The sequence below is a fragment of the Dreissena polymorpha genome, chromosome 5 (assembly GCF_020536995.1).
Source record: "Dreissena polymorpha isolate Duluth1 chromosome 5, UMN_Dpol_1.0, whole genome shotgun sequence".
NCBI classification, from domain to species: Eukaryota; Metazoa; Mollusca; class Bivalvia; order Myida; family Dreissenidae; genus Dreissena; species Dreissena polymorpha.
In genome coordinates, this window is record NC_068359.1 from 41,464,970 (window position 1) to 41,753,327 (window position 288,358).

The window sequence follows — 288,358 nt, forward strand, 5'->3', positions numbered from 1 at the left end:
CAAACAATAAAAAACATAAACTATGTAATAACATTCTAATTATAGAATTATACATTGTCCCTTACATGCGCTAATAGCAGACGTACACGCCTGTCTGAATAAAACTAAGACGATATATCAAATGAAAAAAGTTAACAAACGTGATGCTCCTTTTGTAAATAAACCCTTACGCAGGTAAGATCGTCTTAAACAAACAAGGTCCCAAGGGAAAGAAACACGCAAGGTATTTGAAAGCAATAATGTGCAACAAACGTTAAAAAGAACACACATGTCTACTTATTCATTGATAAACTTTAGGTACAAATAAATGGTGAATTAACTTAACAATAAATGTATTTTAACGGGATGAGTGAAGAATGGGTCCGCAATGACTGTCTTGGCAGCGTACAAACAACATTTCAGTTTGGCAATCATTTTAAAAGTTTCATTCACAAGAGTCATCACAACAAAGTCACTCGAGAAATGTTGTTTGTGCAAGATACAGCGACTTTACTCGCTTTTTATCAGACAATTAGCTGTTAACAATAGGGCAGGGAAAAACGGAGGTTCAACTTCCGGTTGTACAACAAACACACGCCCGAAAGCGGGATAACAAACATTTGATGCATATCGTATTCGTTGCGCCCAGACTTAAACGTCGGTTTACAGCAAAATGCGTTTCTGTCAAGATTATATATAGTAGCATTTACCTATTTTCTCTGACAATAAATTGTCTGTCGAAAAAAACGCGTCTACTAAGCCACTTTGCATTTGTACATATGAAGAAATAAAATGAATTAGCATTATATTTCAGCAAAAGCCGTTTTTTCAAAAGCTTTTCCCCACTCTCGTATTAGTTTCAAATGTTGGGATTTTCGGTGGAAATTGTTGATATGAAACGCATACCACTTAACAGATAGATCAACTTTTTAAGAGAGGTTAATCACGTTACGTTCAAGATGGCGACCTCCATGCCGAGGCAGGTATATGTCAGCGTTTTGTACCCTTTATTACTTATATGATTTTTTTTAATGCCTCGCACTTTCCAGCCACATCAGCAAGAAAATGATGAGCGTTTATTTCGTATTAACACCTCCCTCTTTATTTCGACTTTACTGGCTACGAAATTGCCCAGCGGGATCACAAATTAACAGCTCCCGCTAAGATAATTTGTAGCGACCAGAGTCAATATATACATCAAATATTAATACGAAATCACGCTTATCACTCTTACTGATATGGCTTGAAAGCGAGCGACATCCTATGACTAAAAAAGAGTAATAAATAGTATAAAACTGCGAACAATACCCGTTTCGGCACGGACGTCGCCATCTTGATCGTCACACGATTATCCCGAGAATTCAGAGCTCAATCAGTCAATCAGTCGGCGACTGTTAAACATGGTCGATATCTTATGATCGCAAAAAAATTCTTAATTTTGGTAAATGTTCGGTTGGATAAAATAGATGACAATGGGATCGAAATACAATAATACAAGTTAAACCATACGGGTACGGGCCAATATTGCCATGTCATCAAACCATTCAGCGCACGTACTTAGTAAATACACTTATAATCTTTAGAACTATGTTTTACTACATACATCAGTATGTCAGGTTCAAATGGCAATCGACTCCAAAAGACTTTTGTTCTCCCAATTATATTTCGCGCAAACTCTTTTCAGGTCGGACTTCAGAGCAACTTTGAGACAGATTACAATTGCGTCACATACATGAAACGCATCCCGTAGCACTGTGCTAGCTGTATAAATGCAGGGGAAATAGACTCTGAATGATGATGACATATTTTACTTCATGTTTTTCGCTTGAGAAATGTGCAAATAGTTCGCTTCAAACACTCTTCACCAAAAGACTGGTGGGCGCATACGTCCTGTGGATAACCAACCAAATGAGAGCTAACGCAACAGATGATGCAAACAGACGCAGGTCAAATGCTGATAACTGTTTGTTTTGGAAAGGGAAACATATCGGTTCTCGTGACGAAAGGTGCGGAAGTTTTCAGTCGATACTGACAAACTGTGTTTGGTGTCTTGAAAGCGAGCCGGACACGAAATACTTCGCCAATAGCTTTGAAGCTCACTACTCTTCAAGAGATATGATAAGCATTGCGATATTATCATATAATTTAACATGTTTCGCGAGAAGTCGATTCATGCTGTGTCCAGGTCGATGTCAAATCATGCACTCGATGGCCATTTAAGACAACCTTTGAACATAATCAACTTATCATGCAACAAATTCCTCATCAAAAATTTACAGATTTAAGTTCAGTTTGTTTAACGAAAAATCCGAAATGTATACAGTTTTTCTTCATAACACATATTCTATGACTTCCAAAAAATAACGCTAGTGACACTTTTGCTTCAAGAACCATATTTCATAATGACCGAAGGCCCCGGTCGTCATTGCAGGGGATTTACCGCAAGCTACTATATTAACGTTTTTAGAATAATAACAATATTTATGTAACATGCAGTCTTTGTTATTGTGAACTATGCCATGTAAACGTAAATTGTTCACGTCACGGATGAGCAGGGATGGCCAGAAATTATTTCGTGAAATTAAATGATTGTATTCATCAAACATAAACGCTGAGTAAGAAGAAAATACAGAACGGCGGTCTTGACTAATTATGTATTTAACTTAACCTCCTTAAGAAAGAGACTCTAGGCGTTCAAAGGCGGTTTTTACAGTTTTAAACGCGCGTATGTCTATAAAGTCGGTTATTTTTTTGGTATTATCCAGCACTGTAAAGTCAATGGGTCTCTTGTCTTAAATTAAGACTAAACGGATGTTTAAAATGGTTCCCTTTGTGACAGGCGTTTGGGCTTGCGAAGTCTTATATTGTTTTTGAAACGAGTTACACGATCAAGATCAAGATTAACTGAAATTCGAAATAAAGGAAGGATAACATTCCGCTTTAAATGTATGTGCCCTTTATTTGATTTGATTTTAATCAATGCGTTAAGAAGTTAAAGTTTTCGATACATCTCCTTTGAACAAACATTAAAGGCATTGCACCTGACAACCTGTTTATTAATACACATAAAAGCTTAAATAAAAGGTCTTAAAAAGTTACAGGACGGACACAAACACCGGACGGACGGAAAAAACACCCTCCCAACCACGAAATGACGGTGTTACAACTTTTTAAAAGCTGCGCATTTGCACATTTATAAAATGCCCCCACATAACCATGAGAACTGGTCGTTAAACGTCCATTATTAGCTGTAAATGTGATTGGATACACTTGTTGTTTTAAGAAAGAACCTTTAAAGGGGCCTTTTCACGTTTCGGTAAACTGACAAATTAAAAAAAAAGTCAGATTCGCAAATTTTCGTTTTAGTTATGATATTTGTGAGGAAATAGAAATACTGAACATTTACCATGCTCTAAAATATCCATTATATGCATATTTTGACGATTTGAAAACCTGAAAACTATAAAGCGTTGCAACGCGAAACGATTGAATAATTTGGAAAGTTCTGTTGTTGTCGTTGTATTTTGTGAAACGACGAGGAATGCTTATATAAAGTAAAAAAAAAATACAGCTCATGATAGCATGAGCACGGATTGCCGAGTGGTTTAAGTGGACAACTTTTTACTCCAGGACTTCATGGGTTAGAGGTTCGTGAACTTTTTTTCTTTTTTTTAATTGTATTCTTGTTTTTTACTGGAGATTTTTAGGTCCAATGCTTAAATTTATCAATATAAAGCATTTAATGACAAACTTCGATACATGCCAAAATCTGTGAAAAGGCCCCTTTAATATTGGCAATGCCCGATAATAGTGTTTGGTTAGTCAATTCAAGCTCAAATATCATCGTCTTGTTTGAATCTCGGGGGCGTTTAATAAATATCTGGCCTGTGTTCAATAACGGATGTCAAACATTTTTCTTACGGATTTGAAGCTTAAAAGCTAAAGCCGCTAAGACATTTGTCGTTATTTATGGGTGCATATTGCATATAAGTGGTTATCAGAAGAAACTATGTGGTAATTTATGACCACAGGTGAAAGTAATATGTCCATTGGAAATGAAAGTTAAGATGTTTATTAAAGCATGACTGTTTGTCTTGTAAAGACCCTACTCCTCGGAAAAACACCGCTAAGTAAAACTCAAACATAAAATAATTAAGTGCGTAATGTGGGCGTCGCATAGAGATGAAATGTAAAATTCTAAAAGTACACTCATCAGCATTTTTTTAATTTTGGGATTGTCTTTGCTCAGTTAAAGAAAGAAACTGTGACGAAGTATTATAAGCGGCACATGTGCTGAGCGTGTGGTTACGATAATAATTAGTAAACACATCCTTTTGAATGAAAAATTATCAAATTATAACGAAGATCAACTTCTCTGAAAAAAATCACTATCACATATATTATAATTTGATCATTGTAGTATTTGAAACTTTTCATTGTATTGCGCGAAATGTTTATGCTCAAAACAATTTCCACACTCTTTATCAGTAATGTAAGTCAAGCTATTATTTTGCTTTGGTCATGATTTTATTGCAGTGTATGTTTTAGACATATCTTCTTGGATTTATCAATATGAGAAGGCCTTGCACAAAGCTGATTTATTTAAAACTTCAATGACGGCAAAATGGGGATACCTCTCAAACGTTTCGTTAATGCAAGTCCTTCAAAAAACTCAAGTGTTAACCTTACAGATAAAAAAATCAAAACGAATAGTGTGCTATGAAGTAAATATTAAATGTAAATAACTTAATAAGTTATATGCAATTGTGTGGTAAATGATATACGTATATAAGCGGTTAATTGCAATGTGGATTGTTGAACTGTTATTATGCAGCTCACTTATTATTACTTCTGCATTTTGATTTTATTGTATGGTCACCAACAAACATTAGCTTTTATTTATATATACAAATATATATGTATTATTTTAACTTTGTTTAACGATGTACATTGATTGCATATTAAAACTGGTATTTGCAGCTGCACTTGTGTAAAAATACAACTGGCTACACCACTCTAACGCGGCAGAAAAACATGCATCACTTGCGCGTATCAGCTGTCTAGGTTACATCTTACAACAACCTACATATTTAACCCAACATATTTAGTGTCACTTACTGCATCCTGCCAATTAATTTTAATGTCATTGCAAATGGGGAAAAAACTACCTTGTTTTTATACAATGTATATTACACCAAAGTATTTCCACATGAACATTTGAACTATTCAGATTCCTATTGCATAACATAATTAATCCTGACTGACAGATATGCTAGCCAATTTTATGTTCCAACAGGAACGATTTATGATTACAAAACAAGTGCATTAATTGACATTAACTATGCAATATTTTACATATTGTCATGATTTGATTCACAACAAGAGCTGTCACCATAGGATGACATATGCCCCCTATAAACACTTTGATAGAAGTTATGAGCATTTTTCGAAACCTAAACGCAGATTTCGAAACCTAAACGCGGACCCTAAATTTCAAGGTCAAGGTCACAGGGGTCAAAATTATTGTGCGTATGGAAAGGCCTTGTCCATATACACATGCATACCAAAAATGAAGGTTATATCTCAAGGGACATAGAAGTTATGAGAATTTTTCGAAACCTAAACGCAGATTTTGAAACCTTAACGCAGACCCTTAGTTCAAGGTCAAGGTCACAGAGGTCAACATTTTTGTGCACATGGAAAGGTCTTTTCCATATACACATGCCTACCAAATATGAAGGTTATATCTCAAGGGACATAGAAGTTATGAGCATTTTTCGAAACCTAAACGCAGATTTCGAAACCTAAACGCGAACTCTAAGTTCAACGTCAAGGTCACAGGGGTCAAAATTTTTGTGCGTATGGAAAGGCCTTGTCCATATACACATGCATACCATATATGAAGGTTATATCTCAAGGGACATAGAAGTTATGAGCATTTTTCGAAATCTAAACACAGATTTCGAAACCTTAACGCGGACCCTAAGTTCAACGTCGATGTCACATGGGTCAAAATGTTTGTGCGTATCGAAAGGCCTTGTCCATAAACACATGCATACCAAATATGAAGGTTACATCTCAAGGGACATAGAAGTTATGAGCATTTTTCAAAACCTAAACGCAAAGTGTGACGGAAAGACGGACAGACGGACGAACAGTCCGATCACTATATGCCCTCCTTCGGGGGCATAAAAACCCACATTATAAGAGTGGTGCCAGCGTGATAATTGAATTTCTGTAAAATGCGCAAACGAAATCCTGGTAGGTTCATAGATCAATATTTCATTTACATATCCTCAGATGCATTTCAAATTAAGTATGTAAATCTAGCAAATGCATGACAGTAAATCTTACATGTTTGTAAAATGAAGATCCTGGAAAATGTTGGAACTTTCCAAGGCTGTTAAGTCCATAATTTATTGATAAGACAATACAGATTAATACTAAACTAGTAAACAACAGAAAATATATTGTTGAAATCATGCTTGGAATTATACATTGCATGACCTTGCATATACAGTGATTTTGATCCCTTTATATTTAACAGCCTGCGCCTTTTTGATTGGGTAAAAAAGCGTGATAGACCATGAATTTGGGAAAAAATAAACATTATTTATATGATTATAAATAACAGTCTACCAATTGTTTATCAGTGAATGTTTAACTGCTTTCTAAAATTTATATTATACTGTGATTGGGAATTATATTGCTGTATAATAAACTCAATAAACCAATTATTGAGTTTATTGGAAAGGTTTGGCTTATTTTGGGGGGAAATTTGGGTCAGATTTTAGGGCAAAATGTTACTTTTTGCCGTTGGGAAGCAGACTTTTTTTATCTTTTGCAATTGAAAAACAGCCTGTCAGAGGTTGTAATTTGGGGCAAAACATTTCACTGATATAGAACATCACACTGTGCGAGGTCAAAGATTTTCCTAGGTTTAAGGCTTCTATAGAGATTTATGGAATTTGCTTCATAATACAAACCCTTTGACTTTGACCTTTCTCTAATTGAACCAATATTGACAGTATTGACAGGCATCTTCTTTTCTTCCAAAGAGAACAGCAAACCAATATGTATAGTCCTAAGCAACGCAACAGATGATGCAAACAGACGCAGGTCAAATGCGGTTTGTTTTGGACGGAGAAACATTTCGGTTCTCGTGACAAAAGGTGCGGAAGTTTTAAGTCGATTTTGGCAAACTGTGTTTGGTGTCTTGAAAGCGAGCCGGACACAAAATACTTTGCAAATAGCTTTGAAGTCCCCTACTCTTAAATAGCAATGATAAACTTTGTGTTATGAGTCGCGTTCTGAGAAAAATGGGCATAATGCATGTGCGTAAAGTGTCGTCCCAGATTAGCATGTGCAGTCCGAACGGGTTAACCAGGGACGACACTTTCCGCTTTTATGACATTTTCGTTTTAATTAATTCTTTTCTAATCAAAAATCCAATTTAGACGGAAAGTGTCGTCCCTGACTAGGCTGTGCGGACTGCACAGGCTAATCTGGGACGACCCTTTACGCACATGCATTATGCTCAGTTTTCTCAGAACACGACACATATTATCATATAATTAAACATGTTTCTAGAGAAGTCGATTTATGCTGCGCCCAGGCCGAGGTCAAATCATTCACTCGATGGCCATTAAAGACAAACCAGTGAACATAAATCAACTAATCATGTAAAAAATTCTATATCAAAAACTTACAGATTTAAGTTCAATTTGCTTGCGAAAAATCCGAAATGTATGCGTTTTTTCTTTATGTCACATATTCTATGACTGAAAAAATAACGTTAGTTAAACTTTTGCTTCAAGAACCATATTTCATGATGATGGAAGGTCCCGGTCTTCAATGCAGGGGATTTACCGCAAGAATTACGTTTTTAGAATAATAACAATATTTATGTAACAATGCAGTCTTTATCAGTACTTAGTGTGAACTAAGCCACGTAAACGTAAATTGTTCACGTCACGGATGAGCTAGGATGGCTAGACATTATTTCGTGAAATTAAATGATTGTATCCATCAAACATAATCCCTGAGTAAGAAGGAAATACAGAAACAACAGAATGTCAAAGAACGGCGCTCTTGAGTAATTAAGAACTTAACTTAACCTCCTTATTTAACCTCACAAAGAGACTCTTTGAGCGTTCGAATGTGGTTTTAACAGTTTTAAACGCGCGTATGTTTGTGGTTTTTTGTTTGGTATTATCCAGCATTGTAAAGTCAATGGGCCTCTTGTCTTAAATTAAGACGAAACGGATGTTTAAAATAGTTCCCTTTTTGGAAATGCGTTTGGGTTTCCAGTCTTATATTGTTTTTAAAACGATTTATATAATAAAAGATCAGGATAAACGGAAATTCGAAATAAAGGATTATATTCTGCTTTAAATTTAGATGTCCGTTATTTGATTTGATTTTAATCAATGCGTTACCCCCCGTTCTCACAGAACTGCGACTTTACGACGATCATCCCGATCAAGCCACGATCTGAAAAGGGTTTGTACGGGGCGGATCGAGGCCGATCGGAGTCTAAATCGAGCAATTTGGCAAATTGTGGTCTTCATTTCGACTTTTTTTCTTTTTCTTCATTATTCTTGTTGGCCACGATCTCGCTACGCTTGTTTTGAGCATGTTCAAAATAAGCGTGGCGAAAGCGTAGAGCTCTCCGATCATGAAGACTCTACCGCGATCATCATGCGCTTAGGAAAACTCCTGCGATTTGTCGCGATCGGCCACGTTTTCGGCCACGCTTTGATCGTAGTAGAAGAGGCGTCTTTGTGTGAACGGGGGGTAAGGAGGAAACGTTGTCGCTACCTCATCTTTGAACAAACATTAAATGCATTGCACCTGACTACCCGTTCAATCATACACATAAAAAGCTAAATTAAAAGGCCTTTAAAAGTTACAGGCCGGACACAAACACCGGACTGACGGAAAAAACACCCTCCCAACCACGGAATGACGATGTCACAATTTTCTGCAAGCTGCGCATATACACATTTATAAAATGCTCAACATAACCATGAGAAACGGCCGTTAAACGTCCATTATTAGCTGAAAATGTGATTGGATACACTAGTTGTTGTTTTTGTAAAGAACCTTTAATGTTTGTCATGCTCGATGCTAGTGTTAAGTTAGTCAATTCAAGCTCAAATATGTGTCTTGTTCTGATCAAACTGGGCATAATGCATGTGCGTAAAGTGTCGTTCCAGATTAGCCTGTGCAAGTCCGCACAGGCCAATCAGGGACGACACTTTCCGCTTTAACTAGATTCTCGATAAAAAGCGACTTCCTTTAAACGAAAAATACCATGAAAGCGGAAAGTGTCGTCCCTGATTAGCCTTTGCGGACTGCACAGGCTAATCTGGGACGACACTTTACGCACATGCATTTTGCACAATTTTCACAGAACAAGACACATATCATCGTCTTGTTTGAATCTCGGGTGCGTTTAATAAATATCTGGCCTGTGTTCAATATAAACGGATGTCAAACATTTTTCTTACGGATTTGAAGCTTAAAAGCTCAAGCCGCTATGACAATTTTCGTTATTTATGGGTGCATATTGCACACACGTGGGTATAAGAAGAAACTATGTGGTAATTTATGACCAATTGTGAAAGTATTATGTCCATTGGAAATGAAAGTAAAGATGTTTATTAAAATCATGACTGTTTGTCTTGTAAAGACCCTACTCCTCGGGAAAACACCGCTAAGTAAAACTAAAAAATAAAATAATCTAATCTTGTGCAAAATTGATTTTAAGTGCGAAATGTAGGCGTCGCATAGAGCTGAAATGTAAAAAAATATAAAAGTACAATAATCAGCGTTCTTTACATCGTGGGATTGTCTTTGCTCAGTTAAAGAAAGAAACTGTGACGAAGTATTATAAGTGGCACATGTGCTTAGCGTGTGGCTATGATAATGATTAGTAAACACATCCTTTTGAATGAACAATGATCAAATTATAACGAAATATCAACTTCTCTGGAAAAAATCACTATCATATATATATATATATATATATATATATATATATATATATATATATATATATATATATATATATATATATATATATATATATGTATATAACAATTTTCACGCTCTTTATCAGTAATGTAAGTCAAGCTATTATTTTGGTTTGGTCAGAATTTTATTGCAGAGTGTATGTTTTAGACATATCTTCAACGTGGATTTATCAATATGAGAAGGCCTTGCACAAAGCTGATTTATTTAAAACTTCAATGACGGCAACAATTGGGATACCTCTCAAACGTTTCGTTAATGCAAGTCCTTAAAAAAGTCAAGTGTTTACCTTACAGATAAAAAAAATCAAAACGAATAGTGTGCTATGAAATAAATATTAAATGTAAATAACTTAATTAATAAGTTATATGCAATTGTGTGTTAAATGATATACGAATATAAGCGGTTAATTGCAACGTGGATTGTTGAACTGTTATTATGCAGCTCACTAATTATTACTTCTGCATTTTAATTTTATTGTATGGTCACCAACAAACATAAGCTTTTATTTATATATACATATATATAATATATATATATTTATTTATTATATATATATATATATATATATATATATATATATATATATATATATATATATATATATATATATATATATATATATATATATATATAAATATATATTTTAACTTTGTTTAACGATGCACATTGATTGCATATTAATACTGATATTTGCAGCTGCACTTGTGTACCAATACAACTGGCTACACCACTCTAACTGCAGTAAAACAGGAATCGCTTGCGTATCAGCTCTCTAGGTTTAGTTACAACTTACAACAACCTACATATTTAACCCAACATCTTTAGTTAACTTACTGCATCTTGCCAATTAATGTTAATGTCGTTGCTGATGGGGAAAAAACTACATTGTTTTTATAAAATGTATATGACAACCAAGTATTGCCTCATGAACATTTGAATTATTCAGATTCCTATTGCATTACATAATTAATATTGACTGACAGATATGCTAGCCAATTTTATGGTCCAACAGTAATGATTTATGATTACAACACAAGTAAATGAATTGACATAAACTATGCAATATTTTACATATTGTCATGATTTAATTCACAAAAACCCACATCATAAGAGTGGTGCAAGCGTGATTGTTGAATTTCTCTAGAATGGGCTCAAGAAATCCTTGTAGGTTCATAAATCAATATTTTATTTACATATCCCCACATGCATTTCCAATCAAGTATGTAAATCTAGCAAATGCGTGACAGTAAATCATACATGTTTGTGAAATGAAGATCCTGGAAAATATTGGAATGTTCCAAGGCTGTTAAATCCATATTTTATTGATAAGACAATAAAGATTAATACTAAATTACTAAACAACAGAAAATATATTGTTGAAATCATGCTTGGAATTATTATTAACATTGCATGACCTTGCATATACAGTGATAATTGTTCCCTTTATATTTAAAAACCTGTGCATTTTTGATTGGATAAAAAAGAGTGATAGACCATGAATTTGGGAAAAATTAAACATTATTTATATGACTATAAATAACAGGCTACCAATTGTTTATCAGTGCATGTTGAACAGTTTCCTAAAATTTGTATTATACTTTGCTTGGGAGTTATGTTGCTGTATAACAAACTCAATAACCCAATGATTGAGTTTATTGGAAATTTAAAGTTTGGCAGATTTTGGGGGGAAATTTTGGTCAGACTGTTTTGGGAAAATGTTACTTTTTGCCGTTGGGAAGCAGATTTTTTTATGTTTTGCAATTTGAAAACAGCCTGTAAGAGGCTGTGATTTGGGGCAAAAAACCCCACTGATATTGGATATCAAACTCGACAGGGTCTAAGATTTTCCTAGGTTTAAGGCTTCTATAGAGATTTATGGATTTTGTTTCATATTGCAAACCATATGACTTTAACCTTTCACTCATTGACCTCAAATTTGATAGGCATCTTCCTTTCCTCCAAACAGAACAGCAAACCAAACCAGATATTGTGTGGAAACAAAATGGTCTACATATGCACCATTCGACCAAATAACAGGAGATTAAATCAACTGGCACATCAAATACATTCATGTTATTCTTATAATTGAAAATCACACTGTTGCTACTTTTTTTGCCCGGTGTTCCATACATACCGGCTCATTTCCTTCAAATACCGGCTCTGAATTTCAAATTGGTCATTAAACTGTCTGCGAAAATTTCCAGATTGCAAGCTTGTAGCAACTTTATGGTAACTGACAGGATATTGTGAGTAAAATTCACCAAATGGGATGTTGTAGTACGGGTAAGGTTGCGGATACGTGAAGCTATCATAGAGTCCACTAGCAGCACTTTGTCAATAAAACGGAGGGTAATGTGCCATACAAGTGCTCTGAAACCTTTTACACCAGCTCTGGTACTCATTATGCCAGTAGTGCATTCGTCTTTCATAATCATCCTCCACACCATTAACACACGCTTTCTGACCAGAAGCTCGGGAATCATCATCACTGAAATATTTTGCTGTATTACCTTTGTAGGAATGCAGAGGAACAGTTACTGATTCTTTTTGTTGATCTTGTTGGTGACTGCTTGTATGGAATGATTGTCTTGATGCTTTTGGAAATGGTGGGTGCCTCAAACTAAAGTTTTTATTTTCAATAATTTTCGAGCCTTCTGACTTTGCTATACTCAATGCTTAAGCATTTGGAACCAGGTTTTCAGAAGAACTGTCTTCATTATCATTGACTGAACCACTTTCAGTCGAGTCTGTGAGCGAGTCCTCACTGGAATCTTCAGCTTCATTCAAAGCATGCTTTTGGATACCAAGGTTTGGTTTCCACTCTTTGTGAAGCCCTTCCTGCAACTCTTGGAAACATCTGCCTAATTTTCTCTCTTTGAGCACCTTAACCTTCAACTCTGAATGTTTTGACTTATTCATCTTCACAAAAGTCTCAATGCGAGTAACTAGATTGTCTGACAATACTGGAGGCTGAGCCTCACGGTATGTTTTCAATGGTTCTTTGTTTTCTTCATTTAATTGAGAAACTTTGTTTGTTCGTTGACATTCTCGTGGTATGTTTCCAATGGTTCTTTGTTTTCTTCATTTAATTGAGAAACTTTGATGTCTCTGTTTGCATAAAGCATATTTTGAGCACCCTGTTCCTCTTCCTTTTGAAGCATACCATCTTGCATTAAGTAGGCAACTGCGAATTTGTTCCGATAACCTGCAACCGTAGGTCTAGATTGACTTTTGCACAGGTTTTAAACTGTATATTCAGTGGCGTCATATTTCATTCTGACAATTAATATGAATAATAATATATAACAATTAATTTGCGCTCCATTGTTTCGAAATTAATTATTACAACATTCAAAGTGGCTGTTCGGTAAGCGCAGTGGTTTGGAACATGCGCTTCTCACTTCTGCGACCCGGGTTTAATCCCCGATCCCGGGACTTCGAAAAAACCTGGCACAAAATGTTCATCACATCAAGACGACATGTCGCGTGCAAAGACCATGTCGTTCTCTTTAAGGTCGATGTCAGGTGGACATTTGGAGTTCTTATTTATTTCCTATATGTTTATATTGAAAGTATATGCCTGTGTCCGGCTCATACCGTTGCCGTACATTGTGGAATTTCAAAATAAATTGGCACACATTATCACATATCAAGACGATGTGTGGCGTGCAACAACCATATTGCTGCAAGGTCATGGCCAGAGTGGCCACTTGGCGTTTTCGCATATTCTTTATATTTTTAAAGTTAAGGTACATTCGTTTAAGAACAATAACTTTGTTATACGCAATGATATATCGAAATACATTTACTCCAATATTAATAATATCAAGCCAACGTGTTTGATGCAACAACCATGTCACTCGCTTAAAGGTCAATGTCACAGTGGACACCTAAAGTTTATGCATATTCCTTATATTCCAACGTATTCCATATTTCAACAACATTGTCCCTCGTTTCAACATCAAGGTCAAATTGGAAACTAGAAATTGTTTTGCAATTCCTTATATGTATATTGTGAAAGTGTTTGTGTCCGACCATAACTTTCTTGTGCAAGATGGTAGTTCAAATCGTATTGACACATAAGTTTACTACATTAATACAACATATGGCGTGAAAGAACCATTTTGGTCGTTTCAAGGTCAAGGTCACAGTTTGTGGAAGACAAGATGCTAGATGGAAAGCATAGCTTCAATAAAGCACTGCTGGCGTGAGAAAACTGAAGTATATCGGAACAAAAAACTTGTTGCCATGACTTTAAGGTTGGGACTCGTGTCCCAACACGACGGCGATACGCCGTAAATATGGACATTTGCGTTAAGTTATTTAAATGAGCAAAATGAATAATGAAGTTACAGCCCAGGCAAGTTGTTTTGATAGAAGTTGAACCTTGATCTCTCCGTGTGACATTGGCCTTTAAGGTCAAGGGATGGTGTTACACTCCTACGCTTTCTCCTTATTGTGGAAATGTCTTGTATGGCAAGTTTCATGGTGAATAATAAAATAGTCCGGACACGCTATGCATACCAAATATGTACATTTGGCCTCGAAGTGTGAATGTATCCGTCGAGGTAGAGATACGGGTGTTAAACGGGAGACGTCAACTTCTTATTTAGAACGTGTGTTGCAACTTACGTTTAAAGTGCCGAATGAATGAGGAAGTAAACGATCGGAAAAGCTTGGACGGTGTGACGTATCACCGGTCGAATTGTGACTGCTATATCAAACTTTTCGCAAGCGGGCTCGACAAACAACGTGTTTTACAAATCATTTCGCGGCGTTTTACTATTTGATAATATTCCAACTTTCTAGTGTTTTTACATGGGCAACTAGTGTTATATGCCCAATCCATAAATCTGGCCCGATTACCCATCCCGGAAATTACCGTGGTATCTCAATTACAAATACAATGTACAAGATATCTTCTAGTATAATTAACAAACGCATTTACGATTGGGCAGAAGCGTATAATAAAATCGATGAATCTCAGGCAGGTTTTCGCCATGGATATTCAGCAGTTGACACTATTTTTTGTCTTCAAGCAATGATTCAAAAATATCTTACCAAAACAAAGGGTCGGTTTTATTGTTTAAACGTCGATTTTAAAAAGGCTTTTGATAAAATTAATAACATTGAATTATTTAAATGTCTCGAAAAAAGGGGGCTACATGGCAAGTTCCTCTACATTGTAAAGTCAATGTATAATAACTTACAGTCATGTGTAAAGATTACTTCCTCAGGAAGGGGGGGGGGGATATACAACAGAGTTCTTTCCTTGCAGTATTGGTACCAGACAGGGAGACAAAACAAGTTCAACTATTTTCGATTTATTTTTTGAAGAATTATCTGCCCTTTTAAACGAAAATGTGGATCTGGTATTTTTATTAATAACCAAATACCCGATATATTATGTTAAAAGTTTGCAGATGATATGGCAAACTGTGCAGAAACTGTTCAAAAGTTTCAACAGCAATTAAATGTAATATATGTATTGTGAAAGTACTGGAATGGAAGTCAATTTAAATACAACCGAAATCATCGTGTTACGTAAAGGTGGTGTCCTAAAAAAAATTGCGAACGTTGGTATTTTAGTGGACAACAAGTTAAAACAACATCCAATTACAAGTACATGGGACTCATGTTTATCCCTTCCTTATCATGGTCAGTAGCTCTTAATAAATTAGCCATGCAAGCGCAGAAAGCCATTTTTTCAATATATGCGTATCAAACATCATATGGTTACTTTACGCCAACGCATATGTTTGAAATATTCGACTCGATGATAACACCAATAGTGTGTTATGGCTCCTAGGTCTGGGGTTATGAATTTCAGCAAAAAATAGAATCTGTTCATAATCTTTTTTGTAAAAAAGTATGTGAAATTTAATAAAAATACTAACACCTGTATTGCATTGAGAGAATGTGGAAGACTACCTATGTGTATTTCGAACAATACTAACTGTATAAGGTATTGGTGCAAATTACTGCAAATGCCCAATAATCGTTATCCTAGAAACTGTTATTTAATGCTTGTATCATTAGACGATATCGGAAGGGAGTGTTGGGCCACTAAAATAAAAAAAATTCTGCTGTTTACATACGGATTTGGTTATGTATGGATAAATCAAGAAATAGGCGATAACATCTTATTTATTGATATATTCAAACAACGTATTATTGACTGTCGTACACAAAATTGGCATGACACGATACAAAATTCAAGTCGGTGTTATCATTATAAATACTTTAAAACACATCTAGATCCCGAGAGATACCGTATTCAACCCAAACAAAATTTAAAACTGACTTTGCAAAATTCCGAAGTAGTTATAATAAACTCAAGATAGAACTTGGTAGACATTTAAACTTACCATTTGAATCACGTTTATGTACACATTGTTCAAATGGCGATATCGAAATAATTGATTGCGAATACCACGCTTTTTTCATTGTGATAAGTATTGTAATATAAGGAATTTATATTTATATTCGTGGTACAAAACTGGAGAGACATTAACCGATTTTTGCAATATCGTGTCTTCGAATAATGATAATACTATTAGGATATCAACGTGTTACCTTTTCCATCTTTTACAGGCGATACACATTTATGTAGGATATTATATTTATAGAAACACAAGACACAACTTTGAAATTGTATTATATAATGTTGTTGTGTTATGTATTATGGGCCGGAGGCCTTGATTTACTAAATAAACTGTTATGTTCTGTTCTGTTCAAATAAAATGGCAAATAATTGAATAACCATGTTTGAGCAAGTATTAACCGATTTATCAGATTTATGTATGTTTAATATTTAAAAAAAAAGAAAACCATAAACTATGTAATAACATTCTAACTATAGTATTAAACATTGTCCGTAACGCGCGCTAAAAGCAGACGTACACGCCTGTCTGAATTAAAATAAGACGATCTATCAAATGAAAAAAGCAAACAAACGTGATACTCCTTTTGCAAATATACCCTTACAGGTAAACAAACATAGTCCAAAGGGAAAGAAACACGCACGCTATTTAAAAGCAATATCGTGCAACAAACGTTAAAAAAGAACACATATTTCTACTTATTCATTGATAAACTGAGGTTCAAATAAATGGTGAATTAACTATACACTAAATGTATTTTAAGGGGATGAGTGCAGAATGGGTCAGCAATTACCGTCTTGGCAGCGTTCAAACAAAATTCCATTTTCAATTTCATTCACAAGGGTCATCACAACGAAGTCACTCAAGGAATGTTGTTTGTGCAAGATACAACGACTACGTCGCTTTTTATAATAGAATTTGCTGTTAACAATAGGGCAGGGCAAAACGGAGTTTCAACTTCCGGTTATTCAAAAAACACACGCCCGACAGCGGGAGAACAAACATCGAATGCAAATCGTTAACGTTGCTTCCAGACTTAAACTTCGGTTTACAGCAAAATGCGTTTCTGTCAAGATTATGTATAGAAGCATTTACCTATTTGCAATGACAATTAAGTGCCTGTCGAAAACAAAACGCGTCTACTGAGCCACATAGCATTTGTACATTTTAAGAAAAAAATTGAATTACCATTATAATAATTCAGCACAAGCTATTTTCTTTCAAAAGCTTTTTCCCGCTCTAATTTTTACTTTCAAACAATATCGTGTTTTGATTTTCGTTGGAAAAATCTTGATATGAAACGTATACCACTAAACAAGTAGATCTACATTTTTTTTTAGGGGTAATCACGTGACGATCATGATGGCGACGTCCATGCCTAGACAGGTATTTGTCAGCGTTTTATACCCTTTATTACTTTTATGATTGTTTAATGCCTCTCATTTTCCAGCCACATCTGCAAGAAAGTGATGAGCGTTTATTTCGTTTTAACATTCCCCCTTTATTTCGACTTTACTTGCTACAAAATTTCTTATCGGGATCACAAATGTACAGCTCCCTCTAAGATAATTCGTAGCGACTTAAGTCAATATATACAGTGAAATACGAAATAAACGCTTATCACTTTCTTCCTGATATGGCTTGAAAGTGAGCGACACCTTATGATTAAAAAGAGTAATAAAGGGTATAAAACTGCGAAAAAAACGTTTTGGCACGGACTCTGAATTTTTCAAAAATCAATGCTTATAACTCCTATGACGATTTGAACGACTGTTAAACATAGTCGATATCTTATAGCCGCAAACCTTTTCTTTAATTTTGGTAAATGTTCGATTGAATAAAATGCATGCCAATGAGAACGAAATACAATGCTAAAACTAAAGCCATACAGGTACGAGCCAATATTGCCATGTCATCAAACCATTCAGCGCATGTACTTAATACTTACACTTATAATCTTACGAACAACCGATGATGCAAACAGACGCAGGTCAAATGCTGATAACTGTTTGTTTTGGACGGAGAAACATTTCGGTTCTCGTGACAAAAGGTGCGGAAGTTTTCAGTCTATACTGGCAAACTGTGTTTGGTGTCTTGAAAGCGAGCCGGACACGAAATACTTCGCCAATAGCTTTGAAGTCCCATACTCTTAAAGAGCAGTGATAAACTGTGTGAACTTATCATATAATTAAACATGTTTCGCGAAGTCGATTTGTGCTGCACCCAGGCCGAGGCCATTAAACACAAACCATTGAACATAAATCAACTTATCATGCAACAAATTCTATATCAAAAACTTACAGATTTAAGTTCAGTTTGTTTTCGAAAAATCCAAAATGTATGCGGTTTTTCTTCGTGTCACATATTCTATCACATTTCTGTGTCAAGAACAATATTTCATAATGAGGGAAAGCCCCGGTCTTCATTGCATGGGATTTACCGCAAGCTACCAGAATTACGTTTTAATATAATAACGATATTTATGTAACAATGCAGTCTATATCCGTACTTAGTATGAACGTAAATGTAAATTGTTCACGTAACAGAAGAGCTTGGTTGGCCAGACATTATTTCATGATATTAAATGATACTATTCATCAAACATAAACGGTGAGTAAGAAGGAAATACAAAAACAAGAGAATGTCAAAGAACGGCGCTCTTTACTAATTAGAGCTAGAGGACGGGAACCTCCTACAAAATGACTCTTTTGAGCGATTTGAACGCGGGTATGTTTATGAAGTTGTTTTTTTATTATCCAGAATTGTTAAGTCAAGGGGTAACTTTTCTTAAATTAAGATTAAACGGATGTTTAAAATAGTTCCTTTTTGGACATGCGTTTGGGCTTTCAAAATATTATATTGCTTTTAAAACGAGTTACGTTATCAAAGATCAACGACTAGATTAACGGGAATTCGAAATAAAGGATTACGTTCTGTTTTAAATTTATGTCTTTATTTGATTTAATTTTAATCAATGCGTTAAGGAGAAAACGTTGTCGACGCATCATCTTTGAATAAACATAAGAGGCATTGCATCTGACTACCCGTTCAGTGATACACATACAAAGCTAAAATAGAAGGCCTTTAAAAGTTACAGGCCGGACACGAACACCGGACTGATGGAACAAACACCCTCCCAACCACGGAATGACGGTGTGACAACTTTTTGAAAGCTGCGCATTTACACATTTATAAAAATGCTCCACATAACCATTAGAAACGGCCGTTAAGCGTCACTTATTGGCTGTAAATGTGATTGGACCTACTTGTTGTTTTTAGAAAGAACCTTTTATATTGGTCATGCCCCATAGTAGTGTTTGGTTAGTCAAATCAAGCTCAAATATCATCGGCTTGTTTGAATCTCGGGGGCGTTTAATAAATATCTGGCCCGTGTTCAATAACGGATGTCAAACATTTTTCTTACGGATTTGAAGCTTAAAAGCTAAAGCCGTACAATTTTTGTTATTTATTGGTGCATATTGCACACACGTGGGTATCATAAGAAACTATGTGGTAATTTATGATCACATGTGAAAGTAATGTGTCCATTGGAAATGAAAGTTAAGATGTTAATTAAAAGCATGACTGTTTGTCTTGAAGATCCTACTCCTCAGGAAAACACCGCTAAGTAAAACTCAAGCATAAAATAATCTAATCTTTTGCAAAATTGATTTTAAGTGCGTAATGTGGGCGTCGCATTGAGATAAAATGTAAAATTCTTAAAGAACAATCATGCGCTTTTTTTACATCGTGATTTTGTCTTTGCTCAGTTAAAGACAGAAACTGTGACGAAGCAATATCAGCGGCACAGGTGCTTAGCGTGTGGCTATGATTATAATTAGTAAAAACATCATTTTGAATATAAAATGATCAAATTATAGCGAAAATCAACTTCTCTGGAAAAAATTACTATATACCCGGTTTATTTGATAGTGATTTTTTTTCCAGAGTTGATTTTTCGCTATAATTTGATCATTTTTCATTCAAAATGATGTTTTTACTAATTATAATCATAGCCACACGCTCAGTACCTGTGCGGCTTATATTACTTGTTTTTCAGAGAAGTTGATTGTTTGTTAAAATTTGATTATTTTTCATTCAAAATGGTTTTTTTACTAATTATTATCATTGCCACACGATAACCACCTGTAATAAGCGGTGGATAGACGAGTGTAAGTAAATCAATACGCCACTAGCTTGCACGCCACTAGCTTGCCTTAACGTTGTGAAATTGACAGAATTTGATCGAAGTTGTGGCTTTAATGCAGGCCCGTACCCAGGCACTGGGCCCGGGCCCCCCCCCCCCCCAGCTAGCTGTCGAGATATGATTTTTTTATAATGGGCCTTATGCAAATTTTTCTCACATGAAAGGACCCACAGTACACTTCCCCGCAATACAAATGCGCAGATGTGTTTTTATTGCCCCTGATACACAAGGGGGTTAGCGCTAATTTACTCGCCAGTGGAGATAAGCCCCTAGGCTATGTTTTCTTATCACCTTGTACACACATCCCCAATCTGTCAATTACCCGTTGCGATCAATGCTTCATCCATAGATGGTTGGTGTAACAAGTAATTGGCGAAGGAAAGAGAAACAGCAAATGGACGGAACTGATACAGAAGGTCGTAGGTCTGAACGATTTTAGTATTTTCTCTTTGAATTCAAATCTCCTCTAGAGTCATACTTAATGATACATTTCTGTGAAAACTGTGTTTTAGATGATAAACATTTTAGTATTAATTTACTTTGAAACTTCAGAGGTAGTTTGGTTTCAAAGAGGAAATACTGGTAGGTTATATGTTAGTTACTGACATATAACCATAATAGTATTTTCTCTTTGAAATCAAACCTCCTCTAGAGTCATACTTCATGTTACATTTCTTAATAAAGGTTTTTTTTTAGTTTCAAAGGTTGCTTTTCCTTCTTCATAAAACATCATACATTTCTGTAATCTAAAGCTTTAAAAATGTGTGTGAATTTCGGGGTACGGACATAAGCCCTCTCGGACATTAACCCCCATTTTATATAGGAAAGATATATACGTTTTGAGATTAGGAATGGGGCCCAATTAACTATGAAGTATTTTTTACTTTGAAAGGTGTTCATATTTTTGTTTCTTCTTTAACTACAAGATACAATGAAAGATGCATATTTTAAGTAAAACATGGTTTTATATACCTATACTAAGAGCTCTGTTTGTTACTAAACATCTTATAATGTCATCTTGATATGTATATCATTTTCTACCTTTTAATTGCATTTCATTTTAAAAAAGATAAAATTAAATGCCTAAAAATGAATTTAAAAATAGGTAGGGGCTTTTGTTCTTAGGGGCAAATGTTCTAGGGGGCTAATGTCATAAGTGGCTTTTGTCCTTGGGGCTATTGTCCTAGGTGCTAGGGGCTAATGTCCGAGAGGGCTAATGTCCTACACTCGTGAATTTCACACCAATGGTTAAAGCTTTAGACTTAAGAAAGGTGCTGATTTACTTGTTATATACCATAAATTAATAGCACAAAATAAGGTTTTTATTCGCATTTAAAATCACTTTGAACAGTGCCTAATAAAAAAATCGATTCAGGAGGGGCAACCCCTCCCACACCCTCCCCCGTTGGGCCCCCCCAGTCGATATTTTCTGGGTACGGCCCTGTAATGTATCAATGTTTGAAAACTTGATGTCTACATTTTTTTTCTGGCCCAAGATTTTTTAAGTTTAGTTCTTGGTATTTGAAAGTTTTCAATGTATTGCGCGAAATATTTGTGCACAAAACAATTTTCACACTATTGTATCAGTAATGTAAGTCAAGCTATTATTTTGCTTTAGTCATGATTTTATTGCAGAGTGTATGTTTAAGACATCTCTTTAACTTGAATTTATAAAAATGAGCAGGTCTTGCATAAAGTTGATTTATGTATATGTCACTTCAAATTTTCTATATTGGATTCTTAAGCGTTTTTTAAGTCTTAAAACTTCAATGGCAAAAAATGGGGGTACCTCTCAAACGTTTCGTTAATGCAAGTTTTACTAAAAAGTCAAGTGTTAACCATACAGATAACAAAATCAAAACGAAAAGTGAGCTATGAAGCAAATATTAAATGTACATAATTTAAGTTTTATGTAATGGTGTGGTAAATGATATAAGTATATAAGCGGCTAATTGCAATGTGCATGGTTGAACCATACTTGAATGAAGAACAAGAGATGTGTTTGTCAGAAACACAATGCCCCCTAATGCGCCGCTTTTTTTAACATTTGACCTTGAATGATTACCTTGACCTTGACCTTTCACAACTCAAAATGTGCAGCTCCATAAGATACGCATGCATGCCAAATATCAAGTTGCTATGTTCAATATTTCAAAAGTTATTGCAAAACGTAAAAATTTACTGTAAGGTTAAAGTTTTGGGACAGAATGACAGACAGAAAGACAGGCAGGCCAAAAACAATATACCCCCGATCATTCAATCCGGGGGCATAAAAACAATAATACACAATTAACAGCAGCTAACAATCAAACTTTTTATGACCAACTTAAGTCTCTGAAAGCATACTGATAATGTCTAAAGGACAAATCACATCATGTGACGGGCACCACAAAAAACATGAAATAAAAAAATAACAAAATAATTGTAACCTAGCATATAAACAAGCAAATTCGTTGAATTGATATCCCCCGCCATTATACTTCTTGACACAAAAGTTTTCTGGACGGATGGACAAAGCCAACGTGCATCATCCTCTTATCCATATATATACTCATACAAAGTTTCAATGAAAACCGTCAAAGCACTTCCAAGATATGGCTCCGGACACACACAAAAAGCAATTTTTCAAAGTACAAAGGGCCATAACTCTGTAATTATCCGATGGTGTACAATGCCATTTGGCGTGCATCATCCTCTTATCCATATATATACTCATACCAAGTTTCAATGAAATCCGCAAAAGCACTTCCAAGATATGGCTACGGACACACACAAAAAGCATTTTTTCAAAGTACAAAGGGCCATAACTCTGTTATTATCCGATGGTGTACAATGCCATTTGGCGTGCATCATCCTCTTATCCATGTATATACGCATACCACGTTTCAATGAAATCCGCCACAGCACTTCCAAGATATTACTCCGGACACAAAAGTGCCGGACGGACGGACGGAAGGATGGAAGGACGGACAACGCCAAAACAATATCCCTCCGCCTATGGCGGGGGATAATAAAAGCTAATGTTGGTGACCATACAATAAAATCAAAATGGAGAAGTAATGATAATTGAATTAATACAGATATCTGCGGCTACACTTGTGTATGAATACAACTGCTACACCACTCTAACAGTGCAGTAAAACATGCAACATTCACATTTCAGGCGTCTAGGTTACAACTTACAACAACCTATATATTTAAGCCAACATCGTTAGTGTCACTTACTGCATCATGCTAATTAATTTTAACGTCATTGCTAATGGGGGAAAAAACTACATTGTTTTTATAAAATGTATATGACATCCAAGTATTTCCTCATGAACATTTGAATTATTCAGATTCCTATTGCATTACATAATTAATACTGACTGATATGCTAGCAAATTTTATGGTTCAACAGGAACGATTTATGATAACAAAACAAGTACATTTATTGATGTAGACTAAACTAAATTCACATAAACCCACATTGTAAGAGTGGTGCACGCATGATTATTGAATTTCTGTAAAATGTACTCAAGAAATCCTTGTAGGTTCATAGATCAATATTTCATTTACATATCCCCACATGCATTTCCAATTAAGTATGTAAATCTAGCAAATGCATGGCAGTAAATCATACATGTTTGTAAATTAAAAATACTGGAAAATATTGGAATGTTACAATGCTGTTAAGTCCATATTTTATTGATAAGACAATAAAGATTAATACTAAATTACTAAACAACAGAAAATATATTATTGAAAACATGCTTGGAATTATTCATTGCATGACCTTGCATATACAGTGATGTTGTTCCCTTTATATTTTACAGCCTGTGCCTTTTTGATTGGGTAAAAAAGCGTGATAGACCATGAATTTGGGAAAAAGTAAACATTATTTATATGATTATAAATAACAGTCTACCAATTGTTTATCAGTGCATGTTTAACTGCTTTCTAAAATTTATAATATACTCTGCTTGGGAATTACATTGCTGTATAATAAACTCAATAAACCAATTATTGAGTTTATAAGAAACGTTTGGCTTATTTTGGAGGGAAATTTGGTCAGATTTTTTGGGGAAAAAATGTTACTTTTTGCCGTCGGGAAGCAGACTTTTTATCCTTTGCAATTGGAAAACAGCCTGTAAGAGACTGTAATTTTGGGCAAAAAACCCCACTGATATTGGACATCAAACTGTGTGAGGTCAAAGATTTTCGTAGGTTTAAGGCTTCTATGGAGATCTGATTTATGGAATTTGTTTCATATTACAAACCCTATGACCTATGACTTTGACCTTTCTCTAATTGACCTTAAAATAACCAGGCGTCTTCATTTCCTCCAAAGAGAACAGCAAACCAAACCAGATATTGTATGGAAACAAAAAGGTCTACATATGTACCATTCGACCACATAACCAACCGACAGACAGTTTCAATTGCATATATTTTACATTCCTTATATTGAACAACAATCTGACAGACAAATGACAGGTCATTATTTATGATTGAGACAAAGATATTTAGCTATCAAAATATGTCCGTTTCCTCAATGCATCACCATTCAGACAGCCCTACCTCAGACTTGCCATCATAATTTCAAGAAGTGTTGCAGTAAAGCTGTCAATAAAACAATAGACAGGCATAAACTGATTCACAGTAAATTATACATCAAAGAGTTATCAAATGATCAAATGAAAGGAGTTTAAATCAACTGGCACATCAAACACATTGATGTTATTCTGATTATTGAAAACCACACGGTTGCTATTTCTTTTGCCTGGTATTCCATACATACCGGCTCATTTCCTTCAAATACCGGCTCTGAATTTCAAATTGGTCATTAAACTGTCTACGAAAATTTCCAGAATGCAAGCTTGTAACACCTCCATGGTAGCTGACAGGATTTTGTGAGTAAAAACCAAATGGGTTGTTGTAGTATGGGTAAGGGTGTGAATACGTGAAACTTTCATAAAGTCCACTAGCACCACTTTGTCCATAAAACGGAGGATAATGTGCCATACTAGGGCTCTGAAACCTTGCACACCAGCTCTGATACTCATTATGCCAGCTGTGCATTCGCCTTTCATAATCATCCTCCACACCATTAATACACGCTTTCTGCCCAGAAGCTCTGGAATCATTATCACTGGAATATTTTGCTGTATTACCTTTGTAGGAATGCAGAGGAACAGTTACTGATTCTTTCTGTTGATCTTGTTGGTGACTGCTTGTATGGAATGATTGTCTTGATGCTTTTGGAAATGGTGGGTGCCTCAAACTAAAGTTCTTATTTTCAATAATTGTTGAGCATCCTGACTTCGCTTTACTCAATGTTTGAGCATTTGGAACAAAGTCATCAGAAGAACTGTCTTCATTATCGGTGACTGAACCACTTTCAGTAGAGTCTGTGAAGGAGTCCTCACTGGAATCATCAGTTTCATTCACAGCATGCTTTTGGATGCCAAAGCTTGGCTGCCACTGTTTGAGCAGCCTTTCCTGCAACTCTTGTAAACCTCGGCTAAATTTCCCCTCTTTCAGCAGCTCTTCCTTCAATTCTGAATGTCTTGACTTCATCAACTTCTTATTAGTCTCAATTGGTATATCTAGATTGTACAATACCGGGCACTGAGACTCACAGTTTGTTTCCCATGGTTCTTTGTTTTCTTCATTTAATTGAGAAACTTTGTTTCCTTTGTTGACATTCTCGTAGTATGTTTCCAATGGTTCTTTGTTTTCTTCATTTACTTGAGAAACTTTTTCGTCTTTGTTTTCATAAGACATGTTTTGAGCAACCTGTTCCTCTTCCTTTTCAATCATACCATCTTGCATTAAGTAGGCAACTGCGAATTTGTTGCGATAACCAGCAGCCTTAGGTCTAGATTTTGATTGATTTGATTTATATTTTCTTTCTGAGGGTATAGGTGGACTGACTTCCAGTTTGGAACAAAACTTGCTTGGAACTGTGTTCTGATTACCAGATTTATATGGAATTTCGGCTTTGATGTGTGAATCCATGCAATCTGTCAAGTTGTTGGATGTACCTGTAGAGATTTCTAAAATTGATTTTGCTTGTTCATCTTCATGTATTGAAAGCTGTTGTTGACCATGGTCTCTTGACAGTTTAGGCATATCAGCTTGTCTAAATCTACCACATTCATTTAGGGCCTCTTGAATGCTAGCAACGTTTTCCCTCAAGTATAATGCTTCAGTGTTTTGTTCATTAGTGTTTGGGATGACACAGGCTATTTCTGGTTCAGTACTATAACAAGTGCTATCCTCATTATCTTTGAAGCGTGTAAATGACTCCATGTTGGAGGCATAACTGCAGGTTTTGCCTGAATGCTGAAAGCCTATCATTGACTGAAACAACTGAACTAAATCAAGCTTTTTAATATTTTTACACTGGGAAGTCTTATCTTTACAAAATACAGTATAATACCTACCTTTCAATTCACCTTTTCCTCCTAAATAATCACCATTGGATTGACCTTCATTTGTATCAGACTTATACACACAAATGTTGTCTTTGTTTAATTTTGCTTCTTCTACTTGCTCACAGCGAGAATCATTGATATTGCAGAGACCGGAAGCAGAATATTGAGCACTTCCATTCTCCCATTTCTGACCAGAGGCATTAAATGGTGCAGAACTATGTGCATTTCTTACTACCAACAATCCAGAAGATGACATGTCTCTGTTGTTTGCTTTTGAATGTACACTAGCACTACTATCAGCTTCTGGTTTTTCACAAATAACTCCTTTGGAAGTTATCATTTTATTTCCCATGTTTGTTCTCCATTCAGTACATTTTGCATCAGGTTTTAATGTCTCAAAATCATCAAGATCTTCTTGATTCTTGGCTTCTATGTGATTTGTAATATCCCTAAATTTATCTTCATTTGAACAGTTGTCTTTAGACAGATCAGCATCATCTTTATCAGTATCACCAGTATCAGCTGAGACTGAATCAGCGTAGGTTTGTAGAGCTGAAGAAAAAGTTCCAGCAACTTCTGTATAACCCGATTCCAACACCGTTTTACCAGCAGAGAAAGTTCCCATAACTTCAGTCTTCCCCGTTTCCAGGACCTTTTTACCAGCAGACAAAGTTCCAGAAACTTCAATTTTCTCAGTTTCAATGACCGTTTTAACAGCAGACAAAGTTCCCACAACTTCAGTTTTCCCCGTTTCCACGACCGTTTTACCAGCGTTTTTTATTGGCTGAAAGGTACCTCCCTTCTTCACCAGATGCCTTGTAGCTGTATTGATGACCTCACTGGAGACGAGGTCATCAAGATACACGGGGGTGCCAGGGTTGGTTAGGTCGGTTGGAATGGGATCTGAAACAAGGGCTGTTTGTAAAACATGCCTGCCCCCCATATGGGCTCTCAGTTGTAGTGACAGCTATTTTGTAAATATGTTTTTTGTCACTGTGACCTTGACCTTTGACCTAGTGACCTGAAAATCAATAGGGGTCATCTGTGAGTTATGATCAATGTACCTATGAAGTTTCATGATTTTTTTTTTTTAATCAGTTTATTTACAGGTCCTACCGGCCTCTTCACGAGGTCTTTGAGGTCCGACCTGTTGAAGTTTCATGATCCTAGCCATAACTTTCTTGAGTTATCATCAGGAAACCATTTTACTATTTTGGGTCACTGTGACCTTGACCTTTGACCTAGTGACCTGAAAATCAATAGGGGTCATCTGCCAGTCATGATCAATGTACCTATCAAGTTTCATGATCCTAGGCATAAGCGTTCTTGAGTTATCATCCTGAAACCATTTTACTATTTCGGGTCACCGTGACCTTGACCTTTGACAGAGTGACCTCAAAATCAATAGGGGTCATCTGCGAGTCATGATCAATGTACCTATCAAATTTCATGATCCTAGGCATAAGCATTTTTGAGTTATCATCCAGAAAACATTTTACTATTTCGGGTCAGTGTGACCTTTAACTTTGACCTGAAAATCAATAGGGGTCACCTGCCAGTCATGATCAATGTACCTATCAAGTTTCATGATCCTAGGCATAAGCGTTCTTGAGTTATCATACGGAAACCATTTTACTATTTCGGGTCACCGTGACCTTGACCTTCGATCTAGTGACCTCAAAATCAATAGGGGTCATCTGCGAGTCATGATCAATGTACCTATCAAGTTTCATGATCCTAGGCATTAGCGTTCTTGAGTTATCATCCAGAAACCATTTTGCTATTTCGGATCACCGTGACCTTGACCTTGGACCTAGTGACCTGAAAATCAATAGGGGTCATCTGCTAGTCATGATCAATCTACCTATCAAGCTTCATGATCCTAGGCATAAACGTTCTTGAATTATCATCCGGAAACCATTTTACTATTTCGGGTCAGTGACCTTGACCTTTGACCTAGTGACCTCAAAATCAATAGGGGTCATCTGCGAGTCATGATCAATGTACCTTTGAAGTTTCATGATGCTAGGCCTAAGCGTTCTTGAGTTATCATCCGGAAACCACCTGGTGGACGGACTGACAGACCGACCGACCGACATGTGCAAAGCAATATACCCCCTCTTCTTCGAAGGGGGGCATAATAAGAATTGCCTTAAAAATTTACGACTCAGAAACGCACTTTGACTCATATCTTTTCCTTTAGAAAATCCAATTAAATTTAAGGCCTCTCTAAATATCTCTTTATTGAAACTTCTTTGGGCTATAAATTTTGACTGCAGCAGAAGACAGGAAAAATCCAATATAACACAGGGAACTTGGCACTGATGTTGTTTAGATAAACATTTTGACCAAGTTTCATCTGGATTAGATGAAAAAAGTGGCCTCTTGTGTGGTAACCAGATAAATGTTGATAACACATGACGCAAGGCGCCATACATAGACAGACTACAATACTTCACAAAGAGCACTTTGTGCTCAGGTGACCTTAATATTGAGTGTGAAATTACAAATATGGGATTATGATAATTTAATATAAAATGACCAGATCAATATTTGACTTTTTGATAATCAATACAAGGGCAGCAACTTAAAAACTCTTTGGGATTCCATAAATGATTGTAAAATTTTTGTTTTAATCTCACTTAGTTAATCATATCCTCACAATATAATTTCCCTCCTTCGACAAATTTTGTTTTCATGCTCTTAGGCTTTTACCACTGACATTAAAAGTGTGAAACAACAGTGTCACTAACAAAACAATCCTCTATGGGGAAATATTTATCATTAAATGAAGGGCTAAAATTCTTAATTCTTAAATCAGTGTCAAGATCTCTAGACATTGCTGGTTTTGTGTACAGCCTGAGCATGTTATATTTTTCAGGATTATCCTTATAGTTGTTGACATGCCTGCTTTGAATCTGAGGACTGTACCTATTGAAACTGCTGTGAGTTTATTATCATTTACATGTGTATCATATCAGGACAGGAACTGCCTTGTAAAAAGTTGATAGGACAGAGATTTTAAATCTCATAAAATTGGGCTTGCATGCATGTTCCTTATCCACCTATTTTCATAAAAAGAGGAATTGTCTCTATGAGAAGCATTTTTTATTTATATTGGCATAGTTTGCCAACCATAGTTTTCATTAAAAAGTTTATTTCATGACTTTCCAAGTACTGGACTGAAATTTAATGAAGAATTCTTTTTTCTCAATCCAAAGTGACTACAAAATCTTAGATGCAGATGTGTATACAATTTTGTTTAGAAACACCAAGATCAAACAAGATGGTGTGCTTTGACGTAATGTTTTGAGACAGCAGAAGACCTGTTAATCTTAAATGAAGTCAAATTCAGGGTTTTTATGATTGCAAGTTTGTTAAAGCAATTGCAAAAATAACAGTTGATAAAAATTGTTGAGGGAGAAACAAGAAATAAAAAAAGTTAAAGCAGACGATTTATAACTACCAAGAGACTGCTTGTGAACTATACATATCATGTTTCAACCTATTTTCAGAAAATGGTTTGTCCCTGTATTATCAGTGAAGTGTTAAGCGAATTATACACCTGGTATTTTCTGTAACTTGACTATTGATTTGTACTTCAGTGCATATTTAAACTGGGTTGTGTGCTAAAACACTCAACATAATTTATCTATTTTCAAAAGTTTAAGTTAAGAATATGGGTTAATGTTCTAATTAAAAACTGTGTGTGCCATCATATATACTGATAATGGTAATAGCGAAGGGATCATAATCACAGTGGAGACATAGCATTTCAAAACCAAGGACAGTTCACAATATCTATTGCAAAATGGCGACATCTGTACATGTAGATTCAGGTAATAGTGGTTCAGATTTGGTGAAAGATTATGTTTGTGGAGGTTGTGAAAGCAGAACAATTTATGAAAGTGCAGATTATTTTTGTGCAACGTGTACAAAGTTTTTTTGCAGAAAATGCATTGATCCTCATGATCAAATATATGCAAACCATTCCAAATATGGTAGAGGAGAAAAAAATAAATGGCCTCTTACAAAGACAATGGAGGATTTGCTACTGAAATGTGATGTCCACAAAGACGAGAAACTGAAAATGTTTTGTCAGGACCACAGTCAATTGTGTTGTACAGATTGTGTTTTACTAAATCACAGGTAAGTTACACACAGCCATGGAATAGATTGAGAAACCCCCACCAATATCAGACGGTTTAAACAAAGCTGATCCATATAAAAATATTTCCAAACAACATACCTATTCAACTTTAATTATTTGAATGAATCAACCAATGATAAACAAAATTAGTCAGCATTGTTTGAACATTGGTATCAGTGGTTATACACAGTTTAGCACAATCCGTGATGAGTCTAATGATTGCAAGGTATTGAAGTTATAGAAAGTTGGCTGCTTACACTGGAATAAATCAAACATCAACAGCATGGTTGTTATTGAAGTAATAGAAAGTTGGCTGCTTACACTGGAATAAATCAAACATCAACAACATGGTTGTTGTATGCATTTTAACAGTTATTCTACACAATGTTAAATTGTCAATGTTTGAGGACATTATTACTAGATTATTAGTAGACATCTAAATTAAAAAATGGGGCATAAATTGTTTGTTTACACATTCTTAATTTGACGAAGTTTTGAATGGAAGGGAACCACATTGTTTATCAATACTGCAAAATTCTTGTTCATATAACATTTTACTGTGTCGTACAGTTACGTTTTTTCTTATTTTCAGGATGAGTCTACAGTTAAGACTCAAAGGTTTTAGCTAAGAAATGTCCTGCTTTGATTATAAGACATGATACTTGCTAATGTTTAATTTCAGTTACACATTGCAAATGTATAAATGACGCTTCTGGTAATTTTGATTTTTTTTGCTATTTCAGACAGTGCACAAAGATGACTCTAATTTCTGAGTCAGTCAAAACCAAGTCATTTGATATGCAACAGGTATCAAGCAATCTTCAAACTATTGTAGATAAACTACATAAAGTAAAGAGTAAACAAGAAGGCAGAATTCAGTCAATAGAGGTATCATGTAGGGAAAAACTGCACGAAATTAGAGACCTGAAAAAGAAATTAAATGCTACTTTGGATGAACTAGAAAATATAACCTTAAAAGAACTGGATGAAATTCGGACCTCATTGCAAATCTGTCTCAAGAAAGATATTGACAACTGCAGCAGACTAAAGGATGACTTGCAAACACTCAGTGAAGCTGTAAATAGCCTTTGTGATAAGAGTAGGAAAGATCTCGAGTTCATAGTTAGCAGAAAATGCCTGGATAAAATACAAGAGTCTGAGTCATATCTGAAGGAAAACCCTGCTAAGGTCCCGAGTTCAATAATATTCAGAGCAAACACTGACATTGAGCAGTACCTGTCAAAACAGTTTGGTCTAGGAAGGATTTTAGAAAGTATGCAGTCTCTCACTGTAACAAGAAAATCAGAGTATATTGTGAAAATACAGAGTGACCGTGTTGATCTTCAAATCACTGGCATTTGCAGTCTACCTAGTGGCCAGGTCATTGTTGCAGATTTCAATAATAATAAACTGAAGCTGTTGGACCAGCATTACAAGGTGTCCAGTCACTGTGATGTGTCTTATTCTCCAAGAAGCATTTGCCAAATCACATCCAGTGAGGTGGCTGTGACTATGGATAAAGATGTGCAGTTTATCTCTGTGAGCAATGGGAAGCTGGTGAATGGGAGGAAATTTTCATTACAGCATAATGTCAATGGTATTGCCCACCATCGGGGAGCATTGTATATCACCTCTGGCACAGCCCTGTACCACTACACTCTCACTGGATCACTCGTGAAAAAGTTGTATGAGGATGCAGGTGACTCTTTTAGAGATAACTTTTTAATTTCCCAAAAATACAATACAAAAGATTATCTTTGTTGTTGATTTTAAAATATTTTATAATACTTATGAACAGTTTTAAAATAATTGTTCACAAAAAAGAAAAGATACAAAGGGGCAATAGTGTTAATGCATATATTATAAATCTTATGTACTAATAAATCACTTGTTCTGTGTTTTGCAAGGGGGGGATGTGCAGTGAGTCCTGCTGGGGACAGGATCTATGTCACCAACTATACCATGCACAAGCTCATCACTCTGGCTACAGATGGGACCCTGATATCCACCTTTGAGCATTCTGAACTACAAAAACCATGTGGTCTAGATGTTACACCTGCAGGACAAGTACTTGTCTGCGGATACAGCTCCCATACTGTTATACAGATTGATGGTGAGGGAAGACACAAACTGGCAACTCTTGCTTCACAGAAAGATGGACTCGACAACCCAGCGTCTGTCTGCTACAACACAAACACTCGCCAGATGATTGTGGGATTAACTAATAACAATAAAATCATTGTTATGGACTTGAAATAGCCATTCAAGTGTAATATTTTTTTTATATCAAGACGTTAATACATGTTTTTCCTTCTAATTTATTTCAATAGCTTTTCATGTTATCAAGGTTTTTATCTAAAAGTTGGTCAGGAAAAAACATTTCTTGTTATTAACAAGTAATTGAACTTTATTTTGAAAATGAGTTTCAATGTCTTAAGATTACATCATTTAAAACAAGAATGTTTGACAACTATCTATACTGTTGATTATTTCTTTAGTCTGGCTTCATGTCATGTTTTCATACATATTTTTTCATAAGTTATTATGAAGTTGTTTTGAAATTTATTTATCTATTAATTCTTATGTTTTTCATGATCTATTAGCAATTATTGAGTGATAAATATGTTGTTGTCATTTATGCTTTTTTTAACTAATAGTATTTTGTATGTGTGCTATTTGTGTATGTGTGGTTTTGTAGCCTATAAGTTCTTATAATAAACAACTCATGTTTTTTGAAGAAAAATACAAGACATGAGCTGTCTCCATAGGATGACATATGACCCGAAAAAGGGTTTGATAGTTATGTAAGACAGCTAAATAACAGAACAAATTTTCGAAACCTAAATGCACACCCTTTGTGCAAGGTCAAGGTCAAAGGGGTAAAAATGTGTGTGTGACCGGAAAGGCCTTGCCCATATACACATGCATATCAAATATAAAGGTTACATCTGAAGCGACATAAAAGTTATGAGCATTTTTCAAAACCTAAACGAAGATTTCAAAACCTTGTCAAAGGGGTCAAAATGTGTGTGTGTATGGAAAAGCCTTGTTCATATACACATGCATACCAAATATGAAGGTTACATCTGAAGCAACATAGAAGGTATGAGCATTTTTCAAAAAAGTGTGACAGACAGACAGGCAGACAGACAGGCAGACAGTGCGATCACTATATGCCCACCTTCAGGGGCATAAAAAAGTCATGTGCACTGACAGTCAAATAAATGTTGGCTTTTAAATATGTTAAATATAAATGAGGAATGATATAAATGTATGCTAATTAAGTTTCAAATTAACAACTATCACCTAATGATGAAAATTGTGTCTCTAAAATTAAATGAGTTATTTATGATCGAAACCACAATATGCTGCAATAAGAGATATGTCTTATTCAATTGACACATTCCTTTTTAACAAAATATTTTTAACAAATACATTCTACATCATCATTATTATTCAACAATACAGCAAATAATTACCTCTGGTGTATAGGAAATTAACAACTATGGCTAACATCAGGGTGGTTAATGGGTCAGGCATAAGTGATGTATATGCATACTAAAAGAAAATAATAGGTAACTGCTCTTTCGTTGTGTAATATGTCAGGTGAAGCTCAGAATTCTTTTATTCTTGCCGAGCCTGATACATAACAAGAGCTGTCAGAGGACAGCGCGCTCGACTATTCGAGTGCTTGACAGTATAAGGTAACCCATCATGGATAAGGGGGGGGGGGGAGGGGGGTATTATGTGGGTGTGTGATCATTAAATAGATGATCTTTCAAAAATAAGAAAAAAATATATATATATATTTATTTATTTTTTCGGGGAGTGGGGGGGAAGGGGGTGGATGGGGACGTCTGTGGTGGGGCGTAGGGGATGGTTTGGGTGGAGTGCATTGTGGTATGTCAGGTAAATTTTGTTTTGTCAAAGTATGAATCAAATGTGATCATAAATAAAGGAGTTGAGAATCAAGGTCATTCAAAGGTCAAGGTCAAATTCAACTTGCCAGGCACAGTACCATCATGTTAGTAAGGAAGTATTTGAAGTTTAAAAGCAAAGGCCTTGATACTTTAGAAGTAAAGTGGATCCAAACAAAATTTAACGAAACATTCAAAGTTACTAAGACAAACAAGAATTTCAAAAGGCCATAACTCTGTGAAAAATCATCCGACCAGAACTCGCTGATAATAAGCACATCTCCCCTTGGTAATGAAGCTTCCAATAAATTTTCATTGAATTCCGATCATTATTTGCTTAGAAATAGCCCAGACAAAAATTGTGCATGGACGGACACAAGGACGACAGACGAAGCGGCGACTATATGCTCCCCCCAAAATAAATTTTGGGGAAGCATAAAAAGGGCCATAATTCCGTTAAAAAGCCAACCAGAGTTATGCAACTTGCCCTGTACAGTCCCCTTACGATAGTTATAGAGTTTTCCAATTCTGAAAGCAAAAGCTATGATACATCAGGAGTTAAATGGACCAAAACACAAAACTTAACCTAATGTTCAATTATCTAAGTATAAAAGGGGCCATAATTCTGTCAAAATGCTTGATACAGTTGTCTGCTATTGTTTATAGATTGGGATCATGTTGGTAAAGAAGTATGCAAAATATGAAAGCAATATGTCAAAGGACATAGGAAATATTGGAGGTGGTACGCAAACTTAAACATAGATTTATCAATAATATGCATATTTTAAGTATAAAAGGGGCCATAATTCTGTCATAATGCTTGATAAAATTGTCTGCTCTTGTTTATAGATTGGGGTCATGTTGGTAAAGAAATATGCAAAATATAAAAGCAATATGTCAAAGGACATAGGAAATATTTGAGATGGTACGCAAACTTTAACATAGATTTATCAATAATATGCATATTCTAAGTGGAAAAAGGGCCATAATTCTTACAAAATGCTTGATACAGTTGTCTGCTTTTGTTTATAGGTTGGGGTCATGTTGGTAAAGAAGTATGCAAAATATAAAAGCAATATGTCAAAGGACATAGAATATATTTGGGGTAGTATGCAAACATAAACATTTGCACGCTAACGCTAATACTAAAGCTCACGCTAACGCCGGGTATGAGTAGGATAGCTCCACTTTATATATTTCATATATAATAGTCCAGCTAAAAACAAGGCAATAACCTGTTTTTCTGTGTATCAAACCTTAGTACCCATTTTAAGAGGAAAAAATGAAAACTATTCGCAACAACACTGCATTTTTGTGGGAATGAATATGATGTTTGACTTGTTAATAATGAGCACTTTCATGATATATTTGTAAAAAAAAAATGGCAGGTTTGGTTTTGCTTTTTGGGTCTTACAATTTATTACATCTTGCTATAATATTGTTTGTTTGTTTGATTCTGATTTCTGATTTACCAAAAATGGTGATAATAGTTGATTCATAGTATTAAACCCTATTTCCAAACATGGACTTGTGCAACAATTACCTTTTGACATGATATAAAAAATATATTAGTTAGAGTTTTATCATACCACTTCATTGATAACTGACTGAAATAAGGCTGCATGATATCATTTTTACAACAGGTTTGCAGGAAGTTGTTGTATCACGGCTCCCCAATTGTTGACCAAACCTAGGACCAAGGCTTACATGTAACCATTAAGAACTTGCGTTGGTTTCCTACAATTCTATTGATGTTTTTTATTATTATTATTTTATTATGTTGTTGTTTTGTCAGCATTTCAATGATATCGATTGATCATTTGATCATTTATCTTCACATTTTCTTGTGGGTTAGCTGGTCCACTAATTGCACATACTTGTGTAAGTAACTGACAATAGTCCTCGGACAATTCCAAAGCCACCATTTATTCCATGCCTTTTTTTATCGCCTTTGTGAAGGGTCATTTGGCCTCTCAGTTTGTACAAAAAATGAGTCACAAACTTTTCTATGAGTCAAGAACTTTTTAAAATAGTGAACATTTAAGGCGCCAACAACTCTAAATTGTGAAAATTTGAGTCTCAAACTTCTAAAAATTGTGAATAACTGCCATTCTCAATTAAGGAAACAAAGCCCTGTTTTCGCCCCAGTTATCCGTTTTCATAGTATACCTGGCAGGGGGTGGACCTGGGTGTTGCAACGTTTCTGTATGGAGTCCAGACTGAGCTGCTCCTGTCCATCACTCACCAGCGTCACCGCTATACCGAATGAACCTGGATAAATTGGAAGAAATAAATTAGCCTTGATCTGGGAATACAGGGTTTAATTTGTAAGCGTAAAGTGTCGTCCCAGATTAGCCTGTGCAGTAAACAAAGGCTAATCAGGGACGACACTTTCGGGCTTCGATGGTATTTTTAGGTGAAAAAAAGTATTTTCTAAGTGAAAATTTTGTTAAGATAAAAAAGCAACTTGTTTTGTACTTCTTTTACCAGTGTGACTAGAAAATCTACTACTGTATGTTAACATATAAGCACCTGATGGTGATGATTTATTAAATAAAACTGATCAAGTCAATCTGGTAACATAAAACTCTTAACACTCAGGTATGCATTATAACGCTTTTGTAGTCCCTTCGGAAACTAAATAAAATTTAAGACCTTTTTTTACTAAATTCACGAGTCAAAGGCTTCATTTCCTACCCAAAGATACTGATATGACCAGCAAACTGCATAAAAACTGAAAAGACTGCTGGCTGACCTGGTTTTATGCTGTTTGCATATAGCGCTATTTATTTTCCTTCTGAGCGAAAAACGGTTATAAAAAGAGTGACCTGGGTGGCCTTACCAAATCTGCCAGCACGCCCAATCCTGTGCAGGTATGTCTCGTGGTCCTTAGGCACATCCAGGTTGACTACCAGGTTGACCTTGTCAGCATCAATACCTCTCGATGTCTACAGAATAAATAATTCTTGAAATGGTAATAAACTTGAAACTTGAGCATTTGATTGAACGCCTATTTCTACGTATAAACATATTCAATGGCGTTGTACAATAGAAATAAAAACAAAAATTAAGCACAAATAAAAAACATACAATAATATGAAGTGACACAGAAACCGATCCTCAACAAGCGAGCGAGGCAATCCTCTTCACAAGTTAAAGAACGAACAACAGTGCCAAGTATCAAACAAGTCTATACAAAACATATATCAAAGGTACATCACGTATTACCTTTAAAATAATGCAAAAAAGTCGTCGAAAAAGTACGTCTTAAGTTTTTTTTTTAAGTGTCTATTGAAGTACATTGTCTTAAACTCAAAGGTATGTTGTTCCATAGTTTTGGACCCAATACATACCTCTCGATGTTTAAAGAATTAGTCTTTGATGTAGCAATTTGCTCTAAAAACCTCAAAAAATATCCCTCATTCATAATCTTGGAAGTTAGAACAGACCTTACAATCAACCATTACTTTCAGTATTGAACAAGCTATCACCCATATTCGAACTTCATCACATTCCTTTTCATTCCATATCAAAACTTTACAATAACATTTAACTTATTTATGCCCTTTTCAAGTTGTTTAACTCTTAGACTATTTTTCTGTTAAAACATTCATTTTCAAACATATACCCATAGACTTCCAGTCATTTTGGCAAGATAGAGAAAATTGTATGGAACATAATACATTCCAGAAATATTCAGGTCTGAATTGGGACAATCCATAAAAATTCTCGGGATATTTGACCAAAAGCGGGACTATCACGCCGGGACACGTAAAAAGATCAATCATTATACCTTTACTTGAGTCAGTAGTCAGTATATTATTTATAAAAATTATTATGCCCTAGTAGATATTGATTATAAATGTGTTTAAGAATTTCATGAACAAAAACGTTCTACAATTTCCTGAAGTTAACACACATGAGTCCATAAAGTGAAATGTGGGTTATCCCCTTTGCCTCGATTTCATATCCAATCGGGACCGAGTTATTCCATTAAACATGTGTAAATTGTGTAACACCATCTGCACGCGTCGACCACTGTTCTTATTTCACCAATCGTTGGTTAACTCTAACTTTAGATGGATTCAATATGTACAAACTTTTTTCAGAAAATCTGTCAAAACTGAAACTAAAGTAAACAAGAGCACCGCATAACAGGTGCCAAGCTCGGCTGCGAAAGCTTGTCAGAATTTTTTTTTTTTTTTTAGAGGTCACAGTGACCTTGACCTTTGGCTTAGTGACCCAAAATGGGTGTGGCGTGTAGAACTCATCAAGGTGCATCTACATATGAAGTTTCAAAGTTGTAGGTGGAAGCACTTTGATTTTAGAGGCAATGTTAAGGTTTTTGTTTAAGTTTTAAATTAGAGATCACAGTGACCTTGACTTTTGACATAGTGACCCAAAAATGGGTGTGGCATGTAGAATTCATCATGGTGCATCTACATATGAAGTTTCAAAGTTGTAGGTTGAAGCACTTTGATTTTAGAGCCTATGTTAAAGTTTGATATTAGAGGTCACAGTGACCTTGACCTTTGACTTAGTGGCCCAAAAATGGGTGTGGCGTGTAGAACTCATCAAGGTGCGTCTACATATGAAGTTTCAAAGTTGTAGGTGGAAGCACTTTGATTTTAGAGCCAATGTTAAGGTTTTAGCACGACGCCTACAGCGGACGTTGGACGGCGGACATCGGACGACGAGCAGGCTATGACAATAGCTGGGGTTTTCTCCGAAAACAGCCTCGCTAATAATATATGTGAAACATCAAAGTGTATCTGTCACAAAACAATTTGTTTGATATAGAAAATTGTTGTTTTGACAGCTTTTTAACTTAAAGTGTTACAACACAAACAGTAATAGTATCTTTTTACTAGACCAGGCCATGAAAATGAAATACAACCGAAAATGGCTTTTTTTTCAGAACGATACATCTATCAATAGCAATTAGTGACGCAAATAAAAACATGCAAGATAAGGATCTCTGGCATGTTTGGGAACATGGAATATCATAGGCTGTGCAACCAAGCAACAAAGAGGTGCATTTAATGATGTGAGTAGTGATGCTTACAAATGTGCTAAAACATTTAAAAAACAAGGGCTGTTTGTAAAACATGCATGCCCCCCATATGGGCTGTCTGTTGTAGTGGCAGCCATTGTGTGAATACGATTTTTGTCACTGTGACCTTGACCTTTGACCTAGTGACCTGAAAATCAATAGGGGTCATCTGCGGGTCACGATCAATGTACCTATGAAGTGTCATGATCCTAGGCAAAAGCGTTCTTGAGTAATCATCCGAAAATCATTTGACTATTTCGGGTCACCGTGACCTTGACCTTGTGACCTCAAAATCAATAGGGGTCATCTGCAAGTCATGATCAATCTTCCTATGAAGTTTCATGATCCTAGGCGTATGCGTTCTTGAGTTATCATCCGAAAACCATTGTACTATTTCGGGTCACCGTGACCTTGACCTTTGACCTAGTGACCTCAAAATCAATAGGGGTCATCTGCTAGTCATGATCAATCTACCCATGAAGTTTCATGATCCTAGGCGTATGCGTTCTTGAATTATCATCCGGAAACCATTTTACTATTTCGGGTCACCGTGACCTTGACCTTTGACCTAGTGACCTCAAAATCAATAGGGGTCATCTGCAAGTCATGATCAATCTACCCATGAAGTTTCATGATCCTAGGCGTATGCGTTCTTGAGTTATCATTCAAAAACCATTTTACTAATTCTGGTCACCGTGACCTTGACCTTTGACCTAGTGACCTCAAAAACAATAGGGGTCATCTGCGAGTCATGATCAATGTACCTATGAAGTTTCATGATCCTAGGCCCAAGCGTTCTTGAGTTTTCGTCTGACAACCACCTGGTGGACGGACCGACAGACCGACCGACAGACCGACATGAGCAAAGCAATATATCCCCTCTTCTTCGAAGGGGGGCATAAATATATATATTGGCTGTGCATTGACTATTTAATTCCAGAAACTGATAGTGATCACCCTTAAAATTTTTCCATTGATCTCAAAAGCAACCCATGCAAAAGACATCGGACCTCAGACATTTCCAATAAAATTTGCTGAGCCTTGTATTATTACCAAAATTGTTGGACCTAGTGTCAGACAAAAAAACAACAATTTTTAACAATTTGGTTAAAAAATGAAAACAAAACTAGGAATATGAAAACATATGGACCTGTTTTTGTTCATTTTACTTCAAAAGATTATTGAACTTCTAAATAGAACGGATTTTACCAACTACTTTGACTGATGATATCACAAAATCTAAGTGCGATTCTTAGAACCTGTCAAATATTGCACATTGTTTTGTGACGTAGGCAACACAACTAGTTTTTGATGTATTGTGTAAACAATCTCATAGCATTCTTCACTTGAAATTGAAAGTTTTAAAATACATTTAATAGGTTTGATTTGAGGAGTAAATTTTGTTGTTATTTTATTGTATTTAGATTTGTTAAGCATTGAGAACATCATAATGATAATAATAAACTGTATACAAGTTATTTTCTATTGTTCATTTAAAGAAGAACAAGGTCCAGTAAAATTCATTTATTTCCTGTAAAATTTAAAGTTTATCAGACCTAATGTCCAGTAAGATTTTTTTTATTAATCTTTCAAATGGGTTGCTTAAAAGTGACCCCTTGGATGTTAAATCGCTATATTTCAGCCAAACCACAAAAGCCCTGAGATTTCAATGTCACCTAGCTACCAAAGTGTACCATAACGCCTCTAGACACAGATAATGTAATACAGTATAGGAAAAAAATGAGCGGATCTCTATTAAACCAGTTATTTACTTATGTGTGTTATGTGTTGTGCCAGCCTGCTCAGTCCACAAAGGCTAATTAATCATGGACGACATTTTGCACTTATACCAGATTTTTTAAAGAGGTTTTCTTTAAACAAAAAATCCCCAAAAAATGGAAAGTGTTGTCCCTGATTAGCCTGTGTAGTCTGGGAATACACTAACGCACATGCATTTAGCCCGGTTTTCCCAGAACAGAGTGAGGCCCAAAGTAAGAATATACAGCCAAGCCAGTGCATACCAGATCAGTTGATATGAGGATGCGACACTTGTAGGTCTTCAGTTTGGCCATGGCATGGTTGCGGTCCCTCTGATCCAGGCATCCCGCGATACAGGCAGTGGGCCAACCCTTGCTGTTCAACACATCAGCTAGCGTCTGGGCCCTGGTGAATAGAGAGAATTATACGTTGTCGTAAACTGAGTATCAGTGTAGTAAGAGTGTAGTAAGAGTGGTTTACAAAGTACAAGCCATCCACTTGGCAGTGGGCCAACCCTTGCTGTTCAACACATCAGCTAGCGTCTGAGCCCTGATGAATAGAGAGAATAACATGTTGGCCTTAAATGAATATCAGTGCAGTAAGAGTGGCTTTAAAAGTACAAGCCATCCACTTGGCAGTGGGCCAACCCTTGCAGTTCAACACATCAGCAAGGGTCTGGGCCCTGGTGAATAGAGAGAATAACATGTTGGCCTTAAATGAATATCAGTGCAGTAAGAGTAGCTAACAAAGTACTAGCCACCAACTTGGCAGTGGGCCAACCCTTGCTGTTCAACACATCAGCAAGGGTCTGGGCCCTGGTGAATAGAGAGAATAACATGTTGGCCTTAAATGAATATCAGTGCAGTAAGAGTGGCTTTAAAAGAACAAGCCATCCACTTGGCAGTGGGCCAACCCTTGCAGTTCAACACATCAGCAAGGGTCTGGGCCCTGGTGAATAGAGAGAATAACATGTTGGCCTTAAATGAATATCAGTGCAGTAAGAGTGGCTTTAAAAGTACAAGCCATCCATTTGGCAGTGGGCCAACCCTTGCTGTTCAACACATATCCGCTAGAGTCTGGGCCCTGGTGAATAGAGAGAATAACATGATAGCCTTTAATGAATATCACAGCAGTATGAGTAGCTAACAAAGTACTAGCCACCAATTTGGCAGTGGGCCAACCCTTGCTGTTCAACACATCAGCAAGGGTCTGGGTCCTGGTGAATAGAGAGAATTACATGATGGCCTTAAATGAATATCACAGCAGTAAGAGCAGCTAACAAAGTACTAGCGACTATTCGAGTGCTTGACAGTATAACGTAAGCCATCATGGGGAAAATGTTCTAATTATTCAATAAGGTAAAGGTAACAGTTCAGGTATATTTTCAACAATCTATTAAACATTTGTAAAGACATAAAACAAACTAATAAGATTTTATTTCAAGTTTGATAGCAATAGCTTGAGTGGGCAGTTTGGACGGTCCTTCAAAAATAAAGTAAATAAATATTTGTTGTTTTTTTAACCATGTTTCAAAGAAAAAAATATAATTTTGGGGTTGGGTAGGGGGGGGGTTGAGAGATGGGTATAATGTGGGGTGTGGTCATTTATTAGACGATCTTTCAAAAATAAAAAAAGGAAAGAAAAAAAAATGGGTGGGGGGGCAGGGATTCTGGGTTGGGGCGTGGGGTATTGTTTGGGTGGAATCCATTGTGGTATTCAGGTAAGTGTTGTTTTGTCAAAGTCTTAATAAAATCTGATTATAAATAAAAAAGTTATGGCAATTTAACTAAAATTTATTTTTTTGACCTTGAGAGTCAAGGTCATTCAAAGGTCAAGGTCAAATTGAACTTGCCAGGTACAGTTCCCTCATGATAGTAAGAAAATATTTGAAAATGTTTGAAAGCAAAAGCTTTGATACTTTAGAAGTCAAGTGGATCTAAACACAAAATTTAACAAAATATTCAGTTACTAAGACAAAAAAGGGCCATAATTCTTACAAAATGCTTGATACAGTTGTCTGCTCTTGTTTATAGATTGGGGTCATGTTGGTAAAGAAGTTTGCAAAATATGAAAGCAATATGTCAAGGGACATTGGAAATATTTGGGGTGGTACGCAAACTTTAACATTTGCACGCTCACGCCGACGCCGGGGTGAGTAGGATAGCTCCACTATATATATTTCATATATAATTGTTGAGCTAATAATGTAATTGTAAATTTAAGTAAGTTATAAAGTTAAATGCAAAATTAAAACTCAAAATATATACTTAAATAGAACATATTTTTACAAAATCTTCTCTAAACACAGAAAATATATACTGACTTAGTAAATATTTTTGCTAAATCTTTTTTCTCAAGAGAGTTTACTTTTTAAAAGGTTGCTTTCAATTGGCATAAAAACTACAAGACAGCATACCTTGTTTGGAGGTTTGAAAAGATCAGGCACTGCTGGAAGCTGACACTGGACAGGAGGTGGACCAGGGCCTTGGTCTTCTCTTCAAACACAGCATGAGCAATTGGGTGGTAGGGCACCAATGCATAGAACTGACGTATACCTGACATAGAACACAGAGTGAGCTATTGGGAGGTAGGGCAATGATGCATAGAACTGACATATACCTGACATAGAACACAGAGTGAGCTATTGGGTGGTAGGGCACCAATGCATAGAACTAACGTATACCTGACATAGAACACGGAGTGAGCTATTGGGTGGTAGGGCAATGATGCATAGAACTGACATATACCTGACATAGAACACAGAGTGAGCTATTGGGTGGTAGGGCACCAATGCATAGAACTGACGTATACCTGACATAGAACACAGAGTGAGCTATTGGGTGGTAGGGTAGACGCTCAGAACTGACATATACCTGATATAGAACACAGCGTGAGCTATTGGGTGGTAGGGCAATGATGCATAGAACTGACATATACCCGACATAGAACACAGCGTGAGCTATTGGGTGGTAGGGCAATGATGCATAAACTGACGTGAACCTGGCAGGGAACACAGTGTGAGCTATTGGGTGGTAGGGCAATGATGCATAGAACTGATGTATACCTGACATAGAACACAACGTGAGCTATTGGGTGGTAGGGCACTGATGCATAAACTGACGTGAACCTGGCAGGGAACACAGTGTGAGCTATTGGGTGGTAGGGCAATGATGCATAGAACTGACATATACCTGGCATAGAACACAACGTGAGCTATTGGGTGGTAGGGCAATGATGCATAGAACTGACGTATATCTGACATAGAACACAATGTGAGCTATTGGGTGGTAGGGCAATGATGCATAAACTGACGTATACCTGGCATAGAACACAATGTGAGCTATTGGGTGGTAGGGCAATGATGCATAGAACTGACGTATACCTGGCATAGAACACAGCATGAGCTATTGGGTGGTAGGGCAATGATGCATAGAACTGACGTATACCTGACATAGAACACAGTGTGAGCTATTGGGTGGTAGGGCAATGATGCATAGAACTGACGTATACCTGACATAGAACACAAAGTGAGCTATTGGGTGGTAGGGCAATGAAGCATAGAACTGACATATACCTGACATAGAACACAATGTGAGCTATTGGGTGGTAGGGCAATGATGCATAGAACTGACATATACCTGACATAGAACACGTGAGCTATTGGGTGGTAGGGCAATGATGCATAGAACTGACATATACCTGACATAGAACACGTGAGCTATTGGGTGGTAGAGCAATGATGCATAGAACTGACGTATATCTGACATAGAACACAATGTGAGCTATTGGGTGGTAGGGCAATGATGCACAGTACTGACATATACCTGACATAGAACACAGCGTTAGCTATTTGGTGTTAGGGCAATGATGCATAGAACTGACATATACCTGACATAGAACACAGCGTTAGCTATTTGGTGGTAGGGCAATGATGCATAGAACTGACATATACCTGACATAGAACACAATGTGAGCTATTGGGTGGTAGGGCAATGATGCATAGAACTGACGTATACCTGACATAGAACACAGTGTGAGCTATTGGGTGGTAGGGCAATGATGCATAGAACTGACATATACCTGACATAGAACACAGTGTGAGCTATTGGGTGGTAGGGCAATGATGCATAGAACTGACATATACCTGACATAGAACACAGTGTGAGCTATTGGGTGGTAGGGCAATGATGCATAGAACTGACGTATATCTGACATAGAACACAACGTGAGCTATTGGGTGGTAGGGCAATGATGCATAGAACTGACATATACCTGGCATAGAACACAGTGTGAGCTATTGGGTGGTAGGGCAATGATGCATAGAACTGACATATACCTGACATAGAACACAACATGAGCTATTTGGTGGTAGGGCAATGATGCATAGAACTGACATATACCTGACATTGAACACAAAGTGAGCTATTGGGTGGTAGGGCAATGATGCATAGAACTGATGTTTACCTGACATAGAACACGTGAGCTATTGGGTGGTAGGGCAATGATGCATAGAACTGACATATACCTGGCATAGAACACAGTGTGAGCTATTGGGTGGTAGGGCAATGATGCATAGAACTGACGTATACCTGATATAGAACACAGTGTGAGCTATTGGGTGGTAGGGCAATGATGCATAGAACTGACGTATATCTGACATAGAACACAGTGTGAGCTATTGGGTGGTAGGGCAATGATGCATAGAACTGACGTATACCTGACATAGAACACAAAGTGAGCTATTGGGTGGTAGGGCAATGATGCACAGTACTGACATATACCTGACATAGAACACAGCGTTAGCTATTTGGTGGTAGGGCAATGATGCATAGAACTGACATATACCTGACATAGAACACAGTGTGAGCTATTGGGTGGTAGGGCAATGATGCATAGAACTGACGTATACCTGACATAGAACACAACATGAGCTATTTGGTGGTAGGGCAATGATGCATAGAACTGACATATACCTGACATTGAACACAAAGTGAGCTATTGGGTGGTAGGGCAATGATGCATAGAACTGATGTTTACCTGACATAGAACACGTGAGCTATTGGGTGGTAGGGCAATGATGCATAGAACTGACATATACCTGCTGACATAGAACACAGTGTGAGCTATTGGGTGGTAGGGCAATGATGCATAGAACTGACATATACCTGACATTGAACACAAAGTGAGCTATTGGGTGGTAGGGCAATGATGCATAGAACTGACATATACCTGACATAGAACACAGTGTGAGCTATTGGGTGGTAGGGCAATGATGCATAGAACTGACATATACCTGACATAGAACACAGTGTGAGCTATTGGGTGGTAGGGCAATGATGCATAGAACTGACATATACCTGACATAGAACACAGTGTGAGCTATTGGGTGGTAGGGCAATGATGCATAGAACTGACGTATATCTGACATAGAACACAACGTGAGCTATTGGGTGGTAGGGCAATGATGCATAGAACTGACAAATACCTGGCATAGAACACAGTGTGAGCTATTGGGTGGTAGGGCAATGATGCATAGAACTGACATATACCTGACATAGAACACAACATGAGCTATTTGGTGGTAGGGCAATGATGCATAGAACTGACATATACCTGACATTGAACACAAAGTGAGCTATTGGGTGGTAGGGCAATAATGCATAGAACTGATGTTTACCTGACATAGAACACGTGAGCTATTGGGTGGTAGGGCAATGATGCATAGAACTGACATATACCTGGCATAGAACACAGTGTGAGCTATTGGGTGGTAGGGCAATGATGCATAGAACTGACGTATACCTGATATAGAACACAGTGTGAGCTATTGGGTGGTAGGGCAATGATGCATAGAACTGACGTATATCTGACATAGAACACAGTGTGAGCTATTGGGTGGTAGGGCAATGATGCATAGAACTGACGTATACCTGACATAGAACACAAAGTGAGCTATTGGGTGGTAGGGCAATGATGCACAGTACTGACATATACCTGACATAGAACACAGCGTTAGCTATTTGGTGGTAGGGCAATGATGCATAGAACTGACATATACCTGACATAGAACACAGTGTGAGCTATTGGGTGGTAGGGCAATGATGCATAGAACTGACGTATACCTGACATAGAACACAACATGAGCTATTTGGTGGTAGGGCAATGATGCATAGAACTGACATATACCTGACATTGAACACAAAGTGAGCTATTGGGTGGTAGGGCAATGATGCATAGAACTGATGTTTACCTGACATAGAACACGTGAGCTATTGGGTGGTAGGGCAATGATGCATAGAACTGACATATACCTGGCATAGAACACAGTGTGAGCTATTGGATGGTAGGGCAATGATGCATAGAACTGACGTATACCTGACATAGAACACAGTGTGAGCTATTGGGTGGTAGGGCAATGATGCATAGAACTGACATATACCTGACATAGAACACAGTGTGAGCTATTGGGTGGTAGGGCAATGATGCATAGAACTGACATATACCTGACATAGAACACAGTGTGAGCTATTGGGTGGTAGGGCAATGATGCATAGAACTGACATATACCTGACATAGAACACAGTGTGAGCTATTGGGTGGTAGGGCAATGATGCATAGAACTGACATATACCTGACATAGAACACAGTGTGAGCTATTGGGTGGTAGGGCAATGATGCATAGAACTGACATATACCTGACATAGAACAAAGTGTGAGCTATTGGGTGGTAGGGCAATGATGCATAGAACTGACGTATACCTGACATAGAACACAACATGAGCTATTTGGTGGTAGGGCAATGATGCATAGAACTGACATATACCTGACATTGAACACAAAGTGAGCTATTGGGTGGTAGGGCAATGATGCATAGAACTGATGTTTACCTGACATAGAACACGTGAGCTATTGGGTGGTAGGGCAATGATGCATAGAACTGACATATACCTGGCATAGAACACAGTGTGAGCTATTGGATGGTAGGGCAATGATGCATAGAACTGACATATACCTGGCATAGAACACAGTGTGAGCTATTGGGTGGTAGGGCAATGATGCACAGAACTGACATATACCTGACATAGAACACAGCGTTAGCTATTGGGTGGTAGGGCAATGATGCATAAAAATGATGTATATCTGGCATAGAACAGCATTAGCTATTGGGTGGTAGGGCAATGATGCATAAAACTGATGTATACCCGACATAGAACACAGCGTTAGCTATTGGGTGGTAGGGCAATGATGCATAAAACTGATGTATACCGGACATAGAACACAGCGTTAGCTATTGGGTGGTAGTGCAATGATGCATAAAACTGATGTATACCTGACATAGAACACAGCGTTAGCTATTGGGAGGTAGGGCAATGATGCATTAAACTGATGCATACCGGACATAGAACACAGCGTTAGCTATTGGGTTGTAGGACAATGATGCATAAAACTGATGTATACCGGACATAGAACACAGCGTTAGCTATTTGGTGGTAGTGCAATGATGCATAAAACTGATGTATACCTGACATAGAACACAGCGTTAGCTATTGGGTGGTAGGGCAATGATGCATTAAACTGATGCATACCGGACATAGAACACAACGTGAGCTATTGGGTGGTAGGGCAATGATGCATAAAACTGATGTATACCTGACATAGAACACAGCGTTAGCTATTGGGTGGTAGGGCAATGATGCATAAAACTGATGCATACCTGACATAGAACACAATGTGGGCTATTGGGTGGTAGGGCACCAATGAATAAAACTGATGTATACCTGACATAGAACACAGTGTGAGCTTTTGTGTGGTAGGGTAGACCCATAAAACTGACAAATACTTGACATTGAGCACACAATAAATAATGTACCACCAAGGACATATTGTTGCCCAAGGCAAAGCAAAGTAAACAAGTGTCTAGAGTTTTCAAGTGTGTGTTCATAGGATTGAAAAAATGACTATTGACCTTACTGATTGCAATATTTATTTTATTATCTACCAAATATTTAAAAAAAATCATTAACTAAATAGTAACATTTTATATGGCAGCCATGATGATGACTTAGTTCAAGGGTACATCACCCAGATATAACTTGATCACTGCATGTAAAAATTGTATCGTAAACATCTATCCTTAATTGCAAAGTAGCAATTCATTAGCATGAGAAATATAGAAATAGATTGTTTCACAAACACACATTTTATTACCCCCATACCTATTGTTAGGACACAAAAATCAGGATAAGTAGATGAATGCATTTTATATTTTAGTGCATATCAACAATTCAAGGCGGTTACAAATATTTTCAGTTTCAATTGAATTGCCTTAAAGAAATAAGTAGCCTAACTTAAACCGGCTGATCTAGTTTTGCAAAATCATTGTCATTCTTGGGGCATTAATTGGCATTGACTTGTGGGTTGAACTATTCCACAAATTAAACCTTGCCCACTCAGACGCAAAGTGAAAATGGCTACCATAAAAAGTTGTGTATAAGGCGCACTTTTTTACCCCAAAATTTCATTTTAAAAACTTGATGCGCGTTATGCACAACTACAGCCATGCCAAGACATTTTTTCCCTGTCAGTTACCCAGTTGCATTAATTCGTATCATTCTGTATCTCGGTGTTTAAACTGTAATTATGTTAATAAAAGTGTTATATTTATGATTTAAATAAGATGGACAAACATTATAAAGTAAACATAAATATTTTCTATCTTTTTCAGGTACGTACAGAGCATTGAAATCAAATAAATTTGAAGAAGAGAATGAACAAGATGTGTTTGTGAAACACAATGTCCCCCTATATGATGTTTGACCTTGTAGGATGACTTTGACCTTGTGAAGGATGACCTTGACCTTGACCTTTCACCACTCAAAATGTGCAGCTCCATGAGATACGCATGCATGCCAAATATCAAGTTGCTATCTTCAATATTGCAAAAGTATTCACAAAATAAGCGATTTGGACCACATATATTTGACCTCTGACCTTGAAGGATGACCTTGACCTTGACCTTTCACCACTCAAAATGTGCAGCTCCATGAGATGCACATGCATGCCAAATATCAAGTTGCTATCTTCAATATTGCAAAAGTATTTATTCAATAAGCGATTTGGGCCACATATATTTGACCTCTGACCTTGAAGGATGACCTTGACCATGACCTTTCACCACTCAAAATGTGCAGCTCCATGAGATACACATGCATGCCAAATATCAAGTTGCTATCTTCAATATTGCAAAAGTCTTCATAAAATGAGCGATTTTGGCCACATATATTTGACCTCTGACCTTGAAGGATGACCTTGACCTTGACCTTTCACCACTCAAAATGTGCAGCTTCATGAGATACACATGCATGCCAAATATGAAGTTGCTATCTTCAATATAGCAAAAGTTATTGCAAAATGTTAAAGTTGGCGCAAACAGACCAACAGACAGACCAACAGACAGGGCAAAAACAATATGTCCCCCACTACTATAGTGGGGGACATAAAAACAAGGAAGCCATTTTCATTTAAATGTTATTGTTTTCCCACAATATTATACCCTACTGTACAAGGGTTACACAATTTATTTGGAGGCACTTGTCGATTTACAATAGTATGTCGACAAGGTCTTTACCGATATATTTATGATTATTTTTCTTGCTTTTCAAATGTGTCAATAAAATTGATGTGTTTATTTACACGTTTTCATACGTCTTGTCAAGATTGAGGACGTGGTTATCGAGCAATTTGCGTCACCTGTCAAGTTTTGTGTAGCTGGGCTATTATCAAAACATGCGAACCGGCAAACACCTTCACACCTCCATTGTTTGTTAATCGCCGGTAATGTCGAAATGGTGTTGAGAAGTTTAAGTCGTTAATGTCTCCTGTCAATTATAGACACTCGAAAAGAACACATGATATCAGAAATGTAAATAAACGCGCGGTTTTGATTAAGTCATGCATGAATAACCACGTGACAATACCAATCGATAATGTCAGTTTTCTTAGTTATAACTAATCCATCCATTATGTGTACTCCTCCACGATAAAGTTGTGGACATTTACTTCGGAGACATATGATGAAAACCTTGATGGTATCCTCGTGGAAAGTGTGCATTTTATGCATTATTCACTTAAATCCAAACATTTATTTTTACGCATAATATGATTAAAAAAACACACAAACTAGTTGTATTGTTATAGTCTTTAAAATAATTAATAATTGAAGCAATAAAAAAACACGGAAGATCTGCAATGTAAATAACGATTTTTAGTTAGCCTGTGGTACGGAATTTTTCCCCCAATTTTTTTGCTTAAAAACTTTTTTTCCCCGATTTTTTAGCTTAAAAAAGTAGATTCGCGTTGTGCATAAATGCGCGTTATACACAGCGTTTTACGGTATGTGCAAACAGCATGAAACCAGAACAGCCTGCGAGTAACTTGCAGTCTGTTCGGGTTTTATGCTGTTTGCTGCTCATCAGTATCTTAGGGTCGAAAATAAAGCCTTCAAAATTTGAATCTAGTAAGAAAGGTCTTAAATTAAATTTAACTTTTTAAGGGACTACAAATGCGTAAAAATATGTATCTTAGTGGTAAAGGGTTAAACAAAACACATCGGAAATAGACAGAACCGAAATTCCTCCTTTTTTCAAAATCTAATCCATACATTTTCCTTTTTTTAAGAATGACAAAATTTCATGCCAAAGAATATAAATGGGCCGTACTGTGTGAAAAGGGGGTTGAATGCATGTGCGAAAAGTATCGTCCCAGAGTAGCCTGTGCAGTCCGCTAAGGCTAATCAGGGACGACACTTTCCACTTTTATGATATTTTTTGTTTAAAGAAAGTCAAGTCGCAGCAAAAATCAAGTTAAGGCGGAAAGTGTCTTCCCTGTTTAGCCTGTGTAGACTGCACAGGCTAATCTGGGACTACACTTTACGCACATGCATTAAACCCGCTTTTCACAGAGCTCGGCTCAAATGCTTTTACGGTAATACCTAGCAGAGCTGGATCTGAGATGTTGAGTCTCAGGAAGGTGGGGTTCCTCATGTAGGCCGTCAGGTGGTCTGCCAGGTACTCTGGGTAGGTGGCCGACAGGGCCAGCATCTGCTTGTTGTCAGGCAACATGGAGTAGATCCAGCTATGGAGTGGGAAGGTAACACACAGTGAACTTTACACTCAGTCCATAGAGTATTGCCAATGCATTTTTGAAATGCTTTAGTTTTCAATAATGTAAATGCTGCGATTATTTTTACGATAGGTGACGTTGTGTTAAATATAATCCGCATAACTTGCTGATCATAGTATTATTAAGTTTGAACTTAGTAAGCAAAACAATAAACATCAATGATCTGACTAAGCACAGGTTCACCTTTAAACCACCCAACTCTTACACATAGTTCAGTGTTTTTTTCTTATACCTAATCTAAGACCAAAATTCTACACATTTCTATTCTCAAAAAAGTACATATTTTTCCTAAATAACTTCCTAAAATCCCAATTAAAGGTCCCCCCCCCACAATATATATTGCAACATTTAATTTATTTTAGCTGTTTAAGATGAATCTTAGTTAATAGAATATTGAAAACACATTTATTCTGAATTTTTAAGTATTTGTTAGCAAAAAAATGATACCAAAGTCTCCCAAAATAAGTCCAAAGGACATCATTTATCTTAATTGGACATACCCATGATCCGTTCCCAAAATGGAGAAAAAAACACTGTACTTTATCTGCTCCTGAAAGCTTTCCTCCAGCAGCTTGTCAGCCTCATCCAGTATGAACAACCTGATGCTGTCAGTCAACAAAACACCGCCCTCTATCAGCTGCTTTATACGCCCTAGAAACACATTCCAATGTCATTTATTCAGTGTCCATAGTAGGTTTGAGTGCAAAACTGGTGCATCTCCTTAGAATTTCTTTATGAGATTATTCACACAAACATTATCCCAAAATTTCATGATGATCCGAACTTTCTGGAAAATTAAATCAAGCAGATATATTTTTCTGGTTGCTGGAGTTTTCCTGAATGCTGTTTTCCAGAATGTCGCTGCCTGCCTGCCTGCCTGCAGGAGGTGTTACCTTAATACATTATGTTTTCTCAACGGGAAATAAAAATCAATTAAAAGTGGTATATTGCAAAGCAAAATCAAGTTCTTAAAAGAAAATAAATCTGCAAAAAAATCCATTAACCTAATAAGTAACAAGGGACAAAATTGTCACAAAACCAGGTTTTCAATTCTAAAAAAAGGCTGATAAAGGGAGACAATTCAAAATGAGCATTGTTACCCCCCTAGTTTCAAATTCAAACTATTTTTACTCGTGGCAACCTTGATTTCAATTTGGAAAAAGTCTGATAAAGGGAGACAACTCAAAATGTGCATTGTTACATGTTCATAGTTACCCCCCTTGTTTCAAAATCAATATATTTTTAGTTGTGGCGACCTTGATGATCTCACAATGAACGACATACTTATGGCCGGGACAAGCTCATTTACAGCCATTTTTGACCTTTGAACTCAAAGTGTGACCTTGACCTTGGAGATATCAACGTAATTCTTTCGCGCAACACACTACGTCCAATGATGGTGAACAAATGTGCCAAATGATTTTAAAATCTCACAATGAACGACAAAGTTATGGCCCGGACAAGCTTGTTCCGCCCGCCAGCCCGCCAGACCATCCACCCGCCCGCCAACATTCGCCAATCTAATAACCAGTTTTTTCCTTCGGTAAAACTGGTTAAAAAGCATACAAGCAACTTGAATTATAACTAAATTGTTATTCTGATTTTTAAACATTTCAGAAAAGGAATCATTCAACAGAGCTCTTGGTTTAAACATTCTAAAATCCCAGCCTTCCTACTAAAACATTATACCTGGAGTGCCCACTGCTATGTGACACTTCTTTAGCTTCATTCTGTCCTCATGCAGTGGCATCCCACCGATGAATGTGTGACACTCGAGTCCCTTCATAGCGCTCCCTAGGCCTGTCATCACCTCCCAGATCTGCACCGCTATCTCACGTGTCGGCGCCAGGACCAGGATCTGTGTAAACAGTGGTAATGCTTTACCATATAACGCCCCCTTGGTGCAAAAAGGTACCATGTGATATTAAAATTAGAAGGCACATGGTACATTTTGCACCAATATGGCGAATTAAGGAATAAGGTCTGGGCTCTTTGAATAAGAAAAAATTCATATTTTAACTAAAACTGGGAAATCTCTGTGTGTTTTTGTTGTTGCTTACAAACACTTAAAAATCAAGAATAAAAGTGTTTTCACTAAAACATTTACAGAGGCTAAACTTCAAGAGCTGTATAATGAGATTTACTTAATTTTGCGATCTGTTAAAATTTCTTTTGAAACTTTCTGTTGGGAATTTTAGGCTGTCATTTGTGGAAAATATATCCTTTTTGAGGAATATCCCATTAACTATCAATTCAATAGCTGTAATCTAGTTCTCTACAGCTTTGGAAAGACCCATCTAATCCAAAGCTTCAAACAACTTGGTCTATTTTATGCACAGATGGTAGTTGCATTAAAAAATCACACGGTATCTGATTTTAAAAGGGTTTTACAAGTTTCAGCTTCATTTGTTCTCCCAAATTAGCATAAGTTTCCAACATTTAGCTCAGTCTGGATTAATTTAATTTAATTGATGTCCCCAGCCAATTTAAAAATTTTGTGACGGATGGACGGACGGACAGACAGACAGACGGATTGAATGATGGGCGTACTGAATGACGGACGGACAACGCCAATTCTATGTCCCTCCGCCTTAGTCAGGGGATAATAACAACTAGAAATGGCGCGGCCGCAGCCGACGCATTTCCCCACGCCGCAACTTTTGACCCAGGAGTCAATCAAAATTCCAAATAGTGCACTGTCGCACATATACTCATAGCTACCATGTGTTTAAATTTTAAGGTTCTAGTGCTCATAGTGTAGGAGGAGATAGTGGCCAGGACGGACGGACGGACATTTAATATTTGATATTTAGTTATTTACAGAATGATAAAACACCTGTTTAAATTCAGAAGGTAAATTCTTGTCTGCTTAGTCTTAGTCTTTTATTTAAGGAAAATTACCAATTTCCTACACAAAACAATACATAAAAAAACAACATGAAACATAAAATGATTTAAGCTGAGCTGATGTTGCCGCCATTGAATGGTCATGGCAAAGCTAACTCAAAAAATAACGCTAGAAACCTAAGAATGAAAAACTTACTTAAGACAAAGAACTCAAAGAACTGAGTGGGAGACTGTGAACCAAGTGTTTGTTTCTAATCCTTCTCACCTGTGTTGAGGCTGTGTCTGTGAGCACAGTCTCTAAGGCAACTACGGAAAACACACATGTCTTCCCAGTGCCTGACTTCGCCTGCACAATCAGATCTGTAAAACAGGTTTGACCTAAACAAACTTAAGCTTCTGAAAAATATAGTTAAAGTAAAACACCAAGTGCTATCAATCTACACAGGGCTTTTTTTCCTGACTTTGTGAAGCGGCCCTGGCCCCTCACTTTTTGAAAAAATGAGTCACGAACATGTCAAAATTGTGAAAAATTGAGTCGCAAACTTCTTAAAATTGTGAAAAAATGAGTCGCGAACTTCTTAAAATTGTGAAATTCAAAGTTCAATGCATAAGTATAGTTAAAGCGTGTTAAACACTTGAATATTATCAAAATTTCATTTCCTTAAGTAATGCAATAAAGGCATATTTTCCTTCTATGAATACTGTATTTTATACAATAACAACACATTTACATATATCTGATTTGTAAAACATTCATGTACCAAATGCAACTAAAATACCTGGTCCCAACACTTCTTTACCACGGGAACATTTATAAACATAGAGCATTTCAAGGGCATATAACTCAGACAGGTTCTGGACTTTACAGCTTTAAAACTCGGTTCATTTTACTCTTGAAAATGTCAATAATTCTCTCAATATTTTTAGAGGAAAATTCCTTCTTCATGATATTTTTCATGTTCTGTGAGCCTGACACTCGCCAGTGCATGATGATCTCCTTGGGAGGTTGTCATTTGATCTGAAACATTAGGTATACATTTAACAACAGTACTTTTGTTAGAAATGTAAACGAGTTATTTTATTTTTCACCTTTTTTTCACAAAGCATAAATAGACTACATACAAAGTTTAAATCATGAATATGCGTCATGAATATACATTTAAATTTAAACAAGATGTGTTTGTGAAACACAATGTCCCCCTATATGATGTTTGACATTGTAGGATGACCTTGACCTTGTGAAGGATGACCTTGACCTTTCACCACTCAAAATGTGCAGCTCCATGAGATACACATGCATGCCAAATATCAAGTTGCTATCTTCAATATTGCAAAAGTATTCATAAAATAAGCGATTTGGGCCACATATATTTGACCTCTGACCTTGAAGGATGACCTTGACCTTGACCTTTCACCACTCAAAATGAGCAGCTCCATGAGATGCACATGTATGCCACATATCAAGTTGCTATCTTCAATATTGCAAAAGTATTCATAAAATGAGCGATTTTGGCCACATATAATTGACCTCTGACCTTGAAGGATGACCTTGACCTTTCACCACTCAAAATGTGCAGCTCCATGAGATACACATGCATGCCAAATATCAAGTTGCTATCTTCAATATTGCAAAAGTATTCATAAAATGAGCGATTTTGGCCACATATATTTGACCTCTGACCTTGAAGGATGACCTTGACCTTGACCTTTCACCACTCAAAATGTGCAGCTTCATGAGATACACATGCATGCCAAATATGAAGTTGCTATCTTCAATATAGCAAAAGTTATTGCAAAATGTTAAAGTTGGCGCAAACAGACATACAAACAGACCAACAGACAGACCAACAGACAGGGCAAAAACAATATGTCCCCCACTACTAAAGTGGGGGACATAAAATATATATGAAGGGACCACATTATTACTTTAACCAAGATTTACAATTGTAAACACATACGAATAACAAGTCACGGTCATCAATACTAGAGGAAGTTTTGACTAGCTTCCATCAATACATAGCCGCGGCAGATGCTTTCACTTTTATCAAATGACTTCTTATAATGTTATCAATGTGCATGTTTCAAAACTTACCCTTCTATAGAAAGCTTTTGTTTCTTCACTGTAATCCCAAATTTCAATAAATCTGGATTATTTTACGTTTTTTAAATTTTCGTGTAGTAACGAGCGTTCCGCGTCGCCATTTTTTTTATAGTGACGTTGCTAAGCAGAGCTTTTACTATTTACGCCGGTTTCACCAGTTTCACAACAGTTTAAAATCGATTAAAACAAGCAAACATCGGTAACGCGAGTCGACAATTTTTCGCGAATTCGGAATTAAAAACGAGGTTTTGAAACTTATATTTCTGTTCCCAAATGGCCGTTTTTGACAGTTTTGAGCACGAAAAGTCTGTTTTTCACGATTTAAAACGGCCGTTTTTGTAAATATTCACGGACATGTCAGGTTTGTGAATTGGCCGTGTCAAAATTGTGAAATGTCCGTCCACAGCCAATCGCAAAGAAAGAAAAAAAGCCCTGCTACAGGTTAACAAAAAGCATTGAAGGTGTCTATAAATTTATTAAACTGGTACTTGGATATTGTTACCTAAACCACATCTCCCAAGAGGTATCGCTTTAAGTTGAATCGGAGATGGTCTATCAAAGCCTGAATTTTTTAATCCATTGAGAACAGTTTTTGAGAGCAATAAACTGTCAAATGAGATTGCCTCTGAAATGACAACATCCCCAGTTCGTGCTTTATCTTGAAAAGTGTGAGCAATCTTAGACATTTTTATTCGACAGTCCTTGATAAATAAATGTACAGAAAAAACGTGATTCAGACGTATTTCGCTGAATTCACTTCTCCTCCATTTTGTTTGTACCGCCGAACCTAATTTCTAACAAGCATTTCTATTGGTCTTTACCAAATCGATCTTAACAGCGAATATGAATTGATACATTCTGATTAACCTAGCAAAAACGGTCAATTAAACTATCTTTGCGTATGTTATTTAATAGATGCGGAGGTGGCGATTTAAACAAAGTTAGATTTCGGTCAGTAGAAGTTAATATATCAAGACACTCAAAGCCATTCCGTCTTCACCTCAAAAGAAAGAACCGTGTCGGAAAGATGGAATGTTCTTTGTTGTCGACAATTCAGAAAACATTAAAAAAAGAGCCAACGGAAATTAGTCGGATTTCTGGGATGATTGTGGGTCATGGATAAAAGGTGCAACTCCATGTTCAACCTTTATCGAACAATCTGGGAAACTCACTACTGTTAACCGACACAAAGGCCAATACTGCTTCGTAAAATTAATTGATAAAAAGAAAGTATATGTTCCATTTGACCCTCAGCCAGCTGAAACAGAAATAATTTTCATCCACATATATTACTTACAACTCAAAGCGTCTTACAGCGACACCTCCCAGTTTAAGAAATGGGTGACATTGGTAGAAAAGACAGAGAATATAATGCCTGAAATATCAAACATCATTGCGATAGTAGAGTACATAGGATCATTTGTGGAAAGGCAATGCTATGGCTCTGTAAAAGACATAGACAAAAATGTGAAATATATAAGAACAAAACCACGAGTTGCGAGGCATTTAGAACGTAAGGTGAAGCACCGCTCACTTAAAGACGTCGAAAGGGAGAAAAAATAATTTGCAAACCAGCGAATTCGGAATATGAAATACAAATTAAATAAGACAGACACCCATTGACCCTCTAACGCAGCTGACCAGATTATAACCTTAGAAGAACTTACAAAAACATCATCATTCGTCCAAACTGTTAAGCACTTGAATGGATTTAACCACCATGTAATTGCACTCTTCAATTCACAGCAAATCCGAGACATAAAGCGATTCTGCTGTGAAAACAACGGCAAAGTACTGGACATGGATAAAACCTTCAATCTCGGGGAATTCCACGTAACACCGACGGTGTATAAAGATATCTCTGTTGCGAACAGATCGACTGGTGAGTCCCCCATCTGCTTTGGACCAAAGTTCATACATACATATTCCACTACGAAAGCGTATAGCTCCCTCTTCACGATGTAGCAGCTGAATTAACAGACACCGAAATATCGAAATTGACTGTAGGGACAGACGAAGAAACAGCCCTAAGAAATGCTATAAGTAGGTGTCTCACTGGATCTACACATGTGCTGTGCACCCGTCACCTCAAAGCACCAACAGGTACATGGAAGACAAGGTAGGGTACTCAATCTCAGACCGGAAAGAAATTAATGAACTTGTTTGGGGCGAAAATGGATTGATAATGGCAGTTGATGTGGATACTTACAATGTACGACGTGAAAGAATTAAGAGATTAATAACATTAAAAGATGAAAATGTCCGAGGGAAATAGTTTCTACCTTACTTTGTCAACAACTTGGTACCGAAACTAAATGATTTTGTTATCAAACCGTCTTTAATAGGAAAGGTTAGCACGTACAGGGTGGACTAACAACAATTGTGAATCCGCCAATCACATATTAAAAACGGCTACACAGTGGAAGTTAATGGACCTCGGCAAATTCATATCAAAGGTAGAGCAGATCGTTGATGGAGAAAGAATGGAGAGATGTTGGGCCGTGCGAGGTACGGGTAACTTTAGATTGACGGAACAATTCAAACACCACCAAGTGTCCATCGACCTTTGGGAGATGATATCCGAAGAACAACGAGAACGGAAAATAAAAAAATTCTTATGTGACTACTGGAAGTCTCATCCAAATGTAGTGGTGTCCACTGATGGATTAAGAGCACTGATTAAAACACCTTCTGTCGGCAAAAAACCTTGCCAACGAAAGAGAAAACGAGCCGAGCGATCAAGAACGCCATCCGCTAAAAGAAAACTGTAAAAATTGACGTCAAGCTGTTGCCTTAATTGTCGTTTTCGATCAGCACATGTTTAACATGATCTTATCCTGAACGACACATTATGCATCTAAATGAAATATTTCTTTATGCTGTGAGTATCATTCCCTTATGCTGGGATTATTAATAGGCTTGTGACTTTAAAGCTGTTGTTTTAATTCTCGTTTGCGATCAGCACATGTTTAAACTTTAAAACACGGTCCGATACCGAACGTAATATTATGCATCTTATGATAACATGTTATTTATTTCCAGATTGTCTTTATGTAAAACATTTATGTTTGTTTACTTTAATTTTGTCTACCAGAAATACCATATTTAAAATGTGTTAAATAATAAAATATATTTTTTTGATGATGTATTCTTTTATATTACCATTGACTTACTTTCAGGTACTGTCTTAAACATATTTGAATCTTCACTTAAATGCTTACTGAAGTTATCATATAATCAAATCATGATTTAACGGGTATATCACGATGTAAAGGTGGGAAATTTAACTGTTTTCGGTAAATTTACTGATTTCGGTATCATGTCCTCGTATTATATAATGCTTCAAAAACAGTAATAAAATGCTTTTCGTAAAAAATTAATAATTAACATAAATTATAATTTAAATGCGTACTGGAGTAAACATTCATTAAAATCGTAGTTTAACGCCACTATCACGATGTAAAGGTGGGAAATCTGTTTTCGGTACATGCTACTGTTTTCGCGAAAACAGTACTGTTTTCGGTATCTAGTCATACCCTGTGTGTACTGCATATATATGTAGTTATTTAAACCACGTGATCAAAACAACAATGGCGTAAAATTTGACAGAGATAAATCAGGAAGTGAAAATGCTTGAGTGTAGTTCATTTTAAAAACAGTGGAATTTATGTAGAATCGTGCCGATGAGTTCTTGGACCCCAGCCTCGGACAAGTTTGGAGTTGGTATGTAATGACATTGACCATTTCGTCTGTTATTCGGTATAAAATTTATACTTTGCACCATTCATGAGAATTATTGAATTGAATTATCATTTCAATATCCGTTTCAAAAGTTTAGCATATCCATCTGCACGGCTTATAGTCTCATTTATAAGACGCGCAAAGAATTTAGAGATACTTTTTATATGGGCTAAATTCTTTGGAACGTCTCATCGTTGAAGGACCTTTTTTGTGGTGGAAACCAGAAAGTTTAAATTTTCATCAATTTGCGTAAAATTGCAAAATAACATTACCAACTCATTCAGTTTTAATTCAGAAGTTCATTTTTACATCAAATATCGTCGATTCGAAGTTAGAAAGGCATAAATTCTTCAGTTAAATTTCTGCTTAAATCGCAAAACAATCACTGACCTGTAGCCATGTCATGAAACTGATTTAAATATGAACCAATCAGAAGAAGGCACTACGGTGTAACGTGTACGCGTAATTTTATTTAACATGAGCTTTTAACACCGACTTTTACGTAACTAGATCTAGTATGCTAAACTTTGTCGATTTAATAAGCATATGTTCAAAACAGATATGGTGCAGTTTCTATTCACTGTTCTAAGTTTCAGGAAGTGTTTATGCATGTCTTTTTCGCACCTCTGTCTGTGTTGTTTTATGTACTTACATTCTACGTTACAAAGGACGGTATACTGTACGATCTGTATCAATATTATTTATGTACAGTATAAAAATAAAAGATGTAATTTATTTCAGAACTTTTTAATTGTCAATTTAGAAAAAAAAACAATGCTAAATTAATCCAGAAAAGTATAACATCGGTTTACTATGTAACGCGCTGCACCACAACAGACGAACGCAAACTGTATTTTACGCTGTTTATTCTTCCACTTTAAACCAGATGCTTTACATCGAGGTCGTGTTATCGATTTATATCTTCACAGCGAGCGAATCGAGAGATATTGAAAAATTGAATAGTGGTTGGATTTAAATTGCTCAGGCGTGCAAAATTCAAAGTGTCATTACATAATTTTTACGGAACATTATCGAGAAATGAACTATCTACACAGGTATGTAAATATTATTGCAATCGGTTGTTATTAAGTGTCTTATATCGGGGCTTGAATACCTACCTACCTAGTCCTTGTTGTGCCCGGAGGCACATAGGGCAAGGACTAGCGCTTTCCACTCTTCTCTATCTTTTGCTTTCTTTTCTAGTTTTCCCCAGGTCAAATTATGTTCTTTCATTTCTGATTTGATAGTTCTTCTCCATGTCATTTTTGGTCGTCCTCGTCTCCTTTTGCCTTCGGGTATCCATCTGAGAGCAGTTCTTGTAATGTTCTCTTGGGGTTTACGTAGAACGTGTCCGATCCAGACCCATCGTTTTCTTTTCAGTATCGTCCTCATATCGGTTGAGTTTGTTTGTTTGTGCAGTTCTATATTGGATATTTTTGCCGGCCAGAAGATTCTTGAAATTTTTCGGAGACAGCCGTTGTGAAAACTGGAGAGTCTGTTGATGTCTTTCTCAGTCATCCTCCAGCATTCTGCTCCGTACAGTAGAACTGACATTACACAGCTGTTATATATTTTCAGTTTAGTGTTTTTGCTGATGTTTCTAGTCTTCCAAATATTGTTTAGTTTGAAGAATGCATTTCTTGCTATTCCTAGTCTGATTTTAATATCTTTCTCGGCACCCCCATCTGATGTTAAAGTGCTACCAAGGTAAGTGAAAGTTGATGTACAGTTAATGTTATATCCGTTTAGGTGGATTTTTGGTGGTTCGTTTGTGTTAAGATGCATGATTTCTGTTTTCTTGATGTTTATCTTGAGGCCTATCTTGCTTGCATTCTCTTGCAGTTTGGTAGTTTTGTCTTGCATGTGTGTTTCTAAATGTGAGAGTAAGGCTAGGTCGTCTGCATAATCAAGGTCTTCAAGATTGGTGAGGAGGGTCCATCTAATTCCAGTATTGTTTCCATTAAGGGTAGATCTCATAACCCAATCTATTGCGATGATAAATAAAAGGGACGACATCACACAGCCTTGTCTAACCCCAGATTTTACTATGAAGCTGGTGGCTGATGATCTGCCAACAGAGCATTTGAAGTTGGAATAGAAGGCTTTAATAAGGCTCACTAGTTTTGATGGTATTCCATAATGTTTCAAAATTTTCCATAAGCTTTCTCTATGTATGCTGTCGAATGCCTTTTCAAAATCAATGAAGTTGATGATTAGTTTCCGTTGCCATTCAGTAGATTGTTCTATGATGTTTCTTAATACAAATATTTGATCGCTGCAGCTTTTTCCTTTCCTGAATCCTGCCTGCTGTTCCCTTAGTTTGTTGTCAACTGCTGTTTTAATCCTATCGATTATTATTTTGCAGAAAATCTTGCTGGGTATGGATAACAATGTAATACCCCTCCAATTGTCACATTTTGTGAGATCTCCTTTCTTAGGCAACTTGATGATGTTGCCTTCATTCCATGTGGCTGGTATAGTGTTGTTCTGCCATATCTTACAGAATATTGGATGGAGTATGTCTGTAGCCAGAGTAGGGTCTGTTTTAAATAATTCAGCTGGTAACTGGTCTTTTCCAGGGGATTTATTATTTTTGAGCGCATTGATAGCTTTATATATTTCCTCTTTTCGTGGTGTTTCTATGTTGATGTCTAAAACTTCTACATCTTCCGCAATATCTGCAGTGACAGCGGGGTCAGGGCGATTCAGAACCTCTTCAAAATGCTCATTCCATCTTTTATCTTGCTCATTTTCAGATGTTATTAGTGTTCCTTGCTTGTCTCTTATTGGCATGTTTTTGTTTTGCATTTTCCACATAATTTCTTTGTGATTTGGTAAATTTCACCTACTCTTTGTTCTGAAGCAGCTTTCTCAGCTTCCTTTGCCATCTCTTCTACAAAGGTTTGTCTATTTTCCAATGACTCTCTCAATTCCGCTGTTATCCTGTCCTACTTTTGCATTGAAGTCACCCATGATGATTGTAAGGTCGTGTTTCGGTATCTTTTCTATTTCTGCTTGCAGCATGTCATAAAATTCTTGTTTGGTTTCATCTTCGGCTTCATTTGTGGGAGCATATACCTGTATAATTGAAGTCTTAACTGGTTCTGTATTCAGTCTTGCTCTTATAATTCTTTCATTGATAGGATGGTATTCAGTTAGAGATTTTGAAGCTGTTTTACTTAGAATTAGTGCTACCCCTTCATGATGTTTTCCGTCTTTTCTACCAGAATATATAATTGTTTCACCTGTGCTGGTTAGGTTTTTTCCAAAATCTGTCCATCTACATTCACTTATCCCTAATATACTCAATTTGTTCTCATTCATTTCTCTCAAAACCTGGGCTTGCTTTCCTGTCTCATACATAGTACGGACATTCCAGAATCCTAGTTTTAGTTTGGTTCTCGTGTTGAGTATACTTTTCATGTGGCCAGCTTCCTGTTGGCTTTCACTGGTCCCATTCATAAATGCAAGGTTTTGCTTGTATACTGGTGTTACGAGAAAAGTTGAAATGTTTCTAGTCCCTGTTTCCGTAATCGATTGTTTTTTACAAGAAGAGGAGATTAACCTCTCGCTCAACCTCCAACCTGTTGGACCGGGGATTTTTGATCAAGGTTGCCTTCCTCTAGATATGTTGCCAGCCAAGGCTTTCGAGTCAGTATCTACCCGGTTTTGGAATTGAAGTTTTGCTCTTCTAGACAAATTGCCTGACAAGGCTATCGACCTTCATCTGGCCGGGTGTTATACTCGGAGTTTTCCTTCTCCTAGATGGGTTGCCAACCAAGGCTAGAGAGCCCCATCTACCCACACCCTTGTAGTTCAGCCTGGGGCCTCACTGTACCCAGTTTCCGTGTGTTGTCGCGCGGAGACACTACATAGGATTTGTTATGGAGAGGCTATATACTAGCAGGAGAGACTTACGCACTCGGCTCTCTTTTCGCTGCGCTAGCAGCTAGCTAGCGGTGATGGCTGAGAGCGAAAGGTAACAAGTACACAGACGCAACACCAACACACAAGACGCATCACACAACATTTAACACACAAATGGGGCTTGAATGTTGCGCACAAAATCCTTGCGCAACAATATAGACAAAGAACAAAAAATTCCCACCACATAATTGGTCTTTCACCCTTTGTACGCTCCAAATATTACCCATATAAAAAGTAGCTTAATATTTAAGAGCGTCAAAAATTTGGACTACACGGCTTAGTTCTTCTTGTTCATCGCCAATTGGGTAACTTAATTTTTCAACATTTCAAAGCCGGAGACATCTTTTGTTTGGCCATAAAGATGTATAATTATTTTATATTTATAATATCATGAAAGGACCACAACCGTCTAGTCCATATAAATTTACTCCTAAAGCCTTTGATAACTTTTGCTATGGCGGCTCTGGGAGTACATATGCACTTCTTCATAAACACAATCGCAGTTCTGCGCACAGATTTTGTGCGCATCACTAAACAGACGTCGTTCGTTACCAATTAAGGAAAGCGATTAATAAACTTCAAAAACACATTAAATTTACCTGAATTGCAGCCTACAGACATTATCCTTTGCATGCAACCTTAAAAAGCATGATGATGTTTTAACACACTATTCTTGCTGACATTTTCATTTTGGAACAGCATAAATATTCGACATCAGTTCGACATTGTTATCGACTTAGGTTACTACAAATATCACGATGTGCAAAATATTGGTGTACTGTGACCAAACCCATAGCGACACAACTTAAAGTTGGCAACATAACGACAGTTTCCCAATATGGTGGATAGAGCGTACGAAAGAATAACATAGTAGATAAAAAGCAATTATTTCTTGTTTTAATGATACCGTTTGCATGAGTTTCAGCTTTAGACAGGTAAATGTTGATAAGTTTTTGCAGTGGTCCTTAGCATTTTCAGTGGTGATCAAATTTTGCACCTTTGGACAAAAGACGGCACATTGCAACTCTTAGCAAGCGTTTGGGTTATAAAGCTGAGAGTTGAATTAATGCAACTACACAACCGTCCTGCTATATGTATTACAATTACGAGTTTTATTATATAAAGAGAGTAATAGTGTTCATTCTTGAATTCCAATATCGATATATTTGCTTATTTACAAGAGGAGCATACTCTGAGAATTCTAATCTGTATATTTTATCTTAATTTTATTGTTTTCAACATTTGGTTGTTAAGTTTGGACAAAATTCCAATAGCAAAATCTAAGACATTTTATCTTTTTGGTGTGTAGAAATGAAGTTAAGTTTTAAAAAAACTATTACAAGATTTGAAAAAATCACAAATCAGACTTAACACTTTCACTAAGAACTAAGGGAGATCAATACCTAAAATAACTAATTGAAGTAATTTCAAGCAATTCGACTTTAAAAAATTACCTTTGCGATGTGTAAATTGATTACCTATATTTTGTGTATCTTTTTTAACAGTCTTTTTGGATTTTTTCATCACAAATGAGGGGATTGATAAACAATTGTTTTGTTGCCTGAGCTGGATTGATTCTGCAGACTTGAATGACTGAATAATTGAATGAACACCTACCTTCCTGGAAATGTAAACTGGCACACATTTATGGTTACAAAGTCATTGTGTACATCTCCAGGGCATATATTAACAAAACTGAACAAGAATGATCATTGGTTGCCCTCTATCAAATTGTTCAAGTCCACTGCATATTATATAGGTCATCAGAACACAAATATATTTCTCTCTGAAACCATAAGGCTCTCACGGTGTGTGACACACCTCTGATATTTGGTATGTGACAGTGGAGTTCCCTAACACAACGAGAGCGCCGATGGCGTTAAAAGCATAGGTGCAAGATACAGGGAAGAATGGCGTCACGTGGTATAATGTAGTTCGATATCGCCATCCGCGAATTTCTCAAATCAATAATTTCAAACAATTACCGACTATTTAAATAGATAATCTTTCCATTTACATCAGTGTTTGAAACGCTTATGAAAAATAATTACCCAAGCCTTTCAAAATTTAAGCACGGACAGATCTGTATCGAACTATTCTTTTCACAAATGAAAATAGACGCTACCCTATTCGTCTGCGTCAAGAATTTGTCGTAAAACTTGTGGTAAGCGTTAGATGCAGACGTGCACAACAGATTGAGTTATGAATTCAGATTTCTGAATGCATATTTTTATAGAAACTCCTCACAGCAGTTACTTCCCTTGCTTCGCCCGGTCAGTAACTTCTAGTATAAGGGAGGCCACTGCGTAGGAGATTGAGATTTATAGTGCAGATAGAATTGTTTTACGAACGAAATTTGTTATAGGTTATAATAAGGTTTTTTTAACATAAAACGGTCTTAGAAAAATTCCCTAAAAACGGTGTCAGCAATATTCTTGGAAGAAAACGTTAGAAAAACGTTTTCAAAAAAAAATTATAAGAATGACCATATACTAAATTAAATAGATATTTCGTCTGATTTTTGATCAGGTAAGGCTTCATAAAGGGCAACCAAACGATGTGGATTTTCGAAATGTGGTATATACCATAAGCATAGGTGCGTAAACGCACCTATGCTAAAAAGGGCTCAGAGGTATAACATTTGTATAAAACAATAACATAAATACTTGAGATACTAGGTTTGTTGACATTTAGACTTAACAAGAGACCCTAACAGAATAGTCTGAACAAACATGCATGTACAATCTTATCAATCAATGATTATTTTATCATTACAATTATCACAGGCCTAGTGAGATAAACTATTACCAAAGACTCACTACATCAAGGATAACTTAAATGCAGATACCATTTCAAGGAAAACTATTTTGTTTATCATCACATTGATTAGAAATGAAACATGGTTCATACAACCATAAAGCTTGAAATGACAGAAAATATAATGTTTGTAATCTAAATGTTGCAGACAGTGAATACCCTAATTACTCTTAAGTTTTCTGACACTTAAAAATAATAATAACAAGCAAATTCATTGAATTGATATCCCCCGCCAATATGCTTCTGAACACAAAAGTTTTATATTTGACACTCAGCTCAAAAAGCATTTTTTAAAGATACCAAGGGCCATAACCCTGTTATTAACAGATGGTGTACAATGCCATTTGGCCTGCATCATCCTCTTATCCATATATATACTCATACCAAGTTTCAATGAAATCCGCCAAAGCACTTCCAAGATATGGCTCCAGACAGAAAAACGGACAGACAGACAACGCCAAAACAATATCCCTCCGCCTATGGCGGGGGATAAAAATTTGTGTCCAAAAATTTAGATACGGAAAATATTAAAAAATTACAGGTGTCGTAAAATTTAGACACAAAAATTAAATGTCCAAAAATTACATTATATTGAAATAAAAGCAATAAAGCAATGCACAATAGCGTTTCTACTTTAAAATAAAAACAACTTCACAGCTTTGCTTACTCTTGCCTAAAATGATACAGAACAAAAAATTAAAAACATTAAACATACTGCTTCCTTTATAGGAAGATATCATTTAAAATGCTGTAGGGTGAAGGGTTTGTTTTCTACCGGTACACATGGTTATTTACCCAATTACGCAAATGTTATGGTCCATTGCCATCAGGCATGCATCTCCCAGGTTTTATGACCTTAATCCGTCTGTAAAACCCCATGATCAACGTGTCACAAGATTAGTGCCAAAATCTGGTAAAATTGTGCTGTAAAGTATGGTGTCTGAAAATTTTGAGTCATTAATGATAGAGGAAAACGCGATTGTCCAAAAATAAAGATCACGAAAAATAATTATTTTGGCCAAAATAGGGGGTGTCCGAAAACATAGTGTCCGAAATCTTAGAGTAACTACGATATTCTTTTTTTTTATGTCCCATATAAATAGATATTAGAAATACAGTAGTAAAACCCCATTTTTAAATATGGCTGTTAAATTTCATTTGTTAATGCAAACTTAAAATAAAAAAGAAATCTTTAAGATTTAAAACATTAAATGCAGACTGTATACAGAAGAATTAAGAAACAAATTAAATTTATTAATGTATAAATATTTTTGTCAGAATCAAGATCAATTTTAAAACTGGTACTACTTGTGTTATTAATCGCTAATTTTTTATTTTACTTCTATCTTCACTGAATTTCGTATTTAATTGTAATCCATGTATTATATATGTGTTATTTGAATATGTCTAAAAAGCAACTGTATGCTTTAGAGCTCATTAATGTTGTTGTTGTTTTTGTATAGTTGTCGTCTATACAAAAAATGTTCCAATCATGCCCATGGGGTCAAAATTTGCCATGCTTGGCTACTGAACTCTTTTTTTTCGCTTTTATACGATAATAAATTCATAAAAGGCTTCATAAAACAAAGCTCAGAGATTTCATTTTTGGGTATTTTTAAAACATAATATTCATATCAAATTTAAATTAGTTAACATTGTTTTCGTATGGTATACATCCAAGAGTTGTGTTTATTGTAAAAAAAAAAGACATCATAATATTTATACCTAAACTACATGTGGATGTATTAGAGTATCTGTTTTTGTGAGTAAATTTTCATACAACAAACTGTTTGCATATGCCAAAGTGAAGCCACAGTAGCTTTTAATTTGTTTGAAGTTTAAACACTTAATTCTTAAGATTGCAGATGTCACATGATAACAATAGTGACAAAGCTCTTGCATAAGTTAAACTGCATCAAGGAAGTGTGGATGGGACATGTAGAACAAATGTGTTATCAACAAGTCTCTGTTAAATATCTTTATTATTCTTGTAAACAGATTGCTCATACTATATTTAAAAGGGGGTTTTGAGACTTATGTGTGTGTGTCTATAAATAACTTTTTGCAAATTTATAGAGGAATTTTTCCACCTTAAACATAACTGGTAGCCCCAATGCAGTTTGAATTATGAATAACTAATCTTTGCATGCGTTTGTACATTAAATATAAAATATTTGCATACATCAGCTGGGGGAAGAAGAGATATATTACAAAATGTTGGTTTTAAAAGTCTGAACATGTAGATGTCTTATACTGGTAACTTATTTTGTCATTAGTTTAGATCCTTCTTTCACTAAATAGTGCATGCAAAGCAGACAGCATTAACTTAAATAATGGAATGATATCTTCATGAACTTTTCTCTATTGATTGTGTGAACGTTGACGTAAACTGGCTCATATTAATGAAATAACTATAGGAAGTAAATTAAGCAGAATTTTTAGTAAGCAGGTTAGAACCTCAACATTATATGTTGGAGTTTGATAAAGTAACAGCATTTAAGATTTTCAAATTATTTGGCAATATGTTTTTTTTTTTTTCCTGTATTGTTAACTCTTCCAGTGCTGGAACCGAATTTTGAAAGCCTTTTCAAACAGTTTGGATCCAGATGAGACGCCACAGAACGTGGCGTCTCATCAGGATCCAAACTGTTTGCTATTCTGATAGTATTCTTTGAAAAAAATATAAGAAAATGCTAATTTTAGAAATTCAGCAGACGACATTTTTGCAGACGACAATTTTCCCAGCATGCAAAGGGTTAACAACTGAATGAAACTATACAGTCTGGTAAATGTGAAGAATGATTTGGCTTTTTGTCTATGAAAGTATTCTATTCCTACAAATGTTCACATATAAGCTTTTAAGGTGTATTAACTCCCAAATGTTATTAAGTTTTAATCATGATTTCAATTTCTTGCTGGCTAGAAAATATACCCTGTACAGATGTAAACACGGAAGCTAAGAGATTTCAAATGATTGGAATGAAGAGATAAATACTTTGTTTGGTTTTGAATGGATATTGAAAATATACATTGCAGTGATTAAATCAGGAAGTTAAACTTTCTGTACAAATATATACACATCTTGTATGCATACTTAAATCACTACGTCAAGCTCTGATTATTGTTTACCATACTGGATTGTGTCCTTGAAAATGTTTTTTTGATAAACCTGTCATAAAAAAACTCATATTAAACAAATGTCAAGCATGGGTCTTATGCAATACATTGCCATCGTAGCTACAGACCAGAATGCACATCTGCGCAGTATGGTCAGGAGTAACTCTGTTCGCTGTAAAGTCCTTTTAGGCCAGGAGCTACCTTGTCCACTGTTAAGTACTGCAAGATCAGGAGCTACCCTGTCCACTGTAAAGTCCTGCAAGATTAGGCGCTACCGTGTCCACTGTAAAGTCCTGCAAGGTCAGGAACAACCCTGTCCACTGTAAAGTCCTGCAAGATCAGGAGCTACCCTGTCCACTGTGAAGTCCTGCAAGATCAGGAGCTACCCTGTCCACTGTAAAGTCCTGCAAGATCAGGAACAGCCCTGTCCACTGTAAAGTCCTGCAAGATCAGGAGCTGCCCTGTCCACTGTAAAGTCCTGCAAGATCAGGAGCTACCCTGTCCACTGTAAAGTCCTGCAAGATCAGGAGCTACCCTGTCCACTGTAAAGTCCTGCAAGATCAGGAGCTACCCTGTCCACTGTAAAGTCCTGCAAGATCAGGAGCTACCCTGTCCACTGTAAAGTCCTGCAAGATCAGGAACAACCCTGTCCACTGTAAAGTCCTGCAAGATCAGGAGCTAGCCTGTCTACTGTAAAGTCCTGCAAGATCAGGAGCTACCCTGTCCACTGTAAATTCCTGCAAGATCAGGAGCTACCATGTACATTGTAAAGTCCTGCAAGATCAGGAACAACCCTGTCCACTGTAAAGTCCTGCAAGATCAGGAGCTACCCTGTCCACTGTAAAGTCCTGCAAGATCAGGAGCTACCCTGTCCACTGTAAAGTCCTGCAAGATCAGGACCAACCCTGTCCACTGTTAAGGCCTGCAAGATCAGGAGCTTACCTGTCCACTGTAAAGTTCTGCAGGATCAGGTGTTACCTGTCCACTGTAAAGTCCTGCAAGATCAGGAGCTACCCTGTCCACTGTAAAGTCCTGCAAGATCAGGAGCTAACCTGTCCACTGTAAAGTCCTTCACGGTCAGGAGCTACCTGTCCACTGTAAAGTCCTCCAAGATCAGGAGCTACCATGTACACTGTAAAGTCCTGCAAGGTCAGGAGCTACCCTGTACACTGTAAGGTCCTTCAAGGTCAGGAGTTACCCTGTCCACTGTAAAGTCCTGTAAGGTCAGGAGCTACCCTGTCCACTATAAAGTCCTTCAAGGTAATGATCTACCCTGGACACTGTAAAGTCCTACAAGGTCAGGAGCAACTCTGTCCACTGTAAAGTTCTGCAGGATCAGGAGCTTCCCTGTCCACTGTAAAGTCCTGCAAGATCAGGAGCTACCTTGTCCACTGTAAAGTCCTGCAAGATCAGGAACAACCCTGTCCACTGTAAAGTCCTGCAATATCAGGAGCTACCTGTCTGCTGTAAAGTCCTGCAAGATCAGGAGCTACCCTGTCCACTGTAAAGTCCTGCAAGATCAGGAGCTACCCTGTCCACTGTAAAGTCCTGCAAGATCAGGAGCTACCCTGTCCACTGTAAAGTCCTGCAAGATCAGGAACAACCCTGTCCACTGTAAAGTCCTGCAAGATCAGGAGCTAGCCTGTCTACTGTAAAGTCCTGCAAGATCAGGAGCTACCCTGTCCACTGATAATTCCTGCAAGATCAGGAGCTACCATGTACATTGTAAAGTCCTGCAAGATCAGGAACAACCCTGTCCACTGTTAAGTCCTGCAAGATCAGGAGCTACCCTGTCCACTGTAAAGTCCTGCAAGATCAGGAGCTACCCTGTCCACTGTAAAGTCCTGCAAGATCAGGACCAACCCTGTCCACTGTTAAGGCCTGCAAGATCAGGAGCTTACCTGTCCACTGTAAAGTTCTGCATGATCAGGTGTTACCTGTCCACTGTAAAGTCCTGCAAGATCAGGAGCTACCCTGTCCACTGTAAAGTCCTGCAAGATCAGGAGCTACCCTGTCCACTGTAAAGTCCTTCAAGGTCAGGAGCTACCTGTCCACTGTAAAGTCCTGCAAGATCAGAAGCTACCATGTACACTGTAAAGTCCTGCAAGGTCAGGAGCTACCCTGTACACTGTAAGGTCCTTCAAGGTCAGGAGTTACCCTGTCCACTGTAAAGTCCTGTAAGGTCAGGAGCTACCCTGTCCACTATAAAGTCCTTCAAGGTAAGGATCTACCCTGGACACTGTAAAGTCCTACAAGGTCAGGAGCAACTCTGTCCACTGTAAAGTTCTGCAGGATCAGTAGCTACCTGTCCACTGTTAAGTCCTGCAAGATCAGGAGCTACCCTGTCCACTGTAGAGTCCTGCAAGATCAGGAGCTACCCTGTCCACTGTAAAGTCCTTCAAGGTCAGAGGCTACCTGTCCACTGTAAAAACCTGCAAGATCAGGAGCTACCTGTACACTGTAAAGTCCTGCAAGGTCAGGAGCTATCCTGTCTGCTGTAAAGTCCTGCAAGATCAGGAGCTACCCTGTCCACTGTAAAGTCCTGCAAGATCAGGAGCTACCCTGTCCACTGTAAAGTCCTTCAAGGTCAGGAGCTACCTGTCCACTGTAAAGTCCTGCAAGGTAAAGAGCTATCCTGTCCACTGTTAAATCCTGCAAGATCAGGAGCTACCTGTCTGCTGTAAAGTCCTGCAAAGTCAGGAGCTACCTGTCCACTCTAAAGTCCTTCAAGGTCAGGAGCTACCATGTCCGCTGAAATGTCCTTCAAGGTCAGGAGCTACCCTGTCCACTGTGAAGTCCTTCAAGGTCAGGGGCTACCCTGTCCACTGTAAAGTCCTGCAAGGTCCTGCAAGGTCAGGAGCTACCTGTCCACTGTAAAGTCCTGCAAAGTCAGGGGCTACCTGTCCACTGTAAAGTCCTGCAAGGTCAGGAGCTACCCTGTCGACTGTAAATTCCTGCAAGATCAGGAGCTACCATGTACATTGTAAAGTCCTGCAAGATCAGAAACTACCCTGTACACTGAAAAGTCCTTCAAGGTCAGGAGTTACCCTGTCCACTGTAAAGTCCTGTAAGATCAGGAGCTACCCTGTACACTGTAAAGTCCTGCAAGATCAGGAGCTACCCTGTCCACTGTAAGGTCCTGCAAGATCAGGAGCTACCCTGTCCACTGTAAAGTCCTTCAAGGTCAGGAGCTACCTGTCCACTAAAGTCCTGCAAGGTCAGGAGCTACCATGTCCACTGTTAAGTCCTGCAAGGTCAGGAGCTACTTTGCCCACTGTAAAGTCCTGCAAGATCACATGCTACCTGTCCGCTGTAAAGTCCTGCAAGATCAGGAGCTACCCTGTCCACTGTAAAGTCCTTCAAGGTCAGGAGCTATCCTGTACACTGTAAAGTCCTGCAAGGTCCGGAGCTACCCTGTTCACTGTAAAGTCCTGCAAGGTCAGGAGCTACCCTGTCCACTGTAAAGTCCTGCAAGATCAGGAGCTTCCCTGTCCACTGTAAAGTCCTGCAAGATCAGGAGCGACCCTGTCCACTGTAAAGTCCTGCAAGGTCAGGAGCTACTCTGTCCACTGTAAAGTCCTGCAAGGTCAGGAACTACCCGTCCACTGTAAAGTCCTGCAAGATCACAAGCTACCTTTCTGCTGTAAAGTCCTTCAAGGTCAGGAGCTACCCTGTGCACTGTTAAGGCCTGCAAGGTCAGGAGCTACCCTGTCCACTGTAAAGTCCTTCAAGATCAGGAGCTACCCTGTCCACTGTGAAGTCCTGCAAGGTCAGGAGCTACCCTGTCCACTGTAAAGTCCTGCAAGATCACAAGCTACCTGTCCCCTGTAAAGTCCTACAAGATCACAAGCTACCTGTCCGCTGTAAAGTCCTGCAAGGTCAGGAGCTACCTGTCCGCTGTAAAGTCCTATAATAACAGGAGCTACCTGTCGGCTGTAAAGTCCTGCAAGATAAGGAGCTACCCTGTCCACTGTAAAGTCCTGCAAGATCACGAGCTACCTGTCCGCTGTAAAGTCCTGCAAGATCACGAGCTACCTGTCCACTGTTAAGTCCTGCAAATCAGGAGCTACCTGTACACTGTAAAGTCCTGACAGATCACGAACTACCTGTCCGCTGTAAAGTCCTTCAAGGTCAGGAGCTACCCTGTACACTGTAAAGTCCTTCAATGTCAGAAGCTACCTGTCCACTGTAAAGTCCTGCAAGATCAGGAGCTACCCTGTCCAATTTAAAGTCCTTCATGGTCAGGAGGTACCTGTCCACTGTAAAGTCCTGCAAGATCAGGAACAACCCTGTCCACTGTAAAGTCCTTCAAGGTCAGGAGCGACCATGTACACTGTAAAGTCCTTCAAGGTCAGGAGCTACCCTGTCCACTGTAAAGTCCTTCAAGGTCAGGAGCTACAATGTCCACTATAAAGGCCTGCAAGATCAGGAGCTACCTTTCCACTGTAAAGTTCTTCATGGTCAGGAGCTACCTGTCCACTGTAAAGTCCTTCAAGGTCAGGAGCTACCCTGTCCACTGTAAAGTCCTGCAAGGTCAGGAGCTACCTGTCCACTGTAAAGTCCTGCAAGGTCAGGAGCTACCTGTCCACTATAAAGTCCTGCAAGATCAGGTGCTACCTTTCCGCTGTAAAGTCTTTCAAGGTCAGGAGCTACCCTCTACACTGTAAAGTCCTTCAAGGTCAGGAGCTACCTGTCCACTGTAAAGTCCTGCAAGGTCAGGAGCTACCCTGTCTGCTGTAAAGTCCTGCAAGGTCAGGAGCTACCCTGTCCGCTGTAAAGTCCTGCAAGATCAGGAGCTACCCTGTCCACTGTAAAGTCCTTCAAGGTCAGGAGCTACCTCTCCACTGTAAAGTTCTGCAAGATCAGGAGCTACCCTGTCCACTGTTAAGTCCTGCAAGATCAGGAGCTACCCTGTCCACTGTAAAGTCCTGCAAAATCAGGAGCTACCCTTTCCACTGTAAAGTCCTGCAAGATCAGGAACAGCCCTGTCCACTGTTAAGTCCTGCAAGATCAGGAGCTACCCTGTCCACTGTAAAGTCCTGCAAGATCAGAAGCTACTCTGTCCGCTGTAAAGTCCTGCAAGATCAGGAGATACCGGCCACTGTAAAGTCCTGCAAGATCAGGAGCTTCCCTGTCCACTGTAAAGTCCTGCAAGATCAGGAGCTACCCTGTCCGCTGTAAGTCCTGCAAGGTCAGGAGCTACCCTGTCCACTGTAAAGTCCTGCAAGATCAGGAGCTACCCTGTCCACTGTAAAGTCCTGCAAGGTCAGGAGCTACCCTGTCCACTGTAAAGTCTGCAAGACTTGGTTTTCTCATAAGTGGCCTTGCTCACTTTAAATCATGTGCAGTCTGAGGCTATCCCCTGGCTGAACCTGAAAACTACACATAAGAGGTACTTCTAAGATGATCATTTTTAGATCATTAGAGCATTTTAAACATAGATCCAAAAATATATTATTCTTTTTAATATAGTTATTATTAATTAATAAATTATTATATCAATCAAGAAGTAATACTTCAGATAACTTTAGATTGGCACTGTTCAAACATACTTCTTGGGTTTTTTAACATCTGGTTCTTATGGAGCACTAACATAGTACTATATTTGAGATTGTGGTAAACACCTTAATTGACGTATGGAGGTTGTGTTGAGAATGCAGCCTTCAGTCAACACAATGTCTGTACAGTGTTGTTTTTTTCAAAATTGGGTACAGTAATTGGCCATATTCCCAATGGAAAAAAGTATATTTTTTTCCCAAATGGGAGCTAAAAATTCACAATTCAAGGTTTAAAAAACCTTTGTTTTTAGATCAACATTTAGTTAATTTCCCATCCAGCTCTACAAGTAACACTTTATTAAATTATTTAATATTTGAAACACTTTTATTCTCCTTTTTGAAGCATTTGTTAGCACTAAAATAACACCACTAATTGTCCAACTTTGGTCAAAACGCCGCGATTTTTCCCAATCCAAAGGGAGTGGGCTCCATTCCCAAAATGGTGGGAAAAAAACACTGCTGTAAAAGCCTGTATAAATTTGGTTTACAAAGTTTAATTATTATAATGGAAACCTGCCTCTGACATTCATTTTTGCATATTTTTGTGAATGTTTCACAATGTTGCTGTTGAACAAATAATCATCTTTTCTTTCTGATTTGCAGCTGAACGTCTTTTCTTTAAGGTCATTTGCTTTGACAATTTGATGATACATTAACCTCTTTAAAAATACGGCTTTTGTCCATTTTGGTGAAAGAAAGATGGAACCATTAAAGGATAAATCTAAATAGTAATGATCGAAGAGTGTTTTTTTTATATAAAAGCTTACTTCAAATTCATTCAAATTTTTTAATTGGACATGAAATGACTTTAAAGCTTCACTTTTGTATACAGGAAAAAAAGAAAATGTGCAATAAGTAAGGTAACCTGTTACACTTAAACTTTAAGGCATTTTTTTGTAAATATTTGGTTTATTGGATCCAACTTCCCTATTTTTTGCAATTTCCCTCAAAAAAGAGCACCAATTTTGTTGGCTTGAAATTTATCTGTTCTTTTATGTGATTTTCCTTTTTGTTATTTATGATCGTTTTACAACTCAAAAATGGTGTACCCATACATTATATTCATAAAGGTTAGATGTCACTGTGTCAGTCTGACATCTTAATAGATTTAATAATGTTTGCCACATTTGGCTTAATGTGCATGCACTACAATAAAAACTGAAGAGGAATGAAAGATTGTATGCACAATAATTTACCACATTCTTAACAAAATGTTTTTAAATCGATAAATTTAACTATATATAAACTTAAAAACTCAGCAAAATATTTTTAATGGTATATCAGCTTAATGAAATGCAAGCACTGGGATTGCAATGTCATTTCTACATTCACTTCTGAATAATTATAGAAACATACGCATTTAAGATCATCATCAGTGTTTATTAATCAAATCATATGCATAAGAATTCAGGATTTTAAAACTTACATATATGATGTACATGATGACAAGAGCTTAGCATGCGTTTATAAAATGTATTTGCACCCTTGAAACAGTTTACGAAATGGCGGTAAAATTAACAGTTTGCATACTGTAAATTGGGGGGAAACCAGCAGGCAGTTTTACGGTGATTCTATGGATTCTACATTCTTATATCAAATACATTTTAATAAAAATATTATTATGCAATATGTATGGGTCTATTTTATTTTTTTGAAATATATCTTTAATTGTGATAAATTCCACTCTCCCCCCTCTATTGTTTTTCTTAATTTTGTATTTTTTGATCTCAGAAAAAATGTATTGGCACATAACTATTGTGACATAAGGAAGCTACGGGTGTATGCAAGACATATTGAAACTTTTGGCCTCAGCTGGAAATAGCCAAAAACAGCTGATTACAAATAAGTAAATAAAAATAAGAACAAATATGACAAAATCTGATAAAATGTTGTAGCATTTGGGCTTGTTTTAACAGCAATAATGGAGACATGAAACTCACATATTTTTTTGGTTTTATTGCCTATTTCCTGACCCAGCCTTTTTATCATGCAGAGCGTCTGCTGGTGACAGTGTTGTTTGTTTTAGGGATGTTAATGATGATTATCTTGAACAATTTCATAGATAATAGCTACTGAGACGTCTTATGTTTAATGAAAAAACAAATAATCTATAATAAGGGATTTAAACATACTTTAAAGGGATTTGTTCTTTCTTTTTGTATGTCATTAAGCATGTGTATCCGTAGTATCGGCCCTCTTAATGAAAACATCTAAATATGTAAAGTTAAAAGATTGAAAAACATACATGTTTAATACATCAATCTATAGTTTTATGTGTTCCTAGACATAACAACAAAACTGCATTAAAATTGGTAATATTTTGCTGAAATTCTTGCGAGACTAAGCCCCATGAAGTAATCAGTATCATGAACATCGTTTCTCATAATATTGGCCCTTCTGATTGGTTGCTAAGGTTTGTAACTTTGATGCGCATGATCTTTGTCTATATATTTTTTTTTATTGGAAAAACAAAACCATTGTTCATCTTTCTTGTTTTTCTTAAATTATTATATTTTTTCACAATTAAACAGCTTATTCAACATTTGATAAACCTACTAATAAACCAAAAACAAACTAACACAATTATGTATAATCATAATCCACCTGGAATAAACATGACCTACTTTCAAATGTCAAAACCAGAAATCATGAGAAAGATTATCATGACAGTCATTAATAAACAGCAAATAAATAAAAACTTCTAAAAAACGAAAAACATTAACTGTTCAGCACTTTTTATCCCCCGCCATAGGCGGAGGGATATTGTTTTGGCGTTGTCCGTCCGTCCCTCTTTCTGTCCGTCCGTCCAGAGCCATATCTTGGAAGTGCTTTGGCGGATTTCATTGAAACTTGGTATGAGTATATTATATGGATAAGGTGATGATGCAAGCTAAATGGCATTGTACACCATCTATTAATAACGGAGTAATGGCCATTTGTATCTTGAAAAAAATGCTTTTTTGAGTGTCAAATATAATACTTTTGTGTCCAGAAGCAGATTGGCGGGAGATATCAATTCAACGGATTTGCTTGTTGATTTTTTTTTTCAAAGACACTATACAATGAGCAGGGTCGATACTTTGAGAATAAGGGATAATGTGTTTACAAGAAATTTATATTTTTGTTGAAAATGTGATAAATAGTTTAAATAGCACAGAAGCTCATTTTAATGCAGGTCCACTGTACCAATCAGTATATTTGATCAGGTATTATAAACCCTAGCTGTGCATTAGTACCTTGTATTTCTTGAGTCTATAATATAAGTAAATTCCTTATAATCAAGTCAAAGAATAGACTGAACTGGATTGTGTACACAGGTGAAGGGATGAACTACTTAACCCTTTGCATGCTGGGAAATTTGTCGTCTGCAAAAATGTCGTCTGCAGAATTTCTAATATTAGCATTTTCTTCGATTTTTTTCAAAGAATACTATCAGAATAGCAAACAGTTTGGATCCTGATGAGACGCCACATTCTGTGGCGTCTCATCTGGATCCAAACTGTTTGCAAAGGCCTTTAAAACTCGGTTCCCGCACTGAAAGGGTTAACAGATCAGAGTTTTTTTTCCATTCAAATATGTGTCCGGTAGTGGGGCCCATTCCAAATGGAAAAAGTATATATTTTTTCCCAAATTGGACTTACTGTCAATAAGCTCTTTTGTTTTAAATAATGTACTGGTAACTGACAAGAATATGCTGTGGTTAGATAATTTGCACATTTCTTTGATCATAAATGAAATTTGTGGATTCGTCTATTACTAAATCCAACAACACAGAAGAAAGCTGTTTGCTAAAGCAAGCTCCTTAAATTTGATTGTAAAGAGGAAAAGCTTGCAATTACTGATTTTGTTTACAAAATATTATTAATTTTAAATGGATTGCTTCTTTCAGAAACTAGAAAAATTGTGCTAAAAGAGAATAAATTACTTTTTAATTTGTTTAAAGTGATATTATGGGCATCTTATAGTTTAAAGGTGTCTACTGCAACCGTTGTTTATTTTTGGTGTTTTCACTTCATATACATGTATATTTGTTAATGCAGCATCAACATACTAAAACAATATCCCGGAAAGAGAAAAATAATGCATTTGAATATCAACTGTACTTTCGTTTTGACAACTGACAACAGAAATGATTCGATTTACGATGTGCATCTTAATTTAGTTTAAGTGCAGATTTGTGCATATGACACAAAGGCACTATTTTATTTTACGGATAATTTCGGCTTAGAGGACTCACCAGTAATGTAAAATAATGAATACAATTTATATTTTATATAAACAACTCGTAGCAAGATGAGTTGCAGATAATTGGTCAGTAACCACATTTTAACTAACTCTTTTGACCTGTTAATTCTTTTCAGCTCAATTCAACAGTGAAAATTGCCCATAATATCACTTTAAAGGGTCTTTTTCACAGATTTTTCACATGTTTTGAAGTTTTTCATTTAATGCTTTATATTGATAAATGTAAACATTGGACCTAAATAGCTCCAGTAAAACATCAAGAATAAAATTTAAAAAAGGTAAAAAAAAGTAGCCCACAGCAGGGCTCGAACCAGTGACCCCTGGAGTCCTGAAGTAAAAACCAATTAGATCGCTCGGCCATGATCTGCCAAGTATGTAGACGAGACGTATTTTATAGTTTATATAAGTGATCTTTGTAGTTTCACAAAATTAAATGACAACAACAGAACTCTCCAAATTATTCAATCGTTTTGCGTTGCAACGCTTTATAATTTTCAGGTTTTTAAATCATCAAAAGATGCATATAATGGCTATATTAGACCATGGTAAATGTTCAGTTTAAGTGTTTCCTCACAAATATCATAACTAAAACGAAAGATTGCGAATCTAAAACAACTTTTATTAATTTTGTCAATTTACCAAAACGTGAAAAGGCCCCTTTAACTCTGTATGAAGGAAATGTTTCACAAAGTGTCAAGTTTTAGTCAAAATGTATCTTAAAAAGCTGTTCTAGTTATTCAATATTGAAACTTTATGTCTTGTCTTGTGCTGTGAGGTAAATGAGGCCACTTATAGTATGCATTTCATAGTACATGGTGATCATATTACAATTACAGTTCATATTAACACGCCCAGATGGATGGCAACTGTTTCTGCTGTGCCTGGTTAACATTATTAGTACCAGTACTGGTATATTTACCATTAATTATTCTAGTTAGGTATTGTTGAAAAAACAATCATATAAGGAAGATTTTTTTCAAGTGATTAGTTACATGTTCGTACTCAAACCTTCTTTTAGTATGTTTTCTATAGACTGCACAAAAAGGCCCTCAGATAATGCAGATTTAGGATTTATAAAAAATTAGACAAAAAATCTTAGAAGTTTCATGAATCAATCCCATTTTAATATATAGAGCACAAATGATCACCATGAGGAACTTAATTCCAAAAACAGTTGCCCATAAAGTACATGAATCTGAATTTCCTGCCATTTAAATGTCTCAAGTGATTATTTAATTGTCTTGTTTCAGTATTTGTCAATGGGTAATATAATGTTCATCGTTTGAGTTTATGAATAAGAACGCTTGGGCATACTGAAAGTGTGCACGATGAAAAAAAAAGAGAGTGTGTTTGGCAGTTTTCCGTCATTCAGCTTTGGACACAATCGAACTATAAAGATTGTTCAAAGTTTGTCTTTGATTTCTTTTTTGTACTTTATTAATAACTAAGGTATTGGTTAACTTGGAGATGAAAAACAAAATAGGCGTGATATTGTATATGTGTATGAATGACATGTTTTTATGCCCCCAAAGGTGGGCATATAGTGATTGCACTATCCCTCTGTTTGTCCGCCCGTCTCTCTGTCACACTTTTGCGTTTAGGTTTTCGAAAAATGCTCATAACTTCTATATCACTTCATATGTAATCTTCATATTTGGTATGCATGTGTATATTATGGACAAGGCCTTTCAATGTGCACAAAAATGACCGCTTTTACCTTGACCTTGAACTTTAAGGGTCAGCGTTTAGGTTTCGAAATCTGTGTTTAGGTTTCGAAAAAGCATTTTTTGGGGGCATATGTCTTCCGATGGAGAAAGCTCTTGTTTTAATATGCATTTGTTGAATTATTTTATCATTTTGATGTTTATGATGTTTGATGCAGACACTAGCCTGTCCTCATGCTTTGCCAAATACAGAAAATGTATTGAAAATTATATAAGTCTTCTTTCATTTGTTTGCAATAAGTAAGAAAATACATGGTATTTAATTTGAGATTTGTATAGATAAGAAGTAAATGAAGGGGTATTTGAGGAATAAAGATTACCATTTATAGGCATGAACTTAAGGATTGTCTGATGCAACCATATACTATTGTTGTTGTTTTTCAAAATTACGTGTTTAATATAATATTTTGTCACAAACTTGAAAAGATTTAAAAAAATAAGTCTTGGTTTGTATACTTAAAACAAGTCCCATTAATTCCTGTCATAATGTCAAGGTCATGATTTTGTTTCACAATTTTTGAGCCTGATTCCAGTGAAGTGAGACCCTTTTTTGTTTACTTTTTTAAAATTAATTTAGGAACAAGGCAAAATAAAAATGGGCCTCCCTTTGAGAACCTATATGAATGATATCATGGCATGAAATCACTTGACATGAAAAAACAGGTTAAATGTTAGAACATCAATAGGACATTTTGGGTTATCAACATCATTTATTGTTGAAACATCTTAGGCCAGATTGTTGACTTTGAACATTTACTTCAAACTAAGATACCGGTAGCTACAATATGGGATTGACTTTATCAGCTTGGTTAGGTACATATGAAACGTCTGTGATTTTGCATACTCTGATTTCAATGTGGTGGGTATGTCACCAGTAATATTACATGGCCAATAAAGTGTCAGTACATGTTATGATAAAATGTTTCATGATATTTTAACAATACTAACTAACGATTTTCAGCTCTATTTGAGCACTTGATAACTTATCTAGAAAAAAAAAGTTTGATAACACTTTCAATGACCTAAAACTGATTTAAGATGTGAATAGAAAACCTTTAATTGTTCACAATTGTTCAGATCACAGGCAATAGAGTATATAATGCAGACTGATGCTTGCTGACAAGGAGTTCACCGCTTGTACCGCTTGTACCGACAGGCTCTTATGTGCCCAAAGACTGAGAATTATCCGACATAGACATTCAAGGGGTAAAGCAATTTCCATACACATGTATAAACAAGCAATTTTCTGGGTTCTAATGACCTCTGAAATGCTACTTTTATACTGAGACAAAATATGACAAAAAGTATTTCTTCCAGAATTCTAAACACCCTGTGTAAGGATACGTGTAACGCCACAGAGTATAGTTTTCACTTTTGGTATTATGTTTTGCAAATACTTGCCTTTTGAAAAGCAAAATCTCTGCTTAAATCTGATTACCTGAGTTGTTCAAAGAAGTACCCTTGAAAATGTTTTTGGGCTAAATTCTTGTAGCGAAATGCAATTGTATATGATGTTTTAATCTTATTTTCCCCCCATAAATCTATGTACCAGGGTCATAGTACTTAATGTTCTTCCTTGAAACAGATTTTTTGTACAGGAATAAATTGTTATTATTCAGGTTCAAAAGGTAAGTGTTCTCTTAAAGCATACAGATTCTCAAGCAAGAAGTTCTGACATAAAGGTTACATGCTGTCAATTTGATAATAAGAACCCATGGAACGTTTAAACCACAGTTTAAATAATGTGCTTTTCTATACATTTATACCATTTACAAATGTATATATATAAGTATTAAGGTACGGTAATAACTACTTTATTTGCACTTCATTTTTACACTTGTGTCTAGCCTAACGTCTGTTGGGTTGATTTGTTCTTCTTAAAATGACAGCGTCCATTCCACTGAATACCATTCTGTAATTTCTAAGATAAATATGTTGAGTTAGTATTTCAATGTTTGGTAGACACGGAATGGAACACAAAGTTGATAATGTACACTCAGTGAGGTCCAACCAATACAACCGTCTGGCATTACAGAGACAAACAAACAGTCTATATTTGCGGAATGAAAACGTAATTGAGCACACGGAATAAGAAATTCTAAAAATGCGACCGAATGTTTCAGAATGTTTTGTAAATCTATCCCAGATATCTCAAGCTGATTTTCCATAGACAAGTGCCTCCATAAAATTGAAATAGTATGTACTATTTCATGAAATCTGCTGTTTGTAAATACTATACTTTGATGTAGTTCATGCGGATCGAGAGAGCGAAATATTTGAACTAAAATGAATTCGGGTAGGTTACCTGAGTTCAGCCATCTGAAACAGCCATGTACCTGAAAAAATAAAAGATTATGAAATACGAGAGCCTACTTTATGGCGACACATTAAGTCCTGAAGTAAGATTTAAGTTTCTGTTTCAACAATGTGTTCAGACTTCAGTAATGTACCATGTAATAGTTATGTGATATATTAAGCAAATATCAAAAGATGTCCGAGACCTTACAAACAGACTGATGCATACATATGTAGAATTAACAATTTAAATGTATACACATGTTAGAAAACAAAAAGACAAACAAATCTGTTAGCGATTAAGTCACACAAAGTCATTGTGCGAAAAGGTCGTATCTCGTTTATTTTGTTGATAGTAGGAGATTTTCACTTCATTATTATATTCACTTTAACACCCAAAACTACAGATCTTCAATTATAGACATTCTCTCTGTTGAATCAAATAAATTCATTATTTTACGAGTAAAAAAGAAGATACAGCATGCAAAATGTATTCGATATTTTTGTTTATACAGGGCACACATGTTACAATGTACATGTTCATGTTTTAAACAAATTTTCCATCAAATACAATAACATTTGGTGAATAAGTGATATTAAATACATACAACACATATTAAGAATACTAACATTAGCTGTTCTTCCAAAATGAATTGAGATTACACAAACTCGATCATCCGCACTGTGTACAGATCGAGATACGAGGTTTTGACGGACAAGTACGGCATCCAATGAAAAATTCCCAAATAATCACATGGTTATTGCTTAAGCGCCTGGTTGGCTAGGAGGTTAGACATTTTCGCACGGAAAGCGGGTTTTCATCATCACCGTGATATTTTCAAAACCTGTTTTAGCGCCAAAACCTAGTTACGACATTTTCGCACGGAGCCGACGATAGAGGATAAATTGCTTGTCAGGCATGTTTACATTATGATTATAAGCATCAAGAGCGTGCTTAGCTGTCTACTTATTACAATTTCATGTCATGATTATACTCTGAAGTTGCATGATAAGGACATTAATTAAACTTACACTTTAATTTTAACATGCTTAATGCATGTTGATTGCAGATTTGTCACATGTTTACGTCATAATGAAGTCTTTACGTCCATGTATGTTTTGTTATGCTTTTATCTATAACTTTTGAAAACAAATATTCTGAAAATATTAGATTGATGGGATATCATATTATAATGGTACTAAATAGTTGATTATCAGAAAGTAAAAAATTTCTGTAGTGAAGATCAAATTATCAAACATTTGTCGGCAATAATATTGCTACAACAGTATATCTTATTTTAATAGTTACCATTTCATACAAATGTGAATTTAACCACTCAATTTACACAGTAAATGTCAGTCTACAAAGCAAATAATAAGTGTTAGCAAATGAACATGCACATTCTTAGAAGAATGTCATTAAATATTTTAAATTTATATGAATGTATATATTCATTGAGGTTGGTGAATAACACTGCTTATTTATGTTAATTTAATAGTAATATTGGTGTTGACATTATTTGAATACTAGAGAAGCACTCTGTTTTCTTTCACTGGATACATGAAGTTATTGTTGTTGACCTCTTGTCAAAAAGGTTTCAGGCTATATGGGACTTGCTTAATGGTCAATTTGGTAGAAATCACAATGAAACACACACATGTATTAAAATCTGGTCATCTTATTTTTGTCAGCTTCAACGCAATGCCTTAAGCAGTATTTGTATCTGAGAACAACATGTCCATTTTGCCCTTTTTACAAAAAAAAAATTGTCCGTAGTCTGTCATGCATACAAACTGTGTGTACACGCTAGAGGCATCATTTATTGCCCATTTTTCATAACAATTGGTCATTACATTTGTTCCAGTGATTATATACCTTGGTCCAGTTTAAAACTGAAGTAAAAAACTAGGTTTCTATGTAAAATTACATTAAAAAAACTTGTGAACTCTACAAGTCACACCATGAAACTTGCTGAGAACATTTTGCCAAATGATATCTAGACTGTGACAGAAATGGTTCAGTTGGTTGAGAAACATGCTGCAAGGGGGCTGGGAAGTTTTCCAGAAAACCTAGTCGACATTCTAGAGGTTTTCATGAAACTTGCTCAGAACATGAGCAAAGACAATCCTCAAAGACCTATGTTTCTATTTTCAGTGCTGAACTACTATGCTCATTGCAGTATGTTTCTATTTGCATCCATGGGCAACTATGCTCAAATCAGTATGTTTCTAGTTGTAGCCATGGACATCTATGCTCAAATCAGAATGTTTCTATTTGCAGCCATGGACATCTATGCTCAAATCAGTATGTTTCTATTTGCAGCCATGGACATCTATGCTCAAATCAGTATGTTTCTATTTGCAGCCATGGACATCTATGCTCAAATCAGTATGTTTCTATTTGCAGCCATGGACATCTATGCTCAAATCAGTATGTTTCTATTTGCAGCCATGGACATCTATGCTCAAATCAGTATGTTTCTATTTGCAGCCATGGACATCTATGCTCAAATCAGTATGTTTCTATTTGCAGCCATGGACATCTATGCTCAAATCAGTATGTTTCTATTTGCAGCCATGGACAACTATGCTCAAATCAGTATGTTTCTATTTGCAGCCATGGACATCAATGCTCAAACCAGAATGTTTCTATTTAGTATGTTTCTACTTACAGCGGTGGGCAACTATGCAGGAGACCAGTCCAAATCTTTGGCTATTCAGGTGGGCGACACCGTACATATTCTGGAGAAGTATGGATCCGGACCCACAGGTAGGAATATAACGACGTTTTGTTAAAAATTGGCTTAATGCATGTGCATACATTTTCATTCCAGATTAGCCTGTGCAGACTGCAAAGGCTAATAAGGAATGACACTTTCCGAATTTTGTCTATACAGGAAGTCTCTTCTAAAAGAAAATCCAGTTTAGATGGAAAGTGTCATTCTTGATTAGCCTGTGCAGATCACATAGGCTTATATGGGGCAAAACTTAATGCCCTTGCATTAAGCCCAGTTTTCTGGAGCAACCAGTAAGAATCAAAGCCAAAATTAACATGAACAATATTTTTTGTGTGGATTTTTTCCAAGGCCCATTTTCAACAGTATTTCATTTCATTTTTATAGGTCAGTTAAATTTCTTTTAACAAACATCTGTTTTACACAAAAACATCCATTTTGTCCTATAAGAATCTCAAAACGTTATTGCAGGTTTTCAAGTAATTCCTAAATTCATATTAGTCTATTATATTTTGGATTGAAATCCCTTAGGTAATTTGGAAAGCCTTCACTATTTTTTTATTGTCCTATATAACGGAAAACGTTACTGTATTTCTGCCTAATACATGTATAGTCATTTAATTGTCTTAAATTTATCCATGAACAGCATTTCAAAAACGTGTTTATAAAAAACGTGCTGTCTTCCCTTCCATCAAACTCAGAAGTGTTTGGCTCACATATCAGATATGACAATTTAGTGAAACGTTTTTTGTTAAAATTAAACTGATATGATGTTATGTGATACAATATCATTCTTAAATAGTATTTGTACTATAACATTTCTATAAATATGCCTTATACCAACTGACAAAATTTTATTGGTCTATAACGTTGGTTAAAGTTTTTAATTGTGTGCGCATCGAGCACTGTTTTTAGATTGATGCAATATGTACAAACTATTACTGAAAATCAGTTGAAAACAAAAGTAAATTTATGTGATGTCAGGCATATATGGGTATGTTGGCCCATTTAAAGATTACACAATAACTGAAGGACGCACTTTATATAAAGTTTTTCAAAAATAAATAAAGGACAAGTATTTTTATGTTGAGACATCAGTCATAAATCATGACATTTATGAAGATTTCTTTTTAACATGATAGATGTATTCCAATATGATACAAACCATGGCAATACAAATAAAAAAAATTAAGCTGTGCATTTTTGTTTGGTTAAGCCATGACTGTCATTCTTTTTATAGAACCTACTCAAATAGGCATGCAAAACATGAAAGTTCAAATCTAGAAAGTAAATAGTCTTCCTTGTACTTCCAAATAACATTTATGGAAGTATAGAACAAACTTCCCCAAAATTTCTTCAGACTTCGAATATCCAACTTTTGAAAAATAGGCCTTTCAAACTTAATACCTAGATTCAAGCCCTGATGATCAACTAATTAAAGGGGCCTTTTCACAGATTTTGGCATGTTTTGAAGTTTGTCATTAAATGCTTAATATTGATAAATGTAAACATTAAATTTTAAAAGCTCCAGTAAAAAATCCAAACTAAAATTTAAAAAAGGAAAAAAAAGTAGCCCGCAGCAGGGCTCTAACCAGTGACCCCGGAATCCTGAAGTAAAAATGCATTAGCCAACTGAGCTATCCTGCCAATCATACATAAGATGCGTATTCTATATGTTATATAAGCAATCTTCGTAGTTTCACAAATTTAAATGACAACAACAGAACTCTCCAAATTATTCAATCGTTTCGCGTTGCAACGCTTTATAACTTTTAGGTTTTTAAATCGTCAAAACACGCATATAATGGCTATATTAGACCATGACAAATGTTCAGTAATACTGTTTCCTCACAAATATCATAACTTAACCGAAAATTTGCGAATCTGAAACAACTTTTTTCAATTTTGTCAATTTACCAAACCGTGAAAAGATCCCTTTAAAATATTGCACAAGATTGAACAACTTTGGCACATTTTGAGGAAATTGAAGGAACGAAATTCACAACTTTAAGAGTAGAGACATAGCTTATCTATTGGATATTATTGCTTACTCTCCACTAATAATGGTCAGTTGTAAGTTATCTGTGGATAATAAAACTGTAGCCATCTTTAAACATTTAGCCATTGGTTACTTTTTCATGTGATGGCAAACATATTGACCCAATACCACTCACATATTAACTAAACTTACTGTAAACTAAAAAAAACAAACTTAAAATAAACATTTGTTATTCTGTTGTTTTCTTGTTTTCCAGCATGGTATCGAGGTACAACCATGAAGAACAAAGAAAAAGTGGTATTTACAACTTTAGTAATATACATTGATGTCCAACAACTTTTCATTGAATATGGAGATATAACTTGTGATAGTAAAACTATGGGCCCCAAAAGGGCAGAGCATTATGTCACTGCTTCGTCTCTCTGTCTGATTTCTAATTTTTAAAGCATTTTTGGTCTGGGTCTATCGTGATATTCATTTTGATCATTCTAGATGTCGGCCTTTCCGCTCTTTTTAGTTCCTGAGATGTCAGACACTTATGTTCTCTGGTTGATGAAACTTGCATTGCAACATCCAATGGTCCAATGATTGCTCAGTTAGTTATTGCCCTTGGATTATAAATATGTTCTTTTTTCAATTCCCATTGAGATCTCAGGCATTTAAGATCCGAATTTGATGAAACTCAATATGCACCATCCCTATATGGTTGACATGCGTATCATTGCAGGTCGTTTCAGTCCAGTGATTTTTCATGGATTTTTTGCCCCTTGATTATGAATGTCATTTTCTGATTGAGTCTTCAACCCTCCCAGTGAGATCTCAGACTCAAATGATGCAAATGTGATCTAAACTTGCTATGCAGCATCCTTATATGGTGGACAAGGGCATCCTGTTGGATCGTTCCAGTAAAATGATTTTTAGCGAGGCTGTTTTCGGAGAAAACCCGAGCTATTGTCATAGCCAGCTCGTCGTCCGACGTCCGCCGTAGGCGTCGTGCTAAAACCTTAACATTGGCCATAACTTTTTAAATATTGAAGATAGCACCTTGATATTTGGCATGCATGTGTATCTCATGGAGCTGCACATTTTGAGTGCTAAAATTTCAAGGTGAACATCATCCTTCAAGGTCTAGGGTCGAAAAAAACAAAGTCAAGGGAAGTAATAAGCTTTAAATGGACATAGTTATCTGACCTGCCCACGTATATATTTTTGTTAAAGAAATCAAGCGGCACAGTAGGCGGCATTGTGTTTCTGGCAAACACATTGTGGTAAAAGGTCAAAGTCATCCTTTACGGTCTATGGTAAAAAATACAAATTTAAGGGAAGTAATAAGCTTTAAAAAGGGAGAAAATTATTCAATATTGAACATAGCCATTTTATATATTTGGCATGCATGTGTATCTCATGGAGCTGCACATTTTAGTGGTCAATCACAGTCTCGGTAGTGGCTTTTAATTATTTGCTACTAAAAATAGAGATTTGTTAGAGACAATTATTTTCAAGGGAAGTAATTTATATGATTATAAATCTCATATTATATATTTTCTTACCAAGAATTGAAGTTCTTTTCACAGTTACTGTACAGATTTATTATTTTGATTATTTATAACTCAAATGATTGATTTGTCAAAGTTTTTTTTAAATGACATAATTATAATTTCTTTGATGTTCATTACATACCTGTGGACATATGTCCATAGATACATGATCAATTCTGGCTATGATTTTATGAAAAAGAAAAAAAAAAAAAAAAATTCTGGCTATGATCTCTTTGATAAACCACAGGCCTTGGTTGTCAGTGATGTCTGACTTGGTCATTTTTGACTGTATACAGACCCCCCCCCCCCCAACCCTGTTGGATTGGACAAAATCCAAGGGAAGTAATAAAGCTTTAAAGGGAGATGGTGTCTATACTTGCCAAATGATAAATAGAAATTTTATTTTAAAGTGGCACAGTAAGGGGCATTGTGTTTCTGACAAACACATCTCTTGTTGGGTCACTAGGTCAAAGGTCAAGGTCAATGTGACCTCTAAAAAAAAAACCTGACAAGCTTTCGCAGCCGAGCGTGGCACCTGTTATGCGGTGCTCTTGTTGAGACAGTTATTACCCTTTGATTATTAATGACATTTTAAAATGGATGTTTGTTTCAGTGCGATTTCTCAGGAATTTATATCAGACTTTGGTCAGGCTTTGATGAACATTTATAGGCTTCCATAGGAAGTTGTTACACTTTCAGTAAAAATTGCTTTCTGTGACAGATACCAGACACTAATTATCTGAATGTAATGGCACTTCACATGCAACATCCCAATAGTTTTTCATGGACTATTTGCCCTTTGATAAATGAAATGACATTTTCTATTAATTTTACAGTTCTGTGTATGATCTCAGGGACTCTAACGACCCAAATTGATGAAACTTAATGTGCACTAGCCCTACTGGGTGGACATGCAGTTTATTTTAAACCTATTTATTTTAGCTCCATTGCATTGAAAGCCTCAGGCTTATTGAAACGCGATCGAGTCCATTTCCTGGGCCTAGAACCAGTACTTTGTGTCTTTGTGGGAGATCTTAAGAGTGCTCCCATTGTAGGGATCAAACCCGTGACCTTCTGGTTGCTAGGCGGACACCATATCCATTACACCACTGCGACCATGCAGTTTGTCATGTTGTTCAACTCCGTGGGGTTTTCGGGAAATAATTGCCAATTTATGAACAATTTATCCATAATTATTAAATGGAAAAGGACATCATGGGGTCCCCTTTTTCACTGATAATCTTGTGTCCTTTTATAGTGTTTGGTGCATTGGTGTATTTAATTGTGTAAGACAAAAGGTCTTTTATTCTTTATCCATGTTTAAAGGGATTATGATTGATATTTATATGATACACTCACAATTGCTTTAATTTTAATAAAAATGTGTCAAGTATACATATAGCTACAAACTTAAGCACAATCTGAATTCATGTTGAATTCAATGAGCTAAAATTGGTCTTGTGCTATATGCAGGCAGCGTAGCTCAATACTGGACTGCGCATTCCCACATACCCTGTCTGCTATAAAGTCATGCATGGCTTAGTGGTATCATTGGCGGACAAGGTTACTCTTGACCAGCCAGAGCTCGACCTACCCTGGCCTCATACGGCACGAGACCCATTTTTTCCATGATGCTCAGCATGTACAGTGTTTGATATTATTACTCAAACTAGAATGTTTGATATTTAAAAAATGAAATACTTAAAATAAGGTATTAAGAAAGACTAATTATACATGAAGTTTCAAAATTGCTTTTTATGAAAATAATTCATCCTTCAATATGTGTTTGCTCAAATACATTTAGAAGTCTTCACTTCTCTTTTATATAAAAAGACATCCTAGATGCATATTATAAATATGGTCTGCATGGCAAAGTCAGACACTCTAAAATGACCTTGGCATTGCTTTTGTTTTATTGTTCGACTTGAACTTATGTTTTCTTTTGAAGGGTATATTTCCAGCATCAATAATACACATCAAGAAATGTACAGTGGAAAACAATGGGTAAGAGAAACAGAATTTTTAGATAAGAAACGCCTCTTTAATTATATAAATAATTATATTAGGTATTAAAATTTGCAAGACCTAAGCCTGTTAGGGGAACCTCATTTCATGTATCACTTTTCTCCTGATACAAAAGTACTGATTTGCACCAAAGAGTTTGAGAGAAGTTTGAAATTGTGCAGATAGACAAATTCGCAGGCTTTGGTTCTGGTGAGGCTCGTTTTCTTTATGGTACGAGCCTCACTCTTGGTAATAAGTCTTATAATGCATGTGGGTAAAGTGTCATTCAAGATTAGCCTGTGCAGTCCACACAGGTTACTGACACTTTCCACTTTAATGGCTTTTTAAAAAAACAATTAATGTCTCTTCTAAATGAAATTTAAGTCAAGGCGGAACGTGTTGTCCCAGATTAGCCTTACTGCACATGCTAGTCTGGGACGACAGTTTACGCACATGCATTTAGTCCCGTTCTGCCAGAGAGCTGTTCATTTTTTATTTGTTCATTGTTTATTTAACAGTGTTTAATGCATGTGTTCTTGATAAACTTATTCAATTTAAATGGAATTTTTTGTTTTAAGGAAAACATTTGTTTCAACAAAAATCTAGTCTAGCCAGAAATTATAGTCCCTTATTAGCCTTAACAGACTGCCAGTTTTCTCATCAAAATTTTACACATTTGCTTGCAATATAATAGGCAATGCTAAACAATATCTGTTTTTGATTAGATATTTATGCCCCCCTTCGAAGAAGAGGGGGTATATTGCTTTGCTCATGTCGGTCGGTCGGTCGGTATGTCGGTCCGTCCACCAGGTGGTTTCCGGATGATAACTCAAGAACGCTTGGGGCTAGGATCATGAAACTTCATAGGTACATTGATCATGACGCGCAGATGACCCCTATTGATTTTGAGGTCACTAGGTCAAAGGTCAAGGTCACATGTGAAGGTCAGAGTTATTGAAAATAGGCATTATAAGGATTTAGCATGGTTCAAACAAGGGAAACAACTATGGTTTATGCATGTCCTTTTTATTACAGATTTTCCTCCCTTTAATTCATTCAAAATCTCATTTTACAGCAGAGATTCCAAATCTGACCTGTAAATGAGCCCCATATTTACTGCCAGTGCTAGGTTACCTTTTCCCATTTGATCATTCTTAAGTATTGGTATTGTAATGCTGCTTCTGCTGCTGCTACTGCTGCTGCTACTGCTACTACTCCTACTACTACTACTACTACTACTACTACTACTACTACTACTACTACTACTACTACTACTACTACTACTACTGCTACTACTACTACTACTACTACTTCTACTTCTACTACTATTACTACAACTACTACTACTACTACTACTACTTCTACTACTACTACTACTACTACTACTACTACTACTACTACTACTACTACTACTACTACTACTACTACTACTACTACTACTACTACTACTACTACTACTACTACTACTACTACTACTACTTCTACTACTACTACTACTACTACTACTACTACTACTCTACTTCTACTACTACTACTACTACTACTACTACTACTACTACTACTACTACTACTACACCACCACCACCACCACCAAAACCACCACCACCACCACCACCAACACCACCACCACCACCACCGTTCACAGTGACAAAAAACATATTCACACAAAGGCTGCTACTACAACTTATAGCCCATATAGGGGGGCATGCATGTTTTACAAACAGCCCTTGTTAATTTAGTCTTGATTCCCGTGTTAGGTTGTACGAAACAGTGAAGCCTGTAGAAGATCACATGGCAAGGGAAGTGTCATACGTATTGTGGGAGTGGAGTCACATGTGGAAACAGCTAGCTACGGTAGGTATTATGCTTCGAGAGTAGATCGAGTTATTAGAAGAAACAAGTAGTTAACCTCATAGGGTCTTTTAGATAAGGCCTTTTCCTCCTGGAATATTTTTATACCCCCACAAACGAAGTTCTATTCTATCTTCACCAAACTTGGTCAGAAGTTGTATCTACATGATGTCTAGGCCAAGTTTGAACATGGGCCTTGCCGGGTCAAAAACTAGGTCACGGGGTCTCTTAGTGCGTTTTAAACATTCAGCATATTGTCCGCTCTCTAATTCAAGTAGTTTTCATCCGATCTTTACCAAACTTGGTCAGAAGTTGTATCTACATGATGTCTAGGCCAAGTTTGAACATGGGCCTTGCCGGGTCAAAAACTAAGTCACCGGGTCACTTCGTGCGTTTTAAACATTTAGCATGTTGTCCACTCTCTAATTCAAGTAGTTTTCATTCCATCTTCACCAAACTTGGTCAGAAATTGTATCTAGATAATCTTAAGGCCAAGTTTGAACATGGGCCTTGCCGGGTCAAAAACAAGGTCACGGGGTCACTTAGTGCATTTTTTAACATTCAGCATGGTGTCCTCTCTCTTATTCAAGTAGTTTTCATCCGATCTTCACCAAACTTGGTTGGAAGTGTTATCTAGATGATTTGAAGGCCAAGTTCGAACATGGGCCATGCCAGATCCAAAACTAGGGTCACTTAGTACGTTTTACACATTGAGCATGGTGTCCGCTCTCTATTTCAAGTAGTTTAAATCCGATCTTCACCACACTTGGTCAGAAGTTGTAACTAGATGATGTGTTCGAACTTGGGCCATGCCGGGTCAAAAACTAGGCCACGCGGTCACTAAGTGTGTTTTAAACCTCACCATATTGTCCGCTCTCTAATTCAAGTAGTTTTTATCCAATCTTCATCAAAATTGGTCAGAAGTTGTATCTTGATAATGTCTAGGACAAGTTTGAATATGGGTCATGATGGGTCAAAAACAAGGTCACGGGGTCACTTAGAGCGTTTTAAACATCACAATGTTGTCCGCTTTTTTATTTTAAGTAGTTTTCATCCAATCTTCACCAAACTTGGTCAGAAGTTGTATCTATATGATGTCTAGGTCACGGGGTCACTTAATGCGTTTTTTAACATTCAGCATGGTGTCCGCTCTCTAATTCAAGTTGTTTACATCCAATCTTCACCAAACTTATTCAGAAGTTTTATGGAGATGATCTTAAGGCAAAGTTAGAACATGGGCCTTTCTGGGTCAAAAACTAGGTCAAGGGGTCACTTAGTACGTTTTAAAAATTGAGCATGGTGTCCGCTGTTTTTTGTGAAGACGACATGCAAAATATTATGTGTCAATGCGGTATGTGGTGGTATTTGTCACGTCTGTGACAAAGCTCTAGTTTACATATGTTTTGACCACTGATAATCACTAGGTCACAGAAACAAAATTACGCCATCCAAGTTAAAAGGCATTGAAAGGCAGCAATGAAATTGTGACTCTGACAGGTGCAAATGATTTATTTACATTTTGCCTGGCCTTCACCCGACAAATTTGGGGCTTCCTGTCGCCTGTATTGAAATTGTATTTAAAATGATAACTGCCCATGGTAACATGCTTTCTCTTGTAATGCCACTCAGAGGGGGTAATCACGTGACAAACAAGATGGCGACGTCCATGCTGAGACAGCAATTGTTTCCCCGCTTATACCCTTTATTACTTTTATTAATTGTTAAAATGCCGCTCACTTTCCAGCCATATTGACAAGCAAGTGATTATATTGTATATAATATTTATTCTATATCTTGACTTGACTCGCCGCAAAATTTCTTAGCGGGTCAAAAAATTACAGCTCCTGCTTGAAAATGTGTAGTGAGTCAAGATATAGAGTATCACTTTCTTGCTGATATGGCTGGAAAGTGAGCTGCATTTAAACAATTAAAACAAGTAATAAAGGATATAAAACTGAGAAAGATACCTGTTTTGGCTTGGGCATTGCCATCATGTTTGTCACATGATTACCACCTCTGGCGTTTCTGTCAAAATTTCAGCCACTGAATATTTGCAAGAAAATGCCATCCGGCACTTTGACAGAATCCTGGTAACATGTTTCTAATCTTTCTGATCCCACGAAAAGATGGCCCAGTTTTTATTCCCCGGAAGGAGAGTATATAGTCTGTCTGTCACACTTTGCGTTTAGGTTTTAAAAAATGCTCATAACTTCTATGTCACTTCAGATGTAACATTCATATTTGGTATGCATGTATATATGGACAAGGCCTTTTCATACGCACACAAGTTTTGACCCCTTTGACCTTGAACTTAGGGTCTGCGTTTAGGTTTCGAAAAATGTGTTAAGGTTTCGAAAAATGCTCATAACTTCTATCAAAGTGTTTATCGGGGGCATATGTCATCCTATGGAGACAGCTCTTGTTATTCACTTAATTAATTAATTAATGTATTCATTTAAGTTGTTTCAGCATGAAAAGCAAACTGCTAACTGGAAGGTGGCAGTTACTTATTTGTGAATGGGGTATAAGCCATACGGTCTAGTATTACTGCAAAATCACTTATTAAATTCTGTGGTTAAACAATGACTTTTCAAGGACACATACATTTTTGGATTCTGATTTTTGAAAAAAAGAGGAATTTGTGTCTGTCATTTATTTCCAATGTTTTTGTGTTAAATTTGTGGATTAGCCAACCCACAAAACCAACGAAAATTAATTTCCCAGAATACTTGTAATAATGATTTTACAGTATTTAGGATAATCATTTTAAAAGAGAATTATTTTTCAAATAGTCTGGTTCTTTCCAATCTTTTTTCTACAGGAATAAGTCCCATTCAGCACAGAATCATTAAATTCTGTCATTTCACATAAACCATAGAGAAATAAAATAGAGCCTGGCTCTGTGAAACTGTTGTTTTTTTTTTCAGACATGTAAAAGGTCGTCCCACCCTATCTAGGTCAACCCTTTACACACATGCAATACGCATCATATTCACAGAGCAAGTTTCACCTGTCCCATATAGATATTAAGTTGATTCCATTTACTTATATTTGTCTCTCTTTTGTTACAAAAAATTTAATCAAACAATAAATTTTAGGGTGAGAAAAGTGTTCTACTGGCGAAGGTGAGACAGAACGTTGAAGAACTGATCAACTTACGGAGCCAGCTCATGAATGATACCCTGTCTTCCACAGACGCTCGAGATATACGTAGAGATATAGTCAGCATAATTGACTGGGGAAATGCGTATGTGAATGATTCAGAAGTTCCAATTGTTTGCCATAGTGTACTGATCTTTTTCATTTATATATTAAAGGAAAGATATTTTCAAAGCGGTTTTCCGGTTATAGAGTGAGGCTTAGTATATATTTATGCACGATTATATATAATTTTATTATATTTAATCTCATTGTTATCAGGATTTATTAGGGAAAATTATGTATTGAACATGCTAAGTATAAATTTGATGCTTTGGAGACATTAACAATAGCCTTGCTTTTTTATTTGAATGTGCATAAAATACAAATAAAAAATTAAAGTATTTGATAATTTATTTGATAATAAATGATAATTGGTGTGTCTGCGGACATCATGCATGTGTGTATTATTTTAATTTTAGTAAATTGGGTATCGATCTGGTTCCACGCATTGATGGTGAACAAGTGGATGTTGACTGCTGCAGCGTGTGTAACCTGTACAGAATTCATATGAACAGTGCCGAGATAGCCCAGGATGACAAGGTGCACTTCCAGCTCCATTTAATGCATTTGAGCCTCGCCCTGGGAAAACGGGGTTTAATGCATGTGCGTAAAGTGTCGTCCCAGACTAGCTTGTGTATTATAACTTCCTTTGAACAAGATAAGCTTGTGCAGTCCGCACAGGCTAATCAGGGTAGACACTTTCCGCTAGTCTGGATTTTTCATTTTGAAGAGATTTCCTTCAAACAAAACATTCCATAAAAGTGGAAAGTGTAGTCCCAGATAAGCCTGTGGGTTGGCACTTTTTGCATATGCATAAAGCTCTGTTTTCCCAGATAGAGGCTCGTTTGTTTAAATCATATACCCTAAATGACATCAGAATCAGGAATCACATCATTTACCGATGATTAATGTTTCTCAAGAACTGTGCTTATTTGCTTATTTATTTATTTATTTAAAAAAAGAAAAAAATTCTAAACAAAAGACACTTTTTTGCTGTGTAAGATTTGCCCTGTTACTAGGTTTCTCAAAATTTATATGGCAACCACATATTGATCTAAAATTATTTTTTTTTGGGGGGAGGGGGGGGGTTCTTGCAATTATATATCTTGTATATCAATAAAATATTTTAGTTTGAGTACAAATGGAAATAATGTAAACTTCTTGTCTGTGATTAATTTAATTTGTACTATCTCTTTACTTCACAACTATAAATACAATGAATACAAATCTGTCAATGAACTGTTTTGAAGTTTACACATTCATGTATTGTAAAAGTAAAATTTAAAAAGCAGTTTTTCCAGGTAATACCAAATTTTTGTTATGCTACCTGAAGCCAAAAAATATGATACATACTTGCTTGAATTTGAACCAGCCGCATTTTTAATTAATCTTCAGATGGCTTTTAGGAACCTGGTTATCATTTGGAGAAAACAAATTTTAAAATTAAAATGTCTTTTATTTAAGTTCATTTTTTTTATGCCATTTAGACCAAATGTCATGCCGTAATTTTTTGTTTTCATGTCATTTAGCCGAAACGGCAGGCCACCAAGCGGCAGAAGTCCTCCAAAGGGGAAGTAATAGCGGAATTGGGGATAATCACCCATCACCTGCTGATCTCTTTCAACAACTTTGGTTGTAATGTGGGCGATCCCTCGGAGACCATGCTATCCCTGTATCAGGTCAAGGACGGGCATCTGTCCTGCATCACGTATGTTGTAAATCTGTCCTGCATCACGTATGTTGTAAATCTGTCCTGCATCAGGTATGTTGTAAATCTGTCCTGCATCACGTATGTTGTAAATCTGTCCTGCATCACGTATGTTGTAAATCTGTCCTGCATCACGTATGTTGTAAATCTGTCCTGCATCACGTATGTATCGTATCACGTATCACGAATAAAATAACGGCTCGGCAAACCTCGCCGTTACATTATTCTAAGCCTTGCCTGATATATTACAAAAAGATCACACATGCTAATCAGGGACAAAACTTTCCGCCTTTATTTTATCTTCTCTAAGAAGAGAAGAAATATCACAAAAGCGGAGAGCGTTGTCCCTGATAAGTCTGTTACATTGTAAGGAGCAGTTCATGGTATGTTACATTGTAGGGAGCAGTTCATGGTATATTACATTGAAGGGAGCAGTTCATGGTATGTTACATTGTAGGGAGCAGTTCATGGTATGTTACACCAAGGAAGGAGGTCCGGAAGACCAGTCCAAGCTGGGCGATTACTATGGCCTCTTTACAGTATGTACAGTGTTGGGTCTTCTCAAACTTTTTTGGATTTCTAGAGATAAAAGGCTGATTGGTGATGAATTAGAAGTTGAACAAGGAAATTCCTCTATAAAAACTGAGAATCTAGTTGGAATTTAACTTGAACCCTCTCCCACTTAGAAGCAAAGTGTTAATGGCTATGTGCAAACAGCATAAAACCAGAACAGTCTGCGAGCAACTCATAGTCTGTTCAGGTTTTATGCTGTTTGCTGCTCATTAGTACCTAAGGGTTGGAGATGAAACCTTAAACACTTGAATCTAGAAAGAAAGGTCTTTAATAAAATAGAACTTTCTTAGGGACTACAAATGCGTGAAAATACCTATCTAAGTGGTAAAGGGTTACCAAAATAAATGTTGATCACTTGACACCTTGGCACATGGGGATTTCACCCAGTTTTTCACAAGTATATCTGTATTTCTCGTGCAGGATCTGACGAGTGATGAGCTAGAGAAGGAGCTGTACCTGGTGGCGCAGATCTACCGCAAAGGCAGCATGAAGCCTGAGAACCAGAAGAAGAACAATAGAGCCACGTTCAAGAGGCCCTGGGGGGTTGGAGGTATGTATGTTAGTGTTGCGTAACCTAGGTTGTTGGATGTTTTTATTTTAGTGTTGAGCAACCTGGTTGTCGTATGTATGTATGTTAAGTGTTGAGTAACCTGGGGTGTCGGATGTATTTATGTAAGTGTTGAGTAACCTTAGGTGTCATATGTATGTATTTTAGTGTTGAGTAACCTAGGGTGTCGGATGTATGTATGTAAGTGTAGAGTAACCAGAGGTGTCAGATGTATGTATGTTAGTGTTGAGTAACCTGGGATGTCGGATGTATGTATGTTAGTGTTAAGTAACCTGGGGTGTGGGATGTATGTATTTTAGTGTTGAGTAACATAAGGTGTCAGATGTATGTATGTTAATGTTGAGTAACCTTGGGTGTCAGATGCATGTACGTTAGTGTTGAGTAACCTGGGTTGTCAGATGTATGTACGTTGGTGTTGAGTAACCTGGGTTGTCAGACGTATGTACGTTAGTGTTGATTTACCTTGGTTGTCAGATGTATGTACGTTAGTGTTGAGTAACCTGGGTTTTGGATGTATGTTTGTTAGTGTTGAGTAACCTTGGGCGTCAAATGCATGTACGTTAGTGTTGAGTAACCTGGGTTGTCAGATGTATGTACGTTAGTGTTGAGTAACCTGGGGCGTCAGAGCTATGAACGTCAGCAAGGTCTTAAATAACTATAATGTGCAACATTGCTCACCATATTGTTGTTTTTAACAGGATAGTAGGGAGGCTGATGTGGTATGTCTAGGCATATTTCTTGGGAAAATAATACTATTGTCTGTCTGAAATATTCAGGGATGGGGAGTTGACATTCTCACATTCAAGAGGCCCTGGTAAATTTTGAAAGTGTCACACGATTTTTGATGTTGCTTTCTTTTTGTAATTAATTTTTTCTTGACTCTGTGTCAGAATCCTCTATCTACGTGATGTCTTCATTTTAAGCAATACAATGTTGTTGTTGCTGTGTGTGATAGTTACTTAATAAAACCATTCTTTGTAATATGAATAAATACAAAGAAAACATTCTGAAATTTTTGGTAACGTAGTACTTACAACCAAACAATTTGAGAGATGTTCTTTGACTTGAAAGTGAGCAACTTCATGTTGTCTTAGTGAAATTTTCCTCCTGAAGTAAATGTCCCCTTTTGTTCTGTTCATGACATTAACAAGTGAATGTGTCCTTCTTTCAGTGGTGAACTTTACAGTAGCTAAGATGTCATCTGCAGTCAAAATGTGGAATTTTACTATAAAAATCCAAAAGTGCGTATTATTATTTATATAAATGAGTCATCTAAAATTGGAAAGTAATTCTCCGTACCATAAACTTTTGTTGTAAAAGAATACAGCCCCTTTGTTTGATGTTAAAACTACATAATCCTATTCCCTTTTGCCAATAACCAGTAAGAAACCTGAGTATGCTTAACCCTTTCCCACTCAGAAGCAAAGTAAAATGGTTATGTGCAAACAGCATTAAACCTGAACAGACTGCGAGTTACTGTTTGCTGCTCATCAGTATCTAAGGGTTGAAAATGAAGCCTTTAAAACTTGAATCTAGTAAGACAGGTTTTTAATTAAAAGTAACTTTCTAAGGGACTACAATTGCGTCAAAATACATGTCTAAGTTGTAAAAGTTTAAGAAACTTGAGTATGCTTCATATTTATGAGCCTTCTTCTGAGGAAACTTGGCTTAATGCATGTGCGTAGTTTCCATCTAAACTGGATTTTCCTTAAAAAGAGACTTCCTTTTAACGAAAAATACCATAAAAACAGAAAATATCATATCTGATAAGCCTGTGCAGACTAATAATCAGGAACAACATTTTTCATGCATGTATTTGCCCAGTTTTCTCCGAATGCAGTTCATATACATGGAGCAAAATCAGGTTTTGTAAAAGTTATTGGCAATAGGGAATAGGATAATGTATTCAAACACCACAGCAGTTTCCAATGTTCAAATATTTATTGCAAGCATTATTTATACTTGTATTTCTAAGTTACATTTTCAAGTTACAACTTTTTGTGCAACGCATACATCACATAACTTTTATAACTTTTTATTATTCGTTGTTGTTTTTTCACACATTTCAAACCTTATTCAAGTTTCTTGATTATGCACGCCACTAAACAAATGAAATTTGCACATAAAAAAATTGACAGCTATATGAATCAAAAGAAAATACACCTTCACAATTACATGTATCTAATGCTTGCAGCGTTACGGACAAAACAGAACCACATTTTGCTGGTCTCCATGAAGAACACATTAACAGACTTAAGCAGGAGAACAAGGACAAAAGTCTGGAATCACTTCCGGCGCAGCAAATCGGAAAACTTGGTCTAGGTACGTTTTTACTTGCGATAAGCTATAAGATATATGAAATAGTAGCAACTCTATATATCTCTGTAGCTATACTTCAAGTGTTCAATTAAAACTTTCAATTTGTTTTTGTTGTTGTTGTTTAAGGCCCATAACTAGTTAATGGGCTCAATAAGCACCTTTTCACATTTAGGAAATTCAGGTTTAGGTTTTGCACTTAAAAAAATTCAGGTTAAGTTTTTTTTTTACAAAATTCAGTTCAATGTATTGCACTTACAAAATTCAGGCTAAGGTTTTGCACTTATAAATTCAGTCTAAGGTTTTCTTTAAAAAATTCAGTTTAAGTTGTCCATATCTACTACAAATATAAATGTGAAACTTCAGCACCCGGTTATAATATGTGGTCACAGGCCAATGCTTATAACTGGAACCATATTTAGCTCGGCTTTTTTCGGAGAAAACCCGAAGTATTGTCACAGCCAGCTCGGCCTCCGCGTCTGCCGTCCGTGTCATGCTAAAACCTCAACATAGGCTCTAAAATCAAAGTGCTTCCACATACAACTTTGAAACTTTATATGTAGATGCACTTTGATTAGTTCTACACGTCACACCCATTTTTGGGTCACTAGGTCAAAGGTCAAGGTCACCTCTGTCAATCTTTCATTTATTCAAAACTGCACCCACAGTCGAGCGTAGGCACCCGCTATGCAGTGCTCTTGTTTAAGTTTAATGTAGCAACTTTTTTTTTAATTCATAAGATTTCATGTTGAATTTTGCAAAGACCTTTATAACTGCAGCATAACTATATCTCTCGTGTGTACTGTTATTTCTGTAGACTGCATGTAACTACATGCGTATGAATAATGTTTGTTTATTGATACTGTTAAATCATTTAAAATAAAGAACAGTAAGTGAAATTGGTTATTCAAATGCTAATGAAATGCCTGGTAATTATTGTTTCAGTGTTGACTGTGTCTGTCCAAGTATTCCATGGTGATCTAACGACAGTGAAAAAAGAGAATCCAGTCATGTTTTCAAAAGGAGTGGCACTGATACAAAAGATTGGCTTTGCAGATATCATTTCACCAGGTATTTTTGTACGCATAAATTTGATGAAAATGTCAGTGATTGTTGTTTTCCTTCAATTTGTCCATAATTTCTCTTACCAGAGTGTTTTGAATCTAGTGTGTCACCTTGAATAGTCATAAATAAGTTACAAAGTCGAAGTACTATAACAGGCTACCTAACGGTCATATAACGTGTGTGAGGATTTGCCATTGAGTCATATCTATGGCCATGAAATAATTGAATCGCGTTCTGAGAAAACTGGGCATAATGCATGTGCGTAAAGTGTCATCCCAGATTAGCCAGTGCAGTCCGCACAGGCTAATCAGGGACAACACTTTCCGCCTAAATTGGAGTTTTGCTAAGAAGAGACTTCATTTTAACGAAAAATGTCATAAAAAGCGGGAAGCGTCGTCCCTGATTAGCCTGTGCGGATTGCACATGCTAATCTGAGACGACACTTTACACAAATGCATTATGCCCAGTTTTCATTGAACGGGACTCAATTTATGTGGCCAATTTCACAGTACCGTTGATTCAAGTAGGGCATTTGTCATTTACTGGCATAAGTATGTGCACCTAGAACTGGTAAACAAGCTCACCCAAGAAAAGTGTGAGTAGTTTAAATGCAACCATGAAATGACTTTAATACTGTTAAAATGCAAAAAAATCTTAACAAACCAAAAAACGAACAGATCATGTCCCCTTTTTATGTATATTGTTTTTGGCCTGTCTGTTTGTCATTCTGTCCCAAAACTTTAACCTTGATTAAAGTTTGATAACTTTTGCAATATTGAAGATAGCAACTTCATATTTGGCATGCATGTGTATCTCATGGAGCTGCAAATTTTGAGTGGTGAAAAGTCAAGGTCATCCTTCAAGGTCAAAGGTCAAATATCATAGTATTTTTCTTTCCTTAAACTTTACCCTTCATTAAAGTTTGGTCATAACTTTTTGAATATTGAAGATAGCAACTTAATATTTCGCATGCATGTGTATCTCATGAAGCTGCACATTTTGAGTGGTGAAAGGTCAAGGTCATCCTTCAAGGTCAAAAGTCAAAAAATACAATCCAAGGGAAGTAATAAGCTTTAAAAGGGAGATTATTTCTAAACCTGCCAAACGATATATATTGAAATTTTATTTCAAAGCGGCGCAATAGGGGGCATTGTGTTTCTGACAAAAACATCTCTTGTTTAAACAATGATTACAAAATTTAACTTAGCAGTTCTGTTTAAGTTTGTGTAAATGTCTTTTTTTACGGAAGTATAGTATACTTATTCAAGTATATTTTCTGTAAATGACATTCGCACAGTTATCTAGTTACTCTAATTTAGACTCAATCTGTATTGGAAATTCTGCAGTGACTTTTGCAAGCCCAGGACACATAGGTGAGAAGCTAGCAGCTAACTTGTTCCAATATTCAAAACACATTTGAAAGGACATTGCTTCAAATTATCTGATTAAAATAAAAACATCTGAGTATATTAATTAGCACACAGTTTTAAGTATTGCACCTGTGTATCATGCTGATCTTGTTAGCTTATGTACTTGCTGTAATATTCTGGAGATTTGTCTCTTGCATCATTGGGTTGTTCATGCTATTGATCCATCTGTTTTCATGTAATGTTTTTACATGTGTGATTGCAGTGTACATAGAAATATGCTCTTGTTTTGAATGCAAGACAGATTTTTGCTTGATTTGTTCTCTAACTGTATGTATGTGTTACGAAAGGGACTATTATAAAAATGCCTTGTCCATCCATGTGCTCATGCTGTCCAAATGTGGATTCTGTAATAACTCATAGAGTATGCAAGCTAGGTTAATTAAACTTGAGATATGAACAGAGGGCCATATGGGGAATATGAATGCTATGTTATTTTTATGTCCCCCACTATAGTAGTGGGGGACATATTGTTTTTGCCCTGTCTGTTGGTCTGTTGGTCTGTCTGTCTGTTTGCGCCAACTTTAACATTTTGCAATAACTTTTGCTATATTGAAGATAGCAACTTCATATTTGGCATGCATGTGTATCTCATGAAGCTGCACATTTTGAGTGGTGAAAGGTCAAGGTCAAGGTCATCCTTCAAGGTCAGAGGTCAAATATATGTGGCCAAAATCGCTCATTTTATGAATACTTTTGCAATATTGAAGATAGCAACTTGATATTTGGCATGCATGTGTATCTCATGGAGCTGCACATTTTGAGTGGTGAAAGGTCAAGGTCAAGGTCATCCTTCAAGGTCAGAGGTCAATTATATGTGGCCAAAATCGCTCATTTTATGAATACTTTTGCAATATTGAAGATAGCAACTTGATATTTGGCATGCATGTGCATCTCATGGAGCTGCTCATTTTGAGTGGTGAAAGGTCAAGGTCAAGGTCATCCTTCAAGGTCAGAGGTCAAATATATGTGGCCCAAATCGCTTATTTTATGAATACTTTTGCAATATTGAAGATAGCAACTTGATATTTGGCATGCATGTGTATCTCATGGAGCTGCACATTTTGAGTGGTGAAAGGTCAAGGTCATCCTTCACAAGGTCAAGGTCATCCTACAATGTCAAACATCATATAGGGAGACATTGTGTTTCACAAACACATCTTGTTTTATTTTGTTTAGAAAAAAAAATTGTGGTTGCTTTGTGGTTGCTATATGGTGTCATATTTTTTTTTAATCTGGAACTTGCAATATTCAAAAAGTTCTTGAGGTATGAGGACAGAGGGCAAAATGACAAATATGCATGTTATTTCATTAATTTTGCCACACCAAAATTGTTGCTGCTATTGTTACAGAAATAATAATAAACTTTTTACTTAAGCTAGGTTATTAAAACTGATTGACATCCTGCTTGGAAAAAAATAACCATGTACAAGACTGCTGTTCTGTCTATAAAAGCTCTTATGATACAAGTTGTAAAAAAGATTAATTTAGTTTGTAGAAGGAAATTTTTTAGACAGTTTTCACAAGGCTAAATATTGTTGTTGTCAGGTGAAAACAATTGTTAAATGTATTCAGTGTAAACAGTGTTAGTTGCTTTAATAAATATAAATAATACTTATACATAATAATAATTTCGAAATGTCAGCATATTTCATAACAATGCCAATATAATTCTGTTTGCACGCTATTTCAAACTACAATGTATATGTAATCCAATTATTCATGGCACTTATGCATATTTTGGTTAGTATTTTCTCCATTTCATCAAGTTCTTTGTTTGAAACTGAAAGTGCTGTGTTGTAAAACATATTTTTAGCATGGCATGGTACTTTCAAATTTATATTTTACATTTCAATACGGTTTGTGATATTTTTCTAAAAAGATCTGGGAGTCATGATCAGTCAGTGATTTTTGTTGGGTTTCTTGCTTGTGTGTTTTTTTTACACATTTATTTGTTGGATTAACGCAAATACCCAACTTGGTAGTTTGTTGCTTTAAATAAGCAGAAATATAATATGGATGTCTAATAGTTTTATATCATCAATTTATGTTGCCCGTCTTCTAGGAGAAATACGCAACGACTTCTATGTTACCTTAAAAAAAGCGGCCCTTGAGCGAGGGAACAAGACCTCCGGCAAAAATGTAGAGGTCAAGGTCACAGTGTACAACGAATCAGGTCAGGAGGTCAAGGTAGGTGTTACATCATGAAACACTAGAGCCTCTCACTGGAAAAATGGTACTTAATGCATGTTGGTGAAGAGCTGTTCCAGTTTTAGCCTGTGCATTCCGCACAGGCTTATTAGGGAGGACACCTTTCGTCTAGACGAGATTTTTGTTTAAAAGAGACTTCCTTTAAATGAACAATTCCATTCAAATGGAAATAGTCCTTACTGATTAGCCTGTGCGTACTGCGCTTTATGCACATGCATTAAGCTCCATTTTTCCATGGCTTAATTGGCTCATTTGTTGGGGACACAGTGCTGGAAATAAGCACCAGCCTGTACACGCTGCAGCAGCCTTGGTAAATAAAAGGCTCATATTTTCAGTTTAATGTTGGCTGGCCTTCTTATTTTAATCACCACAGACATGCCGACACTTGCATTTGAACTAGGGACCTGATTTTGCTTTTTTTTTATGCGTTTGCAGTCCCCACAGGCTACTCAGGGATGGGACTTTTCCGCCTAAACTGGATTTTCACTTAGAAGAGACATCCTTTAAACAAAAAATACAAAACTGGAAAGGCTAATCTGTACGGCACTTTATGCACATGTATTAAGCCCCATGTTCCCATAGCATGGCTGATGCATTGTAAGATTTATGTTAGTAATTTAAGGGAATATTGAGATGTAAGCATTAGCCTTCAGTGAATTGTATGAAAGACCAATAATTGAACTGTTTTGATCCCCAGCATAGATATATATTTTGGAACAATTGTCACCTTGACACTACCCGTTAGTTTTGTTTCCGAAAAACTCAACAGCTATACCTATGTCAAGATTTTAATTAAATTCGAAAAGAAAATTGTATTAAACTATTTAACTTATATGGAACATAGTCTTATATACAACGTGTAAAAAAAATCAACCTGTACAGAGAACAAATTTAATTCTTTCTGTTTCTGCAAAAAATAAGGATGGTTTCCGTTAAAAAACGTTGAAGTTTAAATCATTTTCAATTTAGACAATTTTTAACCAGACATAAATGCACAAAAACTACAAAAACATCTCCAGGACTCAAATACAATGAATAAAGAGTACATGATGTTCATATTATAAATGTACATCTTGTGGTAATATGTTTTTATGCTCCCCCAAAATTTTTGGGAGGAGCATATAGTCGCCGCTTCGTCTGTCTCCGTGTGTCCGTCCGTCCGTGCACAATTTTTGTCCGGGCTATTTCTCAGCAGTTAATGACCGGAATTCAATGAAACTTTATGGGAAGCTTCACTACCAACAGTAGATGTGCATATTATCAGCCGGTTATGGTCGGATGATTTTTCACAGAGTAATGGCCCTTTGAAATTTTCTATAAACTGTACATATAGTGCAATTCTTGTCCCCCCAACTACTGACTGGAATTCAATGAAGCTTTATGGGAAGCTTAACTACCTTGAGAAGATGCGCATGTTATTTGTGGGTTCTGGTTAGATGATTTATTTAGAGAGTTATGGCCCTTTGAAATGTTTAAGTTGCTAAACCATCCATCGTATTATTTTGTCCAAAGTTATGCCCCTCAAGACGTTTCCTTTTATCTGAATATATAGTGCAATATTGTGACAAAAAAAACCTTTGGGGAGAATCACCCGTCTCTGACGGTTTCTTGTAAATATCTTGCTTGTATGCTAATAAATGTTTTTGATGTGGTCTTTATCCCTATATAGCTATGTATCTTTGTAGCTATGAGAGAAATTTTTGCTTATATAGTTTGAGTTCAAACTTTGCATTGTTTATTTCTAAGTTTATCCTAATACTTTATATATCTACCATCATTGTACGACGGTGTGCACCATTGTACATACAATATTCCTTGTCTGTACTGTATCTCTTATCATCATTACTCTATGTTGTGTACTATCGTACATGCATTGTACCATGTCTGCTTCCAGGGTTGCATTGTGTATGGCTGTGGGGAGAAAGCCCTGAATAGCTACCAGTCGTCTGTGTATTACCATAGCAACCATGCTGAGTGGGATGAAACCATAAGAGTAAGACATTTTTGTAAGGATGCTTGTGCTTGATGCAGTAATTAGACAGTAATTCAACTTCTAATAAGCCTTTAGAAAAACAAGAATTAAAATAATATTTGGACTGTATGCCTTGAATACAAAAGGAACAAGATGTGGGTAAACATATTATAAGTGACTTATGTTACAAGCTCTTGTTCAGTTCTGCTTGGACACTTTGTTGTCATTTCTTTTCAGTTGTCAGTTCCCATAGATACGTTCCCAGGCTGCCATGTTTGCTTTGAGCTCTTCCACTGTTCAGGTAGCTATATTGTTTCTGCATTTTAAAAATTACTTATCATATAAATTAGGTTTTGAGGGATGTGTGCAATGTGTTACATTCATTGAACAAAGTTTTTTCCATATAATGCATGTATTAAGAAGTTTTTATCCTTTATTGGTCAATAAATATTGGCGGTATAAAACAAAAACAAATCTTTACCCCAGTTTGATGCTTCATTTGTCAAAATTAAGAGCAATAGAAATTATTTACAACTTAACATTTGCGTTACAGTTTCTCAAAAGAAGGATTCAGGTCGAAAGATGTTTGGCTTTGCGTTCTTTCGCGTCACAAACAAGTCTAACATCGTTATACGGGACGGGTTGCATGAACTGTGTGTCTACAAGGTAATGATTCTACTTTATTATAAACCAATCTGGTAGTTTGAAAACCAGTCTACTCATTGGTAAACCAGTCAATTGAATTATGCAAATAAGAATCTTTTTTTAAACAATTTTTTCGTGACCTGGGTATAACATTCAAACATGATATCGAAGGATATTGACTAGACAATTTTTAATATCCAAAGTTTTGCTGTTAAGTGTCTACTGGTTTCTTTTGTGTGTTTTTTTTTTGTGCATGTTAAATTCTAATATCTACTTTGTGTAGGCACACATATCTGGTGTATGATTACTGATGATAGCAGATGCAAAGTTATGTCATAGCCACTGTCTGTGCTTCAGCTCGGGATTTTATTTCGCATTTGCGCATTTATTCTTTGTTATAGATTAAAATTTAGTCATTAAATACCTAGATTAGCTACCCTCAACTAAAATGACTTTTTTTTCAAATGGCAGCTGCATGTTTTAAGCTTAGTCGTTGTACCATTTCATGAGGATAGATATTACTGTACAACTGGCAGTCACCAATTCCAAGAGATCTGAACATCAGGAAAATACCATTGAGTCTTGTAGTGGGAACACGGGGGTTAATGCATGTGCGGCAAGTGTCATCCCAGATTAGACTGTGCAGTCTGAACAGAGTAATCAAAAACAACACCTTCCACCTACACTGGATTTTCATGTAGAAGAGCATTCTTTTGTATGAAAAAAATACCATAAAAGCATACAGCGTCATCCCTGCTTAGCTTCTCTGACTGCACAGTCTTATCGGGGATGACTCTACGCTCATGCATTAACCCTTTCAGTGCGGGAACCGAATTTTAAAGGCCTTTGCAAACAGTTTGGATCCAGATGAGACGCCACAGAACGTGGCGTCTCATCTGGATCCAAACTGTTTGCTATTCTGATAGTATTCTTTGAAAAAAATCGAAGAAAATGCTAATTTTAGAAATTCTGCAGACGACATTTTAGCAGACGACAAATTTCCCAGCATGCAAAGGGTTAAGCCCACTTTTCCCAGAAAGCTCAATATTTCCCGTCAGACTCGTACTCACCAACCTGCACTACTGTAACTAGGTCTCAGACAACCATCATCCCAAGCAGTTTTTCCGTCTGCCGTTCCTCCTGGATGATTTCAACGATCCCCAGCAGATCAACAACATTCCAAAACACATGTTCTCCAAGGCCAACGAACGGGAATCCCTCACCATAGCTACGCTTTTGTGTTCTGGAAAATTCACACAGAATGGTAAGAAATAATTGGGAAAGAATTGTTTATGCTTTTTCATAGGAACAAAAAAAATAGTTTTATGAATAAGTATTGGAATTTTTTTAGTATCACAAGAAGTATCATTCTAAACATATTAAAGAACTTAACGTCTTCTATAGAGCTGCAACGATTCACCAAAAGCTCGATTTGATTTCGATTTCAGACAGTCGGATACCGATTGTTTTGATTCGATTTATCTTTCAACGTAGTTTTATCATGTATTCACTCTTCTGCCTCAAAATAAACATTTCTGTTCAAATGTGTTGCATACCTAGATATCTTAGAACACTGTATTATGTGAATTGGGAATAAGACATCAAACTGGGAATGGACATCATTTTGGTGATTTTCTCAAACAAAACTATTCATTTCATGATCTACATATATTTTTGTAATATATTATCTATAATTTAAGCTTAATAAGAAATTTTCGATGACTTTTTCATTAACAGTGATTGAATTTGTATCATTTAAAGTGTATTTTTAAACGGTGTCCATGCACGGCATGGACACAGTTTCATTTCATGAGGATTTGTTTTTTAAATTAATAAAAAATCCAGTTTTGAAGTAAAATCAATTTAAATGATGCTATTATATATGCAAGTATATGTTTTAATTATAATTTGTAAAACTAGATAAATGCAACATATAAAACTGCATATTATGCACTTTAAAAAAAACACAATTTATTCCCAAATTGATGTCTTTTTCCCAATTCACATAATACAGTGTTTTTGGCATTTGTGTGTTTGTGTGATATAATTTGGTTGGTTCAACAGTGTTTTAAAAACTGTTGAAAGTGGGTTATATTAACATTTGTAAGAAATAGTTAGCAAGAACTGCCAATTATCTGACAAACTATGTCAATATTTCAATAAAACACATTAAAAAGACTAGCAAATTTAGAATTGGCACTGGTGCTACCTCCTGCTAAATCAACGTTATGTTTGCGTTTGACATGTTGCATTAGATTAGTGGTTGAGCCGGACTTATGGTACGCCACATCAGTGAAGCACAGTTTACACATAGCTTTATCGGAAGGGCTACCATCCCAAAACCCAAAATACTGCCACACTTTTGATTTTAGCTTTTTATGCGCATCTGATAATTTCAATTGTCGGCCACAACTTTTTCAGACATTTTGACGCTTTTTCCGCCAGTAGACCGGAACAGGCTTATTGATTGGATGATTAAAGTAATAAGTAACCAATCGCGCACGTCGTAATTACAGGTAAAGATAAAACCTATAACTTCCCATATCAAATAATAAGAGTACAGCGCGCTTTATGTATCTATGTCTATATATGTTAAAGAATCGAATCGAATTTGGTAGGGTTGGTATCGTAATCGAATCGACGCATTTAAAACCGGTTTTCGATGCATCAGATCAAATCGTTGCAGCTCTAGTCTTCTACACTATTATAAAACACAAATGAGAAATGTGTGCTGTTATTAGTCTTTGATTGAGATTGTCTTTATATTGCCTAACTACTGAATATTCAAAGTTCTACCAAATTAGCTACCGGTAATTTACATAGTTGTGCAAATTGTTCTCAATATGAAATCATAAATAAACTGATCTATTATTAGTAGTGACACATGGATTGAAATTGGGAGTAAGGAAATAGCCCAAAAAGCATTTTTTCATAAACTTCTATACATTTATAATACAAGATATAGGTAGTGCATGAAATTAATTCATATGTGTTGTCTAAGATAAGGGACACGTGTATTAATTGCCATCATGTCAAGGTCCTTAAGACTTAACCTGAGACTAAATATAAAGATGGAAAAAGTTTTGATTTCGAAAATGGTCTCAGTGGGGATGAAGCATTGCGCTTCATTATTTAATAACACCTGTTGCCCCTTTGCAGGTGATTTCATTACTTTATCACGCCTGTTATCCCTTTGCAGGTGTTTTGACATGCACTAAATAACACCTGTTGCCCCTTTGCAGGTGATTTGCCATGCATTCAATCTTGCCTGTTGCCCATTTGCAGGTGATTTGCCATGCATTCAATCTTGCCTGTTGCCCCTTTGCAGGTGATTTGCCATGCATTCAATCTTGCCTGTTGCCCCTTTCCAGGTGATTTGCCATGCATTCTAAACTGGGCTGGGATGTTGCATTACTATATCATGCCTGTTGTCCCTTTGTAGGTGATTTGCTATGCATTCTAAACTGGGCTAGGATGTTTCATTACTTTATCACGCCTGTTGTCCCTTTGCAGGTGTTTTGCCATGTACTCAATCACGCATTTTGCCAACTGTAGGTGATTGCCATGTACTAAATCACACCTGTTCCGCCTTTGCAGGTGATTTGCAATGCATTATGCCCCTTTACAGGTGATTTGCCATCTGTTCTGTTGTCGCTTTGAAGGTGATTTGCCAGGTACTCTGTTTTCACTTTGCAGGTGATTTGCCACTTATTTTTTTGTCTCTTTGCAGGTGATTTGCCATGCATTCTGTAGTCCCTTTGCAGGTTATTGCAATCCATTCTTTTGTCCCTTTGCAGGTGATTTGCCATGTATTCTGTTGTCTCTTTGCAGGTGATTTGCCATGTATTCTGTTGTCCCTTTGCAGATGATTTGCCATGTATTCTGTTGTTCGTTTGCAGGTGATTTGCCATGCATTCTTAACTGGCGAGGGGAGGAGTTCAAGGGTAAACTGGACCAGAGTCTGGATACCCTGTGCAAGATGAAGGAGGATGAGATTGTCAAGGTAACCTCGTTTGATGACCTAATTAAATCACATTGTAAAGTGAGCCAGATTGACGACCTATTTAAATGTCATAGTTTGATGAGATTTTCAAGATAACCATTGACCTCATTGGATGACCTAGTTAAATCACCTTGTCAAATTACCCAGATTGATGACCTAGTTAAATGACCTAGTTAAATGGCCTAGTTTGATTACCTAGTTAAACACTTTCTAAATGACCCAGATTGAAGACCTAGTTAAATAAATTAGTGTGATGAAACTGTCAAGGTAACCCATGATCTCATGACCCATTAAAGTCACCTTCTTAAATGACCCAGATTGATAACTAACTTAAATTGCCTTGTTCAATGACCCAGATTAATGACCTAGTTAAATGACCTTGTTTGATGACTGTGCTGTAAAACAGGTTGTTGATTTAGAAGGTTACCTATTTATATTGCATATTTTGATGACCTAGTACAGTGATGTTATTTTATGACCTAATCGGTAACATGTTTGTCAAAATATCCTATAAGACAGTTATTAAAAAAAGAAAAGTCCCTTTGTTCCTTGATTTTAACTACTATTTTAAAGTTATTGATGGTATACACAAAAGTAATTATGTTTGTAAGTTTATGTATCATTTTCCATAAAATCTTGTACTATTACTTGTAGTATTTTTGAAATTATATTTTTGGAACACTTAATTGCAAACAAAAAAAAGGGGAAACTTAACTAATCCTTTATAAACTGACGAAAGAAAATTTGAGAAAAATGCGGGGTTCACAACTGCACACAAATGGTGACCAATATCCAATAATGATCATAGTCATGTACCAGTTTATGTTTGTAGTATGCCATTGACTTCAATTTGGTATTGCCTTAACATGAGAAAAGTAATATTCCAGTACAATAATGATACATCTCATTTTTGTGCCACCAAAACGTTGCATGTCTTCCAGGGTCTGTATTCACCAAACAATTCTTAAGACTGAGCAAAAAATGCTTTTCTTTAAATTGATTCAAGAATTTATATAACATTGAGCCAAACCTGACATTAAGCACATTTAATTATGTAATTCTTTATTTACGACAGCTTATTGTCGCCAATAATTTGTAGTCTGTACATATTCAAAGTCAGAGTGTTTTTTTTTTCTTGGCTCTTAGTCTATTCATTTTTAGCTCACCTGTCACGAAGTGACATGGTGAGCTTATGTGACCGTGTGATGTCCGGCGTCCGTTGTGCGTGCATGCGTGTGTGCGTGTGTCCGTCAACAATTTGTTTGTGTAGACAGTAGAGGTCAAAGTTTTCATCCAATCTTTATGAAATTTGGTAAGAATGTTTATCTTGATGAAATCTGGGTTGGGATTGTATTTGGGTCATCTGGGGTCAAAAACTAGGTCACTAGGTCAAATAATAGAAAAACCTTGTGTAGACAATAGAGGTCACAGTTTTCATCCACTCGTTATGAAATTTGGTCAGAATGTTTATCTTGATAAAATCTGGGTTGGGATTGTATTTTGGTCATCTGGGGTCAAAAACTAGGTCACTAGGTCAAATAATAGAAAAACCTTGTAAAAGCCTTGTGTAGACAATAGAGGTCACAGTTTTCATCCAATCTTAATGAAATTTGGTCAGAATGTTTATCTTGATGAAATCTGAGTTGGGATTGTATTTGGGTCATCTGGGGTCAAAAACTTGGTCATTAGGTCAAATAATAGAAAAACCTTGTGTAGACAATAGAGGTCATAGCTTTCATCTGATCTTAATGAAATATGGTCAGAATGTTTATCCTGATAATAACTGATTTTGAATCGTTACAGGGCTCACGCTGCCGTTTGCTAGATTGGCCAATGGCAAACATTTAGCAAATTCAGCGAATAAAATAAACGTTCGGCGAACAATTTTTTTTCCTAACAAATGCCGTTCCAGATAATAAACTCTTTCAGCTGTAGACTGTGCTTCAATACACCGCCGTGTTATTGACCCGAAAAATTGATACGCAGTCGGCATAAACACCGGTCAGAACCGGTCATCGAGACAAAGGAAAATGACTGGTGTGAAAACAAAACAATGGTGTACATCTTATCGGCTTAAATAAACAATAACTGATTAAAGATTAAAGATTGCTGCCAATTGCAATCAATTTGAGTAAAAGCCGTTAGTGAATTATCAACTTAGTCACACAATGAACGTAAGTAAAGAAGTTGATAATTGATTTTAATTTCAAGAAGTTCGTAATGTTTGTAATGATTTAAGGCTAAATGTGTTACAATTGTGAAAGACGATAGATGAACGGGTATAAAACCCTTGACATTTTTGGCGAAGTGTGTCGGAAATTGCGACTGCCATTATGGCGACCATAGGCAATAAGCGTCCTTTGGACTCTGACAAATCTAATGACACGGTTTAAAAAACAATCAAATCTGATAATAGATCATTCAAAGATGTTTGGCTTTCGGAATTCAAGTGGTTAGACTATAATGCAAAATAAAAAACGATGTATTGCAAAATATGCATACAGTTTCAAAAATCAAATTCATTCACTTTGGGTAAAGTATGTTGAAAAAAGACAACATTTCAAAACACGAAAAATCAAAAGGTAATCAAAAGGTAATAAAAAGAATGACAATCAATATAAAAATGAATATACATGAACAATTTTTATATTATTAATAATATATTAAAAATAACAATAATATTTTGATATGTTCATAATAAATATATATTGACACGTTTCCAAATGAGCTTTTTGTTTTGAAATTTTGTATTTAATTTTGTTTATTTCAGATCACAAAGAGGCCTCACAAGCTTGAAATCTGAAAACATCAATGACAAATGCGCAGGCTGCAGCAATATCCAAAAGTGAAGCGGCTGTAGTGTCGGCTATGACTAATGTGTACTTTGCTGCACAACATACTCTCGCATCATCGCTGGTTCCAGACCTGAACAGATTGTGTGTCTTGCAGATAAAAAAATAAATAAAACTTCTTTAAAACAAATTTGATCTGTTTTAAATTGATTGATAAAATTTTATTTTGTTTAAGTTTGCTACAAATATTGAGCAAAATATACTTGAAATCATAAATTATATTTTCAGGATGCAAATTTGTATTAATATAATTTCAGGGTGCAACCCAGCTCAATGACCTTCGAGTTGACAGCCACACGTCATATGAACACAGCTCCAGTGTGTCGGAATTTCAAAACTGTATGGCAGACGTTCTGAGGAGTGATCTTCTCCATAAGATACAGACATCATGCAAGTACAGTATCATGAGCGATGAGAGTACAGACATTTTAGTGAAGCAAAATTTAGTGACCTATGTTAGACTTTTGGAAACTGATGAGTTTGAAATGGCTGAACTTCAAAGAGCAAATGCAGAGAGCATATATGAGAATGTAGTTAATTTGCTTGGTAGAACAGGAATTGACATTCAACATCTCTCAGAAATTCTATTAAAATTGAAAACTTGGAGAACTTGTTGATTTTGTCCATAGAAGCCCACCAATGGAAAAGTTTGATTTCAAACGTGCTTTCAATATTTTGGCTGGATTGAAGTTGAGGCGGGTTATAGCCTTCTGCTAAAATGTATGTTCAGGATATCATGTGCTCATGTAATGTAAATTGATCATGTGCTTATTTTATGAACATGTGCTTGAGTTATGATGTGTGTATATCTATAAATGTTTTGTTGTACTGTTGTTGTTTTTTGTTATGCACACATGATGTGGATTATGGCCTTCTGCTAAAATGTATGTTCAGGATATCATGTGCTCATGTAATGTAAATTTATCATATGCTTATTTTATGAACATGTGCTTGAGTTATGATGTGTGTATATCTATAAATGTTTTGTTGTACTGTTGTTGTTTTTTGTTATGCACACATGATGTGGATTATGGCCTTCTGCTAAAATGTATGTTCAGGATATCATGTGCTCATGTAATGTAAATTTATCATATGCTTATTTTATGAACATGTGCTTGAGTTATGATGTATGTACTTCTATAAATGGTTTGTTGTAAACTGTTTATTTTTGTTATGCACACATGATGATGATAGTAATAAACATATTAAAGCTTTGTTTTGTAGTTTCTTCTTTTACACCCCTTAGCCTAGACTTACAACAGGTGGTTCCTAATGCTTTGCTAAAACCTTGGCTACAGTTTCTAAAATTTTACTACAAAAAATTACATTTGGCTAAAATGTTGGCTATAGAAATTTTTGTGCCAGGGGATCGTATATGGGTCATCTGGGGTCAAAAATTAGGTCACCGGGCCAATGCTAGTAAAACCTTGTGTAAGTGAAAGAGGTCACAGTTTTCATCACGTCTTAATGAAATTTTGTCAGAATGTATTAATTAATGACATCTGGCTTGGGATTGTATATGGGCTGATTTAAGTTGATGTGGTAAGGTTAGTCAGGTGAACGATTCAGGGCCATCATGGCCTTCTTGTTTAATTTAAGAATGGTTTTGTGAATACGAGCCCAGAAACCTATAAGCTGTGTCCTTGTATATTTTCAGTTCCTTCATGACATTCTCAACTCCCTGTTTGACATGATGACAGATAGGGTTGCCATAGAAACGTGTGCTCCAAAAATATTCAAAACCCTGGTAATTGATATTCTCCAAATCAAGCATACATTATTTAAAAGAAACAATTCAGATATAAATGATTCTTACAAATTGATGACATAAAAACATAATTAATTTTAAATATTAAAGGAAACACTAAATGTTGAAAAAGAGTATATAAAACTATTTTGTCTTAACCTTTAATTGACCAATTATAACAATAATTGTTGGATATTAGCTTTCAATTTCCTTTTACTCACCGTTTCATGAGCCACATAATTTGCTCTTACTATTGCTCTAAAAAAATGCAATTTTCTTATGCAGAAGGAAAGGCCTTTGTAACACAGATTTTGTTCTCACAGTTTCATAAGCCTCTGTTAAGTTTGATCAATAATTATATTGATAGATATGATTTCAAAGCCAATGACATTGCCATGGACAGATACAAATGTTACCTGCTGACATTGACATGCTTTGTAAAACAAAATGAAGAAATTAAGTATTGTTTTAATCATGTGAGCCTTTATCTGGGAAAACCGGGCTTAATGCATGTGTGTAAAGCATCATCCCAGATTTGTATGTGCAGGCCGCTCAGGCTAATCAGGGACAACACTTACCGCTTGTATGGCATTTTTGTTTAAAGGAAGTCTCTTCTATACTAAAATCGAATTTAGGCAGAATGTGTCGTCCTTGATTAGCCTGTTCAGACTGCACAGGGTAATCTGGGTAGACACTTAACACACATGCATTAAACCCATGTTTTCCCATGTATCAATATTTTCTCTTGATTTCAAGGTGCACATTTTCACTCTGATTCACCATGTGCGGTATGAAATGTTCAAGCCAGTGTTGGAGTCCTACATCACAGACACATTCTCCGCCACTCTGGTGCATAAGTAAGTGACATATAAACCAAACCATGCATTTGCAGTTATTTACTTAATTATGAGAATCATTGGATCATTGCTTTATTTGAAGATACTTATTTATGTCTAAAAAAGGTTTAAACTGCAATCTAATTCTTAAATGCATAATTCCTATTACTTTCATATGTTTAAAAGCAACAAGTTTTTGTTTACAAATTAATAAAATGGCATGTTGAAAGTGGTAAACTGGGCTATCATAAAGAAATCTTAAATGAAAAAAAAAATGATCATTTTGCCACCAGTTGCGATCAGTGTATATTTAATTAAAATATTTGTAAACTTTTTCTCACATGAAAGAGGTAGTCACTGTAGGGGCCTTCATGAGAATTATATTATTTTGCTTTCATATTGCAATGTTTTGAAATGGTGTAGCCACATGTAATGGTATGGATTGCATATCAAGCATAGTTTGAGCTCATTTATTCCTCAGTTAAGACTTTTCTGTTTTTCAGACCCCTTTGCTCGTGTTTCCAGCGAATGGTGGACGATGCCTATGTTCATCATGAGAAACAGAATCTTCAACTTATACAGAGCTTTCAGGTGTCGTAAAATATGAGCTCTGCTCTGGGAAAACAGGGCTTAATGCACATGTGTAAAGTGTCGCCCAACATTATCCTCTGCATTCCGCACAGGCTTATGAGAGACAGCACTTTCCGCCTTAACTGGATTTTTGTTTGGAAGTGACTTACTTTAGTGAAAAATACCACAAAAGCGGAAAGTTTCGTTCCCGATTAATCTGTGTGGACTGCAAAGGCTAATCTCGGAAAAAACTTTGTGCACGTGCATTAAGCCCCATTATCAGATAGACTGTCTTCTGTATGCGATACAAAGCATGAAGAATGTAGAAATAAAGGGTCTGACAAGGTGTTTTCATTTAAAACACTATTTTAAGTGCTGATTTGTATTTTAAATGTGCTTTGACTAACAAATTTTTTGGAAAAATAGTATAAGGTATGAATCATGTTAAAATTGTTTAATGGTGTCATTAGATTTGATGATTATGTCAGTTTAATGTAATCTTACAAAAAACGTCATTCAATAGGTCAGTCAATGAAAGGAAGTCAATGATAATGCTTAACAGGTTTTTTTAAACATCATTTATATAAGAATATTCATGATGGCTGTATTGCAAAAGAAACAAGAAAAAAAGCCATATACAAAATAGGAGACACAAAATACAAGGTTGCCATGGCATAGTGGATATGGTGTCCTCCTACGGCACCTAGTCACCGGAGGTCACGGGTTTTATCCCCACTCTGGTAGCGTTCTTTAGATCTCCCCCAGGACGAAACTGGTTCAAATGCTATTGTTTTCTACCGGTGTACGTGGTTATTTACCCACTAAAGCGAATGTAATGGTCAATTGCCCTCAGGCAAGCATCTGCCAGGTTTTATGACTTTAATCGGGTTTTAAAAATCCATGCTCGAAGTGTCACAAGAAAAGCGAAAACAGGGCCAAAGTATGTAGAATAGTGCTGTAAAATATACTATCTGAAAATTAAGAGACATTAATTATGGTTGAATACCCGTATGTCTGAAAATAAAGAGTCACGAAAAATAATTACTTTTGCTAAAAAAAAGAGGGTGTCCAAAAACTTACAGTGTCTGAAAACTGAGAGTTATTACGAAAATCTCTTGAATTTTAATGTGGGTAACTTTTATTTTACTTACAGTTTTTCATATGTAGATACACAATCTTTTTTAATAAATCTTATTGCTCTGTCATTATTTTTTCCCCATTTTTTGTATTAAATTCAAAATAAAAGTGCCAAGTAAAAGAACAATTGTACAAATTTATAAATAAATAAATTTATATATATTTATAAATACCCTATATTAGAGTGATAAATAATGAGTTTTCCTATTCTTTTTATGCCCCCCTTCGAAGAAGAGGGGGTATATTGCTTTGCTCATGTCGGTCGGTCGGTCGGTAGGTCGGTCGGTCGGTCCGTCCACCAGGTGGTTTCCGGATGATAACTCAAGAACGCATACGCCTAGGATCATGAAACTTCATAGGTAGATTGATCATGACTCGCAGATGACCCCTATTGATTTTGAGGTCACTAGGTCAAAGGTCAAGGTCACGGTGACCCGAAATAGTAAAATGGTTTCCGGATGATAACTCAAGAATGCATACGCCTAGGATCATGAAACTTCATGGGTAGATTGATCAAGACTCGCTGATGACCCCTATTGATTTTGAGGTCACTAGGTCAAAGGTCAAGGTCACGGTGACCCGAAATAGTAAAATGGTTTTCGGATGATAACTCAAGAACGCATATGCCTAGGATCATGAAACTTCATAGGTAGATTGATCATGACTCGCAGATGACCCCTATTGATTTTGAGGTCACAAGGTCAAAGGTCAAGGTCACGGTGACCCGAAATAGTAAAATGATTTTCGGATGATAACTCAAGAACGCTTTTGCCTAGGATCATGACACTTCATAGGTACATTGATCGTGACTCGCAGATGACCCCTATTGATTTTCAGGTCACTATATCAAAGGTCAAGGTCACAGTGACAAAAAACGTATTCACACAATGGCTGCCACTACAACGGACAGCCCATATGGGGGGCATGCATGTTTTACAAACAGCCCTTGTTAAATATTTAGTTTCCATTAGGCTCTCTTGCAGATGTTTGATGAACAGAAACTAAAAGAATGGCATGGTGTGTGTTGTAAGAAACAACTATTATACAAACTTAAAGTACCTATTTTGTTTGCTTATTTTCTATGTATGCAGATTTTCGTTTATAAACCTATTTTGTAGAAAAACATAAATTGATTTTATATTTGGTTTGCTCATTTCATAAGAAGATATATTTTTGTTTAGGGATTTCTTGTAGTCCACTTTAATTAATTACATAATTGGTTTGTTAATTTCATATGTAGATAGATTTTCGTTTATGTTAAGCTTTCTTGTACACAAACATAAATTTATTAACCAGGTTTTTTTGGAAGGAAAAAACTGGTTATTAGATTGGTGAATGTCGGCGGGCAGAACAAGCTTCCGGGTCATAACTCGTTCATCGTGAGATTTTAAAATCATTTGGAACATTTGTTCACCATCATTGGACGGTGTGTCATGCGAAAGAATTACGTCGATATCTGCAACGTCAAGGTCACACTTTGAGTTCAAAGGTCAAAAATGGCCTTAAATGATCTTGTCCGGGCCATTACTATGTCATTCATTGTGAGATTTTAAAATTACTCTGTACATTTGTTCACAATCATTGGACAGTGTGTCATGCGAAATAATTACGTCGATATCTCCAAGGTCAAGGTCACACTTTGAAGAAATAGATTGAATTTGACACAAAGGGAGTAACTAGGAACTATCAGTAATAATGCACATTTTGAATTGTCTCCCTTTATCAGACTTTTAAATCAAGGTCGCCACGACTAAAAATATATTGAATTGTACACAAGGGGGTTAACTAGGAACAATCAGTAACAATCACATTTTGAATTGTCTCCCTTTATCAGACTTTTTTTTTTCAAATTGAAAACCTGGTTTTGTGACAATTGTCCCTTGTTGTATAGTTGGTTTGTTAATTTCATATGTAGATAGATTTGTTTTAAGAAACTTTCTTGTAGCCAAACTTAAATTTATTACATATTGCCATGGGTTTGCTTATTTAATGTGAAGATTTGTGTTTATGAAGCTCTCTTGTAGACAAACTTAAATTTATTACATAATTGGTTTGTTAATTTAATATGTAGGTAGCTGTTTGTTTATGACGATTTCTTGTAGTCAAATTCATATGTAGATAGATTTGTTTTAAGAAACTTTCTTGTAGTCAAACTTAAATTTATTACATATTGCCATGGGTTTGCTTATTTAATGTGAAGATTTGTGTTTATGAAGCTCTCTTGTAGACAAACTTAAATTTATTACATAATTGGTTTGTTAATTATATATGTAGGTAGCTGTTTGTTTATGAAGATTTCTTGTAGTCAAATTAAAATGTATTTCATATTTGTTAAATTATTTCATATGTAGATAGATTTTCGTTTATGAAGCTTTCTTGTAGACAAACTTAAATTTATTACATAATTGGTTTGTTAATTTTATATTTAGGTAGCTCTTTGTTTATGAAGATTTTTTGTAGTCAAATTAAAATGTATTTCATATCTGGTTTGCTTATTTCATATGTTGATAACTTTTGTTTATGAAGATTTTTTATCTTTTATTAACAACTTTCTCACCATTTAACAATACATACTTTTTCCAGACCTTGTATGTTGTTCTAACAACAAAACTAAATAAGACGAAATATTGATTTTTTGTTGCAGGTGATAGATTTCATCTTTCGGTTCATAGTGCAATCAAGGCTTCTGCAACAAAAAGAGTAAGAACTTTCTCACTAGCACTGTAACTTTTCAACTCTTCACTAAGTGCTCATGGTGATCTTTTGTGAATGCCTTCTGTATCATATTTGTCGTTCATTTTGTGTTATCCATCTTCAACACTAACCACATGAATACTCTACGGGCCACTTATGGCTGTTTGGTTAGCGCAGTGGTTGGTAAACGCACTACTCACCAAGGCAACACGGCTTCAATCCCTATATAGCTGTTCCTGGAAGCATGTGAGTTTGGTTAACCCATTTATGCCTAGCGTCTAGAAAAAAGGCCTTGGCAAACAGAGAAGACCCAGATAAGACGCTGCATGATGCGGCGTCTCATCAGGATCTGTGCTGTTTGCTTAAAGGAATTTCTGTATGAAATATTCTAAATATAGAAATAAATATACTAGACATCCCTAATTTTGGAATCAAATTGATCCAATTTAGAAGGATGGGAGAGTCCACTAGGCATAAATGGGTTAATGGTCACCATTCTGGAAAGGTGGGGTTAACTCCGGGTACATCAGATTCTCCCCACGAAACAACACCAAACCAAAAAATCTAAGTCTTTAAGTAATAACTAAATAGCTGGAAATTGCAGCTAAAATTCAAAATTCATCCCAACTTTCATGAGTAAATTATTTAAGAGTGCCTGAGGGTTGGAAATGACTTCATAGACTTGGAAATACAAACAAACATACACTAGAGGCCGCTTGTATTGCCCAGTCTTCATGAAATTACTGGGTCAAAATATTGGTCATAATGATATCTATGCGACAATCAAAACTGGGTCATGTGGGTTTAAAAATTAGGTCAAGTTGAGTAAAAAACTTGTGAACACTAAAAGTCACATTTTAAGCAGAATCATTAAACTTACTCTGATTTTCTTGTTGTTATTGTATGTCAGCCAAGTTCAAGCAAAGCGCTGAAGGCACTGAAGATGTTCGCTATTGCATAATTTAACACTCAATTCATTTTTCAAAATCAATCGCAAGTTTGAAATGAACACACGCCATTCAACTTTATAAAGTGTGTGTTATAGCGCACGGGTCGAGTTTTGTGTGCACTTTTTATCATCCTTATGATTTCATAGAAATAACTAAGACAAAATAAAAACAACATACTTTTTGGAAGTTCTGAAAGCATAGAAAGTAAGATGAAAATGTTAATGTGAACTTAATATAAAGAAAATTTGAAGTCACCATCATATTAAAGGAATATTTTTTCTAATATCAAATGACTATCTCACCAAGAATATAAATTCATAATGAAAGTTCCGTGTACAAAACTTTAGATTTTTGACACCATATACAAATTCAAAATATACAATAATCTTCGTATCTTGTATATGGAGGAATAAAATTATATAAACATTGCTGTTTATGCTTTACTTGTTACCCGAGCAGTTCACACGGTGTCAACAACGCTAACATAAACATAGGTATAGAGCACTAATGCGCTTTTAGGCGTAGCTGTTTCAGTTTTCATCTTAGTGACTTTTACATAGCGCCAACAGACACGCATGCATATTTTCGAATATTTAATAAGCTGATTCGAGATACAACCTCTGAATTTTTGCTACATCAGTGCGTATGTGCTCAATTCAAAGGATGTAGCACTGTTTAGTGTAAGGAATTCCGGACTACTCTCTGTATGCTCAAACGACACAAATTGTGGCCCTGTTACAATTACGCGTTACAATCCATCTTGCAGAATTTCACTTTCGCCTCCAAGATGAGAAAACAATCATTAGCGAAATAGTATAGTGTCACGATAAGAGAAAATCGTTTAATTATCATACCACAATGTTTGCCGTACTTGGTCAGCACGTCTGGAAATCATTCCTTAATGTGTGGATAGGCTGCCATTATTAACAAGTTTGCTATTTTGAATTCAATTTTGTATCAAAAAGCATTGTTCTTAAATGTGGCATTTTCAATTGGCAATGAGATTTGTAATGACCCTCGTCATGCGTAAATGGGTCTTATTCCATATGCGCCCATCATATAAATAGCCCACTCAGCTATATATCCCTCCTTCTGGTAAGGAGAAACATAACATATTGAGTGATTTTAAAGCGAACAGCATCGCCTATGGCCTGACTGTGCAAAAGCACATGTTGGGTTTAACAAACGCTTTCCGAAACGCATAAGACCCATTTTCGCATGACGACGCTATTGACGTGTGATTTAAATGTGTCGAAAGAAAACTGCTTTTAAATCAAATATAAACATACGATATATTTCGATAGTGAAGAAAGATACTCATAACAAGGCACATGAGGACACATGAAGTGCTCTCCCGTAGTATATTTTTTATTTACTCACACTTATGTGTGGTTTGACAATACTAACACACATTTAATGCGGTGAATATGCAGCTTACAAGTGAAAAACACAACACAATAGTTTAACTTTTGTTTAATTGTATTTAATTATTTAGAAAAGTAAATTGCTAACTTTGTTTCAAAGTCAGCGTATACGCCGACTACATTTTTAAAAGACATTTATTGTTATAAATATATTTAATATAATATATTTAGTTGTTTTTGGTTTAAGCGATTATAAAGCATTTTCGAGGTTGCCTATAGTATGCCTGTAGTAATTGATGAACTCATATCCAACTGTCTATGTATTGAGAACTGTGAATATAAACAAGCTAAACCTTCTACTAACCTTCTACTATTGCGTTGCTAGCACCCGTAAATACAAAAGATCGCCGCTATCTGTTGAGAACCAAAGAACGTTTTTCAGAAATACCCGCTGTAGTAGCATGAACGAGGTTATGAAACAGGTCATTTGTATTATTATTATAAATTGTTTGTTATATTCGGGTTTAGCAATTATGAAACATTTTTTTGTTTTTGTCTATCGTATCGCTGAAGTTATTGTTGAACTTATGTTCAATGTTTTATAAATTGAGAATATAAATAAGCGTCAACTTTTTCCCGAATCTCTCAATTTACGACCTGTACTACGTCATTGAGTTGTATGTGAGAGCGTAACCTATTGCGTTGTTATCGCCTGAAACTTTCCTTTGTTTATCGACAGGCGCATCTATTAATAGCCTCATATCATGAATGCCAAAACACCCGCGAAAAAGAACCACGTGACCAAATAGGACACTAAAAGCAAATACCATGCGACTACGACTTTTATTATGTAAGAACGCTCCGCAATTCCTTTGAAGCCGGGGCCTTGTGATTGCTATTACGTAAAGAATTGACCTCTAACTGAAAGAAGCAAAGGAAACGCAGCACCTAATTGACCCATTCCTTCTATGTGCGAAGGCAGATTGAATTTTACTAATGTATGGTTTGCCTATTATAACACACATTATAATGCGGTAAATATGCGACTAACAAGTAAAAAACACTATAATTAAACTTTTGTTTTGAATTAAGTTATTTAGAAACCAAAATTCCAAACCTTATTTCAAAACAGCAAGACTACATTTTTTAGAGAATATTCTTGTTATATTTAAATGTTTTTTAACAGTTTCAGCGATAATGAAACATTTTTTATGTTATCTATCGTATCCAGGGATCATATTTTTTTCGGTTTTGTCGGTCCTAGACCGATTGGGGTCATGAAAGACCGATTGAAAATCCCAAACAGTCGGTCCGATTCTGTTTGCTATTAAAATTCCCATGTCATGAAATTGCTTACACAGTGTACATACTAACACACCCTAATGACATTCTTATCTCGATTAGGTGTGATAAACCATTCGCTGCAGTCTCTAAACCGGTCAGGACCGGTTTATTGCACGTCTGACCAAGAATCAAAAACTTGTGAACAGCGTATTAAAGACGCATCCGAAAAGACGCGTCTTAATGCACGCGCTGTAACTAAACAAAACATGCCAATACATTTTCCACCAGAGTAATAATCCGGTAATATAATTATGAATGAAAGTCGCAGATCTGATCGACAGAACAGCCGAAAGTTATTTTTATGGGAGGAACTTCACATAAAATAGTACACAAGAAAAATGATAAACATTGAATAAATCTTTCGTAAAACCGTGTTAGAATCGAAATAATTCGTGTACTTTATACTTTGTTGTTGAATATCTCACGACCGGAAAATTAGATGCGTGGTTTCAAATGCTTCGCTCTCGTGATTTAATCCCTACGCATCTAAACTATCGGACGTGGTCGTGGGTATTTGACAACAAATTAATTCTTAATTATTTGGTTTGTTGTTGTCAGTAGCCTACCTACGCACAGACATTTGTTTGGATCAGTGCATGTTTGTAAGATATTATCGAGTCGACAACAATTTAAAACATCGGTATAGACTTACACAGATTAATAATATTGACAACGATGAAACAATTCTGATAAAACAGCACATGAAACAACAATGAAATACCAAATGATAAAACCAGTTGAGAACTTGTACATGTTTTATACCACCTTCATGAATAGCAAAATCAATGGTATATTTTTTAACGTAATTTGTCATGATTTCGGATGCACATTTTCGGATACTTTTCCCCATTTATATCCGGACCGATTGATGTTGCGGGAAAATATGATCCCTGATCGTATCCCTGTAATAATTGTTGAACTCGTGGTCAACGTATTATTAATTGAGACCTGTGAATATAAACAAGCGTAACCTTATACTAGTGCGTTATTCTCACCCGGACTCCCCTTTGTTTATTGCCAGCCTCAGATTTATGAATGAGATGAGCGAAAATACTACGTAACGCAGACGCAGCAGAAAGTGGACTATTTTAATCATTCATAAACAATCTCCTCCGCGACACGTACAATACGATCATTGTTTTTTTATTCTTTTCTATAAAACACCATTCGAAACTATTGCATTTAACACGATACTAATATAATGTTTCCATTTGTGAATAAACATAATTTGAGAACTCAAACCTCTTGCATAAATTATACAACTCTTTCGGATACGCGTAGTAAGCGGGAATTGGGCTAATCATACCTAGGCCGTACCGACCTGAATTTTACACTAAGCACTTTAGACGGTCGCTAAAGCGACCATCTAAAAATGATTCCAGTTAAATGTTAAACATGGCTGTCATGATGGGGCAGTTCTCCACTTATTTCTATCACAACTTTTCAACATTCTATTCTAACATATTTTGTCCAATCTTCATGAAACTTACTCAGAACATTTTGTTCTAATGATATTTTTGACAATTTTGAAACAGTCCCGTTTTTTTTTAACAACATGGCTACCTGTGGGATGGGGCAGTTTTCCTTTTATGGCAATAGTGAAACCTTGTTAACCCTTTCCCACTCAGAAGCAACGTGAAAATGGCTATGTGCAAACAGTATCAAACCAGAACACCCTGCAAGGTTTAATGCTGTTTACTGAACATCAGTATCTAAGGGTTTGAAGTGAAGCCTTTCAAACTTGAATCTAGTAAGAAAGGCCTTTAATTAAATTTGACTTACACATGCATGAAAAATATATATCTAAGTGGTAATGGGTTAATAATCAGGAAGTGACATTTCTGCCCAATCATCATTAACATTTCTCTGATATTTTTTTCAAATGATATCTGTAAAAGTAAAACCTTTTTTCCAACTTTTATTAACCTTTATGAAACACAAACATTTATTTGAATGAAAAAGACTTGCCAGTGTAGTGTAGTTTCAATTTAAGGCTTTAATCAAACATTTTAATAACTGAGGAGTCGCACATTTTATCAAATCTTTACAAACATACTTCCAAGATTTGTTCAAATGATTTCTTGCCCTGAAGCCATTGCGTTTGTCTTGTTTGTCAAAAGGTACTCATATTTTTTATGACATATGAACTTATTTAGTACATTTGAAATTGAACAAGCATACAAATTGATTAGACATAAGTTATTTGCCAATATTGCGTAACTTTTTCCAGTGTGTCATGATTGATTAGACATAAGTTATTGGCCAATATTGCGTAACTTTTTCCAGTGTGTCATGATTGATTAGACATAAGTTATTGGCCAATATTGCGTAACTTTTTCCAGTGTGTCATGATTGATTAGACATAAGTTATTGGCCAATATTGCGTAACTTTTTCCAGTGTGTCATGATTGATTAGACATAAGTTATTGGCCAATATTGCGTAACTTTTTCCAGTGTGTCATGATTGATTAGTCATAAGTTATTGGCCAATATTGCATAACTTTTTCCAGTGTGTCATGATTGATTAGACATAAGTTATTTGCCAATATTGCATAACTTTTTCCAGTGTGTCATGATTGATTAGACATAAGTTATTGGCCAATATTGCGTAACTTTTTCCAGTGTGTCATGATTGATTAGTCATAAGTTATTGGCCAATATTGCATAACTTTTTCCAGTGTGTCATGATTGATTAGACATAAGTTATTGGCCAATATTGCCTAACTTTTTCCAGTGTGTCATGATTGATTAGACATAAGTTATTGGCCAATATTGCCTAACTTTTTCCAGTGTGTCATGATTGATTATTCATAAATCATACATACCATACGTCCCGGATCATCCGGGACAGTCCCGGAAATGCATACCCTGTCCCGCAGTCCCGGAAATTTGTCAAATGTCCCGGATTTCAGTAAAACCTGTATGTTCCTTATCTTAGCATGCAAATCTGTACTTGCCACTGATATTGCGTCATCTCCAAAGCAATGCCTGTCCGATTAGGCAAAAACGCTACGTGTCAATATCGATCAATTAAGGGGGGGTCCTATTATCTTGTCGATTGTCTAGTAATCACAGTCAAACAAAAGGGGTTAATTCGTTGTGAATTGGCTTGCTCAAATTTGATGGCTGTGTAGTTTTAATGGATTACGCGATGCACATTCATGAATAAATCCAGTTTCACCCGGATTTTCGCGGTGTCAGTTTTCATTCACACTCATATTGCGACAAACAACACGCCTTTACGCTCAGCGCAAACAATGTAAGTTGTAACAGTTTGACGTCATAGCTTACACCGCGCGCGCCACCCATGACAATGTCTAAATTTATCACCAGTGTTACACGCAGTCCACGTTTTAAGTGTATGCAGTGACTGAAAATTAAATCAGCACTGAACTATCTCATGTTTATATACATGTGCTCTTTTCAAACACGCAAAACATGTGGCTTGTATCTAGTAACGGATGTAGAAATGTTTAATTTGTCAATTGTTTAAGCAAATTACGATGTTAATTATAATTTATTCTTCTTGTTTAAATAACGTTTATTTGTGCATTGATCTTAAATGGATGTTAAATTTGTTTATCCCAAGTAAGTTACATAAGTAATTTAACTAATTGGATATCGCGAAAAAATGCGTACCAAAAATACATGTATGACTTCATATATAGGTATTTGTATACATGTCCCGGAAAATCGGCAAATGTCCCGGAAAATTTAGCACAATGTCCCGGAATCGGTCTGAAAATTTATGGCATGTATGCTTAAGTTATTTGCCAATATTGCGTAACTTTTTCCAGTGTGTCATGATTGATTAGACATAACATATTGGCAAATATTGCCTAACTGTTTCCAGTGTGTCATGATTGATTAGACATAACATATTGGCAAATATTGCCTAACTGTTTCCAGTGTGCCATGAATGTTTTCCTGTTTTTCAGCCTGTTTAATCAGAGGGCAAGCGATGCCCAAGAATTCCAGGACAACTTGCAGGGTTTGTTCCGATCCATCGGTACCATGCTGTCATCCACTGATAGGAAGTTACAGTCCAATCAGGTGAGCTGTCGATGCAACAACAGAACAGAACAGAATAGTTTATTTTGACTTTAACATATGCAATAATAGCATGCATTTCAATTAAATACAAAACATAAATCATTTCGAAGAAAGATCGATTTAAAAAGGAATGCAATAGAACATGGTTTAGTGAGAATGTCACATGGAAGAGGTCAATACTTAGTGACCACATAATGTAAAAACGTTGTTTAATAATTTCAACAAGTATTACATTATTCTAAGCTTATTGGCTTTGTGAGATATATATAATGAATACTACATATATAAGACAATTTGTCGCATTTCAAATGCATCATATGAGCCTCGCTCTGGGAAACTGGATTTTATGTGCCGTCTGCGCAGGCTAATCAGGGACAACATGTTTCGTTTATATGGAAGTTTTAGTTTAAAGGAGATTGCATGGAAATAAAAATCCGTTGTATGCAGAAAGTGTCTTCCCTGATTAGCCTGTGCGGACTGCACAGGCTTATCTGAGATGACACTTTTCCCACATGCATTTAGCACAGTTTTCCCAGAAAGAGCCTTATACGATAGTTTTACTTCCCTGCTATCAAGTAAAGGGTGATTTACTGGAATCTCCATAGACATCTTACAGTCTTTCCATCTGTCTGTCCGTAAACACAATTACAGAAAAGTTTGTTAATATTTTAGAATGTACAACTTTCAAACTTTCTAGGATTGTTCCTTTTGATATGAAGATGTGCATGTTTGAATTGATTGGCTTAAGTTAAAAATGACAAAAGTTGTTCCCTTTTTTCCACTTTAAATTTTTGAAACAATATTATTGTTATTAAAGACCTTATTAGTATAAATATTCATCTCTGAAAGTGTGAAGTCCATGTGTCATATTTGGTATGGTAAATTGTTTACTGGTTTTGACCCAAAACTCTTTTGCTCTGAAACTGAGAGGTCAAACAAAACTCTTTTGCTCTGAAACTGAGAGGTCGAAAGGTTTAATATTTGGCATGTAACAATGAATGGTTCTTTATAATATTTTTACATGATGCCTCTGGAGTCGAAACTCTCTTGCCCCAGGTTCCAATTTTTCATTGTCACAACTTGTTACAAGATTCAAGATTTCAAGATTTTATTTACAATATTTCCAAAAGGCTGATGACCAATGTGAACACATTTAAGTACATGCAATTGATAACAACATTAATAATACTATCAACATATTTATTATGAGTACTTAAGTTATGAGTAAGCGATGTTGTTGAACTTTATACATAGTACATACATAAATAATATCAATCAATCATTATCTGCAGTTATTATACATGTATTTACTCGTTGCACAAAATTTTAGTTAGACTATTACAAGAACAAATACAAAACTGTTGAAAATACAGAAGAAGATGAGTAATACAAATACCATAGTGCATTACATGTGGCTTCAGATGTTACCTGCAATGCATGGTTTAACATAACGTTCATGTTATGACCTTGTAGTCTTAAACTTTATTTATCGATTGCAATTCTATATTCTGCCTCACAATTATATAAATTACACACTTATATGCCCAGACTTGAACTCTACTGACCCTTATACATTTCAGCTTATTCAGTGTAACATTTATGTTGATTGCAGTCCTGTATCCTGACCTACCTGCATGCCGTGTACACTCCCTTGTTGGAGGTGCTCAAGGAAAGGGAGGTAAGCCAGCTGGTAAATGAGGCTCTCCAGAGGATGCCCCCAGTTACCTCCCTTCCTGATGACATCACCAAGGTGAAACTCGAGTTGCTAAGGAGGACTGTCAGTACAAGGCTCTTCAAATGTGATGGTATGGAGTTTTTATGTCCCCCACCACTATAGTGGGGGACATACTGTTTTTGCCCTGTCTGTTGGTTGGTTTGTTGATTGGTTTGTGTGTTTGTTTGTGCAAACTTTAACATTTGCAATAACTTAAGCAATATTGAAGATAGCAACTTCATATTTGACATGCATGTGTATCTCATAGAGCTGCACATTTTGAGTGGTGAAAGGTCAAGGTCAAGGTCATTCTTCAAGGTCAAAGGTCAAATATATGGGTCAAAATCGCTAATTTAATGTACACTTTTGCAATATTGAAGATAGCAACTTGATATTTGGTATGCATGTGTATCTCATGGAGCTGCACATTGTGAGTGGTGAAAGGTCAAGGTCATCCTTCAAGGTCAAAGGCCAAATATATGGGGACATAGTGTTTCACAAACACATTGCTTGTTGTTAATGTTTTTATTAAGTATTATCTTACTTTTACTAGGATTCAATATTTTTTGTTAGCACAATCTTACAAGGCTGGTCTATTTATCTGGCCATAACAACTTGTTTAAACAGCTTACATTTTAATAATTCTGGCCCATTAAAATTTCCTGGTTATCAATGATCAGAAGCCGCATGTTTGTTCTCTCTGTCATGGGTTTCTGATACAAAATTCCTGACTTCTTGGCTTTTATGACCAGGTCAATTTGTTAGGTCACTATTAATCACGCTAGAGGTCGCCATAGTGAAGTGGATATGGTGTCTGCCAAGTGACTGAGAGTTCACGGGTTTGAACCACTCTTTAAGAACGTTCTGTAGATCACCTCAAAAGACTTCAAGTATTGGTTCTTCCAGGAAACGGACTCAAGAGCATTTCAATATCCCTATAGCTTTGAATGCAGTCAAACTTAAATGAATATCTGCTGCGCTATGTGAAAAGGGGGTTTAATGCATGTGTGTACAGTGTAATTGGTCTGCATATGCACATCAGGGAGGACACTTTCTGCTCTTATTATATTTTTCGTTGAAAGGAAGACTCTTTTTGACAAAAATCCAGTTGAGACGGAAAGTGTCGTCCCTGATTTAAGACGACACTTTGCGCACATGCAATAAACCCCCTTTTCAGAGAGCACGGTCCATATGTTTAAATGAAACTAACCATCATTCTCACCCTGTTCTCCCATATGTTTCATTCTGATATCCGGGATGTTTCAGTATCACGTCACGTTCTGCTGGACTTGTGTATGAAGGAGGTGAAGAGCTGCCTGGAGCAGAAACACCAGACCAAGCTGGCCATAGAGCTGTACATGGACATCATGGATCAGATATTTCAGCTCCAAAAGGTGGGTAACTCTTGTAAGCTCTCGCACACAAGGTGGGTAACTCTTGTGAGTTCTCTCAGTCAGAGTTCAAGTTACATAACTCTTGTACATGGGCGTCATGGATCAGATATTTCAGCTCCAGAAGGTGGGTAACTCTTGTAAGCTCTCTCACAGAATGTGGGTAACTCTTGTGAGTTCTCTCAGTCAGAGTTCAAGTTACATAACTCTTGTACATGGACATCATGGATCAGATATTTCAGCTCCAGAAGTGGGTAACTCTTGTAAGCTCTCTCAATCAGAGTTCAAGTAACATAACTCGTGTACATGAACGTCATGGATCAGATATTCCAGCTCCAGAAGGTGGGTAACTCTTGAAAGCTCTCTCACAGAAGGTGGGTAACTCTTGTAAGCTCTCTCACAGAATAAGGTGGGTAACTCTTGAAAGCTCTCTCACAGAAGGTGGGTAACTCTCGTAAGCTCTCTCACAGAATAAGGTGGGTAACTCTTGTAAGCTCTCTCACAGAATAAGGTGGGTAACTCTTGTAAGCTCTCTCACAGAATAAGGTGGGTAGCTTTTGTAAGCTCTCTCAGTCAGAGTTCAAGTATCATAACTCTTGCTCCAGTATTTTCGGAGTTAATACCCTTTTGCTTATTTTTGAGTGCAGAAAATAACTGTAGACCATAAGTTTCTTGTCTAAAACTGTTATCAAACCAATAATTGCCATGAAACTTCATACATAAACTACCACGTATTTGCTTTTGATTTCATATTATTGCATAAACTCTATCTATAATGCCCTCTGGCGGGGTGCAGAAACTTGGTGAAAGGAGGGCTTGAACAGGAGAAATGGTGTATTAACAATGCGATTCACGTGCCGTTCAAGCCCTGTTATGTGTTTTTCATATCCATAATCTGGTCCACGCGCAGTTACTTCCCTTCTCCAGCCTTCAACGACTTTCCAAGCATAAATGGGGAACTGAATAAGCACCAGTTTCCTCATGCATGCAGGGATAATGACTATTTCAATCCACTTTTCAAGTTATACCATCTGCACTCTCTTGACAACAGCTATATTGGCAACGTCAATGAAGTTAAGGTTATTTACTCAACAGTCAACACTTTCAAAAGACTATGCTGTAAATGTAAGTGTTTATGTACCATCAACGTTTCTGCTGTAAATTCCAAAATAATTCCTCATTTCTAACTTTGCGCGGCTGTATTTCAACTTTGCATTAATCCCCTGTTTAAACACATTTTAAATAGAAAACTGCCTATCCAAAGGTCAAGCTCGTCATTTCGGATGATGACCGAGTGAGGCATATGTAAAACACACTCGGGCAGGAATGGATTTTGAGAGCGCCCGCAGATGATCATGCCCTCGAAAACGTGTATTATCCCTATAATGATGGTTAGATTCAAGGTCACTGTTACTTAAAACAGCATTGGGCTATTATAATGTAGTGAGCTATTGTAATGAATTTCATATAAATAGAATCTAAAAATGAAAACCTTGCTGGTGATTAAATATTTGGTGATGAGTTCAACCTGAAGGTCACCATTTCTGGAAATAGATATACTGTAAAATCATGTATATCCATGGGAGAATTAACTTTTTGTTATTTCTTTTTATTCCAAAATCAGAAAAAACTAGAATTGTCTGTGTGTCCACAAAAGTCATTTTCTAACAATCATAAATGATTTTTACAGTATTTGGTATCTGCTTTATAATGAGAAATAAGTCCAGCATTTGAACATTATGTTTTAGCGAAATGTTCATGTTTCTTGAGTACTTACTTTGCTTTTTATATGTGCTTTGCAGAATTGCAAATTTTAATCAAATTGTAATTTTCTTAAAATTTCATTGAATTTATATGTTATTACTAATGTAAATGTTGAATGAACACTATTTTCAGTGTATGTTTGCTGTTACTTTTTTAGACTTCAGAAACACACCGTCTAATTGACTTTGGGGTATGTTCCATCTTTATCCCTTTTCACCCTTAGTTTGCGTGCACAGGTTTATTTGATCTTTTGGGCATATTTTTGTCCTTATGTCAGTTTAAAGGCAGTTCATGCATTTTAGACCATAGTTTCTGCTGCGCTTCTAAGTCTAAAGTGCCAGAAATATTTTTGTATTTTCAACTTTCAGCTTAGGGCCAGATAGCATAAATAATAATTTCTCAAAGTCTGTTTTAGATTGTTGCTATTTGTAAAAGAAAAGAACGACATTTTCAAACTGAAAAAAACTGCACGCTGGTTGGGAGTGACATTGTAGATCAGTATATTTCTCAAATGAAATGTTGCTTCATTGTTTTTTGATCATTAGCATGGTTGTGCAACATGATATTGTGTATCAAAAACACTATAATGTCTGTTGTGACTGTAAGGATATCCCAGTTTTAAGTTCATGTTTTTTGCTGGTGGTGGAAGCAATGTTGTTGAAACTAGCAGTGTGTAGTGATTGAATTGTTGTGCCTCATGTTATTGTCCTGTTTGTCCCATCATCTTTAAGTCTGTCCTCCCTTTCTTCCGTCCTTCTGTCCCAGACAGGATAAGTAGATTTTTCTCTTTGGTCCAGCACCATCTCCAACTTTGATACTTAACCCTTTACCACTTAGAAACGTATTTTGACACATATGAAGTCCCATAGAAAGTTAAATTTAATTAAAGACCTCTCTTACTAGATTCAAGTTTTAAAGGCTACATTTCCAACACTTTGATACTGATGAGCAGCAAACATCATACAACCTGAACAGACTGTGAGTTACTCGCAGGCTGTTTTAGTTATATGCTGTTTGCACATAGCCATTTTCTTTTCTGAGTGGGAAAGTGTAAAGAAGCTGTTGCTGATGACTATTCCAAATCACCTATTGCAATTTGACCTTGACCTGATTTTCATATAACACAATTTTAATGATTTCACAATAACATCAACAAAACCATTTATAAATGAACACCTGGATTTTGCTCCTGTTTATCACCATAATTATATCATGCATATCATTTAACATCACTTTTACCTGGTCTTTGACTTATTCATGATAATTAAAACCACTCCATTGTGATAGTTTCAAGTTATCTTACAGTTTTATTTATTATCAGCAGCACTTCTTGTTTTCTTTGAGACTTACACTGTTGTCACATATGACCATCCTCAATCCACCTAACCTTGACCTTGCCCTATATATTTGATCAAGAAATGAAATAAGGGCCACTGCCTTGGGGTTTGTTTGATTGTGAAGCACACAGATAATTTTTATGCTCCCCCAAAATTTATCTTTGGGGGAGCATATAGTCGCCTCTTCGTCTGTCCGTGTGTGCATCTGTCTGTCTGTCCGTCCATGCACAATTTTTGTCCGGGCTATTTCTCAGCAACTAATGACTGGAATTCAATGAAACTTTATGGGAAGCTTAACTACCAAGAGGAGATGTGCATATTATCAGCGGGTTCTGGTCGGATGATTGTTTACAGAGTTATGGCCCTTTGAAATTTTTGAAATTTTCCATTAACTGTACATATAGTGCAATTCTTGTCTGGGCTATTTCTCAGCAACTAATGACCGGAATTCAATGAAACTTTATTGGAAGCTTCACTACCAAACAGAGATATGCATATTATCAGCAGATTCTGGTCAGATGATTTTTCACAGAGTTATGGCCCTTTGAAATTTTCTATAAAAAATTATTGTCCCCCCCAACTACTGTGCCCTCAAGACGTTTCCTTTTATCTGAATATATAGTGCAATATTGTGACAAAAAAAACTTTGGGGAGCATCACCCGTCTCAGACGGTTTCTTGTTTTGCTTGGTTTCACTGGCCGTTTATTTTACATAAACATACTGTACTTCAACTTTTTATGCCCCCAGTAGGGTGGCATATAGCATTTGAACTGTCTGTCCGTCCACCCCTCTTCCGTCCGTCCGAAAACTTTAACATTGGCCATAAATTTTTCAATATTAAAGATAGCAACTTGATATTAGGCATGCATGTCATGGAGCTGCACATTTTGATAGTTGAAAGGTCAAGGTCATGGTCATCCTTCAAGGTAAAGGTAAACAAAAATACAAGGGAAGTAATATACTTTAAAGGGAGATAATTTTTATTTATCATTTGGCAGGTACAGATCATTTTTACAAGCGAAGTAATATTTTTTTAAAGGGATATAATCAAAAACAAAGATAAATAAATCAAAGGGGCGCATTGTGTTTCTGACAAACACATCTCATGTTCATGTCTCTTAAGCCACAACAATTGATAAGTTGTTTGACAGACTTTAACTTTTAAAAACTTGAGGCAGTGAGTGTAATTTAAATAAAAATACAATATTTTATTTGATGTCCAATGAAATTGGAGGTCAGCAAATAGCGCAGAATATGACAAAATATTGTGTACACAAAGTTAAACCCTTCTAATAAGATCACTCAATTGACTTCATGAAGTGGTCATAATAGCGGGCTGGTCTATGAATAGAGGTTTAGCAGTCAACCATTAAAGTACATATCAGGCCTTTCCTCAAGGTCTTTAAGAGTAGAGGTTTCCCTGAATTTCCAAATTAGGGGAACCCCTGTTTTTAAATAGTCAAATATGATATTATGTGCTTATAAAAGTTCCAAAGGAATGTAGACATTAATAAAGTAGACATATTTTTTACCAACTGTTGTTTTTGATTTTATGACCTAACTTGTTGGTGACAAAACAATCAAGTATTATTATTACACCTTTTTTTTTTATGGCGACTAAGACCCTGTTTTAACTAGATTTATTTATTAAAGCGCATTCTCAACAAAACAGTTGAACCAATGTTTTCAAGTGTCAAAATTAGCATAAGTATTATTGTCATTAGGATCCAATGTTTGCATGCCCATGTTTTTAGGGCAAAACTACCCTTGTCATGTTTTTTATGCCCATGGATCGAAAGATCGGGGGCATATTGTTTTTGGCCTGTCTGTCTGTCTGTCATTCATTCATTGTGTGTGTCCCAAAACTTTAACCTAGGTTAAAGTTTTGCAATAACTTTTGCATTATTGAAGATAGCAACTTGATATTTGCCATGCATGTGTATCTGATTGAGCTGCACATTTTGCGTGGTGCAAGGTCAAGGTCATCCTTCAAGGTCAAAGGTCAAATATATGGCTTCAAAGCAGCGGGCATTGTGTTTCTGACAAACACATCTCTTGTTTTAATAGGTGTATAGAAAAAACTTGTATTGTTCTAATACTGTCTCAGACCGCATTAAGTCTGTGACATATAGAATAAAAGCATAGATAAAACCACAGATATTACACAACATCACAAAAACTACACATAGCAGGTTAGTTTCTACATGTTTCAGATGAGGGACATACAGCCTTTAGGCCCTCATGTTTTTAATTTGAACCATTTTAATATGGGCATCTCTTCACATTCAGAAGAATTGGTCACTGAGCGAAAGATTTCTGCAAACATATTATTGTTACAAGCTGTTTGAGAACAACTATGTACATATATAATTGGAAAATTAAATTTTTGTTAAAGAAAGGACTAGATAGCTTATTGCTGATGTTATGTACTATTTACTGTGTTATGAGAAGTAAAGAAGTTTATGCTTTCAAATACATAGGCTTAGAATAATAAAAACTCTTCTTTTAAAAAATATGAAGAAGCCCGGGGAAAAAAGCACTGTGCAGGAAAAACAGTTTGACTTCATTTTACGATATTTAGGTGCGGAAAATCAGACTAACATGATGATTAAATTTGGTGTGTCCTTTATGAATTTGTTGTAATTGTTTGCAGTATGGTGGTAGTAAATGTTGGTCATGGATTCTGTCGTTGTAAAGACTTCCCTAATTATTACAAATCACAGGTTTTATCTTAACCAAATGTTATGAAAACATCTTTTGGAAAAATAATGTGGTGAAGTTTAATAAGCAACTAAATCGCTCATCAATTTGCAAGTAATGGTCTAGGAAGAAACTAATTGGCCTTTTAAATTGTTTTTTGTCGCCTACCTGTGAAACCGGAGGGGACTTATGGTTTGCGCTCTGTCTGTCAGTCTGTCAATCAGTCTGTCACACTTTTCTGGATCCTGCAATAACTTTTAAAGTTCCTCATATTTTATCATGAAACTTGAAACATGGACAGATGGCTATATGGAGATTATGCACGTCATTTAATTTTGTTCCTACGTAAAGAATTCTGGTTGTTATGGCAACAAATATATTTTGTTTTTAAATTAAAAAATCCTGGAAATGGTAGGGGACTTATAATGCTAGGCAATAGTCTTGTTTTATGTAAGATTTAGAGATTGCTTGAGATGAGTAAGGTGTCTTACTGTTGAATAGTCTGAGGAACATGTGAATTTTCTTTAACCCAGTTATGCCTAGTGGACTCTCCCATCCTAAATTGGATCAATTTATTTCCAAAATTAGGGATGTCTAGTATATTTATTTCTATATTTAGAATATTTCTTACAGAAATTCCTTTAAGTCAACAGCTCAGACCCTTATGAGGCACCACATCATGCGGCGTCTCATCAGGGTCTACGCTGTTTGCAAAGGCCTTTTTTCTAGACGCTTGGCATAAATGGGTTAAGATATTATGCCTGTATACATGTATGTTTCTGTGTAATCATTTATGTATAGTACAAGTATCATTATGTTATATGAATATAGATTGTGTTGCATGAACATGTACTGCAGTTTTAAACGTAAATCCTTTTCCAGATCTAGGTGTTCTCCCTTTAAAAAATATAACAGATCAGGAAATTCGAACTGAACTGGGACATCTCTGTAATAATATACAAGGGAGGTAATCTAATTTTATGTGAAGTTTTAGTATCCAACAAAAAAAACTCGTTTGTTTATTAAATTTCTCATGTAGTATCATAGAAACCATATTGTGTTAAATTTTTTATCTTATTTGGAGTGTGTTTATGGTAGTAGTTCCCATGTATGCCAACAGCCCAATATTGTTTCTCCTTTAATTACACACTTTTGAACAAAATTGTATTCAGTAGTCCTCTTATAAAGTGGTAAGATTTTCAAGTGAACTACTTTTACATATCTCAAGCATTTAATTGAAACTTTTTTATCAACATGAAGTGTATATTTGCAAGACACTTTGTCCATCCCCCATGATGCACATGTACTGGAGTTATCTTCTCTTGAACATAGATGAGCGTTTCTATAAGCCTCAGGCTTTCGATATAAATTTGACTTAAAATAAAAAAATTATAATTCATATTTCTTAAGAAGAATTATGTTTATAGCTTAAGTCACACAACGTCATATAAAGACATGAATGCTCCTACACGGCTGGCATATGGAAAGTCAAATTGGACATTGGCTTGTCCAATATGGTATTTTAGCTGTGAACTTGTCCAAATATATCATCTTTTATTACACTTTGATGTTAAATAAGCTAATAATGTATTACTCAGCAAGTATTTAATATACATTTTTAATACAATAAAAATATTTATTATTTATTACACTGGTTAACTGTTCTTATGCAAATTAACTTCTTTATATTGACTATTTTATGTGTCAATATAAATTGCTGTGTTTCATACCATGCATTTATTAATTGGAAAGAAAAGAAATTCCTATGAACAGTATCTTAGTATAAATAGAGGATGTTTGTTGGATTTGGTGGAATATTGTTTAAATTTCACAAGTGATCATAGAAAATATATTTTTTCTATGATCACGAGTGAATTTACATCGACATTCCACCTAATCCAACAAATTTTTGTTTTATTGTATGCTTGTTTTCACCGTTTATTTATATTGTTAAAGAGTTTAACCAGAGAATTTTGCTGGTATAATGACGTCAATTCGTAAAAAAATGACGTCATTCCACAGTAAAGCAGTGAAAAATATTGATTTTTTTTTATTTTTTACTATTTGAAACAGTGAACTATCAGTTTTATTTCACTGATATTTCTCAATAAACCTCCAAAAAGCAAAAAATAGATATTAATTAATACATTTTTTTCTCTCTGAAATGCTAATTCTCATATTGTGTATATGGTTCATTTCTGACAAACAATATTTGCTGTTTTTCCTTACAGTTATTATTATTCAGTTCTGCAATATTTCATTTTGTCAGTAGCATTCTGAAATTCTAAAATATTTCAATTGTCGGTAGAATTATAAAATAATTCTAGAATATTTCATTTGTACATTTAATAATTAAATAGTTTGGCAAATGTTTACTTCTTTTTTCTGGAATACTGTGCCTAACCAAAATTAAATAATTGGGCAATTTTTGATAGAAATATTTCAATTTGCCTTACATAATAAAGTTCCACAGTTCCACAATAGTTCATCCATATGGTAATTAAATGGTACTGCAATATTTCACTAGTCCATATAATAATTAAATAATTTATCAATATTTCACTTCCCAATACAAAAAAGTAAAATAGTTCAGCAATAATTTCTTGTACATAAGAATTAAATTGTTCTGCCATATTAATAGTTACATGTTTGTCTGTTCATACTGTAGGGCAAACTGGGCAAGGAAGATGGCTGATTCAAGCTCACAGGACATGGTCAATATTTTCAAGAGGAAATGCAAAAAAGGGGAATTTAAAGCCCCATTAATACTCAAAATCAACGAAAATTTCGTAAACCTCGTTGATTTTGAGTGTTTATGGGACTTTAAAATCTTAAAACAACCCTAGATGCCATAAATGTCTTGGTGTATGTGTTTTAGACGGACAGTGTACGCGAGAACATCAAGAACATCATGGAGACGCTGTTCGATGCCACCCTGGAGCAGATTATTGAGCTCAGCACTAACCCTGCCTCTGTGGTAAGATTATCTATACCTTTTTGCTTGTGTGCATTTTTTTGGGGGGGGGGGGGGGGCGGGGGGGCCCTAGCTTTGTAATGGAAATATCACAACAGGACATTGGTATTTTGTGTTACAAGTACTTTAAATTGAAAATTCTGTTTTAAATGTATGCTAACTAAGGTTCAACTTATATAGCTGGATAGGGAGATGAACAATTTTGATTGAATTTTAAAGTGAAAAAAAATTCTCTCTTAAATTTTTTTAAACTTTCAATTGAGAATTTTAGGCTGTCATTTGTGAAAAATCTATACTCTTTGTCATTAGGAATGTGGCCATATTTATTAACTGGGTGATTTTACTGGTCATATATGCAGTATTTTAGTGATGTACATTTTATAGCTCGCCCACATTATCCTCAATTACATCTTTATGAGTTCCCATAACAAAATACATTTTCAGTTAATATATATAAGGTTTTCCAATTGGAATAAGTTTCGAAAGATTAAGAAGTATCCCTCACAAATACTGTTATGCTATCATTTGACTTGCTGTACAGGTACACATTTAAAAGCAAATATGAATAATTAAAACAATTCCATGATGTTATTCATGCTAAAATATATTCCCCATTGAGAAGTTTAATATTGGTGAGCATTTTTACGACTATATGACATAGCCATATTTATATATGTGAGTCGGGCTATGGCAAAACTGGGCTTAATGCCTGTGCTTATAGTGTCTTCCGGGACAAGCCTGTGCAATCAGCACAGGCTTATCAGGGGCAACACTTTTGGAATGTTTTGTTTACAGGAAGTCTCTTCTGAAAGAAAATCCAGTCTAGATGGAATTCGACAAGCCAGATTAGCCTGAGCTGCTATGCACAGGCTAATCTTGGACAATGCTTTACGCACATGCATTAAGCCCCCTTTTCCTAGAGCATAGTTCAAATGTATATTCTTAGAAACTTGTTGAGTACTGACATTTTGATTGCTCTATCGATACAATTTGGTTATGATTAAAGGCCTTATATAGTTTATGATCACTTGATTTATCTATCGTTTTTATTATCAAAGAAAATCGTTTGTAGTTTTGGTGTAATTGAAATTGAAACAGAAGCATTTTTTTCTGTAGCAAAATTGCATGTGGGCATAAAGTAGAAAGGAAGTAGTTAGATTATAATATTAATTAATAATAGCTATATTTGATATATCCTTGCCTTTTAAATTGTTAAATAATACTTCCTCTTACATAAGTGATAATTAATTTTTACATTTTATAATGTAAATTTGGAATAAGATCAATTTCATGTTTTTCTCAAACAAAACTGTTCATTTAATGCTCTGCATATAGTTGTGTTATTTTCTGTCAATACTGTTAGTAGAAAAAGCACTTTTTCATGACTTTTTTATTAACAGTTATATAATGAACACAGTTTCATTTTATAATCTGAAATAAAAGCCAATAAAAAATCCAGTGTTGTTGAAAAATCTTTTTATATGATGCCAATATATATGCTAGTGTTTATTTTACTGATTATTTGTGAACATTCATAAATGCAAAAAGGTGAAACTGCATAGCAAATATTGTCATAAAAACAAGCTGTATGTCTAGATAGTTTAACCCTTTTCCACTCAGAGGCAAAGTGAAAATGTCTATGTGCAAACAGCATAAAACCAGAACAGCCTTCGAGTAACTCGCAGTCTGTTCCGGTTTTAGGCTGTTTGCTGCTCATTAGTCTCTAATGGTTGGGAATGAAGGGATTAAAACTTGAATTGAATAAGAAAGGTCTTACGTTAAATATAACTTTCTAAGGGACAACAAATGCGTAAAAATACATACCGTAAAAACACGAATATAATATGCACTCGTGTATAATACAAACCCCTGAGTTTGGTCTAAATTTATCGGTAAAAATTGAAAATCTGAGTATAATGCGCATTAAAAAATTCAGTGTCCGAAATCGGCCATGACGCTGTCATTTCCGAAAAAATGTGTCAATATATTTTTGTGTTGTGAAAATACCAAATCAATTTGGCGTTATCAACCATCTGTTTCACAGTAATATTGATCGCGATGTGTTATCGAGCTGTTGTCATGACAGTTGCAAAATAAATATCTCTGTCTTTTGTTTATTTTACGATTGATTGTTTTATTTACACAAACATATGGTTGATTCCAATGTGACAATTTTGCAATGTGCAAAAGAAAGAAACAGAGACGCTATTTTTTTATAACATTTAATTCCATTTGACAATATTCAGAACGATAATAATTATAATAATAAAATAATAAGTATTATTATAATATATCTATAATACCAATGGTTGGTTTATTTAGCATGTATGGTAATATACGGTGCAGCCATGACAATTACCGTAAGCTCAGTTGCCCTTCCCCCCTTTGATGTAATGGTGTAATTCAAAATGGCTGACACGCCACGAATAACAACAATTAAGTTTAAAAATTTCACATGAAAATTTTTGTTCTGTCCTACATTCGTATATAATACGCACTCCCTACTTGATGAAAAACTTGGCAGGTAAAAAAGTGCATATTATATTCGTGTATTTACGGTATCTAAGTGGTAAATGGTTAAAATGGTGTAATGTAGTGAAGCTGCAGTTCATAGAGAGTACTTAAAGAAACAAAATTTTCCCTGAAAAAAAAGTTATCATAAAGTCTGTCTTAATATAACAATAGCCGAGGCGAAAGGTTTTGCCGAGAGTGAAGATAAGAAAAAGCCACACACATAGTGCATATACCATGAAGCACGAGACAAAGTTTAGTCGATTGAAGTTACCACGGGCGTCAGAGGATGTTGCCTTTCCCAATAGTCGATTGAAGTTACCACGGGCATCAGAGGATGTTGTATTTTCCAAGGCATTTAAGACTTTCCTTGAGACCGAACCCGGGGACAACGGGTCAGAATCAGGTTGTGAAGAGACAGTATCCACCCGCCATCTTGAATCCCAGCATTGTGTATGTTGTAAACCTTAACTGACCTTGGCCTTGGCTGTAGCCTTGTATGAACTTGGATGAAGTCTTGTATTCCCCCATCTTGTTGGGTTTCTGTTTATAGTGCAGAAGTACAGTACAGCCGACGCGGAACAAACGTATTTCGCGATCTGCGGCGGCAAGGCGCAATGAGTCGATGCCGAGTCGGCCGTTGAAGCCGCGTCAGTATGCGGCGGCAAGTGTATTTTGCCGCAAAGCTTCGCAAATGTCTGCCGAGACATGCCGAGGCAAGCCGCGATCCTCGACATGACGCCAAGTCGATGCGCATCTTCAAATCAAAATCTTTTTAGAATGATTAGTTTGTAAAAAAAAAATTAAACAAAAAATATAATAATATTTAAAATCATAATAAATTTAATGTGCGCGGATTCATAATAGATAAAATAGTTAATAAAAAAACATGCTGTTGTTTTGTTTTTAGTGATTGCATTCCCGTTTCTAGAGTAATTGCTGTTATCTGGATAGAAATAATTATTATTTTAAAGGAATGCAAATTAATAAAAAAATCAAATTTATAAAAACAAAACATGATTATCACAGGCATATATAAATAATATTGCAATTATCATTTACCATTGTCATTTTTAGAATCGGCTAATGTACTTTAAGTTACTTTGTGTGCGTTTTTCGCGTAGTATGATTATTGTCTTTATATTATTTTTCAGCTTATTATAACTATTGTTTGACTATGCGTATATAAAGTCGTTTCATTTTGTTTATATTATACAGTTGATAACGCTAATCATTACCTGATAATCCCGTATATTCCAGTTTTAAAGCAAATTCCTGTAAATATTTACGATAAAAGTGCTCAAGACACACAAACATTCTCAATTATATTATCTTGGCAATACGCCTCGTGAACACACAACGCGGCCGCAGCGTTCTAATATTCTGAAAGTGGCGTATCCGAGGATTATGTTTGTTCCGCAATGGCTGTACTGTAGTTATCCTCAAGTTTTCTGTATTTATGTCCATTTAAATTTGATTTTTAGCGAGGCTGATTTTTGAGAAAACCCGAGCTATTTTCATAGCCAGCTCGTCCGACGTCTGCCGTAGGCGTCGTGCTAAAACCTTAAAATTGGCTCTAAAATCAAAGTGTTTCCACCTACAACTTTGAAACTTCATACGTAGATGCACCTTGATAAGTTCTACATGCCACACCCATTTTTGGGTCACTAGGTCAAAGGTCAAGGTCACTGTGACCTCTAAAATAAAACTTTAACAAAAACCTTAACATTGCCTCTAAAATCAAATTGCTTCCACCTACAACTTTGAAACTTCATATGTAGATGCACCTTGATGAGTTCTACACGCCACACCCATTTTGGGTCATTAGGTCAAAGGTCAAGGTCACTGTGACCTCTAAAAAAAAAAAAAAAAAAATTCTGACAAGCTTTCGCAGCCGAGCGTGGCACCCGTTATGCGGTGCTCTTGTTAATTATTTGTGATCAGAATTTGGAGGCTTTGAAACAGAATTAATATTCATTCATAAGTTGGGAAAACAATTTTTATGCCCCTCTTTGAAGAAGAGGGGGTATATTGTTTTGCTCATGTCAGTCCGTCCGTATGTCCGTCCGTCCACCGAATGGTTTCCGGATGATAACTCAAGAACGCTTACACCTAGGATCATGAAACTTCATAGGTACATTGATCATGACTCGCAGATGACCCCTATTGATTTTCAGGTCACTAGGTCAAAGGTCAAGGTCACAGTGACTAGAACCAGTAAAATGGTTTCTGGATGATAACTCAAGAACGCTTATGCCTAGGATCATGAAACTTCATAGGTACATTGATCATGACTTGCAGATGACCCCTATTGATTTTTAGGTCACTAGGTCAAAGGTCAAGGTCACGGTGTCTCGACACAGAAAAATGGTTTCCGGATGATAACTCAAGAAAGCTTATGCTTAGGGTCATGAAACTTCATAAGTCCATTGATCATGACTCGCAGATGACCCCTATTGATTTTCAGGTCACTAGGTCAAAGGTCAAGGTCACGGTGACTCGAACAAGTAAAATGGTTTCCGGATGATAACTCAAAAACGCTTACGCCTAGGATCATGAAACTTCATAGGTACATTGATCATTACTCGCAGATGACCTCTATTGATTTTCAGGTCACTAGGTCAAAGGTCAAGGTCACAGTGACTCGAACCAGTAAAATGGTTTCCGGATGATTACTCAAGAACGCTTACGCCTAAGATCATGAAACTTCAAAGATAAATTGATCATGACTCTCAGATGACCCCTATTGATTTTCAGGTCACTAGGTCAAAGGTAAAGGTCACGGTGACTCGAACCAGTAAAATGGTTTCCGGATGATAACTCAAGAAAGCTTACGCCTAGGATCATGAAACTAAAAAGGTACATTGATCATGACTCGCAGATGACCCTTATTGGTTTTCAGGTCACTAGGTCAAAGGTCAAGGTCATGGTGACTCGATACAGTAAAATGGTTTCCGGATGATAGCTCAAGAAAGCTTACCCCTAGAATCATGAAACTTCATAGGTACATTGATCATGACTCGCAGATGACTCCTATTGATTTTCAGGTCACTAGGTCAAAGGTCAAGGTCACGGTGACTTGACACAGTAAAATGGTTTCCAGATGATAACTCAAGAAAGCTTATGCCTAGGATCATGAAACTTCGTAGGTACATTGATCATGACTGGCAGATGACCCCTATTGATTTTCAGGTCACTAGGTCAAAGGTCAAGGTCACAGTGACAAAAAACGTATTCACACAATGGCTGCCACTACAACTGACAGCCCATATGGGGGGCATGCATGTTTTACAAACAGCCCATGTTGAAAGTTAATATAAAATTTGATTCATTAGTCAGAAATCATTGGATTAAACCATATTTATTCTTATTTTAATGCGATAATTATTTTAGTGAAAACATAATTAAAAAAACATTATTTTAACGTTATTTTCATGTTATTAACAAGGAAATTCTAGTTGTTTTGGTATTTACTGGAGGATAACCCTACCTGTTGTATTAGCATGCTGTAGTTTGAGCATGACAAGCATAGTGACTTTATGAGCTGCGCTATCTTAGTAGTAGAAGGTCAATGGTTAGAATTTTTAGATCTATAGCCATACTAATCAGACTTTTCCCCCAGGCGGTTTTAGCACAGCTGGCCCGCAGTGCCTGGACTTAAAAATTAATTTTGCAGTGGTGCTTGTTTTTCCAATCATGTCTTTATGTTTGTTTGTTAATATTACATGACTTTAATGAAATAAATTGAGTAAAAACAAAGAGTTAACAAATATTTCTTTTAATAGCTCTAAAGTATTGTAGACTTTCATTTAGAACAGGATGCAAATAAAAAATCTATATGCGAAATGGTACCCCCCACCGGCATCAATTCCCTTCCGCGCTGCCTTGCCACTGTGCCTGGTCAAAATCCTGGGGAAATGCCATACTTTTGTATATTGGTGATACTCTGGGAAAACTGGGATTAATGAATGTGCGTTAAGTGTCATCCCAGATTAGCCTGTTTAGTCTTCTTTCAGCTTTTACAGATTTTTTGTTTTAAAAGAAGTCTCTATTAAACAAAAATCTAGTGTAGGCGGAAATCATAGTCCCAGATTATCCTGTACGGACTTCACTTGCATTACGCCTGGTTTTCCCAAAATGCAGATCATATAATTATGCTAGGAATACATGTATATGATAGAGATTCTGTCTTCTGAATGTTCATAAAATTATATGTAGAATATCTAATTAATTACTTCTTAAAAATAAAATACCTGACTAAAAAAAAGAAAAGAAAAGAAAGTCTTCTGGAAATTAAAGTTAAGTTAATATATATATAAAGGGTTTGTATAAGTATATAATATTCCTATCAACTTTGTTTTAACTGAAATGCATGCTATCATTCTTTTTGTTATGCACAGCCCTTAATTATTTGTTAAGGACCTCTGTATATTTTGTATGACAATCATGAAAGCATGATTTAGTCTAGAAGATTGATTATAATTAAAACATCCATCTTTATTCTTTTAAAGCTCCATTCTTGCATTTGTCAATTATATTCAAAGAATAGTGATGTAGACACTGTATTATCAGAACAGTCACCTTAAAAACAATCATAAAGGGTTGTTGATTTATTTTGTTTAGTGCCATTGATTCTAAGAATAGTGTTCTATATATTCCACATAGTTATGAAATATCAGTCAAATGTGTCAAAGCAAAAAAGTGATAAGCATTTATATCATATTAATATTCGCTCTGTATCTCGACTTTACTCGTTGCAAACTTTCTTAGCGGGTCACAAAATAAAAGCTCCAGCTAGAAAATTTGCAGCGAGTAAATTCGCGATAAATAGCAAATATTAATACCAAATAAACGCTCTTCACTTTCTTGCTGATATGGCTTGAAATTGAGCGGCGTTTTTACAATCAATACAAGTAATTAAGGGTGTAAAAGGGTAAAAAGTACCTGTCACGGCATGGACGTTGCCATCTTTTTTGTCACATGATTACCCCCTCTGAGATAGTACTTGAAGCTGAAATAACGCAATCAAACAATTTAATTCCTGTATTAGGTAGATATAAGCAGCTTTTATACTGCCTTGCGTTATGAGCTGGCTTTTACAGTGACATGGTAGAGTGGCTTCCTTCCAGGAATTGGGAGGGTCCAGGTTAAATCTAAATTGTGGTCAGGGATTTTTTTAGCTGGATTGAATTTTTAAACTTTTTGTTGGTTCTTCCTGTTTACATTAATTTGCCTTAATTTGAGTCTTTTGGAAATGATGACCATGCGAATTTAAACATTTATGTTCATAGTAAACTTAAATTTACATTTTAAAGACTTTCGTGAAAAAGGGGATGGTGACTTAAACAAACATACATTTCCATGTTTTTTAGTGAGACTATTCTTAATTTGTTTTTTCATTAAAACAAGAAAACAATGTTCACAATGTTGTGCATTATGTGCATATCTATCATTAAGCATGCATTTATTCAAAAGGCTCTGATTTATTTTGATTTTTGTTGTGCCTGTTATGGAATGCTGAATACAGCATTCACAACGGTCGAGAGTGTGTGCATGCATAGCTGCATGTGTCGGTGCTTGTCTGAACTGTAACTTTGTCATTCGTTCTGCAATTTTAAAATAACATATCACAAATGACCACTATCATATGACTATGTGCTGTGTGTAATGCCTTTCTCCCTACCTCAAATGTCGAGGTCACATTTATAGGTTGTATGTCCAATCTTGGCTTAATACAGTTTGTCTGCAATTGAACTGCATCATTCACCGTGCAATTTTACAAATAATTTAGCATATATGTGTCACAAATAATTGTGTTGCCCTTTGGGCAAAGGTCAAGTCCACACTTTAGATAAAAAGTCAAACATGTGCTTGGTTCAGCTTGTAATGTTGTTGCCCCTTGGGCAAAGGTCAAGGTCACTTAAGATCAAAAGTCAAACATGTGCTTGGTTCAGCTAGTAATTTTCATGCCCCTTGGCAAAGGTCAAGGTCAAACTATAGATTCAAAGTCTAACATGTGCTTGGTTAAGCTTGTTAAATGATTACAGGTATTATTGACAATGGGCATGACATGTTTCCAACAGGATTCTAATATTATTTTCCAGTTTTATTGTTTGTTTTGTACTTTTTGTACAGTTTTTCTCTCTAGTATCATTATTTTCATATTTTCCTTAAAACTCCAGTTCACAAACTTTTATGAAAAAAAAACTTTGCATAAATTGATTCTGAAGAAGATCTGTCCAGTCTAGTAACAAAAAAATGCATTGAAATAGGGGAATTATGAAGATTTGGAGAGTACATGTATTCATTGCATAATTTCTATACCTGCGAGAGCATGTGGTGCATCTTGAGTCAACAAAGTAAATATAGAAGCATTCATAAAGTATACATTTCATTTGCACCAACAGCTTTCCAACATTAAATAATTAATGTATTTCTTATAAACAAAGTAGTTTTCTCTGGAATTGATGTTGTTGTTATTTGCCATTTGTACATGTGTTATTTTAGCTTTGTATTATTATTTGCACTGGCCATGGGTTTATAACATACCTATTTATTATTATGATGTTTATGCTCATTTAACTATTTGAAGTTTTTATCATATAAAATTTTTAATGCAAGTTTGGTGTTTAATATAATCAGCCATGCACTTAAGGAGACACAAAGAGAGAACTTAAGTATCCCCCTTTTCACTTCACAGTCTCATATCGAGTTCCACAATCGTAACTTCACAGTCTCATATCAAGTTCCACAATCGTAACTTCACAGTCTCATATCAAGTTCCACAATCTAACTTCACAGTCTCATATCAAGTTCCACAATCTAACTTCACAGTCTCATATCAAGTTCCACAATCGTAACTTCACAGTCTCATATCAAGTTCCACAAGCTAACTTCACTGTCTCATATCAAGCTTCCCCCATTAACTTCACTGTCTCATATCAAGCTTCCCCCATTAACTTCACTGTCTCATATCAAGTTCCACAATATAACTTCACTGTCTCATATCAAGTTTCACCCATTAACTTCTCTGTCTCATATCAAGTTTCACCCATTAACTTCACTGTCTCATTTCAAGTTCCCCAAACTAACTTCACAGTCTCATATTGAGTTCCACAATCTTACTTCACTGTCTCATATCAAGTTACACAATCTTTCTTCACTGTCTCATATCAAGTTTCCCCTATTAACTTCATAATCTGATAACAAATTCCACAATCGAACTTCACTGTCTCAAATCAAGTTTCTCCCATTACCTTCATATCAAGTTCCACAATATAACTTCACTGTCTCATATCAAGTTTTACTATCTAACTTTACTGTCTCATATCAAGTTCTCGCAATTTAACTTCACTGTCTCATTTCAAGTTTCCCCTATTAACTTCAAAATCTCATATCAAGTTCCACAACCTAACTTCACTGTCTCTTATCAAGTTTCCACAATCTAACTTCACAGTCTCATATCAAGTTTCTCCAATGACTTTGCTGTCTCATATCAAGTTCCACAATATAACTTCACAGTCTCATATAAATTTCCCCCATTTAACTTCACAGTCTCATATCAAGTTCCACAATCTAACTTCACTGTCTCATATCAAGTTTCCACCACAGACTTTACAGTCTCATATCAAGTTTAGCCCTTTACTTCACAGTATGATTTCACCTTTACTTATTTAACTTCAGAGTTTCATATCAAGTTTTACCTTTTACTGTAGCATCTCATTATCAAATTTCCCCCATTTAGTTTCAGAATCTTACATCAAAGTTCCTAGTTTTACTTTGCAGTCACTTTTCAAGTTTACCTCTTCAACATTCAGAGTGTTATATCATTTGTCCTACTTTAAATTATGGCCATTTTTCAAGTTCCCCATTTACTTCAGGTTGCATATCAAGTTTCAAGCTTAATTTTGGGTATTGTATCACATTACACTTTTATTTCAGGTGTACTCACTTTATCAAGCGTCTTATATGAAGTATTCCCATATTACCTTGCTAGAGTCTCTATTAAGTTTCTCCCTTTCTCCCAATTCCCCTTTTTACTTCAAATACTAATAATTAGTTCCCATCTAACGTCATGATCGCAATTCAAGTTCTCCTTTAACTTCAGGGTCTCATTATCAAGTTTCTTCAATTAAGTAAGGAGTCTTATATCAAAGTTGCCTTTTTTACTTTAAAGTCTCACATCAAATTAATCCCATCTAACACATATCAAGTGTCCCCCTTTTAATTATGGCCATTTATCTAGTACACATTTATTTCAAGTCGAATATCAAGTCATGTATCAAGTTTTCATTCAATGATTTTATATCACAAAAATCTTTTCTTTCAGGGCATATATCAAGTTCCTCTTTAATCTTAAGGTCTAGTATGAAGTATCCCTCTTTTACTTCTCTAAGTTATTTACCAAGTTTTTTATTTACTGCATAGTTCCCCTTTTATTCAAGAGAGCAAACAGCATTAAACCAGAACAGCCTGCGAGTAGCTTGCAGTCTGTTTAGGTTTTATGCTGTTTGCTGCACATAAGTATCTAAGGGTTGGAAATGAAGCCTTTAAAACTTGAATCTAATAATAAAGCTCTTTTATTAAATGTAACTTTCTAAGGGACAACAAACACGTCAAAATACGTATCCAAGTGGTAATGGTTAATTAAGGGTCTTGTATGGAGTTAAAACATTTTTACTTCAGGGCCTCATAGCGTGTCTACTAGAGAACCTACGTCTGATGGAGGATGAGCACTTCTCGGCGTTGATGTTTGTGAATCACCGCGGCCCGAAACTTCACGGCTTCCTCATGAAGGTGCTTTTGGTGTTCAAGGTGCTGGTTGACCCACATATCTTCCCCCAGGACTGGTCCACCATGAGGATGGTCTCTAATCAGTATGATGCATTTATATTACTGACCTTTATATTTCGTATTTGGTGCATTATAATTATACAGGTATGATATGTATGTGAAACTTGTGAAGTTGGTCTAATCAGTTCAATGCTAGTGAAAATCACAGATTTTCTGTCATAAATAACATAAAAAAATATAATTAAAATAATATGTGGTGCTGTGGCCACCATTTTAAATAGGTGTGTGATCAATCTCACTTTGACAGGTAGAAAGGATGTTAAAAAATCAGCAAGATACATTTACATCACTAACCTTAAAAACCCTTCTGCTCAAATATGCATTTTGAAGAGTTTTAAGTCCTTTAGAAAATCAAATTAAATTGAAGACCTTGCTCATTACATGTATATGCAAGTTTGAAAGGCTTCATTTGAAACCCTTTTGACACTGATGAACAGCAAACAGCATAAAACCTACACAGACTGAGAGTTTCTCGCAGGCTGTTCTGGTTTTATGGTGGTTGCATACAGCCATTTTAACATTGCTTCTTGGGAAAGGTTGAATATTCTAAAACCTTAACATTGGCTCTACAATAAAAGTGCTTCCACCTACAACTTTGAAACTTCATATGTAGATGCACCTTGATGAGTTCTGCACGCCACACCCATTTTGGGTCACTAGGTCAAAGGTCAAGGTCACTGTGACCTCTACAAAAAAAAAAAATTCTGACAAGCTTTCGCAGCCGAGCGTGGCACCCGTTATGCGGTGCTCTTGTTGTGTAATAATTATCATTCAAATCATCTGTGGTGGTGCAGCCCCTATTTTGAATAGATTGTCGGGCATTTATATTTGTTGTCTAACAAATTATTATGGTCCTCTACGAAGTGTATTTAGATCATGCCCCATGGGTCAAAACTGGATGCACACCAGGGGTGTCATGATTTATGTAGACTTATTAAAGTTACAAAATCTTCTTGGAATATAACATCATGTCATGGTCCTTAAACGAAGTTTCTTTAAATAATGCATCTTTGGTCAGAACATAATTTTTAGCTCACCTGATTGCTCAGGTGAGCTTTTGTGACCGGTCTTTGTCCGTCGTCTGTCCGTCCGTCCACATTTGTTCGTAAAAACTCTAGAGGCCACATTTATTTCCGATCTTCATGAAACTTGGTTAGAAGCTTTGTCCCAATGAAATCTCGGTCGAGTTCGAAACTGGGTCGTGCCAGGTAAAAAACTAACTAGGTCACTAGGTCAAAAAAAAGAAAAAACTTGTAAACACTGTAGAAGTCACATTTCATGCCCAATCTTCATGTAACTTTGTCAAAATGTTTATCTTAATGATATGTTGGTTGAGTTCAAAAGTGGTTCCGGTTGTTGAAAAACATCACCGCCAGTGTCCTTATTTGGCCATAGAGAAACCTTGTTAACACTCTAGAAGTCACAATTTTTATGTGACTAGAGAGAAACCTTGTGATCAAACACTATAGAAGTCACATTTGTTACCTAATCATCTTGAAACTTAGTCAATACATTGGTTTTATTGATTTCTCTGACAAGTTGGAAAATGGCTCAGATCGGTAAAACACACTTTTTAGCTCACCTGATTGCTCAGGTGAGGTTTTAGGATTTGCTTTCTTTGTCTGTCGTCCGCCCGTCCACATTTGGTTTGTAAACACTCTAGCATTCACATTTCTCAAGCATTCTTTATCAAAGTTGCTGAATGAAATCTCAGTCAAGTTTGATAATGAGCAAAATCACATAATTAATGCCATAATTATTGCCCTTAGGTTGTCCAAATTTTCATTATATTATACAAAATCCTTGTAACACTATAGCGGTCACAATCTTGTTTAGATTTTATGAATCTTGGTCATAATATTTATTTTTGTAAGCAAAGTTTGATGTTTGGTTAGGGGGGTCAACTCAAAATATAGGTCACCCGGTCAAATCTTACAAAACCAAAAACACTCCATACGCCAGAGTTTTGGTTCAATAATGATGAAACTTGACCAGGATCTTTGTCTGGATAATATCTAGGTCAAGTTTGACGTGTGGTAAAGATTGAATGAACCGATTCCTCTCAGGTGAGCGAACTAGGGCCATCTTGGCCCTCTTGTTAAAATCTTTTTGGTATATAACATCATGACATGGTCCTTAACAAAGTGTCTTTAAATCATGCATCTTGGGTCAGAATCAGCCACACTCCAGGATCATATGACAGGGATTTCTTTTGGCTTCATATTTTACAGCCTGTGCATTTTGGATTGGGAAAAATAGCGTGATCGATAAACCATGCTATTGGGAAAAACAAAACATTATTTTGGTCAGAGTGTTTTGGGAACAAATGTTACTTTTTGCCATTTGAAAGTAGCCTGTAAGAGGCTGTAATTTTGGTGGGAAAAATTGCTGAGTATGATTTATATAGATTTGTGTTGGATAATAACTGAATAAGATTCTTCCAGAGCACATGGCCCACAGCTTTAGTTAGTGACATCAGATAGAGATTGCAAAGATTATTTAATATTGTCCCGTGGATCACAACTATCAATGCCTGTGGGTCACGTTATTAAAATAGGTTAATATAGTGACAACATATTTTTTCTCTAAAGCAAGGCCAAGATTTGTTTTGTTTGGCATTTAGCTTTATATAGTGGTCCCCAACAGTTGAAATTACTTTATACAGAACAGCTAACTTGCAAATGAAAAGGATGGTACTCAATCCGAGAAATTCATTTAAATGCGTCTAATTTAAGTGATGCTGTACCACACGTACAAGATCACTAAAATGCCATTGACTAATAATAAAATCCCACATTGCAATAAGGAAAACCTTTTTTTTCAGCATCATGTTCTTGTCGATGGAGCACTTTGCAGACGCCATACAGAAACACTTCATGAAGGACTTTTCTGTGGAGGTAACTACTCTGGGGCCTTAACCCTTGACCACTCAGATTTGCATTCTTTATATTCTTTATTACACATTTGGAGTCCGTTAGAAAAACAAATAAGATAAAGGATTTTTCTGAGTAGATTAAATGTGAAGGCTTTATTTCCAACCCTAAGGTACTGATGAGCAGTAACACTAACATTTGACTGTTAATCAAGTTTCAACCCAGTTCAACCAAGTGATGACATTGCTTGTTTTGACAACTGTTACCCATGTTTTACCCACATCTGAAACCTGGTGGTGGTATTCATTATTTTGACCACTGTTAAAAATATTTTGACAACTTTAAGCAATGTTTTGACCACCGTTACTTATGTTTTGACCACTGTTAACCATATTTAGACCACTGTTACCTATGTTTGACCACTGTTACTTATGTTTTGACCACTGTTAACCATGTTTTGACCACAAGTACCCATTTTGTTTACCCCTGTTAACCATGTTTTGACCACTGTTAACCATGTTTTGACTATTGTTACCTATGTTTTGACCACTGTAAACCATGTTTTGACCAATGTTACCTATGTTTTGACCAATGTTAACCATGTTTTGACCACTATTAACCATGTTTTGACCACTGTTACCCATGTTTTGACCACTGTTACCCATGGTTTGACCACTGTTAACCATGTTTTTACATCTGTTAACTATGTTTTTACCACTGTTAACCATGTTTTGACCACTGTTGACTATGTTTTGACCACTGTTAACCATGTTTTACCCAGATCTGGAACATGTATTTCAACCTGGTGGGGATATTCACTGTTTTGACCACTGTTACCCATGTTTTGACCACTGTTACCCATGTTTTATACCACTGTTACCTATGTTTTGACCATTTGATCACTATTGACCATCTTTTGACCACTGTTACCCATGTTTTGACCACTGTTAACCATGTTTTGACTATTGCTATCCATGTTTTGACCACTGTTACCCATGTTTTGACCACTGTTTACAATGTTTTGACTATTGTTACCCATGTTTTGACCACTGTTAACCATGTTTTGACCACTGTTAACCATGTTTTGACCACTATTAACCATATTTTACCCAGATCTGGAACATGTATTTCAACCTGGTTGTTGCCTTCATCACCCAGCCTAGCCTGCAGCTGGACCGGTACTCAGAGGTGAAAGCAGAGAAATTCAGAAACAGGTAAACACAGAAATAGTTGTTTGAACTGCCACGCCGTTGTACTTTAATCCAAGAAAACTAATGCTGAAAGTGTATGAAATGTAAAGGTATACAAATAATATGTTTTTGTTTCATCTGACTAAAGTACATTTGAGTTGCGCTGTGGGAAATAGGGCTTAATGCATGTGTCATCCCACAGGCTAATCAGGAATGACACTTTCTGCGTTAATGTTGTTTTTGTTTAACAAAGTTTTTTTTTAAGGGAAAATCCAGTGTAGGTGTAAAGTTTTGTCTCTGATTAGCCTGTGCAGATTGCACAGACTAATCTGGGACGAAACTTAACGCATATGCATTAAACCCTGTTTGCCCAGAGTATGTCACAAATAGGTCGCCGTTGCGAAGTGGGTATGGTGTCTGACTAGCGACCGGCAAGTCATGGGTTTGATCCCCACCGTGCGAGTGTTCTTTAGATTTTCCCATAGACACCATGTACTGGTTTTAGTCCCAAGAAACGGACTCAAGAGCGTTTCAAATAAGCCTTAGGCCTAGGATGCAATCAAGCTAAAATAAATAAGTTTAAACTAAGGCTCAAATACTAAAATTGTTCAAAATTTATTTTTTCGTTGTTTTACAATACCAAATTACATTTCATTTTGACAGATTATTGCCTTAAACACTCAGATTTGCTAGCACTTTCTACATAGAAACAGTGAACAGTTCATAGTAATATTATTATGATGAATGTAATTTTTGACAGAAAAATCTTCATGAGACTAAGTATTCAAAATGTAGAGTCCTTTTTTGTCAATTACATTGTTTTACTTAGTGTTACTTTTCTCCTTCTTTGTTCCTTTTGTTAAATGCCAACTATTTTGATCGTCGAAAGCAGTAACTAAAATCAAAAGACAAGGATTCGTTCAGTTTAACGTTTTGTACATTGGTGTTTAGCTGTTGTTTATTTTGGGACTAAAATAAGTCTACCTGGCCTTGAACGAGTTTGAGGTGTTGTGTACCTGCCAACTTGTGTAGGAAACTTGAAGGTCGGTTTATCTCTAGACTAAAGTGTTATTCTTGGGTCTACCGCTGTTTACAAATAATGTGATACCTGGCACCTGTTATGGTCTTGATGTTATTAGATATTAGGTTGAACATTAGCATGTACGAATGACAGCTTTATCAGTTTCAGTTACAAAGATCTTTATAAAGAAGTGAAAGTGCTAAGTGTAAATCCCATTTAGATGGAAAGTGTCGCCCCTGCCCATGCATTAAACCCCATTTTCCCAGAGTCAGGCTCATACATTTTTATTCCTTGCCTCAATCTATGCCAGATACCAGGACATGCGTGTTCTGATGGGGGTGCAGGTTGAGACGCTGTGGCAGTCGCTGGGAGTCCTGCGTCGCAACTTCATGCCTGCCTTGATGGGCCCGTTCCTACAACTGACCCTGGTCCCCGCCGTGGAGGTGCGCAAGGCCACCCTGCCCATTATTTTTGACATGATGGCGTGCGAGCAGAAGGTCCATGGACACTTCAATATAGTATGTGGATTAAAATCTTCATGTTCACAAAACTGTATTTGTTCGTCGTTTATGTTTATATTTTGTATATTGTTATTAATATTCTGAAATTTAACTATTTGATTTTTAATCTAGAGTTTTCATCTTTATAGTTAGTTTTAGTTAAGTTTAAATCATATTTGTTTTGCCTTGGTTTCATCAAAAGCCAAAAGCTTATTGAATCACTCTCTAGTCTTTTTCCTGGGTAGAACTAGTACTTAGTGTCTTTCGGGGAGATTTTAAGAATGCTCCCACAGTGGGTGTCTAACACATGACCTCCCGGTCGCTAGGAGGACACCATATCGACTATGCCGCGGCAACCTCTTTATGTTGACAAACTTACATTTGTAGAATGTTCTTATGTTTAGATTAAGTATGTTAATATAATAGTTAAGGAATTCTGTTAACTTTTCAATAAAATTCAATAAATAAAACACGCATACATTATTCCTGCTTATATGACGTCATGCATTTGGTATTTTTATCATCCTCTGATAAAATTACAAAAGTTATGCCAGTTTTTCGACCTTGACACTTACGGTAAACATTTTACAACATATAGCGTCTATATTTTTATTTTGATTTCATGTTAATAGTTTTTATCCCCGTATATATATTATACTAGACATGGCGCGGCAGAGGCCGACGCGTATCCCCACGCCACATGTTTGACCCAGGGGGCACCCCAGGGTTAGTAATGGGGCCATGCATAGTTGAGATTGACCGTATTGTCATAAGAGATGTTCAGTATCAATTGGAAGTGAATCAGTGTAGAAATGAAGAAGTTAATGTAAAATAACATAAAACAAGAGATGTGTTTGTTATAAATACTATGCCCCCTTCTGCGCCGCTTTGATTTATTTAAAAAAAATTATCATTTGGCAGGTTCATTACTTACCTCCCTTTAAATCTTATTACTTCCCTTGGATTTGTTTTTTTTACCTTTGACCTTGAAGGATGACCTTGACCTTTCACCACTCAAAATGTGCAGCTCCATGAGAAACACATGCATGCCAAATATCAAGTTGCTATCTTCAATATTGCAAAAGTTATGGCCAATGCACCATACCGGGGGGGGGGGGGGCATAAAAATAAGTGAAATGAGTCTTACCCGGCCCCACCCCAACCCCTATAACTTTTGACCCAGGGGTCAGATCAAAATTCCAAATAGTGCAGGGTCGCACATATGCTCATAGCTACCATGTGTGAAAGTTTCAAGGTTCTAGTGCTTATAGTGTAGAAGAAGATAGTGGCCAGGACGGACGGACAGACGGACGGACGGCGGAGATAACCACAATATCCCCACGCTTTCAAAAAGCGTGGGGATAAAAATTTTGAATGCACACATCATGATTAAAGTTCAAGAAAATTTTATATATATATATATATATATATATAGATAGATAGATATATATATATATATATATATATATATATATATATATATATATAAACTAAGTGAATGAGTGATGGTTGTAAATACAAAAATGCTAGAAAATATGCAATTCTCTTTTGTACCTCAAAATTTCAGGGCTTACAAGCACATATGATCATCGCTTAGATATGCAAGTTGCACATTGTATACATGACTTTCTTGCAAATAGGTTTTTGAGCATAGGATGCTTTTTTTCACAGATGTGAAGGTGTTAAACATCAATAACATGTCTGGTTGGACACTCAGGCCCTTTAAGTATTTCCTTGATACCTCATGAAACTTCTCATGAACATTTTGTTTTGTATTGTTAGAAAAAAAAACACTCTTATTTTGGGCTATGCTTCCAAAAGAACACCATTATCGCCATATGATTACTTTGTATTAACTAATTGCCTACTCTTTTTAACTCTTTAAAAAAAAAGTTACTTATTAATGTCACATTCATAAGATATATGATTGTTGCCTATTCAGTATTGCTCCTCAACTATTTAGCATTATTTTACTGCTAAATGTCCGTATAAATAGAGGATGTTTGTAGGTTACAGTAGATTATCAATTTTTACCCGTTCCCCAATAAGAAGCAAAGTAAAATGGCTTTTGCAACCAGCATAAAACGAGTAACTCGCAGTCTGTTCAGGTTTTATGCTGTTTGCTGCTCACCAGGGTTGGAAATGAAGCCTTAAATATGTGAATATAGTAAGAAAGGTCTTTTATTAAATACAACTTTCTGAAGGACTACAAATGCGTCAAAAAACTTATCTCTCTAAGTGGTAAAGGGTTAATTCAAAAGCGATAATAGAAACAATTTTTATGACAAATGGTGCAGCCATAAGTGCAAATATATATTTCTTTTCTATGATCACTGGAGAATAAATTGATACTCTTGCAATAACCAACTAATATTATTTATATTAAATGCTTTTCTTACCCTTTATTTACATTTAAAAAGTGTTCAGTGGGCAGATTTTGCTCCAATAATGCCATAATGTCAAAAAATCATCATATCACACAGTCAAGCAGTGAAAAATTTAGAGATTTTCATTGTTATTTTTCGCTGTTGGAAACAGTGAATTGTGTCTTGGACATCACTGATATTTCATTATAAACAACAGAAAAACATTAAATACATAAAATAGCTTAGTGAGACCTTGCAGTGATTTCTTGTTCAGGTTGCGAGTTCCCTGATAGAGAGGCTTGACTTCCTGTTGACCCAGGAGCACATGGGTGATGATCAGTACATGGAGCTGTTCCACAAAATGTAAGATAATTCTACTAGCTGATACTTGTTCCACTAGCTACTGTAACTGTGTAACTAGTTGTCCCCTAAAGGTTTCACCGGAGGGGACCTATGGTTTGCGCTCTGTGAGTCTGTCTGTCACATTTTTCTGGATCCTGCGATAACTTTAAAAGTTCTTCATATTTTTTCATGAAACTTGAAACATGGATAGATGGCAATATGGACATTATGCACGTCATTTCATTTTGTTCCTATGTCAAAAATTCTGGTAGCTATGGCAACAAATAGACTAGAAACTGCTGAAAATGGTGGTTTTCTGGATCCTGCAATAACTTTTAAAGTTCTTCATATTTTTTCATGAAACTTGGAATATGGATAGATGGCAATATGGACATTATGCAGATCATTTTATTTTTTTCTTACATCAAAAATTATGGTTGCTATGGCAACAAATATAAAAAAAATCTGACAATGGTGGAATTTCTGACAATGATGGAGCCGGTAGGGGACATATATTGCTTGGCAAAAGTCTTGTTCTATTTGTGCCTTGCGCTGGAAAAACAGGTTTTAATGCATGTGCATAAAGTGTCATTCCAGATTATCCTGTTCAGTCTGCAGAGGCTTATCAAGGACAACACTTTCTGATTTAATGGTATTTTTTATTTAAATGAGTTGTCTACTTACCAAAAATCCATTTAAGGCTCCAAGTGTTGATCCTGATTAGCATGTGCAGGCTGCACAGGCTAATGTTGGAAAGACTTTACTGATTCCTTTAAGCCCCCTTTTCTCAGAGCGACGCTAATGTTATTTTCTTATATAAAAAGATATTGATGAAGGGTTAAGAGTAACACTGTATCTACTTAACTCCAATATTAATATTGGAGTTTAGTAGATACATCAGGGTTACTCTTGCACATTTCAAAGATGCATTCTCATCCTTTGAAATGTAAGCATGTATTTAATTTCAGTGTTGCCATTTAAATGAACATCATGTGTCATCATTAAATATACAAGTATTGCATTATGATTAAATGGATCCATGGATTGTTGAATGTCCGTTTTAAAAATGGTGCATATAATTGGAACACCTGCAGTAGGCGCTGGGAGAGCAGCAGCCAAGAAAACAATGGCCTCTCATTATTTCAAAAAGTTTAAATCAGATCATCCTGAAACTTTGTAAAAGTGTGTGTGGGCATAATATATCTTGACCAAGTTTGATAACCAATCAGATCTCATGAAGAACTTTCGAAAGATGGCAATTGAATTATGATAAAATTGGCAAAATGAACCTTGCCATCTCATTAACTTAAGTAGTTTTAATCTGATCATCTGCAATTTAATTGATAATTTTTTATGATTATAATATCTCAAACGAGTTGGATAACGAGCCTAATTGCCTCTATTTAATATAATGCCCCTAGCATTATCCAAAATATATGTAGCCAGCTCTTTAATAATAATTAATGTCAGTTTTAAATAAGGTTAGCTTGAATAGAGGTCACGCTGAGGTTGGTATTTGAGGCTATTCAGCTCAAGGTCAAAGGCAATGTTACTAAACGATAGAAAAAATGGTTTCTTCTCAATTTCTTCAATTTGGATGGATTTATTGCATTCAAATTGAGTGTGTAGGTAACTTAAAAGAAACCCTAGCCTAGGAAAAGTGATATGCTTGATGGTTTGTAGTGCCACTTTTGAAAAGCAGCTCTCTATGTCAAAAATCAAGGTCACAATTCAAGGGCAAAGGTCATTCTTTGTTAAATAAATGCTTAATACTTTGTCTAGAGCAAACCTTTGGATGGATTTGCAAAAGAGCACTGCTGAAAGTGATCAGCATTATGAGACTTGAGCGTCACACACAAAAACCAGGTCACTAGGTCAAAGGTCAAATTCACACATCAAGATCATCTGTTTTAACATAGTCTTGAGCAAATAAAGGTGTTAAAGATAAATTTGCAGTGTATACGTTTACAAGCATCATGATTGGCAAACACTATAACTAGGTCACTGGGTAAAAAGGCAAGATCACAATTTAAGGTCAAAGGTCAGATAAAACAAATCAATTGAGACTTTGTCAAATCATTTCAAGATTTTTTTTTATTGACTGTTGTATCACTGTGACAATAAATTTCTGGTTTTAAAATTATGTGAAAACAGTTTGCAACTGAATTTGACATGAAAAACGGTGTGTTTTTGGTGAAAAAGACCTCTGATGCTGTTTCTCATGTTCTTTGTCTAGCTAAATAACCCTTTGCATGCTGGAACCGAATTTTGAAGGCCTTTGCAAACAATTTGGATCCTGATGAGACGCCACAGAACATGGCATCTCAGGATCCAAACTGTTTGCTATTCTGATAGTATTCTTTGAAAAAAAATCGAAGAAAATGCTTATTTTAGAAATTCAGCAGACAACATTTTAGCAGACAACAAATTTCCCAGCATGCAAAGGGTTAAGGATACATGACTGTTACCATAAAAAGAGAAGTTTGTGAATATTGTTGGATTAGTCTGAAGGGAAAATATTATATAGAGTTCACTGTTCATAAATAGATTAAAATAATTGTTGCTAATTTTTATTTGCACTCAGTTATAGAAATGAAGATTTGTGTTAGAATTTCATGTTGAAAATTGTTTGTTAGTAATTGCATAAAATAGCTTACAGCTCATCTCAGGGAAATATCAAAGGAATTTATTTCAGAATTTCACCCTAGATTATAATAGTGGTGGCTATAGTGTTGGCTATTTGCTTAGTGCGGTTTTAAAGTATTGTTTGTTTCATAAATCCACCCCAAATTTAAGCATATTTTGAACACGAAATAAAATTTTATGTCAATGTTTTCATTGATGGATTGTCAACCTGTTAACCCGTTGAGAATGCAAGGCAAACTTGGCAAACAACTCTTTAAAATGTTGACCATCAAATTAAGGGTAAACTTGATTGTAAACAATTATCAAACATTTGTATTCATAAAATATTAGTGATCTTTTTTTCTGATAGCATGTCATTTCCTGAGTGTTTAATGTCTTTGTGGAGGCAAATATTCTATTCTCAACAATGATTTCTTTAATGATTTAAAGACAAGTATTTGTTTACTTTAGAGAATGGTGCGAATATTTGTGAAAATGATTACCATGACAACTGTATTGTTCAATTATCTCCATTGTTCAAGGCCTGGGGAAGTTCAATAGATTCATCTGAAGCATGTAATGTGAGTGATTGTGATATGTTTGTCAAAAAAAGGACGCTTATGACATATTGTCAGTCAGCGTGGCTTATGGACTTACATGAAAGGCTTCCTTTAAATTGAAATTAAATTGAGCGGATTCGGTAAATTTTGTCAATGTCTTTTATAGCCTTTGATACAAGTTGTAATGATATTTGCCAAGATATAAAAATCTTGTAAAGGAAAAATAAATCCTGATTTGTGCTAAGTGTTTAAAGTGCTCAGTTCTATTACTCTGTTACAATGAAAATAGATAATAGATTGGATCAAATAAAATGGTAGATTTGATAGAATTTTCAAAATTCACAACCGTGGCTGCTTCAGAAGAATAAGGATTTGTTTAAGTATATTTGAGGACAGAATTGGTATTTGTGTACCCGTGTACAAAGACATAAAAACTGGTTGATGAACAAGATTTGGTGATGATTCCTGTGTTAGTTATTAATGGATTTAACTCAAACTTTGAGATTGCAGGTCTGGGAATAATGGAATACTGTGCATTTAATAGTTTAGACATGAAAGTTCTTTAAAATTGTATCTTTATATGCTTTTTAATTTTCTATAATGAATGATGTAAATATGTGTGTTGATAAGTGGAAAACTGTTTCTGACTAAAATGGGAAATGAAATACTTATGGCTTTGGTTTTGACATCATAGTTTTTTGTCTAAATGGTAGCCAGGAACAATGTTTGGAGTTAATTTGCCACAATGAAAAACAGTTTTAAAATCTTTTAGGTGTAAAATATATTTTAAGTTTTAAAATGGTGCGTCTCAAAAGTTTGGCATACCGCAGAACTTCCTCTGTGTTCTGTCCTGCTAACTGCACATGCTCCAAATGTCAGGCGGCGGAGAAAAAACAGAGGAGAAAATCAGACACCAGGTATTTCTTTTGCATAAACTTTGTGCATAAAAATGCCTACCATTATGTGATATAGAAGAAAGTTATTGGTTATTGGCTCATTGCACAATTTTTTTATTTGTATGCCTCCCGGTAGGGTGGCATATAGCAGTTGAACTGTCCGTCAGTCCGTCTGTCAGTCTGTGCGTCCGTCCAGAACTTTAACATTGGCCATAACTTTTGCAATATTGAAGATAGCAACTTGATATTTGGCATGCATGTGTATCTCATGGAGCTGCATATTTTGAGTGGTGAAATGTCAAGGTCATCCTTCAAGGTCAAAGGTCAAATATATGGCTTCAAAGCGGTGCAATAGGGGGCATTGTGTTCCTGACAAACACATCATTTGTTTATAATATAAATCTATTTGATAATTATCTTCTTTTTCCGTTAAGTGGAGATACTTTAATATGAATGAATTATTAAAAATTGCAGACAGCTAGGTGTCATTATCAAAAAAGATGGTAATTGGTCAATAACTTTAGTTTGCAATGAACACTCTTGATGATACTTTGCTTAGATCAAGCTTCTACCTTGTGGATGTAAATTGGTTGTTTCTGGTCACGGTCTGCTGTGTGACAAGCCAAAGAGACAGTTTCTGCTCAATGACTGCAATTTGGTTGAAGATATTGCACTGAAATTTTGTGTGTAGGTAGCTTTCTGTTAATAAAATTAATATTCTTATTATAACACCCAACTGAATGTAAGATATTCATAAAACATATGTTTATGTGAATTTATATGAGGTCAATCTTGAAATACATGTACATTTGTGTTTTTTCAACAATGCATTGTATGCAGTTTTACCCCTTGTATATAGTAATGTTGACATTATAAGTAAAATAGACAATTGCATATAAAATTGCATCTTTTTAATGTACACAGCTACTACAAAACTTAAAGTTTAATTGGATTTTTTTAACCCTCTATAAATGAAACCATGTCTATGTGTGAATGAACATAGTTTAAAAATACAGTTAAAATGATAAAAAATACTGTCAAAGCCATGTAAAAGTGTTTGTTAAACTGAAAGTATAGTGAGATTATAGCTGATTATTCCAAAAAAAGCATTAACAACATTAAATGAATAGGTTTGTTTCAGAAAGATCACCAATATGATGTCAATAGCAAGTTCAATGTTTATTTAAAATTCACATAATACAGTCGTACAAGGAGCTATATGGGAAAATAGGCAAAGGACAAACTGTATTGTCTGCCTGGATTATAAAGATAGGTTAACATGACCATACAGTTACAGTGTCATTATCAAGTGTATGTTAAAAGCCTGAAATGATAATGATAATAGCCCTCCCATCTCACCCCATATTGTGAAAGTACATTGATGGGAGATCAAGAGGCTGGGGGTTGTTGACCTGGATTACTTTAAACATCCTGTTAAACAGTGGAAGAAATAAAATTGATAACATTGGCTACATTGCAAAGGATGAGCTGATAGGAGGGATAGGATGGGTATTGTTATAATAGAGACTTAAGGGATATAAATCATGTGGTCATGAAATCTCTATGTTGTCTTGCTAAGTTATTAGTAGATAATCATTTCTAAAAAAAGGTAAAATATGACAGCATACTGATTCATTGTTTAAAGTAAAACAATAGAGATGTAACATGAACATGAAAAATATTTGGAATAAAACTCTTCATAATTATTTTGAAAAATGGATTTTATTACAGAAGAATTTGCATTTTATTTTTACTTTTGTTCAGGTCCATTTGTTTCTAATTAAGTGTCAGCCTTGGACTTAACAATTTCTCTGAAATAACACTTTTACGGGTTTTTAGTGTGAAACGCTTTCAGATATTTACCTGCTTTTTGAAGTGCAAGTCTACCTGCATAACTCTTAGATAAAGGTTTAGTTTTTATGACCCTGGTAGGGTGGCATAATAGCAGTTGAACTGTCCGTCAGGCTGTGCGTCCGTCCGAAAACTTTAACATTGGCCATAACTTTTGCAATATTGAAGATAGCAACTTGATATTTGGCATGCATGTGTATCTCATGGAGCTGCATATTTTGATTGGTGAAAGGTCAAGGTCAATGCCATCCTTCAAGGTCAAAGGTAAAAAAAATCAAAGGGAAGTAACAAGCTTTAAAGGGCGATAATTTCTATTTATCATGTGGCAGGTACAGATCATTTTCACAGGGGAAGTAATATTTGTTATAATGAAAAAAAATAATTTAATCAAAGCGGCGCAGTAGGGGGCATTGTGTTTCTGACAAACACATATGTTGTTTTGTACATATGTGGAGTTTTGTATACAAAAGTGGAATAAGGGACTTAATGTGCCTTATATTTCTTTAGATGACATAGAACATTTTTTCCTGATCATGAAGCCCTGTATGAAGGGAGATTGCATAGGTTAACACACAATTTGTTTCACTCACCTGAGCACAACCTGCTCTTTGTTTGCTTTTTGTATCGCTGTTTGTCGGTCATCCATCATGGGTCGTCAACAACCATGTATAAGTTGGGTTTCAAAACTGGGTAACAAAGGGTCAAAAGCTATTTTGCTAGAAGCTATTTTAGGTCATATTAACGAAGAAGTTGAGTTCAAAACTAGGTCAGTAACAGAAAAAAATTGGTCACTAGATCACGTGGAAGAAAAAGCTTGTGAACACTTTGAGATATGAGGTCTGTCCAATTGAAAATATGGCTGTCTTGAGACGAGACATTTTTTATGATGGCTATAGCCTCAGGTGGGTACATCAAACCTATGCCCCTTGCTTTCAGTATTTAGCTCGCCGTTTTCGGAGAAAACCCGAGGTATTGTCATAGAAAGCTCGTCGTACCGTCCGCCGTCTGACGTCAGCTGTTGTGCTAAAACCTTAACATTGGCTCTAAAAATCGAAGTGCTTCCACCTACAACTTTGAAACTTCATATGTAGATGCACCTTGATGAGTTCTACATGCCACACCCATTTTGGGGTCACTAGGTCAAAGGTCAAGGGCACTGTGACCTCAAAAAGAAAAGAAATTCTTACAAGCTTTCATTTATTCAAAATTGCACCTGTAGGGGAGCGTGTCACCCGTTATGCGGTGCTCTTGTTACAATGTCTTCTCAAATCTTCAAACAGTCTTGAGTATACATTCTCATCATTATTATAGAAGTTTGCATCTTTTTTACCTGACAAAGTTACAAACTTTGTTGTCCAAAAGTTTCAGCGTGTTGATTGTTATAGTTAGAAACTAATAGTAAGCACTACTCATTTTTATTTTGAATTGATGCAATATTTTCAAGAGATTTTGTTTAAAAGAAGGCAATCTTGTTTAACCCTTACAGTGCGGGAACCGAGTTGTGAAGGCCTTTGCAAACAGTTTGGATCCAGATGAGACGCCACAGAACGTGGCGTCTCATCTGGATCCAAACTGTTTGCTATTCTGCTAGTATTCTTTGAAAAAAAATCGAAGAAAATGCTAATTTTTGAAATTCAGCAGACGACATTTAAGCAGACGACAAATTTCCCAGCATGCAAAGGGTTAAAAAAAGGCTGCATCTTAGAAACTTCGCTTTTCCTTGCAAATAACCCTGTAAAAACCAAACGATATATAAAAGTCACTTTGATCTTTTCTGCAGAACTCGGTTATATTTGTATTAGATTTCTTTTTAAATTTTGACTGTAAGCTTGGGAAACCGCCTCAGAATGTTCACGCTTGTCTTGCTAAACCTTTTTGTACTCTGGTTTGGCTTATGAAGACAACAATTTCAGACAAATATTTACTTTTTGCTGACATTTTCTGGCAACCATTCCAGTAATCTGTGAATTAACACTAAACAGGTGAGGAGATGTAGCATTTCAGAAAAATTGACCGGTTCCATAAGATTTCAAGCTACTGGGTAATATGCTGTTGTTTTTTTATTTGAAAGTTGGAGGTTGCTTTCACTTATAATTGTTTACGTTAAGCTTGATGGAACAGTGTAAGCAGGATCTGGATTTTCCTGCATGCCTTATGGAAAACTGCTATTTACTTTTTGTACATACAGTAATTATTGAGTCAAATCGGTAAGATTTCGCTCACCCTTATATTTCTCTTTTACAAGAATGGCAACTATTTTTCTCACAAATACCAGAAGTTCTGACTGCTCTCCAGCTTCATCTCTGTCCAACATTATATGTTGTATATTGTGGTTTGTTTTGGCTAGAAGTCCTCTTTTTTAATGCTAAACAGGAAATATGTGTTCAATTGCTATCCTAGAATTAGGATTATATTATTAGGATTATTATATTAACATTGTATTATGTGAATTTGGAATAAGAAATCAAACTGGAAATGGACATTATTTTGGTGATTTTCTCAAACAAAACTATTCATTCAATGATTTGAATTTAGTTTTGAAATATTTTATCTATACTTCAAGCTTAATAAGCAAATTTCCATGATTTTTCATTAACAGTTATTGTATTTTTATAATTTTAACTGAATTTTTAACAGTGTTTATGTGCCTCATGGACACAGTTTCATTTTATGATTTTTTTTTAAATCAATGAATAATCCAGTTTTGAATTAAAATCAATTTAAATGATGCTATTATATATGCAAGTATCTATTATAATTATAATTTGTCAAACTAAATACATACAACATGTAAAACTGCAAATTATGCAGTTGAAAAAACACAATAAATTTCCCAAATTGATGTCTTATTCCAACTTCACATAATACTGTGTTATATACATTTTTTTTATTAATTTGACTTTGATTGCTATGTTTATGGCAGAATCTGTGATATCCCAGTAATGGCCACTAGCTTTAGGATGTACATTGGTATCCATAACAACCAATGTCAAGCTTTACATGACCCCAGCATGCTCCCAGTGACCTTGAAAATGTTCCATTCACTAAATGACCCCTATTTGATATCACACAGGCCCAGTTTCCGTGGTACAATTGCAGTTTAAGGGGCTATTAACTAGAAACCATGTGTGCAGTCAATGTAGGTTTTAAACCAAAACAAAGATCTAATTTCTTATTCTTCAATTTGGTTTCAAGAGTTGAATGTTACCAGACCTGTGCACTGGAACTTAGAGGTTTTTTTTTTTTTTTTTTTTTGAATCAGAGTTTATTTACAGGTCCTACCGGCCTCTTCACGAGGTCTTTGAGGTTCGACCTGTGAACTTAGAGGTTGTAGGTTACCGGGATACTTATAAGTGCATGTCAGGGCACAGTTAATGTGACCTTGATGAATTGTTCTTTTTTTTTTTCAAATGTATCAAAAGCAAAAATATAAAACTTATATGTATAAGTGCATATCAGGGTGCAATTGATATGACCTTGATGAATTATTCTATTAAAAATAACGTGTATCAACAGCGTAAATATAAAACATTCAAAGTATCAATTAATTTAAAAGTCAATGAGGGCCCGTATTTGCTAACTCGTTCTTAGACTTAAGAATAAAGAATTGGACTATATAGAGAATAATAGGTTGGTGACGTAGATGGAGAATGGTTATCTGGCAAGTCAGAGGAAGTTATCGGCTCACCCAATAAGATCCTCCGACGAGCCAGATAACCATTTTCCATCCACGTCACCAACCTATTATTCTATTTATCCTGTCACATTTATAACATTCGTTGAAATGTTTCTAAAATATCTAGTTTTCGATTATTTTGTGTTTAAATATTTAATATGGGAAAAAAAACACTCGACTAAAATATTGTGACGTCACGTCATGCAAAACGCTTCGCTAGCTTTCATCTTGTTAAACAACACAGAAATCGAGTCAATCGTTATTAATTCAATACACAAAGACTAAATTATGCTGTTAAAAAAATAATGTTTAAACAAACAGTACTTTACATTTATTTTGTATTTTTTTAAATTGAAATAAGTATATTTTATTAAAAGGAAATAGTACAGGCATGCGCATGCGCGAAGAGCAACTGACGGATATTCGAGATCACGTGGTCATCTAGCCTAATATCTTTTGGGATATTAGGTTACCTGGTTATCGGGCTGATTTAAAGGCATGTGACAGGATAAATAAATTTACATCACATTTTGAATATACAGGCTTAGTTGTATGCTTACTTCATTTACATATTGCTCTTAACACAGAATTATAGATGTGTTACCTGCTATGCTAGAGCTGACTTTCAAATAGTTATAGCACATATGAATTTTAAGAATATTAAGAAAACTTGAGTCTTATAATCAGTTGGTTAATATAGGCCCCGTATTTGAGGATCTGTAGATGCCAATCATCACATAATTATATGCCACGCCAAAGAACACTTTTTCGTCCTTTTTGTGGACTTTTTTCTGTATACAATATGTCGGTTACTATTCATTGAACACAATGAAGTACTATAAGAAGTGTCAGATTTGTATGACATTTAAAACTGCAGGGAACTCCTGTCAAAATATGCCAGGCCACCAAAATATAAGTGGATGTAGGGAACCTTCAAAATGTCTGTCTTATATCAGTCCATCTTTATTTGGAAAATGCTTGTTTGTTATTGTTTTGACAGCCTTCATAAAGAAATTCAAGAACGTCCTTCAATCAGAAGAATTTCAGTGAAAGATAAATGGTTCAGATTGTTTCTGGAATTTCATTTTTCCTAAAATTATATTGTGTTTATCATGAAAACAATCTTTTAATGTTGCCAACAAAATTGTTGAAACAATATATTTGTCTTACTTAAAGCTTAGTTAAGGATCAGGGTAATAATTATTTGAAAAAGCATAATATTTTTTTTAATTACTGTTACTTGAAAGTTATAGACATTACATTACATTTCCTGATATATTATTTTTGTTTTTATAACAAACAAAAGTATTTTATTTTATTTCCTTCAAACATACACTGCAAACTTGTTTGAGCAGTGTTGTTAAATCCTCACTAAATATATCAGTCATGATCCCATTTTATAATTATAATATAAATAAATATGCCTGACAATAAAAAGGAAGCTGTCAAAATGTTGCACAGGAGGAAAAAAAGGAAATCATTCAAATTATTTTTGGAGCAGTCTTTGGCATGTTTATTCCTTTGCCCAATACCTGGCTCTTAAAAACCTGTAGCTGTATTTTTATATTGAATGTATAGCAAATATAAATCACATTTTTGAGGCAGTCAGAAGCCAATTAGAACCTGTGGAGAAAATGAATGTCTGCCATATGGGGGCGAAGTTTGGGGGCTTTGAGATAAGGGCAGCTTCTGTGGCTGCTAATGATGGCTTTGATTTCTTACACAATGGTGGGTGTTACCATGCTGAGATAAAATTAATTGACTGTTAATTGTCTGTGTTTTTTTCTGCAGCTGAAAAGAAACTGTGCAGAGAAATGAAATATTGTATTCACTTTAGCTTGTAATTTCTGCAGGGTTTAGGATAATCATATAAAAGGAATATTGAAAACAGTATTCAAAGTGTTTTGAACACAGTCATAGAAGTTTGATACGTTAAATAGACAATCATCCTACCACTGTACGTCCCATGGTCAACAATTATCAAATTATGAAACACAGTTTTAATGGTTATTTGTATGCCCCCGGATCGATTGATCGGGGGCATATTGTTTGTGGCCTGTCCGTCTGTCATTCTGTCCCAAAACTTAAACCTTACAGTAAAGTTTTGCAATAACTTTTGCAATATTGAACATAGCAACTTGATATTTGGCATGCATGTGTATCTCATGAAGCTGCATATTTTGAGTGGTGAAAGGTCAAGGTCATCCTTCAAGGTCAAAAGTCAAAAAATACAATCCAAGGGAAGTAATAAGCTTTAAAAGGGAGTTAATTTCTAAACCTGCCAAATGATAAATTGAAATTTTATTTCAAAGCGGCGCAATAGGGGGAATTGTGTTTTTGTAGCCACAAACAATGTTGAACATACATTCCGCCATCAGCAACAACAACAGCATAAGCTACCCTCCAGCTCACAAACTTCAGATCACCCTAAAAAAATGCTCAATCCTATACCATCACCGCAACAAACAAGGCAACAACAACAACCTAGGCAACAACGCCATCATCAGCAACGACACAGGATATCCGACCACCCCGCGTATTCTCCCTTCAATATACATAGAAACCGGCTACGCATGGCCCGTAACAGCTCGACCCCGATCATGCGCCATAGCCTCCGCAAAGGACACGCGATTGCACCGCCGTTTCCGGTCTTCTTTCGCCACGCGTATGGAATATATTAAGTTAATCCAGTAGCCTTAAGCCCGTACGTTAGGTCAATTTAACACACCAAACCCCCAATGTCTGCGACAGTTCATACTCATAATATAAACAGTCTTACAATTATGTCGTGGAACGCCCGAGGGGTTACCCATAACTCAAATGCAAAAATGTACGAGCTTCAAAATTATGTTAATAACAACGAAGTGCATGTAGTATGTCTCCAGGAAACGAACTACAAAAGTAATCACAGACAAGTTCATTTAAAAAGATATCAAGAACCTGTGAGAGGTGAACAAAGAGAAAAACTTATAGGCACTGGGGTTGCAATATATGTAAAATCGGGCATTTCATTTACTAAAATAAACATTGATCAAGATTGCCCTATTGAATCGTGTGCCCTCACACTGTACTTGACTAAGCACCAATCATTCCGCATTCAATGCGTATATGCTCAAACTAAAGATAATACGTGTAAAAATTATGCAAAAATTTTCTATTCAGTTGAACATAGAAAGAATAATATTATTGTTGGCGATTTCAATCTAAAACACCCCTGCTGGAACCCCGAGGGTGATCCACGATGCGACGATAACTCTGAAAATCTCTTAAAATTAATTAACAATAACAGCATAAACTTCCTTAACGACGGTCAAATAATGAGATTGTCTGATCGCGAAGATCAACCCGACAGCGCGATCGATCTAGCCCTTACCTCAGCCCATCTTCAAGCTATAAGCGATTTCAATGTCATTGACGACTCGTTTGGAAATAACCATCTTCCAATCATAATAAACATTAAGACAAGAATAGAGAATACCCTTCCGTCCACACAACACAAATGGAAAATACACAAAGCCACACCTGAACAATGGAACAACTTTAAAACTCAGTGTAATAATGAGTTCCTTCCTAATGTAGATAATACTGACACCAACTCTTACTTCAAATCCTATATAACAAAACTTAAAACTGCGCTTGATAACTCAATCCCTGTAAGCAAAACACCTAAAAAACTCAAACGGTCTGTACCATGGTGGAATCAAGAATGCACATACGCCATTAAATATCGTGAAAAATGTAGGAGAAAATGTATCCGAATCAGAACCGGACCTAAGTATGACAACTATAGGGAAGCCCGCAAAAGTGCTAAACAAGTATGAAAAAAGGCTAAATTAGAAAGCTGGAACGAATTTTGTAATAATCTCTCACATAAAACAACTAGCAAAGAACTATGGGATCAAGTTAAGCGCATGCAAGGCAGACCCCCTACTAATACACCTATCTTTCGGGTTAACAACGAAGTTCTTGTATCTAACGCAGATAAAGCTTCTGCCCTGGTACAACATTATCAAAAAGTAAGCAGTGACGAAGGCTACTCTGAAACATTTATTGCAAAGAAAATAAAAACAAAAAATGAATTTCCTGTCTGGCTACAATCTCTTACCGAGGAAAAAACTCACAAGTACAATGCTCCTTTTAGCCTGTTCGAGCTCGAATCAGCTCTCCTTACATGCAAAAATGGCGCGCCGGGCGACGATTACATCCATTATAAGATACTTAAACAACTTCCACTCTCGGGGAAACAAGAATTACTTGCCCTTTATAATAAATCATGGTCTGAAGGTACTCTTCCTGATGAATGGCACGAGGCCACAATAATTCCGATCCTTAAAATCAATAAGCCTAAAGACTCTCCAGCCTCATATCGGCCGATCTCTTTAACCTCTACGTTCACCAAACTAATGCAGAAAATGATAAAACCGAGACTCTGCGCGTATCTAGAAAAACATAACAAAATCTCAGAAGTCCAATCGGGCTGTAGATCTAACCACTCTTGCGAAGATCATTTAGTACGCCTTGAAGCTGATATTAAAAGAGCCCAAAATCTCGGTCAAACCGTAGCAGCCGTATTTTTAGACCTCACAGCCGCATTCGATAAACTATGGAACGAAAACGCCATTAAAACATGTAATACGTTAGGAATAGAGGGTAAAATGCTCAACTGGCTTGCAGCTTTTCTTACAACGCGTAAAATAAAAGTGAGACTGCATGACGCGACATCAGAATCAGTTGAGACTATAAACGGCTGTCCCCAAGGTAGTGTCCTATCTCCAATATTATTTTCCGTGACTATGAACACCCTAGACAGAGAAATTAAGGCACATAATTCACAAAATAACACTGATCTAATCAATTTATCACTTTTTGTAGACGATGCAATATGGACCACATCAAAATCGCCGAATCTAGCAATTACTAAAATCCAAAAAGCCCTAACTGCAATAGAAAACTGGAGCGCATCGTATGGCTTCCAAATAAATCCCACAAAAACCCAAGCAATCTTATTCCTTGCCAGTGCACAAAAAGTAGCGGCCAATGCACGTAAAGCAACTCGATCTAAGAAAACCCCTAACCCCCCACAACTTACTCTATGTGGTGCTCCTCTTCCGCTTCTTGACAACATTACTTTTTTGGGTATGACATTTGACAAATATTTAACATGGAAAGACCACATCCTTAAACTAGTTGCACGCTGCCAAAAGGACCTCAACTTTCTAAAATGCATCCAAAGAAACAACTGGGGTACGGATAAAAAAGCCCTTATGCGTATCTATAAAGCCACTATCTGGGCAAAAATAAACTACGGAAGCATTGCGTACAATTCAGCCAGTGACACATTACTCAATAAATTACAAGTAATCCAAAATACGGCACTTAAAATTATAACTGGTACACGTAAATCTACAAGCACCGTTCTGCTGCACGCTGAATGTGGAATGATAGAACTGGGTCAACAAAGGCAAATCAACCAACTTAAATACCGCGCGCGCACGCTATCTATGGGACCACACCTCCCAATTAATCTTAGTGTTACTGAAGACCCGGCCTACCAAAAAAGGAAAAAGAAGAGTGGTCTCCCGTACGCGCAGAACGTGCTCGAGCTAGGCAAATATTATGAGACTATTGACATTAAAACTCAGGAACCTACATACTTTAGCTTAAGAAATCTATCAAAACCAAATATTGACTTACATCTAACAACATTAATTAAAAAATCCGACAACGACCCAAACAGTGGCTCTATAGCTCAAAACTATGTAACAGATAAATATGGGTTACACCCAGATTTTCACTGACGGTAGCAAAAATGAGGAACTTGAAATAGCAGGCGCGGCTTTTGTAGTGTATCAACCCAAAAATGTCATTATACATCAGTGCAAGGTAAAATACAATAAAGAACTGTCTATATTTGCTTGCGAACTAGCTATAATAAACAGCGCCATAAAGTGGCTCAACGAACTTGAAACTCACGAACGCTCAAACTACGCGATATTAACCGATTCTCTCAGCGCCTTACAAGCACTTAATGCAGGATCATCGAAAACGCGTCCCGACCTAATATGTGCAACATTAAAGGGAATCACAAAACTAGCAAACAACAATATCACTCTCCAATTCGTATGGATCCCGAGTCACGTAGGCATTCCGGGTAACGAACACGCTGACCAACTTGCCAGAATAGGTTCCCATGAAGGTCTAACCTCTGATTTAAAGCCTAGCGTGCGCGAACTAATTGCAATCATTAACCAAAAAGGGTATAATGAACAGGATCACAAATGGTCAATGTACTGCGCCGATCATAATTTACCGCTGTTAACCAACCCTAGCCATAAGATTAACATCTATAGTCCCATTAAAAGGGAGGACAGGGCTTACTCGCGCATGCGCCTAAGGGTGACTAGATTGCATGGCGACTATTACAAAACTGTCCTCTGCCCCCAGTGCAACACTCATAACACGTTTGAACATCTTTTCTTTATATGCCCTAAACACGCTGAACAGAGACTAGAACTAAGTGCAGGGGTAATAGCGGCCTACAAAAACCCACTTATCATTAATCGCGACTCACTGTTGATGCCTCCAAGCGGAATCGCTCCTGTTGTGCGACTGCACGTGTTTAAATTTTTGCGCGACACGGGCTACTTAGATAAAATATAATATTCCGTTGGACTATTAGCGGTAGATAGAAATAACAACACATACTGTCAGTTATATACTGTTTCATTTATTCAAATTAATAATAGCAATCTTATGTACTAATGACGGGCGGGACTCGGACGATGGTCACTTCGGTGTGCACCATATGGCCACTCGTCTGGGCCCGAACTGAACCTAACCATATTATCCCAGCCCTATAAGAAAATAAAAATCAATAAATAAATAAAAACTCAGATCAATAATGGCAACTTTATGTACTAATGACGGGCGGGTCTCGGACGATGGTCACTCCGGTGTTGTCCATATGGCCACTCGTCTGGGCCCGGCTCGAACTTATATACTATTATTAATTAATTTGGTTCTAAAACTGTACCGTAAAACAATCCATGATATATGTAATTTTAAGGATTCCAATTAATAATGACTATCTTATGTACTTATGACAAGAGGAAAATTGCATCAACAAATAAATAGATATAGAAACACTGCATGTAATGTGCACGCCGAGAACCTATATTTGTATTTGGGGTCCAAATGTACTTTGGATTGGTAGTACATTATAATGCAGTGTCCAATAACACCTTGTTGACGTCAATACATAAATAAACAATACTATAAACAAGGCATTGATGAGGGAGCTGTCTATAACGAACGTTCGCGGTTTCCTCGTCTGCGCTTTAAGATATATAGGAAAATTACACCAATAAATAAATAGATAAAGACTAATAATACTAAAACGACGGAAGGGTACATCCCCCCCCCCCCCCAATACATATGTCACTTGGCCCCTTTGGACCACTATGGATAAGCTCTAATCCTTCTTTTACAACCAAATAGCGCTCTGGGTAACAAAACCCAGGGTTCCGCAAGACCCTCGTTTTCCTTCTCTTAAGCTGTAATCAGCAACAACGACGAAGGTAGGGGAAAAGCACACAGACAACATACTTCCACGCAGGATCGGAAGACGCAGTAGGTGCTCACGTGGGCAAATTTACCCACAGTGCAACCCCTATAGGTGTAAATATTGTTGTAAATAAATGTGATTAGTAAACATTTTTTCCCATATGTACAAGACTTAAACATGTTGAGTAGAGCGTGTCGGCTGGGCCAGAGGGCGCGCCTGAAGAGATATCTCTCGCCCGTGCACTCTGGCTCCGTTGACATGACATCCTTGCACTCTGGCTCCGTTGACATGACATACCCAACATGACAAAAATAAAAAGAGAATGGTGACGGTATTTGTTGTTTCCCCTACTGTAGCGTAGGTGATGTTTTCTTGTAGTGTAGTGTAAGTTTTTTCCTTGCATGCCTGTGCCTTGTTACGTTTGACGTTGAATTGTAACCCTTGTACTGCTAACCTGCACGTATAACCCTTGTCACTATGAGGGTCAGATCGAATAAGAGGGATGGTCAGCATTAACATCCCAGATCTATTCCCTCCTGAACAAAATGCACTAATACATATAATTACCATCTGTGTAACCACTAGCAATATGAACAGGAAGAAGAATGTGCGCGCTCTCTCTCTCTCTCTCAAAAACAAACCAATATAAAGGCGCGTGAAAATTGTCTCCCAAAGAAAGAAAGTGTAGAACCAGATATTGTCCTCCCTGTACCCCCAACAACCAACCAGTCATCTCGGTCCAACCACACAAACGCAGCCCCTTTTCTACTATATTAAACTAAAATACCTTTCAAAACTATTCTGACCCTTGCAACACCATTAAAACACCTGACAATATCCAATAGCACAACAGAGAGAAATTTAAAGCAATGAAATGAGACAAATGGTTTCCAGAGATTCTATCTTCATGTACCGAATTCTGAAATAAGTCTTCACAATCTCATATGGTACCTACTAATGGTGACAAACTGATATTTGTTTTATCCAACGGGCTGAATGCCCAAAAGCGTAAGCAATTGTGAAACATTTACTTTTAAAGGGACTTGTTCAAAGTTTTTTTTTGTATAAAAAATGATTTTTAAAATAATTGTGATAGATTCTAAAAAAAAGAAGACTGTTAACATTGAGTTTAAGTCAGCGAAAAAAAACTTTGAAAATTGCTTAAAATATTTGTTCGTTAATGGATAATCATCATTTGAAGTCGGTAAAAACTCAAACAATTGTCATGCCTTGATAACTTAGTAAATAAGTGTTGCACTAACATAGTGTTTATAATTAATTGAACAATAATAAAGCCTGCATGGTGCGGTGGTAGATACCTCTAGCTTTTGCTTCCAGAGGTTATGGTTCAAATCCTGGGGTAGGCAATAATTTGTATTCAACTTTTTTTCCAGTTGTAATAATTAGTTTAGATATTCAAAACATGATCGGTTTGTTGGTAAACATAATGAATGACATTTTTCAAAATAACAAAATCTGCATGTGAAGTTTCTTTAAATATTGTATTTACTTGAAGTTGGGCTGGAACTTTAATTAGGCAGATTTGTTGAGGCGAATTTACCTGAGTTGGGCTGGAACCTCAATTAGGAAGATTTGTTGAGGCTTTGTAAATAAAGGATGTTCTGGGGACATTAATCCATATATTAAATAGCAATACCCTCACCTTTGCACATGGTTATTGTCATATAAAATGCCTCAAGGGGGGCAGATGGCCTGGAATTAAATACTTTACCTCTTCATAGAAGCCTGCCAGACTAGTTTACACCTTTGGCTTGTTTACTTTTCCACTGTTTTAGCTTCATTGCCGTTATGACTTGAGGCATTTTAAGACTGCCTGTAGATTTTAATATCTGTAGCAACTGAGAGAACATATGTTTGCTCTATTGAAGCAAGCACATTGTCTGTAAAACTTGAAAGGGAGAGGTTGCCAGCTTTAAGTTATCATTTGAAAAGATTATTGCTTATTAGCGGACTTTAAATAGTTCTTCTTCAAATTGGAGTAATTAATGCATATCTGGTAAGCCAATAGTTGGCAGCAATATTTCTAGGAACTGGAGAGAGTTGGTTGATGGTCTCCTGCCCAGAAGAATTGTACTGAGTTGGTGCCAATTATTGATTGGATGAGGGATAAGTGAATTGCTCCCAGCCTTTTGATATCAAAACAGAAAACTTAAAACGGAATATGGATATGAAAGTGGAGTGAACATGCAAAAATGCAATCCAGATATTACTGAAACAAAATATTGTGTATAGAAATAAATTCAACAGATAATCTTCAATAATTACTCAATATTTGCATTGTGTTGCATAAAGGAAAGATATACTATATTTTATTTACCTTTTTTTGGAAGATTTGCACATTTATTTATCTTAAAAACTTTCAATAAAGGGAGGAAAATATGCATATGAATTAAAATGTTACAGATAGTGCCATAGTGGAAATAATTTCTCTTGTGTAGGTTTGCAGAAAATAGGATATATATCAGAAGATCTTTTATGTGAACAATTGTTTGTGGAAGTTGTAGACAGAAATGCCTATATAAAATGTTTGAATGCATTTAAATAAGAACATGTCTAACTCGACATTTTAATGTTGGAATATTATGAAACAGCCATTCATGACAAAACAGGGACAGTTCTAATACGTGAAATAAAGGAAGAATTTAATATCAAGTAAAAATGTGGATATAATTTAAATTTTTCATAATTGTGGGTTGACTTGTAAGTTTAGAAACGCAAGGAAGAATATTAAATTATTTGATACATCTTGCAGCTGTAGAATTAAATGTATAAAAATCAACATTTCTTACCACATATGGTGAGAGAGGTCAATATTGGGGACACTTTATGCGTGGTTGACGTTATCTGACACTATTACTTTCGTGTTTCCCCCTATATACGTGGTGGACGTGGTCTGACACTATATACGTGGTCGAGGTGATCTGACACTATGAAGTTTTTCTCCAGGCTGATGGAGCGTGTGAGGTCAGAGCCAGACCTCAAGGAGACCGGGGAGCACTTTGTCACGTCCGTCACCCACCTACTGGAGAAACTCCTCGACTACAGGTATGTCTTTAACCCTTTTACGCACTTTGAAGCGTTTGTATTCCCTTAGAAAATCATATTAGATTTAAGACTTTCTTAGTAGATTCTTGGTTTAAAGGCTTCATTTCCAATGGTAAGGTACTGATAAGCAGCAAACAGCATAAAGCATGAACAGACTGTGAGTTACTCAAAGACTGGTCTGATTTTATGCTGGTTGCATATAGCCTTTTTCACTTTGCTTCTTATGGGGGAAAGGGTTAACCCTTTTACGCACTTTGATGTGTTTGTATTCCCTTAGAAAATCATATTAGATTAAGGACTTTCTTTGTAGATTTTTGGTTTAAAGGCTTCATTTCCAACTATAAGGTCCTGATATGCAGCAAACAGCTTAAAACCTGAACAGACTGCGAGTGACTCAAAGGCTGGTCTGTCTTTTTGCTGGTTGCATATAACCATTTTCACTTTGCCACTGAGAGGAAAAGAGTTTAGTTGTTCAAAAATGTCATCTTTGGTTAAATTTACTATTCTTAAAGTTATGGGAAGTTTTTTTATTAACAATGATTTTTAAGTTGTCATCGTGGATAACACCGGTGTAAAACGTTTATTTTTTAAGAAACATAGTGGCATTAAAGATTTCATGTCTGTCTAGTGATCTGGAGGTCCCACTTCTAAATAAAAAGCTTCATATAGACACTTGAGTACAGGTTCGACCCAGGAAACAGACTTACAGTGTCTCATTAAGCCATTGGCTTTTGATAGTCATTCGATAATAAATAGGTATAAACAGCAATTGTTTTCCTTCTTTTTAAAGTACCAGAAAACGGCACTTTCCCAATAAGAAAAAAAAACTACAAATTTCCCAATTACTGTAAAAAATAAAATAAATAAAATGCAACATTTAGTTAGTTTCCCTATTCAGCTCTATGGCTTGAACCTAGTAAATATAATATTTACAACTTGAAAACACTTAAGTTATCAATTTTAAAGTATTTGGGAGCAAAAAATCAAATACACCAATTTCCCAATATAGAAGCTTCTCAACGGGAAATTTCCCAATTTCTGGGTTTTTTCTCTCAATGGGGCTCGTACCAGTACTTTTCCCAAATGGGCAAAAAAAATCACTGGTTTAAACATTGTAGAAATGTTGGAAGTCTGAAACATCTATAATTTTTCAGGGTTTTGTTTCCTTCAGAAGAATGCTTACTAAGGATAACTACATTTGTGTTCAACTGATTGTACATGGCAAGTTGAACATTGCATACAACAATTGTGGATTTAGTTTAAGGCCAGGATTTTACTTACTGTATAGTGACAAACAAAATACTTGAATAAAGACAAAAAAACAATATCAATTTATTTCCTTTAAAAATATATTACAATATTATTTTAGAATTATATTTATGTCCCCCTTCGAAGAAGAGGGGGTATATTGTTTTGCTCATGTCGGTCGGTCGGTCCGTCGGTCGGTTGGTCCGTCTGTCGGTCCGTCCACCAGATGGTTTCCGGATGATGACTCAAGAACGCTTACGCCTAGGATCATGAAACTTCATAATTACATTGATCATGACTGGCAGAGGACCCCTATTGATTTTCAGGTCACTAGGTCAAAGGTCAAGGTCACAGTGACAGAAAACAGAAAAGTTAACGGCCTAATTTCAAAGAAAGTAGTTAACATTTGCTAAACAACTCACATTTCTTGAAGCCTGATTATGATCATGATTATGAAGGAGCCCTTGAAAGAAATCCTCTTGTTTGTTCCCAAAATGTTATGACAAATGTCTATGATACTTTCAGCTTAAGTGTAGTTTAATATTCCACTTTTGAGTGTGAGAAAATATTGAAAGACTGTATCTTCGATGCCATGAAGTTTTCAAGTTTTCAAGTGATAGTGGAAGTAAGTGTTAACATGAAAGCACTGACAGATGCTGAATGGATTGTTTGTCATTGAGATTTCATGAGGTGGTTAATGAAGTACACTTCTTTCCTACAATTGCAAGGTGTTACAATGTGCAACTATGGATGCATGTGCAGAGGTTAACAGAGGAAAACATAAAAACCTGTGGCTATAAAACACTTTACCACTTAGATATGTATTTTGACGCATTTGTAGTCCCTTAGAAAGTTGCATTTAATTAAATACCTTTCTTACTAAATTCAAGTTTTAAAGGCTTCATTTTCAACCCTTAGATACCTGATGAGCACTAAACAGCATAAAACCTGAACAGAGTGTGAGTTACTGGCAGGCTGTTCTGGTTTTATGCTGTTTGCAAAAGCCATTTTCACTTTGCTTGTTACAATGTGCATCTCTGGATGCATGTTCATAGGTAATGCACTTTTAGGGCAGAGGAAATCATAAAAACCTGCACCCAAAGCGACATTATAAAAACAGTTATAATTGCACAAATAATACAATTATTTTAATATTCATGCACAGTGATTGTTTTAGTTAAGTCAGCTGAAATGATTGTTAAGTTTTTCTGTTTGGACTTTAAATCGATTGTCACATGGAAACTTTGATAAAACTTTGAATTAATACTTTGGATGTGAAAGCCTTCTAGGATCTGACACTGAGTCAACCTTGGAGCTTCTGTAATTAAACATAATATTAGACATACCTTTTGATATCCAAAAGCATGGCAATACATCATGTTCATGTGCATTTTTGCAGCATAAATATTTGATGAACCATCAATGAGTCAGTTAAAGAATATATCCCAGACTAAACTTTAACAGTACCTAATGCGTAATGCACTATATCGCCCATAATATGATACTCAGAGTTTTGAAAATTCCAACTTGATGAAACTTGGACAGGTAGCATGTGGAATCAGGAAATGTAGAAAGTTGAGATCCCTCTTTTTTGAAGTGGCAGTAATTTATTAGCGAGAAAAATACTCAAACCATATAATTGACTTTGACAGACTTTTGACTCAGGAAAACAGATGTGCATAAGTTGATTACCAGATAGGGATTTTTTTTCTTCTAAATATCTGCATTTAAGTGTATTCTGTAATTTATTATGAATGCTATTTTGTTAGTCCCGTATGAGACTATAGGTTTACCCCAAGTTCTGCTAGATCGGTCATTGTCAGCTCGGGTACTACTTAAATTTATCCCGGGTACTCTTAGGTATACTAAATAACTTAATATTTTGACAATGACCAATCGAGCCCTAGTACCTCAGTGTCCCTGTCCATCTGTGTATCTCCTCACTAGGCAGGGCTTATCAGGCTTTCCTGGGAGGCTTTCCTAACAACTTGGTGTTACTTTTTCCTGTTGAAGTATCTTTGTGAATTCACATCAATGAAATTTTCAAACAAAACTTGTAATACTTATAAAAGTTATAATTACAAATTCATTGCAGGCTTTGACACGTTTCAGAGCAAAACAACAGCTGGATGCATTAAAACTCTGCAACATAGTGGTCACTTCACAAGATGTATTGACATAGAGGGTGAAGGTCGTGCCATAAACTCTATTCCTTTCCCACTTAGAAGCAGAGTGAAATTGGCTATGTGCAAACAGCATGCTGTTTGCTGCTCATCAGTATCTTAGTGTTGGAAATGAAGCCTTTTTAAAATTAAATCTAGTAAGAAAGGTCTTAAATAAAATATAACTGTCTAAGGGACTACAAATGCGTGAAAATATATCTAAGTGGTAAAGGGCATGGAAACTTTGTGCAGAAATTCCAATAACATGATGAACATCTGGGCATATATTATGTGCCTAATGATTTTAAGAACCGACCAACACTTGCACAAATTTCTAGTCACAGGTGCCTAATTAGTCTTTGATTATCATCAGATGTCCTTGTAAACAATAGTAGTGATTTTTTTGCCCACATTACAGCCTCTTACAAGCTGCTTCCCAATTGCAAAAAGTAACATTTTTTTCCCGAAATCTTACCAAAACCACCCCAAAAAGATGCAGAACTTTTCCAATAAACTTAATAATTTGTTAATAGAGTTTATTATATAGGGATATACAGTAATTATTTAACACTTAATTACATAAACTTTAAAATGCAGTTTAACATTCACTTGTCTGTCACACTTTTCTGGATCCTGCGATAACTTTAAAAGTTCTTAATATATTTTCATGAAACTTGGTATATGGATAGATGTCAATATGGACATTATGCACGTCATTTCATTTGGTTCCTACGTCAAAAATTATGGTTGCTATGGCAACAAATAGATTAGAAATACTGCTGAAATGGTGGTTTTCTGGATCCTGCGATAAATTTTAAAGTTCTTAATATTTTTTCATGAGACTGGAAACATGGATAGATGGCAATATGGACATTATGCACATCATTTCATTTTGTTCCTACATCAAAAATTCTGGTTGATATGGCAACAAATATATATTTTTAAAAATCTTAAAATGGTGGAATTTCTGACAATGGTGGAGCCGGTAGGGGAATTATATTGTATCATATTAATAATGTTTCATTTTTCCCAATACTTGAATAGCAATGGTTTATCCTGTTACTTTTCCCAATAAAAAAAGGCACAGGCTGTAAGATATAAATCCGAAAAAAAATCACTGAATATGGAAGACTGGGTGTTTGGATTAGAAGGCATGTTTACATTTCATCATGCTTGCAAGGTAAACACTTGTATGAATGGGTTACAGACAGCTGGGCAGTTATTGATCTGTTGATCTACATCTATCACAAACAGATTATGATAAAATTAGCATGTTTTGCCTCACACATTAGAATGTTAACCCTTTGCAAGCAGGGAAATTTGTCGTCTGCTAAAATGTTGGCTGCTGAATTTCTAAAATTAGCATTTTCTTTGATTTTTTTCAAAGAATACTATCAGAATAGCAAACAGTTTGGATTCTGATGAGACGCCACAGCCTGTGGCGTCTCATCTGGATCCAAACTGTTTGCAAAGGCCTTCAAAACTCGGTTCCAGCACTCAAAGAGTAAAACTTATCCGCTTTATGTTTGACATTGGACAGTTACTTAACAAAGTTACCATACCATATCAGCTGACCAAATGAGAATCCTACACATGTTGTAAATAACGAGTACTCTTGTTATTTACCAAAACCTTTTTGCAAGGCATGAAGCAAAATTTATTTGAAAATGTTTGTAATATTTTGTATTTGTGTGTATTTTTTGAATGCCCACAAAGTATTGTGTCTATTTTACTAACCCTTTGCATGCTGGGTAATTTGTCTTCTGCTAAAATGTCGTCTGCTGAATTTCTAAAATTAGCATTTTCTTCATTTTTTTCAAAGAATACTATCAGAATAGCAAACAGTTTGGATCCAGATGAGACGCCACGTTCTGTGGCGTCTCATCTGGATCCAAACTGTTTGCAAAGGCCTTTAAAATTCGGCTCCAGCGCTTTAAGGGCTAATAGCATGTCAAAATTACCAAGGCAAGAGGTAAAACTGCATATGATGTATTGTAAAAAAAAAGACTGTATATTCCAAGATTGATGTCTTATTGCAGTGTGTTCTCACATGTTTGTACATGTATTTTACGAAGCGTGCCGGTCTGAATTCCTTAACCAAGACCAATTACATTTTCCATACGCTCACAACTGTCACCCTGAATCTCATTCAAATTAAATTTAATGCTGATGTGGGGTCTAAGATGTCAAGAGTTTTGTTATTAATTCAACACGATTACATGACAAATTGACCAATTTTGCGCATTCCATATGTTCAGAAAAAAATGTAGGAAAACATATCCGCAAAAACAGGAGCATATCTGAAAAGTTCAACTAGGAGCACATGTGGCAAATTTAAGAGCACACAGAAGTCCTTGAGAAGTAAGTTATAGAGGAAATAATCAATTTGAGCACTTATGCAAGGCGTTTGATAAGTTTATGGCTACATAATTAATTGGTCTAACCATGGGTGGGGTATACAAATATCCTGTTAGTAAGTTATTTAAAATCTGCAGGTCTGTGGCACCATTTATTTATGTCCTAAACTCTGTGAAAGCTTCTAGAGAATTTTGTTTTACTGTTTCTAATCCAAGCGTTAGACATTCAGGAATTAAAAAATGGTGCTCATAAAACCTTTTTGTCGGAATATGGTGACACAGAGGGCTTATCGAGCAATGATACGGTAAAAGGTTCTATTTAGTTTAATGATGTTTAAGAACAAATGGGCTGTGCTCTTTAACCCTTTCCCACTTAGAATCAAAATGAAAATGGCTATGTACAAACAGCATAAAAACCAGAACAGCCTGCTAGTAACTCACAGTCTGTTCAGGTTTTATGCTGTTTGCTGCTCATTATATCTTAGGGTTGGAAATGAAGCCTTTAAAATTTGAATATAGTAAAAAAGGTCTTTTATCGAATTTAACTTTCTGAGGGACTTCAAATACGTCAAAATAGGTATCTAAGTGGTAAAGGTTTTATGATGTTTTAGAACAAATGGGCTGTGCTCTTTAAGCACAGGGCTTAACCCATGTGGGTAATGTGTCATCCGATATTAGCCTGTGCAGTCCAAACAGGCTAATCAGGTACAAAACTTTCCAATTTTATGGAATTTCTTGTTTAACGGGAAGTCTCTTCTAAACAAAAATTTAGTCTTGGTGGAAAGTGTCATCCTGATTAGACTGCGCAGACTGGACAGGCTAATCTAAGATGACACTTTACTAACATGCATTAAGCCACCTTTTCCCAGAATGATGCTCAAATGATGCTTTTAGTACAGTGGTCAATAAAAGTTGAACAAATGCCCCCTATGTTACGGTGCTAAGTAATTTACTATATCATCAAGTAGTTTCCACTTATTTGGTCTGAATGTCTTGAACCATTATTGGAACACGCAGTTCTTGTTTATTTGCAGACAAGTTGTTGATGGTGATGAGAACAAAGACAAGCGGATGCATTGCACTTTCAATATACTGGTGTGTAACCTTTGAATTCACCATTAGGTTGCAAACTTTTTAATTAGTCATTTTTTTTATTAAGAATGCAAATTTAACCTCAAAAATGTTTGTAATAAAAACATTAACAAATAATAATTGGATCTAGATGCTGATCTCCTTGTGGTGACTTAATAAATTATTTGTTTATTACATGATGAAAAACTCATACTTCTTTACGAGATACTTAATTATCTTTACATAAGGATAATCCTAATTACGATGTTTTGAATCAAGAAAACTTAATGTTTGTTTTTTTTAAACTATATGCAATGTTTAAAAAAAACAAAAAAAAAACAACAACAACATTAAAATGTTAGTCAAAGTGTATGCCATGAAATCCAGAATTTCTACAAAGATGAGTTGAATCGAGAAGAGATGTACATCCGCTATGTGAACAAACTGCACGAGCTACACATGGTTGCCAATAACTACGCAGAGGCTGGTCTCACGCTGCAGCTGTACGCCAAGGTCAGTTGTAGTGGGAGCTAGGGCCCTGTATTCACCAACAAATTCTTAGACTTAAGTCTACAAATAAGGAATATTCTTAAAACTGTAATGTTCTTTTTAAGAAAACCTCAAGGCTGAGGTCCATATACTATTTGGGGCTGCCTGGCTGGTCATTATTCTGCCATTGGGCCCTCAGTGAGGTTTTCTATTTCTTATATTATACCGAACATTTTTGTGCAGATAAATGTCAATAGAAATAAAAATAAATAACACAATATAAATTCCATCAATATTTATCAGTTACTATTAATAATATGTGCGACATTTTTGTAAACAAAGGAAACAGTACTCGAAAAATCTTTGTGTTGTAAAACTTGCACAAAAAATGTTACAAATAACTGACATTCTAGCGGGCACTATTAGATACGTGCGCATCTAGTCAGCGGGCGCTATACTGTACTAGATGCGCGCGCATCTTTACCGCGCACTATTCAAAATAACAGACCTGTGTAGTTTATATACGCAAAGAAGAAATTTATGTGAGGTATAATATAAAGGTATAATTGTTGAGATAAACTTGGCATTTAACTCTTCTAATATAATTAATCTTTATTAAGAAAAATTTGTTTAAAACATAAGATCATTAGTAACCTCTATTTATTCAAATTTTTAATAATAATGTATTAGTTGTGAGTCTTTTCTTTATTTTAAAGTCTAAGAATGGGTTGGTTAATAGGAACTGGGGATTTCAATGTGCAATTTATTTTGTAGGCTAATTTAAAGGAATGATAATGCAGTTTTATCATGCTAAGAACTGTTTCACAAATTTCACAAATACAGTGCTTACATTCTGCATGTCAGTTACTTATTAACCTTGGAGTTTTGCTAAGAAAGTCAAGTTATATGATAAAAAATACTTTCATGTTCCTTCAAAACCTTTTATCAAATAATAATATACTGTGCTGGTTTCATTTATTATGCCTTTGTTCGCAAAGTACAGACAATGACATGCTATTTTCCTAAACATTATCTGAAATCCTGACTTGCTATGTATGATTCTGTAGTCATGGATTGCTTTTCATCCCTTTATGACAAAGACCAAGCCAATGTTGTCCCAACTCACATGGTAGCCCTGGAAAACATGGTTACCTGTTGATGTGTTTGTTGTCACATGGAAAACATGGTTACCTGCTTATGTGTTTGTTATCACATTGAAACCAGGGTTACCTGCTGATTTGTCTGTTGTCACATGGAAACCATGGTTACCTGCTGATGAGTCTGTTGTCACATGGAAACCATGGTTACCTGCTGATGAGTCTGTTGTCACATGGAAACCATGGTTACCTGCTGATGTGTATGTTGTCACATGGTAACCCTGGTTACCTGTTGATGTGTCTTTTGTCACCTGGAAACCATGGTTACCTGCTGATGTGTCTGTTGCAGTCCCTGGGCTGGAGTGACAAGCTCCTGCCGGCAGGCCTCTCATACACGGAGCAAAAGGAACGCGACAGGAAGGAGATGCTGTACCGCCAGATTATCAACTCCTTCGACAAGGGCAAGGTATGAACCTTTAGAGCTGGGCCCGTATTCACCAACCAATTCTTTGATTTAAGTATGATGTGTTCTATAATTAATTGAAAGTTATGTCTTCCATTGCAGTGAACACCAATAATTAAACAGGTATTTGTTAAGACCATTATGCTAATAATATATGCACCATGTATAACTTGTATATACATGTTTTCAAACTCTGAGGTGTTTTTATTGAGTCTAAGTCTATTCTTTATTCTTAAGTCTTAGAATTGGTTGTTGAAATGGAGCCAGATCCCGTGTTGTAAAATTTGTTACTTTTTTATACTCCAGCTACCTATGCATATTTTGCCACCTTCATACAATAAACATAGTAAACCTCATTAACCCATTCCCGATCAGAAGCGAAGTGAAAAAGGCTATGTGCAAACAGCATTAAACCAGAACAGCCTGTGAGTAAATCGCAGTCTGTTCAGGTTTTATGGAGTTTTGCTGTTCATCAGTATCTAAGATGAAGCCTTTGAATCTTGTAAGAAAGGTCTTAAATTAAATCAAACTTTCTAAGGAACTACAAATTTGTGAAAATATTTATCTTAAGTGGTTAAGGGTTAATACATCAACCTCTCCACCTACAACACGTCTTATCACAGTCTATGTGTTGTTCAAAAATAGATAATTAATGGAATTCATAGTTAATCTTTTAAAGCATACAATTGACAGAGTTTTCATAGTTGAGGGGCCAGATATTTGAATGGGACATTTCATTCACAAATACTTTGGAAGCAGATTATTGTCACATTGAGTAGGTGCGTGCACATTCTATGCAAAATTTTGAATTAAATGATAATTGCTCTGGGAAAATGGGACTTAATGAGTGCGCAGTTTGCACAGGCTAATCAGGAAGAACACTTTCCGTTTTAATATATTATTGTGTAAAGACATCTATTGTTGTCGAAAAATCCATCCTAGGTAGAAAGTGTTGTCCCTTATTAGCCTGTGCAGACTGCACAGGCTAATCTGGGACAATACATTACGCACATGCATTTAAGCCCATTTTCCCAGAGCAAGGCGCAAATGTATGTTGTGAGATTTATCATTCACATGTTGTGAGATTTATCATTCACATGTTGTGAGATTTATCATTCACATGTTGTGAGATTTATCATTCACATGTTTCTTGCAGGTGTGGGAGTATGTTGTGAGATTTATCATTCACATGTTTCTTGCAGGTGTGGGAGTATGTTGTGAGATTTATCATTCACATGTTTCTTGCAGGTGTGGGAGTATGTTGTGAGATTTATCATTCACATGTTTCTTGCAGGTGTGGGAGTATGTTGTGAGATTTATCATTCACATGTTTCTTGCAGGTGTGGGAGTATGTTGTGAGATTTATCATTCACATGTTTCTTGCAGGTGTGGGAGTATGTTGTGAGATTTATCATTCACATGTTTCTTGCAGGTGTGGGAGTATGTTGTGAGATTTATCATTCACATGTTTTTTGCAGGTGTGGGAGTATGTTGTGAGATTTATCATTCACATGTTTCTTGCAGGTGTGGGAGTATGCGTTGCCCCTGTGTAAGGACCTAGCAGAATATTATGAGCAGAACTTTGAGTACAAGAAACTGGGAGATCTACTTGTAAGCTACTCTCTGTTATTTGGTCCAGTTGTCCTTTTTTATTGCCATCTTAAATCCTGCAGAATATTATGAGCAGAACTTTGAGTACAAGAAACTGGGAGATCTACTTGTAAGCTAAACTCTGTTATTTTGTCCAGTTGTCTTTGTTAATTACCGTCTTTTGTCCTGCAGAATATTATGAGCAGAACTTAAAAGTACAAGAAACTGGGAGATCTACTTGAAAACTACCCTATGTTATTCTGTCCAGTTGGCCGTGTTTAATTGTTAGACTTTTTCTGTGTTACTAAGCTTAAGGGAAGATTTGAGTGTCAAGGTCTTAATCCTTTCATATAACTAGGCTTGCAAACATTTTTGGTTGAATCTATGCTACGTATGATAGGCCTTAGCAAAGTTGGCATTGCTGTAAATCCCATGGTGTACTATCAATCAAGACTTGCTCTGAACTTAATGCTTGTGAGTAAAGTGTTGTCCCAGATTAGCCTGTGCAGTCTGTACAGGCTAATCATGAATGAAAATTTCCTCTGTTATGGTATTTTTCATTGAAAGGAGGTCTCTTTTTAGCGAAAAACCAGTGAAGGCTCAAAGTGTCATTTGCTGATTAGCCTGTGCACATTGCAAAGACTCATCTGGTACAACACTTAATACACATGCATTAAACCCTGTTTTCCAAGAACAAATCACAATTGTACCTAAGTAAGTTGTTCTAAAAATATCAATAGTTATTTTAGGTCAGTCAATGTTTATTTCATGTCAATCTGTGTTTATTTTACGTCAGTCGATGTTTATTTCATGTTACTTTTTGTGCCCCCGAAGGAGGGCATATAATGATCCGTCTGTCCGTCCGTCTTTCCGTCACACTTTGCGTTTAGGTTTCGCGTTTAGGTTTTGAAAAATTCTCATAACTTCTATGTCGCTTATGATAGCAACTTGATATTTGGCATGCATGTGTATCTCATGGAGCTGCACATTTTGAGTGGTGAAAGGTCAAGGTCATCCTTCAAGGTCAAAGGTCAACAAAACAAATTCAAGGGAAGTAATAACTTCAAAGGGAGATAATTATCTGTACCTGCCAAATGAAAAAAAAATCAAAGCGGCACAGTAGGGGGCATTGTGTTTCTGACAAACACATCTCTTGTTTTTGTCAGTCAATGTTTATTTTACATTGTCAATGTTTATTTTACATCAGTCAATGTTTATTTTACGTCAGTCAATGTTTATTTCACGTCAGTCAATGTTTATTTTACATCAGTCAATGTTTAGTTCTCTGTGCACTACAGAAACAGAAGGCCTCGTTCTATATGAAGATCATGGAGGCTGTTCCCGGAGAGAACCCAGACAATCCGGAAGACTTCTACCCGCGCCAGGAGCCGGCCTACTACAGGGTCACCTACTATGGGAAGAGCTTCCCTTTATTTGTGAGAGTAAGTGTCACACATGTATGTGCCCTTGAACTTGGGCATAATTATTGCAAAAGCCTTAAATGTTATAACTTATACAAAGTATTTGAAAAAATGTATTAAATGTATAATTTTTATTTCACATGTCTGATTTTAAAATAATTGGATACTTTAACCTCAAGTTAGGACTTCCCATGCTCAAGCCCTGTCCTGTATTTCACGAAACAAGCAGTTTATCTACCTCTTTCATGCTAAAGCCCTTTACCGTATTTCACAAAACAAGCAGTTTATCTACCTCTTTCATGCTAAAGCCCCTTCCCGTATTTCACAGAACAAGCAGTTTATCTTCCTCTTTCATGCTAAAGCTCTGCCGGGTGTTTCACAGAACAAGCAGTTTATCTTCCTCTTTCATGCTAAAGCTCTGTCAGTTGTTTCACAGAACAAGCAGTTTATCTTCCTCTTTCATGCTAAAGCTCTGTCCGGTGTTTCACAGAACAAGCAGTTTATCTTCCTCTTTCATGCTAAAGCTCTGTCCAGTGTTTCACAGAACAAGCTGTTTATCTTTCTCTTTCATGCTAAAGCTCTGTCCGGTGTTTCACAGAACAAGCAGTTTATCTTCCTCGTTCATGCTAAAGCCCCTGCCCATATTTCACAGAACAAGCAGTTTATCTTCCTCTTTCATGCTAAAGCTCTGTCCGGTGTTTCACAGAACAAGCAGTTTATCTTCCTCTTTCATGCTAAAGCCCCTGCCCATATTTCACAGAACAAGCAGTTTATCTTCCTCTTTCATGCTAAAGCCCCTGCCCATATTTCACAGAACAAGCAGTTTATCAACCTCTTTCATGCTAAAGCCCATGCCTGTATTTCACATCACAAGCAGTTTATCTTCGTCTGTCATGCTAAAGCCCCTGCCCATATTTCACAGAACAAGCAGTTTATCTTCCTTTTTCATGCTAAAGCTCTGTCCGGTGTTTCACAGAACAAGCAGTTTATCTTCCTCTTTCATGCTAAAGCCCCTGCCCATATTTCACAGAACAAGCAGTTTATCTTCCTCTTTCATGCTAAAGCCCCTGCCCATATTTCACAGAAAAAGCAGTTTATCTTCCTCGTTCATGCTAAAGCCCCTTAAAATATTTCACAGAACAAGCAGTTTATCTGCCTCGTTCATGCTAAAGCCCATGCCCATATTTCACAGAACAAGCAGTTTATCTTCCCATTTCATGCTAAAGCTCTGTCCAGTGTTTCACAGAACAAGCAGTTTATCTTCCTCTTTCATGCTAAAGCCCCTGCCCATATTTCACAGAACAAGCAGTTTATCTTTCTCTTTCATGCTAAAGCCCCTGCCCATATTTCACAGAAAAAGCAGTTTATCTACCTCTGTCATGCTGAAGCCCCTTGAAATATTTCACAGAACAAGCAGTTTATCTTCCTCTTTCATGCTAAAGACCCTTCCCATATTTCACAGAACAAGCAGTTCATCTACCGCGGAGACGAGTGCCTCAAGCTGGCGACAATCATCAACCACCTTTCTGCAGAGTTTCCGCTGGCTCAGATCATCCGCAACAACAACCCTGAGAACGAGGCTCTCAAGGATGGGGATCAACAGTGTATCCTTGGTTACCATGGAGCGGGAAAGCAGCCGAGTATGGTTCTGGGAAAACTGGGCATAATGCTAATCTTGGAAGGCGCTTTCCGCTTTTATGGAATTTTTGGTTTAAAAGAAGTCTCTGCAAAACAAAAATCCCGTTTAGGTGAACTGCCTAGGCTTATCACGGACAACACTGTAAGCACATGCCTTAAGCAAAGATTTCACAGAACAAGCCTCAGTGAAACCAGTTGGTAAATGGCGACCCAGTCAATAATGTCGGATTGTAATCATTTTGGTAGAGAATTTGTTTAGATGCAATGTTTTTATTTTGATCTACTTACTGCTTTAAAATAATCTGAAATACTTTCCCTCCATGACATAAACGATGTATGATTTTTACGTACATGTATTTTGTTTGTGTGAATCTCACTATTTATTACTAGTAATGGATTAGTAAGTTTTCCATACCCATATCTAAGTCTTCAAATTTTTCAGTAACGTTAGTTATAAAAAATTATAACATTAAATGAACTGCATGCAGAGGTACTGAACTGAAAAGAATTTGACTAAAAAAGACAAAGTATGTACCTGATACAATGACTAGGGCTGTAGTTTAGTTTAAACCTATTTATTTTAGCTCCATTGCATCACAAGCCTTAGGCTTATAGAAATGCTCTCAAGTCCATTTCCTGGGCCTATAACCAGTACCTGGAGAAGATTTTTAAAAATGCTCCCGAAGTGGGTATCGAACCCGTGACCACCCGATTGCCTGGCGGACGCCTTATCCATTAGGCCACGGCAAATTCGAACTAGGGCTGTATGTGATGGTCTGTGAATGGGAGGGTTACAGCGTTCACTAGTAGTCCTGTAATGCTGCCAAATCTAGCAAGTGTGCTAAGAGGTCTTCAAGTGTTTTGGTTTCAGATTTCATGTTTTCCTCTGATCATTTCCGCCCAAGGTCTTGGGACTGTGCAGACACACAGACTGCGTACTTAAGTTGTTGACAAATGTTACTCCAGTGTTATTTAGTATGACTTTTGAGCTTATTTGTGGTTGATCAAGTACAAAATGTTAATTATACATTGATACACACATGATTAGTTGTTTACTTATTTGAACTCTCTTTAATTATTAAAAGCATATCTTATATATTGAAAGAGGATCAACACCAAACAGCAAAAACAAATTGTGCACCTGTAACAACAAATCATCTTGTTGTTGCACTTTTTGACTATTTAAGACCTTCACCCTATGCTATGACTCGATTTAATAATGCTGACCAAATCAACATTTAGAAAAAAGCATAACTTTTGACTCATTTTAATATCTTGGCTGTTTTCAGAAAAAACCCGAGGTATTGTCATAGCCAGCTCGTCGTCTGCCGTCCGCGTCGTGCTTAAACCTTACCTTTGCCTCTAAAATCAAAGTGCTTCCACCTACAACTTTGAACCTTGATATGTAGCTGCACCTTGATGAGTTCTATATGCCACACCCATTTTTGGGTCACTAGGTCAAAGGTCAAAGTCACTGTTACCTCTATAAAAAAAAATTAAAATCTGACAAGCTTTCATTTTTTCATTTATTCAAAACTGCACCCGCAGTTGAGCGTTGGCACCCATTATGCGATGCTCTTGTTGAGTTACCAATGGACCAAATTATCACGACTTAAAAACTTTTAAACTCTCAACAATTAGCAAATATTGAAGAGCATTTATAATTAAACATCATAAATTAAGTTCTACCTATAAAATGAGCTAATTAGTATTAAATGACAGTGATTGAAAGCAATCATGGTTTATCATGTGCAGACAATGTCTGTGTACTTAAATAAGTAACTTATATTGAAAATCCATTGGTATAAGCAAATTACATTTGCTGGTATGTCCTTGATGCATCCAAAAACAGAACATAACAGACAGTTTGTTAAGACTGATACATATTTACATCGTCTTGAGTGCATACAATTTTAAATAAAGTAATGTCATGTGTCAGTATATTATAATGTTAACCAAAAAAATAATACAATGTATACATATACATGTATGTGTAAATTCAATGAAATTTCCAAACAAAATTAAAGAAGAAAACAATAACGATTTTGAGAAGAAAAACATACTAATTTTAAAGGTGTTATGGGTAAACTATTTCTTTTAATTTACTATTGGTATATAATAAATTTGACAAAAAAGAACATAAATCAAATAATTCCCATAGTCTAAATGACTGAAAGTTTATACATAGGCTTATCGTACAAAGTTTATACATATGAGCTTTGCTCTATGAAAAGGGGGTTTAATGCATATGCATAAAGTGTCATCCCAGATTAGCCTGTGCAGTCTGCACAGGCTAATCAGGGACGATACTTTCCGCTTTTATGAAATTTTTCATTTCAAGACAGTCTCTTGGTAGCAAAAATCCAGTTTAGGCGGAAAGTGTTGTTCCTAATTAGCTGGGATGACACTTAACACACATGCATTAAACCCACTTTTCACAGAGCATGGCCCATATAATTATTATACAAGAACCATATGACCTTGACCTGATAACCCAGTCATACAGATCTGTTCTGTGAAGCCAATCCCGCAGGACCGGCCAGAGTTCTATGGGAAGGATATACCTCTGGAGATCCGCAACTTCTATATGTGCAATGAGGTTGACACATTCCAGTTTGACCGACCATACCATCAAGGGGTCAAGGACCCTGACAACGAAATCAAGGTCAGTGCAAGCTCATCTTGTGGCTTAATTTTTTTATCGCGCTGGCAGAATTAGTCCTAGTTTTACAGGAATGTTTAACAAACAAGTTTCACACAAAATTTTTAACCAATTTGTCTATTTCTAGTAATTCGCTATTTTCTTGATGGGGGAATATGCTCTGAGTTCACTTGTTAGTTAATTTATTTCAAGTGTTAACCCGTTTATTTTTAGTTTTCTTCAAATCTGCTAAAATCCCCATGATGACAGAACTTACAAATTATATTAATATGCTGTGCTTGGATTTTTATGCCCCCCTTTCGAAGAAAAGGGGCATATAGTGACTGTCAGTCTGTCTGTCCGTCTGTCTGTCTGTCTTTCCGTCACAGTTTGCGTTTAGGTTTCGAAAAATGCTCATAACTTATATGTCCCTTGAGATATAACCTTCATATTTGGTACGCACACACATTTTTACCCCTGTGACCTTGACCTTGAACTAAGGGTCCGCGTTTAGGTTTCGAAATCTGCGTTTAGGTTTTGAAAAATGCTCATAACTTCTATGTCCCTTGAGATATAACCTTCATATTTGGTATGCATGTGTATACGGACAAGGCCTTTCCATACGCACACATATTTTGACCCCTGTGACCTTGACCTTAAACTAAGGGTCCGGGTTTTTACTTTTCGAAATCTGCGTTTAGGTTTTGAAAAATGCTCATAACTTCTATGTCCTTTGTGATATAACCTTCATATTTGGTATGCATGTGTATACGGACAAGGCCTTTCCATACGCACACAATTCCATACGCACACAAATTTTGACGCCTGTGACCTTGACCTTGAACTTAGGGTCTGCGTTTAGGTTTTGAAAAAAGCTCATAACTTCTATCAAGCGTTTATAGGGGGCATAAGTCATCCTATGATGACAGCTCTTGTTTTTAAATATTCTATCTTTTAATTTGTTTTTTTTTTGTTAAAAAAAAATGACCTATGAAAAGAAGACATAAAAACTACATTATGTATCTTATATGCATTAATTAAGCAAATGATAAATTAGTCAGCAAAGTTAATACATCTTATGAATTGTTTGATCATTTTGCATATTGCCAACTATGGCTCGATTGGTCATTGTTGGCTCAGGTACTACTTAAAAGTACGGTACCAGTGTTTTTATGTCCCCCACCACTATAGTGGGGGACATATTGTTTTTGCCCTTTCTGTTGGTTGGTTTGTGTGTTTGTTTGTTTGCTCCAACTTTAACATTTTGCCATAACTTTTGCAATATTGAAGATAGCAACTTCATATTTGGCATGCATGTGTATCTCATGGAGCTGCACATTTTGAGTGGTCAAAGGTCAAGGTCATCCTTCAAGGTCAAAGGTCAAATATATAGCTTCAAAGTGGCGCAGAAGGGGACATAGTGTTTCTGACAAACACATATCTTGTTAATTATAGAACAAATTATTTTGGGTACAGAAAAGATACAAAAATATACCTCTGAGTATGGCAGGGTGCCTTTAAGCGGGTTTTTGGTACCTGGGAAAAATTGTTTTATACAAAAGAGCACCCGGGTATTTTTAAGTAGTACCTGAGTGGACAACGGCCAAATGAGCATAATCATGCTTTATTTAGACACTCTGCATTGAGCGTATGAAGATGAAGACTGCATACAAATTCCCGGGTATACTGCGCTGGTTTGAGGTCGTTGACATGGAGGTGGAGATGCTATCGCCGATACGGGTTGCGTTAGAACAACTGAAACAGCGCAATGGGGAACTGCAGGTTCTCATTGACAGGTACTGTAAATACATATACTGCAGGTTTTCATTTACAGATACTGTGAATACATATACTGCAGGTTTTCATTGACAGATACTGTGAATACATATACTGCAGGTTTTCATTGACAGATACTGTGAATACATATACTGCAGGTTCTCATTAACAGGTACTGTGAATACACATAATGCAGGTTCTCATTAACAGGTACTGTGAATACACATAATGCAGGTTCTCATTGACAGGTACTGTGAAAACACATTTGAGTTGTGCTCTTTAGAAAATGCATGTGCTTAAAATGTCATCCCAGATTAGCCTGTGCAGTCCACAACACTTTTCACCTTAACTGGATTTTTTTGCTAAGAAGATACTTTCTTTAAAAATATACAACATACCATTAAAGTGGAAAGTGTCATTTTACCCTGTTTACCAAGCATGAGGCTCTCAAACAAGTAATTTATTCTTGTCATGACTAGTAATAGCGTTGTTACTATGTTGTTAGTTAAGTTTTCTTTAGCTCAAATACATCAATACCAAAGACTCTGTTCCCTGGTAAGAAACAGTACATGGCATCTTATAAGAAAATTTTCCTAGCCCTCCCATAGTATATACTTGCAGGTGCCATGTGTTGTGTATACTTGCAGGTGCCATATGTTGTAATACTTGCAGGTTCCATGTGTTGTACATACTTGCAGGTGCCATGTGTTGTCCATACTTGCAGGTGCCATGTGTTGTGTTTACTTGCAGGTGCCATGTGTTGTACATACTTGCAGGTGCCATGTGTTGTACATACTTGCAGGTGCCATGTGTTGTACATACTTGCAGGTGCCATGTGTTGTACATACTTGCAGGTGCCATGTGTTGTACATACTTGCAGGTGCCATGTGGTGTGTATACTTGCAGGTGTCATGTGTTGTACATAGTTGCAGGTGCCGTGTGTTGTGTATACTTGCAGGTGCCATGTGTTGTAAATACTTGCAGGTGTCATGTGTTGTACATGTTGCAGGTGCCATGTGTTGTGCATACTTGCAGGTGTCATGTGTTGTACATACTTGCAGGTGCCATGTGTTGTGTATACTTGCAGGAGCCATGTGTTGTACATACTTGCAGGTGCCATGTGTTGTGTATACTTGCAGGTGCCATATGTTGTAATACTTGCAGGTTCCATGTGTTGTACATACTTGCAGGTGCCATGTGTTGTCCATACTTGCAGGTGCCATGTGTTGTGTTTACTTGCAGGTGCCATGTGTTGTACATACTTGCAGGTGCCATGTGTTGAACATGCTTGCAGGTGCCATGTGTTGTACATGCTTGCTGGTGCCATGTGTTGTACATACTTGTAGGTGCCATGTGTTGTGTATACTTGCAGGTGTCATGTGTTATTCATACTTTCAGGTACCATGTGTTGTGTATACTTGCAGGTGCCATGTGTTTTACATGCTTGCAGGTGCCATGTGTTGTATATACTCGCAGGTGCCATGTGTTTTACATACTTGCAGGTGCCATGTGTTGTACATACTTGCAGGTGCCATGTGTTGTACATACTTAAAGGTTCATGTTATGCACATACTTGCAGGTGCCATGCGTTGTGTATACTTGCAGGTGCCTTGCCAATCCCAAGCTGTACTTCACGCAGTTGGAGATGCGACTGAACGGAACGATCCAGGCTGTAGTACAGGGAGGGGTCTCCAAGTTCCACGAGGCTTTCTTGAACGCCGAGTTCGAATCTCAACACCCTGAGGACGCCATTTACATAACGCAGTTGAAGGAACTCCTCACAGAGCAGGTCAGTGGCAAACAACTTAAATAAATATAAAGATATAATTCACATGTCAGACCTAGTTATTATACATGTATTTGTTATTATTTGAATAGTTGTAAAGCAAGTACATGGTATTAAGTAGTGACATTGAAGTATAATGAATATTACATACCGTTAATTGTCTTATGTAACAGTTACATATGTTGTTTTGTTTTTGTTTTCAGATCTCTGTCCTTGGAAGGGGTATGCAAATGCACAAGAAGTTTGTACCGCCCGATCTTATGCCTCTACATCAGAATCTGGAGCAGGCATTCAAGAAGATGAGGTCCCAATTGCAAGATCTCGTACGTACACTAGGGACAGTATTCACCAACAAATTCTTAGATTTGAGTCTAAAAATAAAGAATACTCTTATAAACAGTTATGTTTTGAAACAAATTGGAAGTGAAGTCCAGCATGGAAGTGAAGACTTATTATGATATAACTCTAAATTAAGAACAAGTTGTTAATTGAAAAAATACCTTTGTAAACTTGCAGGTATTGTTTTTGAAATGAAGACTTCTTTATTCATATTTCTAAGAATTCGTTGGTGACTTAACCCTTTCCCTCTCAGAAGCACAGTGAAAATGGCTAAGTGCAAACAGCATAAAACCAGAACCTCCTGCGAGTAACTCGCAGTCTGTTCAGGTTTTATGCTATTTGTTGCTCATTAGTATCTAAGGTTTGGAGATGAAGCCTAAAAAAACTTGAATCAAGTAAGAAAGGTCTTTAATTAAATATAACTTGCTAAGGGACTCCAAATGCGTGAAAATACATATCTTAGTGGAAAAGGGTTAAGGGCCAAGGTCACAAGGACTTTTAAGAAAATGTTCTTTATACAATATAAATATATACATTTATATTATATATAGAATATTTTTCTTAAAGGTCCCCGTGCACTAGGTGGTGAGTAGTTGAGAAGTAAAAAAAAACAAGGCTCTGTGATTGTTAAATAAACCCCAAAAAAAGTTCTGGCACCATGTAATTGTAGCATGTGATATTATAAAGATACACTCACAACTCACAAGACGGGTAAACGGCAACATCCTTACACAAAGACAGTGATAAATTTAAATACTTTTTTTTCCGCGAACCATTCTTGACTGGAATTTACCCAATGAAAGCACCGTGAACTCCACGTTGATTAAGAGTTTCAAGGCTTCAATATGGGCAAAAGTGGGACATTTGTCTAGCTTTTATTAACTTCATGCGCACTCCCGGTTGAATGGAAGCCAAACTGGGTTATTCCATCGTATCATTTCAGATGAGATTTTGAAATTAATCTGAATCAGAAGTGCCTGTTCTAAGAATTAACAATACTTCATATTTCTGTGTACACTTAACATTGATTATTGAGATAAATATGCTTTGAATTTTAAATGTATGGCATGTTAAATGTTATCATTTTCTGCAAAAATATATAGAGTTATACTGCTTGAGCTATCTAACGATGTCATTCAAACCAATGTTTAGTTTAAACTTATTATACCCCCACAAACGAAGTTTAGGGGGGTATATACGAGTGAGCTTGTCTGTCTGTCTGTCGGTCAGTCGGTCTGTCGGTCCGTATGAGGTGTCCTCTCTCTATTTCAAGTTTTTTTCATCAGATCTTCACCAAACTTGGTCAGATGTTGTATCTCAATGACGTCTAGGCCAAGTTCCAATATATTGGTCATGCCGGGCCAAAAACTAGGTCACGGGGTCATTTAGTGCGTTTTAAACATTGAGCATGGTGTCTGCTCTCTAATTCAAGTAGTTTTTATCCGAGCTTCACCAAACTTGCTCAGAAGTTGTATCTAGATGATGTCTAGGCCAAGTTCGAACATGGGCCATGCCAGGCCAAAAACTGGGTCACTTGTCACTTAGTGCGTTTTAAACATTGAGCATGGTGTCCGCTGTTTTTGTGTGAATACAACATGCAAAATATTCTGTGTCAATGCGGTATGTGGGGGTATTCGTCACATCTGTAACAAAGCTCTAGTTTATTTTAGCTTGATTGCATTAGTAGTACTTACTTCTTATTTGAAACACTGTTTCCTGGGCCTAGAACCAGTACTTGTGTCTTTTGGGAGATCTAAAGAACACTTCCACAGTTGGGATCAAACCTGTGACCTCACGTTCGCCAGGCGGACACCATACCCATTACACCACTGTTTTTACATGGTGTGGGCTGTTGAAAAGGAGGGAATTTGGTGGGCATCTGAAGCACCTATGTCACTGCTTTGCAATCGGGTCCCTACAAACAGATTGTATATTTATGTTTATTTATTTTATATTGTTTGTTTAAAGTCGCAATGACGTAATGGATATGGTATCCCCCTACTTACCAGGAGCTCATGGGTTTTTGATCCCCATAGTGGGAGTGTACTTAAGATCTCCACAAAAGATACCAAGTACTGGTTCTTCCCAGGAATAAGAACTGAGAGCTTTTCAAGATGCCAAAGGCTCAAGAGATTCAATCCAGTTAAAATAAATAGATTTAAACTAAATGTAAATTTATTTACGTATGTTCATCATACATGACATGTGTACATAATGGAACATTCAAAATAAATAGATTTAAAGTAATTGTTTATTGTTTTTACATATGCTCTTCATACATGACATATGTACATAATGGTACATGTAACAGGGAGGGTTACTTGTGTACATAATGGTACATGTTACAGGGAGGGTTACATGTGTACATAATGGTGCATGTTACAGGGAGGGTTTACATGTTACAGGGAGGGTTACATGTGTACATAATGGTGCATGTTACAGGGAGGGTTACATGTGTACATAATGGTGCATGTTACAGGCAGGGTTACATGTGTACATAATGGTACATGTTACAGGTAATGGTACAGGGAGGGTTACATGTGTACATAATGGTACATGTTACAGGGAGGGTAACATGTGTACATAATGGTACATGTTACAAGGAGGGTTACATGTGTACATAATGGTACATGTTACAGGGAGGGTTACATGTGTACATTATGGTACATGTTACAAGGAGAGTTACATGTGTACATAATGGTACAGGAAGGGTTGCATCTGTCCCAGGTCAGTCTGTGTACATTATGGTACATGTTACAGGGAGAGTTGCATCTGTCCCAGGTGAGTCTGTGCAGCCAGGTGTCCCAGACGAGTCTGACCAGCCAGGTGTCAGATAGTGGACTCGGCCAATTTAGCTCTAGTGGCAGGTACATATTCATTTGAGCCTCGTGCTAAGATACCCTTCATTTACCCAGAAAAAAAGATAGATTGAGCCTTATTCTGAGAAAACCGAGTGAGGACACTTTCTGCTTTTATGGAATTTTTAGTTTAAAGGAAGTCTCTTCTAAACCAAAATCCAGTTTATGCGGAAAGTATTGTCCCTGATAAGCCTGTGCTGACTGCACAGGCTAATCTGGGACAATTTTAAGCACATTTGTTAACCCCTTTTTTCTAAGAGCGTGGCTTGATTGTCATATAAATACTGTTTTAATTGGCGAAAACCCTTTACATTGAACTAAATATATGCTTTGATCTTCATTTGTTCTAATTTTATGGCCACATTCTTAGAAAGATAAAAAGATTTACAATACATTTTTACTATGTCATGTAGTTTTTTAAACTTAAATCAGTTTTTGAACCCTTTCATACAAAGATTGGCATTTTAACTAGAAATAATAAAGAAAGTGTAAAGACAAAATATATTCCTTATACTATAGTTACAGTTGTGTGTTTCTTCGTAATTAACCTGTTTGAATTTATGTTGCTTGTAATAATGTTTGATAGTAAAAGTTCACAATGTTTTTATTCAGTTTCTCAGCAGTGTCGTTTGAAGTTGAGCACAAAGTGGACATCCCACCGCAGGTAGGTTACCGTAGCAACCATGTAACCATAGCAATTACATGGCCACACCATGGCAACCACCTTCACCTACTAATGTGTGCTTATATCTTGTACTCCATCACACACAGAGCTTTTAATGCTTATATCTGGAATATATTAGACAGATATTAGACAGATATACACACAACAAAGGTTAACTCTAGGTTCTGTTGTCTTGAAATATAATGAAATATTTTTGTAAGGAACCTTTTTCTGAATGGTAAGTGCTATCAAAATAAGAATTTTCATTTCAATGATGCAGGCACTATAGTTTGACTCATTGTATTAATCTCAAAGTTAATTTAGATATTAAAATGATATTTTGGTGTCACTTGACCTAAATAGTGAATATAGAAACAGAAGCTAGAGTGAACAGAATCTACTGCGCTGGTGTAGGTACGACATAGAACTAATTATACATACTATTCAAGAGCAAACATGCTTGCAAAGTACTGTTGAGTCATGAATTCCTTAAAAATATTATTTGCATAATCAATTTCTTACATTTACTATATAATGATTTATGTAAATAATTCATAACTGCCTAAAAAGCGCATTGAAAGTTTACTCCACGATGCAATAGATTCCACAGTATTTGATGTCATGACATACTAAATAGTGGTGATTACTAAATGAAGCAATTTATTACAGAGATTGAAGAAATACAACACTTATTACATCTTACATACATTCTTAATCATAAGATTTACAAGCAATCATAATTTTGATAAAATGTGCATATTGTATATTTATGAAAAAATAATTCTTCACAGTTTATATATAAAACATTATGAAAAAGAAGTAGTACAAAAAGTAGTAAAATATTTAAAATTTACTTTAAGAAACTTGAATATTAAAAGTGTTGTTTTCATCAGGAGACAAGCAGTCTTGCAAGCTATTGTTCTGTTCACAATAAACATGTAAATGTCACAAAATTGTTTTCTGGAATAAAAGGGATCAGGTTTTCCATGTTTGTCATGGGTGATAGTCTCTGGCTCTGCCTCTTTTCAGTGATAAGTTAAAACAAGAGCTGTGTTTGTGAACCCAATGCCCCCTACGGCGCTGTTTTGAAGCCATTTATTTGACCTTTGATCTTGAAGGATGACCTTGATCTTGACCTTTCACCACTAAAATTGTACAGTTAAATGAGATACACATGCATGCCAAACATCAATTTGCTATCATCAATATTGCAAAAGTTATGACCAAGGTTAAAGTTTTGGGACAGACACACACATACAATGGCAGACAGACAGACACATACAATGACAGACAGACAAGCCAAAAACAATTTACCCCCGATCATTTGTTCCGCTGGCATAAAAAAGCCAACATACTACCAAGGTAGCACTTATGAACAGAGATTTTTGAAATTTAACAATCTTAATAAAACATCTTCATATGGGACGACATGCACACAAAGTGGTGGCACCAGAGATTACCAGCCGTGTTCTGTGGTCTTTGGATCTCTTCTGCTTATATCTGCTTTGCGTGTACTCAGATAACCCACTTGCTTGAACTGCCTCCTCTCTACAGGATGTCCTGTTTAACTTTGCCCCAACAGACCGGACCAGGTGGAGTTATGTCCCTTTCCCGGAGGAAGGGAACTGGCCCGGACCCCCTCCGGTCCCCAGCAGGCCCTCCTCCCTGCAACTCCATGGAAATGCTAGTCAGGTTCGTCAGAACTTGGTAACCATGGAAACAGGCAATATTGGATTGTTATGTTTGCTTTAAAAATGTGTATTTCGTTTCCAGTGCATATTGAAATGGAAACTGAGATTGAGAGATGGTAGAAGCTTATTAAATTTAATGCTTAATTTTAACTCAGTCATTTTCTTTGAATTATTCTCCCTTACATTTTGCACAGGGTGTAGGTAGCGTGACAATAATAATTTAAATGACTAATGAATGTGTTTCTTTCTCTAAGCTTAACCTTGTGACCATAATAGATCTTCATGTGATATCGTAGCCAACAATATAAGATCTTCCTATTTGTTACCAATATAATTGTGTTACTTTACTTACTTTTCTCAACCCTTAAATATTTTGGAAGTAAAATGTAATAACTTATTTATAAGTGATGATTGTACATTTATTATGCTCCCCCCAAAAAATTTTGGTGGGAGCATATAGTCGCCGCTTCGTCGGTCGGTCCATCCGTGTGTCCGTCCGTGTGTCTGTCCCTCCACAATTTTTGTCCGGGCTATTTCTCAGCAACTAATGACCGGAATTCAATGAAACTTTATGGGAATCATTATTAAGAGGAGATGTGCATATTATCAGCGGGTTCTGGTCGAATGATTTTTCACAGAGTTATGGCCCTTTGAAATTTTCCATTAACTGTACATGTAGTGCAATTATTGTCCGGGCTATTTCTCAGCAACTAATGACCGGAACTCAATGAAACTTTATGGGAAGCTTCACTACCAAGAGGAGATGTGCATATTATCAGCGGGTTCTGGTCAGATGATTTTTCACAGAGTTATGGCCCTTTAAAATTTTCCATTAACTGTACATATAGTGCAATTATAGTCTGGGCTATTTCTCAGCAACTAATGACTGGAATTCAATGAAACTTTATGGGAAGCTTCACTACCAAGAGAAGATGTGCATATTATGAGCGGGCTCTGGTCGGATGATTTTTCACAGAGTTATGGCCCTTTGAAATTTTCCATTAACTGTACATATAGTGCAATTCTTGTCCGGGCTATTTCTCAGGAACTAATGAACCGAATTCAATGAAACTTTATGGGAAGCTTCACTACCAAGAGGAGATGTGCATCTTATCAGCGGGTTCTGGTTGGATGATTTTTCACAGAGTTATGGCCCTTTGAAATTTTATATAAAAATTATTGTCCCCCCAACTACTGTGCCCTCAAGATGTTTCTTTTTATCTGAATATATAGTGCAATATTGTGACAAAAAAAACTTTGGGGAGCATCACCCGTCACCGACGGTTTCTTGTTACATATATGTAACTGTGTTCTAAACCTATAAACTATATTAAAATTTTAGTAAAATTGATATCTCAAAAGAAAGTTTGCTTTTAAAAGTATTTGTACCTAAAATAATAAGAATGCTTGTTTTTAAATAATAACCATTAACTACAAGGTGATATTCAATGTATCAATATTAAAAACTCTGAAGAAATACTGCATTTGTAGTTTGTAGAAGTCATTAAATAAATTTAAACATGCTTAGTTACTGTAATATAAAAATTGGATAGCAGAAACATGTGTGTAAATAAAGGCATTTTAAATCATATTTACAATTATTAAGATGCTTGTTTTGTTGCTGTCAATGATGATGATAAAGTTGTTGTTTTTTTCAGCCAGGAAATGAAACGATGTCCTTATTAAAAGGTAAGTTGTTTTTATAGAAAATATGCAACACCCAGTGTTTAAAAACTGCAGTCTGTTAACATTAACCTTGAGTCAATTTTTAAATTCTTAAATAGTAAATATAAACTACGCTACAAATGATCACATGGTTTGTATTTTTGTTAGGTTTCTCGTGTTATAAATGTGCACTTTGTCACCCTGCAGATATTGATATGTTAAATTGTCATTTTTTTTATTTTTATAAGTAACTTGTCAACAACAAAATTAGTTTATTAGATCTTGGCTAAACAATTTATGTTATTTTCTAAAAAGTTAAACACGAAGTGAATCAAATCTTTTTGTTCTGTCAAATAAAGTTCAGAAATTGCATTCAGTTGTATGCAAATACCAATGAAAATGACTTAATGCTGTAATAAACAGTATTTTCTTCCTTTTTTCAAGGGCTTTGCACTGTGCACATACTCAGTGTTGTTAATCACTATTTATGTGTTTGAACAGCAAAGAGGTTCGTATCCACCGGCAATCTGCCGCATCGATCTACCTTGGTCCAGCATCATTCAGACAGAAAACCTAATGTACCCAGTATACCACCCAAACGCAGACCTTCAGGTATCGCACTGAACTCTCTGAGATATGTTGTTCATATAAGGTGTCTGAAATGATTAGGTTAGCATTATTTGAGTTGAGTTGGTCATGAAACTGTAGAGTATGATGTAGAGTTACCATTTACAACTGTACAGTGCTCAACATCAAGTATTTCATAAATATATATAACTAAATCTATTATACATTTGAACCAATCTTAGGGAAAACAAGGTTTTATGGATGTGCATAAAGTGTCAGCCCAGAGTAGTCTGTGCAGTGTGCACTTGCTAATCAGGGTGACACTTTAGTCTGTGCAGTGTGCACTTGCTAATCAGGGTGACACTTTGCTAATCAGGGTGACACTTTTGCTTTCCAGTGCACTGGATTTTCTCATAAGAAAAGACTTATCTGTAATCTGTAAATGAAAAGTACCATACAAGCGGAAATTGTAGTCCCCGATTAGCGTGTCTGAACTACAGGTAAATCTGGAACAACACTTTATGCTCATGTATTAAACCTCATTTTCCCAGAACCGGCTTATACAAATTTAATAGACTTAGTCTGGAATTTACTATTGATTTTGGTAAACACATGAAACTTCGGCTACAAACCATGTTGATCTATCAAAATATTTTGAAATTCACAAACTAAATCAGATTGTGAAACTACCATTTGTACAAACAAGTGTTGTGTGAACCTACATGTCAGATGGAGTTTTCCAAAATAGTGGATATCCAGATTTCAACTTATATGGTGTGTTCAAAACAAGAAATGATATATGTTAATTGATATGATTATAGTTCATGCTTTGCTGTACATTGTGCATTACAGAGAGACCTATATATCCATCAGGTAAGGCAACTCACGGCAAGTGTTGTAATGTTGTAATGAAAGTGCACACAAAGGTTTGGGCTATCCAGATTTTGTTTCTATTACTACCTATCCAGACTTGGTTTTATTTTATCTACCTGCCGAAAGAAATGATTTGTTTAGTTGGCTGTATGAACATTTGTGCGCTTGCTGTGAGATAGTTTTCGGTTGCGCCATGTTTGAAATGAGCTTGATGTACACTGAGTCTTGATTTGAACCCACTGTCAGAATCTTGTTGTACTGTTTGTTTTTATTGTTGCAAAAATAGTAATTGGAGAAATGCATGGCTTGCTGATTGACCTTATTGATCAGGAATGTTAAAATTAGGGAATATAACCAATTTTGTAAACCCCCTCCCCCCACAAAAAAAAACAATGACAAAAAACAAACAAAAACAATTTCCTTCGCAGCTCTTTGTTCAAGGATATATTTTTGTTTATTGTATTACACAAACATAAGTGTGTTTTTTACGTGAAATAGTTGTTAACAGTTAAAAAAAAATTGTTTAGATGAACCTAGTATGAAGTATTTCGCCAACATGATTTCTGAGAAACGTTTGCTTTGTGTGCATGAAGTTCCTGCCATTTTATTTTTATTTTCCTATGCCCACAATATAAATTTGTTTTTTGAAAACTGTTTTTAATGTTACTCAATGTCATTTCACCATGATGTGGTTAATGTATGTGTAAAGTGTGAACAAGTGTGTGCCTTTTGAACAGTTGAAGACCGTCACATGCGTCATCGTAGGAAGGAAACGCCTGTTATCAATATTAGTAAGCTTTCTGGAAATGCAACTTCTGTCAGATGAATGTGCGCTACTCGTTGCTTCTTTGGAAAACTTTTTTTTAAATCCTTTTTGTACCTCATAACTTGTGTTCTCAGTTTTGCCTTTTTTGTACTTCAAATGAAAATTTTAACATATTTTTTCATGGATTTATCCCACAGTTTGTGAATCCTTATGGTTTTGTGTAGAAAGCCGGTGTGCTAGCCATTATGTGGTTATCACTAAACATGCTTACTGAAGCATGTTTATATTGCTTATATATCCATTAAAAGGATCTTAAAAAGTTACTTAGCATTATAAGACAAGGAAAATTTCTGATATAATCATCTGGGTCAACTATCACCTTAAAGAGCATAAGAACCCAATGGGTAAACTATCACCTTAATGAGCATAAGAACCCAATTGAATAAGGAACAAGAAATTAAGCACCTTTATAAAGTATATGACCCATGCTCTTGGGAAGCGGGCTTAATGTATATGCGTAAAGTATTGTCCCAGATTAGCCTGTGCAGTTTGCATAGGCTAATCATGGGACAACATGTGCTGCCTTAACTTGCCTTTTGTTTAGAAGAGACTCCTTTTTAAAAAAAAAATACAAAGCAGAAAATTTCATCCCTAATAAGCCTGTGAAGACTGCACTGGCTAATCAGGGAGGACACTTTGCCCATATGCATTAAACCCCTTTTTCAAAGGATGAGGCTCAATAAATATTATACACTAATTTCATGGATGTGCGGTGACCAGTCAAAACTGTTTTCCAAGGTATCAGGGATGACTTTGGTACTGTAGGCCGAGGGCAACAGTTCCAAATGTCAGCCCTGATACCGAGGGACAACAGTTTTGACTGTTCACAAAGCATCCATGAAATAAGTGTTTTATTACCTGATCAAATTTCCAACATAGAAATAACAGCAAACTAAATTTTTATTTACACACAACAGTAATCGATAAAATAAATAATTTTGACTGTTTAACTGTAAAATGACGTCAATTTTTCGACAAAATGACGTCATTATTCCAGCGGGCAACAGTTCAAACTGTTGACCGGTCAACAGTTCGATATTCACCGGTAACAGTTTAAAACATTGCAAATTTCTTTTTCGACGAGGAAATAGCAAAAAATAATTAATTATCATTTATATAAGACATCAGGTAATAATTCAAACTGTTGACCGGTCAACAGTTCGATATTCACCGGTAACAGTTTAAAACATTGCAAATTTCTTTTTCGACGAAGAAATAGCAAAAAATAATTAATTATCATTCATATAAGACATCAGGTAATAAACATGTATGTATACTCTCTGACATCAGCACAGTGTATAACATGTCAAGGCACACTATGATATCTGTAAATGTTAAAAATGCTGAAACAATTGTTTGCTATTTGTGTATTCTTAACAATTCTATTATTCAGGCTTGATTCAAACGGAAGTAGTTTGTTACACATTTACTCAAAATATTTTTCGATTTGAATGTGTTTCATTGTCTGAGAAATATATGCTATTTTTCATTTTCACTTCCATGTACAACTTTGCGCTGTTTTGTTGTTTGTTGAGTGTAAAACAATGGATTATTTATTTTGTATGTAAGCTAAGTAATTTTCTATAAATTATGTATTGGTTCTTCTAAAATTATGCAGTTGAATGTTTATTAGTGTACAAAATTATTGTTTGTTTGTATTTAAAGTGAAAATTGACATCCTTTAGAAAATTCTATGTAAAAAAACAACAGCAAAACAGAATTGTGAATTTTGAAAAGTATAGAGGATGCCAATGCTGCGTTTAATGCGCATTAAATACATGTTTTTGAGAAGGGAATGAGTAAACACTGGTGCGTATCGGTGAAGCCATCTTACAATGAGTAAAAACACTGGTGCGTATCGGTGAAGCCATCTTACAATGAGTAAACACTGGTGCGTATCGGTGAAGCCATCTTACCATTGCATAATAACATGGCTCCATTTTCATAAAACAAAAATTGAGCAAATGTAACATGTCAGCTAACACAACATGTTTTATAATGTTTGTGTCTTTAAGGGAAATATGGTTATGGATTGTTTCATGGCATATAATATTATTGTGAAAACAAGTTATAAAGAAATATTATTAAGTTTGCAACAATTTTTATGTGGGGTGTTTAAGCATGTACATTTTACCAGTATTCTTTAATATTAGGCTCTGCCCAAAATTATAGCAGAATAACTCACACTTAATTCCCGTCTTTGTCTTCAGAAAATCTAAATAAAACTTGGTAGAAATAAATATTTTTAAGTTATGTGCTGAGTCGGAAAATTGTTCCAGTTCTTTGTAAAACATGGCCACCAGGGGTCGGTGCACTTTTCCGTATATGGCTATAGAGAAAGCTTGTTTCATTGAAGTCACATTTTTAGTCCAATCTTCATTAAACTTGGTCAGAAATATGAATAGATATGCAATATTTATGTTTCATATACTACTTTTATTCTTCTGAAGTCCATCTTCTCACAAAAGTTTAGTTCGGCTTGTTTGTTCTTTAACCCAGACTCAATGTGTTCTCAATTGTCTTTGCTGCTTACATTGTGATGTCTTTTTAGCTCACCTGAGCACAACGTGCTCATGATGAGCTTTTGTGATCGCTTTTTGTCCGTCGTGCGTTGTGCGGCGTCAACATTTGCCTTGTTAACTCTCTGGAGGCCACATTTATTGTCCAATCTTCATGAACTTTGGTAAGAAGATTGGTCTCAATGATATCTTGGATGAGTTGAAAAATAGTAACGTTTGCTTGAAAAACATGGCTGCCAAGGGGCGGGGCATTTTTCCTCATATGGCTATATAAGGCTATAGTAAAATCTTGTAAACACTCAAGAGGCCACATTTATTGTCTGATCTTCATGAAACTTGGTCAGAAGATTCATCCCAATAATATCTTGGACGAGTTTGATAATGATGCCGGTTGGTTGAAAAACATGGCCACCAGGGGGCGGGGCATTTTTCCTTATATGGCTTTAGTAAAACCTTGTTAACACTCTAGAGGCTACATTTATTTTCCGATTTTCATGAAACTTTCTCAGAAGATTTGTCCCAATGATATCTTGGATGAGTTGAAAAATGGTAACCTTTGCTTGAAAAACATAGCTGCCAAGGGGCGGGACATTTTTCCTAATGTGGCTATATATGGCTTTAGTAAAATCTTATTAACACACTAGAGGCCACATTTATTGTCCAATCTTCATGAAACTTGGTCAGAAGATTCATCCCAATAATATCTAAGACGAGTTTGAAAATGATGCCAGTTGGTTGAAAAACATGGCCCCCAGGGGGCGGGGCATTTTTCCTTATACGGCTAAGTAAAACCTTGTTAACACTTTTCGAGGCCACATTTATTTTCCGATCTTCATGAAACTTGCTCAGAAGATTTGTCCCAATGATATCTTGGATGAGATCAAAAATGGTAACCTTTGCTTGAAAAACATGGCTGCCATGGGGCGGGGCATTTTTCCTTATATGGCTTTATATGGCTATAGTAAAATCTTGTTAACATTCTAGAGGCCACATTTATTGTCCAATCTTCATGAAACTTGGTCAGAAGATTTATCCCAATAATATCTTGGACGAGTTCGAAAATAATGCCGGTTGGTTAAAAACATGGCCGCCAGGGGGCAGGGCATTTTTCCTTATATCGCTATAGTAAAACCTTGTTAACACTCTAGAGGCCACATTTATTGTCCAATCTTGATGAAATATGGTCAGAAGATTTGTCTTAATGGTATCTTGGATGAGTTAGAAAATGGTTACGTTTGCTTGAAAAACATGGCTGTCAAGGGGCGGGGCATTTTTCCTTATATGGCTTTATAAGGCTATAGTAAAATCTTGTTAACATTCTAGATGCCACATTTATAGTCCGATCTTCATGAAACTCGGTCAGAAGATTCATCCCAATAATATCTTGGATGAGTTAAAAAACGATGCCGGTTGGTTGAAAAACATGGCCACCACAGGGGCGGGGCTATTTTCTTATATGGCTATAGTAAAACCTTGTTAACACTCTAGAGGTCACATTTATTTTCCGATCATCATGAAACGAGGTCAGAAGATTTGTCCCAATGATATCTTGGATGAGTTCGAAAATGGTTTTGGTTGCTTTAAAAACATGGCCACCAGGGGCGGGACATTTTTCTTTGTATGGTAAAACCTTGTTTACACTCTAGAGGCCACATTTATTGTCCAATGTTCATGAAATTTGGTCAGAAGATTGGTCTCAATGATATCTTTGATGAATTCGAAAATAATTATGTTTGCTTAAAAAAAAATGGCTTCCAAGGGGCGGGGTATTTTCCTTATTTGGCTATAGTAAAATCTTGTTAACACTCTAGAGGCCAAATTTACTGTCCAATCTTCACAAACTTGGTCAGAAGATTAAGTTCAAAAATGATGCCGGTTGGTTGAAAAACATGGCTGCTAGGGGGCAGGGCATTTTTCCTTATATGGCTATAGTAAAACCTTGTTAACACTCTAGAGGCCTAATTTATTTTCCGATCATCATGAAACTTGGTCAGAAAATTTGTCCCAATAATATCTTGTTATCTCAGGTGAGAGACTTTGGGCCTTTCAGGCCCTCTTGTTTGTCTTGTCAGTATACTTCCTATGACAGTGTTGTCATGGAAATGCTTAAAAGTCTCATGCCAAATGAGGGTGTGGCAGTCATTAGCTCATCTATTTTTTGAAAAAAAATTATGAGCTATTGTCATCACCTTGGCGTCGGCGTCTGCGTCGGTGTCCGGTTAAGTTTTGCGTTTAGGTCCACTTTTCTCAGAAAGTATCAATGCTATTGCATTCAAACTTGGTACACTTACTAACTATCATGAGAGGACTGGGCAGGCAAAGTTAGATAACTCTGGCGTGCATTTTGACAGAATTATGTGCCCTTTTTATACTTAGAAAATTGAAAATTTTGGTTAAGTTTTGCGTTTAGGTCCACTTTTCTCAGAAAGTATCAATGCTATTGCATTCAAACTTGGTACACTTACTAACTATCATGAGGGGACTGGGCAGGCAAAGTTAGATAACTCTGGCGTGCATTTTGACAGAATTATGTGCCCTTTTTATACTTAGAAAATTAAAAATTTTGGTTAAGTTTTGTGTTGAGGTCCATTTTATGGCGTAAGTATCAAAGCTATTGCTTTCATACTTGCAACACTTACTAACTATCATAAGGGGACTGTGCAGGCAAAGTAATGTAACTCTGACTGGCATTTTGACAGAATTATGTGCCCTTTTTATACTTAGAAAGTTGAAAATTTGTTTTAGTTTTGTGTTTAGGTCCACTTTATTCCTACAGTATCAAAGCTATTGCTTTCATACTTGCAACACTTATTAACTATCATAAGGGGACTGTGCAGGCAAAGTTATGTAACTCTGACTGGCATTAGGACGGATTTATTGGCCCTTTATACTTAGAAAATTGAAAATTTGGTTAAGTTTGTGTTTTGGTCCACTTTACCCCTAAAGTATCATAGATATTGCTTTCATACTTGGAATACTCGCAAACTATCATAAGGGTACAGTAAAAGGACAAGTTGCATAACTCTGGTTGTCATTTTTACAGAGTAATGGCCCTTTTTTGACTTAGTAACTTTTAATATATGGTTAAATTTTGTGTTTCGATCCACTTTACTTCTAAAGTATCAAGGCTATTGCTTTCAAACTTCAAATACTTTCATGCTATCATGAGGTTACTGTACCTGGCAAGTTGAATTTTTCCTTGACCTTTGAATGACCTTGACTCTCAAGGTGAAATTATTAAATTTTGCTAAAAATGCCTGATTAGATTTGATTGATACTTTGACAAAACTACTCTTACCTGACATACCACAATAGACTCCACCCAAACCATCCCCCGTGCCCCCCCCCCCCCCCCCCCCCCCCCCCCCCGAATCCCCCCCCCTATTTTTTTTTTTTTTTTTTTTTTTTAAGATCAGCTCACAAATGACCACCACACCCTCACACTATACTATACCCCCCCCCCCTCGAATCCCCCCACCCGAATCCCCCCCCCTAATTTTTTTTTTTTTTTAAGATCATCTCACAAATGACCACCACACCCTCACACTATACTATACCCCCCCCCCCACCCCCCAATTTTTTTTTTTGAAACGGTTAAAAAACATAAATATTTAATTTTATTATTTTATGTTTGAAATACCGTCATACCATCGCACCCAAGAATACCCCCACCCCCCCCACCCCCCCCCCAATTTCCCTCCCCTAATTTTTTTTTTTTTTTTTTTTAAGATCATCTCACAAATAACCACCACACCCTCACACTATACTATACCCCCCCCCCCCCCCCCCACCCCCCACCCCCCTCAATTTTTTTTTTAACAAAAAACACTTTTTGAACACTATACACCCCTCTTCACTCCACCCCTCCCGCCTTTGTGATTGAAAATGAGAGTCCCTTCACCTTTTATAAGAAAATAGATGAGCGGTCTGCACCCGCAAGGCGGTGCTCTTGTTTTGACTTGAAATTGAGTACATTTTATAAGTACATTTCTTAAATAATAACTCGACTACCCATTATAACATCTTTGTTCTACATGAATAAACCTTGTAACAGCATCAATTATAAAAAAATATATCTTAATTCTTGAATATCATGAAATATTTTTACATTTCAAATATATGTACAACATTTTAGAGTATGTTTAACCCTTGACAACATATTTCAAATACTACTGATAAAAATGTCATAATTTGTATTACATAACATGTATAATTTAAGTTTTTAAACTGCTAAACACAAATAAAAAGTTATTTGTAGAATAATATCAGGTCATGTCACAAACAAAATGATTGGCAGTTCATTATGACTTACATGTAAAACGAAATACTGTAAACTTTTTATTATTTGAATAATACCTGGATGTTTTCAAGCTTTAAAAAGACAGTTTTTAGGTGCATTTTTGGAACAAATTAAACATTAACATTACAATATTTGTTATATTTTATTCCAGTAATGTTTTATCATAGAAGACACATCAGATTCCAATTTAATTTGGTTACATTTTATTTCAGAAATGGAAATTGTCCATTGGAGCAGTATTTTTATTGTTATTGTATGTTAAATTCCATTTCTACTTTTCAGAACAGTTAACTTGAAAGAAATTACACAGCAACTGATCCGCTGTGTTTATTTATGTTTCTTAATGAAAATTCTGTTAAATGCCAATTTTTATTTCTATACATTTTTCACATCTTTTTCAGCTCCAACAATACCATCAACACCAAATGCCAGTCTATTAACACCAACATTAAATACATCTCAAACAGGTACATTCATTTAGAGATATTCTGAGAATTGTAAAGTACTATCTGTGGATATTGATTGTTTTTGTGTTTTATAGCCACGTTTAATTTGAAAATGGTAAAATTTAAAATTACTAATTTAATTGACAATTCAAGGGAATTGTTCACGGTGTGGTAAAATGACAATTTTCAAAATAATTTGATAATGGTCAAGTTACAAATAACCAATTAAAATAGACTTTTCAATGTCACATAAAATTATTTTATCATTGATAAACTTTCTTTGATCCTCCCATAATAGGTTTTTTGGATTGTGTAAGAAAACAAGCATTAAAAAACACACACTTAAATTGCTTGTCAAGTAAAATTGTTTATAAACAGTATCTTTGTTTAGGTTAATTAAGGTGATTTGTTATACGTCCTTGCTTTTCGTAAGGAGTAAGTAGTACTTCTTTATATATCTTTATAGGCTTTACAAATCATTTTGAGGGTCTTCTTTTTTTGTACAGCTTTTTGATTTTTAAATTCATCATTCATTCAAATATTAAAAAAAATATATTTTAAAACGTTTCTGACCACTAGAAAGACAGATTGTGCAGATAAGATATTTGATTTTTGCCATTTTTGTGTATGTGATGCACCAATGTTCATAACCATATGGGATTACAGTATAAGTTAAGCCTTTTTCACTCTGAAGCAAAGTGAATGGCTATGTGCAAACAGCATAAAACCAGAACAGCCTGCGAGTAACTCACAGTCTGTTCAGGTTTTATGCTGTTTGCTGCTTATCAGTACCTAAGGGTGGGAAATGAAGCCTTTAAAATTTGAATCTAGTAAGAAATATCTTAAAGTAAATTTATCTTTCTAAGGGACTTCAAATTCGTAAAAATACATATCTAAGTGGTAAATGGTTATTTAGACTAACATTTAAACAGGAATTCCCTACTGACTGCAATAAGAGGATTATTCCAAGTATACAGCATGTATGGTATTAACATTTTCTTTTACAGGAAACCAGGATACAAATGTAATTATCAAAATGGAACTAAAACAAGTCCATTACCTTGTATTTTTAGAAACATGTATATTCCAACCTGACAGCCATTTTTTTGTACGCCCCCCACAAAGTACGAAGCATTATGCACTTCTGTTCCTATGTATGTCACAAAACCTTGTCAGGACTGCACATTCATAATATATTGGTCAATGTGGAAATATCTGGCCAAGTATGAGCCTCTCTTTGGGAAAACAGGGCTTAAAACATCTGCTTAAGTTGCACCCAGGATTAACCCATTCAGTGTGCACATGCTAATCAGGGACAACACTCTCTGCCTAGAGTAGATTTTTTTCAGAAGAGACTTCGTTTAAACGAAAACATTCCATTAAAACAGAAAGTGTTCTCCCTGATTACCTTGTGGGGACTGAACAGTAAGGGTGTCACGGTACTCCGTGGGACGGTTTATCGTAATAGTCTCCCCTCGGTACGGTTCACGATACGCCTCCGAGTCCGTACGGTACGGTACGTCATTTTCCATGACGCATTGCAAGGGAAGTAACTGTAAATCGCCCAAAAAATGGCAGAAGTTTAATTGAAATCATCCCCAGTGAGCTTCTAATAAAAAATATGAAAGAATTTTGTGTTATCAGTAAGAAAGTGGTAGGCGTTTATTTCGTATAAACATTTGCTTTATATCAAGACTTTAGTCGCTACGAATTTCCTAAGCAGGAGCTGTAATTTTGTGATTCCGTTGAGAATTTTGCAAATTCTTTGAAATCATTAAAATTAAATTTCAACCACTCAAAAATGTGCTGTGTCGCCTAAGTCACGAAACAAGGTGCAATATTTGAATGGTTCTAAGAATTGCGCTTGGAATTTTGTTACCGCACAAGCAAAGATTGGCACAAGCCAGTTTGACTAGTTAGTAAACACGTTTTATTGTTACTTTAAATAATCTATCACAGTAAAAGAAACTTAAAGCAGTCGGTATGTTTCAAACATATGCACAATTTCGTCTTCATATTTAATCAAAGTTTTAGATTTGTAAATAATAATAACTAATTGTCAATTCGTGTACTTTCATGACATTACCCCGGTATATGGTATTTTGTATATTGTATGACACATATGTAGAGGTCTTTTAGTAAAATTGAAAAATGGTTTTAAATGGTTTGTATGTTGTTTCCATCTGACGATACGTATCGCGATACGTATTGTATCGTAAACACTGTACCGCGATACGTATCGTATCGTAAGGTGAGCGTATCGTGACACCTGTACTAAACAGTATAACCTTGGACGACACTTAACAGAAACCCCCATTTAAGCACATTTTTTCCCAGAAACGAGGCTCATTTAATTACCAAATAGATAGAGTAGAACCTGTTCAAACCTAAGTTCCGAGGCAGGTTAGAGGTTGACAGTCACATGTGAGCATAATACAGTTCTTGATTGATGTTGTTAAAATATTTAAACAATAAAAAACTTTGGTATTTCATAATACATTTAGTGACGGTGTTGAGAATTTGACAGTGCTCGAGCTTGGCCTAGACGTAAGGGCACAGTACCATCTTCCATACCTTTGTTTTATTTCATCATGTTGTTACACAGGAAATTTTTTATTTTCAGTTTTCATAGATTAATCAAATTTTCCCAGGGAAACTAGTTTAATTAATTAAAGATGATGTTTAAAATATAAATACATGTTATATGAAATATATACTAATAAAACACGTGGTGTATTGAAAATTTAACACATGGATAATATTACAAATTTTGGCAAATTAGCACCATGCTTTATGCGAATCTCATCTGGAGCACTGTGTCCTAGCTAGTTGAACAAGAAACCATCGGAGACGGGTGATGCTCCCCAAAGTTTTTTTTTGTCACAATATTGCACTTCGTATTCAGATAAAAGGAAAGGGGCATAACTTTAGACAAAAATAATACAATGGATGGTTTAGCAACTTAAAAATTTCAAAAGACCATAACTCTCTAAATAAATCATCTAACCAGAACCCACAAATAACATGCGCATCTCCTCAAGGTAGTTAAGCTTCCCATAAAGCTTCATTGAATTCCAGTCAGTAGTTGGGGAGAAATAGCCTGGGCAAGAATTGCACTATATGTACAGTTTGTAGAAAATTTCAAAGGGACATAACTCTGGAAAATCATCTGACCAGAACCTGCTGATAATATGCTCATCTCCTCTTGGTAGTGAAGCTTCCCATAAAGTTTCATTGAATTCCGGTCATTAGTTTCTGAGAAATAGCCCAGACAAAAATTGTGCACGCACGGACACACAGACACACGGACGTACAGACGAAGCAGGGACTATGCTCCCCCCAAAATAAATTTTAGGGGAGCATAATAAAGTCTAGGTAAAACCAGTGTTTGTTGTTCTGTTACAAATAAGGACCAAAGCTCATCAGATATTATTAAGTATGTATTTAGCTTGATTGCAGCAAATGTCTTGGGCTTTTAGAGCCACTCTTTAAAAGGTGTTAACTAACATTTTAATTTCTTACGACAGCTCCTGTGCTGGATTCATCGCCAAACGCAGAAACCCCCGACTTACCCCCAAGGAAACCAAGGCTTGTATGTGTTATCTTTATATACTGATATTTTATATATAAGCTGCGCTCTATGAAAAGGGGGTTTAATGCATGTGCGTAAAGTGTCATCCCAGATTAGCCTGTGCCATCTGCACAGGCTAATCAGGGATGACACTTTCCGCCTAAACTGGATTTTTGCTAAGAAGAGTCTTTCTTTAAATGAAAAATACCATAAAAGCTTAGTGTCCTCCCTGATGAGCCCAAGCAGACTATATATACAGTGTTCAAGTCTCAATATTCAGTGTTAAAGTCTCAATATACAGTGTTCAAGTCTCAATATACAGTGTTCAAGTCTCAATATACAGTGTTCAAGTCTCAATATACAGTGTTCAAGTCTTGATATACAGTGTTCAAGTCTCGATATACAGTGTTCAAGTCTCAATATACAGTGTTCAAGTCTCTATATACATTGATCAAGTCTCGATATACAGTATTCCATTCTCAATATACAATGTTCAAGTCTCAATATACAGTGTTCAAGTCTCTATATACAGTGTTCAAGTCTCTATATACAGTGCTCAAGTTTCTATATACAGTGTTCAAGTCTCTATATACAGTGTTCAAGTCTCAATATACAGTGTTCAAGTCTATATACAGTGATCAAGTCTCTATATACAGTGATCAAGTCTCAATATACAGTGTTCAAGTCTCTTTATACAGTGATCAAGTCTCTATATACAGTGTTCAAGTCTCTTTATACAGTGATCAAGTCTCTATATACAGTGATCAAGTCTCAATATACAGTGTTCAAGTCTCGATATACAGTGATCAAGTCTCTATTTACAGCGATCAAGTCTCGATATACAGTGTTCCATTCTCAATATACAGTGTTCAAGTCTCAATATACAGTGTTCAAGTCTCTATACACAGTGTTCAAGTCTATATACAGTGATCAAGTCTTGATATACAGTGTTCTATTCTCAAAATACAGTGTTCAAGTCTCAATATACAGTGTTCAAGTCTCTATACACAGGGTTCCATTCTCAATATACAGTGTTCAAGTATCTATATACAGTGTTCAATTCTCATTATACAGTGTTCCATTCTCAATATACAATATTCAAGTCTAAATATACAGTGTTCAAGTCTCAATATAAAATGTTCAAGTCTCTATATACAGTTTTCAAGTCTCTATATACACTGTTTAAGTCTCAATATACAGTGATCAAGTCTCAATGTACAGTGTTCAAGTATCTATATACAGTGTTCAAGTCTCTATATTCAGTGTTCAAGTCTCTATATACAATGTTCAAGTCTCGATATACAGTGATCAAGTCTATATACAGCGATCAAGTCTCAATATACAGTGTTCAAGTCTCTATATACAGTGTTCAAGTCTCTATATACAGTGATCAAGTCTATATACAGTGATCAAGTCTCGATATACAATATTCAAGTCTCTATATACAGTGATCAAGTCTCGATATACAGTGTTCCATTCTCAATATACAGTGTTCAAGTCTTAATATAAAGTGTTCTAGTCTCTAAACACAGTGTTCAAGTCTATTTACAGGGATCAAGTCTCGATATACAGTGTTCCATTCTCAATATACAGTGTTTAAGTCTCAATATACAGTGTTCAAGTCTCTATATACAGTGATCAAGGTTCGATATACAGTGTTCCATTCTCAATATACAGTGTTCAATTCTCGATATACAGTGATCAAGTCACAATAGACAATGTTGAAGTCTCAATATACAGTGATCAAGTCTTAATATACAGAGTTCAAGTCTTGATATACAGTGTTCAAGTCTTGATATTCAGTGTTTAAGTCTTGAAATACAGTGTTCAAGTCTCAATATGCCATGCTTGCTCTCTGTTCCAGTCTCATGACACCAAGGAGTTTTCCACACACCTGAATGGTGACACTGGTTCCCGACCTGTGCCCCCCCTGCCCCCTCGACAACACCACCTGTCAGAGAGTAGCGTAAACCCCTTGCGGCAGACATCACCTGTTGCCACCACAGCCGTGCGGCAGGTGTCACCGGTTTCCTCACCAGCACCTCCCCCCACCCACCAACGACATTCTCACTTGTCAGAGGGTGGCGCCCCTTTGCGGCAGACGTCACCCGTTACCTCCACTCCACCGCCTCTCCCCACCCACCTACGCCCGACAGTACAGATGAGGAGCAACGTTGCCAATGGGAATCTTGACTCCAAAGAAATGAGTGACACCTCCTCCTCTACGAGCGATGGTCAAACGAGACCCGCCAACCCACCTCCTGTTCCAAGACGCTCCACAGGCATTCCCAGCATTCCCTCGAGTCCTAAACCAAAGGCACAGCCATTCTCCTATAATTCCGGCAGCGATGTCACAAAGCTTTGACTGTTCAATTATTTTGTTGCTAGATAGTTAGATAGTCATGTAGGAGAGCTCCATGGACATTTTAATGTTTTTGTTCATATTCAGTCTTCCAAATATGAAAACAGTTCAGATAATTTTTACAAGTGTGAAATATCTTCAGATAAAGCAAGGCTTTAACTGTTCAATTGTTGTAATGCTAGATAATTATTCTTTTATGTTCATGTAGGAGACTTTCATGTTCATTTTAATCTGTTTGTGTTCATATTCAGTCATCCAAATATGTAAACAGTTCAGATAATTGTTTTAAGTGTGAAATACATGTATGTTCAAATAAAGCAAGTCACAAAGTGACATTTATGTCTTACATGATGGTATTTGAATATTTATCTTAACATTACATGGGCAAGGACTCTGTGATAATATTGACCTTTCTTCCCATTTTTTATGTCCCCCACTACAGTAGTGGGGGACATATTGTTTTTGCCCTGTCTGTTGGTTGGTTGGTCTGTCTGTCTGTCTGTCTGTTTGCGCCAACTTGAACATTTTGCAATAACTTTTGCTATATTGAAGATAGCAACTTCATATTAGGCATGCATGTGTATCTCATGAAGCTGCACATTTTGAGTGGTGAAAGGTCAAGGTCATCCTTCAAGGTCAGAGGTCAAATATAGGTGGCCAAAATCGCTCATTTTATGAATACTTTTGCAATATTGAAGATAGCAACTTGATATTTGGCATGTACGTGTATCTCATGGAGCTGCACATTTTGAGTGGTGAAAGGTCAAGGTCATCCTTCAAGGTCAGAGGTCAAATATATGTGGCCCAAATCGCTTATTTTATGATTACTTTTGCAATATTGAAGATAGCAACTTGATATTTGGCATGCATGTGTATCTCATGGAGCTGCACATTTTGAGTGGTGAAAGGTCAAGGTCATCCTTCAAGGTCAGAGGTCAACTAAACAAGGTCATCCTACAAGGTTAAACATCATATAGGTGGACATTGTGTTTTTTAATAAATACTATGAAAAAACAACTATGTATATATATATATTATTTTTTAGCATTGAGTTTTGCATTGTAATTGCATATTGTTTAGAATATAGTTATATGGGATTTAAAAATGTCAAACTTAATACTTGAATAAGAGTGAAATAAACATTATAACTGCTGATCAATTCAAATAATGAAGAACCATATGACCCTTGTCATGCGAAAAAAGGGTCTAAAGCCCTATAAGGCCAATATTTTGATATACCTGGCCAGTGGGAACATTTATGCAAGCTGATCAGGACTTGCACTTTCCACTTTAAAGTCATGCAAGGTTTCGTGGCCTCATTAGCCAAAATGGGAGCTCTTGACATGTCAACACCATAGCTCAGACGGGTCTGGCCTTGTATTGCGTACGACCCATTTTAACATGATGCGTCTCAAATCACCGTAATCTTGCCCGTATAAACTTGCACAAGTTTTGCATTCATTAAAAATCTTCCTGACAATGTCCTGCACCTTGCAAGTTTGCAAGTATTGTTTTGATTACGTTTGTGATTGTGACAGAAATAAATTGTTTTATGTTGTTGTTATCACATTTTGAACAAACCTATTTATGCAAGCTTGAATTGCAGTTATTATTTTAAATATTCACAATCTGGGACATGTATATATGTATGAGAAAGTTATAATCAATATATTTTTGTACATAAAAAAGGCAAATATCCATATATGTAAATACTCTTGTGTATAAAAAATTCAATAAATCTTTTTGAATTAACCCCATTGACCTATTTGAACACTGTTTCAAGATTGAGTTCTACAGCTTGGGTTTCTTGCTTAAAATGAACCCTTTCCCACTCAGAGGCAAAGTGGACATGGCAATGTGCAAACAGCATAAAACCAGAACAGCCTGTGAGTAACTCACAGTCTGTTCATGTTTTATACTGTTAGCTGCTCATCAGTACCTAAGGGTTGGAGATGAAGCCTTAAAACTTGATTCTTGTAAGGAAGGTCTTCAATTAAATATAACTTTCTAAGGGACTACAAATGCGTCAAAATATGTAAGTAAGTGGTAAAGGGTTAAGTTAATTAGACTTACCTTTAAAAATGAATTATATACTGACCACAATGAGAGTATGTCTCCAAGTATACAGCATGTACGTTATTTGTTATTTAAGTGGTAAAGGGTTAAGACATTGCATTTTGTATTATATTAACATGATTTTGACCTTCTTTACTTTTATGCTTAATGAGCAATGAAGCATAAACTGTGTTTATATAAAATACATTAATTGTGAATAATATTACTTAATAATTGTTGTCTCAAACATGTAACAGTTAGTGTATTTGTAACACACTTATTTTTTGCACTAGTGATTCACAAAATATTGCACATAGAACAAAAAAAGTGAACAATTTGTACCCATGGCAGCAAAGACACAAACATGTATCTACATTTAAAAATCGTATGTTCATAAGTAGTCACTCACTTGACTCTAAATACTATTATCATACAGCCCCTTTCACAGGTTATCACATTTTGTTATTACTTGCGTGTACATCTTGTGACACAAGAAAATATAACTATGCATCCCCATTGCTTGTTCAATTTTTGTTTGCTTGTTAGTCCTTATATCCCTTTATAAAACATGGTCATGTATAGGTATTTGGATTATTATATACCATATTCATAAAACATAATAATCTTAAAGTATAAAGGACACCACTACGCATTAAAAAGACTAACCAGAGGCATTAAAATTAACCCTTTCCCACTCAAAAGCAAAGTAAAAATGGCTATGGGCAAACAGCATAAAACCAGAAAAGCCTGCGAGTAACTCACAGTCTGTTCAGGTTTTATGCTGTTTGCTGCTCATCAGTACCTAAGGTTTGGAGATGAAGCCTTAAAAACTTGAATCTAGTAAGAAAGGTCTGCAATTTAATATAACTTTCTTAGGGACTAAAATGCATGAATGCGTATCAAAGTGGTAAAGGGTAAACACAGCAATCTGTTTTCTGTGTCATTTTTGTTACTAATTTTCACGAGAGGCTTGTTATTGTATATGCTGTTTATTTTGATTTCTTGTTGTATTGACATGGTAACTTTGGTAATAAACCTTAAGATGTTGGTTTGTGTGGTGTTGTAAAAAATCCAAAATAGTTCTTTGGATGCTTGAAATATAACCAGCATATGCTAATTGTAAATATTAGTGACAATTTACTTCTAGGTTAGCATTAAAATAACATTTGGCAAAGATACAATACAGGGAGTTTGCTCAATCACAGAACTTTGCTTTAAGATATAAGGTAGAACATTTTCATGAAGTTTGCTGAAGATTGAATTTAAACTGTAGGGCTATCCGAGTGTAGATTTCATGTACACTTTTAGAATTACAAAATGCAAAAAGCAAAAAAGGCCAATTTCAGATAATTTATTTGGCATACATGTTAACAATTTTTAAAGAAAACAGGTTGACAATTGAACTTGGTTGAAGCATTATATATAACAATTATATTAACAAAGTTTGGTTGGATGAATTGTTAGACTTAAGAGAACAGTAACAGGTGCATTTTTTTGGTAATTCAAGACCCATAACTCAGGGAATTTCTAAGAGATTTAGCAGATATTTTAGCCTTCCCTAGTTTATAAATCTGCAAGAATGTTTATCTCTTAGTCTAAAGGCAGCTGACAGAAAATGGTATCCTAGCAGATGTACCGACCAAGACTGACCAAACGAAATAAGCGAATAAGCTATTCGGCTCAATTTGATGGAAGGAATAATAACAGGACATTGACATAAGGTTTAAAAACAGTCAATGAATTAAAATGATTGGCTAATTTTGCTGAAACAATATATGCTGCATATTTAAAAGGAGAGATCGTCTGCACTTGTACATTTCGCCACTTGTCAATCGAACACCAAATATTAAAACCCTGACCCTTGCGGTTTTAGAGACATAGATTTTTGAAGTTTTCCCTTTTAAAATCTATTTTAGCTCTGGTGAATTACAAAATCAATGAACAAGAATCATTTGCACAATTTAGAAAGTGGGTCACCCAAGGATTATTCCAATTAAATTTCGTTAAAAAAATCTTTCAACTGAATTGTCCGTTTAAAACTAGAATGTACAGTACACACGATAACGTTATTAAAAAAATAAAAAGATTGTACACGTATTTCTATCAGGCAAGTTATTCTTTTGGCCATTGTAACGTTCGTTCATGTCTATGTCAGGAACGTAGTGTTGTTCTTTGTAGAAACGTCTCTTACATTATTTGTTAAAGTGAGAACACATGATATGGATATAAATTTCCAATTATAATACAAGCATTTTTTACAGTTAATCAAATAGAGAACATGAGTAAAACGCCTACAAAAACGAGATCATTGTGAAGTTCTTATCAAATGTACGTTTACGTAAGCGCATTCAAAGTTCCAGAGTTAACATATCGGCTTGTCATTACAAAATAAAAGCACCGAGACCTCCAAAATGTTCATTGAAGATATTTTGGTTTTCAGTATCAAGAATTGTTTATAGCATTGTGGCAGATAAATCCAATACATTCTTGCAACACAAAGTGTGGCACGTGTGATGAGCGGTTCTGTTGTGACGCATTTTGCAGAGCAAACAGCTGATAGAAAATGATCGTGATCATCAAAAGACGGTGTGTAGATCGTCCTAAATGTTCCATGACCATCATTTGCTGTATGGTATGTGTATTCATATATTTTAAGGGTGACTCTTGCGTTGGTTACACCGCTACTTGGGCACAATATATCTTTGTAATTATTGCGACTTTTGACAACAAGCAGACATCCTGTACAGTTATCGATATGTACGAGAGGTTCCAAAAAGAAGACCCTGTGACATCTGTAATAAGTTAATACATGTATATCTGTATCTTCTGTTTATTACCCTAAGTTGTCATGTAGAGCACGCCCCCATGTATAGCGCACTACCTGTTTTTATAATTCCAAAAAGAAGAAATAAGATCTCAAGTCAAAAAGACTAGTAAATCGGAATGAAAATGGTCGCCATTTACTATTGCGCAATCAAATAATCCAGGATATTTGAAAGCTTAATTTTGAATTCAAATGAAAAAGCGTCATAATGATAAAGAGCATGGGTTGCATAGCAATATATTTTATGACACTTCTGTAATAATCTAGCAACAGATTAACAGTCCACATGCATTTCCTGTAAAGCAATGCGAAAATATGAATTTATGTACATCATGTCATTCTTCCTCGGGGAAAACCATGGATTTAACTTTGAATGCTAAATAAAAACTTCGTGGCACATGGGAGACAGGGCTACGGTTGTTGAGACGTCAGTATCAATGTAAAACTGTTCATCTATTATATTGGACAAGTGGGACTATTGTTCGTCGCCCTACACAGGCGTGAATGTGATGTACAATGAAGGCACCAAAAATCTGAACCAAACTGAAAAACACAAAGTAGTCCCTGTTCACACCTACCTTTACCCGCGAAAAAGACCTCAGTAACACCTACCTTTAAACCAGCCCAACTAAGCTGCCAATGTAGAAGTGCTCAAACACAAACAAAGACATTTTTCATATTTTATTCAAACATTTTAATTTTTATTACAAAATATTGCTACCCCATTCATATCTGCTGTTAACCACTTTTTGTTGTTTCCCCTTCAGTCTGTAAGAAAAAAAAGGCGGCTATTATTTATATTTACACAATAATTTATTTTGCAATTTAGCAACCTGGATAGTGTTGTATCAATGTATAACGCCCACTAACTTTTAAAATTGAAATTTGGAGGTAAACAACTGGGCGGTATATGTGAAAACCTACAGTATTTTGGTGTGTAGCCTCCTTATCAGATTTATTCACTAAATAAACTTTGTCTCTAATACCAACCAGGACAATTTTAATCATAAGTTTGATAGGACAAATTATCTGGGTTATCAACAAAAGCAAATAGAACAGTGTTTTATGCATTATCTGTGTATGCGTGTATCTAATTGAGGTCATAAGAGAACAAGGTAATGAAAGGTACCAGTAGTTTTTTAACCAGGTTTTCCTAAGGAAAAACTGGTTATTAGATTGGGAATGTCGGCTGGCGGGCTAGTGGGCTGGCGGGCAGGCGGAACAAGCTTGTCCGGGCCATAACTATGTCGATCACTGTGAGATTTTAAAATCATTTGGCACATTTGTTCACCATCATTCTCAAAATTGTCGGATACATTGATTTTTTAAGTACGCAGTTTTGGTGTATGGGTTTGTTGAGGCTGTGGTTTGTTTGGTTTTCGTTTGTATTCTGGCTGAATTCGGGGTGCTTTTGGTTTGTGTTTATTGCGTTTATTTTTCTAAATGGATGTGATAATCTATTTTTTTTACATCGTTTGCTAAAATATAACTAAATGTTTCTGTATAATAATAAAATAATATCAGCTTATTCGAAGATTTCTCTATAATAAGAGGTTTCAGGTGGTGATGAAGTCACCTAAACACTGGTCATGAACCATGGGTCCTCATACCCCCCCCCTGCCATTTCAAAAAATCGGAAAAAGGGAAAATTAGCAGTTAGGGTTGCGTATCCCGCTCGCGGTTAAACGTTAATCGTTCATTACTACTGATTATTTTCGGGTGGTTACATATAGCCATGTGCACTTCTCTTCACTGGTGGCTGTAGATAAATCTTACAAATATCGCAGCTGCTTTAATCAAAACTAATGCTTCATTGTGTGCACTTTTCGCATATTGGCGTGGTGGGTGGGCATTGCATGCGTCCTGTGTGCGCTGTGGGCATCGGCGTGAGCAAGCAGACTCATCAGGCCGTTGCGTCCATGGGTGCTTTTGAACGGTGTATTTCACGTGTCGATTCTTCAACTTAGCGATGCCATTGAGTTCGATCACTGTTGCACATTGAAGACAGGCGGTCGTCAGAAGAATTGGTTTTGCATGTATGTGTAGAAAGCCCTGTCAAATGCAAAAATTCACTCCTAGTACTGTGTCTATTTATTATCCCATTCAAAAGGATAAACATGTTTATTCAAATAAGATTGATTTACGCATACACATAAGCCTGCATTAATCGCACACAGACATACATTTTAAGATGGGGTACCACCAATCTTTACAAACATAGGTCTTTATGGAAGATCCAATCAGCTACAACTCCAGCTCTCATCATTAGTGGAGGAGTTCAAGGTATAAAAGGCACGGCTGGTGGTAACTCTGAACGAATCCCGAGATGATATGATCAGGAAAGCTGGCATAGAGACAAAAACAGGAAGAAAGTGGTCAGCCAGCCAGGCAGTGACCCACGCAGAAAGCAGACTGAGGCAGAAGGACACTGTTGGAACAACCACTAGTGGGCGCTAAGGTCTTGGAATCTCAACATGTCCTAGATGGAGCCAAGCAGCCAGCGGAGAAAAAAATAAAAATGGTGGTAGATGAAGTGCGGAAGATGGAAGAAGAGGAGAAAAGATCTAGAGCAGTAGCCATGGGTTCACAGGGAGCATGGACAAAATGGGACATCACACCAAGAAAGATGACATGTGACCCGATCTGGAAGTACTAGTATGAGCCTTTGCGAATCAGCTTCTTACTGAGATCGGTATACGATCTGCTACCCTCACCAGCTAACCTACACATATGGGGAAAGCAGCCCATCATGTCAACTGTGTAACAGAACTGGAAGCATGGAGCACATACTATCGTCATGCAGCACAGCACTCACGCAAGGCAGATATAGATGGCGCCATGACCAAGTAATTCGAGATATGGCAGACATTCTTGAAAGACAGCGAATAAAGAAGAGAAAACAGCCACAGCCAAAAGCCATCCACTTCGTCAAGGAAGGCCAGCCGTAAAGGCAAAAGAAGAACATCTTCAGTACTGGACGAAGCTGACAATTGGAATATGGCTGTTGACCTACAGAAGAAGCTTGTCTTTCCAGAGGTAGTGCAAACCAATCTCAGACCCGACATTGTCATCTGGTCCAACACTGCAAAGCACCTGGTGATGATTGAATTGACAATTCCATGGGAAACAAGGTGCGAAGAAGCCTATGCCAGGAAGAAAACCAAGTACTCTGATCTCATGGACAAATGCAGACAACAAGGATGGAGAATCTGGCTGTTCCCTGTTGAAATAGGAGCAAGAGGTTTCCCAGCCATTTCACTATGGAAGATGCTGGGCGCCAGGGGACTCAACGGCCATGCGAAAAGGACTGCTGTGAGCAGACTAGAGCGATCAGCTGAAAGGGCATCCAGTTAGCTATGGTCTCGAAGAGATGAGAGGAGCTGGAAGCCAGTCACCAACACGTAGTGGACTGATCTCCACTGCGGACACACCACCCGGAGAGTGTACCAGGATTAAAGGGTCGAAACACTTGTTGATGGGTGGATCCTGGCTGATGATGTTGGTGACTGATGCAGTGACACTACTGTATTACACACAAAGCGGGTATGAACGTTTTTGGTCAAATATTTATGAATTTATATAAAATGAATTATACATCTATTTCAATATAAATTAAAATAAAAGTTAGGAAGAACATGTTTCGAAAAATGCGAAATAACCCAGATATCAAATTCTGAACTCGAAAATATCTGTACAGTTGAATTTGCCAGTATGTGTATCATGAATGCACAGGTGGTTAGCGTGTGGCTATGATATTAATTAGTGAAAACATCATTTTGAATGATAAATAATCATATTATAACGAAAAATTAACTTTTCTGAAAAAAAATCACTATCAAATATATATATATATATTTGATAGTGAATTTTTTTTCAGAAAAGTTAATTTTTTGAATAAACTTATGTTCCTCTTTATAACTCAGTAAAAATGGTCAAAACTGTTTTCATAAGTGTTTCAAATCGAGGTCAGTTGCTCGAAATAATTATGTAAACATTATTTAATATTTGCACTTGTCCTCATCCATATTGTACATGACGGGTTTTATTTTTTATGGTTTAAACACGGATATTCAATTGCCTGTCATGCTGTCGTATCCGTAAAGTGTTGCGTTCACACCTACCTTCGCGATATGTTGAGTCTGGGGATACATTCTCACGATATGGTTTTAAATATGATAATTTGATTCCATCTCATGCAGTCGTATCCGGGTAACTTTGCTGAACGTAAAAATCAAATAAATCGTGTTGTCCACAGACTGCTTTCTACTTTGATGAAATGTGAATGGAAATTTTCATGTCAAGAGAGTTACTGGCAAATGGCAATTGGGTCAAATATACATGGCATATGCATATTTCAAAATATTTTTCGTATTTTCCATTTCGCATATTAACCGAACTAAATAAGTATCTTTATCAAGCAAAACCATAAAAATCTATTTGTGTATGCATCTTGAAAATAGATTCATATTCATACATTGTATTAAATATAAAATGAGGAGAAGAATCCTAAATCTATCGCAAGTTAAGCTTTGACACAAATATTTTGTTTCGACTTATATTTACCTTTACAAAATGTAATTAAATTATTATTTTAGCTTTATATCTGGATACTTAAATAATACCAAAATTAGGAATCTCAAATACCAAAAATAACACGAAAAAGAACTACCGGTTCTACCGGAATCCAATTCATCCTATACTAAAGCCGAACATATACTGAAATATACTAAATAAAATATTAAAAATATATCAAAACCTTGGGGGCAGTATACTTATTCGGCTGAGAAATATATGCATTGAGATGAATAGTTCACATTATGTTCAAAGGGGCCTTTTAATGTTTTGGTAAATTGACAAAACTTTAAAACAAGAGGGCCATGATGGTTCTGTATCGCTCCACTGCTGAAAAAAGGCTGAAACAAATATTCTCTGCATGTGAAAATACTTAAATACAGGCCCTATTTAAGCACATGTACACTTTTGTGACCCCCTGGGCTTGGTCAAATTTAACCCCAGGGGCATAATTTGAGCAAACTTTGTAGAGGACTACTATATCTCACTACATGTACATACAAAATATGGTAGCCCTAGGACAAGAATATTTTAAAAGTTTTCACAAAATAAGCAAGATATAAGCGTATATAATGTTCAATTTTGTGACCCGCGGGTCAGGGTCAAATTTGACCCAAAGGGCATAATTTGAACAAACTTGGTAGAGGACTATAAGATGTTACTGCATACCAAATTTGGTAGCCATAGTCTGAATGGTTTTTGACAAGGGATTTTTTTTAAAGATTTCACAAAATAGGCGCTTTATAAGCGTTTATTCAATTTTGTGACCCCCCTGGGCAGGGACAAAGTTGACCCCAGAGGCATTATTTGAACAAATTTGGTAGAGGTTTATTAGATGTCACTACATACCAAATTTGGTAGCCCTAGGCCCAATGGTTATGGACAAGAGGATTTTTAAAGTTTTCACAAAATAGGCCCCATATTAGCGTATGTTCAGTTTTGTGACCCCCCCGGGCAGGGTCAAATTTGACCCAAGGGGCATAATTTGAACAAACTTGGTAGAGAACTATTAGATGTCACTACATACCAAATTTGGTAGCCCTATGTATTATGGTTAAGAACAGGAAGATTTTTAAATTTTCACAAAATAGGCACTATTTAAGCATATAATCGATTTTGTGACGCCCAGGGCAGGGTCAAATTTGACTCCTGGGGCATAATTTGAACAAACTAAGTGGAGGACTATACAATGTCACTACATACTAAATTGTGTAGCCCTAGGCCTAATGGTTACGGACAAGAATTTTTTTAAAGTTTTCACAAAATAGGCATTATATAAGCATATGTTCAATTTTGTGACCCCCGGGGCAGGTTCCAATTTGACCCCAGGGATACAATTTGAACAAATTTGGTAGAGGACTATAAGATGTCACTACAAACCAAATTTGATAGCCCTAGGCCGGGTGGTTATGGACAGAAGATTTTTTAAGTTTTCACAAAATAGGCCTTATATAAGCATATGTTCAATTTTGTGATCCCCCGGGGCAGGGTCAAATTTGACCCCAGGGGCATAATTTGATCAAACTTGGTAGAGAACTATAAGATTTCACTACATACCAAATTTGGTAGCCCTAGGCCCAATGTTTATGGACAAGAGGATTTTTAAAGTTTTCACAAAATAGTCTCCATATAATCGTATGTTCAATTTTGTGACCCCCAGGGCAGGGTCAAATTTGACCCCAGGGGCATAATTTGAAAAACTTGGTAGAGGACTATAAGATGTCACTACACACCAAATTTGGTAGCCCTAGACCCAATGGTTATGGACAGAATGATTTTTAAAGTTTTCGCAAAAAAATGCCCTTTATAAGCACATATTCAATTATGTGACCCCCGGGACAGTTTCAAATTTGACCCCAGGGGCATAATTTGAACAAACTAAGAAGAGAACTATTACATGTCACTACATACCAAATTTGGTAGCCCTATGCCATACAGTTATGGACAAGATGATTTTTAAAGTTTTGACAAAATAGGCCTTATATACGCATATGTTCAATTTTGTGACCCTCGGGGCAGGGTCAAGCTTGACCCCAGGGGCATAATTTGAAAAGACTTGGTAGAGGACTATAAGATGTCACTACATACCAAATTTCGTAGCCCTAGGCCCAATAGTTATGGACAGAAAGATTTGTAAAGTTTTCACAAAATAGACCCTATATAAACATATGTTCAATTTTGTGACCCCCGGGACAGGGTCAAATTTGATCCCAGGGGGGTAATTTGAAAAAATTTGGTAGAGGACTATTAGATGTCTCTACATACCAAATTTATAAGCCCTAGGCCCAATGGTTATAGACTAGTAAGTTTTGAAAGTTTTCACAAAATAGGCCTTATATAAGCATATGTTCAATTTTGTGACAACCGGGGCAGGGTCAAATTTGACCCAAGGGGCATAATTTGAAGAAATTTGGTAGAGGACTATTAGATGTCTCTACATACCAAATTTGATAGCCCTACGCCCAATGGTTATGGACGATTTGAAAGTTTTCACAAAATAGGCCTTATATAAGCATATGTTAAATTTTGTGACAACCGGTAAGTAAATGATGAAATTAATAGTTTGCATGTAGTTTGCATGTTTTTATTATATTCCATTTGTCCAAAAAAAATTAATTCGTAGTTAAAATATAATAAAATGCCTTAATCATACATGTAGTCCGCTAATCTGTTCCATAAATTTGGTAGAGGACTATTAGATGTCTCTACATACCAAATTTGATAGCCCTACGCCCAATGGTTATGGACGTTTTGAAAGTTTTCACAAAATAGGCCTTATATAATCATATGTTCAATTTTGTGACAACCGATTAAGTAAATGATGAAATTAATAGTTTGCATGTAGTTTGCATGTTTTAATTTCATTCCATTTGTCCAAAACAAATTAATTCGTAGTTAAAAAATAATAAAATGCCTTAATCATACATGTAGTCCGCTAATCTGTTCCATAAATTTGGTAGAGGACTATTAGATGTCTCTACATACCAAATTTGATAGCCCTACGCCCAATGGTTATGGACGTTTTGAAAGTTTTCACAAAATAGGCCTTATATAATTATATGTTCAATTTTGTGACAACCGATTAAGTAAATGATGAAATTAATAGTTTGCATGGAGTTTGCATGTTTTTATTATATTCCATTTGTCCAAAACAAATTAATTCGTAGTTAAAATATAATAAAATGCCTTAATCATACATGTAGTCCGCTAATCTGTTCCATAAATGTTTCGCTTCTCGGCATTTCCAAAACAAGTGTTCAATATCTTAATCGTATTCATTGCACAGATCACATAAGTTAGAGCTCGTCAGTTTGCACCGGAAGAGATATGTATTCGTAGCAGTTAGACGCATAATAAATTTATATTGGAAGTATCTTAAATTTTGTATCCGTACAAGTTTTGAACACTAGCGTGTATATCTAGGCCCAATTTAACTCATTATTTAAAAAAATATTTTGCCATCTATTTTCTGCATTCGAATTGTATTTTTTATTTCAGACAGCTGAAGATTGTATACAAATTTAGTTGGTTGGTGCGATATTTTGATTATATCTTGTAATGTTTTTTTCCTTGATCCTGTTAAAAAACGCTCGTCTGCAAGTTCCAATATGTCTTTTGGTATGTTACTTATAAGACTATTGTATTTAAGAAAGTCATTGTCCGATGAATTATAGATATATTTGAATTCAGTAAAGCTATAAAATTTCTTCACGCGAAAGTCAATTAACTGATCAGCAAACACGATTCCTTTGTCGTGCCAATCTTTCCAGTACAATGTTTTATTTTCAATTTTTATTTTACTATTATTCGATAAAATATGTTTGCTGAAGTTATGTTTATAGCAATTTTAACACGTCTTTTTCTATCCTTGAATTATGTTTTTTAGAAATTCGTTGTCTTTACATATACGTTTAATATCTTGCGTTCGTAAATTTGATTCAAATAGCAATTCTCCTCCGTATTTTTGTAGGATTGTATCATACATACACTTCCACATACTATTCTTTACTGTAAGTAGTCGTTTTACCCATGATCCCTTTATAGAATTACGGAACATTTCAATGTCTGTTAATTTAAGGCCTTCATTTGTATAATTCATTATTATTTTGCTGCGTTTTATTTAGTCGGGTTTACCGTCCCATAAGAAGTTAAATATTTCCTTAGTTATTTTTTGTATGATGTGTTTAGGAGGATTCGGTAATACATTGAATGAATATACTAGTTTTGGTAAGGGGAATGCATTTATTACTGTAATATTTCCTAGCAAGGTCAATTTTCTGTGGTGCCATTTTCTAAGACAATTACTGAATGCACATAATTTGGGTACAAAGTTCATGAACATATTTTTTATTTTACAAAAACGATAAGAGATTTACCGTTGGTTGCTGCGTGTCTTACAGCTTTGTATAAGGGCCGCAATCGCGTAAAAACACAAAACAATCCGTGTTATTTAACTTTGGTTTACGGAAAAAACAAATGCAAATTTTATGGGTGAAATAATTTGATGATGTCTGAAATATGTGACGTCATCAAAAATAAACTTAAATTGAGTAGAACGCACCGCACTAGGCTAAATTAGATAAACGAGAGCGCCGATGGCGTTGAAAGCATAGTTGCAAGATACAGGGAAGTTGCTGCTGAATTAAATGTTTAGGTCAAAATATACTTAATAGTTTCCTTATATGTTTCAATGTAAAAGCGACAAATTTGAGCGAAAATAAATACAACATTTTGCACATAGAGACCCCATAACCATACCTTTTCTTGACGGGCATTTTAGCTGAATCGATTTAAGCAATAAAAAAGATATGTCATGTTCAAACCAAAAAAGAATTCGACTCAAATCAAAATCGACTGGTTTTGCACCTTCTGTTTTCGGCCGTTTTCTAGTGGATTGTAACCTTTTTGAAGTACCATTTTTTACTTTAATCTCTAACTTTATCCTATTTCAGGTATTTAATAGTGAACACCTATGCTTACCCTATCAATATCTCCAAACGATAAAATCAGAACAACAGTCTAAAGTGTAAAACATGCCTTCGAGGAAAATATGATGATTTGTTTAGACAGGGACCTATACAGTATAGGTCCCTGGTTTAGAGAGTACAGACCTTTATGAATCGATTATTTAGTTTATTGTAACCTTAACAATTTCTGACATCACGAGTCGCCTCCCTTGTTGGTTCATGCTACCAAATGTTCTATTTTTTTAGAAACGGGAATTCCAAATCGTGACGAATGTGAATGGTTACAAAATGACATAACTATGAAAATAAATAGGTAGAATTACATTTTTTCACGCATACCATTATGCAACCATCCGTTTTCTTTTCCGACTTGATACATTTACGGCATTCCATTTAATATTTTACAGACACAACACTCGTCCAGAATTTGCGCGAATCCTTTAAATTCGATGCCACATTTAAACCGTTAGCTCTACTCGTAACGTTAACTTCTGGCACAAAGAAAATCATTTTAATTTCAATGAACACATCTCTGTTACTTTCAAACTCTACTTCATTAAATCCATAGAAAGGCAGGTCAGAATCCATGTCATAAATCAGAAAACATTCATCGTACTCCGCTATTTTTTACACATTTACAAAGAACGAAAGTGCTTTATGCCCCACTTCCTGTTGAGGTTAATTTCTATTTATAAATAACCAATGAAATTCTACATATTCTTAAAACAGGGCCTAATGAATTTGACCTCTCCCAGAACAGTAAACAAAGGAAATAGAAAGTAGGTGTGAGATCACTATCAACCAGAACAGAATTGTTTTACGAACGAAATTTATTTAGTTTCTTAGGTTTTTTCACGTAAAACGGTCTTAGAAAAATTCACTTAAAACGGTGTCAGCAATATTCTTGGAAGAAAACGTTAGAAAAACGTTTCTAAATAAAAAAAATGTTAGAATAAAAAATGTTAGAATTACCATATACTATATTAAATAGATATTTCGTCTGATTTTTGATCAGGTAAGGCTTCATAATGGTCAACCGTTCCATGTCGGTTTTCGAAATGTAGCTCTAACATAAGCATAGTTGCGTACCCGCAACCATGCTAAAAATGTCAAAGCATGTCGAAATAACGGACATGTCGAAATTAGGGTACTTTGCTCTAGGTACCAAATAGCTATGGTTCGAAATAAGAACAACAACAACAATGCCAAAATGGTTGCCTTTGAGAAAATGATCGTTCCGTGTCTATGATTTCGAATGAAATACAGGTAATTTTTATGATCTAAGTTCATATTTGTCAAACAACGGGTAGATTTTAGATACATACAGTTGTAGATACTGTAATTCCCATTATAGTATTGTATTTATTTTTCGTTATGGTTTTTACAGACCGGAGTTTCAGCGTTCAGATTTATTCTGAACGCGAATTATTTCAGCGAGACCACAGGGTCCAGTAAAAAAAAAAAAAAATGTTTATGTAAGAAAAAGGAAAAGGGCACCAACGCAATTCAACTACAGGGCATACATTATAACGCACTGCTAAACAGTTCATATGTTTATCACCAAAAAATATGCACAGATTTACAGCAAAATAAATTATCTCTCAATCGGTATCTAAAAGTTTTTCTCTAAACCTAAACGCAGATTTCGAAACCTAAACGCGGACCCTAATTTCAAGGTCAAGGTCACAGGGGTCAAAATTTGTGTACGTATGGAAAGACCTTGTCCATATACACATATACACATGCATACCAAATATGAAGGTTATATCTCAAGGGACATAGAAGTTATGAGCATTTTTCAAAACCTAAACGCAAATTTCAAATCCTAAACGCGGACCCTAAGTTCAAGGTCAAGGTCACAAGGGTAAAATTTTTTGTGCGTATGGAAAGGCCTTGTCCATATACACATGCATACAAAATATGAAGGTTATATCTCGAGGGACATAGAAGTTATGAGCATTTTTCGAAACCTAAACGCAGATTTCGAAACCTAAACGTGTACCCTAAGTTCAAGGTCAAGGTCACAGGGGTAAAAATTTGTGTGCGTATGGAAAGGCCTTGTCCATATACACATGCATACCAAATATGAAGGTTATATCTCAAGGGACAAAGAAGTTATGAGCATTTTTCGAAACCTAAATGCAAAGTGTGACGGAAAGACGGACAGACAGACGGACAGTCCGATCACTATATGCCCCCTTTTCTTCGAAAGGGGGCATAAAAAATAGGAGTCTCAATGAATATTGCACTCGTCTTCAAATTTTCAGCAAACAAGATTTCTTTGAGAAATACAATGCCCCCCAGTAAGCCAAATATGAAGTTGCTATGTAGTTTATCAGGGTTGCCACCAGTAGTAGTAGTAGTAGTAGTAGTAGTAGTAGTAGTAGTAGTAGTAGTAGTAGAAGTAGTAGTAGTAGTAGTAGCAGTAGTAGTAGTAGTAGAAGTAGTAGTAGAAGTAGTAGTAGTAGTAGTAGTAGTAGTAGTAGCAGAAGCAGTAGCAGTAGCAGCAGCAGTAGCAGCATTACAATACCAATACTGAAGAATGATCAAATGGGAAAAGGTAACCTAGCACTGGCAGTAAATATGGTGCTCATTTACAGGTCAGATTTGGAATCTCTGCTGTAAAATGAGATTTTGAATGAATTAAAGGGAGGCAAATCTGTAATAAAAAGAACATGCATAAACCGTAGTTGTTTCCCTTGTTTGAACCATGCTTAATCCTTATAATGCCTTTTTCCAGTAACTGTGACCTTCACCTGTGACCTTGACCTTTGACCTAGTGACCTCAAAATCAATAGGGGTCATCTGCGAGTCATGATCAATGTACCTATGAAGTTTCATGATCCTAGCCCCAAGCGTTCTTGAGTTATCATCCGGAAACCACCTGGTGGACGGACCGACCGACCGACCGACATGAGCAAAGCAATATACCCCCTCTTCTTCGAAGGGGGGCATAAAAATCCATTTAAATAAAGAATGAATATAAAATAATAAATAATATAATTGTTGGTTTCATTATTAAAAACCCAAATACAAAATGTACATTAGGAATCCCAATCATTATGTTCTCTTTATTGTTACTTAAATAAAAAATCATGTAGAAAAAAATAAAATAAACAACTCTTTTGAAGGTAAGTGTGCATAAAAGTGCTTCATATATTTACATACACACCCCACTTATATACATTTACTTTTTTGTAAACAAAACATAACTACCCTGCAATGATATTTCCATTTGAAACAACAACAAAACCAGTTAAATACAAAAGTCTTTGACAATCACAACAGTGTTACCAGATGACATCAATTAAACCTATGCCTGAACAATACTGCAAGTTGTGAATGGTTTTGGCAGACATCAAAGGTCTTTCAGGGGCAAGTTTCTAGGAAGTTAAAATTGTACATTTGTGACACATCAGCAAGTGGCCATTTGAAATGGCATAAATCAATACTACATTACTGGAAGCTTGCTCTCACTATCAGATAAAGCATCAGGGCTTAGCTCCTTAGAAGATGGGATGTGGGAAAACTATCAAACAATTTAGAAACATTACTGCACTTGATTTATTCGATTTCAAACAGGTGTGAGGAAATAGATTGTGTTTGCTTGAGCTTAAATAGGAGGTTGCCCTACATGTTTTGTTTGTTAATGAATTGACTTGAAGATCCCAGTTATTCAAAAAGACCCGTCCTGGTGACTCTCAATTGGTTTCAAATAGGCGACATTTTTCAAATTTATGCGTACCAATACGCTTGATTAAGCGTTTCCGAGAGCCTTGAAAGACCTGGTTCATATCCTTTATCATCAACAATTCAGCACACAAATCTCAAGATAGCAACAAACAACAAGGTGACCACAGTAACACCACTATCATCTGAAGTCGAGCAGTTGTTCTGGTACCCCGGCCTCCCTGAGCCCCTGCACATTGTCCATTATGGCGGCCTTGTCCAGTCTAGTGCACACCGCGTGCCAACTCATCGCCTGTAGCGACGGCACGGTCAGCCACACTGTCTGAAGGCTGTTTGTCCGCTCAGAGTCTATCTTGGTTACTCCACCAAATATACACAGACAACCATCCTGAAAAACATGGACACAATCACTTACATTTAAGTTGCTGTCCGGGAAAACAGGGCTTAATGCATGTGCTTAAAACTGTGGTCCCAAATAAGCCTATGCATTCTACACAGACCCATCAGGGCTGACACTTCCTCTTTTTATACATTTTTTGTTTAAAAAAGTCTCATCCTAACAAAAATCCGCCCAGATATCATTCCAAAAAATTTTCTGAACAAGTTTTAAGGAGATTTGACTAAAAATGAGACTTTTAGAGTGTTAACACTGTTTTTACTATAGCCATATAAAGAAAAATGTCCCACCCCCTGGCTGCCATGTTTTTCATAAGACCAGATTCATTTTTTTAACTCATCCAAGATATCATTAGGACAAATGTTCTGACTAAGTTTCATGAAGATTAGACAATTAATGTGACTTCTAGAGTGTTGACACGGTTTTACTATAGCCATATAAGGAAAAATGCCCCACCCCCTAGCGGCCATGTTTTTCAACAGACTGAAACCATTTTCCAACTTATATCATTTGGACAAATAATCTGACCAAGTTTCATGAAGATTGGAAAGTAAATGTGGCCTCTAGAGTGTTAACAAGCAAAATGTTGACGACGAGACGAGGGACGGGGCACAACTGACTAAAGGCGATCACAAAAGCTCACATTGTGCTCAGATCACAGGTTAGCTAAGGTGAAATAAAAAGAACCTGTCTATACAAAGTAGATTTATGAGCAATCACAAAAAATTGATTATGTGACTGTTGTTAGAAGATCGCATTTCTGTTACACTATGAATGCAATTACATGCTGGCAATGCGAGTACAAAGGTGTCCATGTGGTGAAGTATGAGAGCCCACTTTAACCAGACAGAGGGATCAAAACATGAAAATGGTTTGCAGTTGAACATCATCTTGATCCTCCCCCTATAAAACTAGTTCTCCTTATACTCCAACTTATCATCATACTTGTTTTACAACAACAACTTCATCATCATAATCACCATCATAATCACCATTATCAATATCATCATGATCAATGTCAGCATTGTTTTCATCACTGTAATGTATTTATCAATCAAGGCCAGAGTTAAAGCAAGCAAATTGGTTCAATTGATATCCCCCGCCAAAAAGTACTTAGTGACAGACAAACTGACTGAAACACGTCAAACAACACCAATTCTATATCTCTCCGCCTTTGGCAGGGGATAATAACATGATGATAACATACTTGTTGAAAGCTGATTGTGATAAGAATAATTAAACAATGACTCATATTTACTATTTACTAACTAGTCACAGGGCTATAGTAACTGATGTTGAGTGTAACCAATCCACTTAATGTAGAAATCCCACAGGGATCAACCTGTGACTCCTCCATACTTTGAATTCTAAACTTTGTTTTTACATGCTTTTGTTAAAGAATACTTCAGTAGGTGACAACAATGATTTGTTCAAGCAATAGTAACCATCAGCGATTACGAGACAATGTTACAATGAGGGTGAGATTGTTTAAATTCTTCTCTAAACACACTTTGTGAGCCATTCTGTAACGAATTTTTTAATATAAATAAAATTTCATGCAAGCAGATAATATGAGTATTATGGCAAAATGCTGGCAAAATCCAAGTCACAAGGCAGAAACTATTACCCACCACAGCAGTTCCACCGGATGACACTCTCTATGAAGATCACTTACACTGGATATAGCACTGGCATGGAAGTACACTGGCACTGGTAGTCGAAGGCGTGGAGAAATCATGGTCCATTGCAAGCTGGGAAGATTCAATCGCCACAAATATTGCTCGATCTTGGATTCCGACATGCCACCAATCAAATAGATGTCTGAAAATATTCAATTTTCAACCATATTTCATTATGGTTCCACAGTATCAGTTGAAATTATTTTTTCTTGTTCATGGCTTTTAACTGAAAAACAATAATGTAACTGGTCCTACTGGTTTCATTATCATCTTCAGGTTGTAAAATTACATGTCCATGTTAATGCAAATAAATAAGAGATGGTATAAACTAAAAATCTTGGATAAATGTCCATAAAGGTACAGAAATATCGAGTGCTGGTAACCAAGATAATTATACCGCTCAAAAATGCTGTTAAATTAAACAAGAGGGCCTGAAAGGCCCACAGTCGCTCACCTGAGAAAACAAGATATTATTGGGACAAATCTTCTGACCAAGTTTCACGAAGATCAGAGAATAAATGTGGCCTCTAGAGTGTTAACAAGGTTTTACTAGAGCCATATAAGGAAACATGCCCCGCCCCCTGGCAGCCATGTTTTTCAACCAACCAGCATCATTTTTGATCTCGTCCAAGATATTATCAGGATGAATCTTCTGACCAAGTTTCATGAAGATCGGCCATTAAATGTGGCCTCTAAAGTGTTAACAAGATTTTACTATAGCCATATCAGGAAACATGCCCCGCCCCTTGGAAGCCATTTTTTTCAAGCAAACATAATTATTTCCGAACTCATCTAAGATATCATTGAGACAAATCTTCTGACCAAATTTTTCATGAAGATTGGACAATAAATGTGGCCTCTAAAGTGTTAACAAGGTTTTACTATAGCCATATATAGCCATATAAGGAAAAATGCCCCGCCTCTGGCGGCCATGTTTTTAAAGCAACCAAAACCATTTTCAAACTCATCCAAGATATCATTGGGACAAATCTTCTAACCAAGTTTCATGATAATCGGAAAATAAATGTGACCTCTAGAGTGTTAACAAGGTTTTACTATAGCCATATAAGGAAAATAGCCCCGCCCCGGTGGTGGCCATATTTTTCAACCAACCAGCATCACTTTTGAACTCGTCTAAGATATTATTGGGATGAATTTTCTGACCGAGTTTCATGAAGATCGGACTATAAATGAGGCCTCTAGAGTGTTAACAAGATTTTACTATAGCCATATAAGGAAACATGCCCCGCCCCTTGGCAGCCATGTTTTTCAAGCATACGTAACCATTTTCGAACTCATCCAAGATATCATTAAGACAAATCTTCTGACCATATTTCATCAAGTTTGGACAATAAATGTGGCCTCTAGAGTGTTAACAAGGTTTTACTAAAGCCATATAAGGAAAAATGCCCCGCCCCCTGGCGGCCATGTTTTTCAACCAACCAGCATCATTTTCAAACTCGTCCAAGATATTATTGGGATAAATCTCCTGACTAAGTTTCATAAAGATTGGACAATAAATGTGGCCTCTAGAGTGTTAACAAGATTTTACTATAGCCATATATAGCCATATAAAGAAAAATGCCCCGCCCCTTGGCAGCCATGTTTTTCAAGCAAAGTTTACCATTTTTGAACTCATCCAAGATATCAGTGGGACAAATCTTCTAAGCAAGTTTCATGAAGATCGAAAAATAAATGTGGCCTATAGAGTGTTAACAAGGTTTTACTATAGCCATATAAGGAAAAATGCCCCGCCCCCTGGCGGCCATGTTTTTCAACAAACCGGCATCATTTTTGAACTCTTCCAAGATATTATTGGGATGAATCTTCTGACCAAGTTTTATGAAGATCAGAAATAAATGTGGCCTCTAGAGTGTTAACAAGATTTTACTATAGCCATAGATAGCCATATAAGGAAAAATGCCCCGCCCCTTGGCAGCCATGTTTTTCAAGCAAACGTAACCATTTTCGAACTCATCCAAGATATCAATAAAACCAATCTTCTGACCAAATTTCATGAAGATTGGACAATAAATGTGGCCTCTAGAGAGTCAACAAGGCAAATGTTGACGTCGCACAACGGACGATGGACGACGGACAAAAGGCGATCACAAAAGCTCACGATGAGCACGTTGTGCTCAGGTGAGCTAAAAATAAACAAAAAACATAGAGTAACCAAAACAAATTATTTTGACTTAAAATGAAGGTGTCCAAAATTTGAAGTTTTAAAAAACTTAGTTATTGGTAAACCAACTGAACCTTTTAAACATATGATATTCCCTGCATTTAAGTACGGAAGTAATGTATTTTCATGTTATGTTTTCAGACTCACAGGTTTATGTTGCCAATGATGGTGGAAAATAAGTTTGATGCTGTGTTAAACACGCTCATGAATCGTGGTTTCACTAGTATTTTGAAACTTAAGTCATAACAAACCTGCATTTTCTTGGTTCATGCTATCAACTACAAGGTGACAACTGTGGCATTTCCTGGGGGATGGATACACTGAAAATAAACACATTCACTTGAAATCAATGTAGAAACAGAATTGAAATACAAACCACGCACAAATTAAAAACAAAGGACAAAATTGTCACAAAATCAGGTTTTCAATTCGAAAAAAAAAGTCTGATAAAGGGAGACAATTCAAAATGTGCATTGTAACCCCCTTGTGTAAAATTTAATATATTTTTACTTGTTGCGACCTTGATTTCAATTTGAAAAAAAAAGTCTGATAAAGAGAGAAAACTCAAAATCAAAATGTGCATTGTAACTGATTGTTCATAGTTACCCCCCTTGTTTCAAAATCAATATATTTTTAGTTGTGGCGACCTTGACCTTGGAGATATTGACGTAATTCTTTTGCTCGACACACCATCCAATGATGGTGAACAAATGTGCAAAATGATTTTAAAATCTCACAATGAATGACATAGTTATGGCCCGGACAAGCTCATTTATGGCCATTTTTTACCTTAGAACTCAAATTGTGACATTGACCTTGGAGATATCAACGTAATTCTTTCGCGCAACACACCGTCTAATGATGGTGAACAAATGTACCAAATGATTTTAAAATCTCACAATGAACGGCAAAGTTATGGCCCGGACAAGCTTGTTCCGCCCGCCCGCCGACATTAGCCAATCTAATAACCAGTTATTTCCTTCGGAAAACCTGGTTAAAGATAATGAGAGGAAGCTTTGAAAACAATATTCAAATAACAAACAAGTATCCGAGTGTAAAAGTAGCCGTAGTGGTGCTTGATCGGATTGTTCAGGATTTAAACAAGGAATAAACTTTGTGCAACATTGTCATACATATCAATCACTCCAACATGTTTTCGGATTATATGCATAAAACTACAAACATTTGGCCAAAATCATAACAAGATAGTTATCCCAATATGTGACATATTTAATCAAATGCCTATGTAATGTAAAGGTAGAGCTTTGCTTTTACCACAAAAGGAACCAGGTTCAAAGATACCAGGGCAGACAAACTTTTTAGTAAAATAAATTTCTTGCTATTGTTATTATTTTAGACTTTTCCAAATATGATAGTGTGATTAGCAAATACATTAAATAAAATTTAAAAACAAAAATGCTGAAGGCTTTAGGTTAATCACCTGACTCCTGAAGGAATTGAACAGGGCCGAGATATTAGTAGATCAAATGTTCTTAGCACGATTGAGAAAGTTGGACAAAAAAGGGGACTTCTAGAGCATTCACAATTGCCCCATCCTCTGGCAGCCATGTCTTTTAATGAAAAAGAACAAATTTTCTAACTCTGAGAAGAGATAACATTACAACAAATGATAATAAGACTTTACACTACACAACCATTAGGCTGTACATGTAACTCCTAGAGAGTTCACAAGGTTTCACTACAGCCCTGTGGTATAACTGCACAACCCCCTGACAGCCATATTTACAACAAACTGCAAAAATTTTCCAACTGGGCCCAGATATAATTCAAACAAGCAATTCGTTGAATTGATATCCCCCGCCAAACAAACTGTGTTTATGGATCGGTGCAAATCCCTTGATATGCAGTACAATCATTAAGTGTAAGGTAATTGTTAATAGGTAATAATTAAGTAAAGGGTAATTGTTTTTATGAATTGCAACTCTCCTCAAAGACATCTACACAACCATGAAGTTTCATGTTGAAATCTTGTAGCTGAGATAAAGCTTTGAAAAGTTACATCACATAAAAACAACAAAGGGTAATAACTCTTACCCGGTAGTTAAGAAAGTGCAGGGTTATGGTTCTTGTGCATGGCACTTCTTCCCATTGATTTCTACACACCCATTAAGTTTTATGTTGAAATGTTGTGTCTTATCTGAGAAATAGCCCTCAAAAGTTTTATCATACAAAAACTACAAAGGGCAATAACTCTTATTTAATGGAGTGAGTTGTTATGGTTCTTAAGAATGGCACTTCTCCTCATTAATATCAATGCACCAATGACGTTTCATGTTGAAATCTTGCATGGTACATGTATCTGAGATACAGCCCTGAACAAATTCATCATTAAAACAAGAGGGCCTGAAAGGCCCAAAGTCGCCCTCACTGAGATAACAAGATATTATTGGGACAAATCTTCTGACCAAGTTTCATGAAGATCAAAAAATAAACCTCTAGAGTGTTAACAAGATTTTACTATAGCCATATAAGGAAAAATGCCCCGCCCCCTGGCAGCCATGTTTTTCAACCAACCGGCATCATTTTTTAAATACTTCCAAGATATTATCGGGATAAATCTTCTGACTAAGTTTCATGAAGATCGGACAGTAAATGTGGCCTCTAGAGTGTTAACAAGATTTTACTATAGCCATATAAGGAAAAACGCCCCGCCCCTTGGAAGCCATGTTTTTCAAGCAAACATAATTATTTTCGAACTCATCCAAGATATCATTGAAACCAATCTTCTGACCAAATTTCATGAAGATTGGACAATAAATGTGGCCTCTTGAGTGTTAACAAGGTTTTACTAAAGCCATATATAGCCATATAAGGAAAAATGCCCCGCCCCTGGTGGCCATGTTTTTAAAGCAACAAAAACCATTTTCGAACTCATCCAAGATATCATTGGGACAAATCTTCAGACCAAGTTTCATGATGATTGGAAAATAAATGTGACCTCTACAGTGTTAACAAGGTCATACATTTCAATATAATTTAAAATAAACGTTAAGAAGAACATGTGTCAAAAAATGCGAAATAAGCCAGATATTTAATTTTGAAATCGAAAATGTCTGTAAAGTCGAATTCGCCAGAATGTATATCATGCATGTACGATGTGAATCTTACTTTAGTTTAATGGTTGTTTTTAAATTCCTGAAGCGATGTCTATTCATACGACACACAAACACTAACTCCGATCCTAATAAAAAGACGAATTCTTCGGTTATTGTAGGAAAATATGTACGAAATATCTTCGTCACCATTGGCTCGGGGCGCTAATTTGTCTTTGCTGCATTTTATGAAATTCGTCTTCAATGCCTTGCCTATTTTGTGTTATTGTAACATGTATTTATCAATATATTACAATTTAACACATATAAAAATCATATAGTCTCGCTTTAATTGTTTGACAAAAGAATGCCATATTGTACAGAATCATCAAACAATAAAAAAACATATTCAAAAATTTGCTATCTTCCAGAATGTTAAACTATCATTTATAATTAATTCCACTTAATCTTCTTGTGCTTAAAAAAAAAAAAAAAAAAAGGGAGACAACTCTGTTAATTCAACATTATTTTTCAAATGCCATTTTGCAGTTACTTCCCTTGACATACTAAACTAGAGTGTTCACAAGCTGCTTTTCTATATAAATATAACGAAAATGACCCCCCCCCCAGCGGCCATGCTTTTTTACCGATCCAAACCATTTTCGAACTCAACCGTCATATCCAGAAAACACATGTTCTGACCAAATTTCGTGAACACTGGACCAAAAATGTGACTTCTAGAGGGTTCACATGTTTTCACTATATACATATAGAGAAAACTGCCCCGCATCCTGGCAGCCATGTTTTTTCACCGATCTGGACCATTTTCGAACTCATCCGAGATATCAATGAAACCAGTGATTTGACCAAGTTTCATGATGATTGGGCAAAAATTGTGACTTCTAGCAGTGATTTTTTTTGCCCAAAATTACCGCCGATATTCAGCTGCTTCCCAATTGCAATAAATGACGTTTTTTCCCAAAAATCTGACCAAAATTTCCCAGAAAATGACCAAATTTTCCCAATAAAGCCAATAAGATTACAATGTCATTTAGCGTTAATTTCGTAGAACGAGTGCCGATTGAGCTTGTCGAGTCTTCGCCGAATGACAACTGACTTACGAATGTTTGCGAATGTAGCCGAATACGATATTACGTTGCTATCCACACATCTCTCTCTGTATTGCGGAGGATACCGACGATAGTCGATGTATCCCGATTGTTAACGCCTGTTTTAACACACATCCAAGATGGCGGCAAGCAGGCGAGAAGTTTGCGATGAGCAGCGAAAATGATAAATAACACTAAAATTAACAGCGGATATCACATGGTTATAAGGAGATAATTTAATGTGTGTGTCAATTAACGCAAAATACTATGTTTGAGATGAACAACAACAAGTATTTATTAGAAATGTGCGTCACGGAAATCTGTGTTGGGAAATTGGAGTTCACAAAGTTTAAGCATTTAAGACGAGAACCGTTCGAAAATGGAAAGAGACAAACATGATTTGATTTATATGTTAGTGGATCTGTGTATATTCAGATTCATATGCATATTCTGCTTTATTATGTTTGTCACGCTGTATAGTTTGGTGAAATAGCATTGAAGTGAGGATGTCAATTGTGCAAGATATTAAAAGGTAAACAAATGAAATGTATTATTTTAGCTCCATTTAATACAACATTAACACAGCAAGAACACAAAAGCGTGTTTGTTAATATTTGTTAATGTTTTCACCATATCATATTTTACTTTAAAAAACATCCTGAATTAAATTCATACTCTTAAAGAGATTATGATTAAATCATAATGGTACATGTATATTGAAGAATCTATAGATTATTGCAAGTTTAATATGCATGTGGAAGGATATTAACAAAACGTTGTAAGAAGACATGAAAGGAACATTTTATGATATAACAAGGGACAAAATTGTCACAAAACCAGGTTTTCATTGTGAAAAAAAAATCTGATAAAGGGAGAAAACTCAAACTGAACTTTTGAAATGAACAAACAAAATTAACACCCTTTAAAAGTTTGTTTTTAAAAAAAATCTATTTTTAGTCTTGGCGACCTTGACATTGGAGATATTGACGTGATTCTTTTGTGCGACACACCGTCCCATGATGGTGAACAAATGTGCCAAATGATTTTAAAATCTCACAATGAATGACATAGTTATGGCCAGGACAAGCTCATTTATGGCCATTTTTGACCTTTGAACTCAAAGTGTGACCTTGACCTTGGAGATATCGATGTAATTATTTCGCGCAACACACCGTCCAATGATGGTGAACAAATGTGCCAAATGATTTTAAAATCTGACAATGAACGACATAGTTATGGACCTGACAAGCTTGTTCCGCCCGCCCGCCAGCCCGCCAGCCAGCCAGCCCGCCCGCATTCGCCAATCTAATAACCAGTTTTTTCCTTCGGAAAACCTGGTTAAAAACCTGGTTAAAAATGCTGTCAAACATGAACTTAGCAATTTTTATTCTGTTCTTATAATCATATTTATAATGTTTCCCAATTTCATGGTTTATCGCGCTATTTTTCCCAATTACATGGTTTATCGCACTTATTTTCCCAATCCAAATGCCACAGGCTGTAACAAAAAAAAGCAAAAAAAATCACTGTCTAGAGTGTTCACAAGGTTTCTCTATAGCCATATTAGGAATACTGCCCCGCCCCCTGGCGGCCATGTTTTTCAACGGACAAGAACCATTTTTCAACTCAACCAACATATCATTTAGACAAACATTTTGACAAAGTTACATGAAGATTGGGCATCAAATGTGACTTCTACAGTGTTCACATGGTTTTTCTTTTTTTGACCTAGTGACCTAGTTTTTGACCCAGCATGACGCAGTTTCAAACTCAGTCGAGGTATCAATGGGACAAATGTTCTGACCAAGTTTCATGAAGATCAGACAATAAATCGGGCCTCTAGAGTGTTCACAAGGCAAAATGTTGACGACGCACGACGGACGACAGATAAAGGCGATCACAAAAGCTCACCATGAGCACGTTGTGCTCAGGTGAGCTAAAAACAAAGGGCAATAACTCTTATTAAAGAAAGTGTAGGGTTTTTGTTTTTGTGCATGACACTTCTCCTCATTGATATCTATACACCTATAAAAATCTTTCTGAGTTTCTGAGATATAACCCTTAAAAGCTTTGTGACAGACCGATGGACGGACTGACAGAGGGACACCTTTGGCAGGGAATAACAAATGTGTTGAGCAACTTTCATGATGATTAAACATAAAAGGAACAAGGGCTGTTTGTAAAACATGCATGCCCCCCATATGGGCTCTCCGTTGTAGTGACAGCCATTGTGTGAATATGTTTTTTGTCACTGTGACCTTTGACCTAGTGACCTGAAAATCAATAGGGGTCATCTGCGAGTCATGATCAATCTACCTATCAAGTTTCATGACCCTAGGCATTAGCGTTCTTTAGTTATCATCCGGAAACCATTTTACTTTTTCGGGTCACCGTGACCTTTGACCTAGTGACCTGAAGATCAATAGGGGTCATCTGCGAGTCATGATCAATGTACCTATGAAGATTCATGATCCTAGGCATAAGCGTTCTTGAGTTATCATCCGGAAACCATTTTACTATTTCGGGTCACCGTGACCTTGACCTTTGACTTAGTGACCTGAAAATCAATAGGGGTCATCTGCCAGCCATTATCAATCTACCTACGAAGTTTCATGATCCTAGGCATAAGCGTTGTTGAGTTATCATCCGGAAACCATTATACTATTTCGGGTCACTGTGACCTTGACCTTTGACCTAGTGACCTGAAAATCAATAGGGATCATCTGCGAGTCATGGTCAATCTACCTATCAAGTTTCATGATCCTAGGCCTAAGCGTTCTTGAGTTATCATCCGGAAACCATTTTACTATTTCGGGTCACTGTGACCTTGACCTTTGACCTAGTGACCTCAAAATCAATAGGGGTCAACTGCCAGTCATGATCAATCTACCTATCAAGTTTCATGATCCTAGGCCTAAGCGTTCTTGAGTTATCATCCGGAAACCATTTTACTATTTCGGGTCACCGTGACCTTGACCTTTGACCTAGTGACCTCAAAATCAATAGGGGTCATCTGCGAGTCATGATCAATGTACCTATGAAGTTTCATGATCCTAGCCCCAAGCGTTCTTGAGTTATCATCCGGAAACCACCTAGTGGACGGACCGACCAACAGACCGACAGACCGACCGACCGACATGTGCAAAGCATAATACCCCCTCTTCTTCGAAGGGGGGCATAAAAATACCCCACTCCGTTGCAGCCATGGTTTTAATTGAACAGGAATTATTTTTTAATCCACCTGAGATATTAGAAGAATTAGTGTTTTGACCAAGTTGCATGGTTATTTTGATTGGAAAAATTGGACTTGGAGAGTGGATGTTTAGGAATTTTTACTAAATGTACTGAAATTTTCACTACAAATTTTATTTTTATGGAAATGTGTCCCACTTTGATAATGCTATATACCAAATAGTACGCCTCTGGGTCACAGACATGATTAATACCTCAAAACCACCTCGTCAGTTTTGTTCCAGGCCACATAACTCAAGAATGCGTGAATCATTCGAGTGAACAAAGTGTCTTGCACATCCACACTTCATGGTAATGACGTCACTGATGTTTCAGTTTTAACGCTTGAGAAATGTGAAAGTAGTTTGCTTACAAATATTACAACATTTCTTCAAGCAGACTTCCAAAATGCCTCATCTCAACATCATTTTAAAGGGGTACAGTTATTTCAACAGATAACCCTTTCTTACTTAGAAGCAAAGTGAAAATGGCTATGTGCAAACAGCATAAAACCAGAACAGCCTGCGAGTAACTCGCAGTCTGTTCAGGTTTTATGCTGTTTGCTGCTCATCAGAATCTGAGGTTTGGAAATAAAGCCTTAAAAACTTTAATCTTGTAAGAAAGGTCTTAAATAAAATATAACTTTCTAAGGGACTACCATTGCGTGAAAACACGTATCTAAGTGGTAAAGGGAAAATTGCATGATTTACTCACCTCCTTTGGGTCTAGATTTTCTATGATAAGGCTTTGTGAGAACTTTTTCCCACCGGTGGCTGACAATATCGAAGGAATCTATTTCGTTGAGGGGGAAGGCAGTGAGCGCTGTCCCCCCGCCAATCATGTACAGCTTATCTTTGAAGTGGACCACCTCATGCCTATATCTGTAACACATAGAAACAATTGGTGTTTGCATGTTTGTTTGTTTGGATAGTTAACCCTTTACCACTTATATACGTATTTTGACGCATATGTGGTCCCTTAGAAAGTTAAATTTAATTTAAGACTTTGGTTGCTAGATTCAAGTTTTTAAGGCTGCATTTCAGATGCTGATGAGAAGCAAACAGCATTAAACCTGAACAGTTACTCGCAGGCTGTTCTGGTTTTATGCTGTTTGCACATAGCCATTTTCACTTTGCTTCTAAGTGGGAAGGGTTAATGGACATTCAACATATTCACATTTTTCCTTGTCCCATATTAAACAACCCATTCTTAGACTTAAGAATAAAAAACATCTTTATCTCCATAAATATACCTCCTAGTTTGCATACATACATGCTTAAATTGTGCTTATATCACTTACATATTGTTATCAACGAACCATTATACAATCAAAGGTGTCAACTGCTATGCTAGACTTGACTTTCCAGGAGTTTTAGCACATTACAGTTTTAACCCTTTGCATGCTGGGAAATTTGTCTTCTGCTAAAATGTTGTCAGCTGAATTTCTAAAATTAGCATTTTCTTCGATTTTTTTTCAAAGAATACTATCAGAATAGCAAACAATTTGGATCCTGATGATACGCCATGTTCTGTGGCGTCTCATCTGGATCCAAACTGTTTGCAAAGGCCTTCAAAATTCAGTTCCTGCACTAAAAGAGTTAAGAATGTTCTTTATTAGTCTAATCTTAAGTCATAGAATCAGTTGGTGAATATGGCCCCTGGTAAAGCTTAGGAGATCTATGCAGTACACCAAAAACGATTTTTTTTCTTCTTTTTAAGTACCGGTAAACAGCACTTTCCCAATTAGGAAAATAACTACAATATAATATTGACAACTTGACAACATTTTGTTATCAATTTTTAAGTATTTGGGAGCAAATAACCAATTTACAAACACCAATTTACCAATAAGAAGACTTCAAAACGGGAATTTTCCCATTTTCTGTTATTTTTTGCACACAATTTTCCCAATTGGGCTGGTACCGGTACTTTTCCCAATCGGGAAAAAAAATCACTGACCAGTACTTCTTTCACAAACTTATGTAAACAAGTAACTTATGAAGCCCTTCTTGGATCGAATTGAAGGAAAAATTGTCATATGGCCAGGCCCTAATTCAAGCTTGTGAACCTTTTAGTTGAGCATTGTTACAAACTGAGCTGACCACCCCCACAAGCAACACATACAATCAAGTCAGTAATTGTTGCACACCCAGCAACAATGGAATGGGCTATAATTTAACCTTAATCTAAACACTTAATTACTTCTCTACAGCTTTGATTGTAATTTTATTTGTATTCCTCTGCAAAAATATACTGTGTAGAAATTAATGAACTGCGCATTTATTTTGTGAACATTTCAATCAGCTCTTGTTCTTTCATTTTATTTATGTCCATAATGTTGCGTCTTTTTATTTTCTTTCATATTTATTTCTGATGGGTGGAAAAAACTCTCAGACCTGACCTATTCAAGAAAAACATTTTTCCTTATATAATTTTTTATATTACTTTCATTGTATTACTGCCTAATGGATTGAGAAATGCTAAGAACTGCAACTTTTTCGGGGGCATGAATACATTTAAGTCACAATATTAGCTTCAGATACATTACCTATACAAGGAAATCGTGTTTTAATTATTATTGTTTAATATGACATAATGTAACGTGTTTTAAGCGTTTTAACCAAAATGTTATGCTTTTCCTATATGTTGCCCACAGAGAACATGTAGAGCATTACATATATATTGTAAACAATCAGATGCTTTCACAATAAATTGTCCAAATTACCTGTTATATTAAAAAGGTGCATTGTTTCTGTGCCTTTTTCAAAGTTTTACTAATTATAAATTTAAAACAAGATGTGTTTGAGAAACACTATGTCCCCCCATATATTTGACCTTTGACCTTGAAGGATGACCTTGACCTTTCACCACTCAAAATGTGCAGCTCCATGAGATACACATGCATGCCAAATATCAAGTTGCTATCTTCAATATTGCAAAAGTTATGTTAAAGTTTGACGCAAACAAACCAACAGACAGGGCAAAAACAATATGTCCCCCAGTATAGACCGTTCCAGAATCAATAAATTGACCGCCGCCATATTGTCAGTCAAGTGACTGTCCGCCATTACACTTCTGCGAGTCCGCGATTCCAAAAGCCAAAGACGTAGCGAAAACCGGCTTCGCGGATGTCAGATAAATAAATAACTTAATGAATTATTTTCAGGCGATTATTACATTTTTTATTGTTAAAATGATTGTTTGAAGTTGATATTGATTGTTAAAAATACAAATTTTAAAATGCTCTTGTATGTTGTTTTTTTGTGTGTGTGTGTAAACAAGTGGTAATCATCGGCAAAAATTTGCCGGTTTAGTCGCTCAAATTATGTCTTTGATTAGACTTTTTACTTATAACTTGTTACAAACAATTCACGCATGTATTGTTGTGTTGATTTTAATAGCCGCAACATCAGGCAGATTATATTTAATACTTATTAAAGATTCTCGCACAATTAATTAACGCTAATTGTTTGAAATTGATCTCAAGTGGTAAAACTCTATATTCTAAAATCATAACATATTGTATTAAGTATGATATTTTTGATACGCCTTCCATTATTTTCTTGTTCTAACTGAAATCAGATATAAATTGTTGTTTGGAATCAATTTAATTTTGTGAGCTGGAATTATGTCTCGTACAAAAACCCGAACTTTTGGGAGAGTGATATTGATCTTGACGATCTTTTAGGTGATTATATGGAAGATGAAGAGAATGTGAATATATCTAGTTGAGTAGATTTTCATCTTTGGAATCATTTAACAGCTATAAAGCTAAAAATCCTAACAAATTTATTTTATAGGTTTTTGCAGTAATGCAAAACATATGGATAACGACTTTGTTTAGTCAATTAATCGAAACGAAACTCTGAAAAAAAAACACCTAAATAATATTTCAAAAATATATTATTTAGTGCCAAACGAATTTATTAATACATTTATTGGCATCTTTAAAAAAAAACGCGTCATTAGCATCAAAGTAAAGATTATCTGAAGACTGAAAGGCCGACAATTTGACACAACAAAGGGCTCTATGCATAAGCCGTATTATTTTTTGCAGAAAAGCTTCAATGAATTACAATAATAATACATCTTATTATAAAAATATAATTATGAAAGGCATGAGTACGCTAGTGTGATAAACACATGAGTGATAGAAATTGTAAGGAGTGAATTGAAAATAAACGTACTACAAAGCCCTATTAAAAGCGAAGTGCATGCCGGTATTTACATGTAATTTAATTTGTTGGGTTTTGTACAGAGAATGACCCTTTTGAGGAATATGAAACTACAACTGAAAATCACAACTTTACATGATGCAAATTGAACTGTGTATTCATGTATATTGAAAACTCGTTACTTGTGAGAATGAGTGGCAAATATCTAACATTTTAACAAACATATATCGATATACATATATTTTTTTTTTAACATTATTTACCCCTATTGGTGTCAAATGTAATTTCTTGTTTTTATGATGTCGTTCCTGCATTGCTGTAAAATTAAATATTCATACGAAATGATGTAGTTTTAATTTACCGATACCCGCTAAATACGTTAAATGTTTTTACGTAAATTTTATAATTATTAAATACTTTTTTTTCATAAATTAAACGGGCTAGTATCTTTACGGTGGACAATTTCTGATATTCTATATTGGACATAACTTTTAATTTGTACAATATGTCACATATCTAATGTACGAAACTGTTAAGTATGTCGGAGGTAAATTATTAAACCAAATGACTGCTTAATAATACTAGAAAGAGAAGATATGGTGGCATCATCAATTGTGTTAAATGACCAGACAGTCATCTGCCACCCAGTGTGATTTATGACACCATGTTGTTAGTTAAGTCTGGATAATATCTGATCAAAACGAGATAATCGGATTATGCAGAACAAACGGGCAATTCAACACTGGAATGCAATCAATTGCACGATTTTAAGATTGATGCAAATAATCAAATGATATATATTGCATATAATTTAATGTTGTTTTTTTATGTGTCAACGTGTTTATTTTCTTTAACAAATACCTAAAAAATGTATGTTTTTCAAACATTTTTCTGTTATAACATTAGCTTAACATCTCCTCTAGCAGAAAAACTTTATTTCATACAATTTGCATGATAAACAAAAAAGTTTAAAAAAAAGAAAGAAATTCATCCGTTGAATAATCGGTGCTCTCTTATAATTTAACTTATATATGTTACCGGTTGTTAGGCAGTAGTGTAATGGCAGACGTGGAGAGAATTAAGGGGAGATAATTGGGTAATGACTAAATTCTGGAACGGTCTATAGACTGGGGGACATAAAAATGCGCTCAAATGATTGTTATGTAAATGTTAAAAGTTTGGTTCTCAAATACCTTGTTTTTCATATTGATCGATGATACAAAACTTAACAGGATCTAAACATCAAAAAGACTAACAGTTACCCAGATGGGATTTGAAAAGGGCAGTTTGCTAAAATGTCAAAAGGGCGCTGTCAAATGATCTCATTGGCATGTTTTCAATATAGTATGTGTTATATAAGTGTATATTTCATATTACAAGTTTTTTTTATCTACACAATTATTTCTATAATTTATAAAACAAGTTTCAGTGGGAAAATTTGAATAATTTTATGAAACTCCAAATGACACTTCCTTTATTATTACTACTTCTACTACTACTATTATAATTACTATTACTTGTGATTAAATCAAAACAAGGGCATGGTGTAGGTATGAATGCCAAGGGTGGGACCTTGGGGCGGTATGTTGCTGCGCCCCACCAGTAAGGCCTATCGGAAGCACTGGACTAACCTTTCTTCTGGCACATGTGCTGATTTAGGAACGAGAGACTCCCAGGTGAGATCTGCCAAGTTGAGTCTATTCACGTCCATGTCATACATATACCCACTGGTACCCCCAACCACATACAGGTAACCATCTACATACACCATTGCCTGAAACGAAGATTGTCATCTCAAGAGCCTTGTTCAAGGAAAACTGGGCTTAATGCATGTGCGTATAAGTGTTGTCTCAGATAAGCCTGTGCAGTTCACTCTTTCCGCTTCAATGGGTTATTTTTTTGTTCAAACCTTTGCATGCTGGGAAATTTGTCGTCTGCTAAAATGTCGTCTGCTGAATTTCTAAATTTAGCATTTTCTTCCATTTCTTTCAAAGAATACTATCCGAATAGCAAACAGTTTGGATCCTGATTAGACGCCACGTTTTGTGGCGTCTCATCTGGATCCAAACTGTTTGCAAAGGCCTTCAAAATTCTGTTCCAGCACTGTAAGGGTTAAAGGAAGTCTCTTCTTAGCAGAAATCCAGTTTAGAGGGAAAGTATAGTCCCTGATAAGCTGTGCAGACTCAGTTTGAGAGATTATAATGTATTTCTGACAAGCCATTCATCCCTGATTGGATGTAATGCAAAATTCAACTTACAAACAGTTCTTTCTCCCCTAAGTAATTTTTTGCTGAATAAATATTACTATTGACATTTTGAGAATATTTAATAAAGGGTATTCAGATAGCATTAATAGATGTTTAATTCTGTTCATCCCCAACCAATCAGCATCATAATAATTCTCTTCAGAAAGAAACAAAAATTGATGCAAAAGGTTTTGAGAAAGCTTGATAAATAACAGATGCAAGACGTGAACATTGTGGGCTTATTGTACTTCACCTTTGATCTGTGTGACCCTGACCTTTGCACAATGAGCACAGGACAAGCATGTGACAGGCATTTTCAACCAGGTACATATTTGTGGTAAGAAAATTGCTTTATGATGTTGCAGACAGACGAATGCGTATTATGACCTCTAAGTGTGAACTTGACCTTTGACCTTGGGAGATGGGTTTTGCATGTGACACGCTGTCTCCTCATGATGACCAATTGTAAAAAGTTTTCAAATTGCATTATGAATGACAATACAGTCCAGACGAAATTGGAGGGATATTCTATTGTACACACACATAAACCCACACACATATATAATACAGCTTTCAAAAAGCGGACTAGAAAAAAAATACTTGGAAAATCTGCGCAAGTCACACTACCTGGCCATATTTAGGTCTAGGAGCATTGTCTTGGTCTTCTGGAAGGATACATTTCCATTCTAGGGTGTCCAGGTTGAGATCAAACAGTGCATTAGAGTTGGACTGGCCGAATGGTACACCTGATCCCCCCAGGTGAAGGAGGTGTCGATTGATTTTTATCACTGAAACACAGACATTCGTGCTCCAAGAAAACAGCTCACAAAATATTAAACCGGCATAAACAGATTTGATTGTATAAATGAGGAAAAATCAAACAACTACTGCTTGCCACAATTTAGACAAAGAATAGTCCCCTACACCATGTTGCAATACATATGAGCTGTGCTCTGTGAAAAAGGGGTTTAATGCATATGCGTAAAGTGTCGTCCAAGATTAGACTGTGCAGTCCGCACAGGGATGACGCTGTCTCCTTTTATGATATTTTTCGTTTCAAGAAAGTCTCTTCTTAGCAAAATTCCAGTTTTCATCAAAGGGGAATAATTTGAGAGAATGGTTTAGAGAACTAGTATATGATAGTACAAACTGAATATACATCTGTGAACAATGTGGTTTTGTAGATTATATTCACATGAAGACTTTTTAATAATTGATGATATAAAACAGCTTAACTTTTGTATTTCTTAAGTATAGGAAAATTGCACAAACACATTTCATACCTTAATTAGCAATGCCAGCATGTTTCAATGCTGTACAGTAAAAAGCATAGGAGAAATCCTTCTGAAAAGTTTCTGTTTATTGAAAGACTGATTGACTGACGGAAAGACAGACAGATGGACTGACCAACGAACAGACCAACCAACCAACTGAAACATCGCAGACTGACGCGCACACATACGGACTGATGTCCATGGTGATTCCAGTATATCCCACTTTACTTTGTAACAGTAGTATAATAAATTTATACTTGCTGAATGTTAACTTGAAATAAGAGCTGTGTTTGTGAAACACAATGCCCCCTACTGCGTCGCTTTGAAGCCATATATTTGACCTTTGACCTCGAAGGATGACCTTGACCTTTCACCACTCAAAATGTGCAGCTCCATGACATGCACATGCATGCCAAATATCAAGTTGCTATTTTCAATATTGAAAAAGTTATAACCAAGGTTAAAGATTGTGACACGTACAATGACAGACAGGCAATGAAAGACAGACAGACAGGCCAAAAACAATATACCCCCGATCATTTGATCACGGGGCATAAAAAAGGTATTTAACTGGTTTCTGGTAGTTACTGGAATTAGAACGCATTGAGATTTTTTATCTGTCAATTTAACATTGATGCCTGTTTAGAGTATAGTGCAACCACTTTTTATACTAATGAACAATGAAATATTATTTTGAAGAAGTACTAATGGTCAAGAAAAATGAAAACCATGAGTGTCCAGTACCAGTGTGTGAGGCCAAGCCCTCTGGACATTGTCCTGTGGTTGTCAGTTTTCTCCATTTTCCTGTTGTGAAGTTGAACTCCAATAACTGAAACATTTAATACAAAGATACATTCAAGACATGTTTTAAGTGCTTTACCTTGTTACTTTTAAGAGGGACCTTGATGTTGGCGGTTGGGAGACAGTTGTTACATAATTATGACTTGCATTCCCCATGTTGAACATTTGTAGTTGTTTCAACAGCTTGACCTTTGAGGCAGGAAGACAATAGTTTCATGTGACATGCAGTTCCCATGGTAAACATTTGTGGTTGTTTCAACAGCTTAACCTTGAGGTAGAAATATGAATTTGACGTGCGTCACACCGTCTTTTCATGGTGGACATTTGGGACAGGTTACTACGAAATTGCATGATGAATTATTAAATTACAGTCTGGACAAGCTTTGACCATTGACCTTAAAGTGTGTCCTTGACCTTTAAGGCAGGAAGATGATTGTTTCATGACACATGCTTTCTCCTAAATGGTAGTAATGTGTGGTAAGTAAGTTAAAAAAGTGCACGATGAATGACAATTTATGGTCTTGTTTAGCTGTGTTATGTCTAAATTTGACCTTTGACCTCCGAGGCTGACAATTGCCTATTATGTAGAGAGACAAGTGTTATATGTGACATGCCATCTCCTCATGGTGGTAATTTGCGGCAAGATATCTAAACAATAACATGATGACTAACAAAAGTTACAGATTAGACAAGCTGACTTTCAGTCAAATTTGACTCATATGATATTGTTTATTGAAGTGCACAAATACAATAATAAAATACTTAACAGATAAGGCAATAGAAATTTATCATAATAAAATATTAAATTTATACAAACAAGAGCTGTCACCATAGGATGACTTATGCCCCCTATAAATGCTTGATAGAAGTTATTAGCATTTTTCGAAACCTTAATGCAGATTTCAAAACCTAAAGGCGGACCCTAAGTTCAAGGTCACAGGGATAATTTTTTTTGTGCGTATGGAAAGGCCTTGTCCATATACACATGCATACCAAATATGAAGGTTATATCTCAAGGGACATAGAAGTTATGAGCATTTTTCGACCTAAACGCGGACCCTAAGTTCAAGGTCAAGGTCACAGGGGTAATAATTTTTGTGCGTATGGAAAGGCCTTGTCCATATACACATGCATACAAAATATGAAGGTTATATCTCAAGGGACATAGAAGTTATTTGAAACCTAAACGCAAAGTGTGAGGGAAAGACAGACAGACGGACAGTCTGATCACTATATGCCACCTTTTCTTCGAAAAGGGGGCATAAAAAGTATATATTATATCTCCCAAACTTCATTATGTGTATATTACATAGTATGGTTTATGGACATAGTCAATATTTTTAATGGCAGGAGCACATTCGGAGATAAATAGTCATGATTTTTTTTATCTGATTTTGGGGAAAGCCTTTAGGGCCTGGCCTTTTTTGAGGGGAAAAAAATCGCGTGAAACGCCAGGTTTTGGGGAAAATAAGGAAAATCTTAAATAATCAATTTATTATTTTTTACTGTTTGTAAAACAAATTCAAGGCAACAGATAATTTAATAATGCAATTTTTTTTCCTACACTGGATTAAGTTAACTTAAACATGTATATTTTAAAGTTTAAAAAAAAAACAAGGGACAAAATTGTCACAAAACCAGGTTTTCATTGTGAAAAAAAAATCTGATAAAGGGAGAAAACTCAAACTGAACTTTTGAAATGAACAAACAAAATCAACCCCCTTTGTAAGTTTTTTTTTTTTTAAATCTATTTTTAGTCGTGGCGACCTTGACATTGGAGATATTGACGTGATTCTTTCAAGCGACACACCGTCCCATGATGGTGAACAAATGTGCCAAATGATTTTAAAATCTCACAATGAATGACATAGTTATGGCCAGGACAAGCTCATTTATGGCCATTTTTGACCTTTGAACTCAAAGTGTGACCTTGACCTTGGAGATATCGACGTAATTATTTCGCGTGACACACCGTCCAATGATGGTGAACAAATGTGCCAAATGATTTTAAAATCTGACAATGAACGACATAGTTATGGCCCGGACAAGCTTGTTCCGCCCGCCCGCCACCCAGCCTACCCGCATTCGCCAATCTAATAACCATTTTTTTCCTTCGGAAAACCTGGTTAAATATGGGGGGGGAATGAAATCTACGGGAAAAGGAAAATTCACGTGCCGAGGGAAAAAAAATCAGAGGGAAAAGGGCTGTTTTTCGGCGGGTCAAAAGAAGGAAAAAAACTGTAATCTATTCTTGTTTCCACTGAATACCAGCTAGTAGTTATCTTCCATGATTGTTCATCGTCACTAGCAAACAATTTAAATAACACTGAGTTATCATCTCAGTAATTCTATGTTCAGCTGTATTAATGACGTACATGTATGTGTTAATTATTTAGTCTTGTGTGATGGCTGTCAACAATCCAGCTACAAAGAAAAGCTTCAGCACAGTTTGTTAAATGTTTTATGGTGAAAGCTTAACATAGTTATGTTGGACGGTTAATAAAAATATCAAAGGTATTGTGAATTGATATCTCTTCAAACTACAAGGTATTGAAAGAAAATGAAATAAATAGAAAAATTATGTTAAAGCAAATTAATATAAATAACCCAATTTATTAAATGCCTTTTTAGATTTAAACTTATCTAAAATCAAGAGATGCTTTTGTCAGAAACACAATATCCCCTAATCCACCGCTTTGATTTTTTTTTTGACCTTTGACCTTGAAGGATGACCTTGACCTAAAAAATAAGCCGTCAAACCTCAAAATCTAGGCAAATGCCAAAATTAAAAAAAAATACATAGCAAGTATAACAAGACCATTGCTAAGCAATATAAGTCCCCTAACAGTGAAACTCCACCATTTTCAGAAATATTTCTAGTCTATTTGTTGCCATAGCAACCAGAATTCTTGACGTAGGAACGAAATGAAATGACATGCATAATCTCCATATTGCCATCTATCCATGTTTCAAGTTTCATGAAAAAATATGAAGAACATTTAAAGTTATCGCAGGATCCAGATAAGTGTGACAGACTTACGCACAGAGCGAAAACCATAAGTCCCCTCCGGTTTCACCGGTAAGGAACAAAAACAGAATGGCCTACTTCTATAACAACCAAATTTGAGATAAAAAAATGCTATGGTATCTGCATGTCTACTGTACAAGAGCTTTACCAGGTAATTTTTTTTTATCCAGAGGAACGACTCGAGAGTCTAAATTTGCCTAGGTGATTTTTTTTTTTTATATTGAACTCATATTAATATGTTCAAACTAAATACCACTGGAACAATAATGGAGCGGTCCTCTGGGAAAACGGGGCTTAATTCATGTGTGTATTTATTATGCAGTTTGCACAGGCTAATCAGGGACAACACTATCTTCCTTGACTAGATTTTCACTAAGAAGAGACCATCTTAAAACAAAAATTCTACAAAAGCAGACAGTGTTGTCCCTGATTGGTCTGTGTAGACTGCACAGGCATATTTGGGACAACACTTTATGCACATACATAAAACCCTGTTTCCCCACTGCAATGCTCAATTTAAAATAAGTGCCACCTCTCTTAGCAATGGAAACCGTGTGTGTTCATCATTCTCCCGTTCCCACAAGTCGGCGTTGTAACCTCCCCAACTGTACAGGCAATGTCGGTCCAGTACAATCCTGTGACCGCTGCGGGGTAAAATCTCATCTGAAATGCATGCAGATAATTTTGCTGGGTCATTCAAATGTAGAGATGTGAAGACATGAACTTTCATGTTCATATTTTTCTTTTAACCTCTAGTAATTTTGATCTTGACACTTGAGGCAAAGAGACGAGTGTCAGGCGTGACCCACTGACATATCATAGTTGTCATTTTAATAATGCATGATAAATGACATGGTAATGGTCAGGAGAAGTTGTTTTATGACCCAATTTGACCCATACAAGTGACTTTGACTTTTCGATGAGGTAAATAAGTGTTACACACATAAACATACACTTGATGTCTATGAGCTTTGTGCGGTCTCTTAAAGGAGGCATGTGAACCAGCTTCAGACTCAGTCTAGAAATTGTCAACATAACAATTTTAATTTAGATTCCCTGTGGACTCTCAGCACAAGGAGCTTAAAGAAAAATACTCTACATACAACATAATTCGAAAAGAAGTTACGAAAAACTCGCTAATACGAATAGCTCAAATTGTCCGGAAAATTAACTGTCCGGAAAATACTTGATACTTTGACCTATCTCGTATTGTAAAAAGGCGTCTTCATAAAGAGATTCAAATATATATTTGAACTGCTAAATCTTTATATTTGTACCATTATCAAAGTTTATAACAGAAAACGAATGTGGTTGTCCAGCATTTGGACTCGGAATCAAGTTCATTTTTCTTGTTGTTACAAGATGCGACTTTAACAAATTCTATTTTTAAAGGTTACATGTCACGAAGAAATTTTAAAATACTTGATGCAAATCCTCCGCTGAGATTTGACTGGTTCCGAACATACAAGTCACCGTCGCACGCCTTGTGACGATGGTAGATGCAAACGATTTAATTTAGCTCCACATAAAAATGCTTATAGGAAAAACAAGAAAAAGTGCACTTTTCAATAGCTTTCTACGCCAGCTTTTCACCTTACTTGAACTTTGTAAGTGTCCAATAAAATTAAAATAAAATTTCCCGCGGCTAGATACGAATGAATACACTTCATTTATTCCATCGGCTGATTTGAGCATAATCCCCAGACCATTGGAAACATGACCGCGTCTTTGTAGTATAGCGTGTAACAATGTTTTGTTCAGCATGAATCAATTCTAACAATTCTCTAATAAAAAGGCTTGATGGATAGAACAGTTTTACACTCAACTCTTGACATCTATACAGTTTTGTGTTCCCCTTTATATTCAGAGGATTGTCAGCGCCAGAGCGTTTGTACTTAAAGGCTTTGTTCTCATATTGAGTTATTACTTCCATATTGCTGCCTGTGTACTAGCATATATTAGTTCATAAAAGTATCGTTTTTCCCTATCCTGATACTCGTTTTGGCCTAACCATTTTTTATTATTTTCGAAATTGAACATTATACAATGCAAAAGTATAAAGTTTTAAACAAGCCGTCGCTCCAGCAGTAGAATCGTGACCTTACTTTAATGCATTGCATTCCAACCCGCAAGGTATCAGGGTAAGTTCGCGGCCAGTAACCAGATCGTTATATAATATAGGCGCTATCGCGTTAACTAGGTGAAGTGGAATTGTATTTAGACCAGAAATATGTAAAATGAAGATATTCGGGGATATAACTATGGTAGGTCAATCATAGATTCTTAATGTGTTTTCAACAATACCATGATAAATATTATTTTTATGTCCCCCACTATAGTAGTGGGGGACATATTGTTTTTGCCCTGTCTGTCTGTTGGTCTGTTGGTCCGTTGGTCTGTTGGTCTGTTTGCGCCAACTTTAACATTTTGCAATAACTTTTGCTATATTTGACTAATTAAACAAGCATTATTCCACCATTTTGACTAATTTGTTTAGCACGAGCGCGATTATTCCCGATACTGTTAATAATCGAATCAAATAGCAATGCCCGACACACCACTAAGACAGGATTGTTCGAAGAACGCGCGTATAAATATTTAAAATATGTACGGATACTTCGCGTGTGGCCGGTTGACTTATATATTTTAATTTCACTTTCATTCTTCTTTTGTTTTTCTGTTTTGTATTTATAGATATATGATAAGCAATATGTAATTATGTATAATAAGCCGCAAAAACTCCGCGTAACACCCCGTTCTCCGAGTGATGCAGCTAAGAACTGCATGGAAAAAGACATTCGCTATCTTTGATCTCATTCATTAAACTCTTTACCTTTCCTCAACTCCAACCACAATCAACGCCGTGTATCTTTTTAAAAGATGTTTCTTGTTTTATTTAACTAGGTATACGACTTTATTTGCTCAAACATCATGTACTTTGTCTGGAACTTACAGTTCTACACATTTTGGTATTATTATCAAACCCACGTGGGTCTCGTAAACATAAAATTTCATACATGTAACGAATCATGTCAATAATTTTAACAAATACTTAAAGAGAAGCAATATAAATCATGTTCCGGTGCTGCTCAAGGCAAACGTAGCTTGAATGAAAACAAACGAACAATAGCTGCACATCGTTTAGAGTGCACATGACCATAAGAATATGAGTGTGTCAAAGTATCAAACTGAAGTCTTTTTTATTAGCCAAGTTATGATCATAAAAATAATGATTTTAAACAGTTAAATTATGTATCATTTAAATATCATTATGCAAAACCTTGAATATACTTAAAAATACCATACCATCAGCAAGAATCGAGCAATAATTAGGCCTTTACAATTATTTGACCAATATGTTCGTTCATACAAGCATTATATAAGTATATACGAGCAAGTGCTTTTCATCAGCGGACAAGTTAGATTTTATATGAAATTGTACGTGGGCAAGTACACTTTTAAGATATATGTACCCTTGATTGATTTATAAAACTTATTTAAAGTTTGGATCAATGTTAAACGAATTAAAAAGGAAAACACGTTAGCTGGCGAAATAAAAAAACATAGAGAGGAAAAGAAGAAAAGCGCGGATCGACTGCTGAAGAATGATGTGTATGCATGTAAGGTTTTTTGTGTGAAAACATGTATATTAAGTTATATTTTGGACCTTTGATAAGTAATTGTGTCGTGATAAGTGTGCCATGACCATTTAATTTCGTAAATATTATATATTTCTATATTTTATTATTTCGCATGCTTATCCTGATAAAAATTTAGAACTAAACAGTCACAATTTCAGAAATATCATAATAGTTATACAACTACTGCTTCTCATTTCGTTTCATGACGAGGCTCGTCAATGTTTTCGGAACCCTCGAAGAATGTGGCGTTACTCGAAGAGAGTAATGAGAATATTTCCTAACTCTTTTCCAAGTGACCATCTTTAGGACGAGCAGTGTGACGCGGGAAATACTGGTAGAGGCGAAAGTGAGCATTCATTTTCATACTCGAAGCGACCCGTAACGGGGCCCTATTTAAAGTGGACATGTTTTTCTGGCTCGGATTTTGACTGGGAGTCGCTGCCTTCCTGTACAGTTGTGGTCGGAAATTCGATTACAGAAATGGGTTCACTACCTGTCTGATCAGTTGAGTCATCAGAGATGATATCGAGGTCAACGCGTTGCGAAAGCTTCGTTTCTATTTCTTCGTCTATATTCCAGTTTGCACGAATGCATATCTCACTGTACGCGTTACCACATTCAAACACCACTGACAAGCGTCTATAACAATGTTCCTCCCATGCAATGACAGGTCGGTAACTTTTATATAGTAATACTAGCTTCCACTAAACAGTCACGTTTGTCGGTATTGTGAATACAGCACAATGCACGCAGTCGTTCATCGTACACTTTAAGTGATGGACTAACATCGAGCGCCATTCACCGAGTTAGTGCTTGGACCCGGACACGGTGAGCACTTGGCGGTCTCCAATGTAGCAATACAAGGACAAAATTCGAACGGTAACAATTACAGCAAACACATAATGATGGAATTGCCGTTACAGAAGGCTGTTAACTCTACCGGCACTCGGTCTATCCAGTCCCAACGATTCTCGCGTTAATCCCATCTTGTAATGCTCCTAGTGAGTCTATCCCATTCAAAAAGCTTCCATTAGAAAAATTCGCACAGCGGCAGCATTATGATTCGTTCCCACAACGGATTGCCGTCGGTCTGCCTTAGGTGTGGCGCTTTGTTAGGATCCCAGTCTCCGAGATGACAAAATGATCCGATTACACAACCATTAGGTCAGGGTTGATCACGAAATAACATGCTCTGAACTGCAGTTCTACTTCTGTGTTGGACATAAGTGTCTTATATCGAGTGTTGCCTCGGGAATCTTTCCTGATTCAATCGATCTGGAACATGGTCGGGGAGACTTAAAATTTTCAGTAGCGCTATCATATTAATTCTACTACGGCATACAATACCAAAGTGGGATTAAATCAATTGATGTTTTAAATGTTATAGACTTAAAAAAAGTGTTATCTCGTTTATTAATTTGAATACATTTATTTTGTCGAAACCTAAATAAAGATCTATTTTAAATAGGCCTCTGTCAATTTGCAACAAATGTGAAGATTGGCTTTCAATATTCATACTGTAATGTTTCTAATAACCCGCCATACCCTATTTTTTAGCTGACCCTAGATTTTTCTCTTCGTAGAGACATTTCAAGTTGAGTTTTCGATAGTATTTACTACATTCATTTCATCTTATTGCAAACTAAGCTTTTACATGCATGTGTATAGAAAGATGGTTTACCTCGTGATTTGTAAGATGTCTGACATTGAACATCATTATTGATGTGAAAAAAAGAACTTTGTATAATGAAAAATGCCGACCTCTTCTTTCTTTGGAAGATGTTAGCGTAGTGCAAACAAATAACTTATTTGTTTGGTATTAGATAAGTAATTAATATACTGCATACAATCACGGAGCGTATATTGAGTCATCTAGAGTCCGTGATAAAATATACTATTTAATCCGGCTATTGTAAGGGACTAGATCGATAATGGATAAAACAAATATGTCACTGGTTTACGAGATGGAATCTTTTAATAATGGAACATCTCTGAGCAAAAACGTTATGTTCGCGTCACAACTACAGCATGACGTCATGCCGTAATGTGCGTAAGAAACATTAACGTTGTCCCAGGTCATTGACTGTACCAATACTTTAGCGCTAATTATTTTCTAAACAGTTTAATTGCACACTTTAGAAAAAATATTTTACAAAATTTGGGACAGCAAATTAAGATTTAAAATGCATTTTTATGGTTCCTAAATCAATCGATTAACATAGCCAAATTGAAGATGCAATCAAGGAATCCGACATAAGTCAAAACATGGACGATGAAAATTGTTTCTGCAGACATTCACAAGCATCAGAGGCGGCGGATGCGGTTCTGAAGTTTGCAGAAAATATTTCAGATGAAAAGAAAATTCCATTAAGTCTTGTATGTGCTTAAAATATAAGCAAGTTATATTTGTCATTGATAGTTAACATTTTGCAAATGTAATAGTTTTCGGATATATTATTTCGGAGAATTTGTATTATTCTTTTTAACTTTAAACATTATTAGGTCAATAAAATGCGAATTGTCAGAAAAGTTTTTTAATATTCCATTGTTTATTGTCTACCACAATCAAAAGCAAAGAAGGAATGGTTATTGGTTGCAATACTTAGCTGCTAAGGGGCAGTACAGTTTTCCTTATGTAACTATCCTCTATTCCTATAACTTCGTGCAGCCCTATAAGATCGTGTACTTTTTTATGACGTAAACTTCTAAGCAACATTCAAATGCACGTGCCCGAAAACTTTTCACTTTTGTAACGCGAAAATTTCCAAAGCCTATAAGACAACAATCATGAGAAAAAAACAATAAATATGATATAAATTATCAGTTTTTCTGACCTTGTTCCAAAGAAATAGCCTAAACAATGTTTAAAATCTGCACATTTCTTTCACCAGACAGCTATGTTTGTCAATGTTTTGATCATAAAATGTTGTTAGAGTAGTTTCGCCTGGAGGCCCGTCTCGAATTTGTATTGTGCTGTCTGTACTTTGCATTACAATACGATTAAAGTATGCTGTGTATGCAAAAAATTTTACCACCAAATGATGATAGAGACCATACATACGTTAAGATCATGACCGGCCTATTGCGAAAAATGTTCTCACTGTGTCAATTTGGGATTTTGTCACAAAACAACTGTCATTAGATTTAGAAGGGGTGACAGCTTATCATGCCCCCATTGTGAATATAATTTTATTAAGCTTTTTTCCGTAAGTAAATACACTTTATCTAGACCTCTGAATACAGTTATCACAGTTCATATTTCGTTTTTATGAAGACCAGTTTTGTTTAAACCATTCTTTTCAATACAGTTTATTCACGAAATTCATCTAAACCAACACATATTTAATATAAATAAACACATATTCACCAAAACATTTATCGGTTAATATAAACACATCCCAAGGCCTCGCTGTGACGTCATCAAAATAGGTGCACGATCTTATAGGGTAATTCTGTGTGAGGCAGACTACGATGTTCATGAATGTTTAAAGGTATGTAACTCCATTATTATTATCTGTCAACCAACATATTTCACTCGTTATTTGTTAAACAAAAGATAAATATTCAAGTATATATCAAGTTTAGTTATTGTCTAATAATTTTTCATGAAACATGCCTTTGAAGTTTAAGGTGCACGAACTTATAGGTTTAGAGGCTATATTACTTGACAAAATCTGCTTACTAGATTTCAACACTGTTTCACATAAATGTTCCAGTAATTACCCTCAATTTAGTAATGCTAACTTTGTTTAACAACTGTTTTTCACTTGAATTTACTGATTTAAGTTGTTGTTAACTTAAAATAAGTAACTTAATATCTAAAGCCTCTTAGAGGTTTTAAGTGCCAAAACAGTGGTATTTCTGATTGAACTCTGGTTGTCATGTTGTTGTTGTTTTTTTAAGTGGCTTGTTTGCTGTCATGTTTGTTGTTTTTTTTAAGGGGCTTGTTTACAGATTTTGGCATTTTTGAAGTTCATCATTGAGTCCTTTAAATTGATTCATTTGAACACCGGAACTAAAGAGCTTCTGTATAAAATAAGAATAGAAACCATGAAAGAACAACATTACCGTGTCATTGGCTGAAACCACTGACCTTTGTATTACAACAATTGCCTTAACCACTGGGACATGCCCGCTGTTACATTAGGTCCTGCATTTTATGCATTATTTCCATGAAATCATGTATCCATGTAATATCACATAATATAGCAAAAATAACTGAATCACTCCAAATTATAATTATTGGGTCATTCTGCGTTTCAAACATTAATAATTTTAGCAATTTTCTTACAATAATTACTCATAAACCAAAATGTAATTTCAGTATTAACCTTAGACTTATGAGTCAAAGCGCTTAAGTCCAGTATTATTTTGTGTTTGCCTCTTGCTAACTGCATCAACATGATTCACAGAGATTATTTGCAGGAGTCAAACATAAGAAAATTGGAAATTACTTGCATTGAAGAGCAGTTTTCTGCTTCAATTGTAATCCTAGGTTTACGTTATTAGTGTTATTTCACTCTGAAATATTCCATGTTCTTTTGTTTTAAAAATGTATGAAAATAATTTGGCAAATTGTCATTATGACAATATCTGAACAAGTCTCTTAAACACATGAAATTTTGTCAAAAAAATTGCATCATGGAATTATTTTTTCCAGATACTGGGGTCTTTGTTTTTGAAGACTTTGCAGAGTAAAGACACTGAATTGACTAAAAGCAAATATATTCAGAGCACAACAAGTGTCAAACAAGATGAATCTGAAAATGCTGTGTTCAAGGATGAATTGTCAAAAGATGCATTAGCAGGAGGTTCTGCCACATTTTCATTGGACGGTAAGGAGGAAGCTGGAAAAATCTCAGACAAAAAATCTTCTAATACTTCCAAAACAAGGGAGAAATTTTCAAATCCAATAAAAAAATCAAAGTCAGCAGATATATTGAAAGAAAAAAACAAAATTGTATCAGAAACTGATCCAAAGACTGATGTTGACATTATAACCATTGATGATGAAGAAGAAGATGTCAATCACAATGCTAGTTGTGAGATAGAAAAAGTTGATATTAATTTTATGTCAACACATGAAAAATCACAAAATAAACAAGAATCGCAAAATAAACAAGATGATATAAAAAATGAAAAGTGTACAAATGTTACTGATAAAAAGACAAGCTCAACAGCAATTGCTTTTGTAAATACTAATTCAAATGATGATGATCTGTTTGAAATGGATTGTGATGAAATTGATGACAATGCGGCCAGTAATGATGTTCAACAGAGTGCATGTATTGAAGATGAAGTAGATCCTGATGTAACAATCATAAGTGATGATGAGGATGATGTAAACGAGAGTGAAAGTAAATCTAAATCAATAGTTTCCAATGGTGTACCAGCAGATCAAAAACTGACGGTGGAGGTTGGATTAAAGTCACACCAAGAAGGCAATACTAGTAAAAAAACAAAGACTGAAGACAATTTGAAGAAAAGTCATATAAAAAAGACTGAGGAAAAAAGTTCAGTCAAAACAGAAAATGACTTAAAAAATAAATTCTTAAAAAATGATGTAAATGAAGACGGTCTTTCTACTGACATCAATAAGTCAGAGAAAAAGTCAAATGTTTCTGCTGAATGCAATAAAGTTGAAATGGGTGCAAATGCAGCAAGTATTCTGGGTTTAATGCCTTCAACAAAGCTGATAAAAAACTGTTCAGTTAAACTTACTGCAATAAAAGCCAGTGAAGCAAATGGATGCGTATCAGCCTTTTCATCAGACCAGTCAGAGGCAAAAGATTCATCCCCAGTTGTTCTACTTGATGACGAACTTTTAACTGTAGAGTTAGAACTGGTTTCTGACGTGCCTGATGTAAACCAGGCTAAAACAGACTGTTCAGGTGAAGGTAGTAATCATGTAAGCATAGCCATTATTATCTTTGTTGTTTTGCAAAATACAGGTTGACTTTGGATTGTAAATTAATAATTATTTTCTAAAACCCTTGTACTGAAGCTAATAAACTAAATAAATTGTTGTAACCTTCAATTCAATGGTATTAAAATCTCTTTACTTTTCTAAAATGGGTGCAATATGAGGGATGCATATGTTAAGATTGTAAGGTTCATTAAAGAATAAAGTAACATGTTTAGATATTTCAACTTATTTTATAATGATCTTCATTATGCATGTTTTATGCTGTTGACTTAAATACCTTTGTTTAATTCAACTGTCATACGATAGAACATTCACCCTAGTACAAACTATAGAGCAAAATATCATTGTAAAGACTTGACTAAAGATTCTAATTAGAATACATTGTACCATTTAAAGCTTCATCAATTTTGGTTTCAGAGTCATGATACATCTAGTCAAAAGAGAAAAAGACGTCTTCTAGACTTTGACAAGAAATGGCACAGTGAACCAAAATACACTCCCGATCAAGATAAGGTAGTGACTGCTCTCTTTAATGCCTTGTTTTAGTTATTAAAAATAGTTGTAGTGATTCTTCATGTTGGAATGTAGACACTTGTGCAGTAATCGTGTGAAAGAATGATGTTCACATTTCTATTGAAAAATAATCTCTTGTATCTATTAATGCATGGATTTTTGTTCCATACTGTTTCTCCCATAGTTTTACATAAAGTTAAAGTGACCATTTTTTATGAGTTATTTTTAAGTTCTTTTTCAATGTTATTTTTTTATTTCCAGTACCTTGCTCTTCCTGGTGGTATTGAAGCGAACAGCGTGAGTTCAGTCGAAGATTATGTTGGTAGATCAGCAAGTCCCACTGTTAGCCCGTCTACTATAGATTGGCAGAAACCTGGCCTTTACAACAGTGTTAGTTTGAATAATAGGAGCCCAAAGTCCGGTAAAACCCGTGACAAGAATGTCGACAAATCAGGTGAAAATGGTAAAAAGCAAAACAGCAATAGTGATGACGATACCCAGAAAGACACAGAGTCGCCAAAAAGTGTTCAAAGTCAAGGAAAGAGTGAGGTTAATGCTTCCAAGGTGAAGGTTACTGGAATAAAGAGAAAAAATAACAAAGCATTCAATAAAGCTAATTCAAAGTCTGATTCGAGTGTGACTGGAAGTTTGTCATCGAGACCAACTGTTGGATATTTTTCTGTGAACATTGGAGGAATGAGAGTCAAAATGCGGGGTGCTAATCGTTATGCTGTCTCACAAAAGTTTTCAGGGAACAAGAAAGGGTCTGGAGCCAGTGACAGTATTAATAATGCCAAGAAAAAGCCCATCAGAGGCAATCAAACATGATAAGCATTATGTGTCTCATTTAGTTTTTAGTATTGCTACTGTCTATATTACTTATTTTGTGAAAAATGGTGTATTATTCTATCTAGACCAAAGGTTCTTTGAGTAATTTTTGACATATGATTAAATTTAAAGCAGATTTTGTATTCAAGGAGAACATTCAAGACAAATGTTATTAATATTTAGGATATTTAGATCTCACTGAATTGTTTGAATAGGAAGATACAATTGTATGAGTGTGTTTTTAAGAAAGACTGCATTTTTATGCCCCCTTTTCGAAGAAAAGGTGGCATATAGTGATCGGACTGTCCGTCTGTCTGTCTTTCCGTCACACTTTGCGTTTAGGTTTCGAAAAATGCTCATAATTTCTATGTCCCTTGAGATATAACCTTCATATTTGGTATGCATGTGTATATGGACAAGGCCTTTCCATAGGCACAAAAATGTTTACCCCTGTGACCTTGAACTTAGGGCCCGCGTTTAGGTTTCGAAATCTGCGTTTAGGTTTCGAAAAATGCTCATAACTTCTATGTCCCTTGAGATATAACCTTCATATTTGGTATGCATGTGTATATGGACAAGGCCTTTCCATACGTACACAAATTTTTACCCCTGTGACCTTGCCCTTGAACTTAGGGTCCGTGTTTAGGTTTCAAAATCTGCGTTTAGGTTTCGAAAAATGCTCATAACTTCTATGTCCCTTGAGATATAATCTTCATATTTGGTATGCATGTGTATATGGACAAGGCCTTTCCATACGCACACATTTTTTTACCCCTGTGACCTTGACCTTGAACTTAGGGTCCGCGTTTAGGTTTCGAAATCTGGGTTTAGGTTTTTGAAAAATGCTCATAACTTCTTTGTCCCTTGAGATATAACCTTCATATTTGGTATGCATGTGTATACAAACAAGGCCTTTCCATTCACACACAAATTTTGACCCTGTGACCTTGACCTTGAACTTAGGGTCCACGTTTAGGTTATGAAATCTGTGTTTAGGTTACGAAAAAAGCTCATAACTTCTATCAAGCGTTTATAGGGGGCATAAGTCATCCTATGGTGACAGCTCTTGTTTGTATCTGGAAAGACATTAAAATGTTGAGGAACGATACTAGACAACATTTAATTGTCTTCGATTAAGATGGCATTAAAGCATGTGTCCAAAAACAATGTCACCGGGTCAAATTAAAAAAACAACGTTAATACCACTGTACAAGCTAAATTTCTGATTGAATCTTTATAAAACTTTGTCAGAATGTGTATCTTGACAATATCCAGGCTAAGTATAAATCTGGGTCATGTGTCCAAAAACAAGGTCATAAGGTCAGGTCTTTTTTTAAACTTATTACCAATCTAGAAGCCTAATTTTGAACTCAATGAAACTTGGTCAGAATTTTTATTTTTACAAAAAAGTTTGAATCTGGATCAAGAGGAATTAAAAGCTAGGTCATCTCTCAAACCTTAGAAAATACACTCTAGTAGCTACAATCTTGATTAAACATCCTCGGAATCTGATATTTGATATGGCAATATATAGTCCTTTTTTATTTAGGTAAAGTTTGAATAAAAAACTAGGTCATCAGGTCAATCTTCCTTACTTGCATCATTCCCAAATTCTCATGAAACTAAGATAGAACCATTTTGTTTCCTTGTGGTTTCAACTCATTCTGATCATGAACTTTTACTTGTTGTACTAGCGCTTGATTGGTCATTGTCGGCTCGGGTACTACTTACATGTACCCCGGGTACTCTTTAGTATACTTACATGTACCCCGGGTACGGTAAATATACTTAAATGTACCCGGTCGATATTAGACTGTACCCGAGTTGTAATTCCACCTAAAATCGTAAAACGCTCTACCGATTCCCAATAAACAGTTCTGTTTACTAAAACAAACTTCTCTTTTAAAAAAAATGCATCAACATGCTTTTTTTGTATTAGTAACAATAATATAGAGGCCATTTAACAGCAAATTGACATAAATGTGAACATAATTGATTAAAAAAAAACAACCACAACGACCGATTAAGCGTTAAAATTCCCGGGACTGTTTTAGTATACTGGGGTATTTACCCTATCCAGGGTACATGTAAGTATACTTAAGAGTACCTAGGGTACATGTAAGTAGTACCCGAGCCGTCAATGACCAATTGAGTTGCACTAGCCAGCCTTGTAAATATAAATTAATTAATAAGATAAATATAGGCTCCAGCTTTAAATAAAGAATGTACAACGGTAACATTAATAATTTATCATGTATGAAAAAAATTAAGAGATGTGTTTATAACAGACCTTTTTTTTTAATTAACCACACATTTACTAATAAATTTACTAAACTTCATCTGCTTAATCCTTTCAGCGCGGGAACCGAATTTTAAAGGCCTTTGCAAACAGTTTGGATCCAGATGAGACGCCACAGAACGTGGCGTCTCATCAGGATCCAAACTGTTTGCTATTCTGATAGTATTCTTTGAAAAAAATCTAAGAAAATGCTTATTTTAGAAATTCAGCAGACGACATTTTAGCAGACGACAAATTTCTCAGCATGCAAAGGGTTAATATAACAGTGTGATAGGAGGTATTACAATCTGCTAGTGCCAATATGACACTTGAGTAAATGATGTGAATCGCTCTTGTAAATTATGCTGTAAATTACCTGATTTGTTGTGAATTTCACATGAATCTGTGGGCTAGCTGTTGTGAATTATGCTTATACCATTCTTTATTTGTTGTGAATTAAACTTGACATGTTTGGTTATTGTATTGTGAATTGTTACAAGATTACAAGTGCATAATTTTGCATCAATGCATGTAATAGCTGTTTATAACGACCGTGAATGCTATAATACGTTCATGTACGTGTTCCGAGCATTGGTTTGAGCGTAAATATTTTGCGGTCATATGTGGAAAACATCATCAGACGGACTTCATACATTATGTTAACTCGTGCCCAAAATAATATAAGTTTATTTTGTATACCGGTTACTACAAATGAAACAAGCAAATTCGTTGAATTGATATCCCCCACCAATATACTTCTGGACACGAAAGTTTTCTGGACGGATGGACAACGCCAACGTGCATCATCCTCTTATCCATATATATACTCATACCAAGTTTCAATGAAATCCGTCAAAGCACTTCCAAGATATGGCTCTGGACAAACACAAAAAGCATTTTTTCAAGATACAAAGGGCCATAGCTCCGTTATTATTTAATGGTGTACAATGCCATTTGGCGTGAATCATCCTCTTATCCATATATATGCTCATACAAAGTTTCGATGAACTCCGCCAAAGCACTTCAAGGATATGGCTCCGGACACAAAAGAGCCGGAAGGACGGACGGACAACGCCAAAACAATATCCCGCCGCCTATGGCGGTGGATAATAAATGCAAGTCAATTATACGTTTAAATACATGTACTAGACACAATTCGAGTCGCAACTTCTGCACAAGCATTTCCATTCACATTCATAGCAAGAAAAGTTGTGTGATACATTTTTAAAACCAAAAAAGCTGTGTTTCCACTAACATCGCCAAATAATATAGGGTAGGTAGGTTGGCCCACCATTTTATTTATGGTTAACCTTTTTAAAAACATAAAAAACTTCGAATTCCCACTTCAAAATCGATATTTACTGCAAGAAATCTTCCACGTCTTGTTGTAACATAATTTCATGTACATATAAAAGTTTACTTTGCGAATATAATTAAAAGTAGATACAATGATTGAAAAATCAAACTGAATATCACTAAAATTAAGGGTCGGCGCCTAAACTTAGATTGGTCAGTGTTAGATTGAAAAATGATTGAAAAATCAAACTGAATATCACTAAAATTAAGGGTCGGCGCCTAAACTTAGATTGGTCAGTGTTAGATTGAAAAATGATTGAAAAATCAAACTGAATATCACTAAAATTAAGGGTCGGCGCCTAAACTTAGATTGGTCAGTGTTAGAGGAAACGAACCACGCGTTACGCCTTATTGCAGACTGGCCCCAAATTCGCACAGCTCTTTTAAATTGTCTTATAGCGTTTGGAATCGTGCTAGTTTGACCTCATTAAGTCTCTTTCTGCAAGGTCATATGACATATACAAACTTGGCTTTTGATCCAATTTACCCAGTGTTCAGTGCCAATTGTTTGAATTGAAAGTTTAAATATGTACCGCTTGCTTCTGAATTCGACGACCTGCATGTCCACTGTGCTTCCTTCTTCACAATAGGGTTGCTGTATTTACAAGCCAATATTGTCAAAAGTAATTGTATTTCTTAAGTAAATTTGTTAATCTCTAATGTGTACATTACCGCTTTGTTTTTAAACTTCTATGGAGTTATGTTGTGTATTAGCCAAAATGTGCATAATTGCACTGTTTATCGTAACGCCATACTGTTATATTGCATGCGCTTGCAAACTCGAAAGTGACGCTAAATCGAAATTTATGGGGAAAAAATTGTCGCAAATTTCTATTCGATAGGCACGTAAGAGGCATCACTGTGAATATGTTTTACAAAATAATTGAATAAAAGATTAATCGAACGAGCGCTCACATTATGTTGCCTGTTCAATCCCTTACAAAACTGAACAAGTATTTCCCTAATTTTTCTTTGGATAATCATTGCATCCGGAATATTAATTAAAGGTCGGGTTAAACAACAGTGTTCGTTATGGCGAACACAGTTTTACCGATACTGAACAAACTTACCAAAACTCCATGCTGTTTGAGTTCTGAATTATTAATGCTCACAAATACTGACCGGTTGAAAACCAATGAGTGTCGTGGTGCCTGTAAATACACTGTATTTAGGTATTCCTTTCCAACACAATTTAGTCTTTCCGACAAAGTTTCGCGAGGCATCTGGATTGATAAAAGCAGAAACCATGGATACATTAAGGCTGTCTATTGCTATGTTCACAATATGTGTGGCAGCTAACGTAACGGTAAGCGCGCACGTGTCAGCGGGTCTACACGACGAAAAATATGCATTTTATATGGTACCTGTTTTTACGGGATTCGTAAACATGGTATTAATTAAAAAAACACACGTTAAATAGTTTGTATCACATTGATTTTAGGCTAGGCGGTGAATAAGTAGAGGATACTGAAGAATGATAAAGAGGTAATTTCACTCAGCTCAGCCTATAAGAGGGTCACCCAAGGATCCTCGTAAAGTTTCATTCAAATCTACCTAGTGATTCAGGATAAGAAGTCGTTAGAAGAAAGTTTACTCATGGACTGAAGGACGATGGACATCGAGTGTCTGTTTTAGTCCATGAGTAGCAAATTTTAAGCGAAAGCAGAGTTTAGATATTTGTTACGAGTAGTGTAACATAATTCGGGTTAACGAAACTATATTCGTTAGTTTTAGTTAACGCCCGCTTTGACATTCAGTGCATCGAATTGATAGTGACGTCGAACAACGATGCCGAATTTCAATATCTTGATCACGTTAAGCTGTCAGTTTTTAGTTGTGTACCGATACATGAAGAGACAATTTTTAAGCTTTTAGCACACGAATGATTAAGCAGCTAAGTTATAATAATAAAGATACGAATACATAAAAATCGTACCTAAAATCTTAACTCAAAATTTGTTAAGGCCTTAGCTACAACGATGCAGAAACGAAAGCACTATTTACCACCTACGGCGGTGAGCTACGTGTTTGTTACCACATGACGTCAATAAATGACGTCACAAAAAATCGAAATATAACAGCGCTTAATCAAATTTGGCGCAATTAATTTATGGTTATCTAACATTACATCTGTTTTGGTAATTTGATTAAATACAATTATCTGTTGTGGCTTGGATGACTGCTATGAATTTTCCTTTGCTGTCACAGGTAGCCCAAAATCTGACAATGACCTCTGTGGGTCGATTTTCCAACGTCACTGAAATCCGCGTGTCTGACAAAATTCCAATTTTGACGTCACTCGTCTTACCGCACGGCACACAAGACGTCACGTTGGTTGTTGGCTCTGACGTCACTACGGATAATGTGTTTTCTGTTTGCGACGTAGAGGTCAGTTACATCGGAATTAATCTTAATGGTGTGCAGACGACACCTTCAACAGTCTCGTTTCAAAGACTCGGGAACGGGTCATATCAGGTATTTTTTGTTATATTGGCAGATTGATTTTTCGTCTGTTATTTGGCAAGTATTGCAAAAAAAGTAGCAAACACGCACAATTCACAAATACAAAAAACAACAACATGATACGCATTTTAATATTTGGTCTTCTTTACTAAACCGATCTTTACAGTCAAAGCAAACTAACGACATATAATTATTATATTTTAAAACATAGAACCCATCGACTACGATCGATCTCGGAACGATCACCAACAGCGGAAGTAGCGTCCTCTGGAACGCCAGCGAGGTGCGCGTCCTGCTACACGTGGTCGTCACCAACTCCAGCGCCTTCACCGTCGGCGGCGTCTACTCCGTCATTGGCGACGCTACCCTCGATAACGGAGCTATGCAGTTCTTGGCTTCACTGAATTTTACCGCCGTTAGTCAAAATCCGGTACGTCGCTGTTGTTTTCCCAAGGTAGTGTGGTAAGTATTTCTCCTAATTTTCCCTCTTTTTCTTCTTTTTTGTTTATCACTCAAATGGACACGTTGGCTATCTCCTCAAAAGTAGCATTGAACTGCAGGTTTTCCAGACTGTCGTATAGTTTCCCTTGCATCGTGGATTCTCCGCCCAGTTCTGGAGCCTTAGGCCGTCGTTACCTGCCGCCTCCGTAGCCTTGCTCCTCGCAGCGAGACGAAGTTCCTTTGGTGGTTTGGGTTGGACCCCTTAAATACATGGGGTCCGGCTCTCTACCAGCCCGGGGGGAGGGGGGTGGTCCACAGGTAGAGCGCCATCACACAGAATCCATTGTTGTCCTTTAGTGGAAAGCGTTTGGCCCAGGGTTATCCGTCTTCAGCAGTGGTTTATTTTTCGACTTTTCCTTGTAGTAGGAGACTTGCCGGCCAAGGCTTTAGAGCGTCTCCCGCCATTGGTGTTTCTTTCTAAGTGATCCTTCTCATCCCTATCAGCCTCGAGGTTCATATTCGTCTGTTCTATACCTTCAACCTTTCTATCTTGGGAAACACTGTCCGGAGTTTACACTCCCGCTGGCATAGCTCTCCGGATAACAGAGACACTCAAACCGCCAAACGACGTTAAGGAACCAGCAACGTGGTAGCTATAGTACATACTTATCTGTGTTAATTTTCTTTACAAAACCGTTCTGTACTAGCTATATATACTGTGTCGATTGAATCATAGCAGTCCGTTATAAAGTTCAAAATGTATTCATTAAATGCAGTCATTGTGATGTGTGTATAAAAATGATGATGATATAGAGAATACTAGGTCGGTGCCGAATAAAGCAAAGTTTATTTTGCGAGGCTTAGAAAATCTGAACCACGAGCCTTGGCGAGTGGTTCAGATTTTCGTGCCGAGCAAAATAAACTTTGCTTTATTCGGCACCGACCTAGTATTCGATTTATCCCATCAATTTTCTTAGTCGTAAATTATTTCTTTAAAAATAGAATAGGAAAATCGAACTACACGGAAAATCCCAAAGTTATTTTAAGCAAACATTGTTTCATTATTTTAATCGTGCCTAGCCTAATACATTACAAAAAGATCAGTAACTAACCTGTTATTCTGATTATCATACCTCGACGTCCCCTATTTTCAAGAAACAATGAAAAAAAAACACTTAACAACAGCAGCTTTAGCGTGAAAGAACATGCAGTGTCGTATGACGTGTTAATAATGACGTCACGAGTACGCGCACTTAATATTTGTAAATAATGTTTTTTTGCTTTTTGAGTTGCATTATGTGTTAAAAATATATTACATCTTGGTATCAAATTGTTTGTTTTGTTGAATCTGATTCGATTTTACTAAAAATTATTACTTTATAGTTGATTCCGAGTAATATGACCATTCTCCGCCGCGCGTGACAGCTATATTTCAGCACTGCCGAAATAGAGGAAAATTTATTCCACAGTGGTTTATTTCGACAATGCACGTCTGATGATGGGATAAAAAATATATATGCCACTTTCCATCTTTATGCCCGACTCTTTTAAAATGTGTCCCACCCGTTTTATTCCCTCTTTTGTGTGCTGTTGTTCTTCTAAATAGAGACACATACATAGAGTAACATAAAAAGAAATTCAAAAACTTTAACCAAAACTTTAACCTTCTTCATAACTTTTGCAATATTGAAGATATACATTACTTGCTATCAGCATCACATAATTTTATATATGGAACATAACTCGTGGAATCGATACTGAATGGGTGCTTGAATACAAGTATTCTAGTGTAAAAGCAGAATTTAAGTTACTTAAATTTTACAAAGTTTACCATCCGACGATTTTTCCCGAAATAGGAAACCCTGTCCCTTTTCAGCCCTCTCCCACGTCGCAACCACTCATATCTCTGTCGGGCCCGACGTCAGTGAAGATCGGAGACGTCGCAAACTTGACGTTGATGTTGACGCTTGTTGACCCATACAACGCGCTCCGTATCGAAGCTAGGGTAAACGGCACGTACACATTCCCGGCTTGCGACGTCATTCTTGACAACATAGGCAAGTCAGTGTGGCTCGATTGGTTATTGTCGGCTTGGGTACTACTTAAATGTAAACCGGGTACCCTTAATTATAATACAATGAACCACTGTACGGGAAATATACTTTAACGTACCCGGTAATACTTACGCTTAATTGGACGTTGTCGGCTCTTTTTTTTTCAAATTAATTATGTGCAAATTGATGTCAATATTCGGTAAATTGGCCTCTATAGTATCGAATCTCATACTCAAAAAGCATGTTTAGGAAGATTTTGTTCAAACTGATTGTTTCGTTAATGTATTCCCTGTTCGGAAGCGCGTTTTACGACCTCGACTTTTGGGCGGGAGTACAACTCGGGTACAGCTAATAATGACCGGGTGCCTATAAGCGTATTTACCGTACCCGGGGTAGATTGAAGTACAGTCAAAACTGAGAACAGCGGTCAGTCAAGGGAGATGTTCAAAGTGGCCGTCGTCGACAGGTGACCGCTGTTCTTGGATCTCCACTTTTTTTTAGTTGGTTGGTCAGTTCGTAGTATTGTTCGCGTTACCCCACCCATGCAGTCGCTTGCA

The 288,358-nt window shown here is 36.0% G+C and overlaps 6 protein-coding genes across 14 annotated transcripts in view; 4 read left to right on the forward strand and 2 right to left on the reverse strand.

Moving 5' to 3' along the window:
* Positions 1-24,278: 24,278 nt before the first annotated feature.
* On the reverse strand, positions 24,279-65,796 carry LOC127832554 (probable ATP-dependent RNA helicase DDX20). 3 transcript variants are annotated; one of them, XM_052358070.1, is made up of 10 exons: positions 62,893-65,796; positions 56,198-56,292; positions 54,775-54,943; positions 53,625-53,736; positions 52,895-53,037; positions 44,321-44,459; positions 42,168-42,309; positions 37,936-38,041; positions 37,263-37,364; positions 24,279-27,929 (listed from the first exon to the last, which is right to left on the reverse strand). In XM_052358070.1, exons 3-10 carry the CDS (start codon positions 54,890-54,892, stop codon positions 25,357-25,359), a joined length of 3,435 nt encoding a protein of 1,144 aa, XP_052214030.1. In that variant the 5' UTR covers positions 54,893-54,943; positions 56,198-56,292; positions 62,893-65,796; the 3' UTR covers positions 24,279-25,356. The 3 variants fall into 3 exon arrangements, with proteins under 3 accessions (XP_052214030.1, XP_052214029.1, XP_052214031.1); XM_052358069.1 differs by lacking the exon at positions 62,893-65,796 and adding an exon at positions 58,536-58,811; XM_052358071.1 differs by lacking the exons at positions 24,279-27,929; positions 62,893-65,796 and adding exons at positions 31,479-31,498; positions 58,536-58,811.
* Positions 30,562-34,453, forward strand: LOC127832563 (tripartite motif-containing protein 66-like). 2 transcript variants are annotated; one of them, XM_052358088.1, is made up of 3 exons: positions 30,562-30,865; positions 31,920-32,875; positions 33,084-34,453. In XM_052358088.1, exons 2-3 carry the CDS (start codon positions 31,933-31,935, stop codon positions 33,098-33,100), a joined length of 960 nt encoding a protein of 319 aa, XP_052214048.1. In that variant the 5' UTR covers positions 30,562-30,865; positions 31,920-31,932; the 3' UTR covers positions 33,101-34,453. The 2 variants fall into 2 exon arrangements, with proteins under 2 accessions (XP_052214048.1, XP_052214047.1); XM_052358087.1 differs by having other exon boundaries at positions 30,563-31,175; positions 33,084-34,450.
* Positions 61,592-230,117, forward strand: LOC127831182 (dedicator of cytokinesis protein 3-like). The gene is made up of 56 exons (XM_052356175.1): positions 61,592-61,756; positions 88,132-88,227; positions 90,448-90,488; positions 93,678-93,733; positions 95,491-95,587; positions 98,683-98,831; positions 99,205-99,325; positions 100,315-100,493; positions 100,951-101,032; positions 101,487-101,616; positions 102,806-102,875; positions 103,829-103,956; positions 104,896-105,021; positions 106,362-106,388; positions 108,508-108,632; positions 110,548-110,646; positions 110,863-110,926; positions 111,179-111,291; positions 112,363-112,534; positions 115,170-115,273; positions 119,783-119,872; positions 120,629-120,729; positions 121,212-121,299; positions 125,060-125,115; positions 132,706-132,820; positions 134,433-134,625; positions 135,801-135,928; positions 137,847-137,879; positions 144,606-144,704; positions 147,387-147,665; positions 155,898-156,088; positions 158,890-158,962; positions 160,052-160,152; positions 161,460-161,667; positions 164,290-164,378; positions 184,497-184,595; positions 191,397-191,457; positions 191,821-191,946; positions 193,369-193,485; positions 195,007-195,093; positions 196,371-196,514; positions 197,956-198,097; positions 200,630-200,796; positions 202,405-202,568; positions 204,154-204,337; positions 204,538-204,657; positions 207,434-207,540; positions 208,144-208,195; positions 209,750-209,887; positions 211,545-211,575; positions 212,053-212,163; positions 212,971-212,991; positions 213,729-213,782; positions 221,038-221,103; positions 224,610-224,674; positions 226,518-230,117. Exons 1-56 carry the CDS (start codon positions 61,717-61,719, stop codon positions 227,016-227,018), a joined length of 6,420 nt encoding a protein of 2,139 aa, XP_052212135.1. The 5' UTR covers positions 61,592-61,716; the 3' UTR covers positions 227,019-230,117.
* A 12,854-nt stretch (positions 230,118-242,971) lies between these two features.
* Positions 242,972-269,688, reverse strand: LOC127832565 (kelch domain-containing protein 10-like). Of its 2 annotated transcripts, none has more exons than XM_052358090.1 (9): positions 269,579-269,688; positions 268,834-268,964; positions 265,217-265,301; positions 263,826-263,986; positions 262,584-262,726; positions 257,492-257,658; positions 249,636-249,704; positions 247,196-247,341; positions 242,972-245,511 (listed from the first exon to the last, which is right to left on the reverse strand). In XM_052358090.1, the coding sequence occupies exons 1-9, from the start codon at positions 269,643-269,645 to the stop codon at positions 245,305-245,307; spliced, it is 1,176 nt and encodes a 391-aa protein (XP_052214050.1). In that variant the 5' UTR covers positions 269,646-269,688; the 3' UTR covers positions 242,972-245,304. The 2 variants fall into 2 exon arrangements, with proteins under 2 accessions (XP_052214050.1, XP_052214051.1); XM_052358091.1 differs by having other exon boundaries at positions 245,336-245,511; positions 247,152-247,341.
* A 4,497-nt stretch (positions 269,689-274,185) lies between these two features.
* LOC127832558 (papilin-like) lies at positions 274,186-281,961 on the forward strand. 5 transcript variants are annotated; one of them, XR_008026956.1, is made up of 5 exons: positions 274,186-274,318; positions 276,603-277,850; positions 278,286-278,381; positions 278,643-280,020; positions 280,186-281,961. XR_008026956.1 is itself a non-coding variant. In XM_052358080.1 (4 exons), exons 1-4 carry the CDS (start codon positions 274,208-274,210, stop codon positions 279,207-279,209), a joined length of 2,022 nt encoding a protein of 673 aa, XP_052214040.1. In that variant the 5' UTR covers positions 274,186-274,207; the 3' UTR covers positions 279,210-281,961. The 5 variants fall into 5 exon arrangements, 1 of the variants encoding a protein (XP_052214040.1); XR_008026957.1 differs by having other exon boundaries at positions 278,643-279,710; positions 279,876-281,961; XR_008026958.1 differs by having other exon boundaries at positions 278,643-279,551; positions 279,711-281,961.
* A 3,108-nt stretch (positions 281,962-285,069) lies between these two features.
* The window catches only part of LOC127831183 (uncharacterized), a 3,766-nt gene continuing 477 nt past the window's right edge, over positions 285,070-288,358 (forward strand). The window contains exons 1-3 of the mRNA XM_052356176.1: positions 285,070-285,318; positions 285,518-285,736; positions 287,624-287,842. Coding sequence (XP_052212136.1) covers positions 285,070-285,318; positions 285,518-285,736; positions 287,624-287,842 — 687 coding nt within the window. The remainder of the gene's footprint in view (positions 285,319-285,517; positions 285,737-287,623; positions 287,843-288,358) is intronic.

Bases quoted from the DNA above. Each gene is read 5' to 3' on its own strand.
- LOC127832563 (XM_052358087.1), top strand. From the start codon at position 30,838: ATGGCGACATCTGTACATGTAGATTCAGGTAATAGTGGTTCAGATTTG. The intron at 31,176-31,919 runs GTAAGTTACACA...TTGCTATTTCAG, and splicing joins TGTGTTTTACTAAATCACAG to ACAGTGCACAAAGATGACTC.
- LOC127832554 (XM_052358069.1), bottom strand. From the start codon at position 58,719: ATGTCTAAGATTGCTCACACTTTTCAAGATAAAGCACGAACTGGGGAT. The intron at 53,038-53,624 runs GTACAGTGTTTT...CCCACTCCATAG, and splicing joins AGCTTTCAGGAGCAGATAAA to CTGGATCTACTCCATGTTGC. The intron at 42,310-44,320 runs GTATGCTGTCTT...TCTATTCACCAG, and splicing joins TTTTCAAACCTCCAAACAAG to GGCCCAGACGCTAGCTGATG.
- LOC127831182 (XM_052356175.1), top strand. From the start codon at position 61,717: ATGAGTTCTTGGACCCCAGCCTCGGACAAGTTTGGAGTTG. The intron at 158,963-160,051 runs GTAACTACTCTG...TATTTTACCCAG, and splicing joins TGAAGGACTTTTCTGTGGAG to ATCTGGAACATGTATTTCAA. The intron at 160,153-161,459 runs GTAAACACAGAA...AATCTATGCCAG, and splicing joins GCAGAGAAATTCAGAAACAG to ATACCAGGACATGCGTGTTC.
- LOC127832565 (XM_052358090.1), bottom strand. From the start codon at position 269,645: ATGAACTTGATTCCGAGTCCAAATGCTGGACAACCACATTCGTTTTCT. The intron at 247,342-249,635 runs GTTTGTTATGAC...GAATATTTTCAG, and splicing joins CATGAACCAAGAAAATGCAG to ACATCTATTTGATTGGTGGC. The intron at 245,512-247,195 runs GTAAGTGATCTT...CATGTTTTTCAG, and splicing joins ATGCCAGTGCTATATCCAGT to GATGGTTGTCTGTGTATATT.
- LOC127832558 (XM_052358080.1), top strand. From the start codon at position 274,208: ATGGACGATGAAAATTGTTTCTGCAGACATTCACAAGCATCAGAGGCG. The intron at 274,319-276,602 runs GTATGTGCTTAA...TATTTTTTCCAG, and splicing joins AGAAAATTCCATTAAGTCTT to ATACTGGGGTCTTTGTTTTT. The intron at 278,382-278,642 runs GTAGTGACTGCT...TTTTATTTCCAG, and splicing joins ACACTCCCGATCAAGATAAG to TACCTTGCTCTTCCTGGTGG.